We start from the raw sequence: 288358 nt of genomic DNA on the forward strand, positions 1-288358 counted from the left end.
AACAGTTCGCTTGCTGGACAGTGTTGTATGCAGTGGTGTAGTGCTAGTGTTAGTAGTTAGTGGATCATCTTATAGTATTCTAAAAAGTCATTATGAATCTCAAACGGATTATGCAAACAGCAAGTAATCTGTTTTCTTGAAAAACAGCGCTGTCAGGCGCGCTCGTCAGCACTATGATTGTATGCGACCCCCAGAGGACAAATTTGAAATATTAGTTACTTTCATTGAAAAATTGCAGTTAATGTCTTTTCTGTCATTTTTTCGCATTGCTAAGTCGTTCCTCGGACCGGATTGGAACCTCTGGCGGGCCGGTTTTGGCCTGCGGGCTGCATGTTTGACACCCCTGGTCTACATTAAACTGAATATTCACCAGAAAATAACAGTTAAACACATAGACTGTGTAGAATAAACATTATGAAACGATAGAGAATAAAAAACAAGACAGATCTGATATTCAAAACTCAGTTTATTATGTTTGTAATACTTTGATAAACAGTCCCTTGTATTACTGTACACTAAACTACAATAAAATAATTACAGTAAATATGAAATGACAGCCATTGGACAACTGCATGAAAAGGAGTACATTCTAAGATTTTTAACATGTTTTATATGTTAGCATTTATATATCTAGTGGGGGACCACAGGTTCAGGGTGTCTGCAGTGACTGAATGTGAACATTGAGCAGTAATAGGCCTCCACGGCTGGAAACAAGAAGTAAAACCATATTTCTAAATCATAGGGATGGAAAATCAATACCATATATAAGAAAAATTTTACCTATGACTGTGCTCTCTTAATATTTGAATAATATTGGCAGGTTAGTTGCCTTTAAGATACAGAAGTCTTTTTGGGGTGTACAGGCTATGAAACTAAACACATCTGTTGACATCTTTCATTAACTACAGACTTTGTACTTTTCATAACATTTAAAGCTTCTTCCTATCTTATATTATTTTTAGACGGCCTTGGTCTAACATGAATTCCTTTCTAACAGCCAATCTTACTAAAGCTGAGTCCCTTGTATAACCGTTTCTTTTATAGATGTAACTTGTATTCCATTGCCTTTCACAAACTTCATGCCTCTCATTTTTTTGTGCAAAAAAAACAAAAACAAGTAATGTCCTTTATGTGGGCACATACAATACATCAATTTATTGTGTCACTTCTATCCTAGACTGATGCGAATCACTACCAATTTTATTTTCTGCAATATAGATTTTACATCTTAAATTGTAACCATAACTATTTCTGTGCAATTTCCTTTCAAACATACCGTTATACAAGCGTGCCAGTTGGTTTAGTTGCTCTCTGAAATATGTAAACCTACCTTGGCCATGAGACTGGAGTATTTACAATGCTATAGATATGCTCTATGTACAACCAAAGTCTGAGTCTCTATCTCTGTGATTGTACTCTAGCAAACAGAAACATCAGTGTGTCTGCAGTAGGTCTGTCTACCATTAAGTCTTCTGTGTCTTCTTTCTTAAGCCCAGATCTGGAAGAAAGAAACAAGCATGTACGTTGGTTTAGGTCATTAGAGGTCACAGCAAGATACAGAGTTATCAGACCAGACTGTGAAAACACAGCTCTCATACTCGCAGAGTGTGATCCCAGGAGCCTGTGCTGAAGGCTGTCCCATCTGGAGAGACACGCAGCGTGCTGACGCGGTTCTCATGTCCAAACAGAATAGAGACTCGTGTTCCTTTGAGAACATCCCAAACATTTATGGTGTAGTCGTTGTAGCCGCCAAACAGTAGCCGTCCTGAAAGGAAAAAACAAACAGTGCTTTAAATAGCCGAACTCAAGGCAAAAAAAATAAAACAATGGAACTTATAAAAATGAATCTAAAATGTATATTTCTTACCACTAAGAGAGAAATCAACACTAGAGACTCCAAATATGATGCTCTCTTTGGAATAAATGGCCACTTCTCTGTCTGCCCGCAAGTCATACAGGCGGCACTACAACAAAAGGTCAGTGTTTGAATTTGAATTAAGATATTCAGTGTGATTTAGTATGCTATAATATATAATTACTTACTGTAGCATCATCTGAGCCGGACGCAAATGCATCTCCACTGGGGTAGTATCTATAAAAAGAGAGAAAAGCTGCTTTAATGTGGTTCCAAAGACTCTCTGACAGTGACTTCATGTTGGATTAGAATTTGTATATATGACTTTTAGCGTCTCCTAGTGGACATATAGAAAAAGACTGAAAATAAAAGGGCAAAAAGAAAAACATGAGCCGTGTTTTGCACAATTCAAGCCAAGACAGTTTAACGTATTTCACAATAACAATAATAAACAATCATTTTGTAGATGTCATATATCATAGTTCAAAAAACTAAAATAAGCTGTCTCTGCCGTTGAATCAGTCAGTCCTTACCGCACACTGTTGATGTCTGATTCATGGGTTTCAAAGGACTGAATACACTGTCCTGAACGCATGTCCCACACGTTGGCCTTCTTATCACATCCCTGCAATAATACAGAATAATTTAGAATTTGTCAAAATACATGTGATAATGGAGTGACTTTGAAATAGTAAAAAGCTGTAGTGAAAGCTCAGAAAGAGGACCAGGAGGAGTCCTCACCCCTGAAACAAACGTGTTCCCAGTCTCAGAGGGGGCCAGGTCCAGACAGAGCACATCTGCTGCATGTCCATGGAAACTCTGCAACAGCTGCCCGCTCTCAACATCCCATAATGCGCATGTCCCGTCCCCACTGGATGTCAGGATCTGAGACACAGGCAGACAAAGAGGAGTAAGAATAACTGCTGCTCTGAAGTTTGATAAAAATGGGCTCGCAGGCGGGCTATAAATGGAGCTGTGTGGAGTCATGTGACCTGGATATCAAACCAGGAGCAACTGGCTGCTGTGAATTATTTACAAAGCTAAGAAGCTCCTTTCATTGCGATACAGAGGCAGTGATTTCTAATTAATTATGAGAGAGAAACAGTGAGGAGTTGAAAAGCAGCAGTGTTTCTTGGAGCATGTAGTGTCAGCAAAATTGTAAAACACAGGAGTTATCTCTGTGAACATTTAACTTGATTAGTTTTATATAAAGTCTTGTTTTTGGTACATTTTAAACGTTTACCTGCATATCTGAGTTGGTGAAGCTACATGCAGACAGGTAGTTTGTGTGCATGGCCACTGACTTCTTCTTGGCTGCCAGATTCTCATTCTTGTCCAGTGAGAGCGGATACACTGAGCATTTGTTGTCCAGGCCCCTGTGGAGGAAAAAAAAAGAGAGACCTGTTTACCAAAAAAAACAGAAAACCCATAGATGAGACAAACACATTTGGAGCATCACTGATAGTAAAACACTCACCCACAAGCTACAGCACAGCCGGAGGGGGCGTAGGCGCAGGCCATCACCCAGGTGCACGGCATTGTCACAGCATGCTCCTGAAAAACATCAAAAGACAGAGCTGTATGAGCCACACCGGGACAGTGAGATCAATCGGACTCATTAGTCATACATAGAGCAGAACAATCTGATTTAAGCTCTCCGATAAAAGCATTGGAACAGTTATTCAACAACTTAACACCATAACAGCCACAATGCCTTAAAAAACAACGATCATATAAAACACTCTTGTGGTCAAACTACAGCTTTGAGAGCATTTAAGGTGCATGAACTGTACTTTACATTGTATCCTGCTGCTGCTGGAATTTTCTTCTCTATCATTCATCATAAACCTGATTTTCAACATGAGTGTAATAGTTTATAATATTTGCTAACTTTAACAACACTTCATTCCTTTCATTTGGATTAAGGCTACAATCACAAAGCTACTTTTTCTTTTTCTTTTAGAATCAACGCATGAACAAATTCTCATCCTTTATATTCAGAATTTCTGTTTTGTGTTTATGATTTAAAAACATCAAAATATCATTAATGGCTTAGATTTTTCTGATGTGACATAGATGTTGTTATTTGTATCTTTAATCAAATTCACTTTCACTTATTTCACTTTTTATTTTTGCTTCTATATTTGGATTGCTCAGAACTCCTCCTGATATAAGACATGCTCAGACACTTGAGAATTTTAAATCTCTACTTAAAATGCACCTCTTCGCACTGGTTTTTAATACCTATTGAGTGAGACATCCTACATTTTATTTTTGTTATTATTTATTGTGTTTTTTTCTTGTGTTATCTGTTGTATTTTTAATATCTGTTCATTTTTGATTACTATTTGTTTTTATTGATTGTGTTTTTTAAGCTTGTACAGCACTCTGGCCAACTGCGGTTGTTTTTTAAATGTGCTATATAAATAAAGTTGACTTGACTTGACTTGACTTGTACCAAATACTTCAAAAGAATAATTCTATTTTTGGACCTAAACACATCTTTGAAATAAAATGTCCCCTAAAATTACTCATATTTAACCTGAGCCCACAACCTGAAAGGTAACTATTGATAGCTGTATTTTGAAGGGCCACCAGCCAAGGCAGTTGGGAGCATAAATATAAAGATATTGGTGTTTTATGTATTTATTTTAATTTTCTTTACTATGTGTACATATACGCATACATATACATGTGCCTATGTGCATAACTATGAATTTGTGTATATCGGTATGTGTATGTTATGATATGTTTCTCTAATTAGACAAGTTATGTTCACTGTTTTCTGCTCTAAATAATCTGTCAAATTTATGTTTTTTGGCTGAATTTATTTTGTCTGTTTTTTTGTTGTTTGTTTGTTCTGCTTTGTCTTTTGTTTTATTTTAATCGTATTTTTATTTTATTGTATTGTCATTATTTGTGTGTCTTTATTTGAATGTTTGTTAAAACGAATACATTTCAAATCATAAAAAAAAGATATTGGTGTTAGGGGGCACCAAATATGCAGAAAGAGTAGAGTTATGCACAGTGGGCACTTGGTGAAAATATTTTAACAGTAATTTTGTGTTAAAATACCTGAGTACTGAAAAGGAGAATTTACCTTGTTGGTCGTGAAAGCGTCCCATACGATCACTTTTCCATCCTGCACAAAAAGATCAGACATGAGCACAAATTTAAATACAATTTACCCAACAACAAAAACTGCAGGCTGAAATAAAAGCAGAATATTATTATTTTTGTATTTTTTTGTATTTATTTATTTATTTCTTCTCTTTGTTGGTTTTGTATTACTTATATATAATTTGTTAACTTGTTGTGAACAAAGAAATACTGAAAAAATGCCCCAAAAAAGTTGAACTTATCTAAAAATAGTAAATTTGACCCCATGAGCAAAAATTTAAACACAGTTTATCCAACAACAAAAACTGCCGGCTGAGATAAAAGCAGAATAAACAGGAGGAGCAGAGAGGAGTAGAGAAAGTGGGGTGTGTGTGTGTAGACCTGAGAGGAGCTGACGATCCTCCTCTTGTCCTTACACCAGTCCATACACAGAACTTTGTTGCCATGTCCCTTCAGGGTCCTCCGGGTCTTCATGACAAACTGACCCAACCCCTCCACTTTCTCCGCCACCTGATGTACTGCACACACACACACACACATTATACACACACATTATATACACACACATTATGCTCAATACATTAAACCCTCTCCTTCATATTTATTCCCTGTAGGTCTAAGGATTAAACACCACTGGGCCTCAATGCTTATGATTAATCTTTGAATCATCTGTCATGTCCATGAGCTCATGGGAGCACCTCATAAGACGTGCAGGTTATGTTCCAGTTGTTATATATTTATATTCAACATCATTACCACTGCCTGCAGCTGAGACATGACTGGACTACATAGAAGGAATTTGGATGGAGCCAGTGGGCTGTAAAATGAGGAGCAAACAAACAGCATTTTGAAGTCGCCTGTCAAATCAGATATTTGATACGTTCCAGATATTTACATCCTCAAAACATTAGTGACATTTCCCCTCTCGTTGAAAATCCATTTGACTCCACTAAAGAGGTAATAAAGAGGTATTTTGATGTTATTCGTCCCGTCCCTGTGATCGCCGAGGTGATCTAAGGCCTCTCTCCATTTTCAGTACTCACGCTCGACATCGTGCAGCTTCGCCCTTTCCTCCTCCAGCTTCGTCTTCAGCGTCTCCGACTCCGTTTTGAGATGGGTCAGAGTCTCGTTCAGCTGTACCTCCTGTGTCGCCATTTCAGGGATTAGAGGGGATCTCATATATTTCCTTTGTGCAGGAAGCGATCGGCTGCGAAAAGGCTTAAAGCAGAGCTAACAGCTGATGCTGCTGTCATGACGTCACGGAGAGAAGATGCTTCTCCAGTTGCCGGAGGAGGAGGAGGAGGAGGAGGTCCTGCATCCTGGTGATGCTGCATCCTCACACGGCCTCATTACTCAACAGCTAAATGATGCACTCAAATATAAAGTACTGCTGTTCAACATAAAGACCAAACTTCATGCAGAACAGTATTAAAAAATATATATTTTTAAGAGAGATAAAGAAAAAATGACATAAATTTAAATAGCTGCTAGGATAATATACACTGCTTTAAGAGTAAATTAAAATATTATGTAATCCTACCCTTTGAGTGAATTATTAAAATTATATTAGTTTCAATGTAATATTTAACACAGAGGTAATTTAAATCACATATTCCAGTTAAAATGAAAAACACATAACAGCTATTTAAGAAAAAAAACAACAAAGTGAAACAAAAACAAAGAAGTTATTTATTTTAAGTGGTTATGATAAGAAGAAATTTAATTTTGAGTTGCTGTCTTCAGACAAATAGAGGAACAATTGATATCAAATCCTTATTCAATAGACCAGGGGTTCCCCAAAGTGTGGGTCGGGACCCCCTGGGGGGTAGCGAGATGTCTTACAGAATGTTTTTTTTTTTAAGTTATCTAAAAATATGATTATTATTTATTTTAGTTTATTTACCTTGTTTTCTTATGTTTGTCTTACTTTTTGTTTGTACTTTTAATTAGGATTATTCCTTTATCATCATTATTATGTTTGTATTTTTTGTATTTATTTATTTCTTCTCTTTGTTGTTTTTTTATTACTTATATATAGTTTGTTAACTTGTGGTGAACAAAACAAAAAAATTCCAAAAAAAGTTTAAGTTATCTAAACAAAGTAAATTTTACCCATTATAGTAAAAAATATCGACAAAAATAGTAGATGACTCCTAAGTTTATGGTTAGTGAACAGTGAATTATCAAAAGCATCAGTAGCAGTAGGTTTATTCATAAAGCCTCATGCTCATATAGGTAGGCTACTTTTCTGCAGACCAGCTAAATGAAGCCACATTAAATCACTTCAAGGGGCAGGGGGGTCACGAGTCTTTGGCACCTATATTTTGGGGGTCACGATCTGAAAAGTTTGGGAACCCCTGCAATAGACTATCGGCTGCCGCTTTAGTTAGAATAACAGAAATACTGATAGAAATCAAACGTGAAAATATAAACAAATCTAAAAACCTCTTCCCTTTATGTTGGGGGGGGGGGGGGGGGGGGGGGGGGGCATGATGTCTGCATCTCAAAAAGTCTAAATAGTTTATTATATTAATACAATGTTAAAAGTGTTAAAATATATATACAATATACAATAAAATACAGCCACAGGACATTTGACTGTGAATCATTCATGAAAAGTAAAATTTTGAAGGCAAGCTGGGTCAGATCCTGCTGAGGAAATCCAGATGAAGGCTGCTTGGGACCTGCAGCATCTCCAGAGCCTGTGAGGACGGGCAGAAGGGAAACGTGACCTGGAAGCGATAGTCTGAGTCCAACATCAGCTGCGAGGAGCTGTCCCGATCGTGGAGTAATGACTGCAAGAAGAAACAGTTTGGTGTAGTTAGTGAAGTGCAGGTGTGGGAGGTGAAGGAGTTTTTATGGTGACTTAAACAAGCCCTTCAGATTCAAAGGCTTGTTTCGTTAAAAGGTGAAGATCAACAGTAGAGCTCACCTGAACTTTGCGGACAAACGACGAAGACACCCTCTTCTCAAAATCATCAATGGGTGTGTAGGAGTTCAAAATCTTGACAATCTACAAAGTTGAGTTAAAATGTGTTTAAAATGTCAGTGTGTTCAATGACATAGTTTAACTTTCTGTGTAATGTCTCCATCGCATGCTTTCCATTACTCCTGCGCACAACACTTTATATCTCACAAGATTGATTTAATTCTAAAATCTTGAGAACAACAGAGTTACGGAAGCTATAGGGGAGAACGGGGTTGGTTGTCACACGGGTTAGTTGGCACACTTGTTATATCTCGCCACCACAGGGCACTGTCTCTCAAATTGGGGTATGGACATTTCCAGAATTAGGATCAGAGCTCACCTACATAGTCTTCTCTGGAGTAAGACAGCTGAACTTGAGGTGAGAGGACTTTACGTGTTTTTCATGTCAAATTGTAAATATTCAGCTCCTCAGTATTTTTCTTCTAGGCTTTTAAACAATGGGTTTATAACAAAACAAGTGTTACCCTTACAAAGTGTGAGGGGAAAGCTATAGTTTAGATTTTTATTAGCTAGCTAACTAGTTGTTAGATGGTTGTTAGCCTTGATGCTAGTAAAAACATTCCAGTTTGGGTTGGTCGTCTCATTCTCTTTGGGGTTGGTTGTCACATGTAACAACCAACCCCTATGTTGTCATAATTATGCATAGTAAAATTAGTTGGAGAATGCAGACCCTACATTTGCCATCACTGTAACTCAGACAGTGACTGCATGTAGCCGAGTTGAGTAGGCCATTATTGTTAGGCCTATTTGTTTTGTTCTTTATGTTGTTATAAAGGCTGGCCTAAAGATGTGTTTCCTGTTCATGTTCCTTGCTCATTTTATGTTAAAATGCATTAAGTTATTTAGGCCTATCACTTGTCAGTGCAATTAAACTTTCAAATTTAGTTCTGCCTTTTTTAAAAGATTTTTCCCATTGAAATACCATTGTGAAAACCAACCCCATAGTGTGTGACAACGTGTCAGTTTCTTTGATAATTAATTGCCTCTTTGTTACAATGAGTTGGAAAATGAGAGGAATACACATTTCAAGCCAACACCATAAGCTTCAATTTAATGTAGGAATGACTATTGAAAGATGTTTTGATGATGAGCAATAATCAAAACAGTAAAAAGTGTGACAACCAACCCCGCTCTCCCCTACTTGCATCAGAGTTTGTTTTGAAATATAAAATATATCTCTTAAATATAGAACAAAACCTGAACAGTGTTGAGTTCTGTGCAGTTTTCGGCGATCTCCTTGGCGTCGTCATCAGTAATTTTCTTGACCTGCAGCAGCCAGGCAGCCTGAGACAGAGGCTTCAGAGTGTCTATAGCATGAGAGCTTTGCATTTCCTTCTCTTTCAGCCACTCCTCCAGGTAACTGATGTTGCACCTAAGCAAACAGAAACACAATGAGCTGATAGTAGGTTTTAGAAAATATTATTTCAAGTGTCATAAACACAGCCACAGACCTGATCTGCATCCCTTTCCTGCAGGAGCACATATCTTTTCGGAGCATGATGTTATTGAGGGTGTTGGCACCAACCAGGAAGAAGAGCTGCTTGACGACCTGTCTGATGAGGCCCTGCTCCATGCCATGCTGGGTCATAGTGTTGAGGAAGGCGCTGAGCTGCTGGATGATGGAGGAGATGGTGAAGGTTTCTGAGTCCTCGTAGATGCTATTTGAACGCTTCCTGACGCCCGTTGGCTTCATGCTGGAGATCCCCTGCAAACTCTCATGCTCCAACATACCTGGCACTGTTGGATAAAGCAGCACAGTTTTAGGTTTAGGCTTTTATAGACATCCGCAAGTGATAATGATGAGCTGTGTATAATACCAATTGCAGGAGTGAGGCTCTTTTCCATGACTGTAATAAACTGATGGTAGTTGTGGATGGCGAGGTCGCTGAGAATCTGTCTGTGCTCTGACAAATCAAAATTCTGCAGGCAGTTCTTTTTCTGCCGGGGAGTACTCTGTTTCATGAACTCCTTTGGTGAACAGAGAGCAAAACAATGCTGATCAAATGGGACTTAATGGACAAATAAAATATAGCAGAGTAAAAGCAGTGAAGACTTACCTCCTCCCCGCTGTACTGCTTCAGACAGTTGAGCAGCTGGTACGTGTTTGAGAGCCAGAATGACAGCAAGTCCAAGTCTTTTTGGAAACTCTAAAAGAGAAAATACAAGTCACATGTTTGGGTTCAGAAACACTGAGACATTTTGTAATTCTTTAAAGACATTATGGACTGGATTTCTGAACCATTCCTCTTTATATATTGTTCAGGGTTTATGCTGAAATTTCAATACCTTTTTAAGACTTTTTAAAAAAACCTTTCAAAAAATTATAAGACCTCATTGTGACTTTAAGCTGTTGTTAGCAACACATCTTTAACATTTGTAGTTTGGAAATGACCAGAAATGAGGTAAGCTGAGAACCGACACTTCGTTGTTTGTAATAGTCACGAGAAGCATGGATACTTTTTGGAGTCAAAGCTTGAATACCAATAAAATTGAATACCTCATAAAATCGTGATTAAGACTTTTTAAGGGCCTTAATTTTCCCAAAATTAATTCATCAACTTTTAATACTTTTTAAGACCCCACAGAAACCCTGGTTGTTAATACTACTGTGGAGGCAGCTAAAAATATGCAGGACAAAGACAGTAAAATGTACCATATTGTATCATATTGTATCATATTGTGACGTATTGTATCATATCATATTGCACTGTTCAGTATTGTATTGTGTTGTACTTTATCTTATCGTATCCTATCATACTGTGCTCTATCGTATAATACAGTATTGTAGCGTATCATTCAGTATCCTACTGTATCATATTGTACACTATCATATTGTACAACACTGTATCGTATCATACAGTATTGTATCGTACAGTATCCAAGCAGCAACCTCTGGTCTCAAACTATAAAGCCCATGCTGAAGTGTTATAAACTGCAATACATTGAGAATCCACTTGAGGCTGGCTGCAGAAACACCGGAAACCACATAGACACCAATTCAAAAAAGACGATCTTTGCAGCATTAATAAACATGTTTACAGCCTGGTTCAAAAAACGGCTTGGCCCTACGTAGCTAATTTCTCTGTCGGCACACACTGTACGGGGGGTGAATTTCTTTCTAACGCGGTTCAGAAGATATTAAGATTACAAGTTTTTGCCCAAACAAGGACATGACTGATTTGACTCCCGGTCAGGAACACATAGCTGTTGACTAGGAGGCTCAAACTCAGCCACTTTACCTCACACTATGCCTGGTTGAGTATATATACTGTATATACTATCATATCATACAATATTGTATCGTATCATACAGTATTGTGTTGTATCATATAATATAGTAACTTATTGTACGATATTGTATCATATTATATAGTATTGTATTTTACAATATCATATCGTATCATACAGCAGAGTATCATGGTGTACATTATTGTATCGTATCATACAGGATCATTTCCTTTCGTACTGTATCATTCAGTATCCTATCGTTTTGTATTGTAGCATACTGTATCATATCGTATCATATAGTAATAGTAAGTATTGTATGATATTGTATCATGTTATATAGTATTGTATTGTTCAATATCGTATTGTATTGTAGCATACTGTATCATATCATAACATATTGTATTATATGTTATTCAACAGTATTGTATCGTTATGTGCCGTATCGAATCATACAGTATCGAACAGTACCGTATTGTAAAAGGTACTTGTGCCAGCTGTTAGTCCTTTCTCAGATCATCAATTATTTAAAAGGACACTAAACTGAAAATTAGTTGGCCAACATTTTTGCCACCTAGTTTTAGATATTGTTAGAAATAATAGCATTTAAATTACATTTATATAAGCTACCAGACCAAGATTTAGCCTCACCAGGATGACCTTTTTGACACCCCCAATAATTCCATTCATCAGAGATTTGAGTTTGGCATCATCGTTCAGGTAGTCGACATGGCGGACGCACATAAAGAGGATGTAGGCTGGCAGAGTGGGGAACATATTGATCGCCACACCTCTGGGCTTCAGGTCTGTGAGAAGAGAGTAGCAAGTTTCATTGAGTTATTATTGAAACAGAGAGAAGCTTTCTGAACACACAACGTTATACAAAACGTGGCCATGTCAGAATGTTAGAACAAATACAGAGAGGAAGAATACCCTGGATGATGTTTTGAATGAGCCTGGGTTCATCCTCTCGTTTGTACTCTAACATGCCGAGGAAATCTTTAGGACTGGCCGGCGCAGAGGTTGGCTTTGCTGTGTGAGAAAAATAGAAATAATGACATTGTAGAAGTGTGACACATTTAATACTTTATAAGCAACAGAATAGGCCACCTCTGTGTGATGTTTCAAGGCTTTTCATTTGACTCTGGAGTTTCTTAATCAGTCTATCTTTGTGGTCGAGCTGCTCTTCATAGTCCTGAAATAAGGGAAAAATTGTTACTTTACTCCACACAGACCAAAAATACAATCACCACCTTGTCCTGTTAATCTCTGTCCTTTACACACACACACACACACACCATATTTTCCATGGTTAACCGTGAAATCTCCTGTCTCATTTTGCTCTTGGCCTCGCTCTCCATCTGGTGCTGTCTTTTAAAGTGGTCGTTCTCCTCTTCAAGCTCCTCCGCCTGTTCTTGAAGCTCCCTCTTCTGCTCCTCGAGCACTTGGGCTTTCTCCTCAAAGTGCCTACGAGAGCAGCAAAAAATCAGTTGAGCTTGGAGATTACCATCACTTACTCAATCAAGAAATTCAAACGCCAATCAGCTCTTTTACCTGCATTGTGAGCTCTCCTCCTGTATCTTCTTTTGGAGAACATTTGAGATCTCATCTGTTTTTTCTGTTGGATTGCATGAGAAGGAAAAAAAATTAAAAGTAAAATACTCTGTCAGAGCACTCAGATCATCACACCTAAACGTCCTGTCTGTCCGAACAGCAAGGAGAAAGAGATAAGGGGACAGGGCCTTCTCCATCTGTGCCCCAAAACTGTGGAATTCTATTCTTCCAACCGTCCAATTCTCTCCCTCTGATGTGACTTTTAAAAGTCAAAACAGAGGGAGAGAATTTGTAGTCAAAACACACTTTTATTCATTAGCTTTTAACTTCCCCTAACCACACTGGCTCACATACTCACTGCACTGTTAATTGTATTTCTTGTCATTACAGTTGTTATTAATACTGTTAATTTCATTTTTAATTTTATTGCTCTCCTACCACTCTTCTTTCCCTCTCTCTTCCTCTGTTTGTGTGTTTTTATTTCATTTTCTCTTTGTTTTCCTCATTTTCTGTTGCAAAGCACTTTGGATCAACTGTGTTGAGTGTAACATGCTATATAAATAAAGTTGATTTGATTTGATTTGACTTATCTGCATAAGAGGTGCAAATTAGAAATGTTGGACTAAAACTAAAACACTAAAAAACACAAAAAAAACACAAAAAACTCACTAAAAACACTAAAAACACTAAAATACTCAGATCTACCGTCTAATTCTTTCTTCTGCTCCTCCACATGGGCCTCCACTTCCTGCTTTTGTCTCTGCAGGTCAGAAATCTGCAGCTTCAGCTCTGGTATGATCTGTGGATCAAATGAAATCATGTTACATTCTGCACCTCACCTCTACTGAGGAATGAAACAGGAAATAAGAAATACCAAAACGCACTGAGTTCTCGCTGCTCAGCCTTGACACCTCTAGGCGAATGTTTTCGTTGACATTACTTTTTTCCTGAAACAGGTTTTGCAACTTGCTGTTCTCATTTTGAAGATGCTCCATTTTCAATTTGAAGCCTTCCGCTTGGGTTTCATATTTTTCCTTCTGCTCTTTTTGGTGGGTCTCAAGTATCCTGAAATCAAAAGGTGAAACCATGACCATCAGACACACAGGTATGATTCAGGTATGAGTGAAATGATTGCATTGACAACGGACCTTGTAGCTTTCTGTAGACCTTCAAAGGCTGCCACCATATCTTCAACTTCACTAATCTCTGAGCTGTCTGGACTCAGCCTTTGTGGAAACAATGTGTGAGATTCAGTGCCTTGATTACAGATATAAAGATGCTACTTGGAAGAAAGTAAGAACATATTTATTACCCTAAAAGAACCTCCTGTTCAACAACCCCTCCAAGAAGTTGCCTTGTGATATCTGTCATTCTCACTGCAGAGACATATTACAGCATCATCAGCAAACAACTGTGAATTTTTCAAATATTAGGATGTATCACTTAAACAACCAAAGGCTGTTACCTCTTGCTTGTTCTGACTGCTGCCTCATCTTTCGATCTATGTTATTTCTCTGGTTTTGCAGGTTGTTGAGATCGCGGCGTAGCTCTGGGATGACTTTGACGTGTTTGGTGAGTCGGATGACCTGCTCCTGCAGGTCAGAGTTCACCTGCTCTGCCTCCTCAATCTTCCTCTGCAGACTAACTCGGTCTTCCTTCAGTCTCTTTAACTCTTCTTTAAGAGTTTCCACCTCGTACTCGTGATCCTGTTTCTGGATCTCACTGTTGTTTTCTGCAACCCTGCGTAGAAGCATCTCATCCACTTACTTTACAGGAAAGGCGAGCCGAGTTTGAATTTGATTTGCTTGAAAAACAAAATTGGAGGACATATTTTCATGACTTACTTTCTAAGTCTCGCTTCATACTCTTTCTCTTCCAGAAGGCTGCTCTTGAGTTGCTCAAAGTTCTCTGTAATAGTGAAATTAAAAATGTGTCGTGAATTGCAGTAAAAGTAATACATTTGGCAGGAATGTTGAATCATGTTACCTTTGGCCTCATTGGTGGAAGCTTCAAACTTTTTCTCTAATTTCTCCTTTTCAAGTTTTAGTGCATCCAAGTCCTTTCGAAGAGATGTGATTGCCTGAAGGGGTGATTAAAATATGCTTGATAGAAGTCTTATAATCAAACAAGTTTCATCAGAAGGCACAAGCAACATGAGCACATTTTAGGCACCACTTTTAAGACTGACCACACCAGCTTCTTCTTTTGCTTTCTTCTCCCTCGCCTCCACAGACGCCTTCAGGTGCGTGGTTTTTTCCAGGTTTACCTCCAGTCCCCGAAGCTTGTCCACAGTTTGAGAGTGAGACGTGGCCAAGGTTGTCAGCCTCTCTACTAATCCACAGTTCTCCTTGCTCTGTGAGGATACAGGGAGTCAGTTATGTCCTTTATATGAAAGCCAAGGCTGAAGCAGCATGGAAAACCTTTTTACCTGCTCTTCTATCTTCTTTCGGAGCTGCTGCACCCTGTAGGAAAGCTGCACATTGAGCACCAAACGGCGCATGGTTTGGAATCGCCGGCGTGCCAGCCATGCTCGGGCGTACTTCTGTAGAATTAGAGCTTTGTGTTCCTTCATCATCTGAGGACAGAAAAAATAGATACAAGTCATGTGGTTAAGAGACTAACTTAAACTTTAAAACATGAATTATCAAGACATGTAGTTTAAGACCTTTTTGTACTGTTTGCGAGCCATCCATCCTCGTGTGAAGGCCTGGATGGTGATGGAAGCCAGGCATACAACCTTGTAGATCTGCCTCATGCGGTAACCTCTCCAGTGTCTCTGGATCACCAGCGTTGCCCAGCCCTGCTTCAGTGTGGCAGCAGTCACTGTTTTACTAAAAGAAACAAAGCAGGTTTACATATCAGGACCACACCAGGTATAACAAAGGATGCAAGAGAACAGAAGCGCGAGTGAACGCCCCTCACCGGATTGTCCTCTGCCCGCGGACATATTGCTGGAGGATGACTGCTGCCTCTCTCATGCGCAGGTACTTCCTCCTCTGGCTCCACCCACGAACATGTTTCTGGATGGTCACACAGGCTCCTCTCAGGCGGTCCAGACGCAGTTTCTCCAGATATGCCACCTGACCAGCTCTGAAGAAGATCTTTGTCCGACCAAACTTATACTGGTTGGGGTCCTGAAGTTTAAACAGTTAGGCACAATTGATCTGAAAGTGGTGACACATGACCAGTGGTGGACAGTAACAAAGTAAATTTACTTGAGTACTGTACTTAAGTACATTTTTGGAGTATCTGTACTTTACTTGAGTATTATTTTTTTGCGGTACTTATTACTTTTACTCCTCTACATTCAGAAGACAATTATTGTACTTTTTGCTCCTCTACATTTCTATCAGTGCTCTAGTTACTCACTACTTTTGCTTTGAAGTCAGCTCATGAATTTCCTTCTCTTTTCTGAAATCTTATCCCTAAGACAGTAAAATGTGTTTGTGTAGTTCTGTTTGTCTCAGTGGTTTAGCCGTACCTGTATATCGTGCGTCTCCACGGTTGAACATGGAGCAAACACAGAGCAAATTTCCCTCAGATCAGGCAGTTCATTTAGAGGTGGTAATGATGGCTATAATTCTCCACCTGAGCACCCATGTACATATCTTCAGCCCGTGTTAGAGGTTTTTAAAATTAAGAATGATACGTATCGTTTGAAATGTTGTCCCTGTTTCCCACTTTGCCCAAACATACAAACATTCACTGTCCAACCTGAGAAAGCGTGTTGAGCTACATAACATTTGTTTCATTCCAGATGAACATTTCAAACTAAGTTGTCTGTGCTTGGAGTAACTTCTGTTTTTATTCCATGGTATAGTTTTCAGAGATTTCAAGTAATGGTTTCTAAAATAAACATGATGTATCAGAATGTACTCCTATGTCTTCTTGAATGCACTCATGCTTTGTGAAATACAACGTTTTGAGATTTTTTAAGAAGTGCTTTGAATACTTAAGGATTTTTAAAGCAAGTACTCCAGTACTTTAACTCAAGTAATAATCTGACAGAGCAACTTTCACTTGTATTGGAGTAATATTTGACCTGGAGTATCTACACTTTGACTTAAGTAATGAAGCCGTGTACTTTGTCCACCACTGCACGACAATGCTGTATTTAAAGATAGCTAACCTGAATCAGCCTCTGCAGAACGTTCTTGCAGGTCTGTTTCTTGTCACTGAGGTCAGCCTCCAGATGCAACATTAGGATGCTGTATCTGCTATAAAACTCATTATATGTCCACCTGCAGGCAAAAACATTTTTACCATTTGAACATGAGCATATGAGGAGTACAGTTCTGTAATTTAGCTTATGTAGTGATTAAAAATCACCTGGAGGGGTAGCTCTGTGCACTGATACGAATAGTTTCAAGGACTCCGCATGCTCGCAGCTGCTGCACCACCCTCCTTGAGTCATATCTAAAAGAAAAACAAGAAACTCTCTCTTGAACAGGAAAGAAAAACATGCCAACATATCCAGATAAACACAGAGTAGCTCATGTCAAACACAGCTCTGTGCTATAGCTCAGTACTCACTCAAATGCAAGCTTTTCATCATTGGGCTTAATGCAGCGCACATAGTGAGGGGTGGTGGCGTTCAGTGTTTCCATTAGTAAAGAAAGGGAGCTGCAGAACTGCATTAAAAACATTAAGATCATGAGAAGTGAATCCAAGTTTTCAAAGTGGTAAATACAGAATATTATTGAATATTCAACGAGGGAGTTCAGTCCCCACTGAGCAGTGTCAGAGTGTAAACATGTCCACCTTATCTCCCACAGAGGATCTCAGCTGTTTATTGGCTGCCTTCACTCCAGGCCTGGCGGGCCTCACTCTGACACCTTTACTGTTCACAGCATGAAGCTCCTCCTCTTGGAAAAAGTTGGCCAGAAAGGGAAACTGATAAGAGAAGCAAACAGGAGAAATGTGATCAAATGGGAGAAGACGATGCTGCATGACTCAGCTTTTAGAATGCAGATGCTTTTTAACCACTGTGATTGGTGGAAATATTTAAACAGGGCATTTGATTACCTTACTGGTTCTCATAGTGTCAACTAGTTCCTCATAGAGAGTGTCTCTGTTCTTTTCGAGGAAACCTCTGCACTGGTATTCCACCTGTGAATGAGGAAGAACTTATCTGTCTGCAATAACTGATCGTAATAGTAGGATTTCATTTTGTGATATAGTATGATGGAAAGAGGTTTCTAAGGGTCAACCAGACTGCACCTTGTCTGCAAAATGTTGAATCACAAAGGCTTCATTTGATAACCTGGGCTTCTCAAACAGAGGGTTGGACATGAGGTAGTTGAACAGCTTCTGCAGCCAGCTTTGATCAGTGCCTTGGGGAAACTGTGAAGAAAAAAATAGACATACATACTGTGAAATCATAAAATCATTCAAATAAGAAAACACCAGACTATAACATTTGATCAGTTACCAAACATTCTTCATCCAGCAAGTCCAGGATCCCCAGCTTTGCTTCAATCAGATCAATGACCGGCTGGTTGTCATAAAAATCGATCAGCGTCCAGGGGATACCCTCCCTCATGTACTCCTCTTGCTCCAGTTTGAACACATGCTGATGGAAATTTTGAAAATGCTCTGAAGTCAACTTGGGCAGAGGATTTGAATATTGATGTTTACAGAGAAAGAATGGGATAATATATATAAAAACATAACAAGGATTTCGAGAGACATCAAAATAAGACTAATTCAATATAAGATTCTCAATCAATATTACTGGACCCCCTCCAGAGTGTTAAGGATTAAGCTCAGGGACAATGCTGACTGTTGGAAATGTTGCAACTCTGAAGGGACTCTTCTTCATTTACTTTGGGAATGCCCCATAGTGCAGAACTATTGGCTAAAAGTTCATGAACGTATTAAAAATATTACCAGGACCAACTTTGATCTATGCCCAAGGCTATATGTTCTGAGTGATCCACAAATGACATCTCACTGTGGGGCCAGGGACTCTATTCAGACCAGTATAATAGTGGGGAAATCATAATGAGAAACTGGAGGAACCCAAGTGAGCTTTCTTTTTATGAGTGGCTCACTGAGCTCGCAATGGTAGCATCATATGAACAGATTTGGTTCAGCTGTCAGGATATGGTGGCGAAATATGTGGCAAAGGGGGGAGACTTTTTGAAATATATTGGTAATGTGGATTGAGCTTGAACTAAGGCACACATACTGTATAGAAGTGTACTGCTTCTATTTAATTGGAGTAGATCATGGTGCATGTTTGTTTTTGTTTTCTGGGTTTTTTTTGTTTGTTTTTTTAACTGTTGGTTTTGGTTTCAATTATTATGAGTTAAATGTGTTATCTTAATCTATCTGTTCATTTATATTATTATTATTTTATTTATATATTGTGTTTCATGTATAAAAAAAAGAAGAGATATTTGTTTTTCACCCAAATGTGATAAGTCTTATGTCAAAATCAAAAAAACATTAATTACAAAAAAAGAAAAAGGAAGCAGAAAAAATCTCTGAGTTCTTAAAGGGAAGTACGGTGATTTAGTATGATTCGGATGCATACCAAGTTGAACTGCTGTTGAAGCTTTTCATTCGCGTAGTTGATGCAAAACTGTTCAAAGCTGTTGATGTCAAAGGTTTCAAAGCTGAGGACAAAAAGAAAGAAAGATGACCTCAAGGTAATAAAGACACACACATATCAGGAAGCAGGTGGAGAGAAAAAATGTCATGTCCGTATTACCCATAGATGTCCAGAACACCTATGAACGCATGCTGCTTTCCTGGGACCTTTAGAGCTGTGTTAATTCTGTTAATAACACAGTCGAATAGATGGGCGTAGATCTGCTTGGCTAGAGCGTCTCTGGCATTCACCGCCTTCTCTTTAGGCACTGGCTTCACCACCGTCTCAGCCACCAGCACAATCCTCCGATGGCATAGCCAAAGCACCATCTCCTCTGTGCTCACAGCGAGCAGCTCACAGAAGACTGCCAGGTGTGGATCACTGAGCTGGAAGATATGTAGAAGGAACCAGGCTTAAGATTTATTTTAAGATCTGTAAGTGAACAGAAGTAAATCAAGGCTTTCGGACTTACAGAAACTGATGACTTGTCGCCTCTTGAGTTTTTGATTTCAACATTTCCCAGATGCAAGATGGCTGCCAAAACTTTGAACACATCTGCCTGAAAGTCCTCCTTTAACCCTGGAGAAGCAGAGAGAGGACTGATGTTGCAGTTTAAACACTTAAAGGATGAAAGTCTAGCACCTGGAACGTTTTATTTTACCCAAAAGTGAGAAGGTCCGTCGAGTTTCCTCCATGTCTTTCTTGTCGTCTACACCTTCAATAGTGATGTCACCACCCATGCAGGTGTACTGAAACTTCTCTGCACTCACTACACATAAAAAGTATCAAATCATGAATCCAAATAAAGAATAAGGCACGTGTTCAATGTGAGTCAAATCCTTCACATCTGTGATAAAACACTCACTCAGTCTCAGACTCTTAAACTCTGGCAGGTGAGCACAGGAGCACATCTGGTAGAATATGTGATAGTTTCGCTCGTCGTCTGCCTGATTGAAACAAGAGAATCATTATTGTGGATGAGATCATGAAGACAAATGTATACACTTCATCTTTTCATACACTATACCTGAAAAACAACTCTGGATTTCTCGAGTAGATATGTCCGCATGTTTGCTCCAATGATCCGAAATTTTTTGTCAAAACTGATCTCCGTGTATTTCCCAAAACGGCTGCTGTTGTCGTTCCTCGTGGTCTTGGCATTTCCTATCGCCTGAGAGAAAATCACAGGTCTTGTGTTTTAAAGGTGACATATTATGCTCTTTTTCATCAACATATATTGGTCTAAGAGGTCCCCAAAACATGTCTTTAAAGTTTATTGCTCAAAAAAACACATTGAAATCAGATTTTGGCATGCCTGTAAACCCCTCTTTTTCAGCCCTGCTCAGAACAGGCTGTCTTTAAATGAGAATGAGCTCTCTGACCACTCCCCCTCAGGAAGTGGATGTGGCCTCAGCTCTCCAGCACGTTGATCTAATGTTTACATGTTGGCTGAATATACACTCTGCTCACAGACCCGCATTACTTCAATCCTCTGAATTTGATCCAGAATCTGATCCTGACAGAGAGGTGCCTGCAGCAGGACTTTTCTGAACGATTGGTCACAGATTTAGTGTTTCTTGTTGTTTTATTTGTCAGTATGTCGACGTGTGTCTTGGTACACAGCGACGAACATGTAGCTATGTGGCTATGCTAACTAGCGCTAGCACTTTCTGTGAAAAATAAAATCATCCACTAGATCTTCAAATCTGCAGACGTGGGGAGTAAAACCAACCTTTGTGTTATTAAGACAGCCTACAACTAGCATGCCTCCCTCCTAAGCTCCTTGTTAGAACATGTGTGCAGGTAATGAAAAACGGAGGAGGGGTTGAGTTGTATTTTATACAGTCTATGGGCTGAACAAGCTCCGAGCTCTGACTTCCATTACAGACCGCATGGCGTTGTGAGATATGAAAAACACTGAAAACTGAAACGGCTCGTTTCAGCACACATTTACAGAAAAGTGGAGAAATCAGAACAGGGGCAGAATGGATTTTTTTCATTTTCAGTGGGTTTGTAGACATGCCAGGGACACATATTTCAGGTAGAGAACCATTAAAAGTTGATTTTGCATGATATGTAACCTTTAAGTTTCAAGAGGATAAAGTATGTTTTAATGGATGCATTCAATGCTTAAAAAAAGGAAGCATCACAGCGCTGAACTATCAAGCACTTCTCCAGTTTAATGGACAGAGGACTATAGGGGTCATACCTCTGTTATGGGATTGGATGCCAGGACTTTGTCTTCAACTCGAGTCTTGCTTCCAGATTTGCTTACAACAGCAAAGTACCTCATCGCGTATCGAGCGGACACTGTTTTCCCGGCTCCAGACTCCCCACTAACGATGATGGACTGGTTCTTGTGGTTTCTGAGAGATAAAAAGGGTGTGTGCACAGTTACAACTTGACTGTGTATTATAATTTATGTCATGATTTGTTATCTACCTGGCCATCTGTTTGTAAGCCTCCTCTGCCACTGCGAATATATGAGGGTCCATGTCTCCCATGTTCTGGCCTGAGTAGGCATGAATAATTGCATCCCCATAGATATGAAGCTGTTTGTATGGATTAACAGCCACCAGGATGATACCTGAATACAAAGAAACAGCACAGGCTGAGCCAAGAGCAGAAGCTGTCAACACTTTGATGCTTAGACAAAGTTTGACGACCAGAGATTTGTTTCAACATTACCACAGTAGGTGTAGATGATTCTGGACTCCATGAATCGCACTTTAAGATTGTGCAGGACCGCAGGCTCATGCAGGTAACTGAGAGCCGTGAGGTCGTTCTCCCCCACCAAGATGTCCGGGTTACGTAGAGGAGGGAGCTGAGGTTTAGATGGGTCCACGGGGTGGTTGTACTCCTGCACAGTGACACACATAACACATATAACATTACATAAAAGAGTCAGGTCAGCTGCTGCCTCACACCATCATAAACCCACTGCAGGGTTTTTATTGGTCATATTTTAGTTTACTCACTGTGCCATCTTCAAGAAGCAGTTTAAGAACCTTATCCCCAAAGTTAAAGTCTCTCCTGATCTCAGCTGATTGCCACACTTGGTCTGTATCTGGTATCCACACTCGATTGTACTAAGGGACAAAAGGGTAATGGTGACAAGTTTATAAGTTTATCAAAACGCAATGTAATGTGACATGTAACACTGTAGAGGTCTTCCCTGTGAGGACATTTACCCAACTAACTTTGATGTTTCATTAAATGTATTTTAAAAACTCATACAGACAATATTTAAAACATTCAGTCGTTATTTTAGCATCTATGTTCCTTCCTTTAGGTTCATCCTCCTGCATAGCTCTGCAGCTAGCCTGAGCCCTGGAAAAGTTTCCATATGTCTCAGTGAAACCACATTCAGGCAGAACTATCCGAGTTCTCATAAAAACCAGGCGCTTTTCTCTTACCTCGGTGTACAGTTCAAACACAGCCATCTTCATTCATCACTGTTATTACTTCTCCGGGCAGAACATTTGTTTACCACCTGTTGTATCCATAGACTGTATGTATCACAGTACTTTCCCGGTTGCCAACGAGTTTCCTCCCTGCCCCTCAAAACTCCAAAACTCTGGCAGCGTCAAGCTGGACGTAAAAAAGGACGCGTTTCCGGTTAGAATTTTCAAATTGATGCTAATTGAACTTCAATATCTTCAGACTAAATGTATCCGAAATGTTTCTTTAACATGTTCTCTTTAATTGTATCTAATTACGTTGGGCAGTGAATTTACGTTATCCCACTATTCTTTCTGACATACTTTCAGGTGCCAATTAGAATTGACTGTCACGCTCTGTATACAGTATTCAGTTTGTTCCCATTATTTTAAGGCTAAAGGGGTCCTACAATGTTTCAGAGAAAGATTTTAGAATTATGGAAATTACATTATAATTTTTTTTCAGCAGAGACTTTCCTCCAATTACGGAAGAAGATAAGTGTCGCTGAATAAATAAATAAATTAAGGTCCAATATGATTTTTTAATTATTATTTTTCTAAGAAAAAAGTCAGAATTCTGAGATTAAATTCAAAATTCTGAGTTTTTTCTCAGAAAAAAAGAAGTAAAATATATTGGACCTTAATTTTTTTTCAGTGGATTAAAGTCAAGTGGAAGAAAGTCATAATTCTGATATTAAAGTCAGAGTTCTGATATTAAAGTCAGAATTCTTAGAAAAAAGTCGGAATTCCGAGATTAAAGTCAGAATTCTGACTTTTTTCTCATAATAATAATAATAATAATCATAATAATAATAATAAAGATGTCTGACCTTATTTTTATTTTTTTTTGAGAAAAAAGTCAAATTCTGAGATTAAAGTCAGAATTCTGACTTTTTTCTAATAATAATAATGATAATGATAATGATAATTATAATGTTAATAATAATAATAATAATAATAATAATAATAATAATAATAATAATAAATATATATTAGTGCATCATTTATTTATTTTTTCAGTGGCCCAAATCCTCTTCTGTAATTGGAGGAAAGGTCCTGCTATATTTAATTTCCATAATTTTTTCAGTGGATTAAAGTCAGAATACTGAGAAAAAAGAGAGAATTCTGAGATTAAGTTAGAATAATAAAAATGTTATTTATTTTTTATCAGTGGCCCTAATCCTCTTCCGTATCAAATCTGCTAAATATAAACGTATTGTTTAAAATTCCTCGGGAAGCTCACAAAATTACAATTAAAACTTATTTTGTCAACTTTCTTACGCCGCAACAGGCCTTATCTTGTGGTTCAAGATTGAAGTAGACATTGCATAAGTGAGACTAGTTACCAGCTAGACAATACTGAACATTGCAATGTATTGAGTGACACACCTGTGGTTTTATTCTGAAAGTCCGTCACTCATATCCCAGGTTTGTCGCGTGTCTTCCTGGCTCACTTGTTGCTCACCTTCTGTGGACTTTGACTGTCTAGCTCCGCCCCCCTCGTCTTGTGACAGCGGCTCCTCAGGGTCAGGGGTGTGCTCGTTTGATCAAGGATCGTGACAACAAAAGAAGCCGGATACAGATTCCATACAGCTCACCATATGTGAACACATTTTAGCTTCTACTGCAGAATGTAAAGATACTGGAAAATATGTAAAACTTTTTTTTTGTTAAGTTAATGTTTCATAGCCTTGTTCTTTTTTACTTACTATATCAACGCGTTTGCAAAATTGGGAAAAAAGTGGGAATGCAAGGAAGACTTGCAAAAGCAGACATTTCTGGAGTGCTCAGCTGATGAGCCTTAAGCCTACAGTTTGACCATCCATGTTATTTTTAGGGATTTTTAGTATTCCTCACTATTTGCAAATAGACCAATGACATATTGAAAGAGAAAGACATAACATGCACTACCAGCATGCTTCAAGTATAGTTATGATTAAATTAGGAATAGCCTGGTACACTCATATTTTAATGTGTGAATTCACAAATCTGTTTGAGTTCAAAGCCTTTCTTCCACACTTCTTATATAATCTATACTATGAATAAAATAAATAACACAAAAAGTAGATAGTATAATTTTTGGGGTATTTCTAGCCACCAAAAACTGAGCTTGAGATACAAAATCCTTAACACCCCTTCTGGTACCATTTTTCCAAAAGCCAGCCTTTATTATGACCGACAGAATTAAGACTGCATAAATACATACATGTTCCTTCTCCTATAAGAGACATAAATACCATCACCTGATGTTAGTACTAACAAAATATAATGTTACAGAGATAAAACAATGCTCCCGCATTTCAGGTGCAAATCAGATGCAAATCAATATTCCAACATTGCCGATCTTGGTTAATTGTTTTCAAATGATTGATTTAAACATACCAATTCAGAGTTACCAGGATATTTTCATATCCCAATAATTGGAAACCTGTTACTAAAAAAAGTTGTGCCAAATGTTTGAGTTGAGTGTAGCAATATCAGAACAATTTCAGAACAATGAATGAAATAATGCAGCCATGTATTTACGAAGAACTATCAACACCTTAGTTAGGTCAGGTGTAGCAAGGGATGACTGTAAACATTTTTTCTTTTCTGTTATTTCACTTTTCACACAGCAAGGACTCTTTGACTTTCCAGCACTAAAAAGTTTATACACAGATGTGAGCATTGTTTATTTTCCTCTGATAAACAGAACTGCGAGCACCAAACGTCCCTAGTGAAGGAGTCCCTGGTCTAGACGCGTTTGAGGAATCCCAGATTTAGGCTCACAGGGATCTGGATGGTCTCCAGAGCCACAGAGGAGGGCGAGAAGGGGAGAGTGATGGAGAATATCTTCTTTGCGTCCATCATCAAGGTGGATGACTCCTCTCTATCTCTCAAGAAGTTCTAAAGTGTAGAAAAAAAGAATACATTTTAAGGTTCTCAAAAAGCATGATTCAACATGATACTGAGATACTGGAGCATGGCTCATGGGACAAATACCCAATAGAGGCTCTCCATACTAACTTCTGAAGAAGAATTCTAAATGCTCAAAGGAAAACTCCAAATAACACCTGCCGAGTAGAACTGGGACGTTTCCCATTACTGTTAAACATTCAGAAACGTGCACTCAAATTTTGGACACATCTAAATTTAAGCCCAAAAGACTCACTTCAATTTAAAGCACTAAAAACCCAAGAGCTGAACCCTGAAAACTGTCCCCTTAGTCAGCTGGTGAGGAAGCTAATCAACCAGACTCCAGTCAGCATTGATCCAAAACACAACCAAATTAAACTCATCATGAAGCACTCCAAAGATCTGTATTTAGAACACTGGAGAACCCAAACAAAGACCCAAAGTAGAATGAACTGTTATTTGACCCTAAACTTAGAAATTGTCTGAATATCTGTACAGTGTCAGAGATACAAAACAAAGACGTATCCTGACCAAATGCAGGCTGAGTGACCACCAGCTAGCTGTAGAGACAGGGAGATAGAGGCAGACATGGCTGCCCAGAGAGGAGCGTCTATGTTCTCACTGCTCTACAGGGGACATAGAGACAGAGATGCACTTCCTCCTCCACTGTAGCAAGTTCTCTTTACTAAGAGATTCCCACTACAGGGAAAAATGGTAACAAAATTCCCAACATTAACCCCAGAAGAGAAAGTGTCAGTTCTCCTGGGGGAAGGGTCAGCAGCTCCTCTAGCTGCTAAATATGTGTCTGCCTATCACAGCCTGCGGGATGCACCATCCCATAATATTTGATTTTAGGTGAAGGTTTTATGAGCATACCGCATCAAGTGAGGACATTGAGATATGCTGTATGGGTGACACCATTGTTTATTAATGCATATATAATATGTAATGTATATAATACGTAATGTACATGTGTATGAATCTTATGTGCTTTGGCAACAACATGTCTTTGTTCATGCCAATAAAGCAAATTGAGTTGAATGAATTTACTGTCCGGATACTCACTCTGATAATTGCGATGAAAGATGTAGACACTCGCTCTTCAAATTCAATGACAGGAGTGTATAAGGTCAACACTTTAACAATCTGGAGAAGAAAAATAAACAGAGAATAATTAGTAATACACTGTCAACATGTCAACATGTCACCTCTGTATATTTACACTGCTCAGTATTGACTGATGGACCTGTGCTGTGGTGAGGGCAGTGCACATTTCACAGATAGCATTGGCATCTTTCTCATTCTTCTTCTTGATCTGTAGAAGTTGTGCAGCCTGTACAAGAGACTCCAGAGTCTCCTTGGCACCACAGTCCATCAGCTCCCTTTCTGCTAGCCACTCCTCCAGCTGCCAGATATTGTACCTGCAGAACAGAAACAAACTATTCAGACTGAACCTCGGGACTGGTTAGTAGCAAAGTTCAACCTGACATCCGTCCTATAGAGCCAGGTTGACAAAACATTAAAGAATATACACAATTATAATAATAATAATAATAATAAATTGTATTTATATAGCACCTTTTAAAATCATCTTTACAAAGTGCTTTACAGAGTGCAAGACATAGTGAGATAGAAAACAAAAGCAAATGACAAAGGTAAGGAGAGCTAAAATTAGTTAAGTAAAGACAATAATAAAAAACATGCAGAAATTAAAAAGTCAGTGATGAGTTAAGAAGTAAAAGCAAATTTTAAAAAGTGTTTTAAAAAGAGATTTAAAAGAGGACAAGGATGTGGCTTGCCTGATCTCCTCCGGCAGGTCATTCCAGAGTGACGGGTCCCTGACTGCAAGGGCCCGGTCACTTCTGGTTTTTAACTTTGCCCTTGGAAGTTCCAAGAGGGACCTGCCGGAGGATCTCAGGCAGCAGTTCGGGACATACATCTTAAGGCATTCACTTAGGTACTCAGGGGCTAGTCCATTTATTGCTTTAAAAGTGAGTGTTGAAATCTTAAAATCAATTCTAAAACCCACAGGCAACCAGTGGAGGGAGGCTAAAATTGGTGTGATGTGTTCCCTTTTTTTGGTGTGTGTGAGGAGTCTGGCAGTGACGTTTTGGACTAACTGGAGTTTTGAGAGGTTGTGTTTGTTTAGGCAGGTGTAGAGTGAGTTACAACAATCTAATTGGGAAGCGATGAATGCATGGATGACAATTTCTAGGTTATGGTGTGAAAGAAAGGGCCTGATCTGAGTATGTATGTATGACATGTAACAATAAGGCAATTCACTTTATCAGGCTACTTCATAACAGATGATGAAACATGAAAGGCATCCTTCTGCTTTCAGACCTGATGTTGTTTCTGAACCTGGAGAAAGTAGTGTGTGCCCTCAGAGGCTCAATGAATGCATTTTACTCTATTTGGACTCCTTTTAAACTTTAATTAATTAATTAATGTATTTATATATTTGTCTCATCAGTGGAAAAGGAGAGTGTGAAGAAGGGCTTGAAGAGATCTGAAAAGGGGCTTGTATCGTGATTGAGAGATGGATGTTTTTTTGTTGTTGTTGTTGTTGTTGTTGTTCCTCTGTGTTCGATTTAACTAAGCTTGTTTATAGAAAATAAAAAATATCCTTCACATGTGTAGTAAGCATAATCTCCTCCTTCCGAGTCTAGATTAGATTTAAATACAACAATACTACGAAGATTGCGTAATTGAGAACATGTTTTGTAACAATCTCACAAAATGCTAAGCTGTACCTGATCTGCAGGCCTTTGCTCCAGGAGCACATGTCCTTCCTCAGCAGCAGGTGGTTCAGTGTTACGGCACAGATGATGTAAAACTGCTGCCGGACCACCTGCTTCATGACCTCTGAGTCCATCCCGTGCTGACTCATGGTTGTGTGGAAGAGGCTGAGACGCTGCAGGAGGACATCCACTGTGATGGCGCCCTCCTCTGAGGTACTGGTGCTCTTCTTCCTCAGGCCTGTCGGTTTGGAGCCCAAAACACCATGGATGGTCTCATGCTCCAGCATGCTCGCCACTACAGAGACACATGGATTGATGGATGAGTCAGTGTTATGGTCAGACATCTGAAGAACGTGTTGTTAGATGTTGTGTAACCTTACCAATCATTGGCTGCAGGATCTCCTCCATGCATTTGATGAGCTGGCGGTATATCTGGATGGCCAGGTCACCGAAAACCTGCTGGTACTCTGAGAGCTCAAAGTTGGTCAGGCACTGCTCATTCTGCTTAGCTGTGTTTTGCTTCATGCAAACCTACATTAAGAAGAGATTGCATAGATATCCAGGGTTAATGAAGGGGAACTTTATAAATGTAATCAACTGGTAACAAAGCTTTCTCAAGCCTACCTCGTCTCCACTGTACTGCTTAATACAGTGCATTAATCTGCACGTGTTGGCAAGCCAGAAAGACACCACTTCAAAGTCATCTCCCCTCCTCTGTAAGAACAAAGTGAACATTAACTTAAAGTAAACTTATTATTAGTCACTTTTGTAAACAGATAAGAGTCATCCACTTCACCTTTATGACCCCTTTGATGCTGCTGATGGTGGAATTGAGCAGATTGCTGATTCTCTGATCATCGTTCACGTTGTCTGCATATCGTAGGCACATGAAGATGATGTAAGCCGGGAGTCCGGGCAGGAAGCTGACTGCTACACCACGAGGCTTCAGTTCTGAGAAGATTACAGCATTTCAAATCAAAGTCCTCAAATAGTACACACTCTGATCTTTTTATGTAATTCAGAAAATAATTAGATGAAGAAATTGGTTTAGCATACCTACGACCACGTTCTTCAGCAGACGGCCCTCTTCACCCTCCCTGTACTCCAACATGCCCTGGTACTCTTTCTCTTTGCGGGTGATGTTCACCGCTCTGATATGAGTGTTTGCCAAGGATGGGTTATTCTTCTGCTGAGAACCTCCTGAGCACCACAGAGACACACCAGAGGGGGTTAATGATTGTTGCTCATGTCACCAAGAACTTAAACTGTATGAAAGGTCAGTGCCATGTGGTTACCTTCCAAATCTTCAACTCTCCTTATGTAAAGTTTCAGCTGTTTTTTCAACTTGCGAATGGTTTTGTCTTGTTTCTCGTGGTTCTCCAGAAGATCCTAAAAATCATTAAATACAGAAGATTAGTGTGAAGTCAAAGCACATTTTCATTCACAGCACAGATGTGTTGAATTTTAAATCTGAAATGAAATGTAGATAGCTGTGAAGCAACATGGTGAGAACCCTTTTTTTGGATTTTGGACTTTTTTTTGCCAAACTTGGAAAAACCTTTAATCATAGAACCATTTTATATATATATATATATATATATATATATAATATATATATATACACATTTTTAAAAATGTTTTCTGCAGTTATTTGGTGATGGAACATTCCAATATAATCTCAAAGAGCAACATGTTTAATCTAAACTATGAGAGGGCCATTGTAAAAAGTACAGATCCTGCATCACTCAAAAAAAACTTTTTTTTTTAACTTATTTGTGAATATAAGAAAGAGGGACAGATCAGGCAGACCCACCAGATTCTCAGTGGTCAGCCGTGTGATCTCATGCTTCAGGCTCGCCTCGACGCGGGCATCCTCAGGAAGGAGGAGGCTCTGGGCCAGAAATCTCTGCTGCTGCTCCTTCTCAGCCTTCAACTTGTTCACCTCCTCCAGCAGCTTCCTGTACTTATCACTCTGAATACGTTTCTGCTCCTGGATCTGGAGCTCCAGAAGTCTGGAAGATAGAAGTAGTATAGTTTTGTGTCCATATAACATAAACAGGCTTTAGTATACCAGGCAACTCTAGAATATTTATGTTGTTACCTATTTGTTTCTTTCAAGCCTTGGTATGCCAGCCAAAGTTCTCCATCTTCATTCAGCGTGTGGATGTCAGCGGACCTGAGGAACAGCATCAGAGGATGAAATGACACTGTACAACATGATGGATTCAGCTTGAGTGGAAGCCACATTGTCTTACCTGTCAGTATCTTGAAATGAGGAAATTTCAAGATCCAAATTCACTCCTTCCCCAAGTACAGAGTCCTAGAGGCCAGTTCATAAAGAATCAATTCCTCAAGATGTCTCTTACATGGAATGCAATAATGATCTAAAGCTAAAAAATAAAATGAAGACAGTAAGCAGAACAATTTTCTCACCTTGTGTTTAAGAGCCTCCTGGCGGACCATGTGTGACCGGAGGAGCAGCACTTCCTCTTTGCGCATCTCCAGCTCCTCCGTGGAAGAACTGAGCTGGTCCAGCAGTATGTTGTAGGGCATCGAGCCAGGAGTAGGAGGCATTGCTTCATTGTTTTCATCGGTCAGAGACTTCCGCAGCTCATTTAAATCCTGCTTTAGCTTTTTGTTCTCTGACTCGAGCTCTTGCCTCTGCATAAAGAACAAAGTACAAACAAAGAATTCTTGATTAATAAGAATCTGACTAATGATAGCAACAGGTGTAAGGTAAGCAAATGTAATATCTCATAAACCTTCAGTGTTTCCAAATCCAGCTCTGCTCTGCCAGCAGTTCTCTGCTGCTCCACTTCCTTTTAAAAAGATAACAATATTAGGTTAATATCTATTGATTAATACACAGCACAAAAACAAGCGGCTTCTTGTCACAAAAGTCTTATTGCTGTTGATCATTTTTCATTACATCATGAAACAAGACTATCATGTCACTCCATACTTTTGCCTTTTCATGCTGGGCTTCTTCTCTCTTATCCAGCTGCTGCCACAGTGAATGTTTGTCCTGCTCCAGTTCCGTCACTCTCCTCTGGAGCTTCAGAAGGACTGGAAGGTCCACTGTCAACTGGGACTCATCCTAACAAAACACAGCCGGCCTTTAGTTCATGAATGTCATCACAAACTGACTGCAATGCTGTACTAACAGGATTATAACGCAGAAAGAGCAGAATCAAATCTTCCCACAGCTGTTCCGGACACAAAAGTGGGCACTTCACACTTCCATGTGTTGCTTTGTTAATTATTCAACACAAATAATAATACTTAACAATAAAAAGCTCTATTTTCAACCCTCTTTTGTTAAAATTTTATAGCAAGCAAGTCAACACTGCATTAAACATAACCTTAACCCTCCTGTTATGTTCGTTTCTTAGGGACAGCAATAATGTTCCTGGGTCAACTTGACCCGGGGGATATTTAATGATCCAAAAGTGTCAAAACCCCAAAAAATCCCAGTAAACATTTGAAGAGTTCATTTGCAAAAACGGTCAACTCACTTTTGAAAAAGTAAAAAAATGTTTCAAAAAACAAATTTTTTCTATTACTATCTTTTGGTATGATCAGTCAACTGAGGTTGGGTGGCTTTGACTAAGTCAAAATGACTTTACTAATCAGAGATATCCTGAAAATGTAACTTTATTAGGAATCTAAATCAAAAAGAAATATGTTTTTTGAAAAGAAATATGAGTTATCTGTTTTTGCAAATGAATTCTTAATTTTTTTAAATCTCATTATTAACTCCATTACTAACCATTTAAATCAATATTTAGTGCAATAGTGTTCTTTAATTCTCAAAGATCATGGTTCAAAGAGGATAACTCACTCGTTTTGTTATGAAATTCATGTTAAAACTTGTTTTAATGTACATTGAAAAGACTTAAATATAAATACAATAGTTTTACATGACTTCGATTTTTTTAAATTTTATTTTACATTTAGAATTTATTTTTTATGAAGTGATGAAGTTGATAAATTAACATGAGACACCTCTTCTGTCACATGCTGCCAAGATTTTTATGCTGCATTTAGCTGGTTTGGAAGTCACATCTTGCCTAAGATGGAAGGCACCACTGAATATCACTAGCCTTTCATCCACTATGACATTAGAAATGTGAAATAATACTTATAACAATTTTTAAAGATTTTTTTAACTTTAAAATGGGTCAATTTGACCCGCAACATAACAGGAGGGTTAAAGTTGATGTTAACACAACTGTTTCAAAGCCGACTATAAGCAGACAGAGGGAGAGTATTTCAGATAGTACAGATCATCATTCTGTCATTTCTACGTTACCTCTGTGTGTACGGGGCTGTCGTCTCCCTCAGTAGAGCCCAAGCTCTGACTAAACTCTGAGGAGGTGCTGTAGATGGAGTCTTTCCTGTTTTGGCCAGGTTTGCTTGGATTCTGAAAAAAGTTTAAAAACAAAGAAATGACACATTACACAGCGAGTAAAAAGCCAAAGCTGTACTCATTCAATGATATCATGTTAGAATCCAGCGTTGCTCACAATGTTAAGATCCATCTCTTCTCTCAGGTCTTTGTGTCGCTCCTCCAGGTGCAGGTGTTCACTCAGCAGACTCTGGTAGCGCGAGCGTTCTTCAGCTAAATCCTTCTCCATTTGTTTTGTAATCTCAGCGTCAGTTTTAATCCCTGAAACAAAACACTTGTTGTTTGCTCATTTATTATCTCTAAATTAAGCTGTTATGTAAGGAGCACAGGGGTTTGTGGTGAGCTGCTCTGTACCTGATAATTGTTGGGCTTGCTCCAGGATTTGTTTGTTCAGTTCATCTTTCTCGTTGTTCAACAAGCTGTTCTTCGTGTTAAGCACCTCTACCACCTGATGGTAACAGGACACAGTCACGTTTTCTGAGCTGCTATTCAGTTTTGAAGTAACTAAAAGTTACAAAGGAGTAAAATCTAACTGAATCTGAAGCTCTTCCTTCTACTTTATCCTGTACTCCAGATGAACAGTAAGTTATATCATTTCTCTCCATAACTGCGTCATAGCTGATTTGTTAAATACCTAAAACCTAAATGTAAGATCTGTTTCATTCCTTCTATAATAATTTGGTCACATTTTAAAGGCATAGAAACAAATTAGCATGCAGCTTGAAGCAGGAGTAAAGATGAAGATGATATGACTTGTGATTAACACTCAGGGCATTGAGCAAAATGTTTCTGTATGGCTCACAGCAAAATAATATATCTATGCATTCTAACAAAACTAAACTAAACTCATGAGTATCCAATACTACACTACCGGTCAAAAGTTTTAGAACACCCCAATTTTTCCACTTTTTTATTGAAATCCAAGCAGTTCACGTCCATTGAATAGCGTTAAATGGTACAAAGGTAAGTGGCGAACTGCCAGAGGTAAAAAAGAAAGGGTAAGAACTGAAAAAAGAATGTACATTTCAGAATTATACGAAAAGGATTTTTTCAGGGAACAAGAAATGGGTTGCTGTTCTGCAGCAATTGAGGATAGTCAAGCCTTGAAAGTTGGTGCTACCAATTCTTACAGGTGTCCAAACTGTCCTTGATTATTTCCAACTCCCTCTGTCTGCATAAAAGTAGTGTTGGAACACACTGTGGTACCAAACCCTTGTGAGCAATATTTGAACAGTCTTGTACTCCAGAAAGTAATGTGTTGCTTAATAAATGGCGAGAAAAAGGTGCCAGAGGTGGCTACATCGATGAGTCAAAAGTTTAGACTACATTTTGGGTTATGAATTGATTCCATGATATATTTTTGAAACTCAATTGTTTATTTGTTCGATGTTTTCATTACAGAGCACAATAAGACATTGAACTGCATCATTTTCAATATAAAACTTGAAAAATTGGGGTGTTCTAAAACTTTTGACCGGTAGTGTACATCAATAATTCTCTGATTCCATATAAGAAAGAATACTATGACATTTCTAGGGGCTACTACACATATGAAGCGTTGTAGGCCTACCTGCTGTGTCTTCTCGACGTAGGCCTTCTTCTCTTCCTCCAGGTTGTCTTTCTCCCTGCGTGTTTTTTCCAGCTCATGCTGCAGGAAGGAAAGCTGCTCCAGCAGTGAGGGAAGCTTCTCTGCCTTGGCTCTGGCGTCCTGCTCTGATCTATGGAGGTTTTCAGTCTCTCTCTTCTGTCTCTCCCTCTCGAGAGCCTTGGTCTTCTCCACTGAATTCAGCTTCTCACTAAGCTCTCTGTTTTCTTTGTGCTGCAGGGAGAGAGACAGACACATGCTGTGCATGTGATACAATGACTCCCAATGACCCAATGAATCATGTTTCTTTTTCTTGTAGGGTATGTTACAGAGTAAACAACTACCAGATCCAGGCACTAGGTATCCCCTACATACTCACAGGCTACTTACCTGCTCGTTTATCTTGTGTTGCAACTGCATAATCTTGTTCTCCATGCCAAAGTTGAGCTTCTTGAAGTGCTCCACCGAGCGTGCCTCCACCTTCAGCTTCTTTAAGTTCTTCTTGGCCCTCAGGCGACGTACACAACTCTGCAGCAGGATGATGGCTGCCACAGTGCGTCTATACTGCCGCCTCGCCAAGCAGCCCCTCGCCCACTTCTGGATGACCACAGCCTTTCGCTCATACACCATCTGTAAATTAAAAAAGGTAGCAAGATTATAGCAAGATTATAAACCAAACTTTCAATAAATGTTAAGAAAAGCTGAGGTTATGAAACAAGGGCCTGCTGTGCCACACGATTACTTCTACGCACAAACTATCAAAGCATCTTTTATGAGACAAACGGCCTTACATCATACATTCCAGGGATCTCAAGTTTTGAACTCAGTTCAGAGTGAGATTTTTTTGGGGGGGGGGCAGGGGGGGGCGCAGGGCAGGCAGAGCGTTGTCTTCTAATCTGCGGTCAGTCTGCATTGCACATGTGCATCCTTTTCTGTGGAACGTAACGTTGTTGTGTTGTTTTACCCGGATACAGTGATGCTATTTTTTGATTGGCTGGTGCCTGGTAAGCTCATTCTGAACTCTACAGGAAACACACTTGATTCTTACCTGTTCCACAGTTTAAGGAACAATCGGCGCAACTCGGCGCAACTTGGTTGGTGTTGTCTTAGTAATTACTCTGCGTGAGAAATATGAAGTGTGGCGTGTGAGCGTGTGAACAGGTTGAAATGCTTGTGTCTCACGCCCAATGCATGAGACTTGAGAGCCCTGCATTTCTTTTGCCAAACCGTGTCACAGCTTTGATGGACGACATGCCAGTTAGTTTTTTTGTTGAAGAGGATGTGAATCAGCTGACAGAAAGTAAACAGACTGAGGCTGTTGCATAGCAACACAATCCAGTGAAACTGTTTTCATAAACAACATTGAATTTTCATTTGATGTGTATATGAGGTCAACACGGTCAGAAATAACATTTCAGTCTCTATGCGTATGACTACATCATTCAGACTCTGGAGGAGAAAATGCCCTTAAAAGATTTTTCAGACTTCTCAAAACAAACTCAAACTCTCAGGAAGGTCAAACAGCTCATGTTATCACTGCCTGTTTGTTTTTTTGTTCCTGACTCATTTTGGGTTTTTTTGACAACAAATTCTCTGAGTAAAGGTTTCACAGGTGTGGGTTTAGAACGTTTTTTTAAAGACCTTCACATTTTGATTTGATTAATTACCTTAAAGTACTGCTTCCTTGCAATGTAGGCCCTGAAGCAGCACTGGATAGCGATTGCTGCAGAGCGCTGCCTCCTGTATTGTCTTCTGGTCACCCACATTCGCACCATCCGCTGAATGACAATAGCTGCTCTGGTTTTCCGCAAAAACTTGGCGTAACTGCCGAGTTAGAAAACGTGCATGTTAGAATTATGTTAGAACTGCTGGACGGTGATTTCACTGTTTGACTTCTCTGCTCACCTGCGTGCCTGGTGACCCCGCACATGTTTCTGGATGGTGATGGCTGATTCCCTCATCCTCAGGTACTTTTTGCGTGCCAGCCAGCAGCGGATAGTCTTCTGGATGCGGACACAAGCCATGCGCAGCTTGTCAGAACGAAGCTTCTCCAGGTAAGCCACCTGACCAGCCCTGAAGAAAATCTTGTTTTTGCCAAACTGATACTGATCCTGGTCCTAGAAGAGAAACAGTAGTGTGTATGAAATGTGATATTTGAGTGGGTCTGTGTTATTTGTAATTAACATTACATGAGTGTTTCCTTATAGTTCAGACATACCTTGATTAACTTTTCCAAGAGGTTTCTGCAGGTTTGTTTTCGATCAGGAAGAATATCCTTCTGCTTCATGAGGACCCGATAACGACTAAAGAATTCCTGATAGGTCCATCTACAATAATCAAATAAAAAAGACAGGGTGAATATATAGTATTTTTGAAAATAATAGAGTGAATATGAAGAGATAATTTGCAAAAACAGATTACTCCGTTTTTATAAATTTTCAAAAATATATTTCTTTTTGATATAGATTCCTAATAAAGTTACATTTTCAAGAAATCTCTGATTAGTAAAGACATTTTGACTTAGTCAAAGCCACCCAACCTCAGTTGATTGATCATACAAAAAGCTAGTATTAGAAAAAATATGTTTTTTTAATTTTTCAAAAGTGAGTTTACTGTTTTTGCAAATGAACTCTTCATATGTCATTCTGGGATTGTTGATATGCTACCTTGACGGGAAACCTGCGGCTGAGATCCGGACCGTTTCGAGGATGCCACATGCTCGAAGCTGCTGCACCGCCCTCACAGGGTCCAAACTTCAAATGAATTCAACAATGGTTCAGAAAAAATGTCAATCAAAATCACTGTCAACTGTGCATGTTGCAGTTACTCATATAAAACAGAAGATTGAAATAAACGCCCTCACCTGAATGAAGCTTTATCGTCATTTGGCTTTATACAGCGGACATAGTGAGGAGTTGTAGCATTAAGTGTGTCCATCAGCAGATGCAGAGACTGTCGAAACTGTGCAAAAATTATAAACATATCACATTAAATATAAATCTAACAATAATAAAAAAGATGTAAAACAGGATTTTCAATAACTCCCTTAATCATTTAAAGACATCTGCATCATTCTCTCACCTGCAGTCCAACAGTCTTCTTATTATCCTTCTTACTCTGCCCGCCTCTTCCACTGACACCAGAGCGCTTGCTAGCAGAGCTTGCTGCCTGTTCATCATCCTCAAACAGCTTCAGCAGCAAATCAAACTGAAAAGGATTCATTTTCAGAGGAAAAAAGCATCAATGCAAAGTTATCACTGACCAGAAGAGGGCAGTGTGTTCAGTCTGAATTTGAAAAAGTGGGTGTATTTCCTCCAATAGTTGCGGTTGAACAATTCCAGGGTGTGTGCCCTCAGACTTGCATCATAGAAAATATACCCTACAGTCATTCACTTCAAACTGAGGTGATGATGTTGTGTTTTCTAAACCTTAACAAAGACAGGGGGAGGTAATAGGAAGTCAAAATGTCATACAGAACATCTTAAATATTTCACCTTGCTCTTTTTCATCACATTGATCTGTTCCTCGTTGACTGTGTCCTTGTTTTTCTCCAGGAAACCCTCACACTGGTACTCCACCTAAGCACAAAGGACGCAGCTCACACAGTGTTCTTTGACTACAAGAGCAAAGGTCATAGTCATCATTTATGGTATGAAACAGCCTGATTAGTAATGCAATGACAAGAATCTTCTAACATTTCAAGTAAGGGCATAAAGTTTGGAAATCACAATTTCACACTTGACTATCTTATTGCTTTTTATTAAAACGCATGAGTCATTTATGCGTCCTTTCCCACACTTCTTTTTCTGTTCAGGGTAGGGATGAACATTTTGGACCAACAAGCTATTTAGTTTTCCATGTCATGAACATAACCCCCCTCAGCATGAGGCTGTTTTACCTTGTCTGCAAAGTGGTGGATGATGAACGCTCTGTTTGATAATCTGGGTTTCTCAAAGTGGGCATTCTGCTTCTGGAGTGTGTTGTACAGTTTCTGGGCCCATGTGTCGTCAGAGCCTTTGGGCATCTATGGAAACAGGAAGAGCTGACACATCAGTTAGTCATGGCCTTACTCATAACTTCCAAACATAGCAAGGTGGGGGTTCCTCCAGGGTGAAGTTTTTTTGCTGGACGAAAACAAGAGAAAAAATTCTGATTTTACCCTGCACTCCTCATCCAGAAGATCCAGGACACCCAGCTTGGCCTCAATGAGATCAATACAAGGCTGATTGTCATAGAAGTCAATCAATGTCCAAGGGATCTCCTCCTTCATGTACTCCTCTTGCTCTAGTTTGAAGACATGCTGCAGAGAAAGATACCTAAAAATTTATTTCCAAGCACGCTTTGATTTCAAAATGAGCAAGTGCAGCAAAAAACGACACATACCAGGTTGAACTGTTGCTGAAGCTTCTCGTTGGCGTAATTGATGCAAAACTGTTCAAAGCTGTTGATATCAAATGTTTCAAACCTGAGGAGAACAATTTGAACATTAAAACAACAAGATCATCAACAAGGAACACGAGCGGAAACAGTAAAGATCTGTAAATGTAAACATACCCATAGATGTCGAGCACACCAATGAAGGAGCGTTGTTTCGTTGTGGATTTTAAGGCACTGTTAATACCAGCCACAATCCTGCTGAAGAGTCTAGAATAGATGTGTTTGGCTAAAGCATCTCGTCCATTTATGGCACTTTTTTTGGACACAGTCTTGACGTAGGTTTCAGTGGTTGTCTTAAGTGTCCTGTGACATAACCAGTGAGCCATTTCTTCACAGGGGACCCCCATTAGGTCACAAAAAACCAACAGGTGGGCATTATCTGGCTGGAAAAACAGCATTTGGACATCAACCAAATATAGTAAACAAAATGCTCTTTTGTGCAGTTGTGTTCAAGGGTTATCAGTGTGTACCATGATGCTGCTTCTGTCCGCTGACTGATCCTTGACCTCCACGTTACTGAGATGGAGAATAGCAGCGAGAATCTGGTAAATTGCCATTTGATCACTTTCACTGATTCCTACAAAGAAAACACACATTTAAGAAAAAAATCATTAAAAAAAACAAAAACAAATGAAGATCAATCATGCAAGGCAATCCACGACGGGTACTCTAAGGCCTATAAAAGACTCTTTCAGCCAGAACCTGGACTTGCAATCTTTGGTTGTTCACAGTCCACTAAGGATCTCTCCTCTTCTGTGCGACAATCACTAACATTGGGGATGATAGTTGTCAAGAGACTTATTCTGAAGGAATGGAAGTCCCCGCCCCCTCCTTCTTTTCAGGAATGGATCTCTAACATGATGTCAGTCATACAAATGGAGACTCAGGTTCCTGCAATCTAACTCTGTGAAGACATTCTCAGCTATCTGGAGGCCGTTCCTTGCCTTCTTGGATGAGGTTGACGTGTGATGGAAGTGGAGTATTTCTTTATATATGCAGACTTGACACATAGCATTCCAGAGTACACATTTTAATTGGCAGCTTTGTTTGGTCTTTTTATGTTTTTTAAAAATATATATATATTCTCTGCTCTCTCTCTCTACATTATGTATGTGTGTATGTATGTGTATGCATACGAATGCATGTGTGTGCATATGTGTGTTTGTATGTATATATATGTATTTCTATTTATTTTATTCCTTCTCCTTCTCTTCATTTATTTCGTCATTTAAAATTATTTTTCGACAAAAAATTTTTTCACGTGTTTTCAACTAATTTATTTATCTGTTTATTTTATTCATTTTATTTTTCATATTAAAATTTGTATTTTATTTCATTTAACATGTCAGAGCCCCTGTTTGATTGTATTTGTTTTGTCTTGTTATTACATTAAAAAAAGTTACAAATAAAATATATATTTTTTAAAAATCATGCAAGGCAATCCAGAATCAAGAAACTACCTCCAGGTAGCAATAAAGTAACGTAACCTTGCAAAACTGTGTACCATATATCTTACATTAAAAGTATATCCTGATTTAAGGGAGGATCTCTTTTAGAAGCTGGGTGTAGCTGCACATTGTAATGAATACAGGTAGGTCTCCATTAGAAGCCTGCACACATGAATTGTTTATCTAGTTGTTTTTGTAATGAAGCACCTGTTTTTTTTTTACTTTCACTGAAGTGCACAAGTCATACTCAATGACTGACATATCGGCATGGAATAAATAGGGGAACCTGAATTGAGTCAGGCTGCCGAGGTTTGTGCAACAAAAGCAGCAGGAAGAAACTTCTCCATTGATTTTCAAAAGAATGAAAGGAAACATAAGGCTGAAGTTCCACTTCTGTTGGAGAAATATGGTGAACAAGCAAACTGTGGAGTAGCGAGAGGAGTGGGTGGAGCATATATGAAAGTGGATCCACAGTGTGCAAGCACAGCATCGATCTGTGTTAAAGTCAACTTCTTCAGGAAGAAAGCTGAAGAATTGTAAACCCATTGAGTTACAGGAGGGCCAGAGAAGACTTTACTGCTTGCGTTTGATTGAAAGATAGAAATAAAGGCTGGAAAAATAGAAAAAAATGATTGTTTCTAAGCAAAACCTTTATTCAAAAATAATTAAAATCCTGCCCCCTATTGACACGTGTCCCAAATAGAAGCACAGTGAGTTTTTAGATTGAAACAAATAAAAGCACAGGCTATTGTTCATCCAACATGTGAGTTTCTGTATTTCAATCTGTGGTGTAAAACGGTGGAACAGTCTCAATACCCGAAAAGCCCTGCGCATAGCAGGCGACCCCTCCTACTAGTCTCAAAGCCTCTTCAGCCTGTTGCCATCAGGAAGGAGACTATGCAGTCTCCGGGCCAGAACCAGCAGACTGAGGGACAGTTTTATCCACCAGGCATTCAGGATGCTGAACTCTCTCCCTGTTTTGCCCCCTCTTCCCATAGTGCCCCCTTCACAGACTTAACCCCGTCACTGACCCCCCCCCCCCCCCACAAATCAACGCTGAGGTCTGTCAACCTCAGGACTGAAACGCACACACTCACTTTGATTTTAAATTGCACTATAGCAAAGTTTTTGCACTGTTTTAAACTGTATTTTATTATTTTCATTAGCTTACTTCTTATCTTTTTCTAGCTTTCCTATGTTTATCTGTTGTTGTGGTTGCTAGGGTCTGAGAGAGAAACGTAATATCAAAACCTCAGTATGTCTAGTGCATACTGCAGTTTATTTGACAATAAAGAAGACTCTGACTTTGAACTTTTTGAACTTTGAATATGGAGCTATAGGAATGTCAGAACATAATCCAGTTCAAGAAGAAGTATAAAGAAATAATTTTCATGAGGTACAAGGAGGAAGATAAGTGTTGATAATCATGAGGGGTTTACTTTTGATTGTCGGTGTAAATATGAAGATAATATATGAAGATTTGACGTGTGGGAGTGCACTAGTGTAATACCAGAAAATAGTGAATAAAGGGGTAGGATTAGATAAGTTTTAACTTCTTCCTACTCCTTTTCGCACATGTAAAGTAAAATGTTTCAGTGCTTGCTTATGGAACTGATTGATTTTGTTTCTTTTGTATAACTATTTCTTCTTTTTTTTCTTGTATGTTTGAATAACTATTTCTTCTTTTCTACTTGTATGTTTTTTTTCTATTTTACTTTTACATGATCGAAATATGACATCAAATCAAATAAAAAAAATATGCAAATGCAATCAAACTCACCTAAGAGTGAGAAAGCCTTCCTGGTACTGAACATCTCTTTGGCATCATTCACGCCATCAATGACCCGGCTCTGACCCTGGTTAGTATAGTTGAAGTCATCTGCACAACCTTCAAAGACAATGATGCAAAATGTTGGACTGCAATTACAACTTCTTGCAAATCTTTAACTGATTACAAAAATGACCACTGATTCTTGCTTGTCATACCTAATTTGAAGTCCTTGAACTCTGGTAAATGTGAAGAGGCACACAGCTGGTAGAAAATATGGTAGTTCCTTTCTCCATAGGCCTAATAGAGGGGCAAAGAGACATCTTTAGGGCAGGCTTAACTAAGGTTTTTTATGTTGTTTTTTTGTCATATAGCTGCTGAGATACACACATGTTTCATGTTACATGGACATAAGAGTCTTTTAAATCAATTAACTGTGAGGAGAAACACGCATATGCAGTCCCACATTCAGACAGTGTAGGCAGTCACCTCAAAATATGCGAAGTAAATCCATACAAATGATATTCACCTGAAACACAACTCGAGACTTCTCCAGTAGGTAGGTTCTCATGTTGGCTCCAGTTATAGAAAGCTTCTTGTCGAATCCAATCTCAATGTACTTTCCAAAGCGACTGCTGTTGTCGTTTCTTGTTGTCTTGGCATTTCCGAGAGCCTAATGGAGACAGGTAAAGGCTCTGCATAACCCTTTTAATTTCATAACTTTGTCTAACTTACTGCATGTTCAAATATTACCTCCATAATGGGGCTGGAAGCAAGGACTTTCTCCTCAACATTGGTCTCACCAGAGGAGCAGCTGACCGTGGCAAAGTATCGCATAGCATACTTAGCAGAGACCGTTTTTCCTGCCCCGGACTCCCCACTCACTATGATGGACTGGTTTCTTTCATCTCTGTGATGGGAGAGTTTGAAGGCATGCAGACCAAATATCAGCATAAAATGGAATTAACATTTCATATGTGTTCAACTATACCATGAACTGTATTATATGGTGGCCCTGAAGGACAAAACAAATTTACAAAAGATGAAACACTTCAACAAAGTTGGAGACAAATTTACATTTTGGAAATATTTTTACATTTTATAAAACAAAATTACATCAGCAGAACACTTTTACCAAGGCCAAAACAATTTTACATTTAAGAAAACAAATTTACAAAAGATTAAACACTTTTACCATTTCTGAAACAAATTAACATTTCATTTTTACAGAAATGGAATGTACCAGATATAGAAAGTGATCCGGCAGTGATCAAGTGAGGGGTCATTTAGATTGTTTTGATGGAGAGAAACCAAACGGAGATGGACATGGTTTACATATTAGGATATCCTCGGGTCTCAGAGAGAGGTGTCAGACCTCAGATGAAAAAGCATCATGTCTCCAGAAAAGCTCTGTCATATCTCCACAAAACCTTCATCATGTGTCAGAATCCAGATGAAACGGCCTCAGACCACATAGCCTCTGGATAAAAGGAGTCGGGCTAAAAGGAGTCAGACTTAACGGTATAAGTGTTCCGTCGTTTGTAAAATTGTCTCCAGCTTTGTAAAGTGTTTCATCTTTTGTAAATTTGTTTTCTTAAATGTAAAATTGTTTTGGCCTTAGTACAAGTGTTTTGCTAATGTAATTTTGATTTATAAAATGTAAAAATGTTTTCCAAAATGTAAATTTGTCTCCAACTTTGTAAAAGTGTTTCATCTTTTGTAAATTTGTTTTGTCCTTCAGGGCCACCGTAGTATTAGGAGGTAAAAGACTAACAAACCTGGCCATCTGCTTGTATGCTTCCTCTGCTACGGCAAATATATGGGGGTCCATGTCTCCCATGTTCTGCCCACTGTAAGCATTGATGATGTCAGCTTCATAGATGGGCAGACTCTCATAAGGATTGATGGCCACCAGGACAATCCCTAAATACAACAAGGAGAGAAGCTCTCATTTAGAGGACATTACACAAATACATGCAATACATTTCAGTGTGTGCTCCTTTAAGAGCAGCACAGTAATCAGCATAACGTACTGTAGATTGTGTCAGAGTGAACACCTAGCAGGGCTCCAAAGTCTACAGTGACGGTGATAGTGTGAGTCAAAGATGATGAAGCTTTTTACCGCAGTAGGTGTAAATCAACTTGGAGTCAATGAAGCGCACTTTAAGGTTGTGTAGAACAGCAGGCTCATGGAGGTAGCTGAGAGCCGTGAGGTCATTTTCACCCACCAGGATGTTAGGGTTTCTTAGGGGGGGCAGATTGTTGGTTTTGGGGTCTATTTTGTGTTCTACCTCCTAGAAAGAAACAAAACAAACACTATTAGTACTCTGTTCTGGAAAAAACAACCAAAACTGAAACACGACAAGTGAAAAAAGAAAAGTTTAGATTGGTACACACTAATAACTAAGCATCAGTAGTGCTTCACATTAACGATTATTAACAAACACCCCGCTGGGCTTGTTCATGTTCACTCATGATAGCAGTTTGGCCTTATTCCTTACCTGGAATGCAAGTTCAAACTCGACAGCATGTCTGCAGGCAGCTTAGAGTTGCAGGCTTTTACTCATGCTGCTTATACCTATCTGTTCACTGACTTTTAACTTATTAAACCTTTATAAAGCTGAATTTATTTGTACAGTGTGTTTGTTTAACATAGGAATCTATGTTTATTTACTAAATATGAGACATGCCTAAGATATTTAAGAGGCTCCAGTGCCAGTATTTTTGCAGAGGATTATGTGCATGGCTCTCTGACAGGGCATCACACCCAATTCCACCTCAGCGCCTCTATCTATCTTCTTTTGTGTAACTGTGTGGGAATGTGTGTCAGGAGCATTTGCTTGTCTCACAGTGCCATCTTCCAGCTGCAGTGTGAGCGTCAGGTCGCCAGGAGTGTAGTCCTTGATAAGCTCTGCTGACTTCCACACTTCTGCTGCATCTGGGACCCATACACGGGCATACTGATGGACAAAGGGAAACCGGGTCAGAGCCATTCAACCCATATTATTCACAGTTACAAAGTCTGTGACACACACACACACACACAAAAACTGAGGAACCAGCAGGGGCATGTAAAGTGGGGAAATCAAAGATAGCTAGGTGGACTCAGCAGACAGGAGTCATGCGTAACGTTATGATGTGGATGGACACGGAATGTTTTCAGCAGCAGATGTATGTGAAAAGCAAAATATTCAGTTTACAAAAAGCAAGAAAATGTTATGGACACTTCTAAGGGAAAAGCAGGTAACCTTTGTAGACAGATAAAGAAAAGTTGACTAACATTAGCTTGTGAGAAAAAACCCTCTGAGAAGGGGAAAAGTCGTGCCCTGGTTAATTTCCACTAAGTTTGCCTACCTTTGTGTAAAGTTCAGAGGCTGCCATGTCTTCAGGTCCGCTGGGGCCCTTAAGATAATCACTGCCAGCAGAGAAACGTTTGTTTAGTAACTTTTCGCAGCAGCTATATGAACTTTTCTCTGAGCTCCTCTTCGGCGCTGAAGGAGCTCAGACGGCTGGATGATTCATCTGCTGCTACAACAGTTGTCATTCATGTGCGCCTGCCCCGACACGTTTACTCTCGTGCGTCTTGCGTGCCACCCAGCGGCCAACACGCACATTCCCACCACACTGTCAAATTATTATTATTATTATTTATACTTTGTTGTAATATTACATTTACATGATATACATTTCTTTCAAGTTCGAACCTTTTTGACAACATGTTGTTTGAAATGTTGTGACCCTCCATCCATACAAAATCGGAAAGAAAATTATATAGAAATGTAAAATGGAAAGAAAAGGAAAAGAAAGAAAAATATGATAATAATAATCATTTGAAAAAAAATAGAAAAGAAGGGTATATAAAAATAAACAAAACTCAGATTTAAAAATACATAAATTCATAAATAAACGACCCCCCCAAAAAATAAAATAAATATATATATATATGTATTACCCGGCTTTTTTTTTTAACTGATCTTCCGGTTGTGTAAGAAGCTTGATTCTGATTGGTAAAAACCCCTTGACAACCCCTTGACAACCCCCTTGACAGCGGTTATTAACATTCACTAACATGAGCAAAGAAAAGAGTTCAGACACATTTAACAGGCAGATAAGAATCCATCACCATGGAACGCTAACTGACGTGGAATCACTGGGATTTAAAAAAAAAAGGAACGTAAACATAAATCATTTTAAATAAATAAAATAATATTTTAATGAATGTTTTTGACGTGTTTGTATTTTAAGTTAGTGGCCGGGTAATAAGCGGGATAATGTATGGTTAGCCCTCCGCTTCACATCAGTGTCTTGTCTCACCCTGTCGGGATTCTATTTCCCATAACAACCATCCTAACCATACATTATCCCTTACATATATATACATACATAGACAGACACATACATATACATACATGCACATACACATATCTGCATATATATATGTACATATACACATGCATCTACATGCATACATGCTTACATGCATACATACATGCATACATGCATACATACATACATACATACATACATACATACATACATACATACATACATACATACATACATACATACATACAAGGGGCATAAGCTTCTACTTTTTCATATATTTTTACAGGCCAAAAACTTTACATTTATTGATATCCTGTCCTTGCTTTGAAAGATACCCATCTTTTTTCAAACTGCTTTTCATTTTTATTTATTCTAAAAGTTACTTTTTCTACCACACTGTCAAATTAATGCCATTGTGATCATAAGGAAGGATAGGACAACTTTTCAAGTTAATCAACTATTAATAGTACTTTTTACCCCAATAAAAATTGTAATGGGATGTTTAAGAAATGTTTCTTGAGCACTTTTGTACATTCAAAATTCCCTTATAATCAAGACCAGCAGTCCACATCACAAAGGGGTTATTAATGCTGTCTACAAATATTCTACTGTAACTGAGCAAGCTCGAAATTACAGTCCTGTCATATTTAAAAAATGGCATTAGATAGCCAAGACTTCAGAGACTGAATTAAAAAAAAATTTGAGTGACAATGTTACTTCTTATCTTAAACCTCACATATTTTGCAGCATCAATGAAAAAAAATATTATTTTGGACATTTAATTTCAGTCTGTTAATCCAGCCCATTGTCTTTTGTTCCCTTTTAATTATCCAGTACCTAGGTTTACCAATGTCTTTCTACAGCCGTTTTCAAAGTAGACTCAGTAACTTCCATTTGTGACTTAATCACATCACAGGAGAAACTTTAGGTGCTATTACTAAAGCATAGGGTTTTATTTGAAACCTGAGTTTTAAAATAAATGCAAAGACACACTCAATTAAATAAAGGGACTAATTAGATATTATACAAAACTATTTTATTTACAAAACAAATGGCACAGTGTGACTGCACAGTAAATGCACATGCACACCCAAGACATGTCAAGGGAGTTTATTTCCATAAAATCTTAAGTGATTTCAGTCAGTGACAGACATTTCAGGCAAAATTCACAACCAAGGTTCTTACTGAGGGAGCAAATATTGCTCAAGAGGAACAACGGTTTGTTACTTTTAAGGCCATTTTAAGAAGTCGGGATGAAATGGAGAACAGCAGCTAACCAATATCAATAATAAAATGAATTAAAATACAACTGGCTACAAAGTGTTTCGGTGGTCTAATCTCAGTCAAACAGTTGCAGTAAGAGAGGATGGGACACAAACGCTGCAGGATTAGGCAACAAAAAAAGCAGGATGACTTCAATTGACTTTTTAAACAGACATGCCTCCATCTGAGCAGGTTAATACTCGAAAGTGTCGAACTGAATGGTATATTTGTAAATTACACTTCTACTTCAAACACATCTATGTTAACCAAAGTCATGATTTCTCTGTCAATTGTCATTACTCTAGAGTATTTTCTGCCTTTGTAACTATAAGTAACATGGTGAACAAAGGTTTCTTTGTGGTGGTGACAAAAACATCTTCATTGCTCTTCAGCTGATGTTCAGACAGGCAATTTGCAAGGAGGAATTTATTCTGAAAGTGAAAAATCTTCTGTTAACAGGAAAGCACAAATGACCATTCATTTTAGTAATGTGATATAATGGTCAGGAAGTTATCACTAATTCAACATCTTCATCACCTTTGTTGTTAGACTGCACTCAAATGACAAGTCATAGCCTTACAGTTGCAAATACTTCAAGAATCTGGCTTGATACACAACTTGTTCTTAGAGAATACATACAAAAGTGAAATATAAACAATAACGTAAACAGCAGGTGGATGTGAGGTGAGGGTTGGAATGGTAAGAGAAAATAGTAAAGCTAAAACCATCAACCAGCCAGTTTGCTGGCCACAATTGAAGTTTTTCTTTGAGGCAGGTCCTGAGGGGTTGGGATGTGCCCTCCTGTGATTTCAGTCTTCTCCGTTGGTGCGGATGGCAACTGCTTATTCTTCATTTTCGCCTTGGCCATGTTGTAATCACCGGAGTCAAAGTACTTTTGCTGGATAAACCAAGAAAAAGCACATGATGTGAAATTGTTTATTTTTTAACTAGTGTTGTTTCTATGAGTAACTGGCAAAGTTAATGTATGAAACACACCCCCTTCTGAAGCCTTTTTCTGAGAAGATCTGAGCCTCCAGGCTTGGTTCCAATGTTAGGATACCTCGCCTTCAGCTTGGCTTCCTCTGCTTTCTCTGGGCTGATTACTTTGTCCTCCACTTCCTGTTGAAAGAGCACAGAGTTTATGTAATGCACATGAACCAATAATGTCCCTTTTCCACTTCACAGTTCCAGCTCGACTCGACTCTACTCTACTCTGTTTGGGTACCTTTTCCACCAGCCCGAGTACAGACTGACGGTGGGAGGGGTCTTCATAACACAGCTGCGCGAAACTGCGTTCACATCATTTTGAACGCGAAACAAACACAATAATCACAAACAATGGAGGACATGGAGGCAATGGTGTACCTTCTAACCCTAAACTCGTCAATGGACCACGGAGAAACATTGCGTGCAGACATTGTACAGTAGGGGAGAACGGGGTTGGTTGTCACACAGGTTGGTTGGCACACTCGTTACATCTCGCCACCAGAGGGCACTGTCTCTCAAATTGGGTAATGGACATTTCCAGAATTAGGATCAGAGCTCACCTACATAGTCTTCTCTGGAGTAAGACAGCTGAACTTGAGGTGAGAGGACTTTTTGTGTTTTTCATGTCAAATTGTAAATATTCAGCTCCTCAGAATTTTTTTTCCAGGCTTTTAAACGATGGGTTTATAACAAAACAAGTGTTACCCTTACAAAGTGTGAGGGGAAAGCTATAGTTTAGATTTGTATTAGCTAGCTAAGTAGTTGTTAGATAGTTGTTAGCCTTAATGCTAGCAAAAAATTCCAGTCGGGGTTGGTCGTCACATTCTCTTTGGGGTTGGTTGTCACATGTAACAACTAGTTGAGTAGGCCATTATTGTTAGGCCTATTTGTTTTGTTCTTTATGTTGTTATATAGGCTGGCCTAAAGATGTGTTTCCTGTTCATGTTCCTTGCTCATTTTATGTTAAAATGCATTAAGTTATGTAGGCCTATCACTTGTCAGTGCAATTAAACTTTCAAATTTAGTTCTGCCTTCTTGCCTTTTTTAAAAGATTTTTTCCATTGAAATACCATTGTGACAACCAACCCCATAGTGTGTGACAACCAACCCCATAGTGTGTGACAACCAACCCCATTGTGTGTGACAACCAACTCCATTGTGTGTGACAACCATCCCCGTGATGGGGTTGGTTGTCACAAAGTGTCAGAGTGTCTTTGATAATTAATTGCCTCTTTGTTACAATGAGTTGGAAAACGAGAGGGATACACATTTCAAGCCAACACCTTAAGCTTCAATTTAATGTAGGAATGACTATTGAAAGATGTTTTGATTATGAGCAATCATCAAAACAGTAAAACGTGTGACAACCAACCCTGTTCTCCCCTACTGATATTGTTTTTTAAAAATGGCGGGGTTGATTCCAATGTTGGGCGTCGCGCTCATGACTCTTCGGTGATGACATTCTCTGACCAATCAGTGGCCGGCAGTCCGTCGACGTCACCTTTTAGTATCGGCTCAGCTCGCTTGGAACCAGAGCAGAGCAGGTATGAAAAACTGGTATCTGACACAAGTACCGCACCCGTGGAAACACAACACAAACCAAGTAGAGTCGAATAGGGTAGGGCTAAGACGGGCCGCTGGAAAAAGGCCATTAGATTATTTGGTTTGAATTAAAAAAAACAGTGTAGTGAAGATTATATTCTAGTGCTGGGCGATACCACACTTTTATGATTCAATACCATACTGAATACTTTTTTGGCATTTTTTTTCAATACCCCATACCGATGCCAATACTTTCAGTGATTTAAAAATAATAATAAAATGCAACGCTTGAAAGACAACTCTTTCTCATAGACGTTATTATGTTATCACTGTTTTGAAAGTCTTTGTTTGTTTGGTGCCATGTGTTTGTGACAATTTTGTTTTTGTTTCCATTATTTGTAGTTTAATGCTACTTAATCGCTTATTTGCTCAGATACTTAGCTTATTTTTCATTTTCATTCTTGATTTTTATAATTGGCTGCTATTGCATCTTTGTTTTATGGATAATGTGTGATTTTAAATAATTGTTTTCCTCGTTTTTGTTTTGTTGTGTGGACCCCAGGAAGACTAGCAGCCACAATGTGGAAGCTAATGGGGATTATTATTTTAATCATTATTTTCTAAACCATTGTTTTAACATGTATTTGTTTATCTTATTTATTTCTTGTGTTCATCTGATCTTGTTAACTCTACCTTATTTTTAACTTTTCTTTCCACCCGTACTTATTTTTATTAATTTTACTGTACAGATTTTCTTTTATTCTTTAAGTATTTCCTTTTTTAAATCATGCCTTTTATAATTTTCCATTGCTGTTGTTTTCTTACTGTCTGTTACTCTGTGAAGCACTTTGGGCTATATGTTTTTCTGTATGAAAAGGTGCTATATAAATAGAGTTGAGTTTAGTTAAGTTAATAAATAAATTAATACAGAAACTCCCATGACAAATACTGTTAATTTAACATGTAACAACTTTAATATGCAAATCCTTTGGTGGCCTTCTTTTAAACAATGAATTGAATTTAGAAAAAGACAAATAATTAACATCCTTTATTTAAATACTCTGAACAGCCTCTTCTGTACAAAACTAGTAAGTTACCCTAAAAGAATCAGAAGTGACGCATGCGCTTTTACTTCGCATTTATTAATAAGTATCGACATTTTATTAGATTAATCGATACTCAAATGAGTAGTGTGTGAGAATCGATATATCGATACCACAGAATCGATACACCCACCACTACTATATTCAACATTATCATTAAATATTTGTATTAAATATTATGTAGGCTCTGCCACGAGTTAAAACTCCAGCTGGTGTTTGTCTAGCATCCTTATGCTTTGGCACACTTCGTTCTCAGCAGATTATTACACGACTTTAGCAACTAACCTTTTCCTCCTTAAGCAGCGGGATTTCCTTTTTTCATTTACATTTATCTAAAAACCCTGGGAGTTGTTTTTTTCAGTGGTAGCCTCGCTGCTGACATTAGCTCGTGGCTGCTACCTGCTAACTAGCTCGCTGCTAATTCACGACACTCGAAGCGGCAGCAGCTTTACTTGTTATATTTATATTTATAATTCGTCCTACTGTTTTACCTGCATTTCTTCAGACGGTTTCGTTCCTTCAACCTCTTCGGACATGGTTGTATTGTATCCCTGCTATGTACACAAAAGTGTGGCTGTATTTGTCTAAGGAGCTCTTCCGAAAGATGAGAGGTGGTTCTGCTGGAAACGACTAGGCGGGCGAGAGGAGCAGGAGCGTCAGCATGCAGCCTGTCCAGCAACAGGCCGGTGAATCGATGCCAGAGAGGCAGATCATGGGACAGAGAGAGCCTGGGATCATCACATGGACAGCTTTATTATTTAAGTCAAAGTATAGATACTCTTTGTCAACAAAAGAGAGAGAAGATTTTATTTTGTTTTGTAAAACAAAATAAAATCAAAATAAAATAAAATATGGCAACTATTACAGATATATACACACTATGTACACTTCTATCTGATAAATAGATAAGGTAAGTTATTGCACGATAAAAATTGCACCAGGTTATTTGAAAACAAACATACACAGTAGAACATTGCGATTCCAATGGATACAGTAGTTATTTGTGAATGTGCCAAGTCACATAGTAACTTCCATGTAGTGGAATGAAAGATTACTTGAGTTAAAGTACTGAAGTACTTGCTTTAAAATTATTTAAGTATTCAAATTACTTCTTAAAAAATCGTAAAACGTTGTATTTTCAAAACACATAAGTGCAGTCAAGAAAACACAGAAGTACATTCTGTTACATTATGTCCATCCATCCATCTTCTTCCACTTATCCGGGTCCGGGTCGCGGGGGCAGCAGCCTCAGCAGGGAAGCCCAGACACTCCTCTCCCCGGCCACTTCCACCAGCTCTTCTGGGAGGATACCGCGGCACTCCCAGGCCAGCTGAGAGACATAGTCTCGCCAGCGTGTCCTAGGCCTTCCCCGTGGCCTCCTCTCAGACGGACATGCCCGAAACACCACCCAAGGGAGACGTCCGGGAGGCATCCTGACCAGATGCCCGAACCACCTCATCTGGCTCCTCTCGATCCGGAGGCTCTACTTTGAGCCTCTCCTGGATGTCTGAGCTCCTGACCCTATCTCTAAGGCTGAGCCCAGCCACCCTGCGGAGAAAGCTCATTTCAGCCACTTGTATTCACGATCTCGTTCTTCCGGTCACTACCCACAGCTCGTGACCATGAGGGTCGGAACGTAGATTGACCAGTAAATTGAGAGCTTTGCCTTCTGGCTCAGCTCCCTCTTCACCACAACAGACCGGTACAGCGTCCGCATCATGCAGACGCCACCCCGATCCGTCTGTCAATCTTGCGCTCCCTCTTCCCCTCATTCGTGAACAAGACCACAAGATACTTGATCTCCTCCACCTGGGGCAAAGACTCCCCTCCGCCCCGGAGAGAGCAAGCCACCCTGATCCGGCTGAGCACCATGGCCTCAGACTTGGAGGTGCTGATCCTCATCCCCGCTGCTTCACACTCGGCTGCAAACCGTCCCAGTGCGAGCTGGAGGTCACTGTTCGATGAAGCCAATAGGACGACATCATCTGCAAAGAGCAGAGATGGAATCCCAAGGCCACCGAACCGGACACCCTCCGCGACTTGGCTGCGCCTAGAAATCCTGTCCATAAAAGTTATGAACAGAACCGGTGACAAAGGGCAGCCCTGGCGGAGTCCAACCCCCACTGGGAACGAATTTGACTGACTTGATATGTATTTTTGTGCAAAAGGGAAAAAAATGAAAATTTTCTTCCTGCCGAAGACACTTACTTCAGAAGGGCTCGTTTATAACACACTTGACATTAAGCTACAACTTGCCATATTTTATTCTATTCTATTTTACCTTTGTCGTTGTTATCATTATTGTTTTTATATTTTTTAACTATGTTAGTACATCGTTGTATTCCCCTGTCCTGTGTTGTAAGCGGCTGTAACAAAAGAATTTTCCCCAATGGGGGACCAATAAAGTATATCTTATAGCTTATCTTAAGGTGCATGATTCATACTATAAATTAAAATTGTCTTTATGCAATGTGGAAAGGTGCACCTCAAAGTGAATACAGTTTAAGGGTTTATCACAAAACTCAACATGTGACATGAGGTTATTAAGGGCCATTTAGTAGAATAGTGTCTGTGTAGACAGAGCCTGGCTCTGTCATTTGGTCTGTGGTGATCACCAAGGGTCATGTAACAGGTTATTTTACTTATCAGGTGGCCAGAAGTATGTGATTAGGGTGCAATTAGAGAAGTTTCTTCACACTGCATTTAGGGATGCACCGATCCTACTTTTTAGGTCCCGATATCGATACCTGGGCTTTGGTATCTGTTGATACTGATACTAGCCAATCCGATCCTGGTATTGATTTAACTATCTCTATTCCTTAATGTGAGGATAAAATCATGTTCTGGCAACTTCAGGCTTTTCTGACTTGATGGTGAACTGTACCTGGGTTCCAAGTACTAAACCAGAGGCTGGAATCCCTTAATTTCAAGGATCCGGAACAATTAAATCCAATAACCTGTCAGTTTTTCCACACTTTGAATCCATTAAACGAAGGTTTCTTGCTTCTTTGCAGTCGGCCACAGCTGACGTAAACTTCCTCCTTTGGGCTTCCACTATACTTTTCAGCGTGACTGCCATCCGTCAAAACATTACCGCTGCACATGTTGCAAGTTTCCTGCATAGTTGTTAGCAAAAGAGGCGTGACATGCATCTAAACTGCAGAGCCTCTGTAGTTATCCTCCATCATGCTCCACCGGCAAAAATGCACAGACCATCCGGCGCTGATGACGTAGGAGTCGCACATGGCTGTTGTAAACACAGAAAAGCATAGAACTGAGATGAATATGGCCATTTGCCATATGGATCGGCACAATATATCGGCCCCTTGTCACCAAAATCCGATCTAGCTTTTTGAGCCCGATCTAGCCGATATCCGATACCAGGATCGGATCGCATCCCTAATTGCATTTATCATAATTTCTCACACAGCATGATCAACCCTAAATACTAATTGAGGTGAGGTTTTAGCACTTTAAAGACCAAAGTAATAAAGAAGACCAAATCACAAAAAGGGTTTTATTCTTGTCCATTTTCTGCACTCTTATACAATATACAATGCAACCGAATGAAGTGATGTCTTTACAGCCCCAGCTATTATAAATTTAGTGGGATATGTGTGGCTTATGTTTCTCACAGATCTTTCTCGTCATACAGTCATCTTAAGCTGAATGCATTCATGTGTCTGTAATCAGCCAACCGGAAACCTGATGCCAAAACAGAAGTATAAAATAAAACACGATAAACTTGCTCACAAGTTTTAACACAGAACAGAAGATCCTTGTTCAGAAGATCAGTTATCTTCATCCCCCATTTCCACGTCCTCTTGTAACTTCTGCACCATTTTGGCTTCCATTTGTTTTGCTTTTCCTGTAAACACAACACAGTTTGAAGATGAAATCATGGATTAAAAAAGAGAATTCATTTAAGAGTATAATATTTGTTCCCGTTACTGGATTTTATTTTGTATGATCAAGAACATCGATAATCATTATATGTAAGAGTAAAAAAATGGAGAGAAACCAGATGGGTAGAACTTATTTTAACTGATCATCATGTTATTACATGTTATTACACTCTATTTCAAGTTAAGCTGTAAAGTTGGTAATCACCCGCTCCAGTCACACTGTTATTTGTCGTGTGTAGGGATGGGTACCGAATTCGGTACTTTTATAGGTACCGACCGAATTCCGTTGGTACTACTGAGTACCGATTCACGTAAAATCAAACAGTACCATGTTTTGGTACCGAAAGAGCAATTAGACGCCACGAGCACGTGTCAGCTAATATATCTAATCACCCATATAATCCTGTTTCTGTTCATTTCATGTTGAAGACATTTATATGTATATATGTAAACAGTTGGATGTTGCTTTGATATACTTGTTAAAGTTTATATATTGAGAAATAAATATGTTAACTAATTTTGATATTTTTTTATTAAACAAATTAACATTTATTACCATGTAAACACAAAAAAGTACTGAAAATTGGTACCGCTGAGTACCGATAGCGATTCCCAGGTACCGGGTATTGGAACCGTATCGGTTCAAATGTGAAAAGGTACCCATCCCTACGAGTGTGTGCATAAAAATGTGTCAAAATTACATTTCCTAAAACATGTTTAAAGAACATTCTCTGTAACATTTTTATGTGGTGACCAAGAGGCAACCTCTAGTCTAAAAATATGAGTCAATACGGAAGTGTTAAAAGCTGCAGTTCATCGAGGATCCGCTTGAGGCTGGCTCCGGAAGTACCGGAAGTCACATACACATGAATAGTAAAAAGACGATCTTTGCAGCAGAAATAAACATGTTTACAGCCTGGTACAAAAGATGAGAGTAGTCTGGATAGCTCATTTCTCGATGTACTCGATGAATTTTTTTCTAACGCGGCAATTTTTGAAGATATTGAGATTAGTAGTCTTCCAATGAGAGGCCTAGCTGCCTTGATTGACAGGTGGGAACACTAGCTGTTGGCTAGGAGGCTCAAAGCCCGCCTCTTTACGTCACACTGGCTCGACAGAAGCAATATGGCTGCCCCTGCCGATTGGCTTCAAAACAGCGTTCAGAGACAGATGGGTGACGTCACGGATACTACGTCCATATTTCATACAGTCTATGTAGGTGACTTACCGGCATGTGGCGCTTTGATAAGATGGATATTTTTCTTCACTTCGACGATGGCCTCCTCCTTCTCCAACTGTTTGCCCTTCTTTAATCTATAAGATTGAGAGACAACATTAAAAAAGGTGAGAACAAAAATTTACCAGAATCCCAAACCGTACTTATCTAGCAGAAAAAAAAAAAGAAATAGCAAAAGCAAAAAGATACAACCAATTGAAAACAAACCTGTTCATGATAAATCTGGCCTGTCGTTTCTGCTTGATCTCCTCCACCCTCTTCATTGCTTCCACTGTGGAATTTTAAAGTGACACATAACTCGTCAGTTCAAAATTAAACGACAAAGCATTTTCGAATTGAGGAAAAGTGAAACATAAATGTATACCTGTCTTGTCCCAGAGCAGCCTGTTATATTTAACAGGGGTGTTTCTGCGTTTCTCAAACTCTAAAGCGTTGTCCTGAAAGAAAGGATATGTATTTTTTTTTTTAATGGCCAGACACTTAAAAAGGTTTTTGACATAAATATTTCTCTACAGATATTTACTTACCACTGTCAATTCCTTTCCTGAGGCCTTTCTGAATGCTTTGGTCCATCGGGTCTTTCTGGGGTTACGCTTCTTCTTGAAGTTTTTGTGGCATTTTGATCTGCAGAACCTGAATGACTAATAAAAAGAGAGAAAGAGAGAAAGCAAATTCACTCAAGGGAAAACAAAAGGAGCATGAAAGCCTTTGAACAGGTTGATGGGTTCACACAATTACCAGAATTTGAGACTTGGTTCTTCCCAGTTGTTGGGAAAACTTTAAATATTTAGCCTTTAGAATCTCACACTACATTTTGTGTGCAGATTACTGCACATGCGCACTGAAAACACACAGTGTTCTCAGATCACAAGAAGCTAAACTAGTGGAGCTGCCTGCATGGTTGAGGTTAAGGAATGAGTGAACAAACAGCACCAGGAGACAAAACACACACACACCGCCAGCCTCTAAATCAACGTTGTTAGATTGAATCTCTAGATGTTGATCATCCTCACTTGCATGGAGATGGTTTGGCTTTGAAAATATACAGATGTTGCTCGAATTACACTAATTGTATGTAGATAGACAACTACATTGCTTCTGTAAATTAACCACTGCACAGAATATAAAGAGCATGAAAAGCTTCAAGAATCAGAGGTCTACCATAATCGACCAGTTAATGGAATAATGAATAATATATTTTGCTTTTAGTTGCTTTAACCCAAACATTTACCTTATATGTTTTCTATTTTAATAACTACCAATGGCCGGACAGAAATCCCCATGTGGTAATATTTTACTGAGCCAAACATTTATTTCTAGTTTTATTTAATACAATATTTATTAAAGTTCAGCAATTTTGTTTCTCATTTTAAAGTAGTTGTATTTTATAAAATGCAAAAAAACGAAACAAAATCGGCCGAGCTGCTCTCTAGTCATCGACATCAACCGGTGATAAACCATATCGGATAAAGTTTGCAACAATTAACAAGAATGAGCTCCTACAATACATATTTTTTTTAATAATCATGTTTTGAGGAATGCAAAATAACAGTTGGTCCATGTTTCCTTTGTGTAAAGAGGAACTGCACAGTAGAAATAATAATGTGTCTGAAAGTGTTGGTATAGATTAGTCAAAGGACTGTTGTGACATAATGTGTCCACCAGAGGGAGCTGACAGAGAGGAGACTGGCTTCATTTCGACTCTAAATGCCTCACTCAAAACCTCATTATGGTAGTCACAATCCCTCCAGATTATTTGATCATGTATTGTTATCAACAATATCTGCAATGTGTTTGAATAAGATATTATTTTTAATAAATTTGGAAATAACATATCCTCAGTGTTGACCGCTATATTTTACAGAGATGATAAATATCTAATTTATCCCTAATTTACTTTTGAAATTTCACCATTTAAATTCCACTTTTTACAGAACTAACCTAGACATGATATATAGTCGACCAGAGGTAATGTTCATGGTTCAAATCACAACACACACTGATCTGATCAATCCTCATCGTGGCTGTCAGAGCTGGTCTCTCATGATGCAAAATATGGAGATGACAATAGTTAGACATTTTTAACCTTCCTCTTGTGATAGGGTCTGCGCCGACCCGTTTTTAGGTTTTAAATGCATAAAAGAACCACATAGATGTGTATATTGCATCAAGGCTTTTTGACTTTGTCAGGAACCACTATTTCAACAAAATACAACTTTTTTTCCCCCATTAAATCATAAAATGTTCTGGCTGAAATAATTATAAAGTAATAATTAGAGCCACAACTGAAATCATAAGTGCACTGACAGCCAGCTCCTCTCCCAATCATGTGAGCTTTAGGGGATTCTCATTTTGCGTTGTTTTCAGTATACCTGCACAAAAACAAAACAAACACGGGCAAATCCAGACATGTGAGGTCAATTCACTAATTTTAGTGGTCACGATGAGTGCATTAAACCGCAAATAATGGAAACAAAAACAAAGTTGTCAAACACATGGCACCAAAAATTAATAAAACAAAGACTTTCAAAACAGTGATTACATAATAACGTCTGGGGAATTCATCAGCATTTGTTTAAGTGACGGTTCATTTTACCATTTTATTAAATTGAAATCAGGAGGTATACTGACAAAAAAAAGGTCCAAAGACCCACACCAATAATATTAAAACCAATATTTTTATGGATGAGGAAGCCTAACGTGGTAACCAAGAGATGAGAAACTAACTGGATGATAATTGTTTTTGGTGTATCTTACAGCTGATTTAAGACACGATTTAACATATGAGATTGTAACAGAAAGTTAACACAGGAGGAAGGTTAAAGAAGAAAAAAAGTTTGAAGAAAATCGCCTACACGCCCTCTGTAATCTTTTTAAATAATGTCCTGGTTGTTGTTTCTCGTCGGACCCTTTAGGGGGCGCACTTACTCTACAAGGTAAAAACGAGGCCCGTCTGAGTTAAATGTCCGGGTTATTATCTAAATGATTTTTAGAATAACAGGGCAAAACTAACATTCATAGAATGGTCAAGTTGTATCCTTTTCTTTGTAGCCTCCATGTTTTAAAAACCCTGATGAATAAGTTCAGCCTGTCTGTTCTTCAAACTCTCTCTTTAACCCACGTGAGTGAGGACAGCACGTTTTTAGCCAGCATGCTAACAGACCAACACTGACAGTCAAACTGGACTTTCTGTTGAAGCTACATTATAATTCAGGCAGAAATGCTGTGACATACCTTACAGTCGTTCCGTACAAACATGACTCCATGACCAGGGTACACTGGTCCCGAGCAGAAATAACATTTTTCTATCCGCATGTTCACAGCTGAGGTGCTGAGAGCAGCGACCGACAAAAACAAGACCGCCCCGGTTCTTCTTCTTCGGATTTAGTCCTGCTGACGGACGAGTGTGATGGTTCTACTGCCCCCTGCTGGATCTTCTATTAAACATGTGGAAGTTTCAACTTTGATGATGGCAATAGCAATTTTATTTATAAAGCACATTTCATGACACTTAAGTTCGAAGTGCTTTACATGGAGAATTAAAAACACAAAAAAAAATTTCCCCCAGGCTGTCACTCTGATGAACACTTAAACATGACAGTGTCATACCTGTCAGATAAATACTCTCTGTAAATATACAATGTAATATTTTATTTATTTTATTATTTAACATTCACCTACATATACTTTTTTTTAAAAATCTAAAACTACCTCTACTACTCACCACTGCACTATTGTCATATTATTTTAGTCTGTACATATTTGTCATGCCTATTTGTTGTTCTTTATATTTATAGCTGATGTTATTGTTATTATTATTATATTTTTATTTTTATTATATTTTTGTGTTCATTTGTATGCCTTATCCTTATGCCTTGTACATAGAGAGCACAGTTTACCAAAGTCAAATTCCTTGTGTGTTCAAGCATACCTGCCCAATAAAGTTGATTCTGATTCTGATTCTGAAATAGATTAAATAAAAACAGAAAACAATAGATACACCCAACATACATCAGACACAGCAATCAAACAAACAGCAATTGTTGCTGCACATGCATCCAGTCACAACAGTCATTATATCATTCATACGCTTGAGAAAATAAATATGTTTTTGAGTCTTTTTTTTAAAGTGGAGACAGTTGTTAATATGGATTTTTGGTCAGCAGGCAGTTTGTTCTTCAAAAAAGATGGACCACAGTAACTAAAGGCCCCTTCACCGGACTTTGATTTGACTCTGGGTACATTTAAAAGACTTCCACCTGCTGACCTAAGGATCCTGGTCAGGTTATACACTGTGAGCAAGTCAGAGATGTACTGGGGAGCTGAACTATTGAGTGCTTTATGGACTAATAATATGATTTTGAAAGTGACTCTGTATTTAATGGGGAGCCAGTGTAGTGTTTTGAGAATTGGGGGGATTTGATCAAATGTTCTTGTATGTGTCAGGATTCTAGCTGCTGTGTTCTGGATGAGTTGGAGCCGTCCTATGGGTTGTTTGGATAGACCTGTGTACAGTGCGTTGCAACAATCTAACCGGGTTGATTGAATGAGTGGACTAATTTCTCAGCATCGGTTTGGGATATGATGATGGATTTCTTCCCTTCTTGCACGGGATTTGGACACTCTTTGGACACTTTATCATGGCCCAAAGTTTTTATTTTATTTTAAATCTATTAATAAGACATTATGAAATAAATAAATAAACAATCTAATTCATTGAAAAAAATACATATTCTCATCCGAATTGACCTTTTTTTTCTCAAGTGCTTGGTAGGCTGTTCAGTGGTTCAGGTTCAGATTGAGGTTACTTTATTTGTATCCGTAGGTAAACTTGTTTTGCAGCCAGTGAGATGTTAGGTCAATACAGAGTTAGAAGGCAGATGTCAGACAGAACAAACTACTTAATGTGCAAAACATACAAAAATATCCTGAAACTAATCTAACAATAAAAATGGTAAAATTAAAAGACATGATAAAATGATAAAAGTGCTAAAGGTTCCATTTAAAACGCATACCAGAAAACAGTCAACCAATAAAAACTACATAATCACGTGAATAAATAAGAAAATCTGGGCTCAAGTCTTAAAATTGGAGGTTGACTGTGTGAGAAAATAAATGCTATTGCTTGTTCAGCTCAGTAACAGCAGCAGGAACAAAGCTTTTCTTGTGACGCTGTGTCCTGCATCTTGGGACCAAAAACCGTCGTCCAGAGTGAAGAAGCTGGAAATCATCACTGTGCAGAGGGTGTGAGGCATTATTAAAAACAGAGGTGGCTATCTGCTGTACCTGATTAGTGTACAGCCTGCAGCTCACCAATCAACTTGCTTGACCATTTAACAATTTGGTTTATTGAATTCCTTTCCTTTAGAGAGATTTGGCCAAACCATGAGACTAAAGAAAAGGACACAACAGATTCAATTAAAGCACAGTAAAACATGGTGGTGTTTTGTAGGTTACATAGTGGGCTTTTTACAAATCTTTGCCAATTTGTTTTTCAGCCAACCATATTGAGAGGGACAGTGAAAAAAACAGAGGTATGACAAAACCCAGAAATGGTTGTGCTTTTCTATTTTTTTTATCCCTTCATAAATGACCTTATACTTATTTCACTGATCCATACTAAGTGAATGAGAAAACACAGCAGAGATACAGATTTTTCTTCATTGTAAAAAAAAGATTTTCATACTAAGTCTTTACTTACTGTATTTTTTTTTTACCACACATCAAGCATTGAGTTTTCTTTATGTAGAAAAATAACACACATGAACGGTTATGAATCTTATCTCAAGAAGCTGTCTTGAAAAATATCACTCTGGTCATTTGTAATAAAGGTATCATTGTTTTTCAGCTCTTACAGTTTCTCACAACTGTTCATGTAGCTTGAAACTGATGACAAAATGCACGGTTTCAATCATTTTTCATTATAGTTGTAATTTTGAGACACACCCACAAAAGCACACACACACAATAACAAAGACTGCAACAGGGAATGTATTTTTCAAGAACAATTTTATTTTCTAGTATTCGCGATCATCTTGAGAGTATCAAAAAAGTCTGTTGCAACATTTCAACACTTAAAATAATTCATTTTGTCGTTCTCTTTGGATTAAAGATGTATTTTGGTATTCAAAAGCAGAAATATCAGAAAACCATAACTTAAATAATAACAGTTAAGTCTAAACTCTAAATCTACATTTGGCACCTGAGTTAAGTCAGCAAATTCATCTGTGGCTTTCAAATGAACCCTTTATCATAACAATGCAGCACACAGACAAACTGAACTTGAAATCAGCCTCATAAATTTACTAAAATGTAACATTACAACTGGGAAATGTTTTTCTTCACGACACCATGCTAAGAAGACAATGTAACCTAAGTATCATTCAGGTGAAATCTTGTGGTGGTTAAAAGACAGCAGAGCAGTTTATGACATCTCAAGCTTTTAAAATATAGAAAATGCCCTTCTAGTAATTAAAACTTTTTGAAATCATATCACATTTAAATGCAAATAATGTCAATGAAAACCAAAGAAAATCACTAAATAACAGAGACTTCAAGGTTTCTTTGGTTAGGATTATTTGTATTACAAAGATATAAAAATTGATTATGTTGCTCTTCACACATTGGGTTTCCATTTTGATAGTCAGAATCCTTCATTGTCACACCTGGACAGGAAACATAGGGGAGAGAGAAAGAGAATTCCTCCCCATACAGCAGTACTTGTGAACTGTAACAGATGATTCTCTGCACAAAGAATACAAATCATCATCCGTCACTGGCAGGACACACCAGATCTTTGGTCTTGTGTCAATAATTTCCACCTCATGGCACCAAGGATCAGCAGAATAAAAAGCTGTACCCATCTGAGGAAGCAGACAACTCTTTGGATAATAGCATCGGCATCACCGCTGCGTTTAGCAATGGTCTAAAAGGCAAATGGAACACAGGTCGGGCAGACTTGTGCTAAAGCTTTCGCCAGAATAAAGCATCAGGAAAATTTACAGAATAAAGCATCAAACCACCATTCTAAAAGGAAATTTACATCATTGGTAAGAACAATATTTTGGCAAGTGCAACCTCAATATACACCCATTATATTTTTGGTTGCCTTAGAATATCTTTGTTTTATCAAAACTCTTTGGGTTCAACATCTCCCATCTTTGGATCCCATATCCTCTAGTATACAAAGCCCTTTTTGATATTAAGGCCAAGTTAAAGCTTTGAGTTCAATGCACTGAAAATGCCAAACCATATTTTGTGATAAAGCTCAAATAGTTTGACAATATCTAATGCACTTGTTTTTTTTCCACAACATACATCATTCAAAGACAACGTGAAACAAAAGCTCTTTCAACCGTGAAAACAAAAGCTCTTTCAACCGTGAAAACAAAAGCTTGGAGAGCTTCAAATATGAAGACTTTAGGATGATAAAGCCCCAACAAAGGTAAATAAGACAGACGTGGCAATGAACATTTTTCACCTTGTCCCCTGAGTCTGAGATAATACTGCACCGTATATGGTGAAAAGGAGGTAGTAATGTATGTACAATAACAGAACATGGAGGTAGATAAATCAGTCAAACGGGCTCAAATACGCCCTCTGTTCCAAAGTAATTAAATATAATGAAAATGTATCACCGTACATTTTGGACATTCTTTTTAACATTCATCATGGGTGAGCTTTGGTTTAGGACAGACAATGCCAAACACAGACAAAAGGTAGAAAGTTGTAAAAAATGGAAATAAAATGTTATAACAAACATTCATACAAAATCCTGAGGTAGATCCGAAGCAAAGCACATTCCCTCCTTTGCAGCAGCTGACTTCCTGATCCCATGTGCCTCAGGAAATAACTGAGGGGCTCAACTCAGGAAGCAAACGAGGTGGAAGTGGCTAAGCTCCGGCTGCTGGAGACAGATCAGGCCTGGTGATGTCAGGAGCCGACTGCTTGGGAAGTGTTTGAGGCAGGATGGGAGCCTTCAGAGGTGTAGCAGTGCTGAGGAGCATCCGGGGTGGAGGAGTGATGGAGGGGATGGCTCGGCATCTCCTCATTTTCCACCTGAAAAGAATGCTTCAGCTCAGGGGTAGCAACGACACCATCTGATCCGAAGGATTCAGGTCTAGAGCTTCGACTGGTGGAAGGGTTGCTCAACTCGTCGTTGCTCTCTTCGTTGGAGTAGTGTCCAGAGTCTCCCGTCTCCTGGCTGCCCTCGCTGCTTTGAGAGCTCTCTGCATGGAAAGGTCCGAAGATGATCTCCTGGGACGAAGGTGGCAGGGGTGCGGCTCCTAAAGGCTCCTGGTATCTCAGAACTGTTTTTCCAGCCTCATATAAGCTGGCTCTGCTCTCGAGCTAAAGAGAAAAAAACAAAACATAGAGTTTAAGTTTAAAGTAAAGAAACCTGACAGAAAGGGCAGATGAATGAGCAGAATAATGTTTCATCACTTACATCACTTTCATCTGGATTCTTGATCTCCCTCTGGAAGAGCAGCCATGTCTTGTTTTGATTGACTGGACTGGCACTATTTATGAACATGCTGGACCCCCCCTGGAACAAATGAGATATATTTATGAGAAATTTAGATCTGAACAAGTGCTCTTGTAAACTTAAAAAAATGAAACTATTAAAAGTCTGAATTTAGCTTAGTGTTTTGTTTGTCTCACCTTAGAATCAAATAGGTGTTGACGCATCATAGGTATAAGGGCCTCAAGGTTGTCGGCATGGTGTTCATTTAGTGGGGACAAACCACCACGCGGATCTTCAGTACCTCCGACTGCAATGACTTTGTGGCCCGAGGATTTTCTGGTGGTCAGACAAAGATACATGTTAACAAAATTGAGAAATAAATATATTTATTTCGGTGTCTTTATTCCAAATGAGTGAAGCAGTACCTTGGTTTTCCCTTACTGATGAGGATCAAGGCACACATAACAATACAGGCCAAGGCGATGCTCACACCAACAATGATCCCCGTCATAGACTTCTGGTCGATGTGGTAAAGACCATCGGATAATACTGGAAGATAAACAGCACAGAGTTTAATATCAGACATGTTTACATACTTCAAACAATCAGAGGAAGTTAGGAAACAGAGGAATGATAACTCCGAAGTCTAAAAATAAAGCCCTATAGTCCTAAAATAAAAATGACAGGACTATGACTAATGCTGAAAAAATAAATCAAAAACTTCAGCATATAAAAAACAAAACTTTTAATCCAACTTGAAAATGAACAAAAGCCTAATTAAAACTGTTCTTTATGATGCACTGGAAAAAATGCCCCTCCAAAAACAAGAAAAAAAAACACATTTCAAGGTACTTTACCTTGAAATAAGCAAAAAAATCTGCCAATAGAACAAGTGAAAATTTGCTTGGTAAGCATTCTTAAAATAAGACGTAATATTTAGAAAACTATGATCTTAAAATTAGCAGGGAAAACTTATTTTAAGCAATATTTTACCAGTATTTTAAAGCTTTGCGTCTCAGAATAAGACATGAATGATAACAACTAGTATTTTTTCACTCAAAAAAATATTTTTGCACTAATATATTTCAGGTTAACTTCTTCATTTGAGATATATTATATCGGCACTTCTCTGGGTCTAAGACCATCTTGTACTTGAAATAAGATTACAAAGTTTAATTTGAGTATTTTGAGATATAATGTCTTCACGGAGTTAGCTGGATATACTAATATTCAGTCATGTTGTTTTTTAGGATAAGCCAGCTATGCTCAAAAGTAGGTGTTTCATTGTGTGCATGTAGATTGAGGATGTATATTTTTTTATCTGATTTAGAAGAAACAGTGTCTTAAAACTGTAACCCACCCTTAGAAAAAACAACATTTCTTTCTTTCTTTCTTTTATCAATGGAGCCATTTTCTGATAGATTTTCTAATAAAATACATTTACTTAAATCAAGTAAAGTTTTTGTCTTAAATCAAGATAATCAGTCTTCTACAAATAAGATCTCAGCTTGAAAAATGTATGAAATGTAAAATAAACCTTGTTTCTTCTAAATTACAACTCAAAACAAGATCATTTCAAGATTGTTTGACTTTACAAGATATTTAAGATGTATAGTCTTAAAACAAGTCCCTCTATCTTGCTCAAATGTTACTTGTTAAATAAATGTATCTTAAATCAAGTGGGACTAAAAATGAGACAATTTCACTTGGTAAGATTTTGAGTTTTTGCAGTGTGCTTACCTGTGGGGTCTGGGAATCTGTCAGAGTGCCTGGGGTTCTTGCTGCGATGGGTGTTCCCACGCTTTAGAACCAGCTCTACAATGTTAGAGAAAGGCCCGTCTCCAACCTGGTTGGAAGCAGAAATCTTTACCAAGTACATGTTCCCTGGCTCCAACTTCTCCAGCAGGGCCATGGTGTGAGTTCCTGTAAAAGGAGCAGAAACATGCACAGCAAGGATTAGAAATGCTACAAACTGATACAGGCACACTTAATGTTGCATTATTCTACACAGTATGCATCTTTTTTCTTTCACATCTTATCAGCAACCGAGGCTAAGACTTAACAGATAACATTATCCAGTGTGCTACTCACCCTCCCTCTGCAGTATTTGCCAGTGTCCAGATATCCAGGCCTTCTGGGAAGCGTACAGGATGGTGTAGTGTGTAACAACCACATTGGCCTCTGTTGGCTCCCTCCACGACACCAGAGCAGTGTCATCCTCAATCAGAGTTATTCTTACCCCTGCAGGTGGCTGGCTAGGTGCTGTACACAGAGAAACCACATTCATAATAAACAACTTGCAAATGTTGTCTGAGAAATCTGCACATTTTTGAGTCTGCATACAAGAGCAGCATGGTCATAATAAAATGCTGTCATGGTAGTGACCAATGTATTACCTGCTGGCAGGGTCCGATGGTAAAGAACAGAGCTCCAGGGACTTGACATCTGGTCCACATGGAGACGAACAACAAACTCATAGCGAGTGTTTGGAAACAATTTTTCAACCGCTACACTCTGTTTGGTTCTGTGGACAAAGAGCATTTTAAATTATTGTCAAGATTCCTAAATTCTTATACAGACAAGTAATGAGAAAAAAGGGACCATATCAACAAGTAATTTTCAAACTTGCAGTGTCATTTCATTTATTTCTTTGTGAACTGGGCTAAATGTGTTCTTGTTTTCTTCTTACACTTGTATGTAGCGTATGGCAGAGGCATTGTGGGTTCCCACAGGTGTACAGCGGACTGTATAGCTAACAGTCTTTCCAGAAGGGAATGCAGGACGGCTCCAGCGTAGAGTAACTGTAGATGAACTGTTTCCCATGACAGTCACATGATCTGGTGGTGGAGGAGAGGCTGTAGGCTGGTCTCTAGCCGCTGAAGGATGAAAACACAATGCATGTTTTCAGCACATTTGCAATTTCAGAAAAGGTGGTCAAACATTTCACATATAGTTATTTTGAAACAAACAACAGAGAAATACTTACAAACACATCCTGGTGTACTGACTGTTTGGTCTGTCTGATAGCCATCTCCAGCTTGACTGACAGCCAGGATCTTTACATGGTACTTCCTCCTTGGGTCTGGAATTAAAAAAATAATCCAATTACAACCATTTCTGTTGCACTTAAGCTGAAAGTCAGTCAAACTGACATCACAAAAATGTTCTTGTTCCACAGCAAATTCATCTTGCAACATAAAAACATCTTCATCAGTGAAATACCAAAGTGATGCTTATCAAAAAGAACAGCATGCATTTCTTCATAAAGGCAGACACATTGATGGTTGACTGCAGGAGGCAGAAGTTATTAAGTCAAAACTGTTCATTCCTCATTTTGAACAATGCATAGTCTTCTGAGTCACCCCAAACCTCTCATTTATCAAGTGTTGTCATGTGTAAGGAGCATGAGAAAGAGCCCCAAGGAAGGCCCAGTAAATAAGGTGACACAATCAATAAGCACCACATAAATTACCACACAATTGTAGTTAGCTTCCCTTTTAGAAAGCCCATAGAGATTTCTGATCCTTGAAGCTCTATTGTGGGCTTTAAAACACTAAAAAGACCAGTTTCAAAATGTAAGTTTAACAACAGAGGTGGGATTTGGTAAGCTAGTTTGTATTGTAATCTTAAGTAGAGGGTTATTATGGGACTTAAAGGTTGTGTCAAGATGAATCTATGAGTTTTGATGATATGGAACTCAAGTTTTAAAACACTAAATGAATCTTTGTCTTTTAGTTGAATAGCTAAAATTGCTCTAGCTCCTCAATCAAGACATTTTGATATTTTTGTGTTCATCCAATGTGAAACATCAGCCAATGGGTATTGACCAGTGAAGGGGATGTGTCCAGCTCTGTTGTGGGGGCAGGGCCCCGGGGTTGCGTTCAGCTGCTGGGATCCTAGGCCCATGGGACTGGGGGGAGTTGGCTGGGGTCACCAGGTCAGGCCAAGATAGAACACAAGGAATCTGGGCCCAGGACTGAGGGATAGGAGCTGGGCCCCTTTTGTTCCCTCTTTCACGCTCTTTCTGCTGCCCTTGTGAATTACCCTTAAACTTGGAGCAACACAGAAAAAAACATGGCTCCTAAACAGAAGATGTGTTGAGATAAATAATAGAATGGACTGTGGACTCGGTGCCAAACCTATAAAGAACCAAGCTGTAAGGTGTGATATTTTAACAGGTTACTATAATAAAAATGTGCTGATGTGAAACTATTAACAACTATCAATCAATTTCTCTCCATTTTTATCAGCATATTTTGGGGCATGATGTGTGGGAGCCACATTGTGCTTTAAGGTTCACATAACATAAAATTGTATTAACAGATGTATATGTTGTTAACAGATTCAATATGATGCTTTGGGTTATTTACACGGACAGCAGCACAGTTGACTAATGGGGGCAGGGACGTAAACAAGAACTGCTGTCTCACGGCTAGAGGTCAGTGGTTCAGTCCTTCTCTGGCCAGTCTCAGGGGTTTTTGTTTGTGTGCTGCAGTGTCCAGCAAAAGGGGGGTAGTGGCCAGGGTCTTAAAGGGCAGGTCTGGCCCTGAACACAACACAATGGCCAGGGGTAATTATGCAAGCTGCGGGATGGGAAACGATGGTGGGAGGGACATCTGGACCCTGACCTCTAACCTTGGGAGCCTGATCTCACACAATACCAAAGCCAGACTGGAGAGGGCCGGTGTTTAGGCAAGAGGGGTCAGCACATATTGATCAGGACAGAGGGTGGAAATGCAAATTCAGAGTCCAACTGCCCCCTATATTAAATTGGGGACACCCATCGGTCACTCTCTCTTGTTTCAACACAAATTCACAGGTGTAGATAGCAGATGACATTGCCACATTGTTTCTCTGCTCCTCTATCCCATCATCCAACAAAAAGGTAACTGTGAGAGTTAAAGTGTATTACTCACCAAGGCCACTTATGGTGTGGGTATAGGTCTGAGCTTGCAGCTGAATGATGGGCTGCTCTGGTTGTCCCTCTTCATGGTAACACAGCCGGTAACCCTGGACAGCCACAGATTCTTGGGGGCTTTGCCAGCGTGCCACAATGGAGGTGCAGTTCAGGGGCTCAAGTTGTAGAATAGGGGCTGAAGGCACTACAGAGCAGAAACAGAAGATATGTAACACACATTTTCAAAACAAAGCTGAGCTTAAGTAAGTTTGACCTATAAACAAAAACAACAACAATGAAATCATCCTGGGTATAGATTCAAGATTTGTGAAGGGATGAGAAAGTATCACAGGGTTTGACAGAAATGTCAATTCAAATTGAGAATTTGGAGGATGACTGATATTCATGCTCTATTTTTGAAGAAACACACACACAATTTTTGTTTGTTTTGTAAGTATTGAACTTCTAGACCTTGCCCTCAAATAAAAGAAGTATAACTCTGTAAGCTGTGCTGGTCTCCATCACCAAAATCTAGACTTTTAAAACAAAAATGTAGTTTTGGTGAACAAACAGCCTCCCCCCAACACGCCATGCCATGAAAAGGGGCTATTCTTTCCTCCACATAGATGCCTGAGGCCCTCTCTTTATGACCCGTGACTGAGGCCACTCTAACATCACTGACAGGGAAGGGCAAAGGTTCCTGGGTAACCAACACAAAGACTGTGGGACAATGCTATGAGAGCAAACTTTAGTCATAAGCTGGCTACTCTGCTCGAACTTAAGTGATCATCGTGGTACTCTACAAGCACCAAAGCTGAAATGTTATGAAAGTTAAAGCACTGCTATTTAGATGTTCTGCACCATGTAATCACTCAATGGCATGAACCTGTTCTTTGCATCTTACGCTACTAAATATGTCTGTTTGGTCCTAAAAATGCATTCAATCATGTAAGAACACTAAGTCAGTTTTAATGCATGATGAAGTGTATAAAAGCAATCCAGGCAACTATTTCATTTGATAACATGCAGTGTTTATCATCAGCTCCTAAAACTTTGGAACATTTCCTTTTCAGCCTTCAGCATTTTACCTTTGCTACTGGAGGTCTTAGAGGTTCGATGCGAGGTCCATGCAGAAGGCTCACACCAGCCCACACGGGTGGCTGCAGCCATCCGCAGCAGGTAGATGGTGTCAGGCTGCAGGCCCTCGAGCAGATATTCAGTGCTGTTCTGAGGTAACTCCAGAGAGGTAACGGTACTGTCTGCAGCAGTGCGATAGGAGAGTCTATATGCAGACACTCGGCCACGGCTCAACTTGGCAGGCAGCTGCTGCCAGTTCACCTGAATATCTGTGGAGCTGTGGCTGGTCAGACTTAGCTCTGGGGTACGCAAAGGCACTGCAGATAGACAGAGATAAAACACATTTAGTTGACTCTGATGTGGTGATGGTTTCTTCACAATAAAAACCTTCTGCCAAGAAGTAGAACTGTCTTATTTCTATTTTTGATTACATTTTCTTCAATGGAATATACAACAGCATTCCCATTCTCCTTATATCCATTCAATATGTGCTCTTAATGCACACCTCTTGCATGCATTTAAGCTTTATTGCCAGAGTGATTTATTGCAAGGAATGTTGGGAGTCTCAATGCTCTGTGCTTACCATCCTCAAGGGTATGTTGACTGACTTGGTCTGACATACGACTGGCTCCCATTGGCATATAAGCCACAATGTAAAAGCTGTAGTTCCGAGCTGACTCAAGGTCGTCAATGATATAACTTGTTGTGTCGTTTCCAATAACAACTTGGTATTCTTCGTTGTTGAGACCTGAAAAATCGACAGACAATAATGCACTGCGGGTTAGTGAGTGGGTCAGAGGGAGAGGACACATCTATGAAAGGTTGTCAATCCAGTATTATGTAAACAGTGTTATGAAAGGCTTACTGCTCAGCTCTGAATGCAACTTGTCTTTTCTATAACACAAGGTCACATAGCTTCTTCCAGTCTGCCTAAAGAAAATCTGCTTAAAACATCAACAAAATGTGTTTACAGGAGCTGCACACTACACTAAATGATGTTACTGAGCTGTCCATTTAATAGTTAAATCAGAGTATTTCCTTACAATGTTGGTTTGCAAGACTGAGGCCTTAAAAAAAAGATACCGTGTCCCTTTAACTACTAGCAGTGAGAGCTGCAGAGCGGACAATGGCTAGCTAAGCCTGTTGTTATTTCAGTGAAGTTGCCATTCAGAGTCCTCCTTGACCTTTGCTCTGTGCAGCAACAACAGATGGCCTTCACCAGGGAAAGTTGTTCACATGTGAGAGAGCCGAGATAGCTTATTGTGGTTGACTGTCATCTTGTATCTTCTCCCACCTCCACTAACTCAGCTGATTTGTAAAAAAACAAAAACAAAATGGAAAACCTGAACCAGAACTTGACAGCTCTTCCTCCTTCTCTCACCTTCAGCTTTCATGTAATGGATGGAGTAGGCAATGACTTTGTCTGCATTGTAGAGAGGTCTCTCCCAGGCTAGTAAAATCGCAGAGCTTGAGATGGTCTCAGCATGGATATTTCTTGGTGCACTGGGCCTGTCCTCAGACATGACAACAATGAGGCGTGCCAAAGATAGCACAGAACCTTGTTCACTCTCTGCTATGCACTGATAGATGGCATCATCCTCTGGGATTATCTGGGTGATCACCAATTTACTGAGAAACAATAAAGAACATATTTCAAATTAGTTTAACAAGCAGTTTTATACAGTATTTCGTTACGTTTGATTGTGACCATTACTCCTGTTGGGCGTTACCTGTTGTACAACTTAATCCTCCCATTCAAGTGAACCTCTGCTCCATTCTTCAGCCAGCTGATGCGAGGGGTAGGCACTCCTTCTGCTTGGCACATGAATCGGGCAGTGCCTGCTCTTGGACGAGTCTGGCTCTCAGGCCTCTCGACAATGGATGGTGGCACTAAAAGTAGAGGTTAAACAGAAAAGTAATAAAGACACTTTGTTGCTCACTACTATTTAGACAAATAACACTGATAGAGTTGAATCTTGGACCTAACACTCACAAACATACTCTCTGAATATGAAGCTACTGATGAATTTACTGTACCAAGAACTGTGATGTTAGCTGCAGCAATAGTGAAGTTGCGGGTTCCAGGAGTAGTGGCCCTGCAGAGGTAGATTCCACTGTGCTTGGAGCTGACATCAGTAATAACAAGGTTCCCATTGCCCAGCACTTTGGCGTTATACACATCGATGGGTTTACTGTCAGCTCTGCTCCAAGAGATGATGGGCCAAGGATTTCCAGTGGCCACACATTCCAGCACTACAGTTTGGTGAAGAGAAACTGTGACATTCTGAGGTCCAGCAATGATCCTGGGCCTTTGACGCGGTTTTGGGCCAACACCTTAAAAAGAAAATGTTGAGAAGAAACATTCAGCTTGCTCTTTATGACATGATGATGAAACACCTAAAATCCAGTCATTGCAGTCTCTGTACCTTGGTTGACTGTCAGCTTGGCCTCTCTACTCTTCAGACGGCTACCAATGTTAGTTGCGACACATCGATACTGTCCAGCATCTTCCAGTTGAACATTGTGGATCTGAAGAACTCCATTGGGCAGAACTGTAATTCTGTGAACATGTAGAAGCAAGTTAGGGTCCAACTAGACTGGAACTTTTTTTGGAGTTGCTATTACATCATACATATGTGTTGAACACAAACGGCGACTATTAAATGGTGTCAAAAATGTCTCGAGGTGTGTCTGCGGCTACCTGTCAGTCTGTATGGGTAATGTGCTTTGGTTGAGCTCCCAGGTGATGGTAGCTGGAGGGCTGGAGGTGGCTGCACAGGAGAATCGTGCCACTGAGCCCTCAGTGACCACCATAGGCACAGGGTGCAACACAAACTCTGAGATACCTGTGGAGAAAGTAAGTTATATTGAAATATGAGCAAAACAATAAACCTTGTTAACTTCTGAAATGAATGGATGTTTCTTTTAGTGGTGGGCTCATTCTACAATTACTGTTTTGAACTCCTGCTAAATATAGCACTTTCTTCCCCCTTTGGTTAAAAATAATTAAATGCATGCAAAGCTCTGATTTTGACATATGTTAACTGATGGTATAAAAGGAATTGATCTCTGTGAAGCACAATGATCTTGCTTTTGTGCAGATGAGTAATCAGGTCCCATACTGACCAGCTGGTCCAATCAATGGATCAATTGAAGAATGACATTGAATGATGCATTGTTATAGATGAAAAACAAATCAATACACTTAGCATAAGGAAGAATCACAAGCAGACACCAGGAATCAGGAATAATCTCATATAGGAAAAATATGGCATTTTGTAAATCTCACTTTTACATATTTTACAGCTGATTATAAAACTCTGCTCAACCCTGTTTTGTAGACACTAAGTGTGAATATACTTGTTCCAATATGCCAAAAAAAATTCTGCTGAGTCATACTCGGCTTTTGTATTTAAAAATGTCTTCCAATAAACACCACAAGTAAGCAACTCCCAATCTGCATTCGTCTTATATGACCAATGACCTTCATTCATTAAGGTGATAACTCTCTCCCTTCCCCCTCACTCACAGGAAGGAAGTCAATATCATGTTAAAGAAAATCAATACCCTGTTGTTCCACTGAAACATCAAATTTAAATCCTGAGCCCAGGGAGACCCAAACTAAAGAGCAATCCTTTCATTTAAGAGTGAATCCCATCAATATTACACAACTAAACATGTGGCCCTTCTTATGTGAAGTGCATTATAGGATTTTAACCAGGACAAGGAAAAAACATCTGCTGTTTCTTTCTGAATTGTTCTTTGAAAATGGCAGTAAATTAAGGTGTAGGTGTAGAGTAGGATCCCTGGCAAAAAAAATCATCACATGTATTTATGACGCCTATCATCATCAAGCCTGGAATGATCCACCTATTCTGTCAATGGATAACATGGCTGACTGGTGAGCATCATTAGCCTCCAGCACCAAGTAAGAAGTTAAAAACATGACGTTGTTTACTCTCCACAGAGAGATAACAGTCTTCACTCTGTCTGGAATCAGTGATGTAGATGATGGGTGTGGCCTGCACAGACTGATCCACTGACATGGTCACCTCTGTCGTAAAGAACAAATCAATGTCTAGGTCAAACAGCACAAAGGTTCACCTTAAGAGGTCAAAGTTTGCCTCAGCCCCCTGTCCATTCAATTTGAGCCCAAACTGGGAGCCTGATCGAAGTCTGTTGACCATTAGTGTGAAAAACCAGAATATTGTGATTCCTGGGGTTTTGTTTTATGTTAAAATACCTTTTAAATCATGAATACAAAAGCAGATACTTTCTGTATCTGTTTAAAAATAAAAACTGTAAGAAATATCTGAGACACCTGACACCCTGAACCTAGCTGTGCTACTGACACTGTTGATGTTGTCCTAGAACTATAAGGGAAAAACACTTCCTGAATGTCAACATGTTTTGCAAGGTTCACCACTGCTCACTGATATATCAGGTTTGTTCGTTCACATGACCTGGCCTGGCCTTTCTTTAACAAAAGGGCTCTGCTTGACAGGGCAACAGAGGGACGGATCCAGTGAAAGGGATTGTGGGCTGGGGGAGAGAACAGCAGGGCAGCTCAGCCAGAGCCGGCCGGTGACATCACAAAAGCCTTTCCCTGCTGACCCCTGACCCCCAGGACCTCTGGACAGAAGGGGGAACACAGAGGAGGCCCAACCTCCACTCTGCCTACAGCTGACCGAAAACCTTTAACCCTTTCACTGACAAAGGCTGGACCTCAGACCAAACTTGACTTTTGAGGGGTTTTGTGAAGTAATCTTATGGATAACTGTTATTTTCATTATCCTTTAAAAGTTTGACAACAACTGCAACAGGATTATCACAGCAGATTAGGTGTATCTATAATATTTTTTTACCTATTAACATTCCTAAATGTATAATGTCTTCTTTTGCAACAGTTGTAATTCTTCATGGTTTGTGCTGTTGGGCATTTGACCAGAACTTTTTTACCCTCAAAGTCAGTGTCAGAGTCCAAATCACTATATTTCAGAAGGCCCAGCTAGTTTCCATGACACCACTCATGGGATATCCCTTCTAAGACCAGTGAAAAGTGTCCATGGTAGACCAGGCCCATTGAATAGACACAGCTGCTCTGTCCGGTGATATGTGGACAAACAAATGCCCTGAAAACATAGCCTTTTCTTCTGGGGCGGTCAGGGTTACTCCAAACAAAGGCTAAAAGCCAAATGGCCTTTCAGAGATTCCTCTGTGTAGCAGACCATTCAGCAATTACACAGAGCCACAGTCTGCACCTATAATGCAATGCCACTACTTTTCAAAGAGTTAGAGGACTTATTTGTAACTACTTGCCAATATACTTTGATTACTTTCACAAGTTTAAAAGCAGTACCATTTGCTAAAAGGGGAAAAGCTATACTTAGAACTCAGTGTTGCCTAATGAGAGTATTTATGAGCTTTTAGATGGACTCTCCATGTACCTTTAACTGTCTCTTAAAATGATCCAATAACTGGACTGACAGCTCTAAACTCAAGCATAGCCAACAACTTGAACAACTACCAATAACATGGAAACCCAGACTTAAGAAGTTGTTCCTTAGTAAAGAAAAGAAGAGAGGGGAGGGGTACATCTGCTTCTCATCTCCAGGTTAACAACCCATGAACTTGCCATTCTGATACGTGCATGTTGACACAACAGAGGTATCCCCAACAAGCTTAACCTATCCTCATGTTGTTCAAAACAGCTCAGAACGTTCCTATTAATCACAGAGATTTACTTTCACTCTGAGCTTCATACTCACTTGCGATAGTCAGACGTGATCTTTGGCTTAGGATAGCTCCATATTTGTTTTGGGAGAGGCACTGGTAGAATCCCTCATCTGATTCCTCCTTGGTATGCTTTATCTTTGGTATGTGCAAGGAGCCGTTTGGCAGAAACTGGATGTGCTCACTTTCTGCCAACCGAACTCCATTCTTTAGCCACTTGATGGTGACTGGAGGCTGCCCATGAGCCTGACAGTCTAAGACAGCAGAGTCCTTTGGTAGTGCAGTAACATCACTGGGCTCTGTGATGAAGGACAACTCGCTGAAACATAAAACACCTGGAGGGAAAGAAAGATGACATGAGTTAAGACTTGGTTTCTTTATAGTGCATGACTACAGCTACACAACAATGACTATATTAGCTTGACAGGCAATATCATGTACAAGTGGAATATTATGTAAAAACTATGCTTGAATAACAGCAAATTCAGAATGATGGTGTTAACTAACATTAATTTCATACCATAATAGAAACACTTCATGCCCTGACACATTATAAAGCAATTGAACAGCTGTACAATTACCACCCCTTGTTATGTAGGTCTACTGTGCTATCCTGCTATGAAATTGCTATTTATCTTTATGAAACAATGTAGGTGTTCTCATATTTGGTGACACAAGCAAAGTCGGAAACTGAACTAATAGCAGAAATAATACAATATAACTCAACTCAACTTTATCTATATAGCACCTTTCATACATCAAAACATGCAGCCCAAAGTGCTTCACAGAATAACAGCAATGGTCAAATTATAAAAGGCATGATTATAAATAAAATGCTTAAAAATAAAATAAAATCAGTACAGTAAAATTAATAAAATAAGTAATAGTGGAAAGAAAAGTTAAAAAATAAGGTAGTTAACAAGATCAGATGAATGCAAGAAATAAATAGATAAATAAATAATTAATAAGATGAATATGTGTTAAAGCAATTCTTCAGATAATAATAATTTAAAATAATAATAATTACAAATAATAATAAATAATAAAATAAGTCTGGTATGTGTTTTTATCTCTTTCTAGATCAGGTATAAAACACAATGAGGCAAGTATAATATACTCAGTTCGTCCACGTTAATCAGTGGTCAGTACGCCCGGACCGCAAATCAGGTCAGCAAACTCATTAACAACGAAACCATGAGTAGAAAATCTTAAAAACAAGACACTTACCATATAAAGGAAGGAACAAAACAAAAAGTAACCAGTGCTGGTGGGTTTTCATCTTCACTTTCGCCATTTATCCGGACTGTTGTGTCATTTTCCCCCTCCGCAGACCGCCGCTCTCCTGCGTGCTGTCCTGTATATCCCCAAACTCACTTATGCCGGTGGTCGAGCACCGACTGCTGAACTGGGGAGCCGGGGATCCTCTCACGCATGCGCAAACAACACAAGCTGGAGGCGTGTGTCTCACTGACGTATGGGGACCCCGGCGGCCCTCAGAGGGAACTGCCACAAATAAGGAACTAAACAGTGCTACAAGTATTGTCAGTCATTTCACCTACAGGAGAATTTAATGACTAGATATAGTAAACCAGAGATTTATGAGGAAAGAGTAAGCTCTACACAGAACCTAAGTCTGTAGTTACAATACAATGCAGACTGTGACCAAGAACCAGTGTAAAGATCTCTTGAGAAAATGATCACCTGTATATGGGTTGCTTTATAGTTTAGTTTTTAGTCTTAGTTTATTTATTATTCATTGTGTCATGCACCGAAAAAGGTGCGCAGCCCATATGGACTTACAAGACACTACAAAAAACAGAACAAAGTAGGAGCAACAACATAAGAAGAAAAAGAAGAGAGCAGTTACAATACTGCACATGTGACCTAAATTAAAAAGTACAGTGGTACACTTCAGACATTTGACAGTGACAACAACTAATCAGACATAAAGTGTGCTCCTACGCTGCTGAACAGCATTTAACACAAACTGAGCAAACTGGAACACTTTGTGTGTAAACAGGTACTGAAGTCTATCTTCATCAGACATGCAAAACAAATCAGGACAGTTTTCTGATATTTTGTTGAACAGGAAGCTCCTGAGATCATGATATGATGGACAGTAAAGGAACACTTTCTCTCCTCCTCTGGAACAGAGTGGAAGCAACCTGTTTCTAATGCCAGAGGAAGGATACCACATCTCAGCTGAGCACATACATACCTCTGAGCTCTGGTTAGGTTAAGGGTGACATAAAGCTCTGGCTGATACATTCGTTTGTGTGGATTAAATAGCTTGTAGTTCTTTAAATTACACTTTCATTTAACTGAAGTTCCTTCCTAAAATGGTCTTTGTTTGAGCTTTTCCACTGTAATGTCCTATTTCCTTCAATGTATTTTGTTTGTGTAGCATGTCAGTGTTAACTGGTCTTATAGAGCTGTTGTTGTTTGGGTTATTTGTTCTACTGTAGTACTAAAACAAATACATTTTACTGTACAGTTCTCCTGTTTTTCTTTAAAAGTATATTGGGATCTCAGTGAAAATCTAAATGAGACTATCTTATGTTAAAAAGTTTACTAGCTTCAGGTTTTTATGACACAGTCAAGAGTTGCTCATAATCTTCCCTGATCCATATATTTCAGTTTTGCACATCTATTATCTATAGTACTATCACTCTGTTCACCATTATCTCTTTTCTGACAATAAAAACAAACACCACAAGGCTGCAAGTTCATCAAGTTCAGTGTCCACTTTTTCATGAAACATGGACACTGAACTTGATGAACATATACACAATTTATGTTTATATTATGAGTTCTGATCTGGTCTTAAGAACACATCCCTATTAATTTCCAACCAACAAAGTGACCAGTTATCAACCTCTAACTTCCAATATACAAACTGAGCCCAATGACACATCCTTTTTTGTGCATCAGATATCTAAGACAACAAAATAAGATAAACACTGAATTATCAGTAACCACTGGTAATAAGGTCACAATGAACAGCATCTGTTTCTACCACAGAACCTGGTAATTATGAGGAGATATTGATGGCTGCAAGTCAGCTGCCTAATGAATTCAGATATTGATCCAGCGACCGTGCCTTTTGACAATGACCCTCCCCTCTCCCAGCCCTCATTCAATAGTAACACAAAGGGGGTCCAGCTGTGAGATCGGCCATGCCGTATCAGTGAAACAGATAGCCATTGGTTCAGGTAAACACTGTCGTCACTTTCAAAATGGAGAGTGTGTTTCCCTTTCTAGAGATGTTTTATAATTATTATTAACAGTATCTATGAATGTGTAATGATTTAAGGGATTATTGCCACAAACATGCACCTCTACTCTTCAATATCCAATCAAATGAGGCAGGGGGTTTGAGTTTAATTATATATTGATTGGGACTAACTATTGATTTAATCATCTAAAGCCTTAAAGTTATGATTTAAGTCTCAAAGCTAATGGTTAGATTAATTGCATCCAATAATGTGTTTTACTTAGTGATACAGATTTTATATTTACTTTGTAATTATTCTGCTTTCAGGAGAAATAGATTTATATCTTATGCTTAAACACCATGTATTTAATAAGTCAGATACTTTTATATTATAGTTTATTGTTACTTATAGGTGTTGGCCTGTTAACTGACATGATGTGTGTCAGAGACATGGTGACTAACATCAGTTAGACTCGGGGTTCATCAGTTTTACAAAGAAGAATTCAAATAAATGAGTCCTCTGAAAAGTTTCTTAATAACTCTAAAAACACTTGAAGGGTTTATTTCGTCAAGAGATGATAATATTTGAATGCCTTAAAACATTATCTGTAATGATGACATTGTGCTTTACTTTCTTTGGTTATTGATTTGTTGTGTACAAACTGAAAATGGGATTCAATACCAGCTGTGAAATCTGTCGACTCATGTTGCCAAATGTTATGATGCGTAGGTGGAGGTTACCACCGAGCTCCACATGGCTAAAGGTCAGGCTGTTTGGCCATGATCAATAGGGTTAAGGTCATTAACATGTTTTGAATACGAGGAGGCCCTGGGAAAGCAGAGCAGAGGAGGAACAAACCCAGCTCTGATTGGCTGGAGCTCATCTCTAGGAGAGGCCACCCCCCACTGACCTTAGGGGTCATTTGAAGAGCTGATGACCTCTGACCTCATGCCAAGAGGATGATGTGGAAAGCTTTTTAGTTTGCATAGGTTTAATTGCTAAAATATTAAAAAGGTTTTGGTGTTTAACCATAGCAAATACAAATCTGTGTTTTTATTGTATTTAAAAAAAGTATGTACAATGATGTCCAATTAAAAGTTGGGTTGGGTCCATCATCTACAGGGCAAATAGACCATCATTTCTCTCCCACAGTTATTAACTGATAATCTTATAACATCACACTAAATTAGGAAGTGTGGAAACATGAATAAACCATTTCAAATACTAAATGTGATGTTAATTAGTCTTTTGATTTTAAAAATCATATTTTATGATTTGAAACATCATTTTTATTTTATATTTACAGCAAAGAGATAGAAAACAAAATAAGATGCAAAATTCTCAGCGCATTCTTTAAAAAAGTTTATTGGCTTTTAAAACCACTTTAAAAATCTCACCAGTGAGTACTTTCCATTGAAAAAAGAAACAACGCGTTTGCAATATTAACAAGCTACTGTACATTAAGCAGTACACCAGACAACACCACAGAGGAGGGTTTTTTTCTACTGGTAGAAATGGACAGAGATAGTCAAACAGAGTTGGTTCTGGGTCAGTCAAAGGTAAAGAATCAGAGTCACTGCTTGATGGAGCTCCTGAACTCACAAAGAGGTGCATTTCCTTCATTCAAATTCAAATATCAGTGCCTTATTGTTAAAAAAAAAAGAAGAAATTTCTTCACAAATGCATTTTGCAAAGGAAGAATATGTCAAATAAACAAAAAAAAAATCCATCAACATTACATAAAGAACGACATTAACTTAGTAAACAAAACACAACAAAAGTAATGTAACTCATGAAACTAGCACTGCCAGTCTGGTTAACAGAACCTGCCCAAATCACAGATGACAGTGGTTACCAAGAATACAAAGTACAACAGAAATCATCACGCAAGCGTGCGTACAATCATTTATCAACATAATGAGCATGTAGGTTTTAAAAGGTTATTTTTCTTTTTTCCCTCAATGCTTTATATTCTCATGTATGAGAATGAGTAAGAAATGTGTATCTCACTGAGATTAATGCACATTTTGCTACAAGACAATTAGTCATTTTCTTAATTTCCCTACTCATCTTGTCATAAAAAATATTTTTTTTCTTTTTTGTGGGCATCCATCGTTACATTTGTCCATAAAGATATGGCAAAGCCATGTGTCATAAAAATTTAGTGCAATAATGTGAACCTCCAAAGTTTGATGAAACATGAGTAATCTTTTTTTTTTTTCCAGTGTCTGCTGAAAGGCTTTGAGCACAATGTCTGTCACAGAGATGTTTGCAACCAGCTAACAGTATCACAACTTTTTTTTCTCAATATACCATGCTATTGATCCTGCTCAAAGCACACATCACTTCTGCAACTGCAGAGACCTATTATCTTTGAATAGAAAAAACGTAAAATAAAATCAGCAAGCGAGACCAGACAGCATTACTTTTACGACACATTGAGCCAGAAATGTAACACACAACATACAGTATCTTGCCGACTATAGATAAGCTTTTTTTCTTTTAAATGGCACATACTTAGCTAGAATAATGGCCATAATATAGTGTCTTGATACATCAAATCTCTATGTATCTATCCTATTTACAGATGGAGCTTAAACATGACTTATACAACATTGACAATAGCCAAAAACTCAAGCAAGCATCCTACTGTATCACATAGCCTACCTGGCTAGCAGTGATGGTTTCAACATGCTTTCAGGTCCATTGTTACCTATAAAACATAGGACAGTGACCATTTCACTAATTTACATACTGTACATAAGATTTATGCAACTTAATTGTTTTTGTCAAATGCAATAAAACTCTTTTATATCTCCGAGGCTGCCTGCTTCCCGTTGCTGTTAATGTTAACTAGGAGTGTCTCTATGTGTAATAATCTCTTATGTTTTTAAAACAGAGCATCTTTGGTATGGAAATAAGGCTGGATTCTCCACAAACACCACATTTCACTTCTTCTTGATCTCACGATGACATCAAAACATACATGCCAGCCTCTGGCCCTCTATGTAACTAAGCCTTCTCCATACCATTGATATTCTTATCCAAGCTGGGAGTATATAGCATGCCAAAAGAATTCTCATGACTCAAAGTGTGCCTGCCATGGTTCTCATGAAATGACAGCCTATCAAATTCCCCAAAGTCCATCACTATTAAGGGCACACATAGTGTAGTCTTTAGCCTATACAATACGACTCTATATTGTAACACTGCAAAAGAAAAACAATAAGAAATAGTACTGAAAACATCAGAGTAACAGCTGCCTTGATATGATGAAGCTCTGGATGGTTCCGAAGATTCTCCACATTTTACTATGTACAGTCTCTCTAAAGATGGCATAAGGCCTTGGCTTTGGGAATAAGGCAGCCAGTTGTTGATTCCTCTCCATGTGTAGTCCACAAGGTGGCCTGAATTCCCATCTTCTCCCTACTGATTCATCTACTCCCTTTATAAGATATTAAACAGTACTAGAAGTATAGGCTTTAAGAAAAATTTCACTCTTGGACAATGCTCAGATGTGAATCAGTTCTGCACTGATTTGGTTATGATAAAGTATAAAGATTATGTCATAAATTCAGCACCTGGCAGCACAAGATGCTACCCTTTTTAATATTCAGATATGGCAGGCAAATGTACTACAACTATTCTGTGCATATTCTACCGTCCCAATAGTGTCCCCATTTGGTTGAACTTGAACTGCACACACTTAAAATGGTACACAACAGCATACGCTTTTTGGTCTTTTGTGCCAAATTTCCTACCCATCTCGCTTGTTCGTTAAATACAAATATTGCATTATTGATTGATTATAACATGGAAGATTATGTTTCTCTAATGTCCCTACCGTACAAACCTGCTCTTTGCAAGTGCATGCTGCCACCAAGTACTCACACTGTTGAACTTGAAATTCTTACATTTCTAATTTCAGATGAGGGAGAAAAAAGGGGTTAAGTACTGAAACTTCAGGTAACGAATGCAAAAGGAGAGAAGTAACCAAACGTCAGTAGGAGAGATTTTCTGGTAAGCCTGGCACTTTTAACTGAACGAATGGCAAAGTCCAGACAAATCCCAACAAAGTATAGTTTAAAAACAGATATACTACATACGCACCAAACAAACAACAGAGAACGGAAATCATACACAATGAAAGATAACATTAGCCCAGCATCTCTACTGTCGTAGGCTGGTCTTTGCTCTCTAGCCAGTCAAAACCAGAGTTCACAGTATCACTGCATATCTGCTGAAAAAGCGGGTCGTTTTTCAGTTCTTCCAGTGTTGAGTCTTCATATTGTTCCTGCTGCTGATTGGGGTCAAACAGCAGGTTTGTGTCCAACGTGTTAAGGTCAGTGATGCTACTGGACAGATCTGAGGTCAGTCTGATGTCGTTTGAGAAGTCAGACGCCACGGCGTTGAGCTCCGAAGCTACCTGACCCACTAACTGGGAACTGGGGTTAAGGCCGTCATCCCCCAACAAGTCCTTGACAGTGTTGTTGAAATCCAGCTGTTGCTGCTGGTCCTCCACCTCCTGCTGCTGCTGCTGCTGCTGTGTGCTCTGGAGGAGGAGCTGTGGTTGTGTCTGCACAGGATTCTCCTGGAGCTGCTGCTGCTGCTGCTGCTGCTGGTCTTGCTCACCAGAACCTGCTTGTGCTTGGCCATCCCCAGTGGAGAAACTCACCTGTTCTCCACTCCCAGTGTTTAGGTAGCCGTGCTGCTGGAGCTCAAAGGCGGCAGGGCTGGAGCTAACAGGAGCTAACTGATTCTGGTGAGCGGTTCCTCCAGCGAAGCCAGGAGTGGTCTCCAGGATCTGTGTGAGATTCATACGGGCTGTGTAATTAGAGGGGAGGTTGTTTATGCCCAGGCCACGTACAGAATCATCTCCGTCGGCCTCCATCTTGCTGAGGAGAACATTGGTGATTTTGGCGGTGTTACTCTGACCCTGCACTGGCAGCATCTCGCTCTGCATCATGATGTTCAGAGGTACAGATTGGCTACGCTGGACCATGCTGTGGACAGAGCCGACAGCCTGGCTGTTGGACAGGATGCTGAGCACCTCAGAGGTGATTGGGGAGTTAAAGGGCGAGATAACGGCTCGAGTAGTTGCAGTGAAGGTGGTATTTGTGGTGGTGGTGTTGGTGGTCAGAGGGTTGGTGTTACCACTGAAGTTTCTCTGGCGCACAGCGGGGCTAACACTGCGGCAACGGAAAGTACCCGATGCGGATGAGGTTGATGCCTTGCTGTCTAAGGGAGCGGGCACAGCAAAACTCTCCTGTTTAGTGGGAGTTGTTACACCAGATACCTGCTGCACCGGGGACATGGGGGTCAAACGGCCGAAGTGAGCATCCTGTCTCGTCTGAGCCTGAAAAGACTGGCCAGGGATTGCAAAGGCATGTGGCTTGCGAAACTGGTCGTCCACCAAGTCTTGGTAGCTGGGAAGAATTCCGATGCTGTGGTTGGACAAAGGACCTGCAGAGGTGCTGTTGTAGCGGTTGTTGATCCACTCTAGTTTAGCCTTATCGGGGTGTGTTGCCATCGGCCTCTGCATGGGCTTAACCGGGCTGCTGGAGACGATACTGGCGTCGTGATAACCTGTAATGCTTGAGTTGATGGGAGTGAACGCGAAAGGGTTCCTGCACTCCACCGGGCTTGGGGGGACGCTGCTGCTGCAGTTGGACAGAGGTGTGCTGATGGGGGTGTGGCGACCCATGGCTCCATCCACGGGGGTGATAGGAGCCATGCGGGAGCAGGGGCTCTCTCGTGTCATGCTGTGTCCGAGTGTCATTTCAGAGGTGGGGGTTGGCGTAGGTGTTGGAGTTGGTGTTGGAGTGGGAGTTTGGACTGGAGTGGTACTACTGTGGGCCGAGTGGTAGAAGGTAGTACCTGACTGGTGAGCATTGAGGATAGAGCCTTGATTGCTGGCTGACTGGCCTTGTAAAGACACTTCAACGCAGCTGCCAAACAGACCCTTCAGCTTCATCTGCTCCTCCATTTGGACCAGCTCCTCCACGATGCTGTCCTGTGTCATGTCGTCATCATTGAACGGGAAGTAGTCCATATTAGGCTGAGAACCTGCAAAGTCAACCATCTCCTGCGTGAGGGTTAGCTGACCTGAGGACTCGGGTGGTTGAGCTATAATGGAAAGTTGGTCGGTGGGGGCTTGTTTGTGTTCTGCTGGTATCTGCTGAGCAAACGCCTGCTTTCGAAGCTCGTCAAGCTGACCCTCCTCCCATATTGTGCTCTTTAGGTCGCCCATCGCAGAGGCTGCGTGTGCTCCTGAGTTGGCTGGTATGGCGTGAGGGTCCCCGGTGATCTGTTGTAGCAACACCTGATCGGACGTGTTGCTACCAACCGCTCCAGTGCTGGTATCAGTGCTGAGAGAACGGTCTTCGTGCTTCACCACCAAGGCTTGGGGTTTGACAACAGTCTGGGAGCCCTCTGTGTGTGTGATGGGCGAGTCGGAGAGTGCAAGAATCTGTGTGGGCCCTATGATGGTGTGTTTCACAGTCACTTTGCAGGGGGCACTCTCTGGTCGAGCCGGGGTTCCCGGTCTGGGGAGCCTCTTCACTGCAGCACTGAGTCCGGGCTTGGGATTGTCAACTATAGCCACTGGCTGCTGGGAGATAAACACCCTCTTCACAGGAATCACATGGGAATCCCCACTTGGGCCTGTGCGCTTCCTGGGGCTCTTGGCATCCTGGCAGGGATCCTTTGATGTTGGGGTAACAGCGGAGGAGCTTTTGGATGAAGTGTTGCCATTGGAGTTGTGATTATCAACAGTCAAGTACAAAGTACTGTCATGGCAGTTACTGTTATTGCTGTCCTGAGTCCCAGCTACAGCTATTGAGATGGGAGGGGATGTGGGGTCACATTTTATCCTCACCCCCCTGTCAGGTACTGGAGAACACTTCACCAGGAAGCTTGGCTCACTGGCAGCCCTGAACTTCGCCACTCTCTCCTCTTTGGCCCCTAGAGCGGTTTTCTCAGTGACCATGGTGGGGTGGTTGTCACTTCCAGCTTCAGACAACGCTTTGATGTCGGTGGAAAGAATTTGGGTGCAGACTTGAACACTGGGTCTGATTGCAGGAGACGGAGGAGCAACCAAGCTCCCACCATGCAGATGCTGGGAATCTTCCGAGTGAGCTATAGTAGTCACACCTGCGGAGGCAGGACGAACAGTCGCACTGCTGCTGCTGGGAGCCAGAGCGATGGCCGTCATCTTCACAACATTGACTGAGCTGACGTGGGGAGTGGGCATCACAGTTTTGATGGGGCTGTTGGTTATGAGCAGGGTGGGGGGTGAGCGCAGCGTGATGGCACTGGTGGCGGAGGGCTTAGGCAGAATTTGGGCGTACCGTGTACCGTGTCTCGCCAGACGGTCACCCACAGGACTGGCTGAGATGTTCTGGGGTGTTTTGGGGGACTGTTTAAGAGACTGAGTGACCACTTGAAAGTTCACAGGCAGCACCTTCCCCTCTGCTGTCCCAACAGGGCTGGGCGAAGTCATTAACTGCCTGCTTCTCTGTACCTAGCCGAGGGACAATAGGATCATAAAATTAGATCAAATCACATAAATCCCTTCCATAAATGAGCATAATCATGAGGAAAAAACTCCACATACCGTGACTGGGCTTGGGACGGCTGCTACTACGATGCCTATGGTAGGCTGAGGGGAGAGCAGAGCAGGGCTGCCACAGGGGATTGTGGGTCCCGGGGTACTGGCTTCAGTTCTCTTGACCTGGGTCTCGTTGGGAAGGGGTGAGTGAAGCTTCTGCTCCTGCTGCTTCTTCTGGATCTTGCGCTGTAGTTGCTGCTTTGCATCAACAGAGGGAGAGGGCAGGGTCTTCACCTGGGGCTGGAAAGAGTTCGCCTCAGCCGTGGGCACAAATGCAGAAGCTGGGGTTGGCGTCTTCATTCCTGTGGGGAAATCCAAAGATGGTAATTAGCTAAGATACAACAAGAGCTAAGAACATTTAACCAGTTGAGGCCAATGGAGGCATTGTTCTCTTGCTGGAGAACGTATAAGACAGGGAAATACAGTGCTGATCAAAATTTTAAGAACAGTTGAAAAATTGCACAAATTTACATTTTGCACTGTTGGATCTTAAGAAGGTTCTAAGTAGAGCTTCAAAAAGCAAAAAGGAAGAAATGGGAGTGACAAAAAAAAATTTGAGTAAGCAATTTATTGAAAACAACAATCAAACTGACCACAGCTCAAAAAAACTCTGAAAACCCTCCAAAATGGGAAGAAGAGTTTCAAAACAGGACTCAGTAATGAGTAGCTCAACCGTTCTTGTTGATCACTTCAAAAATTTGTTTTGGTAGGATTGATGAGAGTGTTTCCAGGAGGCTAGAGGGAACATTGCTCCAAGTGGTGAAGATGGCTTCACAGAAGGCATCCACTGTCTGGAACTGATGTCCATTTTTGTAAACTTCCCTTGGTCTTTTTGTCTCCCTCCCATTTCTTTTTGCATTTTGAAGCTCTACTTAGAACCTTTTTAAGATCCAACAGCACAAAATGTAAATTTGTGCAATTTTTCAACTGGTCTTAAAATTTTGATCAGCACTGTATTATGGACAGTTCATATCAAGAATTTTAAACCTTTATAAAAGTGTTAAACAGAACAATAAATCTGGATTATTTTTGTCATTTCTTATTGAAATTCCATGCAAATTAGTTGGCAAACTACTGAACTTGTTATACAAGATGGGTTTAATCTATGAGTCATGTAACATCTTTTTGTGTATGCGAGTAGGCTGTCATTCTCTTTCTTCACTGTTGGAGAATTTGCAATGAGCCCTCATTTGAGAATGAGTAAGTGATTGAAACAATAGCAACACAAACTACTAATGAAGCAGTAAATGTGAAAGGTATTTCCTTTTGTTAAGGCTGGTTTGAACCATCGTGTCAGGCAGAAGTCAGACTTCAGAGAGGACATTAGGGGACTTTTTCAAGCTCTATTTAATATGATTATAGGAAGTTTTAGTTAACATATGAATTACAACTTTTCTTATCCCTCCTCAGATAAAGCATCAAACATAACACAGCTTTCCAAACGAGTATAAATACACATAAGTACACACTGGTAAAATGAGCAGACAACAGATTAGAGGACGTCTCTACCTGTGGGTGTTCCGGTCATAACAGTGAGTGCAGCCATGGACTTAGTACCAATGTAGTGGCTATTGAGCAGGAAGCGGGCCAGATCCTCCACGTTGTCAAACTGACGACTCAGAACCTTCTGGGCCCACTCACACACCAGTCCACAGGCTGCAGATCTCATCTCATCCTCAGCGCTCGGGGACTGGCCCGTCGGCTCCATCAGTTCACACTGCAGTCAAACACACCAGGAGTGGATGGATGTCAGAGTGTTTTAAAAGACAGAAGACTTTATGTTGATTTAAGGTTTTAGACTTACCCCATCACCAGACTTCTGCAGGTCGAGATTGGGTAAAGACGGCATGTGAACAAAAGCTTTCTTCCTTAACCCGCTATAACAGTATGTGAGGAGGAGTTAAGGTGTCTATAACATTTTGACTGGAAGTAAAAATGTACACATTATGCTGTTTTTCTGTTGGGCCAGGTCAAATCCTTATTTAATGAGTATTCCTTTTTTCTCATCCTCTGATCGGCCATGACTCTTTGCTGCAATTCATCCTACATTCTCTACTCCTAACATATCCTGTCTCTCTTCAGCTGTCTAATTCATGAAAAGAAAAATGCCAAAAATATTACTTAAAAAAGAAAATTTCGAGGGTATCAATGACATTAATTAGGTTATGGAAAGCATGTCATTGTAATTTCTTGAATTAAAAGTTCATGGAAAGGAAAAAGATTTGTGACTTTGAATATTCGCGCCTGAATGGCGCCACCAGTGTTGTGTGTGAACGCACTAGAATGAATGCATTAACCAAACACAATCATATTTTGGAGAACTGTAAGCTGAACAGCTCAAATTGCACGTGAACGTAGTTCACTCTGGAGACAGTGAATGACTGCTCACATTCTGGGAGCATCAGAGATGTACAGAGAGTTGCTGAGAGATACCCAGTGTTTCATGGCAGCTGAATTTGGATTTACAGCACACAGAAGACATTCAGCAAGGCTTACACGGGACTTCCACCAGATCCGTGTCCAGTCCCTTGTCCGTCAACACCCACCGGTAGTGTTTTCGGAGCAGGACCGCCGGACAGCTGGAGTCATGTGACTGAGGTTTTCCCGTGGCAATCACTGAATCAAGGATTCTCCTCCTCCTCTCCTCATCCATGTTGTCTTTATCAGCCTCTGAAAACCTCTGACTTGATGACTCCAGGCCTGAGTGTTTTATTCTGAAAATTAACCGGATATTTACATTTTGTTTTGGTGCCTGACTTCCTGTTTTGCTCCTTCTGCTCTGTGCTGAATTGATGCGTTGTGCTCCAGCATCCTGCAAAAATAGAAGTCGTACATATCTGATCAGTTGCGTTCCGACCTGCTAGATCAGAGACGCAGCCCTTTAATTTTAGGGGATGTGAAAAACATTTCCACCATATCATCTTTTAAGAAGCAGACTTTCCCCAATCTTTGGGTGTTGAAGTAGGATCCTTTTACAAATTAAAGATATAAGTGAGTTTCAGAGTTTTCAAAGCTGCAGATGTTTTTCCATGTTTGTTATTTTCTTGTCTTTTAATAACAGCTGTCTTTGATTCTATGGTAAAATACAAATTTAGTTTGGGAATGACAATGATTGAGGGGGAGGGATTGAAGCATAGGAGGCTTTTCTGACAAAGAATTTAGGTGTAGTTAAAAAAATTGAACTAGTATGAACTGAACTTTGAGCTATCTCAAAGTATGAACTTGTACAACACTGGGCAACAAAATGTCTACTTCCAACAAACAGCACCAACTTACTAGTTAGAAAGAGGTGTAGACAGAATAAGGTGAAACACAGATCAATTGAAGCCTGTGAAGACAAGCCCGCAAGAATGAAAGGATATTTGGATTTGCCCCTCATGCCCAGTCGACGTGCCTTCATGTTAGGAAAGACATTCTTCATGATCTTTCCAAAGTCTGCTGCACTCAGAGGATTGTAGCCGAGATTGTCACAATAGCTCCTGAAAGAGAGGAGAGCCGCTGTAAGATAATACAGTACTAAACCCTGTAAGTGAGGTACAGTTCTGTTACTGACCCATCAGACTCACTTGTATTCATCATACACCTCTTGCTTTGGGAGGGAAGTCTCCGGGTGCTCTTCTAGGTGATTCCGTATCCAGTTGAATGCATACATCTGTTGAGTACGGCTTGACGACATGGAACTCTGATCGCTGAAATCAAACATGAGACAGATAAATTTGTTGAGGTAGTGTCCTATCTTTATATGCCTCATTTCTTGTTAATACAGAAACTTTAATAATACCATAATCCAGGAGTGGAGGACCCCCTCTCATTCTCAGTCCAAATGGGTAGAATTTGGGGGTTGGGGTGATGAATAGATATGGGGAAACAAATGAAACACAGACAGCTAGGTATAGCAAAAGTCTACACATATCAGTGGTTTGCTTTACAATGATAATCAATCAAACAGCCCAAAAAATAAATGACAATACCGCAGAAAGAAAAAAAGCTCACCAGTGGGCAACAGTGCCTCAAAAAATAGCAAAAGCAGGAAAAAACTTAAGATTTCATTTTTTGCCTTTAACTGTGTTTGCAAAGTCCCAAGCAGCTAGTGAGACGCATTTCTGACAAAGCAATGAGACAACAGTGCCAATAATGTAATGAAAGCCATAACAAAGCAGCCGTGTGTGTGAGAGAGAAAGAGAGAGAGAGAAAGTAACAGCAGAGAGGAAGAACCAGAGTACAGCGTGTGTCTGTGATGTACCTTTTGTCATTGCCACTGCTGGGACCAGAAGGCAACTTCAGGTAGAGGTAGAGTTTTTCAATGTCTGTAAACTTCTCAACATCTTGCTGTAAAAAAAAACAAAAAACGGAGAGGTAGAAAAACACCATTACACATACAAGATACAAAAAGTAGTTTCAATTATTTTGGGACAAGTCTCTTTTATTCCTTTTATTAAGACGATTATTTCGGGTGCGGACTTAGCCTAATGGTTCAGTTGCGTGCCCGCATGTCATTCCCCCACTCTCTCCTAATTTCCTACACTATCCACTGTCCTCTCCTCTATAAAATAAAGTTGTAAAAGCCCAAATATATAACTTGAAAAAATAATAATAATGAGACGGATCATTTCACTATTTTATTGTGTTTTTTATCCATTTATCAATTTAATTAATAACAGTATTCATTTAGGTCTTCTTTCAGATGTTAGGTCCTACGTAGGGTTGCAAAGGGGTGGAAACTTTCCATGGGAATTTTTGGGAATTAAAGGCACTATGAGGAGTTTTTCACCAGCTGAGAAACAGACTGAAACCAACACTGATGCCTCTTTATGACCTTCAAAAAGCAAACAAAACCATAAACAACAACACTGATACCTTCTCTGTTGTCATTTTTAATGCCACTCAGTGGGGGTAGGTGTCAGACCACATGATTGACATTTGACTTTAGAAACATCCTTTTTCGGCTGTTTTCATGGCAAATAATCACATTGAGTGATAAATCTGGCTGTTAAAAGACAGCAGGGTGAGGTTTTTGTTGAAAACACTACTTTTGCATGTACAGAACAAGAGATAAGAGGTATCATTTTGTCCACAATGGGGCGCATAAATTGATGTAAATCAAAAGTTCCTCACAGCAGCTTTAACTGGGAATTGAGGGTAATTTAATGGAAAGGTATCATATCCAAGCATAAATATTTGTTTTGTTATAAGCAGACATCCATCCAAAATAGAAATCATCTGTGCATGTGATGGAGGAATGCACGGTGCATGTAGGGGGGGTGGTCTCAATAGCCCTGCAGTAAGCAGTGTGCTATGTGCATGTGATTGAGGAATAGCATAGATATTCAACTGTACTTGCATGAAATCTGGTTGTTTTAGTCAGGATTATGCTAAAATATATTTTCCCAAACTATATTTAAGTTCCCTATTAAGAGCCAACCTTCAATTTAGTAAATTCCTGGTTTATTCCCGTTTATTCCCATGGAAGGTTTCAACTTTGAAAATTCCCAGAATTTTGCAACCCTAGTCCCTTGTACAGTTTACAGTTGTTCTTTTTTCTGTATATTTATGTCATTTATGTACAAGCGACTCAAACCCCCTTTTTTTTTAGCAGCAGATAAATAGGTAAATAAACACTGAACATTTAGGCGATCTGGTTCAGAATTGAGCCCTGATTTTGAATTACAACTCGAGTGTGACACACAGCCTCCTCTCTATTGATTCCACCCCAGCTGCTTTCAATTGGTTTCTAAGAATGGGCTCATCTCACCTAGTCATTTTCTATCTGTTTCTTTGTTGCTAGGGTAACCAACACTGGAATGAATGAGGTGAGAGCTGTCAGCCAATCAGCACTGAATCAAGACACTATTTACTACACTCAATTGTGACAAACGCAGGGCAAGTTACCTGTCTGAGTCCTCCTCTGATAGTTTGGTCTTTTATTTTAGGTGCACTGTCACCTTACATTTTCTTACCTGGAATTTATGTATAGCATTAGCATGCTAACAGGTAACCTGGGCAACCTCAGATGTTTGATTTAATTTGCATAATTGTATTTTCATTTACAGAATCGCATGCCTCTGATATGGAAAACCTTTTGTGAAACAATCCAGTGGTTACACAATTAGCTGCACACCACCTGCATGTTACAAGTTCTATTTCAAAATAAACGCCTTATAAACAGACATCATGTTTAAATCCTAGTATTCAGACATTATTTTGTACAACTGGTTTGAAATGTTCCCACACTCTTCTGACACATGTATTTTCTCTCTTTTTTAAATTTAATTCATAAATGCAGGATTATGCAGGTGGGGTTGTTCACAGAGGTGTCAAGTAACGAAGTACAAATAAATGGAAATTTTGGGTATCTATACTGGAGTAATCATTTTCAGCTGACTTGTTACTTCTACTCCTTACATTTTCAAGCAATTATCTGTACTTTCTACTCCTTACATTTTAAAAATAGCCTCGTTACTCCTGTTTCATTTTGGCTTGTTTTCATTCCAGCTTGTCATCTTTAAAAAAACACATTTATGTAGACGGTGGATATCCAAGTCAGTTACCCTATGTGTTGCAACTGTAAATCTTTTAAAAATGAATCATTTTGTCTCATCTCATTTACATTGAAGGAAGTGCTAAAACTGTGATTTTCTGTTCTTGTGAAAAAAGAAAGGGACTACACCTGAGAGCCAGAATCTGTCAAACACAAGTCAGGTTGGTTGAAAGTCAAATACAGGCCTTTAACTGTCTGTGGTTTTTATTAGCAACACTTTTTTTTTTTTTTACAAAGCCTGATCATGTTGCTTTGATATATCTGGCACGGCTTTGTTAGTGAATATGAGGCCTGGGAGGGTTCAGCTCAGATAAAGTAACAACAAAAATTCATAAATAAGTGGAGTTCATATAACTATGCAGACATCAAAAAGTCACATTTCAAAAGCTGAAGGATTGATGAGAATTTACAGGCCAAGATAATGTCCGTAGGGCACAAATGTGTTTGTCTGTTTTTGTACTTATAACTGTGATTTAAATGTAGAGCAAACAACCTAAAGCATGAAGTAAGTGAGAACTGTACATTGTTACTTATTCAAAAAAAAAACAAGCTTCACAGCTCTTCTTGTGAGTATTCAGTAATGAGCTACATTTATGTGACTTTCTTATTCAAAGGTGGTAATAAAGTGTTAGCTAACTAATAAGGATTTCATGTGAAATGTTCTTATACTCACCAATATGCTGTCCACTTTTGATTGTACAGATTTGCTACAATATGAAAGAGAAAAAAGCAGAAACGTTAATAAAAAGGAATGTAAAGCACATTTTCATTTACTTTCATTTCTTATCCCTGTTCTCCTTTTTCTGATGCCATGCAGATTTAAAATGAAATAAGATACCAGAATGAGTTTTTATATAATCATAAGTACAGGTAATGTTTTGATTCTTATCATTTACTGTGCAGATTATGGATACTCTTTTTCAAAATATCTTAAAATGATGGTACACACTTTTCACTTTTAATAATGTGTTACTTTGACTCACTGTAGCATGTGATTGAAATAAAAAGTACATATTTTTTCATTAATACATCTGATGTTATGATGTGTAGTGGCTTTTTGTGAAATGAAAAAAGGAAAGTTAGAGTTTTTTTAAATCCCCTTACTTATTAGAAAACATCCATCTCTCATTTGCACCAGTTCAGAACCTTGACTTTATTTTATTTTAACCGTCTTAAGAAATATATTTTAAAATAATTGTAAAGCACTTTGTAACCTGGTTTTGAAAAGTGCTCTACAAATAAAATTATTAGTATTATAATTATTATTATTTATTTAAGATTTTTTTGAGACAAATTGGGCTGAACTTGACTTTTTGCCAGCTGTAGTCTTCCCTTCAGTGAGGCTAAACCAGGTGTGCCTGCCACCTTCAGGTTTTTGAAAATCTAAGCCTTGCTGGATTTGCTCTGTCCTTAATATATCTTGGTTGTGTTTACAACTGTACTTAGAGCTTTCCACGTGTGATTGGATCACTCAGGACACCTGGTGAAAACAGGACAAGAGACCTCTCCCAGAACACAGTTCCAGCCTCATCTTGGATGAATGCTTCAGGTTGTGGTTGTGCTAAATGGTACAATACTGCCATCACTCTACATGACTGTAAAAATGGTGTTAGCCAGAGGAACAGCAGGACCTAGCACCTGTTTTCCATGTCACCTGTGTTTGTTTGTTACCTCCCTCATCATGACCAGTCTTATCCAGGTTAGCTGAATGCCACACTGGGAGAAAAAAAATGGTGCTTCCATATTTCACAATGATGTCGCCCACTGTGCTCCTGGGAACATCTCAAGCTAAACAAATGTTTATAATGTGGCTCAGATCTCTGTCTTGGCACCAACGGATCACTGATGATTACAGGGAGTGCCTTTGATTGGTTTCTGGGCTGAAACTCTGCATTTTTGTTTGACTTTATTTCAAATTATTTCACTCTGAAGTTTTCTGACACAATCACTGCCATGTATGCTATATTCATAAATTCTTTTGACCTTTTTCACCGCACAAATTCAAGCATTCATTGTAGGAAAAGAACAGAAGTCAGTGATAACTTAATTGAAGATGTCCACTGAAAGTGTCTGCAGGCACTACACCAGGATCCTGAAACTGAAGGAGCTAAATGGGATAAAAATGTTCCTGGTGCTACGTTGTAAAATATCTAGGGGCTTCCTCTTATGTATCTTTATCGGGCATAATAAAGCTCAAAAATATTTAAACTGATTATCTGTACACACAAGTAATAACTGACACACTAAATGCCCTGCTCTATTTAAGTTACAAGGGTTCTCATCAGACAATATCAGAGAGACATACTGTAATAAAGACAGCAGGTGCACCAAAGGTAATGATCCTGGTTTTGGATGCAAATGAGAGATTTTGATTTCAATAATAAATATTTTTTGCAAATACCTCTAAAAATGTTCTCACTTCGGTATTCTGTTATCTAAATAACTCTATAATCAACATCAATAACCTCACCAAAACGGACTCATCTGCAATATCTACCCCATAGAAAAATGCATTGCACATGAAGGAAGAGAGGGATTCTCTGCCTTCATGTGCAATGCATTTTTCTTCTCATCTTCTCAGTTCTGTTCTGTACATTGTTTTAAAACCTAGGCTACAAGTCTGCGCACATTTTTCACCGCGTCACAGGTTTTGTAAATATTTGAAAATTTACTAATTAGGTTTGTATATAAGATATGCTTATTCTTACTTCTTTATTTTTTAATTGCTAATAACTTTTTAATAATTGCTATATATGCTCTTGTTTACTGTATACTGTTTTGCACTATCTACTTTGCTGCTGTAACACTTGCATTTCCCCTTTGTGGGACAAATAAAGGATATCTTATCTTATCTTAAATACAAATGCTTCAATCCACGTTGATGCATTTAAGTGAAAAACAATAAATACATCTGCATTCCTTCCCATTATATGTGGAACAAATGTGAAATGGCCCATATTAAAAAATGGAAAGCGATGTAGTAAAATCAAGCAGGCCAGCACACAAAATGAAACAACTTAGCTTTAGGCGTTTTTCAACCGCAGGAACTTTACCCCAGAACTATGGACTTTAACCCTGAACTACGCACATTTGAACCGGAGGACCCAGGGTCTAAATTTAGTTCAGGGGGAGATAATCACCCCACTGAAAAGCCCCTGCTTGGGGGGTGGTACTTTTCAAAGGTCCTGGGACTTTTGGTTGAATGTTACGGTGTTTGTGGAGTTTACACAGTTGTTGAAACACAGAGGGAGTTCCTGGGATAATTTCGCTTTTTCATAAGATTTCAAAATATTATTTAATTCTTTGTTTTTCTCCATACGTCGCCGGCCTGATTTGCACAATGTACACGGGACTTCAGCCGGCGGTCAAAACGCAGACAACAATGGCGGCACAGGAACCTTTTAGTTCTGGGGAAAGTAGTTCCAGGGGGTAAAATATCATATTATGCTAGATTATATTATTATTGTTTAGTACAACTTACGGTCATACTATATACCCATATTTATGTCTTATATTGCTTAATCTGTCATTACCAACCATAATCACACCATGTAAGCCTGTCACTACTCAAACATTTTAACACTGCCTGTGGAGCAAAACACACCAGATCCACTGATTGGCTCACTCTCCAGGTTCCTAGAGTTCATTCAGAGCTGGGTAGATCTTCTTTTTGCATTTTTGAACCATCTGCATGGAACTCCCTTCAAAGAACTTTAAAAATGAATGCACTGGTTTCTTTTAATCATTTTAAATCATTAGTTTTAAAAATGTTTAACCTCTGATTGCACCTGTTTTAACTGACTTTGTGTAACATTATTGTACAATGGCTGTAACATTACATTTAATTGTTGTCTGTTTTTAATTGATCATCATTATTTTAGGGTTATATCTTTCATTTGCTTGTCATGCATTTTAATATTTCTTTTATGTGCTTGTCGTCATTGTAAATGAGGATTTGCTCTCAATGATTTTCGAGTTTAAATAAAGATAATTATTATAATTAATAGAGGTGTGAAAAAAATATTGATACAGCAATATATCGCCATACTTTGACCTCCGATATGATATCGATATTTCAACTCTCAATAACGATATTTTTGTAAAAATAAAAATTCACATTTTAACCGAATTAGAACTTATATACAACTTCAGTATTTCAAAAGCTATATAGCGGAAAAATTGTTTTCAATCAAATAGTTTTGACTTAATTTGTCCTTTCAATTTTGAATAATATTGTGATTTACATTCACACCACCCCTATTTTTTTCTTAGTTAACTGTGTAGAATATTGCAACATATCACAATATTGTGAAATCGTGATATTATCATATCGTGACCCAAGTATTGTGATGTTCTTGGCAATCCTCACCCCTAATAATTACTGAAATTTTAATTTAATCAATTTGTAACATTTGTATTTATCTAAATTCCATTTGTAACATTGTATATATCTAAATTGCATTCTATCTTTATTTTTACTTATCTTATTTTAATAATTTAATTCTTGACTGTACTTATGTCTGGGTTGCTGTAACAACTGATTTTCTCCCCCTGGGATCATTAAAGTAATATCTTATATTATCTTATCTTATCTTAAAAGACCCCAGAACTCTTGGTCGAAATGCACCTACTGATAATGTCCAAATCCACTTTAAACATGAAAATTAAAAAACAAACAAACATATTTTTTTTATGTGTGTGTTCTTTAGTCATAAATGTAGTGAGAATGAGTGTGAGGCTGTCTCTGATGAGCTGTCTGCTTTGACACCTGTCATCCCGAGCATCAGCACCACCGCTGGATTCGGTGTCATCTATCACATGGCCTCCTCTGGCTCGCTGCTACTGATTAAAGCTACTGTTGGTGTGAGCAAACCCAACGTTATAGTAATGTCATTAATGCATAAATGAGTGTTGCTTTCCTCGCTGCTATCCTGTTTCTATCAAATATCAAAGACTAGCACAAGAGCACTCGGGTTATTTCCAGAGGCTGCTTTGTGCAGCACACAGCCTCCCTGCCTCTCCAGGAGCTAGATACGCTAATTATGAGGCTACGGCTAGCGAAAAAGGACAGTGTGGCTGCATCCCGAGGATCGTTTCCATTCTTACCAAATTGAATTCTTTATTTTGAACTGTAACGCGTTTGCCTCGGGCCCCTGGAGTCCTGGCACCAACGCTGGAAGAGAGCCTAATCCCGAGGCAGGCTTCTGACCAGGTTGTTGTTGATCATCAGCCATCACGATGGAGGGGTGGTGGGGGAGCTTTAACAAGTAGGCCTCATCCCCGGCTGTGCACTGCACCGGACCCACCGCTGCTGGAGCGGCTCAGGCAGCTAGGACAGCCCACTGAATCCGCCACAGAGCATGGCTACAAACGCTGCGATGTGACCCTCTCAAAACACAAAACTAAACCAAAAAAAACATCCGGGAGTACAAAAGGCATTTCGCAGAGATCTTCTCCGCTGCCGCAAATAGCACGCCTGCAGCAGCCAGCAGCAGCTACAGACGAGCTGCCTGCGTCAAGCTACGCACAGGTAGCACGCTGCAGCCCGGAAGTACAGGGGGATTTTACCCTCCATATAAAAGCATGAGAGTTTCAAATCAGGTTTATTACCTACATCGACATAACTTCACCACATTACCACAACATATACATTTTCTCTGGAGCTGCTGTTTTGTTTTGTTGTGTTTCCCTTTTTATTTAGTTAAAAGAAATAATAATCTATTTGTTTGTTTTGGTTTTTATTCTGTATGTTCCTTATTAATCTATGTTTGTATGTAAGTGCAGAAATAACAATAAAAATGTTATCACAAAAAAATAAAAGCATGCCATTTTTAAATCAGGTTTACTACCTATATCGACATAACTTCACCACATTACCACAACATAGGAATTTTCTCTGGACCTCTTGTTTTGTTTTTTTGTGTTTCCCTTTAAAGAAAAAAAAAAAAAATATATATATATATATATATATATATATATATATATATTTGTTTGTATTGGTTTTATTCTGTATGTTCCTTGTTAATCTATGTTTGTATGTAACTGCAGAAATTACAATAAAAAAATTTATCACAAAAAAATAAAAGCATACAAGTTTCAAATCAGGTTTATTATCTACATCAATATAACTTCACCACATTACCACAACATATGAATTTTCTCTGGATATCTTGTTTTGTTTTGATGTGTTTCCCTCTTTTATATATTTTTTTTATTTATTTTTATTTTTTTATGTATTTGTTTGTTTGTTTTTGTTTTCTATTCTGTATGTTCTTTGTTAATCTATGTTTGTATGTAACTGCAGAAATTACAATAAAAAATTGATCACAAAAAAAATAAAGCATGCAAGTTTCAAATCAGGTTTACTACCTACATCGACATAACTTCACCACATTACCACAACATATGAATTTTCTCTGGACCTGTTGTTTTGTTTGTTGTGTTTCCCTTTTTTTTCCTCTAATTTCTTTTATCTATTTGTTTGTTTGTTTTGGTCTTTATTCTGTATGTTCCTTGTTAATCTATGTTTGTATGTAACTGCATGAAATTACAATAAAAATGTGATCACAAATAAAATAAAAGCCTGCAAGTTTCAAATCAGGTTTACTGAAGTGTAGATTTCAAAAGATAAGTAGCGTTTCATTGTTTTCTGGTGTTTAACAGTGGTGATCAAAGTACATGTCTTCATTACTTTAGTCAAAGTATCCTCCAGGTCAAATATAACTCCTATACAAGTGAAAGTTGCTCTGTCAAATTATTACTTGAGTTAAAATACTGGTGTTAACAAGAATAAAGAAACTCTATACATCTTGAGATAATAATAATAACAACGGAAGAAAGGATATATAGAAACGTTTCTCTGTGGTTTCTGCTTGTTTGTTGGACTTGTTTGTCTGCTCTGGATTTGTTTATTTAATGTCTCCCAGCCCAGTATTTGACTACTTCATTGTCCTTTGCAGGGACACGGCCTTTTTCAGTGCACAGAGTCTAAGATATGATAAGATCAGTCAGACATCAAGGTCTCCAAGCTTAGAATAGCAGGCAACAGTTTGTCTACTTTATCTCGGTGTTACAGGGCCGAGTGTGTGGAGATTTCGTTGAAGTAAGTAGAGGAAACAGGTTCAGTGACACCAAATCAGAAAGTGGTTGAAGTGATGACTTCATCTGGCTACCTCATGTGTTGCTGCATGAGTGGCTTACAAACCAAGAATGGATTAATGACTAATGTTTCACTAATGTAGCCTCATTTTTATTTGTAATATTGTCCAACTTTTTGGTACACAATCTGTAAATTATAGGTAAACATGGCCAGTAGTATTATATCAGTCATGATACTTGAGTTAAAGTACTGGAGTACTTGCTTTTAAAAATACTGAAGTATTCAAAGTACTTTTTAAAATATCTCTAAATGTATTTTCACAAAGAATGAGTGCAGTCAGGAATGCATGGGTGTACATTCTGTATGTTCTGTTTATCTAGAAAACATTATTTAATATCTAAAAAGTATATCATGAAATATAAACTATGTTACTACAAGCACAGACAAGTTTAAAATGTTCATCTGGAATAAAACCAGTGTGTTAGCTTCAGACCTCCACATGCTTTCTCAGGTTAGATGGTGATGTTTTGTAGGCTGTGATGAAGTTTGTGTGGTAAACAGATCAGAGATTTACAACAATACAAATCAATCTCAAAACCTGAAACTTGGGTTTAAAATAAGGCCGTGGTGCTCAGGTAGAGAATCATTATCCTTCTCAGCTTACCTGTTACATTATGAAGCATTTAGATTGAGTCCTTATATCAGCAGCCTGGGTTCAGCTCCATCCTTTTTGTTTGCATGCCATCCCCTCTCTCCATTTAAGGCCTTTCTTGTCTACTGTGACAGTATAATGAAATTCAATCTTAATTAATACATTGATAAACAGTACAATATACTTCATATACATGAATATATGTGCAAAACTTACAACAGAAACAATACAAGCCTTGAGAGGACAGAATAAATCAAATAAACTGCATATGTTCCACAGTTGCAGTCCATTTAATACAGAAAACGCTTTTTGAGTTTACACCTAATCTCCCTAAGGAATGTCTAATTAGGTATATCTGCACTTGTCTTCCTTATTCTTCTAAATTTGACTAATTAAGCCTAATGTTAAACAATATAATTTAGTGTTTATACCAGTTTTGGATATAGACCAGTTGAATCCATCTACACAAATGTAGCACATTTGTATTAAAAAAAAAAGAAATAGATAAAATAAAATGAAATGTTTTGGTTTTATACAACATCTCTTTGCCAGTGGCAGATTTTACCTTTTTGGGTTAGGCTACTATTTCAAGAATTCATCAGTAAAAGCAAAATAACAACAACATATAAATCAATAACTTGGAACCCTATTTGAAAGTTCTAGAATTCTATTTTCCAAATAATGCTTGAGATAAAACACCACATGTAAAAATTGCCCTCCCTTTCTTCACATAAATAACTTTCTATATCAGTAAATACAGCTGCCAAAATTGAAAAAAATCATTCTGCCCTCTTCTATAAACTCACTTTATAAATACTGCAAGCACCTTGCTTGTTTCAGGAAAGTCATTTTAATAAGAGTTTTAATTTAAAATCCTGACGGGGAATTGAGTCTGTCTTTCTTGTAGCTTGACGTTGGTTTGCGTGCTGTAGTTCCACGCTCAGCCAGCGGGGGCGCTGCTGCAGGAAGCTGGTTGATCAGATAGTGACAATGACGGGTAAACAGCAAGGATGATATCACTACAACATATAAACCGGTCATTTAACAGCGTGTGTATTGATCTCGAAATGTTCCCACATGTTTATATCGAATGATTATTTGATTAAACTCTCGGTGATGAAACACCAAACACACAGAGTGTGATGTTTCTGTGCTCATCACACAGCTTACTATTTTCACCTTCGGCTGAAATGTAAGACACAGCTGGCAGAAAAAATAACCTGAGAGCATGAATTGAATTGCGACTGCATGAAGAATATATAAATAAATTCTCTACTTAAGTCACACCAATAAACCTGCTAAATATCACACATAGGCTTATTATACTAACACCTGTAATGTACATTTGCTTAATATTACAGCCAATAAATAGTCATGATAAATCTTTTATGTCTCCTTCATACAGAAATAGGACTGAAATTCAGAGAGATGAAGCCACCAGGTCAAGAAAAACAAGACCTGAATAAATTCTTCCAGCATGACTTATTTTATGCTGCCATCTGTTGGTAGAAACAAATAATGTTACTCCTCTGCTCCTGACACCATGCCAATGAAACATAACATAAGACAGTAATAGATCCAAACATACGGGAAAGACATGAACTGTGTTTACAAGAATAAAGAAACTCTATACATCTTGAGATAATAATAACAACAGAAGAAAGGATATATAGAAACGTTTCTCTGTGGTTTCTGCTTGTTTGTTGGACTTGTTTGTCTGCTCTGGATTTGTTTATTTAATGTCTCCCAGCCCAGTATTTGACTACTTCATTGTCCTTTGCAGGGACACGGCCTTTTTCAGTGCACAGAGTCTAAGATATGATAAGATCAGTCAGACATCAAGGTCTCCAAGCTTAGAATAGCAGGCAACAGTTTGTCTACTTTATCTCGGTGTTACAGGGCCGAGTGTGTGGAGATTTCGTTGAAGTATGTAGAGGAAACAGGTTCAGTGACACCAAATCAGAAAGTGGTTGAAGTGATGACTTCATCTGGCTACCTCATGTGTTGCTGCATGAGTGGCTTACAAACCAAGAATGGATTAATGACTAATGTTTCACTAATGTAGCCTCCTTTTTATTTGTAATATTGTCCAACTTTTTTGCACACAATGTGTAAAATACAGGTAATAACAATAATAATAATAATCATGCATTTTATTTAAAAAGGCTCCTTTCTCAGCACCCAAGGTCACCATACAGGGCAGAGTCCAAAAAACAATATAAAAATTAAGCTGATAAAATCAACAAGGCATGATACAGTGCAATTAATAAAAACAAATAAATTAAGCAGTATCAGATACAATACAGTGAAGAGGTGTAATCAGAGTGAATTTGAATTTATCTTAATCAATCTTATTTTATCATATATTTGCACTGTGTTTACGTATTTTAGTATTGCATTTTAGTATTGTATTGTATGTCATGTTTGTCATTTGTGCTGCTTTTGATCTGCACAGCACTTTGGTCAACCCTGATTGTTTTAAATGTGCTCTATAAATAAAGTTTGAGTTGAGTTGAGTTGAGAATGTGACAGTCTAAAAAGATGTGTCTTGAGATGTGATTTGAAAATGGAAAGAGAGTTGATGTTACGGATGTCTGATGGGAGGGAAACATGGCCAGTAGTATTATATCAGTCATGATGGCAGAAATGTATCTACACCAATACAGTCTGAAGTGGTGAATAGAAAGGTTCACATATGTTAGTATTGTATGTGTAACACAGTGAACTTCATGTCCTTTTGTATTAAGACAAATGTGAAAAACGTAAACCAAGGATGTAGGTAAAGATGAAAAAGACCTGATATTGTAATGATTTATTGTTGTACTGTGGTAATGCAATTATTTTCAAGAAATAAATGAAGAACTCAGAAGACAAAGGATTTGCCGCACAAACCTTCAGCCTCAGTGAATTTAATTTTCAAACATCTCTGAATAGTTACTGTATATCAAGAGACTTTACATTTAAATTCACAAAGCACTAAATTTCAATAGTTCTTATGACACCATACATTTAAAGGAGGTGTAAACTGTACTATCTGTAATATCAATCTGAAAGCCAAATTAGTAGATTAAATCAGTAGAAAATGTGTGTTTTGTAACACCCATTGATAGAACTTGAATACATCCAGAAATAGAAAAAGAGGAAGAGGTGTATCATGCCTGACGGTTAAAGCCTATAGCAGCATAACCTGGAACTCCTGACAGTCAAAGCCTATAGCAGCATAACCTGGCAGTCATGACAGTCAATGTCTATAGCAGGGGTGTCAAACTCTTTCAGTTTAGGGGCCGCATACAGCCCGAGTTGATCTGAAGTGGGCAGGACCAGTAAAATCATCACATAATAACCTGTAAATAGCGAAAACTCTACAAAAAAGTACAATCTGTAAATGTTCTCATTTAATGAACCATCTTTCCACAAAAACAGCTGTTGTATTTTTTGCTATGATGAGTCTCATAGTGGGCCGAATATTTTACTCTTGAAGCCCTGAAACCTGCTGCAAACACACCAAACACACAGGTTTCCCACTTACCTAACCTGACAGAGAGTGTGTAATGTTTACTGCAAAAGAACAGATAGATTATAATAATGAAGACGGTAAAGTTGATTATTTTGGACCCCTCAGCTCCAGCATGAACAGTTTGCTTGCTGGACAGTGTTGTATGCAGGGGTCCAAAAAGGTCGACAAATTTCCACTGGATTATGCAAACTGCAAATAGGAGTGCCGTTCAGGTGCCCCATGTCAGACGTTTGATTGTAGGACAAATTTGAAACTTTTATTATTTATTTATGTTACTTTTATTGAAAAATTGCAGTTAATGATTTCTCTGTAATTTTTTCACTTTGCAGTCATCTCGAGGGCCGGATTGGACCCTCTGGTAGGCCGGTTTTGGCCCACAGGCTGCATGTTTGACACCCCTGGTCTATAGCATAATAAACTGAAAGTCCTGACAGTCAGACCCTATAGCATGCTTAACCTGACAGTTCTGAAAGTCAAAGCCTATAGTAGCATAACCTAGAAGTCTTTACAGTCAGAGCCTTTTGCAGCATGACCTGGGGGTCATAACAGTCAAGGCCTGTGGTAGAGGAACCTGACAATCCTGACAGTCAAGGCCGAAAGCAGCTTAACCAAGAGGCTGGTCTAAGGTTAAGCCGAAGACAGCCACAAGAATTAGCTTTATTGAAAAGAAAGATTTTAAGACAACTTTAAAACTGACTTGGACGGTACATGATTCCATCCCATTTCATTCCATACATAACTTCTGTTTTGTCAGTTTAGTTTTGCCTTCACTGATAAGTATAATTAGGTTTTATCAGCACAACAATGAACCTAAACTTTTTAATAAAGATTTTTTTTTAGCCTTTATTTGTTTGGACAGCTGAAGGGAAACAGGCAGAAGGCTAAGTTCCAGAGTAAGTGACTGATGCTTTGAGGTTTTTGCCTCCGTACATGGGAATCCTGCCAACTGAGCTATACGAGTGCCCTAACATTTATGGATTGTGTCCTGTTAATATTACCAAGAGGACAGGAATGGTTTAACTCAGAATTGGTCTGAGCATAGCATCGTGTGGAAGTGTGTGCCATCCTGAGCATGCAAAGAGGCTCATTGTTAACATGAACAAACTACAACTTATGTGATAAACAGGATTTAAAGCAGCTTAATTCAGTTCCTTTAATGCCATTAAGTGTTCCAGTCTGTGTAACAGGATGTGATGGTCAATTGTTTCAAATTTCAGCTTTGATGACTCATCTGCACTAATCCCTCCTGATTCAAGGGAATTCTAAACAAATGCTCAGTGTTGTTGTGCTGAACTGAGTGGCAAACTTTTCCCTGAAGTCGTTCTTTGTGAATGACTGAGATGTCCTTTGATATTTTGGGAACATTCTTTAAAATTGTCAAATTGTCTTATTTACCAAAAAACCAAATACTTTGGTTCAAATGTGTGTTCCCTGTGTGGAAACAGATCTTTGCTTCAACATTTAGATATTCTTGACAATTTCTTCTCCTTTCCATAACGCGTCACACACATCTGTCAACCCTTGTCATTCACTGGCTTGTTAACACCGGAGGTGTGGGACAGTGACACTTCATCTAAATCTCAAGAAAATGTTGTTTCCTTGTTAGTCATTGTTTTCTCACTCTATTTTTGACCATCGGTTGCTGGCTATTCTGGACTGATTTATTTTACTGTCAATCTTCTGTCACTTCTGATTTAGACTGGAAGGTCTCAGCTCAGCAGTCTTTGCCCTTGCTCATTCCTCCAAATGTTAAGATTTACACAACACTCCTCCCAAAGTTGTTGCCATTTCTGAGGCCATATCATGCCACAATAACAAAATAGAAAGGTTTTAGTCACAATTCTGCTTACAACTTTTAGATTATAAAAGATTTACAGGAAATATTTCACTTTTTGCTTTGTCATATTAACCCAACACATGCAGTTTAACGTATCCATAATGTGTAATCTGAATGAGATGCAAAGATATATGTTAACCCTCCTGTTATGTTCGTTTCTCTGGAACAGCAATAATGTTCCTGGGTCAATTTGACCCGGGGCATATTCAAATTCAGTGTCAGAACCCCAAAAAATCACAATACACATTTTTTTAAATCTAATTTTTAACTCCATTACTAACCATTTAAAAACAAGATTTAGTCCATTGGTGTTCTTTAATTCTCACAGATCATGGTTCAATGAGGATAATTCACAAATTTTTCATTAAAATTAATGTTAAAACTTTTTTTAATGTACATTGGAAAGCCTTAAATATAAATACAATAGTTTAACATGACATACATTTTTTATTTTTTTATTTAATTTTTTTATTTTTTATGAAGTGATGTTGATAAATTAACACGACTCCTCTTCTGTCACATGCTGCCCAGCTTTTTATGCCTAAAATAGACTTTAAAAAGGGTCAGTTTGACCTGCAGCAAAGCAGGAGGGTTAAATAGTATTATTTTAAAGAAAGCCATTGGAGCTAATACCGTGCTTTATATATTCTAGGTCTAAATATTAGGTTTACACTGACAAATGTATTGCATTTCAACAACACTCATTTTCTTCGGAGAGGAGCTCCATGCTTTGTTAAACTCTTTACTAAAACAGGTCACTCATTAGACTGGCTATGACCTAAAGCTACCCGTCTTCTCCTCGTACGTGATTGTGAATGTGGGACAGTGCGGTCACGGCGGTGCAGAGGTCACTGAGTCTTGCTCGCACGTGCACCGTGCAGCCATGGACGCTTCAATCCTCTTAAAACCCCCACTTCTTCCAGCACTCAGGCAAGACTATAAGATCAGCTTGCTGTGGTCAGGTCTTATCCTGAGGATAGCGTAGATCCTCAGCACAGAGTCACGCCAGCAGGTATCAAACACCACAGCCAAGTTTATTACCTGTATGTGCATGCAACAGGCATGTGTGCTTTTTTCAGATGCATTCACTGACATGTCTTTTAAAGGGAGGGATTGAAATCATTACACAGTAAATGAGGACAAAATGATTACATTTCAGTTGTAATGGATGAAGTTCCATCAGGTTTATTGCCAGGTACATACAAGGCACTTGTCTAGGTGTTTTGGTGCAGACTGTTGAACACAGATGTAGAATAAAAAGTAGAAACATTGTAAACTGCAATGATAATAAACAGCACACCTACTGTCAAGAATAGGTAGCATATAGAAAAAACAACAGATAAAGAATAGAAGTATCTTTTAAAAAAAGTTAATGCCATTTTTTATTTTTATTTTTTTTACAAAAAAGTAACTTTGATTATATCATCTAAGAAAAGATATTCTTTGTCTTCTCTGATATGCTAGAATTGATTGATTATTGAACAAAAAATTGCAGTCAAATCGAAGGTTCTATTACAGTTCTGAAAATGATAAAAGGTATTGTCTTGTTTTTGTAGTATATCTGAACCTGATTAGTGAATGTGTCCTATTACACTGCAAAATTACCAGTTGTTTTAGCATGATGATCACACCCAAATATAACACAGTCAGAGTCAAAATGTGTGGGTAATTTTTTCCCACTCTTCCTTTCTGTTTGTGAGTTTAGTACCAGCTTGTAATAAGGGAGACCCTGGCTTTGACGTCACTGACACAACCTATCCCAGACCGGCCTGTTACTGCAGATTTTACTCTCTCTGTGTGTGTTTATTTTCTCTCCTGCTTTTTTCTTGGCGTCCAGCGGAAGAGCGGATGGGAAACTCTGATGTCATCAACCTTGGCACAGCAGGACAGAGGAGCATGCTGACCCTCAGGGTGCCACAATTGGTGCCCATGTGTTTGTGCCCCGTAGATGGTGAAATAGATGGTGTGGTGCTGCCCGCCTGTGCTGCACCTGCGTCCCAGCATGCTGATTGATCAGTTTGGTCATGTGGAATGTCACCATCTGCTCCCCCGGTCCCACTCACCCCTTCTTGTGTGAATGCCAATCACTGGCAGGAAGATGGTTATTTCAGCCATGTCAAATCAGGCGCATGACGATGAGCAATATGCCAACGACACTTGAAGTGTGTGTTGCAGGCATCGTATGCACAACATAGAGTAAAAGGACAACCATGGCTTCTTACTGCAGAGGGGTGGATGTCATGTTTTTTCCTTTTTGTTGGCATCTGTGCACTATCTTTGCTTTCAGTATATGATTAGCTTTTGAGCCACTCACTGATGCATTCTGCAAAAACTTAAAAGTGCATTGGTGTGTGTGTTTTTGTATTCTGCATATACAGTCTTCCTTTCCTTACCTTTCGCTTGGTGCAAAGCTCCTTGTTTATTTTTCCTACATTCCCTTCACTTGCTCTTTTTTGGTCTCTTAATGGCTGACAGCGTATCAGGGGGCCATCAGCAGTGACATTCTTCATTGTAGAGCGTCATAACCAATGACATTTCAACCATGGGAAAATAAAGATATGCAAATCCAAACTCATTAACATTTGCATTACCTGTTTGAATAATCGCACTCCTGACAAGACTGCAATTAACTAAGATTGATGCAAAGTTCAGGGTTAGGGGACTGTATATATTTGCTCTTGGATCATTTACTAAAATGTGTGTGTGTGTGTGTGTGTGTGTGTGTGTGTGTGTGTATGTGTGTGTGTGTGTGTGTGTGTGTGTGTGTGTGTGTGTGTGTGTGTGTGTGTGTGTGTTTTGCATGCTTAGTATGCCAGATAGAAGAAGTGATCTCTGTCAGAGAGAAGGGCATTAAGTAGCAAGTGGTGTTTCTAGTGAATATTTGTAAAAAAAAATATATATTTAAAAAAGCTGAATTTTGTTATCAGTTTTTGGCCTAATACACCTACAATAAGAAAAAGGTCTTCAAGAATGCATGCAAAATTGGCAATGAACAATATTTAGCATAATATTTTGTGTGCAATAACATCCAGCGTGCAGAAACATTCAATGCTAGATAATATCCCAGTAAGGTGCAGTAACTTCTAAAGGTCCTATAACACTTAAAACGGCACTAAGCGCACTCACGCTCTGCATTTATATTTATATATTTTTAACTGTTATGGATGTGCATTTGTGTATGGCTGCATGTGGATGTGTGATGCATGTTTTTATTTTTCTTTGAGACCCAAACAAAATTTCTTTCTACAAATATGCAATGATAAATAATAAATGCATTGTGTTCTAAGTATTTGATATTCTAGGAAAGTAGGAAAGGCCACACACGATAGTTCTGATGGATATGAAGAGACTGACCTCCTAACCCAGTTAACACTATAGCGTGGATAGCCAGGATTAGACTTTGACTCTGAGGAAGCTGTGTGGACTGCAAGGCTCAACTTCAGCCAGATTTAAACCAGCAGATAATGGTTTGTTTTTCTGCTCCCAGATCAGTTTGTCACTGTTTGCAGTTTATCCCAGCAGCAAGTATTATTCTCCTCCATGTAACTGTCCTGTTTCTTAAAGCTCCTGTGAGGAATTTTTTGACTGGATGTGAAACAGATTAACATTAACCATGTGGCCTCTCTTTGACCTACAGAAGCAAACGATACCATTAGCATAACGATTTCTCTATTGGAAATTTTAATGCCTGAAACCGCTGCAGTAGTTGGGGTAGGTGTCGGACACGGCCAAATATTCACAGCAAATATTCATAAGTTGTGATCGATTTGACGGTTAAAAGAAAGAAGCATGAGTTTTTTTGAGGAAAAAACACTCATCATACATACAAGGGAGAAGATCAACTGTAGATGAGAGGTATCACTTTGTCTACAGAGAATCGTCACAACAAGAAAGTTCCACATAGGACCTTTAAATAATTGCTCCTTCAAAACGTTTTGTTAGGATGGCAACTCGATCGAAGCCACACGTCTCATCTGTTCCTTTGTTTCAGAAACTCCAGCTTCTTAATATCTATAACATCAATATCTTAAATACAAAAAAAATACAACTTGAAGGGAATATCCCTGATTACTTCAAGTCTTACTTCAAATTAAATTCACAGGTCCACTCTTACTCAACTCGTCAAACTTTATTTCTTAATCCTCTTAAAGGTTTTACTTGTCAAAGTCAATTCTCAATACGTTTAAGGGGCAGCAAATTCTGGAATATTTATTCCAATGTGGCGAAAAACAGTTTATCTTTAAAATGTTTTAAAGGATGCTTGAAAAAACTTTTAACCACTGTTACTGAATTAAACTTATCATGCTCAACCTCATACTCAGGACAGGCATAGACAGGTATCCATACACATCATATTTTGTACTTTTAAATTCTGTTGATGTAATAACTGTATTTATATTAATTGTTAATTTTGTATATTCTTATGTTATTTTATTTTTAGTATCAATTACTGTCTTTATATGTGTCAATTTAGTAGTTTTTAATTAATTTTTGATATTAGAACACTATTTGGGTGGAGGCTTCAAATAAGCTCTCTGAATTTTTTTTATCTTCATGCACAGTATATTATTTATCTTTGCTCTTTTTTGGTGTGTATTTTCTTTTAATTGTGCAAATAAATAAACAAACAAACAAACAACTAAAGTATGGATCCTTCGTTCAACACTACACAATAATTCCATAACTAAGTTTACTAGTTTCAAAAGACACCAGAAGCACAAATGACAATAAAGGCATTCTATTCTATTCTATTCTATTCTATTCTATTCTATTACATTCAATGTTATGAAATGGGCAGAATACATACAATGCTGTAAATTAAACAGGAATAGATGCCATGGTATGATATTTTTCCAGGGCATGATTATTTCGGTTGCATTATGCACAGTCTCTGATGTCAGATGCTGGAGGTTAGTAAGATGATTGTTTCATTGATAGACTTTGCTGTCATCTAAGAGGGAAGTATTTAAATTGGATTCTTGGGAGGTCTCTCTGAGACAAAATGCAAGGTCAGGATTGCAGGTCAGAGTGACAAACAGCAGAGTTCTTTCTTATCATGTATTATTTATGTAAAATGAAAATAATGCACAAAATCCAGCAGGTTGGATCACTGGACTGTTAGTAAACAATTCTGTAGGGTTTATAAAACGGATAGCTTGTTGGCACATGCAGTGGGTCAGATCGAGCAGTGGGGCTGCAGACTGGATGTGACCTCGACAGGAAGTCTGACTCTTGAGGTGCCTCTTCATTAGTAGATCACCCAGACAGGCTACAGTAAAAATAACCCTTAACCCAGCCGCTGGAGGATTTTGCCAAGACTCACGTGCACACAAACTAAGACTTTATTCTATTTGTGAATGTGGGTCAGACAAAGGTGTGGCATCTTCTGTTTACTGGAAACATCTACCTGTCTGCAGGGAGATAATCTTCACAGCGTCATCAGTGCTCGCTCACTATCCAGAAGAGGGATTTCTTGAGCTTGAGTATGATTTTACACCAACATAGGTCTCAATGGAAGAAGATGCCAGGTGAACAACAAAGTTTCAAACAAACACTGGTCATAGCTTTTGCCTTTGCACTGGTGCGGTCATGGTGTTTCCTATATGTGTGGGTGGGGGAATTCCCTCATTATCACAAGTTTGGGAGTTTTCCATGAGTCAGTTTAACGCTCACATGCATCATAAAAATAAAAAAATTGACACACAACTGCCAATGTTGTTGTTTTTTACCTGCATTATCCCTATCAAAATAATTTTAAAAATGGTAATGGTCAGGAACAAGCTTGCAAAACAGTATTAGCATCAACCTTAAGCCACCCCTCTATGCTGCCTGGAATGGTCCAGCCCTTATTTGCATAAGTTGTCTGCGGGTAGCTGCATGACCAGCAGGGGTAGTTTAGAGGAAGGAGTGCATGTGGACTACATACACACATGAGTATAGACACGGAGAGACAAGCTGTGTGAGGACTGTACTGTGAACCTGGACTCTTGCACTGAAGCGGACAGAGTTATGTTCTGTACTCACCCTGTCTCTGGTACAGGAAACAACTCATTGATGTATTGCTACAACATGAAACCGGTGAGTTCCTTTCTTTCATGTGTTTGTGTGGGGTTTAAACAGAGGATGCATGGCAGTGTCAGTGTGTTTGGAGGTGATGCTGTTGCACTCTTTAAATGTTCTGTTTGCTTGTTGACTCACATAATGAAACAGTAGTTTCCAGCTGTTTCTGTTCATTGTGGCTGAACAGTGTGTTCTTCATCTGACATTACACAAACATTTGGACTAAATAAGGAATGCTTTTACATGTGCAACCTGCAAAAAAGTTTAGAGAATTGCAATCTAGCTTAACCTCTTTATTTTTTGCAACACCATCTTAAAGGTTATGTTTTCTACTTTGCTCAGAGCTTTTTAGGAATTCAAGGTTGTTTCATTTGGATGTTTGTTATGAGTGTGAACGAAGGTTAGTGTTTTAAAGTTAGAATAGTTTTTGCCCTATATGTCTTAACTAATCCTTATCCAGTTTTTGCAAATTGATTTAATGCCAATTCTAAGAGTTTGTGCACTATTATAAGGTAATAAATATCTGCCTCATGTCATTTTAACTTTGTTTCTCTTTCTTTAGCAGCTTTTAAAACAAATTCACATAAGAATGTGATTTCCATACAACATAAATCAGGATAACTCACTAGTCATAAACCTTCCAACAACTCACAACATATAGAAATTGTATTACATATCAGTGAGTAACACCTCAATCATGTCCATTTGTGCTTTCATGTTGACAGACCCATGTTAAAATGCACCGGTGAGACTCACGCTTCCTGTTAGCTGAGCTCCATGCAGTCAAGCCTGGCAGCAGAAAAACATCTTGACATGAAGCAGATTGCTGCTATTTCTATTTGATTTAACCCCGCTATGTTCGGAGCAGTCCCTCCACCACAGCAGCCATTATCAAAGGCAGCTTTGATCTCTGTGAGACTAACCATATCCAGACATCGTGGATCACAGAGGCAGAAAATTGGTTGCATGTGGCTGGAGTTGGCTATGGTGGATGGAGCACAGCATAGGGCCTGAATAGCAAGTTGATATTTCACTCATCTAGCATGATAATGCTGTGTGCATCTACAGAGAAAAAAAGTGCAACTGTTTGTTCTGTTTGTACAAGTTTATTCCTTTTTCTCTAAGAATAAATTCTGAATGAAACCAACAGATGGCTTAGAAGGAAACATGTTTTATCAAGTAAATATGAGGTTTTTATTGTGTTTAATGTCCTTCTTTATTGTGGTTTTTATTTGCTGGAAAAAAAAGTCCCTTATCATTTGTGATGCCATGATTGATGGTTCCTAAATCAATGCTATGCTAAAAGAGGATGCCATGGTGACGGACCCCCTCTCCAGCAGGGGCCAGAGAGGGCGTGCTGGGGCGGGGGGTGTGACCATTATTAACGGGTCGCCTGCTATGCTGATGGTAAGGAGGACAATTGGCTTTATCCTCCGCCATATGCTGCCCATGGCGGCTCAGACGGGCCCAGTGTCGGCAGGGGCTCCTCTTTTTGGCCTAGCCCACAATCACCATGGGATTCATGCCAGCCAGGGTCACGGCTGCATATGTGTGTGTGCGCGTGTGTGTGTGTGCTTAAGTGCATGTGAGAGAGCCTGTGAGTGTGCTTGCACGAGTGTACTCAAGAGAGTCTTTAATAGCCTGCTTTACAGAACTTGTCGTCCGGGTAACTGACACCCCATTGATGCTGCGCAGGGAGGTTTATTTTCATTTCCTGGGGCACATCAAAGCAAAGGAGGGAGGTGCAGGTGCAGCCCAGACCTCTTGGTGTGTTTGAGTGAGGGAACATGTGTTGGTGTGTTTAGTGTGCATATGAGCATGTGTTCCCAGCCTTGTGCTTTGTAATTAAAAGAGAAAAATAATTGCCAAAGGTATTGTGGTTTAATGTTTGAGATCTGTTTTTATTTAGTGTTTGTTTCCTACAGAGGGGGGATCATTAGGGTGAGACTCGGCTCTCTGTTATCTGAGGACAAAGTACAAGAGGGCCTGTAATTTAATTTTATTCTGGAGGGCATTGTATCCCAGTCTTCTGAAGCCAGCAGAACCTGATCATGATTAGGGCAGGGATTTCTCATGGTGAATGGTTCCTAAATCCGGATGAGGAGGTGCATGGATCTGCAGCTTATGGATTACCGCAATAGCTCTAAGTGTGCATCAGCTCCCTGCTTTGTTTTCGTAATACTGTTGCTTCAGATTGGCACTCGCAGTGTTCACACGTTTGTGTCTGTAAAGATCAGTATGAGTGATACATCCCTCCCAAAAAAAAGAAAAAAGTGCTTGTGTGCATTATGTTATAGTTCAAAGTTGGTTTCCAACAATACCTTAAACAAACTGTTCTCTACAGGTTTATGGGCAGTCTCCCTCTAATGACGACATCAACCAGAACTCCTCTCTACACCCATCCAACAAGGGCCCCAGCAATGTGTTTGCCAGCACCTTCTTTGGTGAGCTCAATCAAACATGAATGCAATATCTTACACATTATCTGTGATGTTTCGATTTGGTTTAGTCCATTCGTATTTTAAGTACGGTGGCACCTGAGGAAAAATACTGCATGTTTATTAGGGAAGCCAAAACGGCCATGAAGTTCAAGTCACCACACAGAGCTACCCTGGCTGTGAGCACACCAAAATCCTGCTGTTTGCTTAGATCTCTAAACAGGCAACAGTAAAATGTTCTGCACTTTGGTCAGCTGTGTTGGCCTCCTCTTAGTGTGTGTTCCAGGCTCTAGGTTGCATTTATTCATCCATAAAATCATTGAATCTGCAGCACTCCCTTCTTAATCAAACAGAGCTGATTGCTCAGCAGAAGAAATACCAATAAAATAGAAACAACCTAAAACTTCATTTCACTATATAAATATGTTTTTCTAGTCTGAGAGTCTGCAGACAAGCCTGCCGCTCTGTGAGGATATATTTAGATGTTATGCTCTGAGAAAAATTGTTTTTGAGATATTAAAGTCTTAACGTTTAAAGAGCCAAACACAAGCATGAGTTTGAGGATTAAAATGACATTGAAGTCCCATTTATTGATTATATATCCTCTTATGATTTCATAAACCTTGAAAATGTGGCATTTGCCAGTATTCGTAGATAAAGTGTAGCATCGGTCATATAAATGAACAGTTTCCGCTCTTTTATTGTTCTGTTAAGGTGTCATATTTTCCATAGGGGCAACTGTACAGCTTCATGACTTGTCTAGCTGCTTGAGATGCTGTTCTAGTGCCGGCAATAACATATCACTATCCATTTTAGAGGGTATGAGCAATTCGCCCGACATCTGGAACGCTGTAAACGGGCTGAACCAGCAGGGCTATGAAGGTGCACTGGGAGCAGCCACAACCCACCAGACGCAGGCAGGGAGCTACAGCAGCCTGCCTCCACCACCACCACACAGTCACCTGGTGAGATTTACCTCCAAGACCTTGGATGTTGACAACACAGCATTTTTTTTCCCACCCCCCAGAGGGATTGAATGTGTGTTTGCTTTCTGTTCAGGATTACTCCCCACATTCAGTGATGGCTGCTGATATGAACAGGAGTCTCCCACCAATGTCCACTTTCCACCGCAACAACACCGCACCACGCACTCCATCAATCAACAACTCAGAGAATTCAACAGGTGAGGAGAACAACCTGTCATTGAATTTTTCAAATCAAGTGTCTCTTCTCTTTATTTTAACATTGTGTTTTGAATTTGTCTTTGCAGTCTCAGGGAGCCAAGGAAATGTGTCAGGAGGGTCACAGACAGGCGATACTTTGGGCAAAGCTTTGGCTTCTGTAAGTATGCACCACCTTAATCCCATTAGAGCGGCTCATCTATGCCCTGTTATGTTGAAACATTCAGACAGAGCATTAAACAAAAGCCTCAGCGGTGTCTTTCAAAAGGAAAACATCTCATTCCTGCTAGGATCAGAGTAGCGCATACTAACAAAGGGCTACTCTCATGCTGCTGGACTTTTTATTTGCTGCCGACTAGTAAGATGACCAGAATTGATGAGTTTAGTTCAGGTTACGAGCCTGCTCCAAAGGCTGTGGCAGCAGCTGTAAAACCTTACACAGAAATGACAAGTTATGCTTTTAAAATGATCCATGACCTTCTCCCTCTCCCCCCCCCCCCCCCCCCCTCCTTTTTCTCTCTCCTTCCGTCTGCTGCCAGATTTATTCCCCCGATCACACCAGTAGCAGCTTCCCCTCCAGTTCATCCACACCAGTGAGGTCTCCGTCCCCGCTACAGAATGCAGCTGAACCAGCAGGTAAACTGGAGAAACAATGTAGTTGTAGATAACTAAATTAATTTTTCACAAGCCCTCCAGTGGTGTAACTGTGGTGTAACTTGGTTGTTTTCTTCCTCTCAGGTAACAACATGTGGCTCCGGAGTTCAGCTCAGGCACCAGTCTCACCACACTATGAATCCTCACTCATATCACTGGTAAACAATTTTACAACATTCATGAATTTTGATCAATTATTATCATAAAAAATGATAAATGGATGAAAAATAGGTGATAAATGATGTCAATGAGAGCACTGCAGCACAATACAGAATGAATATAAAGATGGGAAAGAATCAAAGAAATATACACCTTAAGTATGCCTATATAAAAAGATTCTTTTTTTTTTCTCTTATAACTTTATTTATATTTTTTTCTTAGTTTTGAACAGATATGTACATATACAAACAAACATTTACATCCCCAACATCCCCCTAACCACCAGACACCCGAAAGGTTATAAAACAGACAGGAAATTTACAAATAAGGGTAAAAAACAAAACAAACAAACAAACAAACATGTAAATGTATGTTATAATGGTAATAATAATGACCATAGCAAGAAATAAATAAATAAATAATGTAAATAACAGTAAATACATAGAATAAAATATATAAAAATAAACAAATAAAAATAGGAGTGTATTGACACACAGAGTTTGCCATTGAGCATTGCAATGTTGTTACAGAAGCCTAGAGAGAACAAACTTAACTCAATTTCAAGAGCAGGAGTGAACATGTTCTCTTTTACAAGTTTGATGCCAGTGTGGAAAGTCTGTCAAGCTTTAAAAAGGGGAGGTTGAGAGGAGTGTATGAGTGGTTAGCAAACTGCCTCCTTACTAGGTACAACCGTTTTTTCCTACACACTAGCCCTTCAAAATAAAAGCTGGGTTTGCAACATTTTTACTACTTTTTAAAGGTTTATAGCTCAAGTAAAAAACAAAATGTGATCTAATCATTTCTGTCAAAAATAAGCAAAAAAGCAGTTCTTTTATTGTAACCCTCCTGTTATGTTGCAGGTTCAAAAATCCCCCCAAAATTATTAAAAGTATTTTTTTCAGTATGAAACTTCTTCTGCTAGGCTTAATAGGTGAAATGAACATATCAAATGAAAATAGTTGATTTCAAATATTTGAAACCCCCTCTGATTGTTTATAGATATAGATACTGTTTGTGGGTCAATTTGACCCTGAAGTCAAAGTGGAGGCCAAAAGGGGTCAGAAGTGTCAAATACTTATTGTTTCTTTGCAACTGTGTGACAAATTTCACCCCCATCATACACACGCACACACACACACACCCTTTTAACATGAATTTTTATTAAAAACGAGTGAGTTATTCTCATTGAACCATGATCTGTGAGGATTAAAGAACACTATTGCACTATAAATTGATTTAAATGGTTAGTAATGGAGTTGATAATGAGATTAAAAAATGTTTATTGAGATTTTTTGGGGTTCTGACACTTTTGGATCATTAAATATGCTCCGGGTTAAATTGACCCAGGAACATTATTGCTGTTCCTGAGAAATGAACATAACAGGAGGGTTAATGAATTCTTTTAGAGCTTCAATTGTTTAGACAAAGTGACTCAATACACTGTTGTATGTGTCTTACATGCAAAATAACTGAAAACAATTTAACTCTTTGCCTCTTTATGTTTGCAGTCTCAGGTGGAGGACCGGCTGGACAGACTGGATGATGTGATCCACGTCCTGAGGAACCACGCTGTTGGACCAACGGCTGGCCTGCCCATCGACATCCACGGCCTCCTGAACCAAACCCACCAGAGCCAGCACGGATCTGCCAGCACTCTGCCACCCACCTGTCACACTGCAGCCATGGTTAACAACCTTTACTTTCAAGTATTTTTACAGCGTGTCTGGAAATTCCATGCTGTGTGTATGTGTTTGTGTGTACAGAGTATGTTTTGTTGTATTTAGTTTCTGGGATTTTCCACACGCTATGTCTGCATGTTTTCCTCATGTAAAAATTGTTGTCCTTTAAATAGGAAACTGAGATCAATGGCAGAGCGCAGTGACGCGTCACCCTTGTATGGAGAGCGTAGAGTATGTGCAGACTGTAATTCCACTCTGGGGTGATGGGGGACGCCTGCATGGAGCACTGCCATTCCTGCATGTTTCCCTTTCAGCACACCAGGGGATTTGGGCCCAGCTGGAGTGGAAGTATACGCAGGGGAAAGGGGTTTTTAGTTTAATCCTTTGGGGGAGGGGGGTATTAAATTCTCTCACTTTTATTTTACCAAATGTGTTGGTCAGAAGTGAGTCGTTTCCTGAAGAGAGAATTAGTGGTATGTTCAAAGAGTATATATTAGTTTTAAGGGAAGGATTAAGATAGTCTGAGATTAAATTAATTCTGTAGAGTGAGAGAGGACAGTATGAGAGGGCAGATGTTGGATTGGTGACTTATCCATCATCGGTTGGATGTAAGAGTCGTATACTTTTCGGATCAAGCTTTGAAGAGTAGTTTACTTTATGTGACTGAGCTGGACTTGTTTTTGCGTATACACATGAACATTACCCTCATGTCATCCTTTTCTCTTTCTGCCATAAAGGTTGAAGCTGTCAATATGAACAACAACCACTCAGCCTTCCAAAGCCGCACACAAAACGGGCACCCGTACCCACCCAGACAGAGAGTCACGCTGCAGCCAATGCAAGGTGGAGGCAGAGGCGAGTTATTATCTGCACTTTTACAGCCTTGAACTGTTGGGACTGAATGAATCTCATGCCCTTTTTTTTTACTAAAATTGTATGTTCCTACAGGAGGTCTGGGAGTTCAGGGTAATCTGGAGCTGAAGATGGAGAGCGGAGAGAGGGAGGAGATGATGCACACCAACCACAGTCAGAGCTCTGACAGTCAGAGATCAGATGAGGAGGGTGATCTCAAAACGCAGGGAGACAACGGCTCAAGGTGAACAACCTCACTATCCTGCTCTCTTTACAGAAAAACACACCAAGACCTGTTGTGCTGAAATGTTTGCATCTCATGAGAGGAGAAGTCAAATACGTTTGGTGACAGTACTTCACAGTTCAAAATACAAGCCCCCCATTTAAAGACAATTTAAAATACAGTGAGACCCTCTGCTGTGATGAGCAGCTCTTCCTCATGTTTCTTCTTTATGTTTCAAAAAGTTGCGGTACGTGAAATAAAGAAAAAAGAGAAACTGAAAAGACATGCAGTAAATCGTTGAGATATTCATGACATCAATGATATAAAGGTGTGCTTTGGTTGTGGATTATATTTGGAAAACACATTGAAGGAAGGTAAATAGATGATCTAACAGTGTCCAGTCCTCATGTGCCAAAATTAGTTAGAGGATAGGTTTCCTTAATCTACTTGTTCTCAGTTAATTAAACCCCAGTGGCAGAGCCAGACTTCTCTGACTGGGGTGGCCAAACTTTTGTAGGTTTGGCCAGGTGTGGTGCACATTAAGGGCTTACCCCAAACCTAGGAAGGTTATCTCTAATAATCATGTCTACTTTAACTTCCAATATAGAGTCTTTTTTTTTATCTTATACATAATTTTTTGCCAATAAAAGGTATCTCAACAGAGTGCCAACATTTAAATCTGCTGAGATTTTTCTCCAATTTCCTAATTTAAAGCACCAACAATAGAAATTGTTCCACCTTGAAATGCAAAGCAGCTACTAGCAGCCTGCTGAACACAACTCCGATGGTAGATTTCAATATAAGTGCTTCCTCTGACGAGACAAACAGCCAATCATGGTTTAGGATTTGTCAAAACCAAGCGGCAACCTCCAGTCTAAAAATATGAGTCCAATGCGGAAGTGCTAAAAACTGCAGTTCATCTAGGATCCGCTTGAGGCTGGCTCCAGAAGTACAGGAAGTCACATACACATGAATGGGGAAAAGCTGATCTTTACAGCAGAAATAAACATGTTTACAGCCTGGTACAAAAGACGAGTGTAGTCTGGATAGCTCATGTCTCGATCGGATCACACTGTGTGGGGTGTGCATTTTTTTCTAATGCGGCAATTTCGAAGATGTTGAGATTACGAGTCTTCCAATGAGAGGCATAGCTGCCTGCGGGAACACTGTAGCTGTTGGCTAGGAGGCTCAAAGCCCACCTCTTTACGTCACACTGGCTCGACAGAAGCAATGTGGCTGCCGCCGACGATTGGCCTCATACAGCTCTTCAGAAACAGATGGGTGACGTCACGGATACTCCGTCCATATTTCATAGAGTCTATAGTCAAAACCAGAGGATAATCAAATTATGGGATTTAACATGCAGAACATTTTGTTTAAAAATTACAAAACAGCTTTCTTCGTATTATTTTAATGAAATTTAAGTCAGCAGTAAACTGTCGTCAAAATACAGTAGTTCAAATAAATAAGTAAAATACAATTAATTACAAAAGTAGTTTCTTCTACCATTTAATGAGATTGAACTTTATTTTGAAGGATTTTTGGTTTTACTGCACATATTGAACTTCTGCCAGATTACCACTCTCTGAAGTACCAAAAAGAGGTCACTTCAGGACAAACCTCAGTGACATCCGCTCTGATGCCTGAGTGCATGTATTCTTTTTGTTGAGATCTAGGAGACTGAAGGATATGGCAGTTGACAAATGTATATTAAACTCAAGCATCAGTCTTTTGACGGTGTTGAATATAAGGTAAAAATGAGCTTAACTGTGAGTCAAAGAGCATGTCTTAACTATTAATGGTCATAGATTGAATTAGGATTCACCACCCAACCAACAGCTCTCATTGATTGATGAATAATGAACGTTGACCTGATCACATGAGCTTGGTGTCAGTGTAGCTACAATGTAAGCCCATTTAACTGAACAAATAGGGTATATCAGATGACCTCAGGAGACACAGAAACATGATGTTGGCTCAGTGACCAGCAGAGGGCAGAAAAATCCAGGCTATAACTCAACACAGCTCCAAGAGTGACTGACACTGTCACTTAAATCAACTTCAGCTTGAATGCCAGCTTTACAAAGCTAAATCTGTAACATGTTAAGATTTTTTAATGCTATGATTTGAGTTTGTGCTCATGCTTTATTGTTTCTGTTGCAGTATCCACGAGGACGAAGACCTGAGCCCGGAGCAGAAGGCCGAACGGGAGCGCGAGAGACGGATGGCCAACAACGCCCGTGAACGTCTGCGTGTGCGCGACATCAATGAGGCGTTTAAGGAGCTGGGTCACATGTGTCAACTTCACCTGAAGAGCGAGAAGCCACAGACCAAGCTGCTGGTGCTGCACCAGGCCGTTGCTGTGATCCTCAGCCTGGAACAACAAGTCAGAGGTCAGTAAGCACTGCTGCAGGCCAACTTCGGGTCTAAATATCAGGGGGAGAGGGGAAGAGGAACCTGGTCTCCCTGTCAAGTCAGATAAGTAAAGGAGGGAGTGGAAGCAAGGTTGAGACTGAAACAATGAGAGTTGGTGTTGGAGAGTTTTTAGCCAGGTCTTTTCAGACAGAAATAAAAATCTCCTTACTTATATATATTGCTTACTCTTATTTTCTCTATCTTCAATCTGCATTCTTTTTTTTTCTTCTGTCTTCATTTTGGTACAAAGAATTTTTTTTTTTACTTTTTAGCAAAAACAGTAACTGAAACATTCAGTGTGCCTACAAAAAAATAGCATTGGTTCATTTCAATGACCATGACAATATAGAAAATGCAGATGATTAATAATCGCAACACCAAAATTAGAATTCATATGTTTTTTTTTAATTTTTCCTAAGTGGGAAAAACCTTGATCTTACATAAACAGGGCAAGGAAGTAAACAATATAAATGTAGACCTACATGCATCTTTATTTAGTCAAATACCAACCTATTGTTTGTTGAATCCCACAGAGAGGAACCTGAACCCAAAAGCAGCATGTCTGCGGAGGAGAGAGGAAGAGAAGGCGTCTGCAGTCATGACGGATCCGCAGTCCATGCATCTGGCTTTCCATCCCGGTCTGACAGACCCTGCAAACCCCATGGGCCACCTCTGAGCTAGAGGAAATGACTACATTGAATCCAGCATTAAGTATGTATCATTAACTTCTCATGTTTTACATTATAGATGAACTTAAATAGATTTGTTTGAACAAAAAAAAAGATGCTTCTTAAAAAGTTGAAATGTTAATTATACCTGAGTATGAGGTCACTATTCTTTTGTGGAAAATTAACCCTTGAACGAGTAGATATTGCTAAAGTCTTGCGTTTTAATAATCAATATAACAAGCTTTATTTTTAAATTTCGACTAACCCTGTGTGTTTTTGGTGTTCAGATGTTTGGTGAAGAGCATCCAGCTGTTTTGACGTCCAGCATTTCTTCTGATTTGGGACCAGAGTGCAGAGGTCAACCTCTCTGATCGTGATGCAGTTGAACAATCATCTCTTCACCTCCCAAACAGACTTAAACTTTGTGCCTAAACTTTACTTGTAAACCAGACAAATGCATTGTACGCTGCAGGTGTTTTTGTACATATTTTGTATATTTATTGATTGTCTGTCTCTTTGAATATATCTGACAAGATAAAACCCAGTAGTGACAATGTGTCATCTGCAGTTCCACTTATGGCAGAGCCAGATATGTGTCTGACTGACTTTTACAGTTTAACACTATTTTAAAATGTACCTTCATTATTTTCCGAGCTCATAGACCCACATTCCAACATTTGTGTGTTCAGACAGCGGATTTCATTAGTCCCATGGTGTGCGTGCGTGCGTGCGTGCGTGTGTGTGTGTGTGTGTGTGTGTGTGTGTGTGTGTGTGAGTGAGTGTTGCAGGAGTTTGACCATTCTGTGAATGAACAGATCTCCTGGAATGTTCAGTACCAAGTGGGCGTCAATTGTTATTTGTGTATTTGTTACAAACCTGTGTTAACAAGGTCACACCTAATGAAATGCTGGTGGACAGAGTCCCTCGTCTTTTCAGTGTGAGTTCTGCTCTTCGGATGTAGTCCAAGCTCTTTGCATGTTTGAGTTTTTAATAGAATATTAAATGTTTTTTTTCTAAGTTATGTAACTTATATTTTATACACATATTGTGAGTTCCATTATGTCCATTTACTTTTCTCGCTCTCATTTTACAAAACCCTCTTTGTGCAGTTTAACTAGTCGTAGACACATTTCATGCTCTGAGCAATACAGTATTACAGAATAACTGATGTCTTGTTTATAACACTGCTAAACAATAACCAATAATAATCAAATTACTCCTATCATAACATGTACAGTATGTGTACAGTTTGAAGTAGCCTACAGGCATGTGTCAAAATGATAATGTAGCAATAAATGTCTTTCTTTTTTCAAATAGTTTGAGAGTATGTCTTTATTGGGGAATTTAATTTTGGTGAACCAGGCTTGCACACACATGAAGTATGTACACAGAATAATAAACTGGTGCAGCATGCACTTAAAATCCACAGATGCAAAAAAAGACCAAACTATTTTACTATTGCGTTGTAAAGTTAAGTTAAAGCTCCTGTGAGAAACTTTTGGTTTATATCGATTTTGGTGCCCCCTATTGACAAAATGGTACTGCTAATCTCTTTGCTAAATTTTAAATCTACATGTGTAAATGGTGTTTTACTTGCTTATTATAAGTCATGTCAACCTGCTTTCTCATATCACTTAAATGTTATTTTTCAGTTGGAATATTTTATGTAGATAACGCAATAAGGGCGTGCAGTTATTGCTACACCTGACACCAACCTTCTGACAGCAGTTTTAGGAATCAACTTCACAATATATAAAAAATATTTTTGGCTGATGGTCTGGTTTGCTTTTTGTTAGATTAGATTAGATTCAATTTATTGTCATTGAGCATGTAACAGGTACAAACAAGCAATGAAATATAGACAGCATCTAACCAGAAGTGCTTAGCAGTAAGTTAAATAACATGAATAATACAGAATATACAAATATGACTGATGAATAAATATGATATAATATGTAACTACACGAATGACTAGACTATATATGTATAGTAGTGCAATGGGATAAAAAGAGATTTACATTTTACAGTTTGTGCGGAATGAATGAATGTACAGGATGGAAAGTGCAGTTAATTGTAGGTCATATATTGACAACAGTAGTAATCTATGCCTGATTTACAAACAGCTCAAGACTCCTCACAAGAGCTTTAAGTAAAATCAGCTGGTACTAATAACACAGTTGCAACATCTTTTGCATAATAAAAGTTTTCTTTATATATATATACACACACACAATACACATATGTATATAGCTGGTTATGATGCATTTCGTATTGACTACTTTCTTTGTTAAAAATTCTTTATTCATTGTGGTCTCCTTACAATCAACATTTCACATAGTCAGCCTCACTCCTAGACTGATCTACTAAGTAAGTAACATAAACAGCAATCACTGCATACTTGCCAATTCTTCAGCAACCTAGCATATTAACTACTTTCTATACAATTTGTCCATCCATTAGTTCCCAGACTGGAGGGGCTGGGCTGTGGGAGGTTGTTGGATAGGAGGGGAAAAAAAACTCCAAAGTAGTCAACAAAATCATGCATAGGAAGTTGTACACAAAATAGCTAAACCATTGTATGGCTGCATGTATAGCAACTGACATGATACATGAAGCTACCATTGCAAAAGGGAACATCTTGTTCAATTTTACTTCTCCATCTTTGAATTCAATGATATCCCCCACAAGGCCGATCACCATAGCAGCTCAGGTTTGAGTCTGGAGACCTTTGTTTCCATTCAACTCCTCTTTCCATCCTTACTACCTCTCCACTTTCTGTTCTCCAATTCCAATTTAAACCCAATAATGTCTTATGATTTACTCACAGCAGCACTCTCATTTAGATTTAAAAATAAAATACATTTTAGCTGCAACCTGGAGCTGGGAGCATCAGTATGGGATATTCCCCTTCATTGACTGAAGCTCAACACTAAACATTTGCACCCTTTCCTCTAGGCCAGGGGTTCCCAAACTTTTCAGCCCATGACCCCCAAAATATAGGTGCCATAGACATCCGACCCCCGCTGTTCCTCGAAGAGATTTAATGTAGTTTAATACTTAATTTAACTAGTCTGCAGAAAAGTAGCCACGTACATGCACATGTCGCTGTGTTTCCTGTGCTGTTATGAGTTAACCGCTGCTACTGATGCTTTTGTTAATTAACTGTAAACTAACCCTAACTCTAACCCTTACCTTAGGAGTCATCTAAAGAAAGGCAGAAAACTAATGAAAAAAAATAATTGCATGGTTTTATTTCTAAATCAATAACTTAAATATATATTTACAGTAAGGGCAATATACACTACAAGTCAAAAGTTTGGAAACACATTCTCATTCAAGGGTTTGTATTTATTTGAATTATTTGAAACACTGTAGATTAATACCAAATACATCAAAACCTTGAAAGAACATATATGGAATTATTTAATTAACAAAAAAGTTTCAAACAAACCAGAATATGTTATATATTTTAGATTCTGTAAAGTACCCCCCTTTCTCCTTCATGACAGCTTTGCACACTCTTGGTGTTCTCTCAGTCTGCTTCATGAAGTGGTGTCCTGAAATAGTTTCTTATTAACATGAGCTTTGTCAAGAGTTCATTTGTAGACTGACTTGCTTTCTTAATGTGTTTGAGACCATCAGTTGTGTTGTTCAGAGGTAGGGTTAGTACACAATGGATAGCCCTATTTGACTACTGTTGTAATCCAGATTATGGCAAAACCAGATTATTTCATAGTTTTGATGTCTTCAGTATTAATCTACAATGTCGAAAATAATTAAAATAAATAAAAATACATTGAATGAGAAGGTGTGTCCACACTTTTAAATGGCAGTGTATGAAATTTTAGAAAAAAAAAAAAATCTTACCCCCACTTTGGGCGTCTGTAAACTACTCACACTCCGAACAGATCAGGCCTTACAATCTAAGAACCACTGTTTAATTTATGTTCCTGTTGCTCAAGTCATTATTAGTTTCCAATCTTTGGATATGACATCAAGCATTTCCAGCATATGGTTTGAATATGTTGCTCGGAGCAGGCAGTGAACGCCTCTCAGATCGTGTCCGGGCGGAGGCAGGACAGAGAGAGCGGAGAGGGGAGGTGGAGGAGGAGGAGGAGGTGGAGGAAGAAGACTCAGTTCAACTCTCGGACTGGACTCAGAGCCGCGGGTAAGTTATACCTCTGATCGATAACTTTGTAACTGAAATGTTCTTGTTATAGAGGTTTAAATATCTCTACTTGGGCAGCTTGTGTGTCGTGGGTCAGTGGTGTAGGAAAAAGGGTCTGTTTGAACTTTTGTCCTACTTCACACATCTCCCCTTGATCTGTCAGCTTGTTTCTGCTACTTTCATTGAATGGGGTTTTCTGATATTACACGTGTGTTGTATACTTTTCGTGGCTGCAGACTATTTGTTTAAAGGTGTGTGGTTAACGGTGTGAGGTGAAGTGAAGTTCATGAAGTCAAACCGGATAAACGCAGATCCGCAGCTAGTCATCTCCACAGCCTGTAGGACGTGAATCACTGAGAGAGTCGAGCCTCAATTCAACCCTCCTGTTATGTTCATTTATTAGGGAGAGCAATAATTTTCCTGGGTCAACTTGACCCGGGGAATATTTAATGATCCAAAAGTGTCCGAACACAAAACAATCCCAGTAAACATTTTTAAATCTCATTATTAACTCCATTACTAACCATTCAAATTAATATTTAGTGCAATGGTGTTCTTTAATTCTCACAGATCATGGTTCAATGAGGATAACTCACTCGTTTTTTATGAAATCCATATTAAAACTTGTTTTGATGTACATTGAACAGCCCTTAATATAAATACAATAGTTCTACATGACTTAGATTTTTGTTTTTTTAATTTTACATTTTTAATTCTTTTTTTATGTAGTGATGTTGATAAATTAACACATGCTGTCCAGATTTTTATGCTGTATTTAGCTGGTTTGGAAGGCATATATTACCTAGTAGGGAAGGAACCTCTGAATACCACTAGCCTATCATCCACTGTGGCATTAGAAATGAGAAATAATACTTTTAACAATTTTTTAAAGATTTTTGAACTTTAAAATGGGTCAATTTGACCCACAACATAACAGGAGGGTTAACTAATAAAGCTGAAAATTTTGTAAAAAATGAAACCTGTTTGTTTGCGTAACTTTATCGTAGGAATCTAACCTTTTTTCGGTAACCACCCCTACTAACAAAGCACAGTTGATAAAGAAAGTTTTCATTAGTGTCGTTCAGCTATCATCTCAAGTGTTGATAGGCTATTAGACCTTTAACACTGAGTTGCCAGGTATCCTTTAAAATGCTGCTTTTGGTTTGTTGTTAAGATCTTTCTTTAACTTATATTATATTTGCTTTTCTTGATGAGGTTAAATCAAACACATTATACAAACTTTGGTGTCAGTTAGCAAACAACAGTTTAGCCTACTTTAAAATAGTCCATTCTCTTCAGACTTTTTGATGGGTTATAAAGTCAGTCCACTTTTTCCATTTTCCTTGGCAGGCAAGATTGTTGAAGTCTTAAATTGTGTGTAAAGTTCTCCATATCATGCAGTTTTTTCACAATGTCCAACCAGTTTCTCTAAATGGTGGGGTCCTCCTTACACCACTTTCTTGTTATAGCTTTCTTTGATGCCAGTAATCGTATTCCAACCAGGTACCTGTCTTTGCTTTGTAGATTTTCCAGATAAAGCACTTCACACGTCTTAGGAGGTTCATAACCTGAAATTGCTGTCATTCCTTTCCACACTTCATCCCAGTATTCAGTCATTTTCACACATTGTGTTGTTAACATCTTACATTTGGCATTAAATGGTCACTGATGAAAGCTTAATATAAAATAAATTAGTTTTAAATGGATTCAGAGGTCAAAGTGTCAATTTAAAGGAAGAACCTGATGAATGTAAGATGCCTTGTTGTCAAGCTGGAGGGGGATTTTCCATGACCTGGAACCTCGAGCTGCATCAGTCAGTCAACTATTTGAATCTTTGAAAGTTAGTTACCAAATTTAAAAGATTATTTTTATCCTTAAATCAGTTTTCCTACAAAAAAATGACAGAAAATACTTTTTTTCCAGCCTCTGAAATATGGATGTTTCATGCTTTATCATGTTTTATGTGACATTAAACTGAATTTCTTAAGGTTTTCACCAATAATGCAAGAAATTTGAAGACAACCTTTGGCTCTGAGAATGATTGACATTTTTTAATTGCATTTCTAAACCAAGCAATCAATTATGTGAAAAGGCTGCAGCTTCCTTTGTAATGATAGAATAATTGTTAGTTATCATCCTTCTGGCTCCTCAAATGTCGTCTTTTGAGTTTGCTTACATATCTTTATAGTTTCACTACATTTTTCAAAGACCATTACTTCATCAGTATAACAAAGCCTTGTTAGAAATAGTACCAGCATATCCTCTTTTAATTAAGCCTCCATCTGCTTTGTAATTAATAAGAGACTATACCCAATATGATGCACTTCAGATGATACTGTTTAATTTTCTGCACAGTCCCTGTAGTGTTCCACGAGTGTCATACAATGAAGTGGATGACGACACCTCGGAGACCTCGGTCGGCTGTAGTTGTCATGCAGTTGTCTCCGCTGTACAATAGTACTCTGTCATGAGCACACAGAAGGAGCTGTTTTCATTGCACAGCATTATCAGGCTCTTGTCAGTCTCCATTTATTCGCTCTTTTACTGAGTGCAGCTGTGTGACGAGCTGCATTGGTGTCTGTCATTGTGTCCCGGTGTGGCTCTAACCTCGCTCCTGTGTTGTGTAAACAGTAACCTCAGTTTGACAAACTCACCTTCCCTTACATCCCTTACACTTCCCTTTATTGTGTAACTTATTGTGTTTTTTTCCACTAGTTCATCTGTTAATTCAAGATGGAGTCACAGCGACTGATCGGCTCTCCTGATATCAGGATACAGCAAAACTACGTGCAGACACACAGCCCCAGAGGCAGCCAGGATGGCATGTTTGGAGTTAGGGTCCAGGTCCAAGGGATCAAAGGTCAACCCTTTGTGGTTCTGAACAGTTCTGACCAGGAGAACCACAGAGACATCTCTGTGATCACTCACCAAGTGGGGTACACCCCTGGTGTGGTGAGGAGGACTGTGGACTGTGCAACCTCCTCAGGGTTTCATTATCAGAAACATCCGGAAATCCTGCGGCCTTATGACCCTGAGTGTAATAACCTGAACTTAGTGATCCCTCCTAAAGGTTCAGACCCTCGACCCGGGAAGCCAAACACCAGCCTTCCTTCATCCCAGTCTCCCAAACCCAGGATCCCTTTGCCTGCTGAAAGCCCAGAGGGAGACCAGATGGAGGTGGCCCAGTATAAAGTGCCGCCTTCAAGTCGACAACTCCCTGCACGGTGCCCGAACACAGTGGACACAGACTCCATTATGTCTGTAGGGAAGCTAATAAGCCAGTTCAACAGCAGCCAGCGGAGAGGAAGAGGAGGCCCGAGGAACAGGTTAGACCCGGAGCAGTGTCGAAGATCACGCAGCGTGGATAGCAGCAGAACATCTGAATCCTCCTCCTCCTCGTGTTCCTCCAGCAGAGCCTCCTCTTTAAAGGGCGTCAGGGGGGAGACTCCAGGCGGGATATATCCTCCAGGGTCAGCCAGAGCTCGACTTCTCAGCGGGGAAGCTTCTCTGGGGAACAGGAGGGAGGAGAACAAACCAAACACACTGCTTGTGGGTCAAAATGGAAGAGAGACTCTACCTCCGCAGGCTGCAAAACTACTTCACAGAGCAGAGAAACCGTCCCTCTCCACGTCATGCAGTGACCAGACAGATGACTCTGATGAAAGAGATGCACAGGTGAAGAGATTTTTACCAGGACATAGTTGTTGTTTTTAAAGGTTGTATTTATTGCCCTATATTCCCTCAACAGGTGACTCCTGACCTTCTGAAAGGACAGCAAGAGGTCTCTGTGGACTCAGCTGAAGACACAACAAGACAAATGCTGTTCACTTATCTCCAGGACGGGTGAGGGCTGCTTGGATGAAGAGTTCTTTTGCTAGTTTGAAATGTTGTGTTTAGATGTCTTCCTGAGATTTAGACGAGAAGATTAATACCACTCTCATTTCTGTACCTAAAATATAAAGCTACAACCAACAGCTGGTTAGTTTAGCTTAGCATAAAAGCAAAGTAACTTTATTTGAAATGCACTTCCTTCCTGCTGCGACAAGTCAGATTGCTTTTAAATGAGTGAAGCCTTCATCAGTACAAGAATTAACAACGCAACTTAGTTTGATTAAGATATCAAAATAGATGTCACACTGGAAACAGCTAGCTTGACTCCATTTAGATGGTTACAAAATCTACCAACCTGCAAGTTGAAGGAGTAAAAAGGTGCATTTTGACCAAGAGTTCCGGGGTCTTTTAGCCCCCTGAACTACTTTCCCCCGGAACTAAAAGGTTCCTGTGCCCCCATATTTGTCAGTGTTTCGACTGCGAGCTGAAGTCCCGGGTAGATTGTGCAAATCAGGCCAGTGACGTATGGAGAAAAAAAATCATGTTAAATAATATTTTTAAATCTTAATAAAAAACTAAACTAGTATGCATTCCCAGGAACTCCCTCTGTGTTTCAACAACTGTGTAAACTCCACAAACACTGTTACGTTCAACTGAAAGTCCCAGGACCTTTGAAAGTACTACCCCCCAAGCAGGGGCTTTTCAGGGGGGAGATTATCTACCTCTGAACTAAATTTAGACCCTGGGTCCTCTGGTGGAAACGCACATAGTTCAGGGTTAAAGTCCCTAGTTCAGGGTGGAGTTCTTTCGGTCGAAAAACGCCTAAATGTCTACCACATTATATCTTCTTTGTTTCAATTAAGTGTGGCATTGAAATTTTTGTTTTATACCAGTCAGAGTCTTGGGGCCAAAACAACAACAACATTTTATCTAGTGTTATGTGTATATGTTAGCTTTGGAGGTACTTTCATTCAGATTGTATTCGACTTTAACCAAAGCAAGCTAGCTATTTTTATCTGCTTCCAGTTTTGCTAAGCTGAGCTAAGCTAAGCTAATTCTGCTACCAGCTGTAACTTTATATTTGCTGTAAATGTATGGGATTGGTGTCCATCTTGTTAAAAATGAAAAAGCATATATCCCAAATATCTACAACATAAGAATAGGGTTGCAAAGGTGTGAAAAATTTCCGGTTAGTTTCCATGGGAAGTTAAGCTGGGGAATTTTGGAATTATTCCAAATTGGAAACTTTCCATGGGAATTATTGGAATTTATGGGAATTAAGGGTAATTTAATTGAAAGGTATCATATCAAAGCATAAATATTTGTTTTGCTATAAGCAGACATCCAACCTAAATAGAAATCATCTGTGCATGTGATGGAGGAATGCACAGTACATGTAGGGGGCATGGTCTCAATAGCCCTGCAGTAAGCAGTGCGCTGTGTGCATGTGATTGAGGAATAGCATAGATATCAACTGTACTTGCATGAAATCTGGTTGTTTTAATCAGGATTATGCTAAAATATATTTTCCCCAACTATATTTAAGTTCCCTAGTAAGAGCCAACCTTCAATTTAGTAAATTCCTGGTTTATCCTGTTTATTCCCATGGTAAGTTTCCAACTTTGAAAATTCCCTTCATTTTTCAACCCTACATAAGAATAGCTCAATATATAAGTTTGTTTTTACACTTTCACCTATAGATCCAGTTTAAACACTCTTTTCTTCAACACTCTTGATCTAGTTTTCCTTCACAGCCACTTTAGGTGATTAGCCTGTGTTTGTGATCATGTAGTGTGGTCAGATAAGGGGGTGCTGCTCCTCCAGCTGTGTGTGCTCACGCTGCACTCAGGAATGCAGGGCATGTTCTCGTTTCCACTGATAAAATAACTTCTTCTCTAACACTGAACGTTTTTAAGATCCTTGAGCACGTTCTAAAATATGTGCTGACGCAGAGCGATAATTTCCTGCATTCCTGGTCCATTTCAGTGGAGCAAACAAAATTTGCTCCACTGAAATGTTGTGCAATTTTGTTAAAAAACTGACAACATTTTACTTTTTTATAATAATGGCATTTGTGACATATTTGTGTTGCTTCTCAGGACGACTGATGATGACTCCACCACTCAGAAGAAAGTCAACCTGCTGCTTGAAAGGGTCAACAAGCTCAAGTGGAAGGCCGCTCAAAATGTGGAGGAGGAGGAGAAGGTGTGTTATGATGAAATATTTGCCAGTGTTGATCCCTTTTCGATATGACTACACATGTTCTTCCTACCCCAACGCAGATAACGTGTTGTTTTTCCTCTCCTTTCTCTAACATCTAGGACTCTTTGGCAGGGGTAAAGCTTTTGCAAGAGAAACAGGCCGCACTGGAGAGAGAGGTGTCCGAGTTAAAGCAAAAACTGGAAACAGAGATTAAGGTTAAGTACCATTTCATCCTGCTGCTTCTCCTCTCCAACTCTCACATCCTGTTCATGCAAGTGACGATGTTCCTTTCTGTTGTTGTTTGCAGAATGAGAAGACTCTAGCCATAGCTTGTGAAAAAGCAAGGACAGAGAAGAAGAAACTTCAGGAGGAGCTGGTCAAAAGTCAGGAAGAGTTTCGCAGACTCAGGGACAGACTGACCGAGGTGGAGACAGCACTTCAGTCCACCAAACAGGAGTGAGGATCTTGATTCCATTGTCAGTTTATACGTGTCCAGTGAAAATGGTGCTGTGAAAAGATTTTAAATTCTTTACAAGCTTAAAGAGGGCTGCAGAGGAAAAAAAAGTGCATCATTAAATTAAAACCTCAGAAATGTGCTCAAAAAAAGGGGAAAAAAAGATAAATCAAATCACTCATGCAGCTTTTTTACTTGTTAAACTGATGCATAAAAGTCTGTATCTCTTGCAAATATGTTAGCTCTAATGTTCTTGTCTCTTTTTGGCTAAATTTGTACTTTTTTCTCTTTTCTAACCTTTAGTTGAAGCCTAGCGAGGCTGGGTGAAATTCATTCACATAGTAGCAACATCTTGCTGAATAGCTTAACATCATGGCAAATACAGTTTTTCCCTGCCAATGGCCAAGAGTTAGATGAGAGGGTTGATCCCACTTTTACATCTGAACTGGACGTTAGAACAATAAGTCAATTAGCCTAGCTAAAAATAAAGTCTGAAAACAAAAAGGAAATTGTTAGCCTGTTAGCTACAGTTACTTGGCCTCTGTTAATGCACACAGCCCCTCTGAAATACTCAAATACTAAACATAATACTACACTTGTTTCCTTGTTAAAGTTAGCTGTATAGTTTCTCACCAAAATTTTCACTTTTCCTTCGTTTTCTAACCATTAAGGTGAATACTAGCTAGGTTTCGATAAATGGTCATTTAGTGTGATAGCATCCTCTGGTTTAAGATTTAGCCCAACATTTTGGTAAATGTGCTTTTTTGTTTTGTTGCAAAGAGTCAGATGAAAAGTTCAATCCCACTTTTATGTCCCTTCTGTTAACATGAGGCAGAGCAATCAGCCAGTTGGCTTAAGACAGATACTGGGAGCAGCTAGCATATTAGCTTAACACTGGCTAGCAATTTTTTAGGCTTCTGGAAGTCACTACACCTGGACAGTAAATAATCATTACTACACTGTTTTGTCTGTATCATACAGAAGAAGATTAGGGCCACTGAAAAAAAAATAATAAGGTCCAATTTTTTAATTATTATTATTATTATGAGAAAAAAGTCAGAATCCTGAAATTAAAGTCGGAATTCTGAGAGTAAAGTCAGAATTCTGAGATTAAAGTCAAGATTCTGAGATTAGAGTCAATATTCTGAATTCTTACTTTTTTCTCAGAACTCTGACTTTTTTCTCAGAATGTTAATAATAAAAAAAAATTGACCTTCATTTTATTTAATTTTTTTGCAATGGCCCTTATCCTCTTTCGTAGTATGAGTCAAATTAAATTTAAACTGTAAATTAATTAATATAGTTTCAAGTTTCTGGACTTTGTTACTGTTTGACAGGGCAAAGCTGTCCAGCCATTATGCCAGGCTTAGCTAAAAGCTGCTGGCTGTAGCTGTATATTTATGGTATAGCATGAAGTCTTGTTTTTAATCTTTAAATCTAACTTTTCCCACAAACAGCACAGAGTTTTCTAAAACTTTCCCTCATAATGCAAGTCAAAGACTATCAAAGAAGTTACATGTTCCATCGAAGATCTAATGAAGCTGTTTTTAAATGCAGAACTTACAGAGTAACTATATCCTAACAAGGCTTTAGTTCAATGCTATGTTACTCTTCCTTTTACTTAGCTCCCCTCATACTCTTAGGTCAGTGAAGTGAACTGTGATGATCCGATGAAGGTCATTTGACCGAAAGAAGAGTCAGATTCCATTTGGATTAAGTGTGCAGATGCCTTCTTGTTATCTACTCCATTCAAGAACCTTTCTGAATACTTAAGAGGAAGGCTGGCAAACTTTTTTCTTGATGTGAAAAATGGAAAACAATTTTATCTGTCTTTGACTGAAATGTTTGCATGTCGTCAGACTGACTCAGATGAAGGGAGAGAGGGAGAGAGCTAGGACGGAGATGAAAGACCTTCAGCAGCAACTCTCTGAGATGCACGATGAGCTGGACCATGCCACGAAGGCTGAGGTGATAAACACAGAGAAAGAAGTCCTTCTGAAGGTAAATGAAACCACATGAGCAAGAAAAACTTCACAAATCAACTGCAGCTGGACGACTCCTTTACAGGACTCGAGGTAGTGATGGTGTGTTTTGTTTTATGTCTGTTAGGACATGGCACAGCTGCGTGCAGACTTTCAGGTGATGCTGCAGTTGAAGGAGGAACAGGAGGAGGTTTTGCACCACAGGGAGAGGGAGCTAAGTGCCCTGAAGGGGGCGCTCAAAGAGGAAGTGGAGACTCATGATAGCTACATGGCTGCTCTGAAAGAGGAATATGAAAATGAGATTGAAAAACTGCTCGGGGATTTAGAGCACGCTAAAGAGGTAATGGATGAGACATTTCTACTCTTCCTTTTATTAAAAAAGATGGTTTTATTTCACCTTTCATATTCACCTCTAACTATTCCATCCTGAACCCAAGAGCAATGCTCTGCTGGGCCAGAAGAAGGTGGAAGTAGAGGAGGAGAGGGGTGCAGCTAAGGTGCAGCTGAAGGGGCTGAGCCAGGAGAGGGATCAGCTGAGAGGAAAGGTGCAGGAGCAGAGTAACAAGGTGGATCAGCTGAGTATTGCAATCCATGAGTGTAAAACCACGGAGAGGCTGCTGGAGCAGAGAGCAAAGCAGCTGGAGGTGAGAAACACGGATAAAAAAATCCTACATTGTTCTCCCAGTGTGATTTCCTCTACAACTTTTTATGTACACTCATGTTTCCCTTGTTCCCAAGAGGGAGAAGCAGCAGCTGGAGGAGTCGCTGAGAGATGTGAGGAGGAATGAGGAGGAGATGTGTCAGTCCAACCAGTCACTGCTCTCTCGCTTGGAGGACGTGCAGGTAAAGGTTCAATTTTTTTTGTTCTGAGAGAAACAGCTTGAAGGTGTTGTGGTTGAGGCCTTAGATATATGCAACATCTTTGCATACTGTGGTATGCAACGATGTTGCAGATGCCTTCCCATCTTTTTTTTTTTTTTTTTTTTTTTTAAGTTATATTTTTGGGCTTTTTCGCCTTTATTTGATAGGACAGCTGGAAAGAGACAGGAAATGTGGGAAGTAGAGAGCAGGGGAAGACATGCAGGAAATGGTCACAGCCAGGAATCGAACCGGCGACCCCTGCAACGAGGACTGCAGCCTCTGTATGTGGGGCACTTAGACCGCTAGGCCACCAGCGCGCCCTTCCCATCTTTTTGGATGTGCTTTGTAACTGTCTTTACTTTCTTTTGTTTTCCTTTTTTCCAGGGTAAGCTAACAAAGCTAAATCATGAGCACAGGGACCTAAAGGAGAAACTGAAGGAGGAGAGGAAACAAGCAGAGGAGCTGTGGAAAACAAAAACTGAGCTGGAGGATGAGAGGAGGCTGCAGGACCGGACTGTGGAGCAGCTACAGAGGAAGGTGGGGGGTTGTATCTAGACAATTTATGTGAAAAATCTGCATGTGTCAGCAAAATGGACTGAATGTGTGTGATATTAACTCTGAAGCTACATGACTGAAACAAAAACAGCTGGTTCATATCACGTTGTTTTTCAAACTGATCAGGTATGTAATATTCTACATCTCACACTCACGGTTGTTCCCTTTATCTCACTCTTTATCTCCATGCTCAGATGAATGGCATCATGGAGGAGTGCGAGGCGTCAACAGATGTGCTTCAGAACCAGGTCGATGAGGCCAGAGAGAAGAGTCAGAAGGAGTTGGACGAGCTGCGGAGACAGCTGCAGGAAAAGGGAGCAGAGCTGGAGAAAACCCGACAGGCAGCCAAAAATCTGCAGGAAGAGGTGTGGTGCTCATTGTCCCTCTGATTCATTGCTGTGTGGATTCAAATGTCTTACTCACCAATAAAAACATCGACTCTAGCATGGAAAAGAAAAGCAGTCCTTTGTTATGATGTTTCTCTTCTGACCAAGAGCTAACAAGATCTTGTGGTTAGTTTTTTTAGGACACAAGATTGAACAGAAACATGAAAAGTTGTAGCACGATTGAATAGTTCTGTGTGATGAATTAACCATTTCATTATGACAGGCGTTAAATGTTACACCTTATCTGACAGTGTGTTTACGCTGCGCTCTGTTCTGTGTCCAGCTGCTTCCTCTGGAGGAGGATTTGCGGGGCTGTCTCAGGGAGCTGCAGGAGGCCCAGCTCAGGGGCCGGCAGCTGGAGCGGAGGGTCGAGGAGCTGGAGGAGAGGAACACAGTCACGGTGGGGGAGCGGGAGCGGCAGGTCAAGCTGATGGAGGTAAACAACAACTTTGGGGAAACCATAACTTTGGAGGCAGAATGTTTCAGACTTGAGAAAACTCTCTGCACAGACAACGCAGTAAAACCCTCCTGTTTCCTAGACTTGGTAAACCAACTATTCAGAATGACCTTTCATGTCTAAAACTAGTCCAGGGAAGACAGACATGCATTCAAACGTTGTAAACAATGTTGAAAATAATTGATATTTTCATCAACATAAATGATACTTAATTGTTGCTTTTGGCACTAATGAGAAACAAAAAGAAGTCAAAGCACCAGAATACAGCTCTATAATGTCCACTTTTCATTTTAACAGGACTGTTTTCTGACTACCTAATGCCTTCCTTGAGGCTGAGTGTGTATTAGTGCAGATTATTGTTACTTAGTATCAACAAAACACTCATAAAGCTTTCATTTTCAATATAAAAGCTGTGACAGTTGTTGTTTTCAGGCAGGGTTTTGACCAAGCGGCAACCTCCGGTTTCAAACTGTTACCTCCATGCGGAAGTGTTATAAACTGCAGTTCATCGAGAATCCGCTTGAGGCTGGCTGCAGAAACACCGGAAACCACATAGACGCCAATTGAAAAAGAGACGATCTTTGCAGCATTAATAAACATGTTTACAGCCTGGTTCAAAAAACGGCTTGGCCCTACGTAGCTAATCTCTCTATCGGCACCATAGACTGTATAAAATATGGACGTAGTATCTGTGACGTCACCCATCTGTTCCTGAGCACTGTTTTGAAGCCAATCGACGGAGACATATTGGAAATGCGGAACTCAACTCGGCAGAGTGTGACGTAAAGGGGCAGAGTTTGAGCCTCAAAGCCAACGGCTATGTGTTCCCGACCGGGAGTCAAGTCAGTCATGTCCTTATTTGGGCAAACACTCATAATCTTAATATCTTCTGAACCATCATGTTAGAAATAAATTCACCCCCCGTACAGTGTGTGCCGAAAGAGAAATTAGCTACGATGAGCCAAGCCGTTTTTTGAACCAGGCTGTAAACATGTTTATTAATGCTGCAAGGATCGTCTTTTTTGAATTGGGGTCTATGTGGTTTCCGGTGTTTCTGCAGCCAGCCCCAAGCGGATTCTCGATGAACTGCAGTTTATAACACTTCGACGTGGGCTTCATAGTTTTAGACTGGAGGTTGCCGCTTGATCGGCACACGCTGTACGGGGGGTGAATTATTTTCTAACGCAACGGTTCAGAAGATATTAAGATTACGAGTTTTTGCCCAAATAGGACATGACTGACTTGACTCCCAGACAGGAACACATGACTGTTGGCTAGGAAGCTTAAACTCCGCCCCTTTACGGCACACTCTGCCTGGTTGAGTTCCGCATTTCCAATATGGCTGCTGCCGTCGATTGGCTTTAAAACAGCGCTCAAGAACAGATGGGTGACATCACGGATATGACGTCCATATTTTATACAGTCTATGGTTTTGACAGCTTAAAACATAGAAATCCTCCTAAAGTGGAGTCAAAAGGTCTTAAGATGTCAACATCGGTTAACAATGGCCTGAAAGTAACAGCAGTTGATAACTGATGACCTCCCAATCAAAAGCAGCCCTCCGTCTTATCAAAGCTCACAGTCAAACACACTTCAGGTTATCATGTTATGAAGTGTTTATCTTCTCATGGTGCCTGTATTTGCACTCTCTCGTTTCTGTCAGCTATGAGGGTGCTGAAAAGAGCCAACAACATCTCCCAGCTCAGCACTGTTTGTCTTTCTGATGACAAAACATCACACAGTGATACCAGTGTGCTCACTGTTGACACTGCGAATGGACCGAGGAAGCTCCTGTTTACTGTACAAAGTTATCAGACCAGTCTGGGTGTTCTCAGGAGGCTCCTTTCACTGTCTTCTGTCATCCAGCGTAGAATTTTCACATTCATCGAACAATGCACGACATCTTTATTTATAACTGATGATCATGTTTGTTGTGCTATCACTCCTGTTTAGTCTGTTTTTAAACATCAGTGGAAACATCATTCTTGCCCTCTTTACTGATAAACTTGATGGTAGTATGACACATTTTCCTGTGCTCTCTTCTCTCAGGGTCGTATGGGTCAGCTGGAAGAGGATCTTAATGATGAACGAAGCAGCGCTGACCGCCTAATGGAGCGTTTAGACAAAACCAAAGAGCAGGCAGGTTTTCAGTCCTCACTGTGTTTGCTTTTATTTTGAAACACAAAGCTCTTTTTCTACTCTTCAACGTTCACACTGTCAGAGTTATGCCCTGTCTTAAGTCTGAAGCACCCAGCCCTACATCTGTTTTCATTATAAACACATCTTAGCCTGAGTACTCAGATTTCCCATCAGACACTGAAAGCTGCTGATCGGTGTTTCCCAGCCCGGCTGTGAAACAAGCTTTGTTTTAGTTTCTCCACTATGAGCCCTGAAATACCACTGAACCGCTCCGACTTCATATACGTTTCTCCATGTCTGATGCCGGCACTGGAGCCTCACATCCTCAGTGCATAAAGTAGGCCACCATTCATGGGAGCAAAGCAGTGCAGACTAATTGACACAAAACACTGTTTTCGTTGCAGCGCAAAGACAAAAAAAAAACAGAAATCTATTGTGAGCAGCTATTCACACTCCCTGCACTGGGCCTCTGGATGTTATTAGAGAGCTGAGAGCCTTTAGATCTGATGTCGCTGCTCAGACCAGACCGCATTTCCTCTCAGTTAAGAAAGTAAGCTGAAAACTTTTCATTAAATCTGAAAGTCATTGTCAACAGGCCATTCTCTTTTTAATAAGACACTGCTGTGTTTTCAGTCAATATGGGAGGTAGCACAAATGAAGTATAAGCCCATATTTATCTTTAACGATGGAAAATGTCAATAACAAATTAGTTCTTCAGTTCCCACGTGGCTTAACCTGGGCAGCTCAGAGCTCCTGTGACTATTTTTTAGCTGGTTATGAAACAGACTGAAATAAAGAGTGATGCCTCTTTGTGACCTATCAAAACAAACAAAACCATAAGAGACATCACTGATAACTATGTTATAGTCATTTTTAATGCCTGTAACACTGCCAAAGGGTGTCAGACCAAGTTACAGCACACTGCAACAACAGACCCTGTTTTTTTTTTTACTTTTGATAGATTTAACTGTAAATTTACAATTAGAATTCAGAAAACTCTACTCACATATGTGGGGCAGCCGTGGCTCAGTGGAAGAGTCGGTTGTCTCTCAATCGGATGGTCGGGGGTTTGATCCCAGGTCCCTCTGTCCACATGTCAAGACACTTAACCCGAAACTGCCCCCAGCGGCTGTGCCTTCAGTGTATGAATGTGAGTGGTTAGAAGACCAGAGAAAGCCCTTTATAAACATAGTCCAGTCCTTCTACCATGTGCAGCAAAATCAGCAAAAAGATTAGGGGTACCACTTTGTCCACAGGGGGTGCCAAAATAAGCCTTAAGTCCCTTACTAACCCGAACCCTTCCTTCAAAAACATGGGCTTTATATATGTTATGACCAAGCGGCAACCTCCGGTCTAAAAATATGAGTCCAATGCGGAAGTGCTAAAAACTGCAGTTCATCAAGGATCCGCTTGAGGCTGGCTCCGGAAGTACCGGAAGTCACATACACACCAATTTAAAAAAGACGATCTTAACAGTAGAAATAAACATGTTTGCAGCCTGGTACAAAAGACGAGTGTAGCCTGGATAGCTCATTTCTCGATGGGCACAAACTGAAAGGGGGTGAATTTTTTTTCTAAGGAGGCAATTTCGAAGATATTGAGATTACGAGTCTTCCAATGAGAGGCACATCTGACTGGCGGGAACACTGTAGCTGTTGGCTAGCAGGCTCAAACTCCGCCTCTTTACGTCACACTGGCTCAACAGCAGCAATATGGTTGCCGCCGACGATTGGCCTCAAAAAAAGTTCTTCAAAAACAGATGGGTGACGTCACGGATACTACATTCATATTTCATAGAGTCTATGGTTATGAGCAACTGCTAGTTGACTGTGTTGAAGAATTACTGCATAAAGTTTTTTCCAATTTATTTCATTGTAACTCATTTTTAATTGTAGAGGAACCGCAGAGATGAATTCAATGTGCTTTAAAACATTTTTATATTTAACCAAAAATATATTTAAAAAAAAGTTTGAAAATGCAAAATATTCACACTACCTTCATCGTACTTAAACATACCCTTCCATGGAGGCTGCTATCTTTCAGAGCCATGTTTCTACTGTTGCACAGAATGGACAAACTAGCCCAGGCCATGTTTAGTGGGTGACCGCCGAAAATGCAGCAGTTGGAAAACGAAGAAGAGAATGGTTGTTGTTGTGCGCAAACATATTTGTACTGATAGATGTTTATAATCACATTTTATTCAACATTTAATAACTGCAGTAAAACAAACAGAGGCAAGCAAATTAATACATGTATGCAAAGTGTATACAAGAGAGTAAACCAAACGAAAAAACTAAATATAATAAATAATAATAATAATAATACAGAAACAAAAAATAAAAAATATATCAATAGTAACAACAAAGAAGGACATCGTGTTATCAGTCATCAACATGTTCTTCCTAGATCTCTAGTGAGCATATATAATCATCCTGCCATGACACTTTAGTTCAGCTAAATAGATTGCATTCTTTGAAAGTGAGAGATGAGAGACTGCCAACATCTGTAAAATGTATCTCTGATAGATGTTTTTGATGGTAAAAGCGCCCCACATACAGAGGCTATAGTCCTCGTCACAGAGGTTGCCGGTTCGACTCCCGACTGCTACCATTTACTGCATGTCTTCCCCCCTCTCTTCTCCCTACATTTCCTGTCTCTCTTCAGCTGCCCTGCCGTAAAGGCAAAAAGCCCCAAAAATATTTAAAAATAAATAAAAATAAAAAATAAAACAGGACAAATGGAGGATCAGAATTTGCATGCACTCAAGAGTTTCTTGTCCTCAGAGGCCACTGTGAACTCTGAAATTTAAAGGGGAGAGTAAGGGAGTGTTTTAATCTAGAATCTGACTTCTAGATTTCACAAAACATCCCCATTTCTACACGCTGTACCTTTAACAGGACAAAACATTTGGTTTTAAGTTTTGGTTTAGTTTTTCACACTGAGATAAAAGGTTTGACTATATACCATCTTTTATAGACAGTAAGTAGCAACAACAGCTGTTAGAAAAGTGTAAAGAAGAAGTGTCTGACTGAATCACATTGAAATGGATGAGTGAGGTAGATTTTCTCAAGTAGTATTAATACACAGTACTTGAGTAAATGCACTTTGTGACTTTCTGCCACTGCTGCCTGTTTTAAACTGTGACTCCCTGTCCTCCTATTGTGTGTAACAGATGGATCAAATAAGGAACGAGCTGATGCAGGAGAGAGCCACCAGGCAGGACCTGGAGTGTGACAAGACAAGCCTGGAGAGACAGGTGCTGACCCTTAAGACAGGTTTCAGACCTTGGTACTCTGAGACCGCATCATTAAAGATGTGCTTTGTAGCATCGCTAGTATTCACAAAAACGCCCCAGAGTCCTTTTAGGTTATTATTAATGACATTTCTCTGTTTCATTTCCTGTGTCAGAATAAAGACCTGAGGGGCCGAGTGACTCATCTGGAAGGATCAACGAGGACCAACCAGGATTCACTCGTCTCTAAGCTGAACAGCCGCATCCAGGAACTGGAGGATCGACTGCAAGGTGAAGAGAGGTGAGCTGTACGAAGAAAACAGATAAACAGAGTTTGTGTTTCCCAGTGCAGGATAACACTGTGAACATACTCTGGACTGCAGTTCCATCAGATAGTTCATGGTATCTGTGTAGCAGTGAACCCCCTCGTATCACTTTCCCTGTGGTTGTAAGAGCGAGAGTATCTCTGGTCAGAAACACACCGGCCAGGTGTTGAGTTACAGGAAGCTTGCAGTAGTGGAGTGATCTCTTGGTGCTTTGTCACCCTCAGAGACAACAACAACCTGCAACAAGCCAACCGCAGGCTGGAGCGCAAAGTGAAGGAGATGAAGATGCAGTCGGACGAGGAGCACGTCAACCTGCAGAGCCAGAGAGACCAGGTGGACACATCTTAAGTTCTTATGTAGTAGTCCAGGCAGCAGTGTTGACTCATGATTCAATTTGTCACTTTTTGTGAACTCTACAGCTGACTCAGAGGCTGAAGACGGCGAAGAGGCAGATGGACGAGGCGGAGGAGGAGATCGAGCGTCTGGAACACGCAAAGAAGAAGCTGCAGAGAGAACTGGACGAGCAGATCGAGGCCAACGAGCAGTTTCACGGCCAACTGAGCGCATTGAGGAGCGAGTTGAGGTTAACCACTCACCTTCTGCCACTGAGTTTCTCCTACTTCATGCATCACATTAAGTCTTGTAACCCTTTTTTTCTGCATTAACAGGCGGAAGAGGAAATCCCCTCCTCTCATTAAGACTATGGAGGACAATGTGAAGGAAGAGGATGACTTTGGATCCGACTGATTGATTGAAACAAAACACTCCAAAAGTCTTTCCTGGACTCACTCTGAAGAATCCTTGATGTCATAACTCAACATAATCTCATTAACAGCTCAGGTGTGATCTCATTATGTTGTGAAAGCTTGGCAGCTTGTCAATGCTGACCTCTTGTGGCAATATGTGTGTCTACACTATGTGACAAACTGATTCTTGACAATGCAACAGCCCCACTGGCTTATTTACCTGTACTGAAACTGTTCTTTTCCTGTTCCTTAAGTTATTTCCCTGCGGTGTGAGTTAATATGGTGCAAACTGCAAATCTTTAACTAATGAATAAATGAATTAAAAACACATTTCCAACACTCAGTCATTTTTAAACACACAGTTTTTTTCGATTGCTTAAACACGATTTTGAAAACAGGGCCCATTCTGTCAAAACACTACACACAGTTCATACAACTACACACACAAGTAGCAGAACACCTCAGATCCTTTGCAAAATGAAACACTCTTGGAAAAACTATACACTAATTTATCAAAACCATATTTTGTTACCATATGAAACACACGTTTCATATTACTTAATTCCGTTTGAACCAGTTACACATTGCTGCTGCTAACCTAAAACACTTTTGCAATTCTGCTTCTCAGTGATAAGAGTACTGTCAGTGAAGTACACAGTGAAAGTGCAAATATACAATAAATTAACCAAACTACACAAGAGCAACGCTGCAGACTGATGAACATATCATTTATTGTTCTCTATATAATCAAATCAGTCACCATGTCAACATGGAGAATCACACCAAAACATGTCCCAGTTTTCATGCTACTGCAGTAGTGTGCATACCATTGTAAGCTCAGCAAATATCAGACAAACATAAAATAGTTGAAGACAGGTGAACTCACCTACTGCATTTTTATAGTGCTTAAAACTGATTGGTGTGTCTACAATTAAGCCATCATGTGTTTGCGCACCTGATGGCTATTGTTTAACCAATAGGCTCATATGTGTGGTAATGTGACAGTCAGTGCTTTGGAATTGCAAGGAAGTGACATCATGATATACTTCTGTGTCTAATGTATACAAGTGTGTTCAGTGTTTTGCAAAAAGTGTGAGGCTGACATTGTGTGTATAGTGGTGCAGATCTGGGCGGAAGTTTTTCTCCTTGAGTGTAAGGTTTTGATAATTGTGTAACACTTTTGATTTTAGTGTTTATTCAGTTGTAAAAAACTGTAAAAAAAAAAAAAAACAGAGCATCTGTGACGACACACAGAGAAAATACAGAGTTGAATTTGTATTTACCAGGTGTCAAAATTCCCATCACACATGTCAGTCACTCTGCTGTGAAACTTGAATTGATGAGGTTTAAGAGTTGAAGAGGAGTGTGATGGTTGTACAAATTGGATCAATGGTCTCTGCTGAATGGCTGCAGGCCGGATAGAGGTGGAGATCTGATATGAGAGCTCGGATCAGTCTCAGGGGGTTCACACAGCTGGGCGTATGGTAGTTTTATCAGCAGCTGGCACGGGGATACATGGAGAAGAACCACAAGAAAAGTATGAGGCAACGCTGTGCGCTCAAACATGGAATACTCAAGGAATTCCTGGCTGAATTCCTCGGGACGTTTGTGTTGGTTGTGAGTAAAAAGTTGAGCTTTTATTTACTGCATTTTTTAAAGCTTGTTTGCATGCTCATTCAGTCTAACTTCTTTGCTTAAAAAAAAAGTTTTTGTCTTGTATCTTCTTTTATGATTTATTTGCAAGGAGATAAAATGATGCAAGTTTGATTTCTTTCCCTTCCTCTTCGTCAGTTGTTCGGCTGTGGCTCAGTCGCTCAGACCGTCCTCAGTCGAAACACCCTGGGTGAACCTCTCACCATCCACATCGGCTTCTCTGTGGGACTCATGATGGCAGCGTACATCGCTGGTGGCGTGTCAGGTAAATGCTCTTGATGTTAAAACTTCACTTCATTGTTACTTCCACTTAACCTGAATCAGTTCTCCTTGAGCTACCACAACCCACCAGCAGTGTTTGATATTGTACTTTGGATTCAGTGCAGTTTGATATAATGAATGGTTTTTAACGGATGTTGTTAAGATTTGTTCCCTTCTGCTGGCATTTTGTCAAATCCACTAAAAGAGTGTTAGCATATTCAGCTTCACTGCTGTTTAATCTACTGTTACACCCCACAGACTCTCCTCATTACAATAATTCATGGTTAGTACAAACAACCAGCATCAGAGCACACAGTTTGTTTGTTCAGGGTATAATAAAATGTTAATCATAAAGCTTGGAGCTCGTAATAATATAACTTAATGACTTCCTGTCCAGCCACGTGCCATCTCCACGGCTCCAGAGTCAGCGAGGACGCGCCAGCTCTCCGTCCACATTCAATGAGTGTGTACTGAGCATTGATTTGTTAGCATTAGTGCTCAGCCTCTGCAGGGTCATACATAACCGCAGGCGCTAAATGTCCTGCAAACTGCATTGATCACAGGCTGCTCTCGTGTTGGTGACAGAGACTAGACTGAGTTCAAACAGTGCTGCAGCTCCTTTTTTTTTTTTTTACATGAAAAGTCGTTCTAATCACTGACAGATATGTTTCAAAACATTCAGGATGTGAGCGCAGAGGGATAAAAACAGGGGACAGAATAACACTCCTTTTGTTTTTGGTTGAATTTCTAATACATGACCATTATTCCACCTCTTTTGGGGTGAACATACATAACAAAACCCGGCACCGCCCCAGGGCCTGCTCCCCTTCTGCTGCCCCTCGTAAATGTGACACCCTCACTAATGATGGAGAGGATATCGTGCCAGACACCCCCCACCCACTGCGCTCCACCCTCACTCCTCCTGCTTTGTCCTCCGTCCCAGGGGGCCACGTGAACCCTGCTGTGTCCCTGGCCATGGTGATTCTTGGAAAACTGAAGATCTGGAAGTTCCCCATCTACGTCATCGCTCAGTTTCTTGGTGCTTTTGCTGGAGCTGCTGCAGTCTTTGGATTATATTATGGTGAATAAACCTGCACTCTAACACATGCATTTTTAATCATAACAGCTGGTAATGGTCTTGAAAGCTTGGTTCCCCCCCCCCCCAGCATTCACAAAACTTTGATTGTCTTCTTTAAGCTGTCAAAGCAAAAACATTTCAGCTTCATGCTCTTCAATTTGAGGTTAAACAAATCCTCGTCCACTCTGTGTTTGTCCTCCTCACAGATGCTTTCATGGACTTCACCAGTGGGATTCTGTCCGTGACTGGAATCAATGCAACAGGTCACATTTTTGCATCTTATCCAGCCAGACACCTGTCAATCCTGGGTGGTTTTATTGATCAGGTGAGCTCTGCTCCATGTGACTAATAACCCTCCATCTATTGTTCACCTTGGCTCTCATTCAGGCTCTGAATTCTGCAAAGTTAGGCAATTGTGGCTAGTGCAGGATTGATTGCCCCCCTTTAGACCAAGAGCACCACCTCTTTTGTTTCACTTTGGGTCTAATGACTCATTTCCTGGCATTCTCTGGGAGGTCAAATCTATACTTAACACCACTTTCCATCTTTGTAGTGGGTGCAGCGGTGCAAAAATAACATGTCTACCAGCTTTAAACTGTTGAAAACCCCATCTGGTGAAACACTGAGAGAAGTCTAATCAGTGTGATTGTGCAAACACTGAAGTTTTCTTTTCAGTTACTTTGTAACTGAGGTGCTGAGAGATGAGTGAGACATTTATACATACAAAAAGGGCAGCTTTAAGACATCATATGCAGAGTGATTATTGTGAAAATGTTGCACTTGTGGTTTAAATGTACCAAATACAATTGTTTTAAAAACACAAATACAATCTGCTGAAAGCTGCTCATGGTAAGACCAAGCAGCAACCTCCGGTCTAAAAATATGAGTCCAATGCAGAAGTGCTAAAAACTGCAGTTCATCGAGGATCCGCTTGAGGCTGGCTCCGGAAGTACTGGAAGTCACATACACATGAATGGGAAAAAGACGATCTTTACATCAGAAATAAACATGTTTACAGCCAAGTACAAAAGACGAGTGTAGTCTGGATAGCTCATTTCTCGCTTGGCACACACTGTACGAGGGTGATTTTTTTTCTAACGCGGCAATTTCAAAGATATTGAGATTATGAGTCCTCCAATGAGAGGCACAGCTGACTTGATTGACAGGTGGGAACACTAGCTGTTGGCTAGGAGGCTCAAAGCCCGCCTCTTTACGTTACAATCGCTCGACAGCAGCAATATGGCTGCCGCTGACGATTGGCCTCAAAACAGCGCTTCAGAAACAGATGGGTGATGTCATGGAGACTACGTCCATATTTTATACAGTCTGTGGTTAAGACTAAAAACAGGATAGCTGTTAGTGCTAAGTAAATATGAAGTTATTGCATGAGCTATTAAGTCTCTATAAGATACATTTCATTACCTTTGTTTGAATAAGCTTCAAGTATGTAAAAACATGCCTTAACAACAGCATGAATTTAAAGTCAGAAGAGCTTAAAGTATGTACCTTAAGTTGAAGACAAAATAAAGAGAGTTTAAATAAAGGTCAAATAAGAAAATCTATAAAATAAAGTAATGAAAAAATACCCTCCCTGAAATGAGAAGTTGCCTCTGTTTGTTATGACGCCTGTTTAAAAGTCAGCCGTGTTGATTGTGTCCCTCAGCTCTGCAGACTATCAAACAGATGATGGTTTAACTCCTGCAGGTGGTGGGGACGGGCATGCTGGTCCTGTGTATCCTGGCCATCATTGATGGAGGAAACATTGGAGCTCCTAAAGGCGTGGAGCCGCTGGCTATAGGTCTGATCATCATGGCCATCGGTGTGTCCATGGGACTGAACTGTGGATATCCTCTAAACCCTGCCAGAGACCTGGGACCCCGACTGTTTACTGCTGTGGCAGGATGGGGGATGGAGGTGTTCAGGTAACTGAAGGATACAGGCGATACATCAGGGTTTCTTTTCTACAACAGATTGTTGTTTTGTTTTGTTTTAACCCCCCTGTTATATTCGCTTCTCTGGAACAGCCTAATGTTCCTTGGTCAATTTGACCCAGGGCATATTCAATTATCCATAAGTGTCAGAACCCCAAAAAATCCCATTACACATTTTTTTTAAATCTCATTTTTAACTTCATTACTAACCATTTAAATCAAGATTTGGTCCATTGGTGTTCTTTAATTCTCACAGATCATGGTTCAATGAGGATAACTCACTCATTTTTATCTCAAATTCATGTTAAAACTTTTATTAATGTACATTGGAAAGCCCTAAATATGAATACAATAGTTTTACATGACATATATTTTTGTGTATTATATTTTAAATTTTGATTTTGATTTTTTTTTATGAAGTGATGTTGATAAATTAACACGACTCCCCTTCTGCCTCATGCTGCCCAGATTTTTAAAATGCACTTAGCTGGTTTGGAAGGCAGATATTGCCTAAAATTGACTTTAAAAAGGGTCAATTTGACCCGCAACATAACAGGAGGGTTAACTGATAAAATGGTCATGCCCAGTCCAAACAGCCTGACAAAATCAACAATAATTAGAAAAAGATACTTGAGACCAAAGTCATAAATTCAACAGATTATGAAAGAAACTAACCGTGATGAAGTGTTTACCAAATAATCAGCATTTAAACAAAAAACATTGCAGTCTGTCCTTGTTAGGGTAAGAACATTTCAATACTGTGAACATACAATTCATTAAGCGTAGGTGTTATTTACTCATCCTAACAAGGACACAGGAGAATGTGACTCATTCTCAACTTCTTTATTTTGCAAAATTCACATGAAATGCAGTCAATGCTTTTAAAACTGCCTTTTTTGAATAAGGAAGTTTATTGCTGTGTTCAGTTACAGAAAGAACATTTTGTGTAGAAAAATGTGAGCAGAAGTTCAACACAGGTCAGTCAACATTCATGTAAAAAGAAAACAGATCTGAAAAATAAATAAGTAAATAAAATACATATAAGAATCCAATTGAATATCAAGGTTATCTTAAAGCGTAAATAAATGAAACTAAATAAATATAAATGATATTTACACAGACAGGTTTGAAAGGAAACTAGCTTGGATAAACAAACAACAAGTATAAAAAAGCCTGTGTGTGATAAACAGTGAGTCATTTCAAATAAATAAATAACAGCATTTTAATCTCTTAGCTGCTCCAGCAGATATCTAATGAAAGGTTTCTACACATGGTTCAAGTTATCCTTAGATACACAGAGAGAGAGAGAGTCAGTAATTGTAGAGTATTCCTGATTCTGTGTTTAAAGGAGGGTGAGCAGGCTGCGTCCATTTGATTACAATGAGCCCTTTGGCAGTGCAATCAGACTGTTCCCTAGAAAGGTCGTTGCTCTTAGGTTAGACTCCAAAAATGGCTCTAGAAAGATCTGCAACCATTTGTCACTTATGTTTGTGAGATAATGCATCAAAAACAGAGGCTCAGTAACCCGAGAGCATCAGACAAATCCAGAAAGTTTGAGCTACATGTGAACTACATCTGTTACAAGAATCATCCATCGATGAATACATTTTTAAGATTCCAACTTTAGGCAGATGAAGTACACAGTACAAAAGTGCAGACCTCTGACTCCTTGTTAGTTTATTATAACCGTGCTTTTTTTAAATTATTATTACACAAAATTATAATACAGCAACACAACTCTGACTGGACAAGGTCTAACACACACTGATACACAAACTAAGAGCGAAAAACAAACAAATATACAAACAAATAAACATGTGATAACTTACAACAGGACAAGATTTGGAAGCAAGGGGTGGAGTGTAAATATTGTTCAGTGTATAGATAAAGAGATAGAAAATTTAAGGAAAAAGAAAAAAAAATGTATACATTCATGTTCATTCAAAAATTGATGGGGTTTAAAACTCAAGTATCAATAGGAGTCTATCAGTACTGGACTGTATTCATGGTGATGACAACTTAAATCTTTGGAATAGCAATCAAGGCCTTTTATCTATCACTGATAAAATACATTCAAAGAGTCTCTGTGGCCACTGCCCGGATCTACAAGTGCTTATTTATCATCATTTTACCCGAGCTGAGCTGCTGATGATGGAGCGTGTTGTTATATAACATCACATGCAGCAGACAGATGCAGTCGATGTTAGTGAGTGATCCTGTGATGGTGCCAGCGATCTACAGCGGCCTCTGTGACAGCCTCATGTGTCACTGACAGAGCCACTTTGAACTCTTTCCTCTGATGTGTGTTTATACTCACAGCACCGGAGAAAACTGGTGGTGGATCCCCGTGGCGGGACCCATGGTCGGGGGCGTGCTGGCGGCCGTCATCTACTACCTACTCATTGAGCTGCACCACCACCGACACCAACCCCATGATGAGCCCGAGAAGCCCCTTGTGGAGGAGGAGGAAGAAGAGGAGGAGGAAGATGATGATGACAGCAGTCTGAAGGATAAATATGAGATGATCACCATGAGTTAAAAAGAAAAAAGACGTTTACCTCTAGGACAGTTTTAAATGTTTTACAATCAAGACACATCCATCTGTAAAGACAGGCTTCCTCTGCCTGCTCGCTCTCTTTAGCAAACCTCTTCATGACAGGATAAGCTGCAGCTCTCTCTGTCTGACCTTAATCAAATCAGGGACAAGATTTACAGTCAACTTTAAACAGATCACAAAATGGGATCAACTAAGAAATATTTTAGATGGAGGTAACTGTCGCTAAGTTAGCTCTACAGATATTATTGTACACAACAAGTTTCACTGTCTTTGGTTAGTAATGGATTCACCATCTTCTTCAAACACATGGAAATCTCAGTCCTTTGTGCTTCATGTTGTTCAGACTGTGCATTAATGGTGTAAATACTGTACTATAGATATAAGACCACCACTACCCTCTGTCTGACTGTGTCCTAAGCTAGTAGTTTTACATGCACCTGTTATCCCCTTTCTTTAAGTGATAATATTATGTGTATATTCATTTTTCATTTTAACTTATTATAATTTATCTTTTTTTTTTTTTTGGAAACCTCTTGTGCATCATTATTTGTATTTTACTGCGTGTTGTTTTGTCTACATTAAAGTTTCTATAAATACTGATTTCATGACAGTATTTCATTCCAGGGTCGTAAGACTGATAACCGTCTAATGTTTTTATGACTCCTTTAGTGAAACGAGAGCATTCATCTGGTGTCAAGCTGAATATTCATTAACTGCACAGTCACAACTAAACATTCAAGTTTTATGTAGCCTTCCTTATTTATACAACGCCATCCCTTTTTTATTTAAAGATACATTTCGGGGGCTTTTTTACCTTTATTTGATAGGACAGCTGAGGAGAGGCAGGTTGTGGGGGGAGAGTATGGTGGCCCTGAAGGACAAAACAAATTTACATTTAAGAAAATAAATTTACTAAAGATTAAACACTTTTACAAAGTTGGAGCCAAATTTATTTTTTGGAAAACATTTTTAGATTTTATAAAACAAAATTGCATTAGCAAAACACTTTTACCAAGGACAAAACAAATTTACATTTAAGAAAACAAATTTACAAAAGATTAAACACTTTCACCATTTCTGAAACAAATTAACACTTCATTTTTATGGAAAGGGAATGTACCAAATACCTGAGGTGATCTGGAAGTGATAGAGTGAGTTTTTTTTTTTTTTTAACAATATCTTTATTGACTTTTCCATGTACATTTTGCATTACACAGACATAAATATTACCTCATAATTTTGTACCATACAAAAGTCAAGTTATACTAGCTCTCAGTGTCTTCATCCTTTTTCTGGGATCTACCACAAGTCCATATAAGTATCTCATTCTGGGTTGTCAGCCTGTAAAAGCCCTCCTATATCTCCACTCTTAATATAATCTTTAAACGGTTTCCAGATTCCCTTATCAACTGTTAATTTGTTTTTCTAGGTGTAGGTCATTCTCTCCATTGACATACATTGTGCCATATTTTTAATCAAAGCATCGATTGTAGGTGCTTCAGTTTTCTTCCAGTTAAAGGCCAATGTTCGTTTTGCTTGCAGTATAGACAAATCAATAAACTTACATTGCTTGGTTTTCAAAATAAGACCACTCGGAATTATGTGTGAGTGAGGGCTCATTTAGTTTGTTTTGATGGAGAGAAACCAAACAGAAATGGACGTGGTTTACATATTAGGACATCCTCTGGTCTCAGAGAGAGGTGTCAGACCTCAGATGAAAAAGCATCATGTCTCCGGAAAAGCTCCGTCATATCTCCACAAAACCTTCATCATGTGTCAGAATTCAGATGAAACGGCCTCAGACCACATCCTCAGGCTAAACGGAGTTAGACTAAAAGGAGTCAGACTTAACGGTGAAATGGTTTGGTTTCTCTCCAACAAAACAAACTGAATGACACCTCATTCGATCACTTCCGAATCACTTCCGGTATTTGGTACATTCCCTCTCCATAAAAATGAAATGTTAATTTGTTTCTGAAATGGTAAAAGTGTTTGATCGTTTGTAAATTTTTTTCCTTAAATGTAAATTTGATTTTGCCTTGGTAAAAGTGTTTTGCTGATGTAATTTTGTTTTATAAAATTTAAAAATTGTCTCCAACTTTGTAAAAGTGTTTCATCTTTTGTAAATTTGTTTTGTCCTTCAGGGCCACCGTATGTGAGTGTGGGGGGTGACCTATGGGGGTGACATTATGCACCAAAAAGCAAAAGGATGCAGTCAAACCTACAACCAGTCCAGTAGGACTGTTGCCTCTGTACATGGGGTGCATGCTCTACCAACTGAGCTAAACTCATACTACTGATACCTGTACAGCACTATCCCACCCTCCATTATCTCTACCGCTTATCCTGTTTACGGTCGCATATCCCAGCTGTCATTGGGCGAGAGGCCCCCAACAGATAGTCAGTCCATCACACCGCTAACACAAAGGGACAAACAGCCTTTCACGCATCATCCCATGGACAATTCAGAGTCACCGATTAACCTCACGAGCACGTCTTTGGAGTGTGGGATGAAGCCAGAGTACCCAAGCTTGCATTGAGAGAAAAAAGTCCACACATAAAGACTCCAGCCTGGCCAGGGATTTGGAGGAGAACCTTCTTGGTGCATTGCATCACCATGCAGCCCTGTATTTAAACTAATTCATAAACAAATGTTATCTTAAGACACTTTTAAAAAGACAGGCCCTGAAAGTACTCATTGTACATTATTTACAAAGACCAAACATCTACATAAGATTCTATCTTATCCAGTCCTGTGCAAGAAGCAGCAGTTAGCAAGTTAAAGTGGCGAGGAGAAACTTGCTTTTAACAAGCAGAAACCTCGAGTAGAACCAGACTTGTGCTGAACAGCCATCTGCTGTGACCAAGTTGGGCTCAGATGGGCGGATACATTGGAGATGTAGAAGAAGATGAATAGAAACAAAAAACAATAACAATCAAAGCTCATCTTTGATGATCTTAATATTCATTGCAGTTAACTATCAAAGAGTACTTAAGTGAATGCCTTAAAATGTATGTCCTCAACTGCTGCCTGAGATCCTCTGGCAGGTCCCTCTTGGAACTTCCATGGGCGAAGTTAAAAACCAGAGGTGACTGGGCCTTTGCGGTCAGGGCCCCGTCACTCTGGAATGACCTGCCGCAGGAGATCAGGCAAGCCACATCCTTGTCTTCTTTTAAATCTCTTTTAAAAACACACTTTTTTTAAATGTGCTTTTACTTAACTCATCACCGACTTTTTAATTTCTGCATGGTTTTTATTATTGTCTTTACCTAACTCATTTTAGCTCTCCTTACCTTTGTCATGTGCTTTTGTGTTTTCACACGCTGTCTTGCACTCTGTAAAGCACTTTGTAAACATGTTTTTTAAAGGTGCTTTATAAATAAAATTTATTATTATCATTATTATTATTATTATTATTATTATTATTATTATCAATATGAATATGAATATTAATATGAATATTAATATAGCATTTACAGTTAAGATGATGATGATGGTGATGATGATGATGATGATGATGATGATGATGATGATGATGATAACAGGGTTGAGATTGATCATATTAAGTACAGAAGTTGAAGTCAAGCAGGTATATGATTAACATTAGCATGTTAACAGTTATTAAAGGGTCAGGCTTGTATTCATAGTTATGGCAGTTTGAGTCAGGCAGGTCACCAGGAAACTACGGCATGTATGATGTAATTATAGACTGTATAAACGTATAGCTGTGAAGTGGTTATAACTGGTCGGATGTTTTGTGTGCATAAAGAGCTCATTTTAATAAGCCATTCTCGGTTAATCGTTTAAAGAAGAATGTTTCCTCCCTATGCAAAGTAACCAAAAGAGAGTTAAAGCTACTGCAAATTTTACTGAAGCCATGTTTTAGTGATCTTACAATGTAACTTTCTATCCCTGATTTGGGGTCAGTATTTAGGTGTGGCTGCAGTCAGATTTCAAAAAAGGGTCAGAGATGCCAGAACACAGTCCCCTCTCCCCTTCAACCTGCATATTATCGAAGACAGGGATTTGCGAGACACAAATGGGGGGTCATGAGATGTCTTCCAGAATGTTTTTTTAAGTTATCTAAAAAAAAAAAATAGTATTATTTTTTATTTTTGTTTATTTACTTTGTTTTCTTATGTGTATCTTCTTTTTTGTTTGTACTGTTAATTATTATTATTTATTTATCATTATTGTATTTTTTTTCTTCTCTTTGTTAGTTTTGTGTTACTCATATATAATTCTTAACTTGTGGTGAACATAGAAATACTGAAAAAATGCAATAACAAAAGTTGAATGACAAAATTATCTAAAAATAATACATTTCACCCATTATAGTAAAAAAAAAAATAGACAAAAATAGTAGCTAACCTTGAAATAAAACCTTGAAAATAGAAAATGTAATGAGTTTTCTGCCTTTCTTTTTTGTCAGATGACTCCTAAGTTTAGGGTTAGTGAACAGTTAATTATTAAAGCATCAGTAGCAGTAGGTTAATTCATAACAGCACAGGAAACACAGCTACATGCTCATATAGGTAGGGTCATTTTCTGCAGACCAGCTAAATGAAGCCACATTAAATCACTTTGAGGGACAGTGGGGGTCGCGAGTCTTTGGCACCAATATTTTGGTGGTCGTGGGCTGAAAAGTTTGGGAACCCCTGATCTAAGATACACTAACACCAGTGGTGGAAACATCAGAGTAACCATAGCAGCCAGATTCTACCAAGCAGAAAGGTATTTACTGGAGTAAATAGGAGCGCCACCAAACAGAGGGTCAAAGAACTCATCACACCATCGTTCATGTCAGTCTGCATCATGTATACATTGCGTGATTGCGTTCATGGAGCATAGAGAGGAAAATCGCTTTGTATAGACCGACTGTCACTCAATAACAGACATGTGCAGGTGCATGTGAGTCCCCCTTCACCTCTCTCACCTAAAGACCGTGAGGGCTTTGAATGATTGTGGATGACGCTGCTGTGCTGATTCAGACCAGTCTGAAAGAACAGGAAATAAAAAAAGACAGGCTAAACATGAATAAAGTCCAGTTTTCTGAGGACATTTCTTTGTCTTTGTGCAACTACAAGGACACACCAAAGCAGTTCAATATGAGGAATGTTGTAACATACTGAAGTAGCGTCACTCTGCTCCCTCTAGATTCTTTGAATTATAGGAAAAGGAAAACAAGATTTTATAGAAACAAATAAAATCCTTCAAGCTGAAAGCATATTGTAATGATTAGTTCCTTTTTGTACCAGATACAGCTTAATGCAAGCTAGACCCACATACACTGACAGAAGGAGTAGGCCTTGAAATCTACACAGCATTATCCGATGCTGAACAATAGACTGTGAGTTTTATTCATTGCAGCTTGTGTGTTTCCATTCTTTGTTAGTCACTCTTACGGTCATTGGAGCAATGTGCTAGCTGCCCCTGTGTGTGGGCCGGTGCCACTTTTACAATCCTGCTCTGTCACTGCACAGAGAAACAAAAGGTGCTCCTCGCTTATCAGCTGTGATGTCAGCTCCTTGCACAGAGCTGGATCTCTAAATGTAGAGCAGGGTGAGTATCTGAGTCCTCTCTGCTGGGACATTGTTTCAGAGTGACGTCAGCTAGAACAGAAGTGTGATAAAATACACTGCAGCATCCCTCATAATATAACCCTACTGAAATGCTCCTACCCTCCTGTATTATGTGGGAAATATTGAACCTGATCTCTTGTCGTGGGTGATTGCACTCGTTCATGTCACAGCCAGCGAGTGCAGCTGAGGATCCATATTGAAAATCAATAGCAGGCCACATTCCACTGCATGTGCAGAGGCGTGCTTCCAGGATCCGACATACACTTTTCCTATGGTTGTTACATCATCAGACACAGTCATGACGAGGAAATTATCATCAATAAGTAAAGGCTTAGTGAATGAGGAGCAGGATGTGGTACTGATGGTGGTCACTCTCAGGCTGCAGCTCTTGAATCTGTTTCTAACACCTCACACAGCTGCTGCTCCCTCTGCTGTAGACGCCCCTCTACTGCACTCAGCTGGATGAACACGTTGTTTACTTTCCAGGAAAGGTTCTTCTAGGAATTTGAAATTAAATCAGATGTGTTTATTACACTCAGAATTAGGGTTGCAAAAGGATTGGAACATTTCTGGTAAATTTCCATGGGAAGTTAAGCTAGGGAATTTTGGAAATATTCCAAATTGGAAACTTTCCATGGGAATTAACTGGGAATTCAGGGTAATTTAATGGGAAGGTATCATATCCAAGCATAAGTATTTGTTTTGTTATAAGCAGACATCCATCCAAAATAATACAATTAGAACAGAATTATTTGTAAGTAGAACTTTATCAAGTGTCAAATATTTTATTGAACAATCAATTCTTTCATTGAAGAACAAAAACATGAATATCGAGTTAAATATTACTCATCCCCCCAACCCAACTTATTCAAAAATTAACAAAAATGCAATCCCAACAGATTCCCATACAAAATGTTAAATGAAAAGAGCCCCTCTCTCTCCAAGAAGTCCAATTCAACATGCAAATAAAAAGTGCATGTAGGGGGCGTGGTCTCAATAGCCCTGCAGTAAGCAGTGTGCTCTGTGCATGTGATTGAGGACTAGCATATATATTCAACTGTACTTACATGAAATCTGGTTGTTTTAGTCAGGAGTATGCTAAAATATATTTCCCCCAACTATACTTAAGTTCCCTATTAAGAGCCAACCTTCAATTTAGTAAATTCCGGCTTATTCCCATGGAAAGTTTCCAACTTTGAAAATTCACTGAATTTTGCAACCCTACTCAGGATACAGATTCCGGCGCCCAACAAGAGAGTAGAAGATGACCTTGGTATGAACATCTGACTTTTATATATCTTCATAATTTCAGGCCCATCCCAGTGTTACGTCCTTTTTTATAGTTATTTGGAAAAGGATAAAAGAATAATGAGGGGTTTTCTAATGGAACCAACACAAGTTGTAGCTACATTTCCATGGAATCAGTTTTGATGTTTCAATTAATTATCTTCTTAAGTATGGAAACTCTAAGCAGACATGTAGTCATAAAATGTAATTTGCTCTAGTTCCCTTTAAGAGTTGTCTTCCAGAGAATAAGACATCATGTTGGATGATCATAACTTGTATCCCCAGAGTTGCAAAAGCACAAAACAGACATAGAAATCAAGTTAGCTCACCTCATTACTGAGAGCAGTATCAGCATTGCAAGCTGTGGTCTGGTTTTGGGTTCACACACAGGCTGGGGCCTTATGTTGATAAGCAACAGCATTGTTGCTTCCTCCAAATGGACTTTGGACCATGGTTCTGAACTAGAATCCTGCACAAGAAAGTAAATACACCCTAAAAAGTGAACAATGCAGTGAGGGTTAGCTACGGTGGCTCTGAAGGACAAAACACATTTACAAAGATGAAACACTTTTACAAAGCTGGAGACAAATTTACATTTTGGAAAAACATTTACATTTTATAAAACAAAACTACATCAGCAAACACTTTTACCAAGGCCAAAACAAATTTACATTTAAGTAAACAATTTTACCATTAAGTCTGAGTCCTTTTAGTCTGACTCCGTTTTGCCTGAGTCTATGTGGTCTGAGGCCGTTTCATCTGCATTCTGACACATGATGAAGGTTTTGTGGAGATATGCCGGAGCTTTTCTAGAGACATGATGCTTTTTCATCTGAGGTCTGACGCCTCTCTCTGAGACCCGAGGATGTCCATATCCATTTGGTTTCTCTCCATCAAAACAAACTAAATGACCCCTCACTCGATCACTTACAGATCACTTCCGATATTTGGTACATTACCTTTCTGTAAAAATGAAATGTTAATTTTTTTTCAGAAATGGTAAAAGTGTTTCATCTTTTGTAAATTTGTTTTCTTAAATGTAAATTTGTTTTGGCCCTGGTAAAAGTGGTTTGCTGATGTAATTTTGTTTCATGAAATGTAAAAAAAAAAATCCCCACATCTTGAAAGCCTCACATCAGTTTGTATCACAGTGTGCTTCATATGATTACATATGCAATCTAGTATAGGGAGAAACAGAGCACAGAGGAGACGGGACAACCATAACAGAGATACCAAAACACTGAATCAGCTTTCTTACGGTTCTTAATGATTTGGTTTCAGCAGCTGCGTTGATGCCAATAGCTTTAGACTTAAACAGCATTTGATGTGGGGAGATAGCGTGACTATAACGGTCTTATTCCCAGGCTTGAAAAGAGGGTGGGTCCTCAGGGAAAGGTCTGACCTTAAAAACACAAGATTTTAATGCAAGTTTGAGGATAGGTTTTCTTAATCAAACCCACTTACTTGTGGAGTTCATCAGGGCTCTGTGTTGGCACCTCTTTTGTTCTGTCTCTCCATGCTCTCTATCGCTCTACATTTTAAGTGTCTGACAAAATAACCATGGTTACTTTCTCCTCTAGAGGACATTACACATCAACTGTCAATTTGTGCTCCATGTGACAAGTACATATCGTCACCCTATCAAAATAATGGCCTACATTTTTTTAAGTTTTTGGGAAAACACAAAAAACCTTACTAAATGCAGAGCATATACTTATTAATCATTTCAATCAAAAAGGCCTTGACAGTGGATAACTGTTGACATACATAGAACGTTGTGTGTCAATTGTGTAACATTAAAGAATAAAGTGACTTAGGCCAATTTTCGAACATTCTAGTGTGACTGAGGCAACTTTAAACCTGGCTTAAACTGCCCTTTCATTCCATAGTGCAAATTCAAAACTGAAATTACCCTCAGCTAAATTAAACAAATGTCAGGTAAATCAAATTGGTCAGGAGGTAGTCCCTTTCCTCACTTCTCCAGGTCTTCTTTGCTGGGTTTTTATTGAACTTTTCCAACATCCAGTTTTGACAACTTTTAGAAACCTATTAACTGTCCTTTATAATTCCATAAAGCAAACTCAAAATGTAAATAACTCTAACCTAAATTGAACAAATGTCAGGCCAATCAAACGCTGAGGAGGCAGTCCCTCTCCTGACTTGTCCAGCTCTTCTTTGCTGGGTTTTTGAACCTATCCCAGTACTATTCAGTTTATCCCCTGAATCTTCATTCTTGGTCATCTTGATTTGCCTAACTATGTGGCAAATTGTCAAAGAAGAGATGACACTCGACACTCGATCCTAAAGAATCCACAATGATGACTTAGGAGAAGAATTAAATGGCCTAAGTCATCCTTTTGACACAGGCCATTGTCCTATAGGGCATAAAGAGCATAATCCTTTCAATTTAGGCTTAAGGCAATTTTACCAGAGGTGGCCAGAATCATCAAGAGATGATTTAGACCAAAAACTCATTTTCATCAAAAAATGACTTAGGCCATTATTTTAACGAGGTGACGATATGTAAAATGCAAGGAGTGCCACTTTAGATTTGTACGTATTTTTCTCTTGTTTCTATGTTTTAACTGCAGCACAGAAAAGGCCAGAGAGCACACCTTACAGACAGTACACACGGGTCTATTTTATTTTGAACGAGTCTTTTAATTAATGCATTTCAAGTACTCCAAAAATTACATCTCTTTGCACAATACAATTTGAAATCTTTTTTTTTTTAGTAAAAATGTTCAAAGTGAACAAAAATTTCCGATACTGTATAAAACACAGTGAACATTAAAATCAGACAGTAGTATTACTTTTAATCTTGTGTTCTTTCGGCCTACATCACCTACAACATTTCAACTCAATTTGGACATTTTCAGTGCACGTTTATCTAAAAACTTTTTTTATTTACCAAGACTACGAAATTAAAAAGAAAGTAAAATTTACAGGCATTATTCTTCTGCTCTTCTACCCAAACCATGCCACAGGATAACGAAGACAAAAATGAGAATGTAACATTAACTCCATCACCCTGAATTGTTTTTAACTGCAGACGATGGTGGAGAAAAAGTATTGTAAGCAAACTCCAGTTCAACTAGCACACAGAAGAACAAAAATAACTTAGCAGAAAGGAAAGTTTGTCACATATGAACATCTTTGAACAACTTACTCTGGAATTAGAATACAAAAAAATGGAACAGATGTATCAAAATGTAATTTTTCATTTTCAAATGAAATGCTAATTTTTCGGAAGTACTGTACAAGTTTACATGTAAATTCTCCGAGCACTAACGCCTGTGATCTGGCCCGGGAGATGAAATTTTAAAAAGAGCTCCGCTTTTGTACAGACATGAGAAGTTTTAGCAACTGCTGACCTGCCTGATTAATCTGCCCTGTGAGATAAACTGTCGACTGTGAGACACCTTGATACGTCCCCTCTAGAGCACATGTGTGACTAACAACCATCAGGATAGTGTTAGCTGTGATTACTATTGCATGCATTTAGAAAAAAAGAATTCCAGGATCAAATAGAGTAAGAGCACACACAGGAAAAACATCCTTCGTTGAGTATTGAATGCAGAATGCACAAGTTGTTTTTTGCCTGCGCCAAACTTTACGCCCACTCTCATAATCCTACTCGTGGGCGAGATGTTTGCATGGTAAACAAATCCTGGGACGTCATGACCAGATTTTAAAATCCTTTTGGTTAGTATTATCAAAGTATCTCCTCCAAGAGTGCCCCTTATGCTGTGATGCAGCGAGGGGAGGAAGAAAACACCTGAGGTCAAACAATCCCACCAAAATCAAAATAAAAGTGAAGAGAAAAAAATCATGTCTCTCCTTCATGTCTTTGCTTTAAAGTGGCTCCAGAAGCTTGGCAGGAAGTGCATCCTGCATTTTATGAAAACCTTTGCCGTAGAAAGTTTCCCGGCACACTGATGTAAACTCGCACTGACGGCTGCACTCATGAGCTCTCAAGGGGATGATGAAATCTGACCCGGGTGTAACTGCAGGTGAGTTTTATAAAGTAAACCAGACATCAGCAGCTCGTCTCCCGTGAACACCGTGAACACACTGAGGAATGTGTGAATACTGTGACAATACTGCTGCGATGCTCCGCCCCTCCCGCTTCTTTTAAGACTAACATTAACAACTGTCAAAGTAAATAGTGTTGAGTGACATATAAATATTACAGACCTTGGTCATTTAATAGTCACATTTAATAAATGTGTCTGCATGCCCACATTGAAAAGTTCTTAGATTCGCTATCTGAAGAATAATAGAATGATTTAATCTTACAATTTTTTTTGTACATCCACACACTGGAGTCGTTTTTAAATTTATTTCAACACTCATGTAAACTAACTCTGTAACATGATAGACTCTCACTTCTAAACTAAGCCACAGCAGCCTTCACCTTCCCCTCGTCTTCGTATCAGAAACAGGTCGACTCATCGTCTTCATCAGCTTCAGTTAGTGGTTATTCATTCTTCATTATCAAAACAAAATCAATAAAGACATCAAAAAGGAGTACCAAACTAGGTGACCTCTTATCCCTTTCTGTTCCCACGACTCCTTCGCTCATCTAGCTTGTTACACAACATGAGTGAAACATGATGTTAGAAAGACAGTAAAAAAAAAAAAGATGAAAAAGGGACCTTGAACAAAGAAGGCCTGAAAAGTGGGATATGGTGATCTTCAAAATCCAAATCTAGTAAACTAACGATAGTGACAGAGATCCACCTGATTGGACGACTGCGAAGAGAACTCGATGGCGTCAAATCCTCCTACAATGTCGTCGTCCAAGGAACTCATCACAACCATCATTCCTTCAATAATGTGTTTAGAGTCCTGAGAGCACTAACTGAAAAATCAAAAGAAAAAAAAGTGAAGAATTACACATTTACAGTAGAAGAAATAGTTTGTTTTCACTTATGATACACTAAATATGTACAGTCACATGCAGAGGGCTGTCTGCACCAGAGACCGGAGCCTGTGTCTTTTTGCCGTTTGACATGTGTAAAATCACAAAAGTGCCGCACATCCCCACTGAGTGTCTCTCATTCCTGGCTAGAATGGTGAAAAGAAAAAGGAAAAAAAAAAAATAGCACAGAACAATTCACCAGCAGCCACGGGCGTGTCACTCAAAGAAGACGTTGCAATAGAACAAAAAAAAAAAACACACATCACAGAATGTACTAAAGCTACACATGATTCCTTAACTCCTTGGCACTCCTTAAAAAGAAAAAAAACGAAGAGGTGGAAAAAAAAGATGCTAGATCACACTGCATTTGGGAATGGCTGATGGTCGAGTCCACTCCACAAAGAGCCAATCGAGTTGCTAGATAGTGTTTTCTCTTTTTCACGTGTCTGTTTCGATGGAGGATGATATGATGATGACTAACAACCATGTCAGGCTTTTCTTTGGATGGAGTGACGCTTTTTGTTTCCCACTGTAGGCACAAGGAGGAGCCAAGGCATTGGAGGGAGGGGGGCGGGATGCAGGGTCTCAGCGTCTCATCTGGCCCATCTGATAGTTCTCTCGGGGCTGGCGGTGGTGCCTCTGGGGCTGCGCCTGCCGCTGTGGCTGCCGTTGAGGCTGCCTCTGAGCTTGCCGCTGGCCGCCGTGCGCTCCGTGCCCTCCGTGCTGGTGGGAGTGCGGGTGCTGAGACTGGTGCTGCACCTGGGAGTTAGCGTGCTGCTGCGCTCGCCGCCTCTTCAGAGTGCCTGTCGGGGAGAGGGGAGTTAATTAAGCTCGTTAAAAGACAGATTGTGAGTTTACTCTAAACTAAATTGCACCAAGTGACACTCTGCAAACAGCTTCATGAGAGTCATCACTCATAATGTGACAGTGTAAATATCATTTGGAGGCCTACAAGAAGGATAGAAGGAGAGTGCAGCATTATAATGTATTCAAAAAGAAAATGAAGCGGTTTTAAGGAGACATGTGACTTCAACTTGCATCATCTTTGATAGTTTAGAGAAGTGTAGAACACACTGTGTCCATGGAGCTGGCACTTCTACAGAGTGAGGAAACTCAGCCCCCGAGGACAGCATACCCAAAAGGCAGTTCTGCATTTTTTCATTTCTTATTATTATCACAATAATTGGATGGTAATCTGGGTCACAGTAGCCTTACACTGCATCATTTCAGTCCTTAACCTTTTAAAATGCCTGCCCTGGGGATGATCAAAGACATGAAAAGATTTCTCTGGAACTTGTCTGGTAACAAATTCACAACATATTGAGGAGCCTTGACCGGCTGGACAAACACAAATATGTCTCTGAACTCTTGAGATCCAAAGTCTTTTCTCATTTAGTTGCAAAACTGTGTAAAGAACTAGGAGGAGTAGGAATTATAAGACACGTAAAACAAACAAATTCAGCATTTGTGTACAGGCACAGAGATCAGACTCACAAATCAGAAAGACTTTATTTACTTGGTGGAAATTAGGTAAACAGGAGCAACTGTAACAAGCTGCATGCATGGTCAGTGCATGGGCACCAAGGTAGTGATTAAAGCCACTTTCATTTTGGTTAGAGCTACTCTCTAGACCAGGGGTTCCCAAAGTGTGGGTCGGGACCCCCTGGGGGGTCGCGAGACAGAAATGGGGAATCGTGAGATGTCTTCCAGAATGTTTTTTTTTTTCTAAAGTTATCTAAAATTAGTAAATTTAACCCATTATAGTAAAAAATAGCAACATAAATAGTAGCTAAACTTGAAATAAAAGCTTAAAAACATAAAATGTAATGAGTTTTCTGCCTTTCTTTTTGCCAGATGACTCCTGCACAGCCACATGCTCATGTAGGTAGGCTAGTTTCTGCAGACCAGTTGATGAATGAAGCCACATTAAATCCATTTGAGGGACAGTGGGGTCACAAGTCTTTGGCATCTATATTTTGGGGGTCCCGGACTGAAAAGTTTGGGAACCCCTGCTCTAGACTGTGCAAAACCATGATCAGTTTCTTTTAGAGTATAATTGGGTCTAATTATAAAGATTGAATACTGAATATTGATGCCTATAAATTTCATAATCATAGTGACTATGATCCAGCTTAGAGACAGCATGTCAGAATAAAAGTAGGAATTTAAGATGTTCATCCCGTTTGCGCAGTGTGATCATAAGCCTGTGAGTCAAACACAAGCTACTGCACTTTCAGTGATCAGATTAAGAACAGTTAAACATGCCTGAAGTTAATATTTAACAAGGAATGTAAACATCTTAGACATCTCAAACTAAAAGGGATGCAACGGATCACTAATCTCATTGTTCAGATCGGTTCACGTATCACGGGTCATGGTTCGGTATTTCTGTTTGGTTCTGAAGGAGCCTGTAATGATGATCACCGCTCTAAGCGCAGCGAAATGCAGTTAATCTTCTTGTTTTTATTTGTTTTGCTAATCTAACTCTGAAGCCAGCCCTCTTATCCTCTTCCCCTGTATCCCTATTACACACTCAGAGCCTGCATGGGCAGGGCCTGACACACAAACGCAGACGTTGCAAGTGCTTTAAGAAACAGAGAAAGCTACTTGCAACTTCATTTTGTACACATTGTTGGTAAATCTTCCACTGATCCACGGATCAAATGTGATCGGAATGGACCACAGATCAACCGTGATCCGTTGCACCACTACAGACTAAGCATGTGACAGAACAGATCCAGCGACCAGGAACATTTTAGTCTTCTTAATTTTCCCCGGTATGATTCATTTTCTTTGTAAATCTCTGGACTCACCTGGAAGTGGTTTAGGAGGAGGAAGTTTGGGGTTACTGCTCGGAGTGTGCACGCTACAAATCTTAATAAAGCCAGCCATGAGCATGATGAGAGCAATACCCATCAGCAACACTGCCCACCAATGAGCCTGGAGAAGAGGAAACAAATCAAGCACTGTGAATAACAAAACTCCTTGATGATGGTACTGATGATCATTATCAATCAATCTATTTATACTTGTGGAGTGTGAAATCAAAGTTATCTCAAGACATTTTTCAGATTCAGAAGAAGTGGATACATACCACGATCCACTCCGCTATGTTCTCGTAGAACTCGGGGTTAAAGATGGCCTTCTTCAGCCGGGCCAGCGGTCCATCTGCATCAACCAGACGGCACTTCATGAACACGTCACAGTAGCCCTTGAAGTCGTTGCAGGGCGAGCCGGCTGGCAGCGTGGTCACCTTCTTATTGAAGAAACGGGCCAGCCGCTCTGATCCTGTGCTGCTGCACGTGTTGGGATTCACTGTGTAGATGATAATCAGAGACAGGGAATTGAAATGACAAAGAGGGGATTCAAAGCTTCTTTTTTAAAAAATATGACTCATCAAGGTAGAGAAGAAAAAGGTAAATGACTCACTCTTCTCCATGCAGCAAACGTGGCACAGCTCGGTCTCGTCCTTGCCATCTTGGCTGGCGCACGTACACGCCTCAAGTCCATACTTCTCACAGATGGAGCCGGAGCAGCCCTGCGGGGGAGGAGCAAGAGAACAGGCCAGATCAGACACTGACTGCTATGAATATAAAGTTGCTATAACAACCAGTTCCTCCAGGTGTGAAGTCTTCACACACTTACTCCGTTAAGGCAGACTTGAGTCTCTCCGTGGCAGGCGGTGAAGTTGGCCTTGGGCTCGGATGCGGGGCACTGTGCACTCACTCCGTTACACATGCCCTGGTGGGCGCACTCTGAATCCTCCCTGCACTTCTCGTTGCGGCCCTTGTACGAACACTCGGCAGTACAACAAGGACCCTGGCTGGGACTAAGGGGAGACAGATGGGGTCGGAAAATAATTATCACAAGGGATCCACGATATTATCGGAACATTATCGGCCGATACTGGCTGAAATACGAACTATCGGTCATCGGCCAACACGCCTATATCCGTCGATATAATTAACCGAAAAAATAATGGGCTGCTGCACACATGTTGGGCTCATGTTTTAAGTTAAATTTGTATTTAAGCAGCAGTCTGTAAGGTACATGTAGCTGACTAATTTAGGCACATTCACTGTCAAAGAGTAAACCATTTTATTTAATTTGGGTTTAATTGCTGTACAGTTGCACAGTTCACATGTTCCATGTGAACAGACGTTATGTTTACTTACTATGTCAAATGTGAAATTGGCCAAATTTGCCCTGGTTGTGGGGATTGTTAGGATTGTCTCAGGGAGAGCATCATCAAAGTTTTAAGTAGGATGTATCTTTTTGTATGAATTTTGTTTGAAAGCAGTTGTCATAAATAAATATGCAGTTTTAATTATTACGTTTTTTTCTTATTTTGCACAAGAAATGAATATTACATAACAAATGTGATAAGAGTATCACCATAATACTGTATGCTTATTCCAGTACAGAAAATAATTGAAGATCTCTGCAATTAGGTGTGTGGAAAAAAATATCGGTATCAGTATCAGTAATCGGCTAAATGAGTTTTAAAATATCGGCATATCGGCAAAAAACCCAATATCGTGCATCCCTAATTATCACAAATCCTCTTGCAGATATTCCTTATGAATATGTAAAATATCAGGGAACAAACAATAACATGTCCACCTACCTGCAGACTTTGTTAGGCTTCAACTTGCACTTGTTGTCACCCTGGTTGGCGTCGTAGCAGCACTGGTCTCTGCACTGATCGCTGTAGCCACAGTCACACTCCTCTCCTGGCTCTACCAGGCCGTTACCACAGATGGGCTGGCCAGACTCTGTTTGGGAAAGAAAAAATAAACATCAAGTCTGGCTCAGAAATGATTACAAAATGTTGTTTCATACTTTTGGTTTTGTAACAAGACAGTTTTCTGCTAAAAATCTGATTTCTCAGACACTTTTAGCCCAAAGAGCCAAAGCAAACAAAAACTGTTGTGAAGCGAGAAGACAAATCAAAGTGTGAGAGCCTAACATAACATGAAAACTCTTGGTTAAGGCAGAAACGACTACGCCCCTGTCTTATATTTTCCTGTCAGTTAAGAAAGATAGAACTGGCAGAACTTAAAAGATTGATTGTTTTATGAAAAATATATACACATTTTAAATCTGCTACCAGCAACATGTATCAAAAACAGTTGGGACAGGGGCATGTTTATCATTGTGTTACATCACTTCTTATTTTATCAACACTCTGTAAATGTTTCAAAACTGAGTTTTGAAAGTCTTCCCGTTCATGCCTGACGGGATTTCAGCTTCTCAACAGTTCAGGGTTTCTGTGCACTGATAACAAGCTGGGTGCTCCCAAGATCTGGCGTCCATGATTTCCAAAAAGAATGTCACATTATGATTCACAGCAGACAGGACAGTTTTCCAATTCATGTCATGCCATCAATAATAGGCTGAAGCTCTTAGAAACAGCAGGCGTTTCTGGATCATGTCTGTATATGGTTTCCTATTTGCATGGTACAGAATTAACCTGCATTCACACCAAACACCTTGTTTCAAAGTATATTCCCAGACATTACATTTTGGAAGTGATTTTGAGCCCTTGCAATGATTTCCACTACAAAGTCATGTCTGTTTGTAGTGCAGTGCTGCCTGAGGGGCTTATGGTCACAGCCATTCGGCATTGGTTTTAGGGCTGCAACTAACCATTATTTTTGGTGTCGACTAATCTATTGATTATTTTTTCGATAAGTCGATTAGTCATGATTAGTTGGCTCAAGTATTTGAGGGGTGCATGAGTCTCTCCTCATCACAAACTCATCCACACGCATTTTTTCACACCTTTACTTTTTAACAGAGATTTCTCCAGATTCTTTCTATCTTTAAATGATATTATGTACTGCAGATGATGAAATTACAAAAATTCTTTGCAATAAGTAGGATGATTATTCTGGATTTGTTGAACTACTTGCTCAAAGAGTTGTGAACCTCTTCCTTCCTTTATTTCTGAGACTCAGCCTCTCTGGAATGCGTGTTCTATATCCAGTCATGTTACTAATTAGTCAGGAGATGAACTATTATACAACTTTTTCAGTGTTTTGTCCCAGCCTAAACTTCTGGAAGGTGTTTCTGGCATCAAATTTAGAATGAGCATACCTTTTTTCATAAAACAGTAAAATTTTTCAGTTTCAACATATAATGTGTTGTCTTCACAGAGTATTTCCAATTAAATGTAGCATTTCAATAATTTGCAACTCATGTTCCTGGTTTTATAGCTGTAATAAGTGTGACACAAAAGTTTGCCTGTATGCCGAATACTTTCAGTAAAAATATCACTAAAATGTGAAACACCCAACTATTTTGGAGCATCACTCGTTCCCTGAAATAGATCACTAATAGCAGTAGGGTTTAAATCCCACACACACATCATAATTAGAATGACATTGTAGTTTGAATTGACAAACCTCAAGTTTGAAAATGAAGATTGTGTCCCAGAGTGTACCAAAAAGACAAAAACGAAAAAAAAAACATACCAACAAAACAGTTGCTCCTTTTCTTCTCCAGCACCTGGCTGATGTTACGCACGCTGCAGATGGAGAACTTATTATTGTTAAGCTTGTCTCCGGATGTAGCTCTTGCATACATGATATAATTGCCCTTCTCCTTCTTGTCTTGGCTCTTGGCTTCCCCAGGGGTGCACTCAGATCCAGAGTCATGCTGAGAACGAGACAAAAAAAGGAAAAATCACAGTTTTAAAAAAGAAAGGACAAAGTTTATGCATCTTATGAATTCCTCCACGCAGTGCATCTAATGTGGCACGTCTAAAGAACTCACCGGGGAGCCAAAGTTGTGGCCTACTTCATGTGCAAAAGTGATATGGGAGACTTTGGGAGGTACGTGGGAGGCGTAGTTCTGTACAGTGATTATACCAGTGTTGAGAGATTTCTTCTTTCCGTCTGAGTACAGCTTGCTTTTTTCACATATGCCTCCGGAGCTCCCTGAAATGAAAAAGGAAAAGTTGGAGCACTCATTCTTTCAAATCAGAGCTACATAAAATGAAGGATATTACTTATTAAAGAAGGAAGATTTCCTCCGTGTCATGACTTTTTATTTATTTATGTCCACATGACACAATACCTTGCTTCAAAACATAACTAGCCCAAATAATCATTGGCATCACTAGCGGAAGACACAAATCCTCCCATGGTGTATTAAAAGATCTCAGTGCAGCTTTTTTTTAAATTCAAGCTTCAATTTCAGAATGTAGAGGCACAGACATCCTCTTTTCTAAGTCAGCAACAGAATGCAACCAAAACTTTGAGAATCATAACATTTACAGATTGTCATACACATATTAAATATTGAGTTTTTACCTTGATACTAGTATGTGAGGCTGCAGCTGATTGGCTACACAGTCTGAATTCATCAGTAAGCTAACCCTACATACTTAATGTCTTCATCGTCAGTAGTTGCGATGTACAACACAGTTAATATCACCTATTAGCACCATAAGTAAACCGCAGATGCTCATAATAAACTAATACCAAATGTCCCTAAAGATATATAGCCTAAATTATAACAAAGCTTTTAAAATGTCAGCACTAAGAGGAATAATTAGGGATGCACCAAAGATTCGGCCACCAAAAAGGGCATGTTTGGTTTTCGGCCAAAATACTTTTATCACCGAAACAGAATGTTGTGATGACGCAAGCAAAAACCGCGCCCAGTACACGCTTGTCTGGATAAGGGCCAACATGTCTGCCTCCGTTATTCCTTTAATTGCAGCACTAAAGCGTCTTCTAAGCAAAGAGGTTGAGACGGACCACGGAGTGAAAACAATGAAAAGTACACTCTTAGAGTCCGTCAGCACACGTTTCACTGACATCTATTCGGATCCTCTGCACTTCATCGTGACTGTACTTGATCCACGTTATAAAGATCATTACTTGGATGTGGGCATAAAGCAGCGTGCACGAGAAATGATCCAGGCTGAGATGGATGCAGAGAACCCGCTTGGAGACGGAGAAGCGCACAGCGCAGGAAGGAGAACTGAGCGCAGAAAAAAGGACTCGTGATGAGGGGCATGCACTCTCGCTGTCTGATATGTTCATGAGATCCTTGATTTTAGTGAGGTTAGTACACAGTCAGAGCCATGCAATGGTAGGGGAGACCGGGGACAGTTGTAACATTTTTTACATTTCTGTCTATAACTTTCAGCTCTTTTAACCCAGTGTGTTCAAACTGATATACACACTAGCTTCAAGTGTCTGCTAATAAATGGCCTAGAAAATGCCTGTGCAACACAAACAGAAAATGCATGGCTTAATCTCAAATATAAGGAGTGAAATGTTACAACTGTCCCCGGTCTCCCTACTAATAATTGGCATAATCATTTATTTCAGGGTTTCAGTTTTCGGCCTTGGTTTCCTCATTTTCACTAGAAATAATATATGCAGATGTGAACCAAACATGATACACTGACAGTCTTTCCTTACCTGAAGGGGCTCCGACCCAAGCAAGACCCAACACTCCATCATCAAAGTCCCTGTCTGTGAAAACGTAAGCTAAGCAGTAGTCATCATGGTTCTGCTCCGAGTTCAGCTCCAGGAACTTCTCCACCCCAATGTTGGCAAAGCGGAAAGGGTTGGACCGGTCCCTCTCGTCATTGGTCATGTTAATCTACACAAGAGAGTGAGGATAAATTTAATGCGGTCTAATCCAAAATTAAAATATATATTTTTTAAAAACACAACACTTACCCTGATCCTTTTCACCATAAAGCTGATGTTGCGAATGCCCATGAAGTCTGTGCCCTGATAGATGGCATCAATGGCCTTGACATGACTGGAGATCTGAAGCAGAGAGACAGAACAAAAGACCTTTAACCTCCAGTGTCAAGCTAACAGTCCTGCTGACTCACACTCCTGCATCCACTGCATACTGTGGAACTAATATACAGTACACATGGAAAGAGGCATCCAGGAATTACAGGACTCACTTGTTTATATTGTATTTATACGTAGTAATGTAAAATGTGAAATATAAGACACACCAGTATATATGATGCAGTCTGTTTTGGAGTGTCTTCCAGAGACTCAAATTTGAAACTGGCCTATGAGATTCCTATCACTTTCAGCAACTACCCACTGTGTTCTGTTTGTTGCAGCAGGGTAGCTCTTTTTTTTAACCATCCGCATTTCACCATGTGGAATTTGTAAACCTGCTAGCTACTGCTTGGTAGTTGCCCTCAGTGGTACTTTACTTTGCAGTAATACCTTATTTTTTGTTAAGGAATAGTTCCACCCAGGGCGTAAAATTAACACCAGCCAAGCACCAATGGCGTGTAAAAAAAATTGTTCTGCATGTAAAACAAAAACACAGACCCGCCAGTGGCCGATGGAAAATTTTGTATTGCATGTGAGGTTTTGTTTTCATACTTTCGCCCATTTCTGCCGACTGTCAGGCTATTTTGACCCTTGCGGCGCGCTGTACTTGTGTTTTGATTTGGTAACGGCGTGACATCAGCTACTGGAGTTCTATTCATTCCCTTTGCTTGAAGAAGCACGGCAGGAAGAGCGTTTCGAGGAAGATGTGGTGACACATTCCCGGCGTGAAACCACCGCAAACAAAAAGGATAAACAAAGAGGCAGGCGATCAAGAAGAGGAACAGAAAGCTAAACAGAGTTCATTTCATTTAGACTCAATACCAGTTGATGTTTTTTTATTCTTTTCCCTTTTCCTGCGGGTTAAACGGAATGTTCCTGTTAAAGCTGTGAGACAGACATTTGGCTCACCCAGTCAATGTAAAAGGTTTTCCTTTTGAATATTTCTAATACACGATGATGCAGCAGTCACCTTGAAATGAAGTATAACCTAATAAAATAGCAATAATCTAATTTTATCTGTAAATAACTGTATTCTTTAAGTGATGCTTAAGTTGGATTTTCATAATAAAAATGCATGGTAATAATTTTAAGTCAAATAAGGCATGATTTTCTTATTTGGCCGGTACAATTTTTTGAGGTCACTAGCCAATGGCAGATGAGGTAAAAAGTTAATTTTATGCCCTGGTTCCACCTTTCCAGAGACAGACTTACAGGTCCTCCTCATGGCCAATCAAGCATCTATGATACTAAACAACCAAGTCCAATCCACAGAGGCCCCACCTCACAACCTCCAGGACTTCAACGATCTTGATGCCAGATACCACAGGACGCCTACAGAGGTCCAGTGGAGTCCTGATCTCATCAGGTCAGGGCTGCTTTGATTGTTTTTATTTTGATCTTGACCTGATGAGAGGAGGCCTACACAACATTAGACCGGTGGTCATAATGTTATGGCTGATCGGTGTATACTATAAATTCAAAGATGTAACCAGCAACTTTTAGCTTGGTTTAGCATGAACACTGGAAATTTAAAGGGGACATATCACGCTTTTTTCATCAATATATATTGGTCTAAGAGGTCCCCAAAACATGTCTTTAAAGTTTATGCTCAAAAAAACACTTTGAAATCAGATTTTGGCATGCCTGAAAAGTCCTCTTCTTCATTCCTCATCAGAACACTCTGTTTTCCCTCTGACCACGCCCCCTCCGGAAGTGGATGTGCCTCGGCTCTCCAGCACGTTAATCTAATGTTTACATGTTGGCTGAATATACACGGCTGCTCAGAGATCACGTTACTTCAACCCTCTGAATCTGATCCTGACGGAGAGGCGCCTGTAGCAGGACCTTTCTGAACGATTGGTCATAGATTTAGTGTTTCTTGTTGTTTTATTTATCAGTATGTAGACGTGTGTCTTGGTACACAGCTACGAACATGTAGCTATGTGGCTATGCTAACTAGCGCTAGCACTTAACCATGATAAATAAAAATCATCCACTAGATCTTCAAATCTGCAGACGTGGGGAGTAAAACCGACCCCTGCCAGAAAGGCAGCAGGACCTTTTATGAAGGATTGGTCACAGATTTAGTGTTTCTTGTTGTTTTATTTGTCAGTATGTCGACGTGTGTCTTGGTACACAGCTACAGCTACAGCCACAGCCACAGCTACAGCTACAGCTACGAACATATAGCTATGTGGCTATGCTAATTAGCGCTAGCACTTATCCATGACAAATAAAAATCATCCACTAGATCTTCAAATCTGCGTGGGGAGTAAAACCGACCTTTGTGTTTATTAAGACAGCCTACAACTAGCATGCCTCCTTCCTAAGCTCCTTGTTACCACACATTTGTGCAGGTAATGAAAAACGGAGGGGGGATTCAGCATTATTTTATACAGTCTATGGGCTGAACAAGCTCCGAGCACTGTCTCCGTGACAGACCGGATATTGTTGTTACGTAACAAAAACACGGAAGTCTGAAACGGCTCGTTTCACACACATTTACAGAAAGGTGTAGAAATCAGAACAGGGGCAGAATGGATTTTTTTCATTCTCGGGGGGTTTGTAGACATGCCAGGGACACATATTTCAGGTAAAGAACCATTAAAAAGTAAATTTTGCATGATATGTCACCTTTAAGTATTTTCCGTGATCGATTTTTGGAAATGTTAACAATCAATTATTGATTAATCAATAAAAAAACGTTTTTATTCTTATGTCAAAAACAAGGCCAAATACGTTTTTCCCCTTAAATTATATTTTCCACAGCAACAAAATGCATATAACTGACTGTATAATACGGGAACATGTTTAACACTGATTATCAACGATCAGACTCATAAAAATATTCTGAGACATAGTCTTATAAAGTGAAGGCTCATAATACTAACAAAAAGTACTTCAGACTCACAGTGTCCAGTATTCTGCCTACTGATTCTTATTGAGAAAAATAAACGTGTATGCGGTCAGGTGTCAGCTGCGAGCGCAATAATAATATAATAATATAATAATATAATAATATAATAATATAATCAGTCCAGCAGCAGAAAAGCCCAGACTGCTCTGATGTTGCTGCTCTGCAAACATAGCGTACTAGCAATTCCCACCAGTCTGTTGGTTTTCTATCTTAAGGTGGGGAAATGTCCTGTTTAAAGTTGTCAGCCTTCGGGTCTGTGTCATTGTTGGCAGCAGTTGCGCATTGATCCTCTTTAAAAAGCGCACAAGGAGACCAAGCACACAGCCGCAGCCGCCAGCTGAGCGTCTCCGCTGTGTGCAACACCTTTAACAGCTGATTCACATGAAAAATGCTTTAAACTTAAAACACCTCCCTCATAGCTGAGTGTAATATGAGACCACAATTGAAAACAAAAATGCGTGTTTCGAGTAATTTCTTCACAATCAATTAATCAATAATCGATTAATTGTGGTCATCCCTACTGGAAATAATAAGAAACAGGTAGCATGGGGATGTCCACAAGGAAAAATACACCTCCACTTCTAATGATGATTAATAGATGTGTTACATCACAACTGACACTGCGGCATCAATTTTATCTAATTTTATTTTTTAAACATCACTGATTCATCAAACGCACAATGATTGGAACCAAAGTTCCTCTTCACTCATTATATGGACTGAGTTAGCCATTATGTAGTATTGTTGAATGTTTAGAGAGAATTATCAAACACTGTACAATTGACTCAAAGGATCCCTCAATGCATTGTGAAAAGCAGTGTACCAACCGTGGTCACTAACCCAGCACTATAAACCATTATCTGATGCAATCACAGAAAAAAAGGAACAGCAATTACCTCATTAGAAAATAGTGCAGAGAAAATCAGCCACATAGTGCCGGAAATTGTTTTGTCTATTTTTCTGACGAGCTCTCAATACAGCTATAGTGCTCACCTCATAGGACCATCTAAAGTAGGGAGAACTGAATGACATGCAGAGTATATTCCCATTGAAATTATAACCTCAGAAGATTTGCAGTGTTTAGTCATTTGTTCTGTGCTTCCATGCTCTGCGTTTTAAATCTCAAAGTGTAAAACAAGCATTATAACACAACCCTAACATCGTGATAATATGCTTGTTTGTTGCTCCTCTGTTATATGCGTCATGACTCACCCCTCACACTGAATGTAAGGTGTAATTATTCCACTACTAGTTAGCATTCACACTCTTGGATGTTACTCTTGGTTAAAAATACACTTATCCACCATCAGAGACAAATCCTACCGACTGACAGAGTGAATCTAATCCTTAAAGCACCACAGTAAGATGTGTTGGGTGAGTAAGTGACTGCGTGTTACCTGAGCGATGACGGCCTCCCTGGTCTTGTAGTACTTGTAGAAGAGATGGTCCGTCTGAATAAAAAGCTGGCAGGTGTTTTTCTCCACCTGGGCCATCCTCTTCTTCCTCAGCAGCACGGGTTCATTAAAGGCTGTCTCGGTGTGGAGCTCCTGCTGTGAGTTGTACTGGGGATGGAAAGGGGAAACGGATGGTTAAATAAAACATACATATAGCATTTCCTACCAAACAGTGGCTAAATAAATAATGTTAGGTATTTTAAGGCAGCGGTTTTTCAGCTACAGTATGTTCCAGAACGTACAACTGGGGAACATGCACTGCATATGTACTGTGCATGAACATGATGGAAGGGAAAAGGGAAAAGTAATAATTCTATGTGATGCCATACCTACAGTTGCCTTCATTTTCTTTGTGAGTGCAGTAACTTCTACATCCAGATGCTATCCTTTAAAGTTATTTTGGGGGCATTTTGGCTTATTTTAGATTGGACAGCTAAAGAGGAAATGTTGGGAGTAGAAAGCAGGGGAAGACGTACATCAAAGGGTCACGAGTGGAACCAATGACTGCTGCAACATAGACGACAACCTCTTTATGTGAGGAGCATATTTAAACTGCAAAGCCAAATTGATGCTGCTTCAGTGTCTTCCTTCTTTTTTCTTTTTTTTTTTTTTACCTTGACCAAGCTTGAGATTTTGTTTCCCACAACATCCCAAAAGTATCAACAGTGCTCTAAAAAAGAGGGCTCTTACATAACACTGGTTGTTTTTGTTCCATAGGTCAGTATATGTGCTGGAAACTGTTAAATGTCAAATATACATTGGTAAAAAAAAAAGGGAAGTAACGATACACTCAAACCACGATTCGATTTGAATCCCGATTTTTGGTCCACGATACGATTCACTCATGATTCTCTAACGATTTTCAAGAAAACTGGATTGAACTCAAAATTTAAATAACTATTACTTTATTTCAATTCTAAGATATGGACAGTTGCAATATATATTTGTTCTCTTATATTTCTTTGTAATCCTTTTTCATTTTTAAGCTGTGTTGTAACTCAAATAAAACCCCTGCACACTTTTTTTCAGTGCCTTGCAAAAAAACCTAAAAATGGCCATACAAAAATACCTTGCTGGAAAATTTCAGAACAATTATCAAGAAATGGAAAGAGAATGATTCCCAAACTAAAGTATTTAATATTAAAACAAATAAAGTAAATATCTTTAAATTAGGGATGTAAATTTCAAATATTCTCCTTGATCGATCTTTGGAAATGTTAGCGATCAATTATTGTTTAATCATTTAAAAAACGTGAACGTTTTCCATGTCAAAAATAATGCAAGCACTGGCTTGGTTGTTTGATTTTAAAAATGTAAGCTAGCTGGTAACTTAAGTCATAGGTTTGCACTAGCTTGCAGTGTTAGTCAACTTAGCTATTTGTTTGATTTAGCATTAGCTATCTAGTTTGAGTATTTGTTAGTTAATGTCCAGAATGAGTCGTCAATTTTAACTCCCCGGCTGTAACAGCTCTTTGAGAGAGACACTCAGTGCAGCTTCTTCTCTGGACTACTAAAAACTAGTCTCTGTCGCTCTGAAAAAAGCTTAATGGACATATGTGGCAGGCGGGCTAACCGCGGCTAACATTAGCAAGCAAACATCAATAAATGGTCACTTCACCACTAATGTGAAACCAGTTAATCTAGGTTCACCAGTGACGCTTGGTGATGAGTTTTTTCCCATAGACTGTATAAAATCTAGACGAAGTGACATCACCCATCTGTTTCTGGAGCTCTGTTTTGAGGCCAATCGTCATCGACAGCCATATTGCTGCTGCTGTTGCAGCTACAGTGTTCCCGCCTGTCAATCAAGTCAGCTGTGCCTCTCTTTGGAAGACTCTTAATCTCAATATCCACGAAATTGTCGCGTTAGAAAGAAAATTCACTCCCTGTACAGTGTGTGCCGATCATGAAATAAGCTATCCAGACTACACTCGTCTTTTGCACCAGGCTGTAAACATGTTTCTTTCTGCTGTAAAGATCGGCTTTTTTGAATTGGTGTGTATGTGGTGTCGGGTACTTCCGGAGCCAGCCTCAAGCGGATCCTCAATAAACTGCAGTTTTTAGCACTTCCGCATTGGACTTATATTTGCAGCTTGGTTTTGCCATGAAAAGCTGAACGTTCATTTCATTGGTCCAACTGCTAATTATCTAGCTAGCTGACAAACTCACTGGGGTATGTCAATTATATGAACATCAATACAAATGCACAACAACAGCTCTGAGGGCGAGATTTCCTCATTAAAAACTTTCTTCATTGATTTGTCTGTCGAGTCTGAGAGACTGAGCGCATCAACATACAGAGTTATATCAGCTGTTAGTCACCTGCCCCACTCCACGGATGTTTATGTGACTGTTGGTGTTGGTGTGGGTGTGGGTGTGTGTACGTGTGGTGCATCAACAGTGTGATGTTGTGCCCGATGGTGACGGCATGAAGGAGTGGGCGTGTGCCCCCACAAGCCATCCAAAGGTCAAAATGCACAAACAGACTTTGAAAGGGTATCTACATGGACCCCCTGACCCTGGTTTTAAATCAGACCGTCTCTTTAGTAAACACTGCAGGGGTTTTTCCTGTGGTGTGTGTGGTTGAGTTCACCTTGGGTGGCTCCTCGATGGCAGTGGCTTGGTACTTCTTCATCCTTTCAAACACAGAGCTATCAGCACAGCCTCCCTCTGGGCCGTACTTGTGCGGGTAGTCTGAGAGAGAAAAGCAGACACAACACTGTCAGGATTATGGAATACAATGATAGCTGCTTAACCCCCTGAGTCACTCTATTTCTGGAGCTATTCATGATCAGCTAAAGGATGTACTTACAGATCACTTGAGCCTAGCTTTGCAATGTGAGCTGTTACTTTCCTGTCGTTCTCATTAGCAATTCCTCTCACGTTTTGTGTTTAATTTGCCCCTTAGCCACGTACTATATGTACACAGATGATTTCAAATTAAGGGATGCCAGTGTAGTGAGGTAAGCTCCCTGCTCACTATCAGGACCAGCGTTGTAAAGTCTCTTAAAAGGAGCCGGTAGCTCGGGAGAAAGATCATGTAACTCAGCTAATGAGCACCGCGGGTATCTGTGCTCCCTGGAGGGCGATCACACCAACCTGCCTCCAACAGCTCCACTTGCCTTGTCCTTGCACTTTCTCAATCACACATTTACATAGATGTGCATACAATTACACACACACTGTGAATACAAAAAAACTGTTTGTCAAAGTGTTTGTGGAGCAGAAGTTGATGAGGACTCACGTATGTCATCTTCGTGGTAGATGACTGAATGAAAGGGCACATCCTTATCCCCGAGGTACCTCTCTGCAGGCTCCACGTAGTAGTTGCCGTGGTAGCTTTGAATAAAGCCCTCAAATTTACCATCCACAATGGCACCATGGGTTAGGGTACCTTTCTCACCTGGGGGGGTTCATGATCAGATATTCAGGTTTGATAGTTGGGATCACACAACTGCAGTTACAATCACAATTGATTGAAATTGAAGAAGGAACATCTTACCATAGATTTCTCCAGTGTAGATATGAGAGGTATCATATGGAACCTCTTGTCCTGAAACCTCCACCTTTAAATCTTGGGAGAACAACTTGGTATCCCTCTTCATTCGTAAATTAAAATGCCTGAAATAGAAATCAGATGAGACTATAAGCAGGCGGAAAATAGTTTACCAAAAAAGAAAGGATATAAAAAAACGTATCTTTAAAGGAACATGTAGTCAATAAATCTAGAATTTCATCTAATAGTTTCCCATCAGAGCACTCTCACTCTTCAGAGGTTACAATACTCTTAAGGCCAAATTCCACCAGATCCGTTTCTGATCCGTTTCTGATCCGTCTCCGATCCGTCACGGAACCAGATCTGATAGGTTTCTATTCAAGTCAATGTGTTAACTTCCACTGGATCTGCTCCGTTGTGTTCCAGCTGCGTCTCTGATCCGGCAGGTCGGAACGCAACGGAGCAGATACGCAAGACTTCTATTGTTGCCGGATGCCGGAGCATGACACATCAATTCAGCACAGAGCAGATGGAGCAGGACAGGAAGTCAGGCAGCAAAACAAAATAAAATCTTGGTTAATTTTCAGAATAAAACACTCTGTGTAATTGTTAGATTGTTTTTTTTTTTAAGTTATATTTTTTGGCCTTTTTGCCTTTATTTTATAGGAAAGCTGAAGAGAGACAGGAAATGTCAGGAGTAGAGATCAGGGGAAGACATGCAGGAAATGGTCGACCGGACAGGAATCGAACCAACGACCCCTGCAACGAGGACTGTAAGTTCTGTACTTGGGGCGCTAGGCCATCAGCACCCCTGTTAGATCGTTTTTAACTTGACTATGACAACAAAATGTCATTTAGAGCAGAGGCAGGCCTAAAGTCAACAGGTCAGAGGTTTTCAGAGGCTGATAAAGACAACATGGATGAGGAGAGGAGGAGGAGAATCCTTGATTCAGTGATTGCTGTGGGAAAACCTCGGTCACATGACTCCAGCTGTCTGGTGGTCCTGCTCCGTGCTGCGTTTCAAAAACGTAACCGGTGGGTGTGGACAGATGAGAGAGCACGGAGCCAGACCGGACACGGATCTGGTGGAAGTCCTGTGTTAGCACTGTTTGCAGCACAGGGAGCATCATAGTGCAGAAGCTGGTGGCCTGCACTAAATATTGTTGACGAGTAATAATGATTTTTATAAATGTTATCTTAGAAAGCATTCAAACAGTAATATTGGTGCATATGGCTGCATTATAAATGTAAGAAAGATTTGAAAAATTCCCCCTCAGCCATCATACTGACAATGAGTGTATATTTGAGGTCTAAAATCAATATTGGTATTGGTCTAAAAACCATTCATGTTAGTTGGGCTCCTTTTACAATGTGGTTCACGGTGTCATCTATATTGAGAGGTTTGTTCCCCTTGATGTCCCCAAACTGTCTGCTCATTCTATTCATGTCATAGAGTCGGTGTCCGTGGATTTGAGCGTGGATATAAATTGACTTTCCTCTGGGTGGTAAGCGATATGCACCCCGCATTCGAGAAAAAAGGAAAATGCAAATGAAAGGGAAAGAGACGGCATGGTTTGACAGACGGAAAAACATCTAAACTGTTTCTGCTGCACAAGTGGAACTGCAGTCTTTATCTAGCAAGAGAGGGAACAGAAAATCAGGACATCTTGGAACAATGCTGTTTTGTGTCGAGCAAACATATGGCAGGGAAACAAAGATGTTACAGTTAAACCTTGGGTTTCATGTAACACCTACACAGTGCTCTTATTGTATGCTTGTAATGTGTGGAAGCTACTTCAATGTTGGTCACTCACAGCAATTTAATTAACTGGAAGAAAAGAGAGATCTTTGTAAATTTTAATTAGACGAATACGGTCAAGCTTGATATGACGGCACGAAAAACTGGCTGTGAACGTGCACAGCAGTTATTGAGCCACAGTTGGTTTCTGCTTTGACTCAATCTCAGGGGGAAATGGGGATTGGTACATTGAAATTCTATCTGAGAACATGCTCATACACACAAGTAGGAGGTGGATGCAGTTCAGCAAATTAAATGTAAGAACTTGCGTTGTGTCTCCAGCTTTGTCATGAATTCCAAAGAAAAACAGCTGACAAATTCTGGCTTTTCAAAAGAACAGACATCTTCCTTCCTTGTGTTTGTTTGCTCAGCTCTTATCGCTCTATTCCCTATAAAGCAACATCAGAGTTTGGGAACAGCAGGCCCTGCTACAGGCAGGACAATAAACAGCCTTTGCAAAGTTCCCAGCCAGATGGTCTTGACTTTGTCATGGAGAGTGTAGAAATTTCTAGCAAACAACAACACCTCTTCATAATGCTGGATGGAGGACCATCATAAAGACTGTGTGTATTAACCGATCCATCTTCCATATCTGGAGGGGGTTCCCACGCAGGTATCAGGTGTACAGAAACACCTGATCCATTACAGGGCTAGATAACACACACTACAACACATTATCAGTACCTGTGTCACCTGACCTGTGTGTTTTTGGATTATAGCAGGGAATCCGACAGATCCACACTTTGGCTGATATGAGGCCTCCACAAATAATTATCACTGATTCTCCAATTATATCTAACTGTTTAATAAACACTCAAATTAATCATCACTAATTGGTTCTCAAAATCACCAGCTGGCTTAATGAAACATCCAATTTGCAGATTTTTTTCCTTCTAATTAAAATGTGACAATACCTGGCCACTATTAGACTCCAACAACTAAGTCTACAAATCTTATGTTCCACATGTAAGGAAATATCTTTTGAAGAGACAACTTACGAATGTCACGTTAATATGATTTTAATTGTTTTCATGGAAAATAAATAGTGACTCTTAAAGAATCGTATCTAAGGCTACGTTCACACTGCAAGGCTTAATGCTCAATTCAGATTTTTTGCTCAGATCCAATTGTTTGATTGCCTGTTCACATTACCATCTATAATGTGACCTGTATCCGTTTACAGTGTGAACTGTTTGCGGCTCCAAACTGCCCCGCATGCGCAAAGAACAGTAACAATGACGTCACATGCAGCTGTTTCACAAACGTAAACATGGAGGAATTCAGCATTTTCACCTTTGTTACAAAGTTTTTGTGCAGTGGGAGCTGGAGAAGAAATGACCAGGTACAGAGGAGGTCAAGTATAAAGAAAAAGAGAGCCAATTTACTTGTTTCAGCATTTTGCGGAGCTGTGGCCTCAAATACAATTGAAAGGTCTCTGTGGATGTGGACACAGAGTCAGGAGTGGTGGGTCTGCGACGTTCATAGATTCACAGAGACAGAGTTTATTCAGAACTTCCGGATGTCGAGGGCAACTTTTAATTACATCTGTCAGCGGCTCTCCCCAAGACTCCTTTGGAAGGACATTAAATTGAGGCGCTCCATTGTTGCTATCCTCCATTTTGCAACGCTACCGCCGCGCAGAATTGTGACGTGTCGCTATAAAGTGACGTGAAAGTATCTAATGCGCATCAATTCCGCCTTGGCCGTTCACACTGAGGTTGCATTAAAAAAAAATCTTATCTGTATCTGATTCAGGACCACATAGGGAAGTGGTCTAAATCTGAATTGAAAAAAAATCTGATTTGACTGTTCACACTGCCTCTAAGAAATCTGACCTGGTCACTTGACCCCGAAAAAAACTGATTTGGGCCATTTTGCCTGCAGAGTGAACATAGCCTATTTGTCATCAAAAGCTGCTAAACCAATATCACCTCTCACAGCCCAAGCTGCAGCTGATCATGTCCACAATCAATAATCCTTTAAATAATACAAAAAAATAAATACATTTTGTTTTAAAAAATGAAGAAAAAAATAAAGCAGGGATGTTCTAGAACACATTTTTAGCTAAAGCAGAGTACTGGCTGATACTGAGAACCTCTCTGATGTTGGTGTAATAAAAAAAATACACATATTAATAAAAAATCATCATTGGCTGACATTTTACTAGATTTGATGAACATTTCCCTCCCAGCAAGCACCACACTATTGTTGTTTGTCACAGAATAAAAATACTCAGCCGGAGACAGGTGGCTGTGGTTTTGGGTCTGTGCATTGACTGGCATACATCAGAAAGCACATTTGGTGCTGTGTTTGAAGCCGATAACCAGGTATCAGCACAACTCAATTACAGTCGCAAAGTACCAGTAACAAAAATCTAAAGCCCAAAGCCATGAATCTTAAAAGCAGATTTCATGCAACCACCATTCCCATGCGCATTCATTTCCAAAGAGAAGCTGGAAGTAGGGAATGACTGCTGCTTTTGATAGTTTGGTATGTTTATGGATCAGCCATTTGGATACTCATTTTGCTCTCACAGAGGCTTTAAAACTACACAGAGAGGACCAAGGACAAGATATGAATTATTCTATCACCACAGAGCCAGTGGGATACACCTGACTGGGTCTATGATTTCATAAAACAGGATTAGATGTAAATAACTTCCAATCACGCTGCAAATCTCTGCTACAGCTGACCTCTGTTTTTAAATCATAAACAATGTAGGCACGGGGGATGAGCTTTAAGAAGATGTAAGCAGACAAAGAGCTAGACGGTGAGACAAAACAAAGACAGAGATACAGACAAAGATTCTCTTCAGGTAGTTTGTAAAAAAAAGTCTGACATACCTTCCATGGGCATGGAACTCTAAATGAAGGAACCTGTCCTCATGGGAGAGCGCCCTCTTGGCCCTCTGATGGTCGCTGTGCACAAGCTCTGCGTCGTAGGACAGGCCTTCATAGTGACGGATGTATTTGTTCAGTGGATTTCTATAGTGTCCTGTAAGAAAGAGGAGGGAAAAAGTGTGTTAACAGCTTTATTAAATGGAAACTTCATAAAAATGTATACCAGGACACTAAATTTAAAAAATGACAACACAACAAACCCATGTGTATGAATACAACCATTCATCCAAGGATGTACATGTAAAGGCGTTTTTCGACTGCAGGGACTTTACCTCTGAACTACGTGCGTTTCGACCAGAGGAACCAGGGTCTAAATTTAGTTCAGGGGTAGATAATCACCCCCCTGAAAAGCCCCTGCTTGAGGGGTAGGACTTTTCAAAGGTCCTGGGACTTTCGGTTGAATGTTACGGTGTTTGTGGAGTTTACAAATTAGTTGAAACACAGAGGGAGTTCCTGTGAATGCATACTAGTTTAGTTTTTTATTAAGATTTCAAAATATTATTTAATATAATTTTTTTTCTCCATACGTCACTGGCCTGATTTGCACAATCTATCCGGGACTTCAGCACACGGTCGAAACGTAGACAACAATGGGGGGCACAGGAACCTTTTAGTTCTGGGTAAAGTAGTTCTGGGGGCTAAAAGACCCCAGAACTCTTAGTTAAAATGCACCTTAAGACCGTGCTCAATGTGTGTATATAGGCATGACTGAGCCTATTATTCAGGACTTAATAAATTTACTTTATATCTAGGCAGCAAACAAAATGAACACAATATGCAACAACTAAATGTTTGGTAAGACATAAACATGAGTGAATAAACGTGTAACAACCTTAGTACAATTGTTTGTCAAATTCCCTTTTCTTAGCAGACAGCAGTCAAACTGAGCACAACATATTCTTATTTGACTCTTTGGTGTGACAGTAGAGTACGACAGCTAAGTTTTTCACAGTGAATAACGTTGGCATATTACATTTTTTAAGGTAATTCTTGCACACAAAAATGTATGATCAGGCCAGACATTTGACAGGCAGGATTAATGGGAACTGACAGCAAACCAGTAGAGTCTGTGTTTTAAAATTCAGCTAAATCCATTTAAGTCAAATGGATGCCAGTTCTGGTGCTGTGCTCAACAACAGCCCCCAGCGTCACAGCATTATTATTTCGCCACCAGAACAGTGGGTGGTGGGCTCTGAGGGAAAAAGATTCTCAAGCACCTCCACCCATTTAACCAACTGGTTCACACCAAAGCAGGTCTGTAAATACAGTTATTTCGTTATGGCAATTAAAGCTCTTCTGAAAGTGAACATGTGTTTGATGTTTACATAGTACACCAGGCCCAAAGTAGGATTATGTCTTTGGCCACATAACAGGCACACCAAAAAAGGGTATTTTCAGTACATACAGTAATTAGTACTGTCTGAGTGGTAATTACGCCTGACTAGTGAGCCAGAAATTACAAGATTCAGTCTAGGTATGTAACATAGATGGTTAAGTAGACCATGCTTCCTGTTCATGTGAATCATGAAATATTTAGATGCTAACATTAAATATTTCAGTGAGGTGACTATGAGAAAAAAGGCGGAATGTTCTGAAAAGATTTAATTTCTCAAGGCCTACAGCAACTACACAACAAACACAGCATGACGGAAAACAGTCAGTCCTGTGAAACATACAAGAACATCAGAAATGTTCAAAAATCCAAAATGAATATCTACAAATAAATGAAATTATGTAGAAAAGGACCACCACTTAAATAATTTTTCAAAGCCAAATGGCCTGTTTGTGTGGAAAAAGTTAAGCTTGCCAGTGTTGACAGTTTGAAATACAAAACACAGGCAGACAATTCAAGACTAACAAAACACAGGCAGACAATATCAAGACTCACAAAACACAGGCAGACAATATCAAGACTAACAAAACACAGGCAGACAATATCAAGCCTAACAAAACACAGGCAGACAATATCAAGACTAACAAAAAACAGAATCAAGACTAACAAAACACAGGCAGACAATATCAAGACTAACAAAAAACAGGCAGACAACATCAAGATTCAAAATACAGACTCAAGACTAACAAAACACAGGCAGACAAAATCAAGACTAACAAAACACAGGCAGACAATATCAAGACTAACAAAATACAGGCAGACAATATCAAGACTAACTAAACACAGGCAGACAATATCAAGACTAACAAAACACAGGCAGGCAATATCAAGACTAACAAAATACAGAATCAAAACTAACAAAACACAGGCAGACAAATCAAGACTAACAAAACAGGCAGACAAATCAAGACTAATAAAACACAGGCAGAAAAATCAAGACTAAAAAACACAGGCAGAAAAATCAAGGCTAAAACACACAGGCAAACTAATCAAGACTAACAAAACACAGGCAGAAAAATCAAGACTAACAAAACAGGCAGACAGAATCAAGACACAAGCAGGCAATATCAAGACTAACAAAACACAGGCAGACAGAATCAAGACTCACAAAACACAGGCAGGCAAAATCAAGACTAACAAAACACAGGCAGGCAAACTCAAGACTAACAAAACACAGGCAGAGAATACCAACACAACAACATTCTGGTTTGATGGTTTAGTATAGATTTAAAAGCCCAGTCGCGGCATAGAGCTGGTGTTCAGTGCCATATGAGCATAGCACAAGACAATAAAGGATTAAATTGAGGTGATATGTCATAATAATGAAAAAATGTCCATTAAATTTATGTTTTTTTTCTCTAAATTCAATCTAAATTGAATCATTGATTTTACAACCAGTTAAATAGCGACAACAGCCTGAGATAAAGCATTAACTGTGGCTATCACAGGAACAAAAATACTCCAGCAGACTTGAAAACTTGTGACATTTTAAACGCAAACGCTGCCATTGTGTGGGTAACACAATGGGAGCGAGTAACTTTATAATTTTTGAGGGAAACCTTAACGTTAGCTGCTAAATCATTAGCTAGCACAGAGCTAACGGTCCGTTCACCCCGTCCTCTCATAACAATGGCTGTCGGCGCTATTCGCACGATAACAACAAAACCGAGCCAACGCTGACAATAAAAACGGTGACAACACACAGAAGTAACTCAGCAATATGGGATTATTTATACGAACTGCCCGAATACAAGTCTGCTGTTACACGTTGTGTGATTTGAAAGCTTGAACTAATACGGCAAAAAGGGTGCAGTCCTCTTCATAACAAGCAGGCCCCGCTGCTGATCCCTCCTGTTAGCTACACGGCTACATCAGCTTCTCTGCTGCTCCCTGCTTCACGAATTCAACACAACTTGAAAGGTCTTCACTGAAAAGGCCTCACTCACCTTGGGTGTTGTTTAGTAAGTAAACGAAGAGAACAACTTTGAGAAGAAGCATATCTGCCAAATCCATTGTTAGAGCATTGATGCCGTTTTCACTTTATTGTCCTACTTAGATAGGCGCAGACGCCCTGTGTGTTTATTGCACCTTCCTCCTCTCATCGCCTCCTCTCTCGGCAGCGTCGTGACGTCAGACGCCGTACAGCCTAGGAATCCCTTCCCCCAAATGCATCCATGATGATGAAGGCCTGCATACATTACAGCACGCCCATACACAGCAGCAACCTCACTGGTGAGAAATGTAATGCATGAAATGTATTCATATTATAATTTCCCTCCATTTGAAGCTTTCTCAAAAAAAGTTAAAGTTGAACCACAGTTAGCTTTAATATATTGGAATATGGCTTGATGAGAATCTAACATTCAAAAGCCATATAAGTACTCTTTCCACCAAGTTAAGACAGAAAGTTGGTTTCTTATACAGAAATAAATCCAGCTTCTCAGTGTCTTGTAGAAAGAGAGTTGTTGCAGCAGTGTTTGTATCTGTTTTAGATTATTGTGATGTGATTTATAGACAAGCTGCAGCTTCAACACTAAAACCCTTGGACTCTGTTTACCACTCTGCTCTCAGATTCATCGCTGGTTACAGATAGATATTATATAAATCTATATTATTTTTATATATTATTATTATATATATTATTATACTAAAGTAGTAACAAACCTCCCAACATTAACCCTAGAAGAGAAACTGTCAGTTCTCCTGGGGAAAGGGTCAGCAGCTCCTCTGGCTGCTAAATATGTGTTTGCCTGTCACAGCCTGAGGGACGCACCATCCCATAATATTTGATTTTAGGTGAAGGTTTTATGAGCATACTGCATCAAGTGAGGACATTGAGATATAATGTATGGGTGACACCATCATTCATTAATGCGTATAAAATATGTAATATATAATATGTAATGAATATATATGTAATGAATATAATATGTGATGAATATATATGTAATGTATGTATATAAATCGTATGTGCTTTGGCAACAACATGTCTTTGTTCATGCCAATAAAGCAAATTGAACTGACTATTATACCCATCACTGTGTCCTGTATGAGAAGGTTGGTTGGCCCTCTCTTGAGCAAAGGAGGAACAAACACTGGCTTTTGTATATTTTAAAGCACATGTTGGAGAGCTCCCTACCTACCTTACAGACTTGTTGGAATGGAATTATGTATCTTACGGGACTCGCTCTTCTGATTGGCTCATTTTGAAAGTCGCTCGAGTTAACACTGAACTGGGTCGATCAGCATTTTCCATTGATGCCCCTAAATCATGGAATACCCTCCAACAGACTTTAAAGCTGACATCCATTCCCTCTTTTGCAGAATTTAAGACTTGGATCTCAGACGACTGTGTCTCGAATTGTATCTGTTTTAATTAATATATTATTTTGTGAATGATTGTGTGTTTGTTTGCTGTTTCTAATGTGCCTGTGATCCCGACAACATTGGAGATGAGGGAAACCTCAATGTCTTTATGAGAATAAATAAAGGTTTGGAATTGAAATGAATTGAATATTTCAACACAGTGGGAAACTAAATATTAAACTTTTTTTAAAACGTACAGTATTTTAAAAGTAAGCCTCTCAATTGTGATGATTTTCTGTGATTTTGAGTTGAGCCGAATAATGTGGACTTTGGACTTGTTGGTCAGGCAGACTACACGAGCAATGATGTAAATAAAAATGGCACCTTGATCTGAGAAGCAATTTCACATCCTGATGTTTTCATTAACCAAACACTTATTCAATCCAAATAGAATAGAATAGAATAGAAGAGAAGGTACTTTATTAATCCCCCAAGGCAGAAATTCAGGTGTCTGGCAGATAAAATTATAAAAATCACATGAAAAACAAGTAATTCAGTTGTCTGTCAGCTCATCTCCCATTGGCTAGAGTTATGAAGCCTAATGGCTGCAGGGATGAATGATTTTCTGTATCTCTCAGTCCTGCAGCGCAGAGAGATGAGCCGTCCACTGCTGCTATTTCTCTGGTCTACAAAGAAGTTGTGAAGTGGATGATCTGTGTAATTTAGAATTTCTGTGTGCATCTCTCCACCACAGCCCCTAGTGAGTCCAACCTGGTTCCAATCACACAGCCAGCTCTTTTCACTAGTTTGTCCAGTCACCTCGCATCCTTGTGTTTCACACGGCTTCCCCAGCAGACTGTGGCATAGAATAACACACTTGCCACCACAGACTGATGAAACATCTGTTGATTGATTCATTGATCAAATAGAAACGTATATGATGTTGAACACAATCATTTATTGCAGCCCTCTATTTCAAACAATTTCTCTTTTAATACTCAGCTTATATTTCTTACAGTATTGACGTGCATATTTACAGGCCAGTTACTACAGTAATTACTTGCATAACTCTTGGAGTTGTCATACAATTCACAAGCAGCCAATCTATTGTGAATTTTTGTTGCTTAGCAACGTAAGTTTAAAAAAAGCGTTTCACAGGAAAACACCATCAGTTTAGTGTTGGATCCATTTCCTGTTATGCATCAGCTCTGACGATCTGTTTGCAAGCTATTTTTTTATGATCCTGGGAGTTCTCGTCTTCATCGTGACGCACCTCTTCCTGTTAATGCAGCTGTTTTAAACGCCTCAAAATGACACTCCCAAAACTCCGGTAGAATTCAATGTGTTATACATGGAAAAACCACGCACTTTTAGGATAAAAGCCAACATCTGTTTAAGATGAACAGTATCAAAAAAGCCTATTCCTTTTTTCAGAGGCTGTTCCTTCAAACCCAGTCCATATTGACCTCTCTTGGTTCAGTAAGCAGAGAAGTCTTATCAGTCATTTTTAGTGTCTGTTTATTCCAGACGAGCTCCTCTGGCTCCAGTAGCTTCCACGTGACACACCTCTACGCCAGCTCCCAGCTTCTGCAGTTCATCCAGCCAGATCTGCTGCTTCTGGGACAGCCGGTCACTAGGCCCTTTCACCTCCACCAGCTTTGAAAAAAACAAATTTCATCTCATGCTGTATAGTGCACAATAATTCATGTAGCAATAATTAAAACAAGCATGCACTACAAGGAAAGAAAAAAAGAGTGGCAGGATTTGATATGATCTTACCTTGTAGGTAGTGGTTGCAGTGCTCCACACCACGAGGTCAGGCAAACCTCCACGACAGTGTCTGTAGTCCTTTGACATTCTAGCTATTATGCCTCCTAAGAAGGCTCCACCCATGCATGAAACAAGGGACTGCAAATACAGGGTTAGGTGGTTATGATGGTGCCATGCCAGAACCTTCAGTATCAGTGTCCTAGTTAAACAAATCATAGGCTACCAAAAATGTGAAACAGATAGATTTTAACATTACAATCTTCATGTTTTGTGGACAAAATATTAAAAACACATCTCAATATAATAAAGTGTTCTTCAACAGCATTGCAAACTAAAACCTCATCTTAGTAAAGGCAGGATTTGTGGCTAGACTTTTGAACTGAAATACATGTTACACACTTTTCTTCTCTGACTGTTAATTTAAGAATGACAGGAAATACCTGTGCCTGCTGAAGTGATGCAAAACGCTCCCAGTTGACTAGTGAACACACTTACCCTCCTGGGAAGTCCAGACATCTTCCAGCATGTCACGCAGAGTCTCTAAAGATGCCTCTCTAATTAGCTGCACACGAGAATCAATGGCTTCTTTTCTGTTCTCATAGAAACAGTCAGTGTAAAGATCCAGTGGGCATGTCTGTGAGAGAAAAGAAGGATGAGTTGAAATAGTAGAAATAAACAGATATTCTCCCCAAAAATAATAAAGGTAGAAAAAAAAAAGAGACTACCTGGTATGGATTTCTGAAAACATCTGGAACACCCTCCATAAAAATGACATCCCACAGCAGAAGAGCAAACAATGTTGAGAAAGTTGAGCCCTCACCATGGATTCCTAATGAAATGAAAATTATATGACAATGTTAAGGTAATAAAAGGACACTTAAATGTTTTTTATAGGTGAAGAAAAACTGCTCACCTTGGTCAAAGCCCTGCTGGCGGTAATGCGCCAAGGACAGCTCTTCCACAGAGCAGATGACAGTAGCATTACCGCCCTCTTCCCCCTCTTCGTTAGCTGGTATAAGGAACCTAGATTTCCCTGTACCGCCCTCATGAGGGAACAGCTGTCCCCTGATAGTAACCTGCAGGTGAAAGTAAAAACACTCATTCAAAAAACATAATTCTTAAAAACACCAAACTATCACAATTTAGTTTTCCTGTCCTGTAAAGTTTAAAATAACGCTGCACTCACATGTTTGACATCTTGGACCTGGATAGTGGGTAGTTCTTTCAGTCTCAGACGATGCTTCTTGAAGCTTGCAGACTCTTTCATCCTCACTGCTCTCTGATGAAGAGAGAGTTTATGCCCAGTTCGCACCAGAGGGTCCAAAAGCCCATCATTCATAGCACAAATAGCCTGTAAGAAACAAGGTAATGAACACCACCAGACAAACTACATATGGTGACGCATGGAGCTTAGTGCCACGACAGATTCTGCTGCTCACTTGGTCAGGCTTTTTCAGGTGCTGGTGAAGGTTCAGGGCCAGTCTGTCCCACCATCGTCCTCGGCTATCAGGACAGTAAATGGACTGCGACAGTAAGGACCGCAGCTCTTCAACTGCTTCCTGTGCACAAAAGTAGATCCATCACAAATTTATTCAGGTCTCCAAAAATTTGTCCATTTCAAATTGTTACACTTATTCAAAGTTCCACAATCCTGACTACAATTTACAGACCTTATTTGACTATTGAGTAGGGTTGCAGAGGGTCGAAAATTTCCGGTAAATTTCCATGGGAAGTTAAGCTGGGGAATTTTGGAAATGTTTCAAATTGGAAATTATTGGAATTTATGGGAATTAACTGGTAATTGAATGGAAATGTATCATATCCAAGCATAAATATTTGTTTTGTTATAAGCAGACATTCATCCACAATAATACAATTAAAACAAATGTATTTGTAAGGAGAACTTTATCAAGTGTTAAATATTTTATTGAACAATCTATTTTTTCATTGAAGAACAAAAACATGAATGCTGAGTTAAATATTGCTTATCCCCCCCAAGCCAACCCATTCAAAAATTAACAAAATGCAATACCAACAAAGTTTCTTTCAAAATGTTAAATGAATAGAGCATGTAGGGGCGTGGTCTCAATAGCCCTGCAGTAAGCAGTGTGATATGTGCATGAAATCTGGTTGTTTTTGTCAGGATTATGCTAAAATATATTTTCCCAAACTATATTAAGTTCCCCATTAAGAGTCAACCTTCAATTTAGTAAATTCCTGGTTTATTCCCGTTTATTCCAATGGAAAGTTTCCAACTTCGAAAATTCACGGAATTTTGAAACCCTAGTATTGAGTGTTCACAGCTTGATTGTTTTTAAATCATTTTTTTAAAGTGTGTTTAAGAATTCAGTTCGACTATTTCTGCTAAGAGAGTTAAGAGCTATAGGAGCTTATTACTCACTCTTATGCAAAAAAGATGGATGATGATCCCCGGACAAAGATCCCTTCCCAAACAGGAAGCAAGTAACTAGCCAATACCCCACATTTTGTACTCCCTGTTGTAAATAAGAACCATTTAACTTTTTTTTCTGTTCTATTTTTTTTCATCCGTTCAGTTCTGTAAATGACTACAATTAAATTCCGTAAATTCAAGTGCTGCAAAGAAACTCTGTTATTGATGCTTTTATATTTATAAATATTTGAATCTTTGTGAGCCATTGTTAGTCTAACCTCATAGCGACGTAGCCTCTGCAAGATCTCCACCCCTCTAGATAAGATCCGAGTGTAGGCCCATCCTGTTGTGAAGCTGCGCAGGAACACAGGCAGCTGCTCCTGATGACTGCCAACACAATAATAGTGTTAATAATAAACAATATCTAGGTGACCTGGATATTTCTTCTCAGCAGAAGTCAATAAATGCCACCTGAGGTCATGACTTTGCTTCAGCTCCTGCCAGACACTTTTGGCTACAGTGTAAAGCTCCATGGCCTCTTCCCACTGACCTCCCTGCATGGCTGAGACGATCTCTAGCAGTCCTCGCATGGATGTTTCATATCTGTTTTGATGGATAGAATAAAGGTATTTATTTCATGGCTGTCATGTTAAGACTAAATGCTATAAACCTGGGAGAAGTCTTCTAGCAGGGCTCACCTGATGAGATCTTCTCTGTCCAGGAACACCTTTGCTTTCCGCTGCACTTTATAATCTGGGAAGGCCAAACGTCCTGAGTTAACCATCAGGATAGTGAAGAGTTGGTTCTGCCCACCAGCCGCCATCTCCTCCTCATCCATGGTGTCCGTCAGAGAGAAGAGCAGAAGGATGCGAGAGAAGACAGCCCGGGGACCACGACACAGACGCACACAGGAACCTGTAAGCTGCCTCGCCCTTTTACAGCAAGGAGAACCAGGTTGAAATTAATTTCGCAAAAAAAAAAAAATTGTGAGTAAGCACAATGTATTACATCATCTCACCTTTTAAGAATGACAGCACCAATGTTGTTTTGAGCAGGGGTCAGAGAGAAGAGGGACTTTTGCCTGCTTAGACGGAGGAGCCCATCCACTAGCTGCTGCTTTGAGTCCCAGAGTTGCCCAGATGGAAAGTTTTAGCCAGAGATTTGAGTTCAGGAGCAGGCAGGAGATCCAGAGCTTCACCCAAGTCCTGAAGATCACTCTCTTTTATCGACAAAAGCAGCAAGAGGGCATCAAGAGGGGATGAGTCGTAGCAGGATAACACAGATTTTTTATTATACTTTATTAGAAGACAACTTTACTGAGAAGGGCTCCACAAAAAAGCCAACAAAAATGCACGAAGACAGGAAAAGGACTGATACAAAGTTGTGGTAAAAGTTGAATACAGAGGACCAAAAGATTAGAAAAGAGACCAAGAGTCACCAGCCAAATTCTAAAGGATGACTGGCTGAGGGGACCAAGCGTTGCTCGTAATACACCATTTGTATCAGTCTATAGATGTGTAATAATTTCTAAAACACTTTGTCTGGTCTCAATCTAAGTTCACTTTCTTAATAAATATTCTAAGCGTTGAGTCTTCCCTGAATAAAAAATGTTAAGTTCAAATCACTCCAGGAGTCCAGCCGAAGTTCAATCCAAGAAAGACTTTATTCACCCATGCATCTGAATAAAGTGAGTTGATCCTCTGCTGCAGACCAACTGAAGAACAAAGACGTTACAGGGATTAATATAGGAAAGAGTAGTGGGAATGTGTGGCACAAAAGGTCTCAAAGACATACCTTATCTTCATTTTATAACATTTTGATTGGATATCTTGACCATAATTCTTCCTATGGTGTGGGTAACAACGTGACAGGCACATCACCCCACTCACTGGGAGATATAGGTGCCGAATGTTAGTGAGTCTGAATCAAAAACAATCGTGACCGAGTCATGAACCCTATTTGAAAACAACTGTGACTGGGTTATTGGATCCATCTCTCGGCATCTTGGTAGGGAGAGAGGTTGCCCTTACAAAACTGCTGACAGGGACTTTCCAATGTACCATTGGAGACGTGAGGATGTACAAGTGCTTCCCCAGTCACAATTTGTGGCTGTGCACAGGTGCATAGGGAGATTTACATCCCTTTATCTTCCAATGGCCACATTTGGCCTCCCCAATGCTTACATAGGCCTGCAGGTGTAATATGATAGTACTGTGTGTGTAAGAGGAGAGGTTTAAATGAGAATAAAGAAAAAAATAAACTACACCATCTGTTTTAAAAAAATTGGAGGATTTTGTGCATTTAAGCCTATTCCAGCATTCACTGGACAAGACTGTTAAGATATCAGCTTCTCTATTCTCTATCCTTTTCTCATCCTTGTGGAACAGCAGTAATAAACCAGGAGGGATAAGTAATGTTTGGAAATAACGCCAAAAAGCATGAAAATCCAGATTTAAAACATTGAGGATATAACAAAACTTCATCGTCATGACATGAGGAAAACATTGAAATAGTGTAAGAGGTTAAGATAACTCTCCAAAACATGTCAGTGAATGTCAAAATACTGTATAATATCTTAAGGCTTTGTTTACCTGATTGTAGAAACCCAGCTTCAACCAGCTCCTGAGTGACAGGTCCCATGTCACTGCTTATCTCCTCATAACCCAGTTTATTCACCTGGAGCCACTTTAGTTTCCTCTGAAACAGCCTCACATACAGCTTCTGCCCCATGACTATGGAGAGAAAAACACATGTGAGTGATGAGGCCTTGCTTTCATTTCAAAACAATATATGCATGATGTTCTTTCTGCATACCTGAGAGCTTCTCAAACGCATGCACGACCGACATGTCATGCTGGTCGAACAGCGCCCTGTCGTCCTCGTTCTCCAGGACTCCCTCGAGCACGGTCCGGAAGTTACGCAGGTAGTAAGGGAGCTGTGAGGGAGGGGAGATCTCGACAGCTTGGTGGTCACTATTAGTGTTCTCTGAAGCACCAGGCTCAGCAACTGAAGCACTTTTAATCACTGCAGCATTATCCTCACATGCTTTCTCTGAATTCAGTTGAGGATCAGGAGTTTCAGCAGTAGAAGATGGGTCAGTATCAGTCTTCTCCTGTACTGTTGCACTTGATGGATGTTTCTGTGGCTCTCCACTGCTCCCTTCATATTTGACTTTCTTTCTAGAGACAGACACTTTCACTGTGGAACTTTTTCTCTTTGCAAGTCTAGAGAAAGAGGACTGCATCTTTGGTGTAACCAGTTTTTGGGCCAACTTAGATTCATTCTGTCCTTCTCCTGGACATGATGTATTGTTCACTGCTGTCGCTGTGTCCGAGCTGGTTGCCGTGACGTCAATGTCTGTTGCACTATCCCTTTTTTTGTCAACGATGCTCTGAATGAGATTTTCTTTCTGTGAGCTGCTGAGAGAATCAGATAAACACATCTCCTTTTCAGGACATGTTGTGTCATGTTCATCCTCTGTCTCTGTCCTCTCAGACACTTTAAGACACTTCTGAGATAACTTAGAGGCCAGACTTCCTAGGTCGAGCGCTCTGACTACACGTGTACAGATCAGCTCCCGAGGTGCCTGCTGCTGCTGACAGTTATTCTTTTTAAAATAAGGGCTGGTCTTGGTCTCTTTCATCTCTTCCTCCCTGTTTGGATCCAACGCTGGGGACTTTGGGGGATTCCTCCGAGGTGACAAATGGATGCTTGGCACAACACTATTGCTTGCTGAGGCTGCACTGCTGTCTCCCCTTTCAAAGTTCTGACACTTTAAATCAATGTGCTCATTGATCTTGAATCTGGGTACCTGCTGGCCGCACAGGGGGCAGGCCAGGAGAGCTGAAGGCTGGTTGCTGAAGAACGAGGTGATAGGAGTTGTGGTAGCAGCATTGGCAGAAATCCAGCTTTGGCACTGCCTTTCTTCTTATTCTTAGACAATGACAACTTTCTCTTGGGTGTGTCTCTGTCGGCTCTCTCGGTCATGATGAAGGGGTAGAGAAACTTTGCGTTTTTTAGATTTGTTCTCTGTCTTGCATATCTGAGTAGGACTAGCAGAGTAATGCTGTGTGTTTAGCTAAATTCATATGCTATCGGTAACGTCCAAAAGTTAGACTTCTTAATGAACTACTGTCTATTTGAACATTCTGGAAAGCCTCGAAAGCATTATAAGATCCCAAAGCAATGACACGATAACTGTCTGCGATTTAAAACACAAGTTAACATACCGGTGACTCATATGGCGACAGGAGCCGGAGAACAACAATCCCGCTTCTCAGGCTCGACCAGCAGAGCGCAGAATATCTGTCAGGCAAGAGTAATCGATATCAGAAACATCGACATTTGCTCTTACTACCTAAATATTAAAATATATGGTAATATTCATTTTTAAAAATCGACATCTATCATAGTAGCACGTTTTCATACGTATTTTAAAATATGATTAATAATCTTAAAATAGAGAAATAAGAGTTCTCTAGCTATTTTACTTTATATAACACTCATTAAACTGTTAAATGTGAGCTGACTTTGGGCTTTTAAATATGTGATGAAGGTATGTGATTTATATGGTGCACCGTTTGTAAAGTTGTGCACACTGAAAATAACAGCAACATTCTCCACATTTAACTCCAAACAAACCGTCATAAAATGTAGTTAATTTTAAGTCATTTTTTGTATCAAATTTAGAGGAATATTTGTGATCTTCACTTTTAATTTTGTCCTGAAAATATATTTAAGTTAAAATCACTGTTAAATCCAAATGCTAAATATATATCTAAATGTTAATATAATATAAATGTTAAATATAAATATAAATGTTAATATAAATATAAATTTTAATATAAAAATAAAAATATACATTTAGTATAGTATTTAGTATACAGTATATTTACTATATATATTTAGGCATATGTTTTACTATGTTCTCAGTACGCATCTCTGAATTATTTGTTGGGAACAGAACAGAGAGCACATGATGGGGGTGTATTTTCCACACAGGTTCCTGGCCTGCTGTGCGGCTTTTATTCAAAAATCACCATTCCGGAGAGCAATCTGATCTGATCGGCACACGGCATTTCGCAAGGAGGGCCACCGACAGCACGTATGTTGGTGGAGTACTACGCAGAATTATCTGAGCACCAATGTTAAAGAAGTTTAACAGATGCACAATGGCCTATCCGGCTTCCTATGAACAGGGCTGAGGACAATGCTGGATGTCTGCTACAACATCAGCCCATAAGCTGGATGTCAGCATGGTGCAGTCTCGATGCTTCAAATCAAGGTCGATGTGAATTTGCAGCAGCAGGGTGATAATACTACCAGATGGGGAAATAGCATTGTTTGTGGAAGGGAGTCAGCTCCATCACTGCGGGCTAAGTGCGCAGGAAACCATATATCCGATTATCTTATCGATATTTATCCGGATGGGAATGCGGCGTCCACTTGTAGAGAAAACCAGAGCAACCACAACAACCACTCCTGCAGCTGCGGCAAAAGTTCAGCGTATTGGGTTTATAAAATACCACCACTGAATACGCAAAGGGCAGGGCAAAATGCGTGTTATGTTCCTTTGAATAACACCGACCCTCCATCCAAGCCTATTATGGGTCTTATTGTTTTTAATTAGCAGTTCAGCACCATGGAGAGGTCAGTATTAGGTCCGCGTGTTATTGGAGGTGATCTGAGGGGATTATTCTTTTTTTCCTCGTAATACCATAATCTCAGTCGCATTATCAACACTGACCGGCTGGGATTTATTATGTTTACAGAGTAAACCCTAAATCATCCCCAAATGGTTGCGCCCAAACAGCTCAAAAAGAACTGTTTTCCAGATAGCCACAAACTGAGATGGATCATGTCTAGATGAGGGTGTTGACATGTTTTGTATAGGGCGTGTATCATAAGACTGTGTTCAGTCTGATATCAAGAATACATAAGGCACTAGTGAGGGGATTCAACCTTTTATTCTCAGACTAAAAACACCTCTATCACATCGTGTACTTTGCTATGTGTGTGCGTTTCTTTTTCAAAATTGATAATACTGATGAAAATTATTTTTTTAATCGCTGTATTATTTCCCTGGTAGTATAACAACAGATTAAAAAGATGCAGGAGTCTTCTATATTTGTTGATTTGATTAAATCTCATTTAACACCCTTTTTTAGATGGCAATATCAGAATCAGAATCAGCTTTATTGGCCAGGTATGCTGAACACACAATGCATTTGACTTGGTAAACTGTGCTCTCTTGTACAAGGCATAAGAATAAGACATCAAAATAAAATAAAAATATATTAACAATAACAACAATAACATATCTATAAACACAAAAGAACAACAAATAGGCATGACTAATATGTACAGACTAAAATATGATAATAGTGTAGTGGTGAGTTGCAGAAGCAAGTGGCTACTGTTTGCAATCAGTCATTCTAACTATTGATATCTGAATTAATTTCCTATGTTGGGCCTACTTAATGTTGGAAAAATACTTAGAATGTGCATCATTTTCCCAAAAGCAGTCATTGGGGACACCAAAATGTTTTTCCTTCTTGACAAAAAGCCTAAAATGCAAAGATGCTACAATGATTAAATAATGAACCTTTCATAACGGGAAAGGGGAAAAAATTCTGTCAATTTAAAAATTGTATGATTTAGCTGGATTTAGCCTTTTTCTCCTCAATTTACTAAATTACTTAAAGAAGACATAAAAGAGTCAAATGTAATTTTTAGAACCTTTGTTTGCATCCTTTTTGAACCATGGCATCATCTATTTGTGCGCAGAAAAGAGGGTGTTGTGCCGTGCCTCAGTCCAGAGCAAACTTCCATTTACAGATGCTTTTCAGATGCCTCTCTCCACAATTAGTTCCCACAAAGCACAGAAGTCATGAATCATAAATCAGGCAACCACATTAACCACATGATATGAGTGTTGCAGGGTACATTTGTTTGTGAGGGTGTACTTCAAGTAGAAAAGGTAACAATGGTTTTACATCAGAAAAAACATGAAATGCCACTTGCCTGCCTTAATTCAGACTGGTTTTCTCTTCTGCAGGACATCAAAAGTCAGAGCAGACACAACAAACTAAGATGAAAGATGAACAACATCAACCATCACCATGAACAAAAGGGCTGAGATGAAGCGTTCGGGTGTTAGATTGTCGTTGAAGTGGAAATTTACAATTACAGATCAGAATCAAGACTTTCATTTGTAATAATAGTGGATTTCACTCAAAAGTTTAGTGTAATTTTTTAAAATAAGTCTTTATCCTGTATTTTAGATATTTCTGTAAAGGGTAATATTAATAATATTAATACATTATATTTATATAGGGTTTTTCAAAAACTCAAAGACACTGTACACTTGTTAAAATCAATACAAGTAAGGAACACACAAAAAAAAAACCCAAAAAACAGTACAATCACAAATTAAAAGCTAACTTAAAAAGGTGAGTTTTTAATAGAGATTAGAATGTTGAAGGGTCAGAGCAGTTTTGAATATGAGTGTGGAGAGAGTTCCATAGGGTGCGCGGTTATGAAGAAAGCTCTGTCCCCCCCCCTGGTAGTATGTGAGCAAAAAGAAAAGCAGGGGTTATAAATGGTAGATATCCAGTGAAAATGTTTAGGGAGCATACTGCAAGCATCTCAAATATCTAATTTTGGTCATCTATTAATATCCGCAGGGTTGAGGGCAGTGGGCTTATAGGGCCAGTTATGGCTCATGGAAAAAGGCCAGGAACCATCTCCAAAATATTGGCCTCCAGCCCTCCATCGTGCCCAGGTCCAGAACTCATTAAACAGAGCCAAGAGGAGCGGCGGGGTCTGGCGAAAGAGGTGTCCCAACAACCGCAGTGTACCTTGAAGGATGATAACAATGATCAGCTGACTCCTGCCCCGGAAAACCAGTATTACATGAGCTGTGACCCCAGTCCTGAGGACATGGAGGACACCTGCTCTGAGTACGACAACGTGGGCTCCGATGTGGAGCAGGACTACGATGAGGTGCTGCATCTGAACCGAGAAGGTGTGGTGGACATGAGGTACTACAAACAGTTGTCTCCTGAGGGTGGGGGTGTTATTAAGCATGTCATAGCTGATGATATCAATGAGAACACTAGTGAACAGTTCACCCAAAGGTCTCATCAAGGCACAGAGGTGTGTGAGGGATCACAAGCAGACATTAAAGCTCACAAGACAAGCCATCGCTTTAGATCGCAATGTGCCCTGTCCGCTGGGGATGAAGCAGGTAGAGAAATTGGAAAAGGTCAGGAGAATAGGTTCTTCTTCAGTGACGGAGATGAGATAGAGGAGGTGCTGGACGGGGCCAAATTTATCGAGGATTTAGAGGAGACTGAGGAGAGCATTCAGAGACAGACGATCACTTATCAGGACAATGAAAATGAGAGAGTTAGAAAGGGAGCCGATGAAAGAGAAAGAGAGGATGACACTGGAGCTGCCAGAAACCATAATATTCCTGTTAAAAAGTGTGAGCCGCCTCACAAGGCGAGAGAAAAGCTGGGTAGAGGACAGGGGAGGAGGGCAACAGGAGAGAACACGGAACATGTTGTCTCTGGGATCAAAGGATGCTCCTCAAACAGCACAGAACAGCGTCCAAAGACTCTGTCAAAGGACTGCAGAAAAGCCGCCGTGCGCACTAAAGCAAGGCCAAACTCTGGTAAGCAACACCCTCCCGCACCGCCTCGCCAGTCAAGCGCTCAGTCACCTACAGACACCCAGAAGGCCCCACCTCGTAGAGACCCTCCACCCGTCCCCAGACCCTGTCCTGCATCCTCAAACAGCAAGGAGAGTGACACCAGGGTTATCAAACCATCCCTGGCTCCTCTTCACACACAAGAGCAACAGAGGGAGCCACTCGAGGAGAAGCAGAAACGGCCAGAGAAACCCCAGAAGGTAAGAAACAGGACATGTCTTTGTCACATCTCATCCCTTGTGGTTCATGTTTGTTCTGGTTTCTGCATAATCAACCGATTCTACAGTCAAACAAGTGAGGTTCTGATCACAGGCTTTGCAACAGATTGCCTTCATCATTGCTCCCTGTGGGTTATCGTCTTCACAGGGCAACAAAACACATTTAAAACCTTTTTAAAGCCTACATTCAAGCAGATGTTTGCATACACAGGTGGAAAAGCCGCTGAGTACAGCTGTGATACCTGAGGAGGTGCCGGAGCAGCCACAGAGGCCTCAGTGTCCAGAGCTTGTCCCTGCAGAGGAGAGCAACACACCTAAGGTGATGTCTTTATACCTAACAGCAGGTTTCTGCAGACATATATGATTTAATTCAAACACTTATTTCTGCTGCAATCTGTCTTTTTCCACCTTTATAGTTAGATTTAAAGAATGTTTGTTGGGCTGCTGAATAGATGCAACAACACAAGAAAATATCAGCTCTCACAGTATCGCTTGAATGTCTACTTGAGTATTATTATTATTAATTATTTAAGCTTTATAATCGGCATGTTGATTTATTCTGTAGAAAACACAAGAGGCTGCTGCTTTCCCCAGCTTTGAAGATGGTGATAATTCTTTCATTCTTACATTTTATAGTTTTTCTTAATTCACTGCAGCACATTAATCGTTCTTTGCTGCCCAGTCCCAGGTCCCTGTGAGCCAGAAGATCTCATTGATGGAATCATCTTTGCTGCAAACTACCTTGGCTGCACTCAGGTGTTGTCAGATAAAAATCCATCTAAGACTGTCCGCATGTCCCAGGCCCATGAAGCTGTCAGTCATATCAAGGTAATCTGCATTTTTTTAGACATGGGAATTAATAAACAGTTCTCCCTGCTTATCTATTGTTGGTGATCTAGAGGAGGGGTTCCCAAACTTTTCAGCACATGACCCCCATAATATACATGCCAAAGACTTGCGACCCCCACTGTCCCTCAGTGATTTAATGTGGCTTAATTTAGCTGGTCTGCAGAAAATGACCCTACCTATATTAGCATGTGGCTGTTTCCTGTTATTCATGAATTAACCTACTGCTACTGATGCTTTTGATAATTAACTGTTCACTAACCCTAAACTTAGAGGTCATCAGGCAAAAAGAAAGGCAGAAAACTCATTACATTTTCAATTTTCAAGGTTTATTTCTAGTTGAGCTACTATTTTGTTGATATTTTTTACTATAATACATAAAATGTACTATTTTTACTTTTGTAATTCAACTTTTTTTTTATTTCATTTTTTCAGTATTTCTTTGTTCACCACACGTTAACAAATTATATGTAAGTAATACAAAACCAACAAAGAGAAGAAAAAAAGAATAAATACAAAAAAAAAAAGAAATACTAATAATAAGGAAATATTAATGTACAGTATAAACAAAAAGGAAGATAAACAGAAGAAAACAAGGTAAATAAACACAAATAAATAATAATAATACATATTTTTAGGTAACTTTAAAAAAAAAAAAAACATTCTGGAAGACATCTCACACCCCCATTTGTGTCTCGCGACCCCCCAGGGGGTCCTGACCCACACTTTGGGAACCCCTGATCTAGATCTATGATTTTTACCATTAGCCAGGTCGTTTGTAATCTTCATCCATTAAATGAACAGAAATAAGACTTGAAGGTCTTTAGGCATCAAATTTAATGTCTCCTGTATAACAGGAGTATAAAATGTAGATGTATTTGTTGTATCTATTCTAACAGCATGTTTGTGAGGCTTACCTTAAGCAGCAGAATCATTTTTGACCACACAGGGGAGCTGTTGCGTGCTTTTAGTGTTCACCTGTCACTGTAAGTGTCTTGATAATAAGGTGAAATATTGCATTGTTGACTGATACAGTGTTTATTTCCTAGAGCCAGGATGAGGACTCTCAAATGATGACAGAGGTGGATCTGTTTATCTCCACAAAAGCTGTCAAAGTGCTGAATGCAGACTCCCAGGTTAGATCTATGTGTATTTATCCTGTCCTCTGTGTAAACTTGTCGGTGAATGTATTTTCAGGCATGGTAAGTCATGATCGACATTTGTTTTGTTGTTTTTTTTTCAAATAGGAGACGATGATGGACAGCGCCTTGCGGACCATCTCCTACATCGCTGACATCGGCAGCATTGTGGTTCTGATGGCACGTAGGCGCATGTCTCAGGCCTCATCAGAGGATTTCTCTGAATCCGCAGACTCCTCCAGTGAAGGGAAGAATCAGTACAGGATGATCTGTTATGTCTTTGAGTCAGAGGATGTAAGTGTTTGTTAAACTGCACACACAAGCAGTTTTTAGTTTAAACATATTTTTTGTCTGTTTGTTTACACCATGAGAATTTCTGAATGCCGTTTCTCCTTGTTGTTTTCATCTGGGAAAGCCTTTCTGCTGAGTGGTTTCCCAAATTTCTCCCCTTCCCACAGGCACAGCTCATTGCACAGTCCATCGGTCAAGCTTTTAGCGTGGCCTACAGAGAGTTCCTGCGAGCCAATGGCATCAACCCGACTGACCTGAGCCAGAAACAATACAGTGACATCATCAACTCCCAGGAAATGTACCACGATGACCTCGTCCATTTCTCAAACTCAGACAACTGTAAAGAGGTGTGACATGGTTTATTCCTCTGCAGATGAAATGTGGATGAAGAGTGATCGAGTCCCATAAACATAAATGGCTGTAACAAAATCACACAAATCTTCTTAACCCAGACAGGAAAAAAATTGAAAATGTGCTTTTTTGCCTTCCAGCTGTATGTGGAGAAGCTGAAAGGGGAGATCCTCGGTGTGGTGATCGTGGAGTCTGGTTGGGGCTCCATTCTGCCAACTGTCATCCTAGCCAGTATGCTGAACAGCGGCCCTGCAGCTCGCTCTGGAAACTCAGCGTAGGGGACCAGATCATGTCCATCAATGACACCAGCCTGGTGGGGCTGCCTCTCGCCACCTGTCAGGGCATCATCAAGGTACAGAGCTGACCTTCATTTTCACACACTCTGTGTCAATTCAGTCTTCCAGTGGCACAAAAGGATATGAAATACATTTATTTATTGGGATAAACCATAGACTGTATAAAATATGGACGTAGTATCTCTGACGTCACCCATCTGTTCCCGAGTGCTGTTTTGAAGCAAATCGGCGGCAGCCATATTGGAAATGCAGAACTCAACCAGGCAGAGTGTGATGTAAAGGGCGGAGTTTGAGCCTCCTAGCCAACAGCTATGTGTTTCCGACCGGGAGTCAAGTCAGTCATGCCCTTATTTGGGCAAAAACTGGTAATCTTTATATCTTCTGAACCGTTGCGTTAGTAAAAAATCCCCCCCCCCCCCCCCCCCCCCCTCCGTACAGTGTGTGTTGATAGAGAAATTAGCTTCGTAGAGCCAAGCCGTTTTTTTTAACCAGGCTGTAAACATGTTATTAATGCTGCAAAGATTGTCTATTTTGAATTGGGGTCTGTGTGGTTTCCAGTGTTTCTGCAGCCAGCCTCAAGCGGATTCTCGATGAACTGCAGTTTATAACACTTCCGCATGGGCTTCATAGTTTGAGACCGGAGGTTGCCTCTTGGGATAAACGCCTTGAGAAGTGCCATCTCGTTTTAGAGGGGGTCCCAGACAGACAATGACAAATAGAAAACAGTACAATACAAAATATACAACAAAATATACAACAAAACATGAATCCATCAAAACAGAAACAACAAAACAAAAAACAAACAAAAAAAACAACAACAAAAAAACAACCCATGAACAGTCAAACAATCAACCAACTTGACGACAACAACAACAATAACAACAACAACAACAACAAAACAGGGGTTGGTACAGCCTTAAACAAGCTACTATCAACAAGAGAAAAATAGAATACAATTCAATAAACTAAAGGAGCATTGATTAAACACACAAAATATTAATAATATTGTCATCAAAATAAATGAATAAATGAGTAAATGAGGTAGAGGAACGGTGAGGGGCTTTACTGAAAACATAAACAGTTTGTTTTGAGATGGGAAAACAAATAAGTTTAAATAAACAAAGATATAGAACAAGTATTTAAGGGTAAATTATTCCAGTCGGAAGGAGCCTGAAACATGAAAGCTTTTTTACCGACTTCCTTGGCTGCAAATGGTACTGTCAAAAGAAAACAATCTGAACTTCTTAATGAATAACTTGAGGTGAGAGGTATTAATAATATTTCAAACAATCAGAATAGTTCAAATGAAAGCATTTAAAAATAAACTGATACCAGTGAAAAAGTCGTCTTATGTCTGAAGGGAGCCACCCGAGACTTTCAAACATTATGCAATGGTGTGTGAAAAAAGAATGACACCAGCCTGGTGAGGATGCCTCTCGCCACTCGCCACCTGTCAGGGCATCATCAAGGTACAAATCTGACCTTCATTTTCACATACTCTGTGTCATTCAGTCTTCCAGGGGCACAAAAAGAAAACATTTTATCAGACTTCTGCTACAGATACTACTCAACTTGTTAGCTTTGTTTTTGGTTTGGGTCCTTCACTGTACTTGTGTTATCTGTGCTTAACCTTTAATGCAATGTTGATATTTTGTTGAACTAATCCAGGGTCTGAAAAATCAGGTGAAGGTAAAACTGAGTATTGTGAGCTGCCCTCCTGTCACCACAGTCCTCATCAAAAGGCCTGATCTCAAGTTCCAGCTTGGCTTCAGTGTGCAGAATGGCATTGTGAGTAAGCACATAAAGCATGACATCAAACTTTAGGTTAAGGCTCAAAATGAATGGTTGGTGACTTCTGAAGAGCACGGCTGTTTTTTCTTTAAGGAGAGGGCTGCTCTCTGTCCTATGCTGCTTCATTAGGTGTCTTTTTTTTTTACGTCCCTAGATCTGCAGTCTGATGCGAGGTGGCATAGCTGAGCGAGGCGGTGTTCGAGTTGGACACAGAATCATTGAAATAAACGGTCAGAGTGTTGTTGCCATGGCACACGAGAAGATTGTTCAACCCTGTCTGTCTCAGTGGGTGAGGTAAGAGTTTCTGGTGTCAAAAGACAACAATTTTTACTGATTGCTGCACCACACAAATCAACATACCATACCGGCAAGGTAGATTTCATAGGATAGATCTGCTTGACATTGTTTCCAGGGTCAGATTCATGAAGTACTACAGTATACATTTAATAAAAAGATTAAATCAATACACAGATACATACACCACACAGAGAGCACCATTGAATATCAAATCATTACGCAGAATCTGATAAAATCATGTAAAAGCAGTGCAGCAGATAATGGATGCTTTAGGAAAACGTTAGGATACGTATTTCCTCAAGGCTCAGATTGACCCCCCTGTCGGTCAAATTGACCCTTTTAACAGTTTATTTTAGGCAAGATATGCCTTCCAAACCAGCTAAATGCAGCATCAAAATATGGGCAGCTTGTTACAGAAGAGGTGCTAATTTATCAACATCACTTCTTAAAATTGAAAAAAATTCAAATGTAAAATAAAATAAACAAAAATCTATGTCATGTAAAACTATGTATTTATATTTAGGGTTTCCAATGTACATTAAAACAAGTTTTAGCATTAGTTTTAATGAAAATGAGTGAGTTGTCCGCATTGAACCATGATCTGTGAGATTAAAGAACACCAATGGTCTAAATCTTGATTTAAATGGTTGGTAATGGAGTTAAAATTAGATTCAAATAAATGTGTATTGGGATTTTTTGGGGGTTCTAACACTTTTGGATAATTGAATATGCCCCGGGTCAAATTGACCCAGGAACATTATTGCTGTTCCAGAGAAACGAACATAAAAGGAGGGTTAATCAATAGAAATGCAGAATCATATAACAAAGCAGATTAATTCAGTTTTTTGGACAGTAAGGTTTGACATAAGAGAAAAACAAGTATTTGCTCTAAGAGGTGCATAAGGAGATAGACACAACTTTCATGTCTTTACAGCAAAAACAAAGCAGCTCACTGGGTTAGCCTAGCATACTAAAAACTAAAAAGCTGGCCTGGCTTTGTATGAAGGAACCAAAACCTGAACCTCTTAAGCTCTCAAATACACTATATATCTTGCTTGAAATTCACATAAAAACTGAACTGTTAAAATTAGATGTTGTATGGGGATTAATGTACCAGGTTACTTATCCAGAAGCAGCAACTTCCTGGTTTTAGGCGACTTAAAAATGATGTCACACAGCCAGGAAGTGACTATGGCGTATGTAATTTTAACATTTTTTTTTTTTCAAACTAATATTATTAACTTGTTTATTACCTGAAGATAGAGGCAGGCTAGCTGTTTCCCATTATGCTCGGCGAAGCCAACTAGCTGCCTGCTGTAACTTCATCTTTTAGAAATATGAGGGTGGGATACTTCTTCTTGTTACTGTATTCCCAAACAAAACAGATTCCATCTTTAAGTCGTAAAGTGAAGTCTGAGCAAAGAAATTGTCTGTTTTCGTTGACAGTGTACAACAACTCTTTAGATCAGGGGTTCTCAAACTTTTCAGCCCGCGACCCCCAAAATATAGGTGACAAAGACTCGGGACTCCCACTGTCCCACAAAGTGATTTAATGTGGCTTCATTTAGCTGGTCTGGAGAAAATTAGCCTACCTATATGAGCATGTGGCTGTTTTTCCTGTTCCTTTATGAATTAACCTGCTGCTACTGATGCTTTTGATAATTAACTGTTCACTAACCCTAAACTTAGGAGTCATCTGGCAAAAAGAAAGACAGAAAACTCATTACAATTTTCTATTTTCAAGGTTTTATTTCAAGTTGAGCTACTATTTTGTCAAATTTTCTTTACTAGGATGGGTAAAATTTACTATTTTTAGATAACTTTTGTCATTCATTTTTTTTATTGCATTTTTTTCAGTATTTCTTTGTTCACCACAAGTTAACAATTTATATAAAAGTAACAAAACCAACAAAGAGAGGAAATAATACATAAATACAAAAAAAATAAAGAAATAATAGTAATCAACAGTACTAATAAAAAGGAAGATACACATAAGAAAACAAGGTAAATAAATAAATGTAATAGTAATAAATATTTTTAGATAACTTAAAAAAAATTAAAAAAAAAAAACGTTCAGGAAGACATCTCACGACCCCCCACCTTGTGTCTAGTGACCCTCCTCCCGACCCACACTTTGGGAAACCCTGTTTTAGATGTTGCTTAAAAATGTGGGCAGGTAAGTGTTTTTTTCCCCAACCACTCTGGGTCTGCTTCTTTACCTATGTACTGCTATTGATATATAGTGATTTTGATCCTGCCCTTATGTATTTCCATTACAGCGATAAAGGCTACTTGCCAGTAATGTAGGCACAGTCTGTTCTGTCTCCAAGGTTGCACATGTGGGTATAATTCAGGCCTGGATTCAAGTAATGTGATTACGACCCTGGCCCTTTAAATGGTCTCTTCAGTGTTTTTTCCCAACCATTGTGGGTCTGCTTCTTTAACCCATGTACTGCTTTTGATATATAGTCAATATATGATATATATTTTGTTCTTCATCTTAGGATTGTCGGTGGGTCTTGGGGTCGGGGCTGGGTTGGGATTAGGATGGGGATCTTTTTATTTTTTATTTTTTTGTACAGAACTTTGTGTTACAATATCATTGTATGAAAAGGGCTTCATAGATAAAGTCTGATTGATTGATTGATAGTGATTTTGATCCTCCCCTTATGTATTTCCATTACAGCGATAAAGGTTACTTGCCAGTAATGTAGGCACAGTCTGTTCTGTCTCCAAGGTGGCACATGTGGGTATAAATCAGGCCTGGATTCAAGTAATGTGATTACGACCCTGCCGCCTTTAAATGGTCTCTTCAGTTGACAGTGTAATTATCCCCCACTGCTCTCTCATCTCTGTCTCTCAGATCAACATGAAGACGATGCCTGCTGTGATGTTCAGACTGCTGACAGGACAGGAGACGCCTATCTACATCTAGAGACCCTGCATGGATCAGCCCACTGTAGTTCTGCATGTCTGGCTATGTGGAGGTGTTTGACAGATGATGGACAGTTGGCTCAGTGGGGACTAGGATAATTTATTTTTCTATCATTTTTTTTTTTGGCCTCTTGTTGCAGTGCTGTCAAGAACATCCAGTTCTCATTTTCAGGTTTTATCTTGAATTACATTGTCATAATGGCCTTACAATGTGAATACTCTGTCTGTAGTACTGTACGTGAGTGTCTGGTGTTGAAGAGAAGTAGCTTTAAGGTCATGATTATTTTCTTATGAAGAGATAAATTAGTACATTTATTTTTTATTTAGTCATTTTTATAATGTGTATGGAGTTAAAAAATGTATCTACTGTAAATACTTTGGATTACTCAAGGACTTGGTTGGAAAGGCCATATTACTCCTACAGTATATGCATGTTATTATGAAGAATTATTGACCAGGGATTAATTATCAATCTGACATGATAATCTAATCTATTACATTAAGTATTAAAAAGAAGTTAATAATATGCTGTAAAAAGCACTAAACTATGTGTATTATGGGGATGCTGAAGGCCAAAGACACCTACTTTTCAAAGACATGCAGTATGGGGGATCATTACCTTTACTGAAGCGTACAGTACAAGAATGTATCAAAACACACATTACTGAATGAATGTAATGTTGTAACACAGTAAGAATACCATCTCACAGCTCAATCCTTGTTTTTTCTTTATTTTGAGAGAAAAAATACACACAAGACATGCAGTACAGGATATAGGGTGAATTAATAGTATTAAACAAGCATTGATTTTACATCACTCTTCTCCTGTTTTTACATTTATTGCAATGTCTTTAATCGACATCAACCAGAGACACTGCTCAGAAACCACACATTAAACAATGTTTTGTTGTCATGGCAGAGTGCATGCATCCTGGAGAGGGTGTCAAACAAAGTAATCAATAGAAAGGAAAAGTTTTCTCTCATCTTTCATCTCTAACAGAAGAGTTTAACAGTGACCTTTAGTTCAGTGTATATACTAGGGCTGGACGATATGGACAAAATTTCATATCTCGATATTTATGTCAGATATCTCGATATCGATATGATATGACTATGGGTTCAGTGAAAACTAAGCATTTCTCAGAAAAATAAAAACATCATAATACAAAAGGATGTGGAAACAGCAGTTTTATTGATGAGAACTCTGTCAGTCATCAACACTGCTGTTTCTTTCATTGCAATACACTCTTCATGTAGTACACAGTGGTGTTGTTTCAGGTGGTGAACATGTTTGTTGGGCTGCCTTGCTTCATCTCAATTTTTGCCAAGCAGGGCCTGCACAATGCCTCGCTCTGGTTTAGATCCTCTTTTTTGAATCCAAAATTCTTCCATATAATGGAGGATAACTTATTTTTTGCCACTAAATCCGTCGAATGTGCAGATTCTGCACCGGCCTTATCTTCCGCACTCATGTTTCTCTTTTTGTTTCCCAGCTGTGTGTAGTGTATGTGTGAGTGTGTGTCTCTGTCCCCCTTGCGCCCTCCCTCTGATGTTTTTCATTGGCTGGCTTCAGCTGTTAATCAACGGCAAGCATGAAATGAGGTTTGTGGTTGGCTGGCCTTAGCTGTACATGTAAGGGCAAGTGTACATGCAGGGCGAGCGGGGAAAATCTTGTTGATATCGTTGATTTTGCGAAATTATTATCTTGAATGTTCATATCCCGATATTGATACGATAACGATATATCGTTCAGCTCTAGTATAATACACATTGTATGGATCCCACACAGTACTATATAATAGTACTTACAACTACAGCATTGTGTCAATGATATTTACAAACACTATTTACATTTAGTGATTTACGGTAACGTAACACTCCAAAGGCTCAAATGGATCATTCAAAAGTGGTGTTGAATAAAAGCACCCAAATGGTAACACATTCAGAAACACTGTCTTCAAGTATTGGCTGGAGAAGCTTCTTGAGGCAAACTCAGATGGCTCATAAATTTCCCTGAAACAGAGAAACAAAAACATCAGTAAGTGAGTGGCATACATGGAAATAACTCTCTTATTGTCACAGGAATAAAAAACGATCATCTGAAAGTATGCTGTGCTGGAAGCTATAGGAGTGATTAATTTGAGTTTCCTCATGTATTCTTTATTAATACTGCATTAGTCCAAGTCCAAAGTAGAATGCTTTATGTATTATGCAGCAGTAAATGTATAGCAAAGTCAAGTTTTTCTCAAAGTCATGTAAGGACAATACATTGCTCACTGCTGCTGCTTATAAATGAATGTCTAATGCAAATGCTAATAGTGTTAAAGGAGGAGTCATGCCCCCGGTCTCACATGCTTACCCTCGTTTTCGATGTCAGCGGTAAACTCTTCACTCCATCAAGGAAAACTGTATTCAGGTACCCCTCTCCATAAGAAGCATCCTCATCTTCATAACTGTCCACCCCAACACTGAAAGCCTCTTTCATCTTCTCCGGCATCATAAAATTGAGTATCACCACGAGAATCCCGATAATGGTGCACAGCAAACCTGCAAATCATTCATGTCAGTACAAATCACCTCCTTTTGCAGGAAGGGCTTTCCATGTCAGTTTAAATGCAGAATATAAAGGGTACAGCTTCCTCTCTTTACCTGTAGCCAGGGCCAGCCAGAACGAATGACTGTACTCAGTTTCAAAGGAGTCAGTTCCTATGGAGAAAACACACTGTGGCACGTTCCTGATGGTGGAGAAAGAAGCCATGGAGAAGAAGATGAAAGCTGCAGTGGCTATCATCATGTATCCGGCGTAAAGAACAACTGGCATGGAGAAGAGGATATTGGCGAGCAACCAGCTGCAAAATGCAGTCCTGTGAAAATATGCAACCAAAAATGTTCAGCTTTTATTTTCTCAAAGAGCTTTTATACAAATACAAGGTTGATCTGTAAATATATTATGTTACCAGAGGGTTGCAGAAGCGTATCTTCCGGAGTATTTATACTGATAGATGAGTCTGCATGGGCTGCCTGGAGTGAATTTCTCAGCGATGTACAGGATGGGGTTGGGTAGACCTTTCTCCAGAGCTTCCTGATACTCGTCTTCGATTGTGTCATGCCAGCTAAACATCTCATTGTAGTCAATGGTCTCATTCAGCTGTATGACAGGATTCCCTACGAGAAAAAGGGGTAGAATGTAGGGTTGCAAAGGGGTGGAGCATTTCCGGTAAATTTCCAGAAAGTTTCCAGTAAATTTCTATGGGAAGTTAAGCTAGGGAATTTTGGAAATATTCCAAATTGGAAACTTTCCATGGGAATTATGGGAATATATGGGAATTAACTTGTGAATTGAGTATAATATAATGGAAAGGTATCATATCCAAGCATTCATATTTGCTTTGTTATAAGCAGACATCCATCCAAAATAATAAAATTAAAACAGATTTATTTGTAAGTAGACTTGATTTAACACTTTATCAAGTGTTAAATCAATTATTTCACTGAAGAACAAAAACATGAATGTTGAGTTAAATATTACTCATCCCCCGACCCCATTCAAAAATTAACAAAAATTCAATCCCAACAAAGTCCCATTCAAAATGCTAAATGAAAAGAGCCCCTCTCCCTCCAACAAAAGTCCCATTCAACATGCAAATAAAAAAGCATCTTCCCTCAAGCTTCTCAAACTTAGCCTCTGCAGGATTCTAGAAATCATCTGTGCATGTGATGGAGGAATGCACAGTGCATGTAGGGGGCGTGGTCTCAATAGCCCTGCAGTAAGCAGTGTGCTATGTGCATGTGATTGAGGAATAGCGGAAATATTCAACTGTACTTTAATGAAATCTGGTTGTTTTAGTCAGGAGTATGCTGAAATATATTTTCCCCCACTATATTTAAGTTCCCTATTAAGAGCCAACCTTCAATTTAGTAAATTCATGATTTATTCCTGTTAATTCCCATGGAAAGTTTCCAACTTTGAAAATTCTGCAACCTTAGTAGAATGTATGTAATTTTTAAGAGCTGTGTTTCTACTTTTGATGACGGAAATTGCAGGAATATTTAATTAGACTTGTAAGCAAACATCTCAATGCAGGATCTACGTTGTTTAAACATTCAGACGGTATAAAAGTGCATTCCCCAGAAAAGTAAACATCTCAGCAGTATTAGTGACTCACCCTTTAGTGTGACATTAATGCCGTACAGTCCCACGTGTAAGCCGATGTCAGCATTAACCACAGCATTGCTGAAAGACTTATAGGTGGAATTTGTGGTCATTTTGGCCTCAGCCCAGTCGCATGTGAAGTTCAGTGCTGCAGTGGAGAAAACAAAAAGGGTTAATAATGTACCAGGAAAATGAAAATCTATGATTTATTCACCAATTAGGATAAAAGCAAAAAACTCACCCACTATCACCACACCTATGAACAAGCTGATGATTATTCTAAACATCCAGAACAGCCTCTGACAGGAAGAGAAGAATCTGATTACAGATGTACTGAATGAGAAAAGTGTAAAGACAATTAGAAAGAGCATTTAGTTATTAACCACTTTCAGAAACCATCCAAACAAGTGCAGAACGAGACTGCAATCATGTTGCAGTGAGTAATAGTTTATCTGAACATCTGCACTCACCGACTTCCCTCTTATCCCTGGTAGGATAAGAAGCAGACTGACTGCTAACATGAGGAAGACCAGAATAACAGTGAGCAAGCGGCCGCTGAAGATGAAGGAGGACCTTTGTGGAGTGTAGAATGGGTAAATGTCAACGTAGAAAGTCATCCTAGCTCCGGATCTAGCCGAGACTAGACAGTGTGACAGAGAAGACAGTGTTAGTGGCAGGGTTCTCAGTTTCCTCCAGATGCAGAGATAGAGGCTTGTGTTCCTTACACCTGATAAGGGATGGGACATTGGTAAACGTAACAATGCCTTACTTATGTGATAGCATCCAACCTGTGAATTTGTAATGCAAAGAAATAAATGCCCAAAGGTGTTGTTAAAGTAAATTGTATCGGAATAGTTTGAACGGAATCATTAATTGCAAATAAATCAATCAAAATAACAGAAAGATAGTACAAAAGCAAAATGTCTCTCCTACCTGCAAATTTGTAAGATGCAGACTGAGGAACACCTGACTTGAAGTGTGGATGTTGAGTACTCAAACCCTTCTTTTATACCACTGTCTCTCCTCAGGTCACTGAGGAGGAGGATGTAGTGACATGAATGCTGTGGAGAAAGTGGGTGTGATCCAGAGATAATGACCATTCCTGTTTGGGCAACACAGATCACACACATTTTGGGATAAGCTGTGAAACTCATACTGGCTTTACTGTTGCCCCATCCCTCACCTGGACAGGTGTCCTCTTGCAACATTTCAGACTCTACAGTAGGTAAGTCTATGCCATTTTCTCTTATAATACAGCAATAAGGAAACAGGGCAGTCTGTGGAGGTCTGCAGAGCTAAAGGAAGAGTAAGTTGTTCTGTTCATTCAAAGAGATAGGCAGGCAGGATAAGCCTCCCTTACTTTTATTTCTAGTCCCTTTTAAATCAAGTATATTGCATGGGAATGGAATAAATTGAAGTTAGTTACCTTCAGCTTATCTTTTCAGAGGTCCTTCACTCCTCTTGGTTGCTGACTGAACTGAGGAACATCTCTCGCTTCAATGGATTTACGTAAACGGGCTTGGAGTATCTGTGCAGTGGTTGGCTTGGTACTCTGTGTCTGTGAACGTAAGTAGTCTGCAGTTGTTCTTCATATTCCTCAGTGAAAAACACGCTGAAAGAAACGCTTATCTCCGCTCAACGTGTATTGATTGGACAGGTTCATGCGGTGAAAGAAACTGGGAAGTTCCTCGTTTTGATGGCTGGTACAACAGTTTGGGAAACCCAAGACGCGGAGCTGTCGGTAAGTTTCTAAAGTGTGCAGTAGCTTCAGGACTAGAGTCTCAGTCAGGTACAGGTACAGGTACAGGTAGCTCACCGCTCACCGTGCTGTGTTTGGTTTGTGCTTGCGCAGGTTCACACCTTGTGCGCATCGTGCCCGCGCAGTACTGGGACGGGGTCTACCAACCGGTCCAGGAACCGCTGCTGCCGAACCCACGCGGGCTTAGCAGACTGCTGACTGCTGGACCCTCCGGTCTCCCTTCAACACGAAACCAGACCGTGCTCTCTGTGTTCTTTGGTAAATGCACAGAAAATTGTTGCTCTGAAGTTTCAAAAGTTATTCAATTCTCCTCACTTTACCAAAATAAAGGTGCGTCATAAGTTACATTTTAAGGCCAGTATTTGGCCATGAGTACGTGGGTAACTTTAGAAATAGTAAAAATGATATTTTATTAATTAATCTAGTCATTATCTTAAAGCTGCTGTTGTTAGGAATGATGTGTACTGTACTTTTTTTCTGGGTTTGGAGAAAAGGTCATAATACCAAGCAGTACCAGTGTTGCCAACTCCTCAGTGAGGAAAGCAGCTATTGGCTGTCCTAAGAGTCGCTAAATGTCCCTAAAGACGTCATCACTTAATTTGCATAATTTAAATTATACTGGACGCTGCAGGAGGGACGTGTAACATTGAGGGAGAGACAGAAACAGAGTAAAAACACCTTAAATCTGTTTATAAGTACACTTAGGAGCCTACAACAAATGAAAGTAAAACATGACATTTTTCAACCTTAACATTTCCTACATTTTTATTGTATACAATCTACATTAACAAACGAAATGGACCAAAAAGAGACAGTAGGCGGGATAAGCCAGCGGTGTCTCCATACATGTGTGATACATTTGCAGTCTGAATGCTGAGGGATGAACACTGCCTGCTCTGACTGCAGCCTAGGAGGGACTCACAGCAGCATCCACTGCTCGTTGAGGAGAGTAAGAAAGATATATGCTTTCACATCAGTCTCAAAAAGTCTTAATTTAAAACCAAGCTGCAACCTCTGGTCTAAAAATATGAGTCAATACGGAAGTGTTAAAAGCTGCAGTTCATCAAGGATCCGCTTGAGGCTGGCTCCGGAAGTACTGGAAGTCACATACACATGAATGGGAAAAAGACGATCTTTGCAGCAGAAATAAACATGTTTACAGCCTGGTACAAAAGACGAGTGTAGTCTGAATAGCTCATTTCTCGATGTGCTCTCACTGTGAGGGGGGTGAATTTTTTTCTAATGCGGCAATTTCGAAGATATTGAGATTACTAGTCTTCCAATGAGAGGCACAGCTGCCTGTGGAAACACTGCAGCTGTTGGCTAGGAGGCTCAAACTCCGCCCCTTTACGTCACACTGGCTAGACAGAAGCAATATGGCTGCCGCTGCCGATTGGCTTCAAAACAGCTCTTCAGAAACAGATGGGTGGCGTCACGGATACTCCGTCCATATTTTATACAGTCTATGTTTAAAAGCAGAAAAAGTTGCTAGATTTGTCTCTTGTCGCTTTTTTGAAAAAGAGTCACTAGAGCGATCTGAAAAATCGCTCAATATCGCGACAAAATTGCTAAATTGGCAACACTGATCGGTACTCATCTGTAAGTGAAGTAATTTGAGATTAAGGCGAAATCTCTGTGTTTTCAATTGCCTTGGTATCAAACAATGTGGGCGGGGTTACGACAGCAGAGTGGATGGGTAGTGTTGACATTGGAAATCTCTCAGAACTGATGTTTATATCACAACTACCAACAGCAGCTTTAACAATGTACCACTATATATTTTTTAAATTTATTGATCAGTGTAAAAAAAATTGGGGTAATGTATTCCTCTTCTCAGGTTACCATGTTGCTTTTGAAATATTTGACACAAGATCCCCTGGGTGTCCCCCTGAGTTTATGAACATCCCAGTCCCAAAGGGTGACCCTGTTTTTGACCCAACTGCCACTGGAGAAGTCCTGCTGCCTTTCCAGAGAATGATGTGGGAGAAAGAGTCTGGCCAGAGTCCTGGTAACCCTCGGAGACAGGTGCTTATTGATGACCTTGATTAATGTGGAAAAAATGATATGATAATGCTACAAATGTAGTCCAACATTATACAGCAGGTTAAGAACACAATAAGTTCTGGAGGTCATAGTAAATCATGTTAGCCTACATTTTCCAATTCATGAAGTGCAATTATTTGATACAATGCATGCAGGTGAACTTGGTGACAGCATGGATAGACGGTAGCTCCATCTACGGCCCATCCACGTCCTGGTGTGACTCCCTCAGAAGCTTCTCTGGAGGGCTCTTGGCTTCTGGCTCTGAATGGAACATGCCCACTCAGGGCACAGAGCACAGTTTCATGTGGAGTGCTGCTGACCCAACAACAGGAGAAAATGGACCAAATGGTCTTTATGGTGAGACAGTTTTTGTTCTTGCTTCTGATCTAGCCTGCAGAGGTAATAGTTGTGGTAAAGTTTCCTAAGCTGATTTCTCCTAATCTTCAATTCACTGAAACACACAATAATACTGTCTTTCCTCCTTACCTGGAGTGCGTACATCTGGATAGTTATCTGTGATTTATTTGAGATTTATTAGCTTTGGCTCAACCCAGAGCAGTTCAGCTCAGTGATATTTATTTTAATGTCACTATCACCCACAAAGCTCAAGATAATGACTCTTTCCAAGTTAAATGGCTGTTTTGTTGTTCATAATAATCCATCTTAAGCATCACAAACTAGCTGGGATCACTCATAATAAATCCCCAAATCCACCACCCCACATTAGAATGGTCTGTAAACAAAGATTTTCCTTAAGGTAAAACTGGATTATTTTGTGTTTGGCTGAGTTATACATGTAAACAACCAAGCATCTGACATGTTTTTAAACTCTATTAGGCAACAGCAATGTAATCCATATTGCAAGAGGCCCAAATAAATAACAACAAGCAGCAAACATTTCTTGCAAATAGTATTTCACCTCAATTAGGGTGAGTCCAAAGGGGCCCTGCCTGTCGTGTGTTGTGACTCATTTATTATTGTGTCAACGGCTTGTCATGCTAACCATAGGTAATCCCCTCTTCTATAGGAAAGAGGATGCCATACAGGTGTCATAAATACAGCGTTTTGTTGCTTGTGTTGTTGAAGGAATGTAGTTATTATCTGAGGTGGAGGCGGAGGTGGAGGGGGAGGATGTAACACTTATGTCGCATCCTTGAAAACATAACAGAATCATCACTTCATTAGTGGTCAACACCTTTATTAATTAACACAATGAGTGTTTAAATGTAATACATAACCTTTATTTAAAAGACTTTACCAATACACCTATTCTCTGTTTGTTGCTGTGTAGCTATAGTGATGCTAATACACGAGTTGGATTGGCAGTATTCACTGTGATTTGTGTCATCTTATGACCCCAGTGTTGGGCAATGCCTGGGCCAATGAGAACTTGTTCACGGCAGCAGAGGGGATTATCTGGTTTCGCTACCACAATTATGTCGCCACCAAACTGCAGGAGGAGCACCCAGAGTGGTCAGACGAAATGCTGTTTCAAAACGCCAGGAAGACCGTCGTGGCCACATTCCAGGTAGATGGAAAAGTCTTGGTGTAATCCTCTCACTGCACAGGTGCTGATTTAATTTACAGTGTGAAAGAAAGAGCAGCATGAACACTAGGAGGTCTTGATTTTTTTGGATGAAAGTTGTCAAACATATGATTTCTAAGTTGTCTGAGTAGTTTAATCTGTCTCTGTGGCAGCTGTTCTTAACAACATTGCACACACATGTTAATAACCTGTTTTATTCCAATTTACAGGGAGCATTAACCAGATATTTCCAACAAATGAACATTTTTGGTCATATGAAGTCTGAAACTCAACTATACAATTATAAAATCTGGTATAAACACATACAGGAGTCAAGACACACTCTGCATGCATGATATATTATCTAAAATGTCTTGTTTGCAGTCTTAGTGTGCATACAACAACCTTTTTGTCTCATGTTTGACCTCACAGAATATCGCTCTCTACGAATGGCTGCCTGGATATCTTGGAGACAAAAAGCTTCCTCCTTATCCAGGTAAGGATCATCCAGAGTGCGTGTGCGTACAACTGGAGGAGAACAGGTAATGCACTAGTGACCACAAGCCGTGGTGAGGTGAGCTATCGTTGACAAGTATGTGCTCCGTCAGCAAAGCATCAACCATGAGTCTCCTTTCTCTGCTGACAGAGCAGCCGCAGATGAAGAAAGTCAAAACTCTATGGTCAGATGAGCAAGATCACACTAATCACTTTTCTTTTTCTCAAGAATGGTGCTTTTTTGTCCTCACTTTGGCTGTTTGGATCATTTCTAAAGGGTGTTTGAGGACAGTTTTCTGTAGTCTATTCAATGTCCTGCTCCATGGTCTTGCATAATACTCAAAATGTATTTGCATGCAGGTTACCAGAAGTTTGTCGATCCAGGGATCTCTCCGGAGTTTGAGGCTACTGCTGTGAGATTTGGTGTCACTATGGCACCACCTGGTGTTTACATGAGGTATTGTTCATATTTACCCCTTGGCATAATGGGAAAAATAGCAGAAGGTGTGTTTACAGGGCTTTAGCTAAGTGTGATGTTGTGTGATCTAGTGCTACTGTAAACAGTGTTAGATGTCATCTAAAACAGAGAACGTAACAGCTCATAGGAATCTAACATTCTATTCTTTACCCCACAGGAACAGAACCTGCCAATTTCGTGAGATTGTAAATGCAGACGGCAGCTTCTCTCCAGCACTGCGTCTTTGTGACAGCTTTTGGAAACGTCAGGTATGTCATAATATTAATGATATCAAGCGTGAGAAGGTATTTTACAATAAACCAGGAATTTACTAATTGAAGGTTGGCTCTTAATAGGGAACTTAAATATAGTTTAGGAAAATATATTTTAGCATAATCCTGACTAAAACAACCAGATTTCATGCAAGTACAGTTGGATATCTCTGCTATTCCTCAATCACATGCACATAGCACACTGCTTACTGCAGGGCTATTGAGACCACGCCCCCTGCATGCACTATGCATTCCTCCATCAAATGCACAGATGATTTCTATTTTGGATGGATGTCTGCTTATAACAAAACAAATATTTTGGCTTGGATATGATACCTTTCCATTCATTTACCCTCAATTCCCAGTTAATTCCCATAAATTCCCATGGAAAGTTTCCAATTTGGAATATTTTTCTAAAATTCCCCAGCTTAACTTCCCATGGAAATTTACTGGAAACTTTCCACCCCTTTACAACCCTAGTTATTACAAGTATGACCCTGTGTATTTTTGAAAACAAGATCAGGCAGCCAAGTCACATTAAATACTATTGTTTATTTATGGAGATAGAGCGAAAGTTCTTGAGGACAGCTGATGTATGGCTTTAGTAACAGGTAAAGCTTTGGCAGCAGCTACAACTTGCCTTTCATAAACCACTGTGTGAGGACATAACATACCATTTGTACAAATATTTGTCTTGCCCTTCCTTTAATTTTAAATAACTATGCATATTTCTGTAAAGGGAAGGTTTTTTGTGGGCTTTAAATCAATAATGTGTTGACATAGACTGTAAAGTCTGAAACTGATTAATCCTTGGTTATTTTTAATTTCCCTGTCTGGTCTGCGTTTTGTCAAACATGGGTCTTTAAAGGTTCTATGTGAAGTTAGGAAGGGAAGACTAGCTGTGATAGATTCTCTTTCCCAAGAATTAGTTGGGGTTACATCTGCTTTCAGACTTAAATATGCACATATATTTTAAATGGTCTCTCTGGTTTCACCTCCGGAGAGGTTATACATATCGTATAAAGCTGTGCATTTTATGGATTTTCATTTGTCATTTTTTTTCAGCGAGTCAATATGGCGACAGGTCAAGATGTAGATGACCTCCTCATGGGCATGGCTTCCCAGATTGCAGAGAGAGAGGACCATGTTGTCGTGGAGGACCTGAGAGGTTTTTAACTTATTCTCTGACATCAGAAACAGGTTTATTACAGACAGAATATGAAAAGTAAGAGAAGTTAAACGTATAATAAAGGTCATAACTTGTAACCTGCAGACTTCATGTACGGACCCATGAGGTTCAGTAGGACCGACCTAGTGGCGGTGACCATCCAAAGAGGAAGAGACTTCGGTCTGCGTAGCTACACTGAGGTCAGAGGAGCTCTGGATCTCCCTCCTGTTAGTACATTTGGAGACATAAATCCTGAGCTCAACAAAACCAACCCACAGGTAAAAAGCACAGTCCCATCAGTAAAATGTCCTTAAAACGACGAGTGATAGATTGAAAAGTTGAACTGTGAATTAAAGTATGTCTTACGTTCCTCTCGAACAGTTGTTACAGGATGTTGCAGAACTTTACGACAGAGACATCTCAAAACTGGAGCTGTTCCCCGGAGGACTGCTGGAGTCTCTGGATGGTCCAGGTCCGGTTTTCTCCACCATCATTCTGGACCAGTTTGAACGCATTAGAAACGGAGACCGCTTCTGGTTCGAGAACAAACAAAACGGGTAAACTCATCTCTAAAGGACGAAACAGAAACAGCTCTTATATATTTTTCATTGAGTACAGCATGACTGATCTGACCTCAGCAAAGATTATGTATAACAAAGATAATGCATTACAAAGTATCCAGTCATTAGAAATGGTATGCACACCCTGTCTCCCAATACCTTTACATTTCTATTACCTCTTTTGTAAAGCAGCTGTAATGATTTAATAAAATCAGACACATTTTTGTGTCCAGATCATGTGAGAGAAAGGGGATCTATGTTGACAGAAGTCTCAGATAGTTATTTTTTCAGATTTTTCGCTCTGAAAAACATCATCTTAGTTCTTCAAGTGTTGTCCCTTGTGAAAAAAGGGTTGAGTGCTTAACAAGAATTGTTCATTATCTGTGCTCACATTGATTCCTGCCCTTTAAATGAGTAGACTCAGAGCATACAAGTCTCATAAAGGGCCAGGGCAGAGGCAGAGTGCAGATAAAAGACATACAGACATTGACTCTGAGGACTACAACCTTTCTTCACTATCTCTTGAATACTGATTGTGATAATAACTTTTCACATGTGTCAGTCATCATACAACAGTTGTATGCTTTGGGGTGTTTTACAGTTTGTTTACAGATGAAGAGATAAAGAGGATCCGCAATGTGACCTTTCATGATGTCCTGATTGCAGTATCGAGTGCAGAAGCCACGGATATACAAAGTAACGCGTTCATCTGGATGAACGGTACAAACATGCCTTCTATATTTGATTCAGATTTGCATCCATGACATAATGTTTGAAGAATAGGCTCAAAACAATCCCTCTGTGTTACCTCAGGTGACCCCTGTCCTCAGCCCACACAGCTCAATGCATCAATGCTGCATCCCTGCACTAAAGCTACCACACTTAATTACTTTGATGGGAGCAAAGCTGGCTTTGGGATATTCATCATTGTTCTCTTCCTCTTCCCTTTTGGTCTGTATTACACCCACAAATGAATCTCTTTGTGCATTAAAACAACACAGACAGCGCTAATCAGCAGTTTTACTGTGAAACTGATAATAAGCTTTTGTTATTTGACTTTCACAGTTAGTTTTCTAGTGGCCTGTATGGTGGCAAATCTCCGTAAGCGCAGGTACAGAAAGTTCCAGAAAATAAAAAAAGTTGGGGACAGAGCGGAGGAGCCAGCTCTGGGAATCCATGGTAAGAAAACAGTTTTCAATAGTTTATTTGCTGTTTCCTTTATATTCCCTGTATGAGCCAGGATTTACAATTTACTTATTAACCACTGTTGAGGCCTGCACACTGGTGCAGTGGGTAGCGCTGTTGCCTCACAGCTAGAAGGTTCCTATTTCGAATTCCCGGCTGGGCAGGTGCCTTTCTGTGTGGAGTTTACATGTTCTCCCCGTGCATGCGTGGGTTTCTTGGGGTACTCCGGCTTCCTCCCACGGTCCAAAAACATGCTCTCCAGGTTAATTGATCACTCTAAATTGCCCGTAGGTCTGAATGGTCGTCTGTCTCTCTGTGTTAGCCCTGTGATAGGCTAGCGACCTGTCCAGGGTGTACCCTGCCTTCCGCCCGAAGCCAGCTGGGATAGGCTCCAGCCCCCCCGTGACCCCTAACGGGATAAGCGGTCAAGATAATGGATGGATGGAACTACTGTTGATTGGAATTGGCTGCAACTACAGTATGTGATTTAATAGCTGATTGGAGTCATTTTAAACATCTGACAAACTATTTGTTTTGCAGCCTATGAGTGGCAGAGCCGTAAAAAACCTCTGCATCCTGTCAGCGTGGAGATTGATGACAAGAGGAGGCTTCAGGTCTTCGACAGATCTGGGTCTGCTCACCGCTGCATCAATCTCAGCAACCAGGACTACCTGAATGTCCTTTTGTCCAACAACCGTCACCAAAAAGCCTTGCTGCTCAAAGTTTCCAAAGAGTACGACCTGGTGAGTAGCTGCAAACTTGAGAGAAGATTGTTTGTACCCTCAGGTTCCTGATCTGACAAAGATACAATCCAAGATGTAAGAAAGAACTTAAAAAATAAGTGTTGCTGCTCTTGCACCTTGTGTCAGCGTTTACAACCAAATTCTGTGTTCACATTTCAGATTGTTTGCTGCCTAAGCACATGCAGCGTTCTCCTTTTGCTTTTACTTTTATTTTTCACCCCATCCAATCGTTGATGCAAGCATGATTCTGCAGATGTACCTGCTCTACATCACTTTTATCTCCCTCTAGCCCTCTTAATCTTCTCCTGACGCTCCCTGTTTGCACATCCAGGTGCTGTTTTTTGATGACGAGAGCAAACGCGCCGTATTCGTCAAGCATCTGCGCCCTGGGGTGACAGACACTAGGCAGGAGATTAGAGTGAAGGAGATGAAAGAAGAGGAACTGCTGAAGGAGGCTTTGACCAGAGAGCAGAGGGCTCAGATTGTGGAAACTTTCATTCGCCATGCTTTCTCCCAGGTACAGTCAGACTCTGAACGTTTACCTCATCCTCTGCTCTGTAACAGCGCCAGCAGCTTTAGGTCGGCCACAAAATCATCGTCAGTGCTTGTTTGAGGTTGAATAAGCTCCAACCTCCAGCCAAAAGAGCTAATTGTTGTTCATGATGGTGACCTCATCAGCGTGGAGCATTCAGTAACCTCAGTTTACGTTGATATTACTGATGACACGATGGTGACGCTCTCTCTGGTGCACAGGTGTTGGAGATACAGAAGCGTGACGCTGGAGACATGAGTGGCGTTTCCCGCAAGAAAGCCAAAGAGGTTCTGGAGTGTGAGCTGGCAGCGTCAGAGTTCGCTGATGCTCTGGGCCTCAAGTCTGACTGTTTGTTTGTGGACTCCATGTTCACACTGGCTGATAAAGATGGAAACGGCTACCTCTCTTTGCAAGAGTTTCTCGATGTGATGGTCATCTTTATGAAAGGTAAAAAGCATGAGTCAAACTGGCTCCAGCTGTTTTGTGTATCTGGGTGTGGTATATTCAAACCTCAAAAACATCATATTTTTTCTTTTGTTTTTCACTTAGATTTTATTTCCATTTTTTCAATTTAAGCACAAACAAAAGACAGAGGAAACACAAAAACATCAACAAAAACATCAACATTATTGCCAGACTTGTAATATTCACAGTTTCTGACAAGTTCCACAGTCATAGGTTTTGTACAATAAAATGGAGGTTAGTAATGTTTCCAACAGTAAGAAGGGGAGCAGCCACCACACACATCCTCTATTCCAAAAAATATAGTTTCCATTTTTCCCACAGTGTAATTTACAAATCTTTTCTTAATCTTTGCAGGAAAGTCATTTTTTTCCATCTCGTGATTTTCTTTCATGATTTCAAACCAATTTTGTAATGTGGGTGGATCTGCCTGTAACCGTTTACGGGTGATTTCTTTTTTAGCAGCGATAATAAATATTTTTAAGAGATATTTGGTGTCTCCTGTTAAGTCCTCTGGCAGGTCACCCAAGTAAAGAAAAACAAAAGTTAATGGAATTGACAATCCATGAATTTGTTTCATAATATTTGAAATATTTAACCAAATTCGTAGTAATTTTGGACAGTTCCAAAAAATATGGTGGTGATCTGCTCCTTCACTCCCACAGTTCCTCCAACATGAACGACTTCTAGATGCAGAATTTTTTCCCATTTCAGGAGTAATGAAATATTGACAAGATTCTTCCTACCAAACTCACGCCAATACATAGAACAAGAAGTGAAAAGGTGTTTTGACATATGTTATCCCATTGCTGTTCAGTTATTTTATCATTCAATTCTTTTCCCTATCTCTCTTTAACATGGTGTGTGGTACTTTCTCTTACTTCTCCAATCCCCTGGTAGAGTTTTGAAATTAGTGATTTAGAGGTACTACTGTATGCCTGCACGACTAACTGTATTATTTTATTACATTCTATAATTGTTTCCCTTTTCTTAAATTCTTTTAAGATATACTGTCGTAACTGTAAATATCTAAAAAAAAATCTAACTTTTTTAAGTTGTATTTTCCTCTTAGTGTTTGACACATCATATTTTTTCAAATGAAATGTTTTATCTTTGTCATTTTTCATAACAAATAAAACAATATTTAAACATTTATGATTTAACTATTTGCTAAAGCTTTTGATGATTCTATGCAGAAAATAATAAAATATAAAAATATTTTAATGTTTTTTTATGAGAGGGTCAAAAAGCCACTGCTAATAACAATTAGTTTATTTTTGTGAAAAGTTGCTAACTAAGAAGGATCTGCTGTGATCATACACGTGCATATAAAGTACAGTTTTATGTTGTATTACACATCATGACTCTAACTAATGCAATAAATGAATTAAATGATAACTGTTTTGTTTTATTAGGTGTTGTAGACTGTGATATAAAGAGTGATGATGATAGTGATGTCTAATGTTTATATAAGGTAAGTAAACAGACATATCATTGAGCATCAATGTTTTTAACCAGGGTCTCCAGAAGAAAAATCCAAACTCCTGTTCTCCATGCATGACATCGGAGGAACTGGTTTCCTATCAAAAGAAGAATTTGCCAGGATGCTCAGGTTGACTGATTTTCCTTTTTCCTTTCATTACTGCATCAGTTCTTATTTTATGTCACTTGGTTCATCTTGACTCTTTTGATGCAGGTCTTTCATTGAAATCTCAAACTGCGCTCTGTCAAAGAGCCAAGCAGAGGACGGCATCAAGGCCATGATGCAGGCCGCAGGCTTTGATAAAAAGGAGAAAATCACATGGGAGGACTTCCATTTCCTCCTGCGGGACCATGAGAAGGAGCTGCAGTTTGCTCAACTCAATGTCAAAGGTTGAAGAAAGTTTTGTGTAAGAAGATCTATTTCAAATCTCTAACCTTGTCTGATATAAATATGCTGTGTTTGTGTGTGAGTGCAGGCATGGAGAAACAGGGGAAGAAGCGGCTGAGTCGAGACATGAGAGTATCCTTCATCTGTCCAGGAAGCCTGTAAGAAAATAGGACGCAGTCCGTCATCACTCATCCAGATCATAAACAGCAACTGTTGCTCGTCACTTAAAGAAAAAAATGATGTTGCTTTTTCAGATATTCGTTTGATTTATACATCCCTAGTGATCATTGTCCTATTTTTTTTGTTTACAGCAGCAAAATGGAGGGACAGGAGTTAAGAAGACGGAAAAAGTTTGTTCCTTATTTAATCGTTCTGCTCCTGTAAATGAGTTCCTTAATACAGGATGAGAAGGGGTCTAGAGCAGGGGTTCCCTTTGTGTGGGTCGGGACCCTCTGGGGGGTAGCCAGACACAAATGTGGGGTCGTGAGATGTCTTTTTAGAATATATTTTTTAATGATCTAAAAATATTACATTTTACCCTTGATAGTAAAAAATATGAACAAAAATAGTAGCTAACCTTGAAATAATAGCTTTAGAAAATGTAATGTAAAATAGAAAATGTAATGAGTTTTCTGCCTTTCTTTGTTGCCACATGACTCCTAAGTTTAGGGTTAGTGAACAGTTAATTATCAAAAGCATCAGTAGCAGTAGGTTAGTTCATAACGGCACAGGAAACACAGCCACATGCTCATGTAGGTAGGGTCATTTTCTGCAGACCAGCTAAATGAAGCCACATTAAATCACTTTGAGGGACAGTGGGGGTCGCGAGTCTTTGGTACCTATATTTTGGGGGTCGTGGGCTGAAAATTTTGGGAACCCCTGGTCCAGAGTTTATGAATTGTCTCAATGAAACTTCATTTATAAATTGACAAAACATTCATCTATGCACTAATTTAAGTCTGACTGTTTGGATATTTTAGGGTAGGTGTTAACACTCCAGATGTCTATGTGAAACCAAAGCGTGAGCAGTACATCAGGAACCCAATCCAGCTGAAGGTCCAGCAGTTCAAGCGTTTCATTGAGAATTACCGACGTCACATCGTCTGCTTCATCTTCGTTTATGGCATCACAGCAGGCGTGGCACTGGAAAGATGTTACTGTGAGCAGAAACTCCTCACTAACTCCTATCAGTGTATACAAGCCCTTCTTTATTTGAGCATCACATTTTTAAGCATGTTGTTTCAGACTACGCTTTGCAGAGCGAATCTACAGGCATACCTGAGATTTCAGAGGTGGGCATCGTGGTGGCACGTGGCACTGCAGCTGCCATCTCTTTTCTGTTCCCCTACATGCTCCTCACTGTTTGTCGCAACCTCATCACACTGTGCCGAGAGACCTTCCTCAACCGATACATCCCCTTTGATGCTGCCATTGATTTCCACCGCTTCATGGCCATGACCGCCGTCCTACTTTCAGGTTAGCAGACTAAAGAAAAATCATTACATTACAGTTTTTTCTCAGTCGCTTTGGTACATTTCTCAGATGAGAATTGAAATTCTCAAAACTATTTGTTCAATCTTCACATCATTATGTCACTTGTGCACATCAAAAACACAGTTTATCATTTCTTTGAGTAAGTTGCAAATGCTTTGGTACATCCATGCAAATGATTATGTACAGTTCTCTGCTGTTTCCTACATTGTCAAGTGCTTATGTCATGTTGATCAAAATGTATTATAATGGGTCTCTGTTGAATAGTCTCACCCTCCACAACATTAAGGCATTAGTTCATCGCATAAGTCTTCACATGTAAAATGGTTGAACATGTTGTCAGAATATGTCAGTCATATTTCTGTACATTTCCATCAGACTTTTTTTTCTAAATCTGTCCTAAATTGGTAAATTTCTCCGAAGTGAATCTTGACTTTCTCTAATGAAGGGAAATGTGTGAAGCATTAGATCAACCAATGATCAACCAGTTTTCTGAAATAGCTCAAAGGTGCATCTCATGAACCATCAACTGGCAAGTATATATACATAGCCGGAGCACAGCACGATGTTACAATGTAAAAGCGTAAATGTGAATCTTGTCCAGTCTCTTGCAATCAATTTCCCACATACACTAAGGTGTAACTTACAATTTGAAATAACTGTCATCAAAACTTTAGCCATAGTTTATATCAGAACGTCCCTCCAGAGTACACTGTTATATTGACAACATGACTAAGCATTTTGACTGTCTTATCCCTACACAATGACACAAGGACTTGTCGTTCTGAGGGCACTGACATGTTCATTGACACAGATATTTACTTCAGTAAGACAACTCACGTTTACTTAAGATAAAGTTTATTGCAGCATACAGTATTGTGTTTGGCCTATTGGCTCTGAACCTCATTACTCCTCGTAGATTATTTAAATGCAGACATTAAGGAGTAATGAGATAGGACTAACCCCCCTCGGAGCCCGCAGGTGGATAGCGGGGAGGAAGTGGGTACGGAGTTTGCACACAGCACTGAGCAGGACAACAGGAGCACTTGCAAAGCAGAGGCAGAGACAGGGAGACTTGCAGCTGAAATAGACCGCCAGATGAGAGGATGTTGAGATCAGCTGATAGGGAGGATGATGACGTGTCAGTATGAATGAGCACAGCTCAAGTTGTCTGCCTGAACTAGTTTGCAGGCGGCGCTCCATTTTTGAGAGATGAACCAAGGGTTTTGAGCAAGAAACTGGCTTTTGCAGGTAATCCATGGTGTTTTGCTATTTGTACGAATTGTTTTGAGAAATGCACTTACTGTTTTGCAAATGTCGAGGATGATTCGAGAAATGTACCAAAGCTACTGAGAAAAACTGTAAATCAGAGCGTAAGATGATTTAAGATGGGATGAATGAATGAAATAATATTTTATTTTCATGTTTGGTAATACACATGACTCATCCCTCCAAGAATTATTCAGACTGGTTAACTGAAAGTCAACCAAAAATATTCCAGGATCTCACACAGACAGCACCAAGCGGCATACAGTCGTACAATAACATCATCAAGCAAATAAGAACCACACCCAAGTAATAACTCACCATATTTACCCTCAAATCAACACATACATGTGTATACTTACATACACACATATATACTCAACATGCAAATTCAAACAGAAAAATAAACAGAAAAAAAATCTTCCTAGAACAACTTTTCCAAACAGTAGACATGACATTTAGACATGATAGTGTTACATGATAAAAAGAGAGGAGCAGGTGATTGGTTGAAGGTCTGTCTCCTCTGTGCCCATGCTTTAAAGGTAAACGCCTACAAAGCAAACACATTATAAGAGAAGTATTCAGTTATTAATCTCCAGATGAATCAAATTTTAGCCCGGTGCATTAACTTATTTGAACTGAATTTCTGACTTTTGGGCAAATTCTACTTAACATATTTTTAAATAAACAATAAGTTCTCACTGTTGTCATCAGCCACATTTCTTTTGCCCAAATTGTAGTATATCTCATCCACACTGGCTGCTCATAAATACTTATCTGCAAGGATGTTTTCACCTGCTCGTAGTAGGGATGGACCGATTATCGGCCGGGCCGATTATCGTCGCCGATATTCGGCATCTTGACGCATATCGGCATTGGCCTTTTTTAAAAATCCGACAGCATACACCTAAACCAAACTAATTTCTTGGGTCGGAATCTTTCAAAATTCGCTAAATCTTGTGGCAAAAATGACACCGTCTGCAGAAACCGTAGACTAGCTTGTGTTCCATTTCGGAGCTGAGCAGCATCCGTTGTGGCCCCTACAATTACTAGTGATAAAACTCATACAACCCCACTTCAAAAAAACTGAAATACCCCTTTAATACAAAGATAAGTGAAATATTAACATTTCATTTATAGTGAAATTTGGAAAACTTTATTTACTGTAGAAAACTTTAGGGAGCTATTTATTTGTTTAAGTTTTCATTTGACTTTATAAGACATGCTGCTGAGCCTGGGAGCTCCCTGCACTTTTTGATGGAATTTTAAAACAAAGATGTCTATTGTCTAAGATAAAAAAAAACTTTAACATGTTTCAAATCTGATTAGCTGTTTAATAAACATATATTTAAAGGCATTTAAACAAAGTTAAGTGTTGGAGTTTGTATTATTCAAAATTTTGACTCCAATATTTTCCCATTTTACTGCAAATGAATATCAGCTCCAAACATCTGTTATCGGCCTCCTTGACTACTAATAATCGGTATCAGTATCGGCCCTGAAAAAAAAACATATCGGTCTATCTCTAGTTCGTAGAAGCTCACTCCTTTTTCTCTTCTGACTGTAGTTGTTCATACTTTGGGCCATGTGGTCAACGTCTACATGTTCTCCATCAGCGACCTCAGCATCCTGTCCTGTCTGTTCCCAAAAGTCTTCTCCAATAACGGGTAACCTTCAAGAAATCTGTTTGGTGGTTTTAACACATTTTTGGCATACTTTGGCAAGAGTTATTTTCGCTGATTCACACTGTGCTCTCACTTTTAGGTCTGAACTTCCAAAGAAGTGGTCGTGGTGGTTTTTTCAGACTGTCCCAGGTATCAAAGAAAGCTGATATTTGACCTCCATGTGTACATAAAGTGCTTGCATTTTTATCAGAATAACTGGTTTCTTTTCGTCCTGCTTTGTCCTTTCCCCAGGAGTGACTGGTGTCTTACTTCTTTTCGCTTTTGCATTCATGTATGTTTTTGCCTCACATTATTTCCGCCGCATCAGTTTTCGTGGGTTTTGGATCACACATTATCTCTACATTGCTGTGTACATTTTAGTAAGTACTTCCTTGTTTTAAGTTTCCCTGACTGCCTTCTGCACCCTCTGCAGTCACATATTAGCTATGATTGGAGACTGATTCATGACTTCTGTGATGCTAGCTTTGTTTTCATTTAACAGACAGTTATTCACGGCAGCTACGCCCTCATCCAAGAGCCTCGTTTCTACATCTACTTAATCCCACCGGCGCTGCTCTTCCTGCTGGATAAACTCATCAGCCTGAGCAGGAAGAAGTCAGAGATCCCGGTGCTTCGAGCTGAACTGCTGCCTTCCGGTAACACCTAACATTCCCAGGAAAAATCCTTACATAGTGACTTTAGTCTTAACTAATTAAAAAGCCCTTTCCATTCCTCTTAACTGAGATCACGCAATGTCTGTGTGTAGACTGCATAATAAGAGTTCACACTCCTCTTTGCTTTCATACCTGTAGGTGTGACACATCTGGAGTTCAAGCGACCACAGGGCTTCGTGTATCGTTCTGGCCAGTGGGTTCGTATTGCATGCCTGATGTTGGGTACAGATGAGTACCATCCGTTCACACTGACATCAGCCCCTCACGAAGAGACCCTAAGCCTGCACATTCGAGCTGTGGGGCCCTGGACGAGCCAGCTCAGAGAGCTCTACACTGAGGAAAATGTGCTTGAGCTTGGAGCCCTTCCAAAGGTGGGTTACAGCTTTCCCTGAGGAAATGTTTCTCCATCTTTTTTTTCCTAATTAAGATGCTAATATTTGTTAAACGCTCTCCCCAGTTGTACTTAGATGGCCCGTTTGGTGAGGGCCACCAGGAGTGGACTGACTTTGAGGTGTCTGTTCTAGTTGGAGGAGGCATAGGAGTGACCCCGTTCACCTCCATCCTCAAAGACCTTGTGTTCAAGTCCTCCGCCAAGTCCAAGTTTCAGTGTAAAAAGGTGCTCCTTAAAATCAAAACAGCCTTTAGCACATTCTGTTTAGAATTCCTCACTTTGATGCAGACGAATCTCACACTATAATACATGTTCTCTCGCTTTAACTCACTGAAAAGGTGTACTTCATCTGGGTGACTCGAACACAGCGTCAGTTTGAGTGGGTATCAGACATCATCAGGGAGGTGGAGGAGATGGACACCCAGGAGCTGGTCTCAGTCCACATTTACATCACTCAGGTTGCTGAGAAGTTTGACCTCCGCACCACAATGCTGGTGAGATTTTACATTTCCTATTTCAAAGTGTGAAATCTGCTGGCTGTAGCTGCTAGCATTAGCTTCACACTTAGCATAGCAGTCTTAGGTTACTGCTCAGCTCCAATCTGCACAGATGAAATGGTCAAACCAAGCCAGAAACCTTGGTGTAGTCTTAGACTCAGAGCTTAATTTCAGCAGCCACATTCAGACAATTACAAAGTCAGCCTACTATCACCTTAAGAATATATCAAGGATTAAAGGACTTATGTCTCAGTAGGATGCAGGCAAACTCGTCCATGCATTTATCTTTAGCAGACTAGACTACTGTAACGGTGTCTTTACAGGACTCCCTAAAAAGTCCATTAGACGGCTGCAGCTCATACAGAATGCTGCTGCTCGAGTCCTAACAAGGACCAAAACAGTAGACCACATCACTCCAGTTCTTAGATCTCTACACTGGCTTCCTGTCTGTCAGAGAATATACTTTAAAATCCTGCTGATGGTTAATAAAGCACTGAATGGTTTAGGCCCAAATTACATTGCTGATCTGCTGCTACTTTATGAACCATCTCGACCTCTGAGGTCATCAGGTACTGGTCTGCTTTCAGTCCCTAGAGTCAGAAGGAAACATGGTGAAGCAGCGTTTAGTCATTAAGCACCACATATCTGGAACACACTCCCTGAAAGCTGCAGGTCCGCTCCAACTCTCACCTCTTTTAAATCAAAGACTAAGAATTTTTTATTTGCCACTGTCTTCCTATCTTAGCTTATTTTAACTCACTTTAAATGCAAATTTTAAATTTACTTTTAATATATTTCTAATTTTTCTTTTCTTTTCTGTTTTATTATATTTTTCATTTTAATTGTATTCTTTTATGCTTGTCTGAATTTTACCAATGCTTTTAATGTTTTAATGTAAAGCACATGGAGTTGCCCTTGTGTATGAAATGTACTTTACAAATATAGTTGCCTTGCCTTGCCTTGCCTTGCCTTGCCTTGCTTTGCCTTGCCTAGCTTTGCCTTGCCTTGCCTTAGAGGTAATCACCATTTAAAAACTGTTTCTGTTGGGTAACATTGAAAACCCTGCCTTACTAATGGTTTTGTTCCTTATGGACAGTATGTGTGTGAGCGCCACTTTCAGAAGGTGTGTAACCGTAGTCTCTTCACTGGCCTTCGGTCCATCACTCATTTCGGCCGCCCGCCCCTGGTCTCCTTTTTGAGCTCATTGCAGGAAGTTCACCCCAAGGTCAGTCCATCATTCATCCTCATCAACCCTCTTTCCTTGCATGTCTTAAAATTTCCCCAAGACCAGCCGGGACAAAATCAATGATCAATTTTATAAATGTGTTTTTATAAATAGGTGGCTAAGATTGGTGTATTCAGCTGTGGACCGCCTGGACTGACCAAGAATGTGGAGAAAGCTTGCCAGCAGATGAACAAGAGGGACCAAGCCCATTTTATACACCACTATGAGAACTTTTAACCTGTACTCTACTCAGAAGTACAAGTTACGAAAGCAATGAGCTACTTTGAGGTGGAGAATCTGAGTACTTTAATAATCAATCAATACTCTTTCACAGAGAATCATGGAGCTGAAATGGTTTTGATTTAATGTTGTGCCTTGCAGTAAAATGTTGTTGCCAACAGAGGAATTGTTTTTCCTCTGCACACTTTTACTTTTTTAAGATACTAATTATTCTCACATTTATTTCAATCAGACTAGGATGAGAAATGTTAAATTGTGCAGGATGTCATACAAAATGTATGTGGAGTCAAATTGTGTTGCTATTTAACCCTCCTGCTATGTTTGTTTCTCTGGAACAGCAATAATAGTTCTGGGTCAATTTGACCCAGGGCATATTCAATTATCCAAAAGTGTCAGAACCCCAAAAAATCCCAATACACATTTTTGTAATCAAATTTTTAACTCCATTACTAACCATTTAAATCAATATTTAGTGCAATTGTGTTCTTTATTTCACACAGATCACTGTACCATGAGGATAACTCACTCGTTTTTCATTAAAATTAATGTTAAAACTTTTTTGAATTTACATTGGAAAGCCCTAAATATAAATACAATAGTTTCAAGTGATGTTGATAAATTAACACAACACATCTTCTGTCACATGCTGCTCAGATTTTTATGCTGCATTTAGCTGGTTTGGAAGGCATATATTACCTAAAATAGACTTTAAAAAGGGTCAATTTCACCTGAAACATAACAGGAGGGTTAAACATAACTTGAGACAGCTGCTTCTATGAGGATTGAATTAATATTTATAAGTTCTTCTGTTTTGTGTAAACAGTCTGAAAAAAAGTAATATGTCTTAACAACTGAATTGTGACACTTAAATATCAGCAGGAAGTGCCCTCAATCCCACAAACTCTTTGAAGTGCCATACCCAGCTCATAGATATTACAGCAGCTTTGAATGTTGTGTCTGTTGGCTCGCCTTTGTGTTATATAAGGACCTGTGGGGTTTTGTGCAGAAAATGTTTTAAAATTATGCTGTTGGCTTCTTCTGTTGCTTTTAGCTTTTGGACAAACATTACACTTGAATTACTTCAAACTACTTAATTTGATTTGTTGGTTGAGTGATAAGCCAGACAGCTTCTCACCCCAAAAGCAGAAAAACAGGTACAGAGAGACATTTATTTCTTGGTGCATTATTATGTTATGATGATTATTATTTGGAACCAATCCTTGTCATTATTTCACCTTAAAAACGACGTTTTACTTTTACTTTGTCACATTCAATGAGCGCAGCTAACAGAAATATTGTGTCACACAGCCCCAGATCGGCCGCTTGAACACGTTTATTTGCTGATTAAATATGCAGTTGATACATTTTTTTATGGTGTCATGGAGTATTGAATTTACTGAATAAATATCATGCAGGTCAAATACAATTTACAGAGCAGGATACCCAGCTGGCACTGCACTTGACTTTATGTCAAAATGCAATACTTCAAAATAAATAAAATGAAACCTCCATGATCAACTGATGTCACATTTCTGAAAGGTATGGAGAGCAAGTTGATATCATATATATATATATATATATTTTATGCACAGACAAACACAGAGTAGGTTTTGTGACATGTAGTAGTTGGAACAGAGTTCTGTGGATGATGTTATAACACAATAACAAAAACATCCTTAAGATCCCACCTAACCCAGAACATTGATTTTTACATCAATCTTAATGCGACAGAATTTGGTTTATTTATTTTTTTTAATTAAGTGGACACTGAACTTGATCAGGTACAAAAAGCAGGTGGACCTTAAAGTCAGCATTGTAGAGGTGCTGCATTTTGGTTGGAAATGAAGGGAGTTCATTTCAAAACCCAAAGTTTTGATGGAAAAATCCAGGCGCACTACAATGAGAACTTTTTTGTTGTAACCAAATTTTATTCAATCTGCACAAGTGTTTTGGAGTGAGAGATGAGAGGCTGCCAGTATTTTTACAATTTTCGGATGATCCACGGACATCAAATTTAATCTTTTCCAATTCCAAAAATGACATGAGGTCTCACAGCCAGGATAATAATAATAATAATAATAATAAATTTTATTTAAAGGCGCCTTTCTCGGCACTCAAGGACACCGCACAGATAGACATATATAGATACACGAATTCACATCTAGGATGTGCTAGAGGGGGGGGGGGGGGGGACATTGCTGCATAAAATGACATAAAATGACATAAAATGACATAAAATGACATTATTTTGTTTGGCATTTTGTTTTGACACCTTCTCCGGGGATACCAAAGATGGCAATTCGTGGGGTTGGGTCTAGACTAAGTAACAGTATCCAAGGTATAACATCTAAAAGGACCCTCCAGTATTCTGCCAGACTCCAGTATTCTGCCAGACTATGGCATGACCAGAACATGTGAGTCCAGTCTGATGGTGCCTGGGAACATCTGTCACATATCAAAGAGGTTTGGGTAAATCTTTGATAATCTAGCTTTGCTGAAATGGATGCTATGAAGAACTTTGAATGGATGAGGCCAAGCCTTGCACAGTAGGAGGATGACTTTATTGCTCCAAAATCCTCATTCCATCATAGATTGTAATCTCCCTGCTAAAGTCAGGGGTAGGCTGCTCCGTCATAGCAGATCAGATTTAACTTTTTATGTTGGAACTGTTAGAAAAATTTTCCTCAAGAAGAATAAAATAATTTAGTAATGTTGATTCTTAAGTATTTAAACCTTGAGCTGATCATTTGCAGGGCGTTTGTAGGAGGTATTTCCAGGGACAACTGATTAATATCTGATCTAAACTGAGTTTATACTCTGAGAACTTTCCTAATGAGTTGGCGGCACAGACTGTATTCTATGGTTGAGAGGATCTAAAATATGTGAGGTGGAGCTGACTGGGTTTGGGATACAGAGAAGCAAGACATCTGCGTACAAAGATTACGATGAGAACTTTGACTTGTCTCTCTACCAGAGAAGAACGTTACAGAAGGAACAATTGGCCAAGTAAAGTGGAGACTGCAGTTACTTAGACCGTTAATAAAACAACATCTATGCAGAATTTGCTCTTTTTTGACTTAATGTTATGTCTTGTGTTAAAATATGCTATTCCAACTAATTTTATGATTCTTTATTTAGCACCTGTTGGTTGTAATAGAGACTGATTTTCTCAAACCATCCACACGTCTACTATTGGTTTTAATGGAGTGCAGCCAACACAAATGTTATGTTACTTTACAGCCCCAAAGCAACGGACTGAACACATTTATTTACTCATCAAATATTCTAACGATATCTTCTGAGGAGAGTAAGCAAGTATGTAACTGAGTAAATATCAGGTGATGTGAAGCTTCCAGAGCAAGATTGCCAGCATGCACTGAATTTAAATGTGACACTAAGACAATGAACTCATAGACCTTGGACTGATCTTATATATATATATATATATATATGTATATATATATACAAATTTTGAGTTTATTTCAAAATCAAATACAACAAATTCACAACTGCTTAAAAGAGTTTACAAGAGACGGTTTTGAATTCTGTCCTAGGCTGTATGTATTGGGCGACCCATCTATAGTGAGAGGCTGCAGAAATGCAGAATCGATTCAAACAGCCATAATGGTGGGCAGACAGACTCTATTAAGAGGATGGTACAACTTCAGATAGCTGATCTCCTGATGACATCATTTTTCTTACTGAGTTCTTGTTTTTTGTGTAAAAATCAGGAAAAAGTATAAATGTTAAACAACATATTTGTGACACCTTATTATCAGAAACAAGCACACTCAGCCGCAATCATTCCTAAGTGCCACACTCAGCTCATAGATATTACAGAAGCTTTGAAAGTTGTCTGTGAGCTTGGCCTTTGTGTTATGTAAGGACCTGTGGGGTTTTAGTGCAGAAGATGTTTAAACATTCTGCTGCTGGCCTCTTCTGTTGCTTTTAGCTTTTGGAAAAAAATGTAACTTGAATTGCCTCAAACTCTTACATGTAAGCTGTTGGTTGAGTTAAGAGCCAAACAGCTTCTCAATCCAAAGGATAAAGCAGGTAGAGGGAGACGTAGTACTCTTGGTTCATTATTAAAGTGTTACTCTTGTTGCAGTTTACACAAACATTTGTATTTGGACTCTTTTTTTTGTCCATTATAATAAGTGCTGTCATCACAAATGCTTTGCTACTGCACTGTCCCAGATCAATGGGAACAGTTATTCGCTCCTCAAGTATGCCAAAGATATCGTCTGGAGGGAGAAAGCAAGTATTTGATCAACTGAGTAAATACCCTGGCAGCCATGTTAAACTTCCAGAACAGGATACCCAGCTTGCACTGGACATCAATATGAGGTAAAAATTAAAATTAAAAGAAATTGTGAACTTGAAATTAGGAAAGTTGTTGGAATTTAATTGGGCATGAAAATCGTTTGACTTCAAACTCAACATTGACTTGATATTAACCTCTAACTGCAAAAAATACATCTTGATTGGATAGTTAATCAGATTGACATCAAAACACAACATAAGGTTGACGTCAAACTTCAAAATTGGTTGGATGTTGACTTTGGTTCCATTTAAACAGGTTGATATCAAAACCCAGCTGGACTCAATGTGAACCTCCAACATTGACATACACAGACTTTTCGTTGGATATACAACTGGTGATTAGTCAAAACCCAATGATGGTTTGACACCCACCTTCTACGTCCCATAGATGTTGAACTGATGTCAAAACCATCAGAGCAAAGCTTTGGTTTCATAACTACATCTAAAAAGATGTTGAAGAAATAATTGTCATGATTGAATGTCAAGCAAACCTCAAGTTTTAATTCTAAGGATTAATCAGTTAAATAACTTGACATCAGTGAAAGCCAATGCATTCAATTTTGGGGAGTTTAGATGATAAAGACATGCATGACTATCTAACTTATCTTCTCTTCCTTAACTTTCAAATCAAAATAATGTATCTTCAATTGGAATGGACAGGCAGATACAACAGTATAGCAACATTAGTAAAAGTAAAATCAAAAGTCCTTCCAGTTTTGTTTCTTTTGAAAAAACACAACATCAGCCATCCTGGAATAAGAGTCCAAAGAAGGTAAGGTCGTAGACCATGGATCAGATTTTGTTCATCCATTATGGTGTCCACACTTCTCTGATAACTTCAATTTCCCAGCAATGGTGAAAAAGAAACAATAATAGTGGATACACAATGACCTCTTATGGACCTGACAATTTGCTCAGGTTAAACTCTGCCAGATAAGGCTCACTTATTCACTTAAAAATAACTCTGTTACAGCTTAATCAAAGATAGAACAGTGTACATGGAACTATGAAAAAGAACCAGGGTGGTCACCTGCCGCTGCTGTCAAAAACGTCAATAACCAGACAGAAATTAAATAGTTAAATTACAAAACAATATTACCAGTGAGATCAAATAAAATCTGCTCTTTGGGGGGTAACAAAAATAATCCAGTGGTTCCAAATTTGGTAAAATTGGTCCATTTGGATTCTTAATTGATAGGTCAATTTTTCCATCCTAAATATCTCAAGAGTTATTCCAATCCAATCATCTAGGGAAGGCTGAATCAGGCTTAACTATCTACTTGTAATTGTTTTCTTACTTGCCACCAAGAGTAATTGTAGCAGCTTAATCTCGCTTCTATGTTCCAAAAAAGAGACAAGGCCAAGGTATAGAACATCAAAACTCAGAGGTACTTGAGTGTTAAAGACAGTGCTCAAGGAAGCATGGACGCCCTTCCAGAAAAGACTTAGCTTGGGACTTTCACCGAATCTTCCTTACTTTCTTGAATACGTAGATTTGCATTATTTTAGAATTGTATCATTCAAGTGTTTCTGTTTCTTTTTTCTTTATTGTGCACTACTCTGTCCGAGTTAACCTCCCTGATGCTCAGAAAAAAACGCGCAGGTGAATGCACCAAACTCGGCATTGTGGACTGTACCAAGTAGGACCTTAGGGTGGGGACAAGTTTTGTTTTTAATATTTAGTTTGGAGGCAACCATTGTAAGACAAACTCTATCTTGAATTGTTTTGAATGTGTATGCCTAAATAGAACGACAGGTGTTTACATTTTTAACAGCTTAAACAATCAGTTGAACTGTACCCTTGCTGATAGCAATGTGGTTTAACCAGGAAGTAGCCATTTTTATAAGTAGCAGTCATTTTGTGTGTTGGCTGGGGACCCCTTCTATGTAAGTTTCATTTCAGATGTGCTAAATATTTGAAATATGTGGACAACAACTACCACAGTTAGTTGTTGTGGTTTTATAATTGGAACTAATTTGTTGATGGCATGTCTTTCAGAGCCACTAAAACTGTTGCCTTTTAATCCAATTTATCAAAGTCCAAATCAGTGTGGGCTGTTTCCCCAAGTAAGCACTGTTGTGCTGTCCCTTTCATGCAGTAGTTTCACAACAACCTATGAGACAATACTATATCTGTCGTCCACTATCATGAGAAAGGCCACTGGGAGCTGATTTTAACCTTCTTTTATGCATCTTATTTGGGCTGATACAGACTACATATGTGTTTCTTCTTTTTGCCTTCCTAGATTATTATTTTAATTCACTTCACGTCTTTATCCTGCTGTTCACTATAACTCTCAGCCAAAAGCTTGATCTGTGAATTTCTCCTTTGTAGGATTAAAGCAGCTTATTCTGTTGACTGATTTGTTTTCTTCTCTTCGTTGCTCACACTGCTCTGCTTTTAAATGCTTTTATACACCCAATTAGACGACCCTGATCTGTCACTCAGACTGGTTTTACTGGTCTGTTGATAGGATTACATGACTACCCACTATGATTTACAGTCTGTGCCTCTCACTGATCAAATGGCACCCTCTTCTGGTAAAGCATAAACCACCACTGTGCGTTCTTAAACACAGCTGGATGAAATGTTATTCAAGGTCACGCTGGATTGTGCTGCATTACTGCTTTTTTTTAATAGATTTTCAGCACAATGCATTAAGCTCTCCTTTAAATGCCCTTCTTTCATTCTATATGTTAATGCCTCTCATCAATGCGAGCCTGACATCTCAATGTACCGGGTCACTGCCCATGACAAAATGTTTTAATCTTGCTTTAATCAGGTGTCACATTCACAGCAATAACCTGCAAGGTGAGCTGCGGGGGAGAAGATCAGTGGAGCGCTGAGTTTCTCCAGGTGGAGGTGACGTGCTTTAAAAATGTTTCATTCAACTGAGTATATTTTGGAATGATATCCACAAGACACTTGGCATGGTGTTTGAGACTCAAGTACTCATGACCTTTGAGGCTCTGTACTTGGGTCATGTTCTGTGTCTGAAAGAGAGGAGTGATATAAAGCTGCTGCAAGTGCTTTTGGCAGGCAGTAAGAAATCAATCACCAGAAAGTGGCTTAAACCAGCAGCACCAACAGTGGATGACTGGTTTGAAATCATTTTGGAAATATTTAAAATGGAGAAGTTGACTTACTCTCTGAGGATCCAAAAGGACACATTTTATCAAATTCTGAATAAGTGGATTTAATTTATAACCCCAGTGTGAGTGGATTTTGTATGACTCCACCAACAAGGTATTAACCCTCCCACTTCTTAGAGAATAAAACATAAATCTAAGCTCCCCTAGTTCTTATGTAAATAGTTATATATCTGATGGTTTGTTGAAGGGATGTATGCAGGAAAATGAGTGTTGATTACTGACTGAAGAGGTGAGGATTAATGTATATGTATGTGTTTAAATGTATGTTAAGAGTATAAATGGATGCATTCACCTGGAAAGATGGAGGACAGAAACATTTCAGGACTGAGTGGCTATGTGGACATAATATTTCTCTCTATGCATACGCATATAAAAGACTGGAAAGGATGAATACAATTATCAAAGTGTTGTACATTTTGTATTGTTACCCTTTCCAAATAAAAATACAATTAAAAAAAATAATTAAAAAAAATTATTATTCACATTGTGAAGAATTTCTCAATTATTGTAGTAGACTTAGACCTGAGGAGGTTTCTTCTCTGACCCCCTGTTTTTATCTTGGTCAGTTCTACCCCCACATAAAACCTGGAGTGTGACCTACTTTTAAATAATCTCAAACAAAATTAATAGAAAATTCAAACTTATCTGACCTATGTTAAATATAAGATGCAAATGGTAATTGACAGTTTAAGATGCTTCATTTTTTTTCCCCAACAAGAGAGGTACAAAAGTGTAAATTTGTTGAGTATGTCTGTGCAGTGGTGAGCTGTGTGCACTGGTGTACTTAAGAGCCTGCTAATCTTCTTAGTGTCAGTAAGTACCTAGCTAGAAATCAGCTACTGTCCAGATTGTCTCTTCCTGCCCCAGATAAAGACTCAACAACAACAAAGCGAGGGCCTGGGGAAATATGTGGCATGGTTGCTGCCCTGGCATAAAATATGCACCTCACCTCACTTGGGACCCGCGTTGACAAGGCCGTGGAAGAGCTTTTGGTGGGTCTCCTAAATGTGAAGATGTTTGGCAGTGGCACGAAGAAGTGGTTTGTGAAGAGGCAGAAGAGGCAGCAGAAGAAGAGGCCCGGCAGCAGGAGGCCATGCGCCAGGAAGAAGAAGAGATGGGCGGCAAGGATCCTCAAGCAGCACAGACAAAAGATCCTGAGTGAGCTGGATGTCAACACAGTGCTGCCGTACTTGGTGTATGATAAGGTTTTCTCACTGGGGGAGTACAAGGAGATTCTGGGTCATGAGTCCAGGAAGAAACGGACGGAGATATTCCTGGACCATCTGTCTACAAAGGGGCCTTCTGCTTTTGGCTCGTTCTGCTCTGTTTTGGAGGAAGTGTGTCCCCACCTGCTCACTTGTTTCCTGCTTGATGGAGGTAAAGACATTATCAGCCTCTTATTACATTTAAAACAACATATATTTTAAGTCTTAGAGGACTTCCTGTCCCTGAATTTCTACTCCGAAAAATGTTGTTTTGAATTTTAAAGAGAACAGAGACACAACTGATCTTCTTATAGCCCATTTTCCAGTATCTGTTCTGTATTATCACTTTTGTTGCACTTATATTTCTGTGAAAAAAAAAGAAAAAAGAACCAATATTAAGGGAAGAAAACTGCTTTGCAGTAAGCCAGCCACACAGGCTAAGAGCTAGCAAAAATAGCTCCTTAAATCTGGTTGGCTGAGGGGATTACTGAGCCGCCAGCGTTCCTAACTAGCCTCTGACAACATATGGCCTCAACGTGGCTGCAGTCTGCAGGGCTTCGTCTGTGCTGCACTACTCCAAATCAATACGCTTTACTCACATTTACATAAAATTGTGCACTCTTGAGAAAATAACTCCCATCCTCAGTTAAGTGAGTGTATCTGAGGCTAATATCCTCCAATTTAGGGCTTGTGAATGCTGCCGCTTTCTCACATAGGAGAAGAAGTGTAAATTAACAGCCATAAAAAGAGGCTAATATATCTTAATCTACTCTTACAGATGATGCCCCAAGACAAGGCCGCAAAGGGGGGCCCCCTGTGCCTCCAAACAGTCCGAGAGAGAAACCTCTGTGCCCCCCTCCTAAGTACACCGACCCTGTGTTTGACACCAGGTGAGAGCCCCTCCACATATGAAGATATTACATAACATCTAGAGTGCTTTAATTTCTGCTGGATTACTTACCCTTCTATTAAGTTGTTTCCAAAACACATTAGATAAACTAAATCTCTGTGATGAGGTTAAGTCTGAGCTGTCTTGGCATCTAAAAAGAAGAGACATTAGAGAGCTATGATTTGCCAACAGCTCAAATGTACTTTCATTTACATCCCTAAGCTTCTTGAGTGCCTTTAGAGAATCTTAACACATGTTTTTGATCCTGATGATCGCAACTACAGAGGCCAAAAGATGAGGAAAATTATTCGTCTGACGTTATATGATTGGGTCCAGAAAACCTGATGGTCCCAGGCAAATTGTCTCCTCTTATGTCATTACCTCCTCTTACTTTCAAGGAACATTGCAATATCACTTTTTCCCTTCTCAATTTGCTAATAGGCATCTCTCTTTCTCTGCTTTCCTAGTTTCTGATTTATTTGTGTATGTTTTACGCACAAACTGAGAGAAGCAAATTCAGATCATTTCATGCTCGTACACCAAGTCGCCTAATATTTGAAGCTCATAGAGTATGTGAATTATACTATCGACTATCGCCTGAGCACACTTAAACATCTTAATGAGAGGTTGTGGACTGAAATTTAATTGATATACATGTCTCATGGTGTGGTTGCTAGCTGTGTTGTTCATTTGCATGTGCCTGCACATTTGCTGTCTGATGCTCTTGTTTTTGCATGACCCTATATCTCTGCAAGATATCTACACTGTCCGGTGTGCTGATTGTGCAGCTGTTGGTATCATACTGGCTTCTTTTTGTCCCATGTTTGCATTTCATAACTGTCACTGCTTTGGTTTTTGCACAATTTGGAAGAAGACTGCATGGGAAAATCTGAATCATTTTGTTTGTCTGTTAGATTCCACCAAAGTGCTGGAAACAAGCTCTTCTGTTACACCTCCTTTGTACACACAACTGCATTATTTGGGAGTCTCCAATGACACCTCAGCACCTGTTAGAGGTCTTATCAAACACCAAAAGTGGTGATGCATCTTTATTTTTTTTTTAAGTTGTGTTTTTTGGGCATTTTTGCCTTTAATGACAGGACAGCTGAAGAGAGACAGGAAATGTGGGGAGTAGAGAGTGGGGGAGGACCATAGACTGTATATAAAAATGTACAGCATTGCTTCGCCTTTTCCCATTGTACAGTTCTGAAGCCAAAAAACCCCGCTCCAGGGTGCAGCCATTGTGCAGCCAGAGTCTGCAAAGCCACAGAATTTCTTTGTTTCCACGGTAACGAGCTCCACCCTACAGCGTAGCGTCACAAGATCCTATAGAGTTTCCCTCTACGTCAGCTGTCAATCAAAGTGAATCCGGAAGTAAAACCTGTTTTTTAAACTCTAATAACTAACGAAAAAGAAACTTTTCAGAAAAAAAAAGCCTTGAACACAAAACAGTCAAATAATAACTACATATCACCACAGCATACGGATTTGAGAAACATTCGTACAACGTTTATTTATTTTTTAAAGTTTGACTGCAGCCCCGTTCAAATGAATGGGAGTTTTTGACCTATACTGTAACCAGCCACCAGGGGGCAGACGCTTTGCTGGAAGCTTTACTTCCAGCCGAGCGAGATGCACCCCTGGGGTAGACATGCACCAAATGGTCGACAGGCCGGGAGTCGAACCGGCGACCTCAGGGACGAAGACTGTAGCCTCTATACGTGGTCCCTTAGATTGCTAGGCCCCCAGCACCCCAGGTGATGCATTTTTGATGCTTCCAAAGATGTAGAGACTATTACTAATGAAAAATGCAGCAGAGGCTAAGTGGGATCTTCACGATGACATGTTCATGCTGAAAAGATAACACAGGCCAAACATGTTCTGCACTGTTCACTTAACTAAAGAAATCTCAGAGCCCTTCTCGCCCTCGTTCTCTGAGTCCTACATCCCAATTGAGCATGTATAAGTTATAAGATGTGGTGAGCAGGTGGTAATGCGAATTAGAATCCTGACAGGGTGAGTCACATGAGTGATTTGTCTCATGCTACTACTTGGGGGATGAATACACTTTAAACTAACATTTGAATTCACAGTCGAGTTAAGAAATTAGGCTGATTATTGTTTATAATTCACATTAAACTGATCATTTTCATGAAGGGACTGTGGACAAGGTGAACAGGACTTCTGCAAAAATATTGATGTTGACATTTCTGTCCTCATTTAACTCTCCTCCAAATACTTTTCAGTTGACACACCTTAAAACTTTTTAACATTAGGCGTTTTTCCACTGCAGGAACTTTACCCCGGAACTACATGCGTTTCGACTGGAGGAACCAGAGTCTAAATTTTGTTCAGGGGTAGATAATCTCCCCCCTGAAAAGCCCCTGCTGGGAGGGTAGTACTATTTAAAGGTCCTGGGACTTTCAGTTGAACGTAAGGGTGTTTGTGGTGTTTACACAGTTGTTGAAACACAGAGGGAGTTCCTGGGAATGCATGTTAGTTTAGTTTTTTATTAAGATTTCAAAATATTATTTAATCTAGTTTTTTTTCTCCATACATCACTGGCCTGATTTGCACAATCTACCCGGGACTTCAGCTTGCGGTGGAAACACAGACAACAATGGGGTCACAGAACCTTTTAGTTCCAGGGAAAGTAGTTCTGGGGACTAAAAGACCCCGGAACTCTTGGTCGAAATGCATCTCTATATCTATTATAGCTATCAGCAACTAACTTGTTGGCAGAACAGAATCTAATCCAAGCGGCAACCTCTGGTCTCAAACTATAAAGCCCATGCTGAAGTGTTATAAACTGCAATACATTGAGAATCCGCTTGAGGCTGGCTGCAGAAACACCGGAAACCACATAGACACCAATTCAAAAAAGATGATCTTTGCAGCATTAATAAACATGTTTACAGCCTGGTTCAAAAACGGCTTGGCTCTACGTAGCTAATTTCTCTGTCGGCACACACTGTACAGGGGGTGAATTTTTTTCTAACATTACGGTTCAGAAGATATTAAGATTACAAGTTTTTGCCCAAATAAGGACATGACTGACTTGACTCCCTGACGGGAACACATAGCTGTTGGCTAGGAGGCTCAAACTCCGCCCCTTTACGTCACACTCTGCCTGGTTGAGGTCAGCATTTCCAAGATGGCTGCCGCCGTCGATTGGCTTCAAAGAAGCGCTCAGGAACAGATGGGTGACGTCACGGATACTATGTCCATATTTTATACAGTCTATGATCTAATCTTAAAACATCTTCTGTGTTGTTTAGCCTGCCGATTTAGAATGCTATGGGAGAGTTCTGTTTTTGCCACAGTATTAAAAGGCAGTGGTGAATTTGCAGAAATTCGCAGTCAGTGGATTGATTTGATTCATTGAGTCATTGAGTCATTGAGAATGACTGTTGCTATGGGGTTTTAACTAATCAGAATCAACAGCCAGGTGATGAATAATGAGAAACCGCACCCAGGGGCAAGGTGAAAGTAAACCTGTAGAAGTATCACAGCTTTACAAAAAGCTATGAATAGAGGCACAACTACAAAAGATTTATCCAAATCAAAGCAGGAGAGCAGTGAACAAAAAAAAATGTTCTGCCTTTGAGGATACTTATCCTTTAATTTCTCACCATCTGGCATTTGACTAAGTTGGCAGAAAATGCCCACAAGTAAAGGCTATAACAGCACTGTAATTCATAACTGTTTGAATAGTTCTACTTAACTACATACATAAATGAGACTCCAAAAAAAGAGCAGAGTGAAATGACATCTGCTGAGCTGTTCTTTTATATTTATAAGAGACTGACCTGGGCACAGAGGAGCGAGGACGCTTTTGTCAGTGCATGTCAGGCCTTTGAATGCATCATAACTGACCAGTCATGACAGTGACTCTCTTGGATATGTGTGTGTGTGGACTCCTTGGTGAGTTTCCTTGTCCCAGCTAACCCAGCAGTGTGTGTGTATGTTTACATGTATGTATGTGTTTGTATGTGTGAGCATTAGTGTGTGTGTTGGAGGGGGCTCGCTTGCATGTGACGCTTGAAGTGACAAGACAGACAAGCTGACATGCTCCCCAGACCGTTAAGAAGGCCTCTTTAGTGTATGACAGCTAAGTCAGCATGAAGACAGCTACGCCAGTGGTGTGGCCCTGGGCTTTGACACACACATAAAGGCAGACCACTACACATAACATGGCATAGCAGGACACAGGCAGAATGGACACAGGGCTTCTAGAGGAGATGGAGCACGATATCGAGGAAATGTAAGTCCTCCTGAAACTACATTTATTTTATTATTCTAAAGACTTTTTGTTGTTTAAGAACGAGTGTGTCTGATGTCTCTCAGTCTTGTTGTTATTAAGTTTGTTTCATTCCTTATGTTCTTCCTTGTTTTTACCTGTTAACTTTAAGAGAAGTGAGTGAGCGCCTGGCAGAGTTGTCTTGATGTGTTTGGAGATAAAAATGGCGTAATCTTTTGTTTATTCACTCTCAGGAGAAGTAGGACAGAAACTGCCCCAAGTCTTGAATCCTTGGCTTCAGAATCTGTGTGCCAGCATGTGTCCCTGTGTGACAGAGTGAGCCACGTCTGCTTGTTAAGAATGTGGAAACACCCTGAGAATATATTTCCTCGCTCTCCACATGCTGTCCCAAGTGTGTGTGTGTGTTTTGTTAACCTATGTGGTCCGCACACTTTCTCTGATCCACAGCAGAAGAGCAGATTGATTGTCAGCCGCGCGGGTTCGAAGAGACATTGTGTTTATTAGTTTGGCTTTTTCGTGTCCGCCTCTGGTCGGCATCCTGCTGACTGAGAGCGAACATGCTGCGTTTAATCACATCCCAGGGCTTCTGTCTTAAAGGGCACAAAGAACCCATGTATCACTGAGCGAGAGGCGCAAAACTGATGTGAAAGTGAATCTAGTTTGAGGGCCGCTGGCTGCCATGTTGTTTTCACAGGAGTGTTGTAGTTTTTTAACAGCTTGTAAAACCTCCTAAGTAGTCATTTCAATTTGAATCCTTATATTAAAATCCGGATTTATGTGCATTAAGTGCATATTTTTGCAGAATTATTGATTTAATAACCAGCTTTTTTTAAACCCTTCTTCTCACAGAGGATGCATGTGTGCAGATGTCATGTGTCTGTGGCCTTACATGCATATGTGTGGCTGCAGCGATGATGTAAGTCACAGTGCCTTCATCCATAAGTGGAGAAAATGAGATGCTGGCAGGTTGAGAAGGAGGTGGAGGAGGAGGAGGAGGAGAGGAGAGATTAGCTGGAGCTGCGAGGTTATGCTTCTCTGTGCTGATGACTCACCTCGCAGCACATAGAGAGAAAGCACTGCGACAGCGCTGAGGTGTGACTCCGTGTGTGTGTGTGCGCGGCTGTGCGCGTGTTTCATTACTCTTGTTCTTCTTGGTGCAGTGCATTCATGTGAAGAGGACTTTCTCTGTGAACTTCTCCTCCTTGTTTGGTGCAAAAGTAATAAATCACGGTGTTACAGCGGTAGTGGTTCTCAGGGCTTTCGTCCAGGTTTGTCTCCTCCGGGACTAGCCTCTGAGTCCTACAAACCAGCTTTGATTTTTTTCTATACAGAATAAAGTGGACAAGAGTGTAAGGACACGAGAAAGAAGGGCAGCCCCGTCTGTCCTATTTACTCGCAGGGTAAAAAAAAAAAGAAGAAGCTTTAGTGTGTTATTGCCGTGCTTGTGGGTCTCTAGTGTGCGGTGTGCAATAGAAGATGTCAGCAGTGGGTCCTCATGTGAGAAGGGTAATGATGGGGCAGGCTGCTCTGAGGCATCAGCGTGGAGATGCAGAGTGGGGGATGCCAACGTGCAATCAAATTGCTGCAGTGGAGTGTGCATGGGTATGCAGTGGGCTTCAGACTGCAGCACAACCACTGACCCACTGCTGTCTCAATGCTTCCCCACTGACACACTGCTACCGGTTCCCATATACGCTCCTGTGATCTGTGTGTGTGTGTGTGTCTGTTTCCCCATCCTCTAATGACTGCTGTGTCGTACATGCCTGATAATGATGATGCGTGGTGTCTGATTAATCATGAGAGCTCTCTGAATGGCGGTCTCGTCAATAAGAGGTGACAGGGTGCGTTGCTGGTGGGATTTGTCGGAGCGTGGCTCTGCTCTGATGATTCCATTAGGGCTGTATTAGGTGAGTGTTGACTGGATTCAAGAGGATACTAACAGGAAGCAGCAACATTACTGCCAGCGTGGAGCCAAGACTCTGAATAAATGTGTATATGAGCACACTTAATCTTAAACCTTCGGTCTTGCAACATTAAAGAGGAGGTATTATGCTCATTCTCAAGCTTTATATTGTCCTCTGTGGCTTTGTTACTAGCTTTACAAGATTTGGACCTAAAAATAAACTTTTTAAAGGGATATTTCTTTTTTTTTTTAGTGTGGTTGTACGAGTTTTAAATCACTAGTAATTGTCAGGGCCACAATAGATGCTGCTCAGCTCGGCCCCTGTAATGAGAAACTGCAGGGAGAATTAGCACGCAAGATTCCGACTCGAGCACTCACTTCAGTTTAGCTGTACGCTCTTCTTGGATTTTTTTCTGCACTTTACTTCGCCACCAGAAACGGTAACCTAGCTTGCGTGCTGATTCTCCCTGCAGTTTCTCATTAAAGGAGCCGAGCTAAGCAGCACCTATTGTGGCCCCGACAATTACTAGTGATTTAAAACTCATACAACCCCACTTCAAAAAAACTGAAATATCCCTTTAATGATCACTGATTGGTGTCTTTGAAAACACTCATTTCAGCATCTATCTGAAATGCTTCATTTCAGCCACTGTCTCTTTAAGACCGTTTAAAGCATTCCAGAGCCCTCCTCCACTGTTGCCATGCTACAAAGTGGTTGTCATTGAGTTACCTGGTGTTTCTTTATATGAAATTACAAATTATGGATGGAACTAGGATTTTGGATGCAAGTGTCACATTTAGATGTAGATTTTAAGGAAATTGGTGATGCCACGGTTAGAGCAAATCTGTCAGACCTCGTTTAAGTTTCGATTAACTTTTTGAAGCCATTAAGAGCAGCCTGCAATCTCATCTTTGTCCAAATTTAGTATTGACGTCCAACACTTTAACTTAACATTTGTTTTTAAAATATGAAAAAGCACAACACCACTTCTTTACCATTTTCCTCCATACATTCTTCCTCCATTCCTTCAAAATAAATCAATGAATAATTTTGCTCTCTTTCTTGAATTGAATTTGAGATATTAAATGTAGTTTTTACCTCTGATTAAGTACATTGTAGTGTCATCAGTGCATTATTTTCCCATCTGTCTACACATTGCTCTGCCCTGCTGTCTATCCCATACTAATGTACTTAGTATCTCAGGAGCACCTGGGGGGAACGTCTTCAAATTTGGCATGAACGTCCACTTGGACTGAAGGATGAACTGATTATAGTTAGTGACCAAAAGTTCAAAGTTCAAAGGTCACTGATCTCTGAAAACATGTGCTAAATATGACACAATTTCACAAAAAATGTCCTAAAACATGAAATAATGGAGAGATGATGTTTTTAGCCCAAAGGTCTAAAGTTGATTTTTATAGGATTATAAAGTCCTGAATAGGAATACAGGAAATGGATTATTTTGAGATGATACTGAAAATAACCTGCTCTTGATCTTGTAGCAATCTATTTCTTGCAATTTTAAATGAAGAGCTATAAGATCTACAATCCACAAACAGTCACCATTTATTTTCAATAACAACCAAATTTTTTTGATGTAACAATGAGGTGATTACTGATTAATGTGTTACCTTTAGGTCAGATTCACCATGTAAAATTAAACTTTGGCCTAACACTGCTTCAAAAATGGATTAATATTTAACACACAGAATGATGAAGTCTCACATTTGCTAGTTTTAAAAATACGAGATCCACATTAGAAATAGTCAAAATGAGAATATTTTAAATGTAATTTGTGGTTTCAGCCAAAGCTGGGCTTTCCACTTCACTTTGCGTGATTTTTCAAACATTCTTATTAAACTTGTTCTGTCACAAACCCAAGGATCTGTGCACAAACCCACTCCTACTGTATTTAACCCTCCTGTTATGTTGCGGGTCAAATTGACCCATTTTAAAGTTAAAAAGTCCCACAAAAAAAAATTATAGTATTTTTTGGCTATGAAACTTCTTCTGCTTGGCTTAATTAGCGTAAACATATATATCACATATATATGTATATCACATACTGATCGTGGGTCAATTTGACCCTGCAATCAAAGTAGAGGCTTAAAGGGGTCAGAAGTGTCAAATACTTAATGTTTCTTTGCAACTGTGTGACATATTTCACCCCAATCACTTTCCAATGTACATAAAACAAGTTTTAACATGAATTTTCATGAAAAACGAGTGAATTATAATAATTGAACTGCCATCTGTGAGATCACCAATGCACTAAATATTGATTTAAATGGTTGGTATTGGAGTTGATAATGAGATTTAAAAAATGTAAATTGGGATTTTTTGGAGTTCTGACACTTTTGAATCATTAAATATGCCCCGGGTCAAGTTGACCCAGGAAGATTATTGCTGTCCCTAAGAAATGAACATAACAGGAGGGTTAAAGTGATCGCAAGTGCAGTTTCAAATCTTGATTTCAAATTGCCCTAATCATAATTTCAGTGGTTAGATAAGGTTAGAATTATTTTTCATCAGCAGGTACAGCATAAAAGAAAATTGGACATATGAGCACTGGATGAATTTAGGTCCCTTATTGCCCCGAAGGCTTTTCTGCTTCCAGTCACCCAGAAGTAACTCGCTGGCAACCACAAAAAGAGCTGTTTCACATTTTGAAAAGGCCTGCTGTTCCTTCTCTGTCTGTTATGTCAGGCTTTGATGCTATTGTTGTTGATTATAGGATACATGGAGTTACATAAACCTGGGTGTTCATTAAAATATGAAAGAGACATTTATCAATTTTTCAACTCTTATTTAATCAGATGTTTTATTCAACATAACCACACACTCCAGAGTGTTTAAGCATGTGGCTTCATCTGATTACCCAACACTTTCCAAAGAGAGCTTTACGCTGTCACTGTTGTACGGAAGCATACTGTATTACACGCACGATGTGGAAGAAACTCTCATCCTCGGAACACCACAGAGTCATGAGTTCATACATTTTTAGCAACATCAGCCACAGAGGGAGTTGCTCCCCTGACGCTTGCAGTGTCAGAGCTCTGCTGCTCATGTTTATCCGTACGGTGGAAATCTTCTGTGGGACACGTGCTTAATTTAAGTCTGATTTTTAATTAACAAACTGAATAATCCCTTTATCACATAACAGTTAATGTAGCATCGTATCGCTCACAGAAGATAAATCTAAAATCCTCAGTTTCCGTTGAGTCTGTGGCCTCCTCAGACCTCCTGTGCTGTTTATACTCTGTGTTTAAGTCTGTCTGGTCTGATGAGCGTAAAGAGTGCACTGCTCTTCTCAGGTGAGAAGTCGTCTCTCTTCTTTAAGACTTCAAAGTCTAGACTAATCGACTTACTCTGAAGCTTAGAGCGGCACCAGTGTGTCAGTCTATTGACTGAAAAACAACCACGCCAGCCTCTGTTTGCTGCTGATGACGGCGGCTGTGTGGGCACAGTTCACTGACACAGAGCTGCTGTGTGCTGCACCTCTGTGAAGGTGAAAAACCCAGAGTCACTGCATCATCTGCAGCAGAGCTGAGGAACATATTTTATGTGTTAGGTATCAAAATAGTTTAATTAAAGTTTTAATAAACTGCCAGATTGTTGAAACATAAAACTGCCAAATGGCATATAATTTAGAAAACACATTTATAAAATGATCTAAAATAATAATTGGTGTCTTTTTCTGATTAATGTTCAGCATCTTCAAAATAAAGCTATTTATTCATATCTTAAGACCAACCAAACAAACATTTAACAAGAAGAAAAAGAAACCTTTGAGAGATGTGTGGAATAGTGCACAAGTATGAAAACAGCAAAAATTGTCAGACAGGAGAGGTTGAAACACAAAAGGTTTACAACCCTATCATGTCATATATCAGTACAATAAATCAATTCAAACATGAAATTGGCTGCTAAATTATCCCAGTAGAGAAGGTCTGTTAAAGCTCCTGTGTGGAGTTTTCAGCTGGTTTGAAAAAAGACATAAATTAACACTGATGTTTCTCTATAACCTACAAAAGCAAACACGACTGTCAGAAACAAGGGTTATTAGGGTTATTAAACCCAGCTGCCGGAGGGTATCTGTCAGGTAATGGGACTTACAGCACCCTGCCAAAGCAGCCTTTCTTAAAACTTCCAGAGGAAGTCTCTAAATCCGGTGTTAGGTTTGACTGTTAGAAGAAAACAGGATGAGATTTCATTTTGTTGGTAAACACTACTTACACATGTACAGGAAAAAATCTAAAAGATAAAAAGTACCACTTTGTCCACAAAATCAACACAAACTCAAAAGTCCTCAAAGAAGCTTTAAGATGTCTAGAAGTTGATATTTATCAGGGGGGGAATTCAGTTAAGGGAGAAGGCAAAGTGAAAAATCAAAACTTGTAATTTTTTTGAACCCCCTAAAAGAAGGAGATAGTACACATGTCTATGGGAACAGTGGCATGTCCAGAGGGGTGGCTAAGGGTGGCACTGGCACCCCTTGAAATCCAATTGGCCACCCCAAAATCATTAACTATGATTGGCTGTTTGCCTTGTCAGAGGTGGGGTTTCTGTTAAAATCAATAATTTGGGATGAATTAAAAGGCTGACAGTAGATTTCTTTATTAGTGCCCTCAAATCTGACTTTGAAAAATCATATTTTCTAAGTCCTTAAAGAATTAAGCTTAGAAGATTTATGCCACCTTGTCATATTTTTTTTAAGTCAAAAGGAATATAATAACTGTTTAATATTTTAATGAAATTACATTGTGACGACAGGAAGGGTGAATTTTATTTATTTGTAAATGCACTGGCCACCCCTGCCTATGTGAGAGCCTCAGTTGGGCCACCTCGGTCAAAAAGTTCTGGACACGCCGCTGTATGTGAACTCTCATTTCATGCATTTAGCTGCAGCTTGAAAACAGAGTGCAGAGTAACACATGTCATTGCACGTTGTATTCCTGTTGCAAACTGATTTAATGTAATGTGCAATGTTTTACAGATATTTGGTGATGCAAAATTGAAGTTACAGACGATAAAAAAATCTACTGGGTGTTACTAATCTTGTGCTACAGCAAGATCTGGATCGCTAAAACTGTCACTTGGATGACCAAAATGATTAACATACAATCGAATGAGCCCTGTTGATAGAATATTTTTAATATAAAATGCTGCTTCGTGTCTTGAGCAACATTTTCTCACCACAGTCCTAAAACACATGTGAGTTAACCATCTGCCATTTTGTAGCCCACATAAATAAAGCTAACATAAAAACGTCCTTCCTGTGAGTGCAGTTGTTCTTTTATTCAACCCCTCGGATGTTTACTAACGTTAGCTGCAGACGTCCACAATATTTGGCTGCTGTGCTTATTTACAACAGAACTAACTACGTCAGACTTTTACAGTTAAGAGTGATCACAAAGGATTTACAGGAACAATAATCTGGTAATGCTGTTATTCACTTTCCATCAACACTGTCTGGAGATGACGGAGTAGACAGGCTCTTTGCCATTTGAGCTTGAAATCTTATTATTGGCCTAGGAATGTCACAAGATGTGACTGAAGCCCCTCGGGAACACAAACCTAGCTTTGAGTTGTGTCTTTCAGCCACCAACAGCAGATGGGGTTTATTCATAAAACACCTGGAATATCTCACATTAATGTTTACTATGCTTACTTATGGAGACCACAACAGGTGGCTGAGAGAGTCTGAAAAATCTAGGAAGGGGAATTCGTGCAGTTTCCATGACTACAGCTCTCATTATAACATAAAGCACACATGCCTCTTCTCTTTGAATTTTGTCTTTAAAAACCTGAGCAGCAACACACACAACACGAACAAAATAAGGGCGATGTGGAGTTTAATTTTGTGCATCAATTAAAGATAAACTTGCCAGCAGGAGTCGATCATGAGGGAAGTAATGGACAAACAAAACAAGTCCATATAGATACACAATCAAGGTGGAGGAGTGGGTTGAAAGCTGTAGTTCCATGCAGGTAGCTTGATTCCATGTGGAAATGGAAGTAATATTAAATTCAAATTGTGTTGGTGTGATCTTTTTCATGACCCTTGACATGAAAAAAGTTGTTTTGGTGCTCACAAACTGTCTCCGTCACGGAGAGCTCTATTTTAAAACTCCTTAACCAATGCCCAACAGGGTGTCCTAACAGCATGCGTGCATCAGATATCGTGCTGCATCACTCGGCAGGACGCTCGCTCTGCATCCAACAAATATACACTTCTGTTATGTCATACAAACAAACCACATTGCTATCAGTTGTGCGCAGGAGACCAGCTGGAGACATTTAACATGAGGAGTATTTTCTAACTTCCTACGTTCGGTCTTTATAATCAAAAAGAACAGGACAGTCTCATGTGTTAACACAAGTGAAGTCACAAGACTTTAATGTGGGATATGGATGTAATGAATCCATCTCTATTCCGACTGTAGGGCTGCAACTAACTAATAGGTAATATATGCCTTCCAAACCAGCTAAATGCAGCAAAAAAATCTGGGCAGCATGTGACAGAACAGGTGTCATGTTCATTTATCAACATCACTTCATAAAAAAAAAAAATAAAAAAAAATAATTGAATATAATAAACAAAAATATATGTCATGTAAAACTATCGTATTTATATTTAGGGCTTTCCAATGTACATTAAAAAAAGTTTTAACATTAATTTGAATGAAAAACGAGTTATTTATCCTCATTGAACCATGATCTGTGAGAATTAAAGAACACCAATGGACTAAATCTTAATTTAAATGGTTATTAATGGAGTAAAAAATTTGATTAAAATTTTTTTATTTGAATTTTTTGGGGTTCTGACACTTTTGGATAATTGAATATGCACCGGGTCAAATTGATCCAGGAACATTATTGCTGTTCCAGAGAAACGAAAATAACAGGAGGGTTAAACCCAGAGCATGCCATTGAAATTTGTATTTAATCTAAGTTTTAATGTGTAAAGGTTTGCTCCACTGTTGCATGATGGGAGAGGAGGAAGGAAAGAGCTGAGTAGGAGAAAAAGCAATGAAGTGTGATAAGGTTAAGATTTTAAGGCTAGAGTAGGAAAATGTAAAATTCACACAGTGTGGCTCTAACTTTGAACTGTTTGAATGTTCGTGGAATGTTCGCATGTTACTGAGCAAGTTCCAGTTTACAAACCTTGCAGCTCTTTTCTTTGTAGTGCTGAGCCAATTGCTCTCGGACTTCAGAAATTCTACGATGGTGTTGCACTGGCTGCCGCCATGTTGCTATGTTTTGTTTACCTTCCCTTGTTGCTATTTTGCATGTGCACCACTATCAGCAGAGATAGTAAGGATGCAAGATGTCTTTGCACACTTTTCAGATTCATATTGAACTGATCCGTGATCCCTTAAAAACGCACTCTAAAATATCGTACACTAAGTCCGATGAGTTTATTTTCCTAGTCTGTGTAAATTTGAAGAATGACACTTGGGTTTTTTTAAGTTACATTTTTGGGCTTTTGTGTCTTTATTTCATAGGACAGCTGAAGAGGGACAGGAAATGTGGGGAGTAGAGTGTGGGGGGAGTATATGCAGCAAATGGTAGCTGCTGGGAGTCGAACCGGCAACCTCTGTAGTCTTTGTATGTTTGGCACTTAGACCGCTAGGCCACCAACGCCCCAGTACTAACTTGTTGTAAAAATTAAAAACACTGGGTCCACCTACTCTTACAAACAAGAAGAGAGGAAGGAGAGTTTAACCTTGCCTAAAGGAGCTGCGGAATTATCTTGATCGCTTCCAGGTATATTTCAGGATGTCAGTGGTCCAGTTTGATACATTTATAGCAACACCAGAACCACACATAAAAGGAAGATCACCAATTTCAATGAAGAAGTTGATCCTGAAAAGCAGCGAGCAGTTTGTTGGAAGTAGGACACACACATGGACACACAGACACACTTACTCCAAAATGTGCCATTGGATCAGTGTGCATAGACACCTGGATCTGTGGGTATTAGAAAAACGAAAGATCATAGTGAATGGTTGTTCATGTTTTCTCAGCTGAACACACATAATCCTTTACATGAATCGGACAGATGTAAAAAAAAAAAAATAGGCAGAAAATTGAACTTGTTCCAAAAAAATGATGATGGACGAAAGTTTCTGAATGAGTGTGCAAACATATTTCTTTTAAAGCATGAGATTGTATTTCTTTTAAACATGCGTGACTTTCGGACACAAAAAAACCTTTACTCCCAACCAATTCAACTTCTGAAAATGATCTTATGTCCGTGAACAGCATGAAAACACCTGCCATGGGGTCACCAAGGACTCATCGACTATTACATCCCTTGGCGGTTAAATTCTTCATTGATTTTTACACTACATTGACGAATCGTTGCACCCCTACTTCACTATTTTTAACAAGCTAACCAGCTCTAAAATCATTGACTGTATCTAACAGGACACTTCCAGCACCTTGGCCCCCTCCTTCCAGCCAGCTGACACTATAATTAGGTTTCTGTTCTGAGGAATACTCCTCATCTGTACTGTATTAATAAACCGCTTCTCATCCATTTCTCTGAGAGCAACAGGAAGCAGTCACAGTACATTTGTATCAAAATGGCACTCGACACTCGAATAAGAAACAGCGGACCTTGCTGATTTTGTTGCTGATAGCTTTTTGCGTTTGACGCTGTTAGGACATGTAGTTGTTATAAACTGCAGTTACTCAAATGTCCACTTGAGGTTGACCCTGAAGGAAACAAAAACTTACAGCCCTATATTAAAATGCCCTTTGGTGCGGCAGAATGAAACACGTTTACAGCCTGGTACAAAGAGAGTTTTGTTCTCCTTTTGTTGAGTCAGAATTTTAATCATGGCAGCTGCTTTCTCTGGGCTTTGTATCGCTGCTACAGTAAATAAATTGGTGATGTCATTGAAACCACATCTATGTTTTAAACTGTGGTGGCCCTGAAGTGCAAATCACAACGGCAAATGAGAAAACACAGCGGCAAATCAGAAAATGGAAAATCAGAAAACGGCAAATCAGAAAACCCTACGGCAATTCAGAAAACACTACAACAAATCAGAAAACGACAAATCAGAAAACGACAAATCAGGAAACGGCAAATCAGAAAACGACAAATCAGAAAACGGCAAATCAGAAAACGGCAAATCAGAAAACGACAAATCAGAAAACAGCAAATCAGAAAACACTACGACAAATCAGAAAACGGCAAATCAGAAAACGACAAATCAGAAAACGGCAAATCAAAAAACGGCAAATCAGAAAACACAATGGCAAACCGAATCGGAAGAAGTAGTCACTCTCGGGGGACATGACTCGTCGCCATTGTTTTTTCGAATTTGCCGTAGTGTTTTCTGATTTGCCGTTTCCTGATTTGCCGTAGTGTTTTCTGAATTGCCGTTGTGTTTTCTGATTTGCCGTTGTGTTTTCTGAATTGCCGTTGTGTTTTCTGATTTGCCGTTTTCTGATTTGCGGTTGTGTTTTCTGATTTGCCGTAGAGCTTTCTGATTTGCCGTAGTGTTTTCTGATTTGCCGTTGTCTGGATTGCTGTAGTGTTTTCTGATTTGCCGTAGTGTTTTCTGATTTGCCGTAGTGTTTTCTGATTTGCCGTAGTGTTTTCTGATTTGCCGTAGTGTTTTTTGATTTGCCTTTGTGTGTTCTAATTTGAAGTAGTGTTTGTTGATTTGCCGTTGTGTTTTCTGATTTGCCGTAGTGTTTTCTGATTTGCCGTTGTCTGGATTGCTGTAGTGTTTTCTGATTTGCCGTTTTCTGATTTGCGGTTGTGTTTTCTGATTTGCCGTAGAGCTTTCTGATTAGCCGTAGTGTTTTCTGATTTGCCATTGTCTGGATTGCTGTAGTGTTTTCTGATTTGCCATAGTGTTTTCTGATTTGCCGTAGTGTTTTCTGATTTGCCGTAGTGTTTTCTGATTTGCCGTAGTGTTTTCTGATTTGCCGTAGTGTTTTTTGATTTGCCGTTGTCTGGATTGCTGTAGTGTTTTCTGATTTGCCATAGTGTTTTCTGATTTGCCGTAGTGTTTTCTGATTTGCCGTAGTGTTTTCTGATTTGCCGTAGTGTTTTCTGATTTGCCGTAGTGTTTTTTGATTTGCCTTTGTGTGTTCTAATTTGAAGTAGTGTTTGTTGATTTGCCGTTGTGTTTTCTGATTTGCCGTAGTGTTTTCTGATTTGCCGTTGTCTGGATTGCTGTAGTGTTTTCTGAATTGCCGTAGTGTTTTCTGATTTGCGGTTGTGTTTTCTGATTTGCTGTAGTGTTTTCTGATTTGCCGTAGTGTTTTCTGATTTGCCGTAGTGTGTTCTGATTTGCTGTAGTGTTTTCTGAATTACCGTTGTGATTTGCACTTCAGGGCCACCGTATTATACACTCTATGAAGCAAACATGCTTAAAATATGTTTTCTTTAGACTTAAAAAACATTTTTTGTATTAAAAAAATCAACATTAACACTTTAAGTGACATTTGAAATATTTCCTGGTAAAAAAAGACTGAATGTGGAACAGGATGAGCGCACAAAGACCCCCCCTCAAACACACCACAGGAGACTAGGTGTTAGTTTCGCCCCTGTTCATTACTGCTTCCAGGAAGTATTGCGTAACACAGACTTCGACTTTGCAAATAAGCAGCGGTTAACAAGTAGCATTAAATGCAAACTGTGGACTTCTGAAACAGATGCTACAACTGAGCACCTCCAAATGAATCAGTCCCCCCGCCTCCTCCTCCACCTCTTTTCCTCCTCTCTTCTCCCTCCTCCCCTCCTGCACTGTCGCTCCCCTCTGACTACACTGTACACACTCTCTCCCCTACCTCACACACACGGACGCCTGGACTCTGCAGCGTTTTTAAAGAGAGTGTTTCCAGCTCCGGATAGGAGGGAGGAGGCAGGAGGAAAGGAGATCATGCCCAAATCCTGACCGTATTATAAAAAGAAAAGAAAGACACAAATTAGAAGAGGCTACAAATCGAATGGATCCGGGGTCTTGTCGCGCGCGCTAAAACACGGTCAGAGTGTCATTGCAGACATGGGTCGCAGCGGTACGGCACCTTTCGCTCAGCAGCTCCTTGGGGAGTGTTTTCACTGTCAGTCCTTCAGCGCTGGAAATGGCGTTGTGATGCTGAGCATGGAAGACGCAGCGGAGGCGGATGCCAGGGAATAAAGAAATATATGGTCACCTGTGCTTTTCTTTGGGTTGGATTTTTAGTAGCGGTGGACAGTACCATGGTGAATTATCAGAAATACATTACTGTAATGCAGCTGGCTCTGGGGGTGACCGCCTCCAACAAAGAACATTGTCTTCCACCCAGGAAGCGTATGTGGTGAGTATGAATCTTGGTGCGGATGATGATGATGGTGATGATGATGATGCTGATGATGCAGGTTGGGAGGAAAAAAAATGAAAGAGGGGAGCCGAGCTGTTTCCTCCTACATCTCGTCAAAATGATACCACGGTGTGCGCGCTCTCACTCACCAAAAACATGACATAATATTCATTTAAGCCACTGCAGCCGGTCTGCACCATGTTGGAATCATCTCCAACCTATACTGTGGTCGACACACACACACACACACACACACACACACACACACACAAACACACACACACACACACACACACACACACACACACACACACAGGATGTAAGGCAACAACTCCGCATGCAAGGAGTGAGTGCGCGCGTGTGTGAAGTCCAGTGGCTCGAGCTCCAGAGCTGTGTCCTTCCTCTCCATCACTTTGTAAAGTTGAATGCGTAGGGATGATGTCATATCCTCATCATTGTTTCTTCGCCTCTAACTTCATGTGCTTTTAATGTAATATGCGGCCTTCACTGCACTACTGGAAGTGTCACCATCAAGCTATCCATGTGGAAAACCTCATTCTCTCTCCTTCTCCTTCTCCTCCTCCTCCTCCTCTTCCTCCTCTTCTCTCTTACCCCCACTGCTGTGTTTTAACTAATAAATAAAATGTTAAAGCATGAAACATGATCCTCTCCTGTTTTTAATTCCTTCCAGGCCTCTCTCTGTACACCTCTCATTAAACATTTTCTACCATTACTCTCCTCTCAGCATGTGTGTTTGTGTCTCGTCTCTCTAGTGTCCTCATTACTCCTGAATGCTGCTCAGTATAATGCAGTGACCACATCTCACTCTCTCCCTCCTCCTGTGGCCTTGTTCATTTGTTTACTTCAAGACCTTTCATTCCTTTTTTTTTCACTCCTCGGCTGTAAGCAGATTGCTGCCCGGGCTGCAACGTGTGTGACATAGTATCCCTAATTACAGCCGGATTACCATCTTGTTTGAAAGCAAAGCTGGTTAATTAGGAGTCAATGGGCTCAATGGCACCCTGATAGGAAAAGTGTTTCCTACAAACTGGAAATGTATCGCATAGTGTGGATCATTTACCCCCATAATGCCGCCACACTGGCATGGCCCCAGCTGTGTGAGAGGCTTAAACTGTTATCATCACCTCCCTTAAACCAAACTGAAGAATTTCCTGATCCATTTCTGCCCCTGAAAACACAGATTCTGAAAATCTCTAAGCGTCATGTTGTCTGGGAAAAGATTATCACGATCAGAGGAGATTTACAGACACTCACACAGACCTAACTTGAATTTCATAAATGGAGAACTTCCCTTTCGATTTTCCGTTTCCGTGGTTCATTTTTAAAATAGTAATCTCATCTTTTTTTGTTTCTTTGTTGAATATTTTAAAGAACAACACCACCTTTAATGTCACCCTAGCCAAAGTGCTGCTGTGACCTCAGCTGGGGTCACACTCTTATCACATGCAGCTTTTTTTTCTAGCTCTCTGTCTCTTCAGCTAATCATATTCCTGAGTCATCCTCTTATTAGCCTAATTGACCCCCGAGGAGGAGATAAGGGATTACACTGAGACTAAGGACTCCCCTTATGTTTCCTCTCTCAGTGTTGTTTTCATATTTATATCTCCATATTCATGTCAATTTTTGGAAAGAGCTTCTTGTCTCTACTAGAGCGGTGTGCAGATATACCAAAAGGCTAAACTAGTTATGTAACTCCCAGAGAAAGCTCTGACCATGTTGGACTGAGTGTTTGAACCAGCTGAGGTGAAAAGCAGTCGCCCAAATAATTGTGACATTGACTGAAAATTAGTATTTGTATTTTTGTTTCCATCTCCTTCTTAATATGTGCATGCATAGTTCTATTCACTGCATACTTTTCATCATAACCATTTCATTTTGCCAAACTTGATGGTAAAATGTCAAATTTTTTTTGCAACCTTTCCAGCAGGCACTGTGAATAAGCATTTCGACATTACTATTGGAACAGGTTTCATTGGTGCGATTTATCACATCTAATATCAGACCTCTCCAAGTTACACTACTGCCATGGGACAAAGCATTGCAGCCTCTTTTGGACTAATCGGCATTTGACTTTAATTAACGGTGACACAATAACTTTCCATACATAACTGTCCTTGGACAAGAACAAAATATTGCAGGCTCAATGGTGTGATTAACTGTTTGTTGTTAAATGGAATTTTCCTTTTTGCTTACACCATGCAGAAATCAGAATGGCACTTTGTCTTGTTTAGAAATTGTTCATAGTAGAGCCCTGAGTCAATGGTTCGTATTTAGGATGACCAAATTTGCGGAAGCTCTGATGTGGTAGTTTAGGGACAGAATAATAGGCGTCTTCATCTCTGCACAGTGGGAAAACTGAATCTAGCTTATTTTAGGAGATAACAAAAAGGCTTCTTGGCTACAATAAGACACCGTTAGATATAGTTTGACCAGGTATTAGAGCTGGTCTTTATAGTTGAGAATACATGAGACTGGGGTGCTGGTGGCCGAGCAGTCTAAGCGCCCCACATACAGAGGCTACAGTCCTCGACGCAGGGGTCGCAAGTTTGATTCCCGGCCGGTCGACCATTTCTTGCATGTCTTCCCGCACTCTCTACTCCCTACATTTCCTGTCTCTCTTCACTTCAGTAAATAAAGGTAAAAAGGACAAAAATATAACTTAAAAAAAATAAAAAGAATACATGAGACTCCTCTAAGATGAATACTTCTGTAAACATTTTTTTCCCATCTTCATCTTTTTTATCATTATAAACATTGTTAGTAGTAATTGTGTCCAGAAAAAGTTGAAGTTTCAAGTCAAAGATGTATTTAAAATACTGATAAATTTTTTTTGATAGTATCTTTAAAAACAGAACGCTTTAAAATACAAAAAAAAATCAATTTAAATTTAATAAAAACAGTGAAATTAAAGTAATACAAGACGTTAAAAGTAGAGTTGCTGCTGTTCATTTGGTAGAGCGTGCGCCCCATACACAGGCAAAATCCTCACTGCGTTTGCCCTGGGCTCGACCCGGAGCCTCAGCCATTTGGTGCATTGTCATCCCCGCTGTCTGTTGTTTCCCATGATTCCTGTCTCTTTCCAGCTGTTCTATCCAACAAAGTCAAAGTCTAAAAGCATAATCTTTGATTGAAAAAAAAGATGCAGAATACAATATAATTGTAGAAACACAAAACAACTCAGCTGATTATCAGAACAGTCCTAGCTTTAAAAAAAAAAAAGGGGGCAGATTTGAGGTCCTGTTAGAAAAGCCCCAGTCGCCCCTCATACACTTGAATGGTTACAGTACATTAGTGGTCATGTTAAACTACACTCATGTCTGTAAATTTAAGTTGACAATATCTCACTTCTTTCTCATCCTTCTTTATGAAAATGAGAAAAAGCACTGATATTTTCACTTTAGAAACAATCTCCATATAATGACCGTGCTGTGTTATAAATTTATTTGATGTGCTGTGCAGTGTCCTCATTTGATGGGCCTGTTTTTGTCTTAATGTCTGTTTAGAGACCTTGTAGCACCTGACTGATGTGCAGCACTGTGACACTGACGACTAAATAATAGCTTAACTTTGTGACTTAACTGTCACAAACATGGGTGACTTTCAGGTCAAGTACAGCGGCATGTTTTGACACCGAATAAATCACGAAAAATCTTTTTATAAAGATGAATGCGTAGTGTTACTGTAAGCCTTGTTTTGTGTAAGTTTTCTTATTGCAGCTGTTATTCATTTTCTTACAAAACAACCTGCCTTTATGAGAAACAATGACCCTCATCTCTCTGCCAGGAGAATGACGCTCAGTTGTTTCTTTTTTTTCTTTTCTAAATATCTAGTATATTGGTATTTTAATTGAAGTTACCTTTTGGATCAATAGTGCTATGTACTCATTAAGGATGAATCGATGCAAAAAATACACCAGATGCACACCACAGGACATGAAACTATTACACCAGATTTAATCAATGGCTGATAAGATGGTTGATAAATCTTGAACAAGTAAAGACACCTAACATTTTTTGGTCAAGCATCCAAAATATACATTTTTTGTTTTTCTCTTTGAAATCACACTGTTGTTTTGAACTTGCAATCCTGCAATTAACCCTCCTGTTATGTTGCAGGTCAAATTGACCCTTTTAAAAGACAATTTTAGGTAATATATCCCTTCCAAACCAGCTAATGCAGCGTAAAAATCTGGGCAGCATGTAACAGAAGAGGTGTCATGTTAACATCACTTCATAAAAAAAAAAATTCAAAATGTAAAATAAGATAAACAAAAATCTTTGTCATGTTAAACTATTGTATTTATATTTAGGGCTTTCCAATGTACATTAAAAAAAGTTTTGACATTCATTTTAATGAAAAACAAGTGAGTTATTCTCTTTGAAACATGATCTGTGAGTATTAAAGAACACCAATGGACTAAATCTTGATTCAAATGGTTAGTAATGGAGTTCAAAAATTGGAAATAAAAAAATGTGTATTGGGATTTTTTTTTAGGTTCTGACACTTTTGGATAATTGAATATACCCCGGGTCAAATTGACCCAGTTACATTACTGCTGTTCCAGAGAGACGGACATGACAGAAGGGTTAAAAATATTTCATCGAAAGCTAAGATAAATGTAAAAAAAGAGAGATGAAGTTATTTTATGAATGAAGGATTCGGAGACACCATCTAAAGAAGTACTAGCAGTTTAATCGTTTCCTTTATTTTTAATAACGTTGAGCTTGAGTGTATTACTGGAATAATAGTGGAACAGTGTAAATGACGAAAATGATGCAAAATTAAATGTAAGCCTTAGGACAGAAGAAATGTATATCATGACAGTGTTTTCTAGTAATTAAGCCTAATAAAGGTTGAACAGAACCTAAAAAAGTGTGCAGCTTCACAGAAAGACATACTGATTTAAAAAAAGGCCACATTGCATGGTTGTATCCTGAATCTGAAGTATCCTGTTTTAAGGTTGATTTTTACATAATTACAGCACTAATTCTGTCCCATTTTCTGCTCAGAGCTGCTTCCTGTTATGTTGATCTCACAGCGTGTGTCGGCGAGATTACACACAGCTCTGCCCCAACACTTCCACCATCCACCAAGGAGCAACTGTGTGTGTGTGTGTGTGTGTGTGTGTGCCATGTGCGTCCTTTTCTCCCAAAATTAGGAGGAGGAAGAGCTCTGCTTGCCTTTGATAAAGACTGGATGATAGCAGCAGCAGCAGCAGCAGCAGCAGCAGCAGCTCTCTAAATTAGGATTAGTCTTCTACAAACAGATGTTTCTCTTGCCTGCAGTCTTAAAAACACACTCCCCCTGCACACAACCAAAGATTAGCATTAACCTGGCTTAATGAACTTTACACTCTGTTGCAGGCCTGCAGGGATAATACAACAGTTTACAGTTTACGTAATATGTCCTCTAATTCTTAGCGTGCACCTTTCCTCCAAAGCAGAAAACAAACAGATAATCTACTTAGTAACCGGAGATAACTCATTTAGGTTTGTCTTTTACAGTGTGAGTGTCTTTCTGTGTTTTATTATGTCTGTGTATGTGTGTGTGTAGCAGACACTGATCAGGATTGCTCTCCTTGTTAAGTGTTATATTAGCAGTGGCCAAGATGGGAGGAATGAAGCGTAACATTGCCTATTGACCTGCTGATTAAGCAGTAGCTGTTATTGCTTGAACTAATCGTACTTGATGGCTCCTGGAGGCAGACTGAGGGAAAAGGGAACAGAAGAGCAGCATAAAGTCCTGCAACTGACTTATGTGTTTGTGTATGTGTGTCCCTTGTCCTTTCTTTGTAATAGTATCGGGCATCTGTTTGACCTCAGCTTATCTGTTAACCACATTATCAGGCTCTGGTAGTGGACAATGCAGTCCATCGGGGTCCGCCTTAACATTGATTTTTATTCATTTTCTTCTGATGTGGGGTTTCTTTGTTCAGACTGTAAAAAAGTCTGAAGGTACTTTCCTGTTCCGTCACAGTATCGGAGTCAAGGAGACATTTATTGTGTTGTGAACTTGCCACACAACAAGTGAAACAGCACATAAAGGATTGAGGCTTGTATTAAACCCGCTGTGGTGCTTCCAGCCCACACAGCAGTCATTTTCCTCTGATGTCATGGTTGGGGCTGGGAGGCAAACAACCATTGTTATGTTGTATTGTTGTGTTTCAGGTAGCAAGTTGTTTGAACATAGACAATCCAACAAAATAGTTATGATTCATCTGCTTCCAGATTGATCAGCAGCTGAACTCATAATACATAGTAAAAATCTGGAGCAACACAGAGCTATATTTCAAAGTACAACAACCTAATTGTTAACTTATTAGCTACACAATAGTAATTATTAGCATTGAGTCGCTTTCCAAGCTAACATTAGCCTGTTTTTTTTATTTAAACCTCCTGTTATGTTGCGGGTCAAATTGACCCTTTTTAAAGTCTATTTTAGGCAATATATGCCTTCCAAACCAGCTAAATGCAGCATAAAAATCTGGGCAGTATGTGAAAGAAGAGGAGTCGTGTTAATTCATCAATAAAACTTCACACAATAAAAAAGAAATCTAAATTTAAAATAAAATAAACTAGCTAATAGTGCCGACTATTTGATGAAAATGTGTTGTTATTCAATCAAATAAAACACTCAAATAGTCATTTTAGCCTCTGGACACTTCTGGACTGACCATAAAGTTAGCTGAAAGGGGTTATCAAATATGTAGTTTTAACGTGAAATCAGGGCTAATTTTCATTCAGGATTACCTTTCTGCTGTTGTGTCAGTTGCTAATAAATTAGGAAGCAAGGACATGTAAAAGATTTATTCCTTACTTTAAAATAAATTAAAATTAAACACTGCACTGCAATATTAAAGCAACAATCTTGCCAACAATCAACCCTTAGCATGGGGTCAGAGTAAAATGGCTGCCCTGTGAATATATTTAATAGATTTTTTTAAATATGCTTTAATATGCTAATATTCTTTAATGTGCACACAGATGTAGACAAAACACATCACATAGATTAAAGTTATTTTTTTATCTATATTTTCCCTTTTTTTCACAATTTTCTCTTAAATTAACATATTTTGGAAATTGCTCAATGTCCATCCATCATAATGCATAAGCTATCTTAATAGGCTCTTCTTTTTCAAAACGTAAAAAATGCACCCCAAAATATCATAAAAGAACACTTTGTGTTGTTGTGTTTTTGTTTTTAAAACTCTGTACAGAAAACAAAGTTTAAAAAATGTGTGTGACTGCTAGAAATATCTCTTGGCCTGGAGCAGTGGCAGGGGTCTGAAGACAAAACTCTCAGAAGTCACAGCATCAGGACAAGAGACATTCCCCCACATTTGACATTTGCTTTTTCTTTGAAAAAGTTAAACTGATACATGAGCTAAGAGTGACTTTTGCTGGTGAGTGAAGTATAATAGTATCAGAGCCAGGCTAGCTGCTGTTCTGTGCTTACACATATTGCACCCTTCCTGTGCACTAAATGTAAAGAAGAAAGTAGAACCCACCATCTCATTTAACTCTCCGCAAGATAGCTTGTATGTATCACAAAGAAAGCAACAATTTGTGTAACATTAAATGGCATGGTATAATAAAACAAGTAAAGCACTTTTGACTTTGAACAGCTTTGGCAACATTTTCAGGGTCACAGAGTTGGCCAGATGCTGCTCATTCATGTACAGTTAAAAAATATATATGACTAAGATAAAGTAAAAGGGAATCTCACAGCTTTATGTTTAATCCAACAATCCTCCAGTGGAACACCTTATACCTTCATATTCAATATGGCACACAAATACATCCTGCAACAGATGTGAAATCACACAGCACATTATATCTGAGCTGCACAGTTGCTGGCACGATGTTACAATCTGCCTTTGTGGCCTGGAGTGTTTTGGCTGAAATCCATAGCAGAATCAACATCCAAGAAATGAGGCTCTGAATGCGCAGGACTGCACCGAGCCTGTGATACAGTCCAAGCAGCTTTTCTCATTACTCATGTTTGCTATATTGTTTATGAGAACAATCTGAGGTCGCTTGTAATCGACTGCACGTATTGCAGAATGCTTTTACCTTTTTGCATTTCCATCCAGTAAGCACCTCACGCTGCTGCAGGCAACTATTGAATTAATGCACAGAGAAAGTGGAAGGTGATGTTCTTTTTCCTCCCATCTTTGTTCACTCCTCTCTCACATAATTTCCTCAGCTGAGTCTCCAAACCTCAGGAGCTCCTGCTGCTGAGCACACTAATGGATATCTACTATCCCTGAGCCGCACTGTGTAGACAGGATTTTGCCTCATTGAATATTGTGTTTGGTAAATCCTCATTAAGAGTGATTGTCCTCTGTGGCACTGAGAGATAGGACTGGAGAGAGGTGATGAAAAGAAGGCAGTTACTAAAGTGCAGATTGGGAAAAGCATTTTCTTGTCTTATTTTGAGCTACATAGAGCTGGGAAACAGAAAAATACTGTAGCTCTGATAGAACGGTCTAAAGTAATGTGAAAGAAGGTTAAAAAAAAACACTGTTGATCACACTCTACTGTAAACCAGCAGTTTTAGATCTCAAAAGATATTCTATTTATAGCGCTACTGGTCACAGTTGGAACTACTAATAAACGTATTTTATAAACTTTTGCAGTTTTGCAGAAAAAAATAAACTGAAGATGATGTTAATATCACTTTAATGGAAGGTTAAATTTCCTTATAAATAGAATGTACAACAAAATACGTTTATTAACCCTCCTGTAATGTTTGTTTCTTAGGGACAGCAATAATGTTCCTGGGTCAATTTGAGCCGGGGCATATTCAATTATCCAAAAGTGTCAGAACCCCAGAAAAAAACCCAGTAAACATTTTTTTAATCAAATTTTTAACTCCATGACTAACCATTTAAATCAAGATTTAGTCCATTGGTGTTCTTTAATTCTCACAGATCATGGTTCAATGAGGATAACTCACTCGTTTTTCATTTAAATTCATGTTAAAACTTGTTTTAATGTACATTGGAAAGCCCTAAATATAAATACAATAGTTTTACATGACATAGATTGTTGTTTTATTTTATTTTAAATTTTTATTTTTTTATTTTTATGAAGTGATTTTGATAAATCAACATGACACCTTTTCTGGCACATGCTGCCTCGACTTTTTTGCTGCATTTAGCTGGTTTGGAAGGCATATATTGTCTAAAATAGACTTTAAAAAGGGTCAATGGACCCACAACATAACAGGAGGGTTAAACTACACCTCATGGCTTTATTTGAAGTTAAAGCGATCGAATTGAAGCAGGAACTTGTGAATATAGTGAATATATCACCTACAGTATTAGAGGTCAGTGCCATCCTGGTCTGGAGAAGCCAGCAGATAAACCAAACAGTGTAAACTGTGGACAAGGTCAGTAGCAAAACGGATCTTAACCGCCCAACAGAAACCTACCTTATAAAAATCAAAATCAATTCTAACTAATGTTACATTCTGAATATCTTCAGTGCTTCATCTAAAAGTCAGACAGCCCTTTCTTTTGGCACTGACTTCTTAGCAGTGCAAATTCCATTTGCATGCAGCTCTGTGTATTTGCTGCAGATCAGCTGTTTTATACAAAGGTGCTGAAGCAAATCAGACTGAATGAAATTTCACATTACTAAGAATCTCAAAGCTGTGGCTCTGTCCGGGCAATTCAAAGAAAAAGGTCCTGTTCACCACATGGTTTATCTGTCTTAGGTTATGTATCCAGCACTGATAAAAACCACATGCAGCTCCCCTTCAAAAAATCTGAACCATCTCATTCATAAAATAGCAACACTTCCACTCACTGATAATCATGGCTGTAATGTTTTTGCCAAATGAAGAGAGAAAAATACGCCAGCCAGAGAGATCTTCACTACCTGGCAACAGGACTGTCGCTCTCTCATTGGCTGATAGATTAAAAGAAGTAGTTATTGATTTATTAATCATTTACAAAGCTCTGCCTTAGTAGAAAGTGGTCCCATATTTATACAAAGGCTTTATAAATAGGCAACAGATTTGTCTGGTCACAAATGTGAGATCGCTTTAGATGTATCAAACGCTAATTCTCAGCTCAGTTCAGCTTCATCCATCCCCACAGAGATGACTAATTTAATGCCAAACACAGCACATTACACAGCAATTAAGCAACAAACATGGCAAACACAAAGGAAATGAGAGGCACAGGGTTGTAATATGGTCAGCAGGGGTCCAACAGTGCTGCTTAAGTATGTCATTTGTGAAGGGTAAAACATTTCCTGAGAGTATTGGTGATAGGTCAGCCAAGTGTGCCTCCTCCCCACATCTCACCATGACCCAGCTACAGTCTGGCTGCTGTCGCCCACAGTGCTGCACGAGCCCCTCTGCGTTTAAAGCTGCAGCACTTCCTGTTCTTCAACAAGCTCCCCTACAGGGCTGCTGTGACATTAAATCCAATTATAGATTTCTTTAAATGCCATTATACCCAGCTGGGGACTGTGGCCTTTTGAAAAGCATGACCATTGGCTGTGGTCTTCCTTGGTTTAGCCTGTGGCAAAGTGTCGTGCTGTGAAACAACAACCATGCTGGATGTGCACTTATACTCGCCCTGATGTAGTGCTGTTGTCTTTTTTTTCCCTCTCTCCATGCGTGTAACCTCAGGATACACCCCAGCCCGACCGCCGGCTCCGTCACTGCAGGCTCCTCCAGCACCCATCAGGGCAAACCATCACTCCGCCGCATCAAGGGCCGCATTCACCGGAGCAAGAGTCTTGACAGCATTGATCTCCTTGACTCAAATGTAAGTAAACTGACTCATAGGTCAACAAAGTGCATTAACAGCTGTATCAGGTGATCACAGACACTGTGATTAATGTCCACAATGTACAGAAGAAACTAAGACATTTGATAATGAATGAAAGGCTTTAATTCTGAGAGATTCACAGAGAACTCTCAAAATCAGCTTCAGGTGTAAAAGAGTCCCATACTTTATTACTACCTCTGTTTTTGAATGATGTGTGAAAAAAAAAGCTACTGACATGATATTGTTTAATATGTCCAAAAGTGAACTCAAGTTTACTCCATAAGTGACACCAAAAAGTTACACAAAAGGAATAAGAATGTATTTGTCTTGGGTACAAAATATTGTATCCATTGTATTGTAAAGACCAATTAACAAAGAGATGCAACACATGCAGGATTAGCCCCAGCTGGGCACAAAATGATTTGCTGCCCTGCTTACAAACAAATCAAAAACAATGATTTAGCTAAGGGCAGCACTAAAAATATTATCCTTACACAACAACATTCTCTGTGGGTCATCCCACAGATCCACAGCCATGCATTCTTGTTTCTGTGTAGGCTCGTCTTAAGTGTGAGCCTGAACACTCAGTTTTCGTCTACCCCCTGATCTGATGGCACATTTTAAAAAGGTGAAATTGAAAAGCTTTCAGGCCTGCAGGGCTCATACACTCTCGTCGTAGGCTACAGTGTTAAAATGATGTATTTAAATTTTGTTTTGAATCAGACCTGAACATTTTTCGTCATATTTCAAATATGTGCTACATTTGGATATGAATTCTGTACCTGCATTGCTGGTTATTCTTGTAACATGAGGTTGCTAACTTACCTTGATTAAAGTACTGTCAGACTTTGTGACAAATGTTGTCAAGCCCATAAATAGAAACAGGGGAAACAGCTGGCACTGCCCTGTTTATTCCATGCCATGGACCAAAGTGTTAAAACAAGATTTTGAACTTAATGAACTGAAATACATTAATTTAGGAGCATTCAAGGTGCTTGACTTAGCAATGGACAGAGTAAGGCTAGCTTTTTCCCCATGTTTCCAGTCTTTATGCTGGGCTAAGATCCCCAGCTGCTGGCTGCATATTCATACTATCCACACGGACATGACAGTAGTATCAACATGTCCTGAAAATCTTGGCACCTCAGTAAAATGTGTTTTCAAATCATCACTTTAATGTTGAAACTTTTTTTCACAATTCACTCAAGATGAGACCTGAATTTCACTACAATCTGTGGTGACATTTTAATTTCTTTCATTTCATTTACCAGAGAAACCTAATCTTCTACTAGACTGTGAGGGCCTGTGTCCACTTTAAGGGTTTTTGGTCAGAAGCACCTATTGTCTTCAGAAAATCAATGCAGTTCAGCGTTTTCAGTGTCCAGAGCAGAAAAAAGTTCTTGGTGTCCTTTGTTTTTTGTCACTTTGCACAACGCACATGAGCATAAAATAGTTCCACATTTGGAACTCTGCCATGCTTGTCAATGTTACTGCTCTATGACTGATCAGTCCGAATCAAAGAGGGTTGGGACTTCTGATATCAATTTTGTCAACAACAATGGCGTAGGTCTGTGGAAATGAGAAACTAACCTGATTCCCTTTTCTTATGGAAGGGGCAACCATTTCCAGGTCTAGAGTTGATGCTAATGCTAATACACAATTTCTATCAGTTGTTTTATGTTTTCTTCATAAAATTCCATTGAGTAAAATGAAATATGAAACACACAGAACATTTTAAAACAGACTTAACATTGCTATGGGACAACCAAGCGGCAACCTCCGGTCTCAAACTATGAAGTGGACACAGGCCCTAAGATATTGAGACTGGTGAAGTTTTGCGTTCATTTGCCTCCATTTCTCACAACTTCTTCCGTCTCTCCTGATATATGACTGATAAAGTGATGTACGATGTTCTAAAATGATAAGTGTTCAGACTCAAAAGTCACTATTGTGGTTTCTTAGAAGAGATCTAGTTGAAATATTACCTTGTATTTTACTCAGAGATGCACACAAACAGGTGTCTTGATCTTTAAATGCCTCAAAGTGTACTGAAATGCTCACGGGGGATTTGTTTCTTTTGTTAAGTCACAGCAAATTATCTTGACTTTCCTTTGTTGAGTGTTTTTAAATTTACAAGGGATATTAATTCACAAAGAAGAGCTTTACATCTCTACCCTTGATTTACATAAATCAAAGCAGACACAATGGTAGTGCACGCATGTACTTTGTTGTTCTCAGACAGCTCAAAGACTGCTGGAGGGCTTCAGCCTCAGGGGAATTATATCATGATGACAGCTCAGCTATGACCTGACTGTGAATTCAGCTAAAACGCTCCATCTCATTAAAGGATATCGCAAAACCTCTCCGCTGGTTGAATTATTGATACAAGTATCAGTCAGCAAGTTTAATACAGAGTGTACTTTTGATACATGCACCATATTTACATCTGCTGTCACTGACTTTGTTAAAAAAAAAGTACTCTGTTGTGTACCTTGACAGTTTAACTTAAACCCTTTTTTAAGTGGCATGCTTAGCCAAGTGGTGCTGTGTCACAGTCACAGAGCTGTAAGCCTCTCTGATGTGCTGATTTATTAATGACACCAGAAACATGCCTGCAGAGACGTGATGCTGCATGCTAACATGTTCACCAGAACAACACTGACGGCGCTGATGTTAAGCACTTGTAGTGTTCATCCTGTTCACTATTTTATATGCGGCCAGTTATGTTTGATCTATTCTCTCTCTCTCTCTCTCTCTCTCTCCCTCTCTCTCCTCTCTCTCTCTCTCTCTCTCTCTCTCTCTCTCTCTCTCTCTCTCTCTCTCTCTCTCTCCTCTCTCTCTCTGTACTTCTGTAACTTAACAGACATAGTAAATAGTGTTGGGTCTTATTATTTATTTAAATTAGGAGGGATTATTATAAATAATCATCCCCCCTTCACTGCTCTGAATTCTGTAACTTGCAGAGTCTTACTGTCCCGCCGGACACAGAAACACAACTGATCTTGTCTTAACCAAAATGAACCTTTAATTATTCGATTCATCTCAGAACTTCTTCCCAAGGATTAAGACTCACACATTGAGTCTTTTCTGTGCCGAGACGCAGACCGAAGCTGGCTCAGTCCCCGCAGGATGCCCGTATGCCCAACATTTAATTGTAGATCCAATATCAGGTTAATTACATAACGCCATACCTTGTCAGAAAATATCCAATTTAAAATATGAAATTGAACAAACATAAGCATGGAAACACAAAATATTTTAACAAGAACAGTGGGGATGGCATGCTCTGAATGTATGCATGTTGGGAGTTTAACTATAGCAAGCAGTGTGTTGAGGACTTAGCTGCAGTGTAGGGTGCCTGCTTCACCGGCTATTGCACCAGTATTGCATGCATTTTTGAGTCTATGATGGTGCTAGATGGAAAGTCAGAGAATCAGCAATCAACAGGGTCAACTTCGTCACATTATTTAGGCAATTTCGCTGACCCAAGCATTAATGTTGGTGTAACTGTACACTGTATGTAAAGATTTTCTCTTTTTGCTGTGAGAAAGCCCATTTGTTTAACACTATTTTAGCACAACACATACGTGTTCCTCCGCCTGCTGGCTCGCCGCCCAGTGTCTCAACAATGGGGCAATGCTGACTGGGATTCCCTGTGAGTAAGACCCTTACTATATATGAGTACCTCATACAACCCCACTTCTAAAACATCAGACTACCCCTTCAAACTAAAGGTAGATATGACATTATGCAAGTCAACATTTCAGAGCAATCCATCTACTGCTTGCCAGAATATTTCAGTCTCAACCAAAGTGTTGCTTTTGACCTTGCCTTTATTAAATCCCTAAAATTAGTATGGCTTAAAACACTGAATGATGTCATACAAAAAATAAATTGTCATCTAGAGTGAACAAAAATCCTACATTTCAAATGCCATTACAAAATCACCATGCAGCTCCCCTGCATGTAAACCTGACTCTGCTATGCTGGAGGTGGATGCTTTTAGGCCATAATTGACAGATTAGTGGTGGCCTTAATTCTGAGCCATGCACAGCGTTCATAAGCCTTCATCTGAATGGAAAAGGCAGCGTAGTGTTACTGCACTCCCGTATCCTCTCTCTGCTCTGTAAGTCATGTAGAGCGACTCACCACATCACAGTCATTTGTCTTTGTGGCCTGCCACTCAGAGGACGCTTCAAATGGCTCCAGAGGCCTCTGTCTCAGCACAGACGAAGCGCTCAGCTGAGAGCTCCTGGCCTCTTCATGGTATATTTCTTTTTGTACGGGCTGTGTGTGCACTGGAGGAAAACTTGCTGACTTGCCCAAACTCAAATGCGGCTGATGGAAGTAACGGTCCGCCTTACAGTGAGTGATGAGACTGCAGGATGCTGAGCTGAAGAGCGGTTTCCTTTGCGTCCGTACCAAACTATCACAACAGACACAACAGTGAGCCTCTGAGCAGCTGGATGATCTGCAGTGGTTTAATGCAAAAAAAGACTTGGCCTGATTGGCTGTTTCAACAAAAAACTAAAGATATTAATCAACTGAGTGTATGAATTTAGGTCCATAACTATCATTGCCCATCAGCGTAGAGCTAAATAATCAATAGTAGTTAAGACTTTGTTTATATCGATTGCTTCTTTTGATTGCTTTTCTCTCTTGATAGTCAGGGGAGGACTTTGGCCCCTGGCCCACTCTCGCTGTCATTTGTGTTGGCAAGCAGCACACTTGTTCACAGAAAGCTTGAATCAGATTTTAGTGCTAAGGCTGCAGAAAGCACAACAGAGATGAAGAAGAGGAGGAGGGGGTGACTAACTACAGTCTTTTATGCACTCGATGCCTCTGTGTATTGCAGGAGTTATTTTTCTGCGTTCATCAACAACAGCTCGTCTCATCTCAAAGCAGCAGCGTTTACAGGATTTCTCTATGCTTTAGGGAGATGCATTAGTCCATCTGTTCGGGTGTAACACAAACTCTTATTCTCTTTATTATTTACTCCATGGAGCTCTCATATCCAACCACTTTGTGACTTTTATTTGTTGCTCTGAAAGAAGGCACCCTAGGGATTTTTCACAACAAATAGGAGCATTTCTTGGGGATACTCCTACTGTGTTCTTGGATTAATGTTTTTGAATATATTATTCCAGAGTGCATTGTATTTCATCATAAAGGTGGTAAAAATACACAAACTCAATACCCTACTTTGAGTCCCTTGTTGGTGCAATCCTTATTTGAACTTGCTGTTTCTGTCTCATGTGTTTTTTTGGGGGGGGAAAGATGTGTTTTTATTGCAGTATTTTCCTGCCCTCTCAGCTGTTTTTGAAAATGTAAAAGGAATGTTTGCTGCAGAGGCTATAACCAGGTAAGTTGCAGAGAAACTATAAGAGTGTATCAGCAGGAGCAGGTGCCGCTAAGCCAAGATAAAAAGCGCAATTAAATTAATTACTCCTTAACAGATCAGGATCAGTCACCGACCGGGGCCTTGAGCTCTGCCTTGGTCAAAGTCTTAATCTCTTATTAGTTCTGCTTGCCCCGTCCCGCTTCTAAAATCTCATCCTTGGCTGCAGTCCGCTTTGAACCGAGGCACTCCCCCCGATCCGCCACACACAAAAAAAAAGGGGAAAAAAAGCCCCAGCGTAAGCATTTATTCGCTGCTCAGTCTTGGGAAAGTGCTGCAGATGCATTTACACAGAGAGCAACTGCAGCTGAATTAACCAATCTGCATATTCAGGGGCCTGTTAGAGGGAGATTGTTCCCGTGTGATGAAGACTTGGAGATGCACAAGGGGTGGGAGCAGAGAACCTGAGTGAGACACACCACAAGGAAACAGAGGGTGGAGGGGTGGAGGGGAGGGGATGTAGGGGGTGGGTGCAGATTTATCACGACTAACGCTGTAGGAGGCTTCATTGGAAGAAGGGGGGGTAGGCTCTGTGATTGGGTCTCGGTAAGACAGGTCTGTTATGTAATGTAAGAACAGAGTCAAATAGATGCTCTTTTTTTTGTCCTATAGGTGATAAGCCCAGTGGGATGGTTGGAGGTGATGGAGGAAGGTTGTATGTGTGTATTCGTGTGTGTTGCATGTGTGATTGCACAGGCAGTGTGGACAGGGAATGGCAGATGTTGGGTTTGTTTCTGGAGGCCTGTGACTCAGGATTGAGGTCTGCCTATGGGTGTTCTGCTGGGACATATGGCAGGTCACTAAAGGCACTGTACTATGTGTGTCGTACCATTATGTCACACATCTTGTGGCAATATGTTGACTTAACGGCCTCTGCAGCAGTGATTTTGAAAGTTGTCACAGCTTGAAATTACAAGCCTAAAACTGGATAATTACTTTGCTGTTTTGCAGTTACAACAAAATAATGTGTTGGTGTAGTTTTTTTTTAAACAATTGGAGCATATTAGCCATTTGTCACTTCTTAAAAAATGCTGTTTAAAGATTATAAACTGCAGGGACCTTGGTTGTCAGGGGAGGATTTGAGGAAAACGACTCGTGCTTCAGAATTGTTTTTATGGTCGGTGCTCGTGTCCCTCATCTACAACAAATCATTTCAAGAGAGACGACTCAAACCCACATAAATCCCAACAACTCTATTGACTTTCCCGCATGATTTATGACAAGAGCAGAGACCTGGACAGTAAGCACCCTCAGCAGCTGACGATGAGTGAAAATGTAGCACTAAACCAACATCGTGTACAATGTTTTCTGTTCCAAAAATAGAGTCTGAGTCTATTAATACCATCATAACAAGCTTTCATTATAACTCTGGCCTGTTTTCAAGGAGGGCTTGATGTTCATGTTATCCCCCCCCACCCTTATTTGAGCACTTGAGCGTGGGGTCATGTGAAGGACAAGCAGCAGCAGTGGGATGATGTAATGTTTGTAGGATTCAAGATGGTGGCCATGGAGGGGAAGTCAAGCATCGAGAATAAAACACTGGGAAGGTTGTCCTGAGACAACTTAATCAATCACAGGGTTTGATGTCCTCAGCTGTGGACGCTCTGTAGATTACATTGTCTGCTGATGGATTCTCCTGAGATGAACACATCCTGCTTTTCAGGAGCAGATATTAGTCTCTTCAACAAAGGTTGTAAAGGAAGAATCTGTGCTTTGTATTTGTATTTGTTTTCCTTTCATGGGGATTTCTTTTTCATGTGTTGAGGAGACGTGAAAAACACAGCATCCTTTATTTATTTATTTTTTTAATCTGATAACTGAATTCTCCATTTTTTAAAGGAACATTTGAACATACGTTCAGTGCAGCTCTTCCTGAAAGGATCAACCCTACCTTACAGAAGTCACACTGTACAGAACTGAACTGAACAAAGAGATGGATAGCTGAGGTCTTTTAGGGGAGGATTTTGTGTGCAATGCATGCATGCATGCATGGTTGTTTGTGAGCGCATAGCTGTTGTTGTTGTTGTTGTTAAACCTATACGGGTTAAGACAGAATATGCCTTTTCATAATTGAAGTGTGTATAGTGCCTAACATAAAAAAAATACATCTTCTTTTCTTAAAAGGGTAGTTTGCCCCTTTATTCAGAACTGGCACGGAAAGGCTATCCCCCCACTGCAGCAGGGTCAATGCTGATCGGCATCCTCTGTGGTCAATACACTTACTACTGACAAGTACCTTGTGCAATCCTACTTCTAATACTAATAATACTAATAATACTAGTAATAATAATAATAATAATAATAATAATAATAATAATAATAATAATGCCCTGTAATGTAAATTCTGTGTAAAATAAGTTTTTATATATGGGAGCATGGAGGCAAATATTCTCAGCACTATTAATATCTTATCTTTTTCCTTTTTTGCTTGAAAAGTGACACAAATAATGGATAAAATAAATAGATAATTCAACAATAATCAACCAATAGAGGAAGTGATTCATTGTTTCAGCTATATTGTCAGTAATAATATCCTTTTTTATCTGATAGTTGAAATAAGGTGGGTTGAACTGTCTTTAACAGTTCAACTTCACTGTGTATGAAGTCTATTATTAGAAACAAATCACAAAAAAGAGTCAGTATCCTCAGAGATTTACAGATTAATGTCATCATCCAAGAAAAACACTGAAAACGTGTTAAGTATGAAGATTTTTCTAATCTTCATTTCCTTCATTAAGCCAAACTGTGTGTTGGAAGATGAATGGAATGAAGACGTGTGTGTGTGCTCCTCATGCACTAAGCATTGTGTTTGCCTGTGTCAGTTTGTGTGTCTCTGTGTGTATCACACAGCCTGCCGTGTTGCTGGACATGTAGGATGTGTGTTGATGCCCAGGGAGGCACCATATGCTGTTTAGACTCAGGAGCATCCCATCACGGCGCACCCGTGTGGGTGAACAACCCCCGGCTCCTTCTTGTGTCTCCCTCCATCAGTTCACACGTGCATCATCAGCCAGCAGGGGCTGCAATCACGCAGATCCACTCTGCTCACGCTTGTTTTCACGCAACCGTAAATAATTCTTCATATAGATATCCTCTTGCACGGAGACGGCCTCAAGATGGTCGTGCTGGACACAGATGAACAGTGTTCAGCTGAAGTCCTGCAGAGGGCAGAGTTTTACTACCTTTATGTGCAGGAACACAGAGAAACATCTATGTTTGCATGGCTGACGCATTAGAGGAAGGAGGGGTTGAGTGTGCAGTTGGGATGTTTGGCTTAGATGAATGTTTAGCTTCCATATGTGGGAGTAAAAAATGCTTTAGTAGATTAATTACATGATTAGAAACAGCCGGCAGTGCATGGAAGAGTTGTTAGGAAGAGGATGGTTGGTTGCAGTTGGAAGTCAAGCTGGCAAACATTTTAATCCCCCTCAATCTGATGTACTAGAGGGGTGCAGACTTGCATTTTTTGCTGTTATAATACTGGTTTATTTATTTTCTTAATTGGATTCATCAAAAATGTGTGATAAAATTAATTCCAGTTAGAATTTGAGGCGGTGTGCAAATTCATAATATTGTCTTGCTCCTTCCGCAGTGCGGTAAAGTACCCCTGGGTGATTTTTCTCCCTTTTTCTCTCCTGTCTCTCTTACCCCCATCACCTGCCCTCCACAATACCCCCCTGGCCTGGTCCGAGGGGAGCACCTGATCCCGCACCACACAGGCCTCTAATTGCTTCACTCTCATCCTGAGCGAGGCTGCTCTCTTGGGGGAAAGTCATGAATAGACCAACCTCATATGAATCCAACTCATTTAAGAGGCCTGCTTGATGGAGGAAAAAAAAAAAAGTACACATTTAATTAATAATTTAAGAGGTAGTTCACATCAGAGGTCACACTTTGTGTAAGGGTGAATCCACATAAATTTAAAAGTCACATACAATATCTTATTTTTTTGTGCTGTGCTGTAGGTTTTGAATAAGCGAGTCTCCTTTGGCTGACTCTTAAAGTAACAGATTATTAATCAGCTGCTTGTTTTCAGCTGTCTGTCAATTCACAGAGACTGATAAGAATCCTTTAGAAAGCTTTATTCTCCCTAAAGAATTCCGCTTCATGTTTATCTCTGCAATCTGTGATGTGGTGTTGAAAAACAAAAACAACTCAGCTCACCATTCTGCTGCAGGTCGTCTCCGTCTCTCACGCATCCACATTAACTGATTGGAATAGTTCATCTTTATTAGCATCAGAGCCTAGCTGCTGCCTCCTGGGATAACATACTTAGGTGATTGCTTCTTTGCTACTGTACATGATGCTGTAGTTAGATGCAGAGAGGATTTGGATGTCGCTGGCCTCTTGTCACATGATCCTCAGGGCCAGGGGGATGTGAGGTCATCTCGTGTCACCTGATACGTCTGAGCTCTCAGCTGTTGGTGGGAAAAAAATGAGATGAAGATTAAAGGTTCATTTGGGGAAATCTTTGCAAAAACATGCTTCCTCCCTGAGTGTGGATTCCGTTTGGGGCTTTTAAGATTTATGAATCAGTATGTAGTAATAATTTGGTGCTTTCCAACCACTTCCTGTATGCTCAGTGGATAAGATGATGAATACACTGATGACACATTTTTGCATTATTTCATGAAATACACACCTTTGAAAGGAAGGAAGGAAATTTGTGTTATAGAGGTTGTATAGAGGTGATATTATAATGATTCCAATATTGAGACAGTGCGATAAGGACTGTAGCAAATGTAGACATGGGGCACCTGCTCTTCTGAGCTAAACCAGCTCCCAACTTTCCTCTTTTTTCACTTATTTCGACATCAAGGTAACTTTATTATCATTCAGCCACATATATAAGGTAAACAGATGAGTGAAATACTGTCTCTTACATGCAGAAAGAGTGAACATAACAAACAATTACAAATCAAACAACATACAGCGGACAAACAAGGCCATGCTGCAGGTATACACAGTGGTGTATAAAGTGGTGTGTGCACAACCAGAGTAAACTTACAAACAGTGCAGAGAAATTTAAACATAGTGAGAGCTATAGGCTGGAAAAAAAGGGCATAGCTGTTCAAAATAAAAATAATTTTATGAATAAGAATAAAGTTCAATAAATATAGTATAAACAGTATAATGAAATAAAGTGTAATGATGTAGGAACGTCAAATCTCAGTCAAATGTACTTTAAATTGTAAACTGTGTGAGTAGTTATTTACTGAATAAACAGGAAATAAGTAAGTAATGAGGTAGCAGACAGAGGTGAAGGATGGAGTGGTTTAAGTGTTTATTGAAGTGTCTGTTAGAAGGCACACAAAGTGTACACTTTGCTGCACCTTCTTTTTTTTTACTTCAGCCAGGGCAGCGCAAAGGCTGCCAACCAGGTATATACAGGCTGACAAGTTACATACTGTTGTTCGGACAAAGTCAATCTTACATTTAAATTCAACAAATAATGGGGCGCTGGTAGTCTAGCAGTATAAGCGCCCCACGTATTGAGGCTATAGTCCTCCTTGCAGAGGTTGCCGGTTTCAACTCTTGACCGGTCGACCATTCTCTGCATGTCTCACCCCTCTCTCTGCTCCCCACATTTCCTGTCTCTCTCCAGCTGTCCTGTCAATAAAAAAAAAAAAAATATATAACTTAAAAAAGTTAAAATAATAAATAAATATATAAAGTTAACAAAATAAGGTCATTTAAAAAAAATTGTGTCTGCTTTTACACAATTGATAAGTTAAGATAAGATGAGATTAACACTAAAAATTTTAATTTAAGGTGATATTTTGGGCTTTTTCCATGCCTTTATTGAGTGAATAGGACAGTAGAGTGGGACACTTGGAGAGTGGGGGATGACGTAGCAAGAGGACATGGGTAAGACTTCAAAACCCTGTGACCCATTCAAATTTATTTCCTCTGTACATTTATACCACTGAACCTGATGTCTCAAAAGTGTGTCTTATTTTGAAACACAATTAGTGTACAGCTTTGTTCTTTTTCTCTCACTCTATTGTTGCTCTGTTGTGTTTGGCCTTCAAATGTCTCTAAGGGTACATGTGGAATGGGCATGTTTTTGTGCATGACATTAAAAAACAACACTTCCACTACCACTATAACATGTAAGATTGAATACAAAAATCTAGCACATTATTTTTACTCAGTATGTAAATGTTGAACCGCTGATGAAAGATGAGATATTTCTTCCTCTTCTGGGGGGACAGGTGTTATGATCACATGTTGTAAATTCAGCCTCTAATAACCTGGACAGAGATCAGGAGGCAGCAGTCACACTGAACCTCCTCCATGTTTCAGCTGCGATTTTACTGCTGTACGTCCTCAACTCTGCTTCCTCGAGGTCACACCTCGTCCTTCTATAAAACACCTTTTGATAAGTGTCTTTTTAACTGCTGACTTTACAAGAAATCTCGTGCTCGCTGGATCATGGAGCCTTCTCTCTTTCTCTCTGAACGTGCTGCACCTTGTAACGGTGAGGCTTTATTATGAATCCTGGTGTGAGGAATTTTCTGTCCTGAACTAATGACTTGGCTGTCACATCAAGTGTGCTGCTTCCTCATGCTGGAGGTCAGCGATACTGACAGAGGACGACACCGAAATCACAGAAATACAAGCCTCTGTACTGTAGCCAGCTCACTCCATTATGAGATTACACTGATGTACTCCAATTTGTAAAACCAAAGACTGGATAACAAGATAAGAAGCATGAAGTTTCCTGTTTCATCTTGCAGCTTTTGGCACCACCATGTCACATAATATCATCTATTTCTCACCCAGCTATTGGACAAAAGCATTTATTTTCCCCTGCTGCAGAGCTATGTTTAACGTCTGTCATGTCATTTGATAGCTGCAGTCATTAAAGCTCATAGATAGCCACACCAACCTTTGCTTAGTCTGCTGTTTTTCCTGACCTGTACGGCTGAGAGGTGACTCGCTCAGCGTCAGGGGCGGTGCACTCTAAAAGCCCGACCTGCTGTGAATTTCTAATTTGCTTTTTCCACTCGTGTGATTTGTTCCTGCAGTCATACTCTTGATTTGGATCCTGTCTGTGCGTCTAAATGTGCTGATGGGAAAGAGAGAGAGAGAGAGAAAGGGGGCTGCATAATTCTGTTGCACGGCATGTGAAACTCCCTCTGTGCTGCTGGAGCCAGCGATGCAAACACTGTGGAAGCAGTAACAGAGGGTATTTCAAGGGCTTGAACAAAGATACATTAAGCAGCATAAACTCACATCAAAGCCAGTTTAATCAGATGCAGACTGTAAGAAAAAGTTTACATTCACGCACTTCCAGAGGGGTTTGAGAGCTTAATTGCATTTTTCTGCTCCAGTACTTCAGCTAATACTGTAATGCATGATAACTAATCATGACAATAGTAGCATGGCCAGTTAAAGCCTGACAATAGTCTGGTGGCCTGTGCAGCGTGATTGCACTGCAAAGGCTGAAACACTTTACAGGCTAGAAATTTACACACTGTGTAAATTTAAAAAATATGCAAAATTATGAAACATTATGCAAACAACACAAAACAGAGAAAAAAATGCTGCAAAAAGTGGAGACGCAAATGTGCTGTAAATACAATAAACAATGCAAAGTGAAAAGCACAAAAAAGTAGCTACTAAAGGAAAATGCTGCAAATCCGGACATCACAACTCACTCTCCTGTCAGTTTGAATGTTCTTCTGATGCATTTGTTTTGTATTTGTGTGTTTTTGACTTTGAATCATTTACTTTATGTGCAGCACTACAGGTTTTCTGCAGCTTTTCAGTTATTTGCAGCACTTTCTTCTCTTTGCAGCATGTTGCTTGTATTTTGGACTTTTGCATGTGATTATGAATTTGCACTGTTTCTAAATTTGTAGCCTGTTTTTCGTTGCTGCCTTTGCAGCACGAATGCCTGTCAGCCGCTGTAAAGCTGCCATTTTCTCACCATAATGACATAAACTATCCTCCCATATTGTCAATTGTTTGCTTTTTATTGCAGCCAATGGGCTGTAGAGATGCAAATCAGAGATACATCTGCTTTTTTGTGGGGTTTCCGTATTCCTTCATTTCTGCGACTGGTATTCATCATATTTTGTTTTTCCACAGGATATAAATGACTGCTTGTGTTTATCTTATTCTTATGACCTTGGCCAACCCACATTCTTCTATTCAAGATGCCCCCACCCTCCTCTACCCCCTCCACCCTTCTCCTTCTGATCCTCCAATGGAATCTGCCGCGAGTCTCCTTACGTCAGCAACATTGCAGGACCTCTGTGCTCCTCCGGCATTACATTCTGCCCCTATCTCCTCCTGCGCTCATTAGAGACAGAGGTAGAGGTGACAAGAACGGTCACACAATCTCAAAGTGATAAAACACACAACAGAAGCTGCTGCAGGGAGAGTGATGTACTTATGGAAAAGGCCAGCACAGAAACTTAAAAAGTGCATGGGATGGAGTCTTAAGAGTGGTGGTTTGGTGCAGTGCACAATTTACATTCTACTGTATATTGATTCAATCTGTATACCCCATGGGAAGGAGTATTGAGCATCGTGACTGTAGGCTGGATTTTAGTTCTATCCTCTGCATTTTAAATGGCTTTATGCAGCATGTCATTACTACTTAAGGCGCCGACCTCAGCTTTCCCTGAAAAGAGTTTGTTTGCTGTAGTTAAAAGTGAAATCCACGTCTTTTTTTTTTCACTGCATCTTTTGCATTTTTAAACATATACAGTCAAGTCAATGTAAAACAGATTTTACAGTATCGGGCTCACGTTTTCGACCAACAAAGAAAGGTTTGCAGGAACATTTTTGATTTGTATTTCAGTCAATACATATACACACACACACACAGGATGGTATGAGAGATGAACATCTTGTACTTGGCTGACCCTTTGTTTCAAAGGACATCAAATCAATCAGACCCAACTCATATTTTAAAATCCAATTTGTCAAATCAATACAGAGACCTTCTTAGAATCAGAAGGTTCATGTCTAAGGTTTTTCTTGCATATAGCTATCTTATGAAGCTAAAAACAACAAGATACTGTATGTAGTGTGATGCTGCGAATGTTACTAAAGAAACCCTTTGTTGTATACTGTTGTAGTGGAAGAGTCAAAGGGCCTGGGTAAGTTTTTAATTGAACCATGACAGCAAGTGCTGCTACGAAGTCTATTTACATCGTCAGATAAAGCTAAAATTATGATACAAAGGAAAATTTGAAATATCCCATTGCTTAGCTGCAAGAGTGCAAGGCTACAACACAGCTTTCCTCCACTGCAAACTGCATACTC

General features: G+C 39.5%; 15 protein-coding genes and 1 long non-coding RNA gene across 20 annotated transcripts; 5 read left to right on the top strand and 11 right to left on the bottom strand.

The window, feature by feature from the left end:
* Nucleotides 1-449: 449 nt before the first annotated feature.
* Nucleotides 450-6223, bottom strand: gnb5a (guanine nucleotide binding protein (G protein), beta 5a). The gene is made up of 11 exons (XM_034685111.1): nt 6019-6223; nt 5357-5493; nt 4956-4997; nt 3333-3409; nt 3099-3231; nt 2597-2740; nt 2389-2480; nt 2044-2092; nt 1868-1964; nt 1599-1765; nt 450-1498 (listed from the first exon to the last, which is right to left on the bottom strand). Exons 1-11 carry the CDS (start codon nt 6152-6154, stop codon nt 1487-1489), a joined length of 1086 nt encoding a protein of 361 aa, XP_034541002.1. The 5' UTR covers nt 6155-6223; the 3' UTR covers nt 450-1486.
* Nucleotides 6224-7478: 1255 nt separating this feature from the next.
* On the bottom strand, nt 7479-22918 carry myo5c (myosin VC). 2 transcript variants are annotated; one of them, XM_034685073.1, is made up of 40 exons: nt 22755-22918; nt 22317-22427; nt 22027-22198; nt 21781-21925; nt 21548-21704; nt 20366-20509; nt 20204-20285; nt 20000-20107; nt 19811-19917; nt 19459-19724; nt 19282-19363; nt 18175-18315; nt 17964-18086; nt 17769-17852; nt 17505-17636; nt 17277-17374; nt 17073-17159; nt 16873-16984; nt 15666-15877; nt 15409-15574; nt 15172-15318; nt 14932-15096; nt 14730-14823; nt 14588-14651; nt 14209-14483; nt 14056-14119; nt 13892-13969; nt 13628-13808; nt 13449-13542; nt 12744-12807; nt 12488-12656; nt 12300-12384; nt 12123-12221; nt 11841-11995; nt 10022-10111; nt 9782-9932; nt 9416-9701; nt 9162-9336; nt 7908-7988; nt 7479-7770 (listed from the first exon to the last, which is right to left on the bottom strand). In XM_034685073.1, the coding sequence occupies exons 1-40, from the start codon at nt 22785-22787 to the stop codon at nt 7618-7620; spliced, it is 5232 nt and encodes a 1743-aa protein (XP_034540964.1). In that variant the 5' UTR covers nt 22788-22918; the 3' UTR covers nt 7479-7617. The 2 variants fall into 2 exon arrangements, with proteins under 2 accessions (XP_034540964.1, XP_034540965.1); XM_034685074.1 differs by lacking the exons at nt 21548-21704; nt 21781-21925; nt 22027-22198; nt 22317-22427; nt 22755-22918 and having other exon boundaries at nt 20204-20281; nt 20366-20481.
* Nucleotides 22919-24920: 2002 nt separating this feature from the next.
* On the bottom strand, nt 24921-45915 carry LOC117813985 (unconventional myosin-Va-like). Of its 2 annotated transcripts, none has more exons than XM_034685071.1 (41): nt 45765-45915; nt 45415-45475; nt 44910-45020; nt 44183-44354; nt 43839-43983; nt 42814-42970; nt 42590-42733; nt 42279-42360; nt 42073-42180; nt 39315-39421; nt 38962-39227; nt 38791-38872; nt 38567-38707; nt 38306-38431; nt 37902-37985; nt 37489-37614; nt 37271-37368; nt 37074-37160; nt 36626-36734; nt 36313-36524; nt 36075-36231; nt 34798-35037; nt 34393-34641; nt 33177-33270; nt 32941-33083; nt 32727-32837; nt 31377-31511; nt 31177-31233; nt 30848-31075; nt 30670-30734; nt 30516-30590; nt 30228-30426; nt 29710-29803; nt 29471-29614; nt 29211-29365; nt 29039-29128; nt 28795-28945; nt 28427-28709; nt 26920-27094; nt 26739-26819; nt 24921-25664 (listed from the first exon to the last, which is right to left on the bottom strand). In XM_034685071.1, the coding sequence occupies exons 1-41, from the start codon at nt 45803-45805 to the stop codon at nt 25512-25514; spliced, it is 5538 nt and encodes a 1845-aa protein (XP_034540962.1). In that variant the 5' UTR covers nt 45806-45915; the 3' UTR covers nt 24921-25511. The 2 variants fall into 2 exon arrangements, with proteins under 2 accessions (XP_034540962.1, XP_034540963.1); XM_034685072.1 differs by having other exon boundaries at nt 45415-45684; nt 45765-45804.
* Nucleotides 45916-47405: 1490 nt separating this feature from the next.
* LOC117814021 (cAMP-regulated phosphoprotein 19-like) lies at nt 47406-51988 on the bottom strand. Its single transcript, XM_034685128.1, has 3 exons — nt 51773-51988; nt 48646-48768; nt 47406-48547 (listed from the first exon to the last, which is right to left on the bottom strand). The coding sequence occupies exons 1-3, from the start codon at nt 51815-51817 to the stop codon at nt 48377-48379; spliced, it is 339 nt and encodes a 112-aa protein (XP_034541019.1). The 5' UTR covers nt 51818-51988; the 3' UTR covers nt 47406-48376.
* A 2796-nt stretch (nt 51989-54784) lies between these two features.
* Nucleotides 54785-59807, bottom strand: rsl24d1 (ribosomal L24 domain containing 1). Its single transcript, XM_034685126.1, has 6 exons — nt 59658-59807; nt 56951-57064; nt 56788-56860; nt 56631-56694; nt 56415-56500; nt 54785-55149 (listed from the first exon to the last, which is right to left on the bottom strand). Exons 1-6 carry the CDS (start codon nt 59736-59738, stop codon nt 55073-55075), a joined length of 495 nt encoding a protein of 164 aa, XP_034541017.1. The 5' UTR covers nt 59739-59807; the 3' UTR covers nt 54785-55072.
* A 2608-nt stretch (nt 59808-62415) lies between these two features.
* Nucleotides 62416-78019, bottom strand: LOC117813987 (protogenin B-like). The gene is made up of 19 exons (XM_034685075.1): nt 77822-78019; nt 76630-76929; nt 73563-73707; nt 73288-73421; nt 72899-73195; nt 72592-72751; nt 72243-72490; nt 71445-71609; nt 70873-71178; nt 69804-69989; nt 67874-67969; nt 67577-67763; nt 67284-67411; nt 66979-67149; nt 66628-66810; nt 65313-65436; nt 65085-65223; nt 64870-64968; nt 62416-64772 (listed from the first exon to the last, which is right to left on the bottom strand). Exons 1-19 carry the CDS (start codon nt 77886-77888, stop codon nt 64356-64358), a joined length of 3552 nt encoding a protein of 1183 aa, XP_034540966.1. The 5' UTR covers nt 77889-78019; the 3' UTR covers nt 62416-64355.
* A 3139-nt stretch (nt 78020-81158) lies between these two features.
* Nucleotides 81159-99491, bottom strand: LOC117814642 (DNA-binding protein RFX7). Its single transcript, XM_034686097.1, has 10 exons — nt 99063-99491; nt 94630-94663; nt 91662-91747; nt 91200-91238; nt 90985-91107; nt 90781-90897; nt 89223-89307; nt 88928-89135; nt 87425-87720; nt 81159-87331 (listed from the first exon to the last, which is right to left on the bottom strand). Exons 1-10 carry the CDS (start codon nt 99188-99190, stop codon nt 83966-83968), a joined length of 4482 nt encoding a protein of 1493 aa, XP_034541988.1. The 5' UTR covers nt 99191-99491; the 3' UTR covers nt 81159-83965.
* A 13448-nt stretch (nt 99492-112939) lies between these two features.
* Nucleotides 112940-124706, top strand: LOC117815105 (transcription factor 12-like). The gene is made up of 13 exons (XM_034686802.1): nt 112940-113139; nt 115466-115565; nt 116376-116524; nt 116619-116742; nt 116830-116900; nt 117280-117376; nt 117479-117552; nt 119062-119238; nt 119970-120087; nt 120181-120328; nt 122471-122700; nt 123256-123433; nt 123678-124706. Exons 1-12 carry the CDS (start codon nt 113071-113073, stop codon nt 123396-123398), a joined length of 1500 nt encoding a protein of 499 aa, XP_034542693.1. The 5' UTR covers nt 112940-113070; the 3' UTR covers nt 123399-123433; nt 123678-124706.
* A 2755-nt stretch (nt 124707-127461) lies between these two features.
* Nucleotides 127462-145059, top strand: LOC117814932 (cingulin-like protein 1). Of its 2 annotated transcripts, none has more exons than XM_034686518.1 (19): nt 127462-127558; nt 130274-131233; nt 131307-131401; nt 133489-133594; nt 133711-133806; nt 133899-134047; nt 135905-136046; nt 136155-136367; nt 136465-136671; nt 136766-136870; nt 137273-137425; nt 137638-137808; nt 138113-138265; nt 140336-140425; nt 143598-143681; nt 143834-143958; nt 144208-144316; nt 144403-144566; nt 144652-145059. In XM_034686518.1, exons 2-19 carry the CDS (start codon nt 130292-130294, stop codon nt 144728-144730), a joined length of 3183 nt encoding a protein of 1060 aa, XP_034542409.1. In that variant the 5' UTR covers nt 127462-127558; nt 130274-130291; the 3' UTR covers nt 144731-145059. The 2 variants fall into 2 exon arrangements, with proteins under 2 accessions (XP_034542409.1, XP_034542410.1); XM_034686519.1 differs by having other exon boundaries at nt 127471-127558; nt 131334-131401.
* Nucleotides 145060-146009: 950 nt separating this feature from the next.
* LOC117814933 (aquaporin-9-like) lies at nt 146010-152703 on the top strand. The gene is made up of 6 exons (XM_034686520.1): nt 146010-146346; nt 146521-146647; nt 147587-147724; nt 147928-148046; nt 149426-149643; nt 151972-152703. The coding sequence occupies exons 1-6, from the start codon at nt 146245-146247 to the stop codon at nt 152189-152191; spliced, it is 924 nt and encodes a 307-aa protein (XP_034542411.1). The 5' UTR covers nt 146010-146244; the 3' UTR covers nt 152192-152703.
* On the bottom strand, nt 151396-159623 carry LOC117814934. The gene is made up of 3 exons (XR_004631668.1): nt 159409-159623; nt 157147-157207; nt 151396-152155 (listed from the first exon to the last, which is right to left on the bottom strand). It is a non-coding gene; the product is annotated as an uncharacterized LOC117814934 (long non-coding RNA).
* Nucleotides 159624-161705: 2082 nt separating this feature from the next.
* On the bottom strand, nt 161706-188940 carry LOC117814347 (disintegrin and metalloproteinase domain-containing protein 10-like). The gene is made up of 16 exons (XM_034685624.1): nt 188736-188940; nt 185340-185490; nt 180705-180823; nt 180447-180605; nt 179796-179896; nt 177146-177310; nt 172706-172798; nt 172442-172625; nt 170781-170944; nt 170480-170663; nt 168631-168778; nt 167649-167832; nt 167433-167541; nt 167098-167318; nt 166817-166943; nt 161706-164806 (listed from the first exon to the last, which is right to left on the bottom strand). The coding sequence occupies exons 1-16, from the start codon at nt 188800-188802 to the stop codon at nt 164589-164591; spliced, it is 2394 nt and encodes a 797-aa protein (XP_034541515.1). The 5' UTR covers nt 188803-188940; the 3' UTR covers nt 161706-164588.
* Nucleotides 188941-191033: 2093 nt separating this feature from the next.
* fan1 (FANCD2 and FANCI associated nuclease 1) lies at nt 191034-198571 on the bottom strand. Its single transcript, XM_034685637.1, is given in 16 exon segments — nt 191034-191751; nt 191875-192003; nt 192306-192355; nt 192358-192499; nt 192591-192694; nt 192779-192941; nt 193052-193216; nt 193305-193424; nt 194536-194644; nt 194729-194860; nt 194956-195189; nt 195276-195378; nt 195381-195476; nt 196849-196989; nt 197072-198158; nt 198161-198571. Coding segments are annotated over 16 exon segments (2997 nt in total). The 5' UTR covers nt 198245-198571; the 3' UTR covers nt 191034-191613.
* A 583-nt stretch (nt 198572-199154) lies between these two features.
* On the top strand, nt 199155-211950 carry apba2a (amyloid beta (A4) precursor protein-binding, family A, member 2a). Its single transcript, XM_034685640.1, is given in 14 exon segments — nt 199155-199369; nt 201943-203170; nt 203400-203507; nt 203754-203793; nt 203871-204016; nt 205084-205170; nt 205282-205467; nt 205632-205811; nt 205956-206079; nt 206082-206167; nt 207780-207899; nt 208057-208168; nt 208171-208196; nt 211063-211950. Coding segments are annotated over 13 exon segments (2484 nt in total). The 5' UTR covers nt 199155-199369; nt 201943-201973; the 3' UTR covers nt 211135-211950.
* duox2 (dual oxidase 2) lies at nt 211849-217135 on the bottom strand. Of its 2 annotated transcripts, XM_034685642.1 has the most exons (9): nt 216713-217135; nt 216220-216347; nt 215757-215926; nt 215528-215585; nt 215300-215434; nt 214091-214298; nt 213783-213997; nt 213493-213680; nt 211849-213146 (listed from the first exon to the last, which is right to left on the bottom strand). In XM_034685642.1, the coding sequence occupies exons 3-9, from the start codon at nt 215901-215903 to the stop codon at nt 213135-213137; spliced, it is 963 nt and encodes a 320-aa protein (XP_034541533.1). In that variant the 5' UTR covers nt 215904-215926; nt 216220-216347; nt 216713-217135; the 3' UTR covers nt 211849-213134. The 2 variants fall into 2 exon arrangements, with proteins under 2 accessions (XP_034541533.1, XP_034541532.1); XM_034685641.1 differs by lacking the exons at nt 216220-216347; nt 216713-217135 and having other exon boundaries at nt 215757-216042.
* Nucleotides 215083-237172, top strand: duox (dual oxidase). The gene is made up of 36 exons (XM_034685639.1): nt 215083-215126; nt 215781-215879; nt 216315-216511; nt 216732-216852; nt 216944-217027; nt 217139-217303; nt 218883-219070; nt 219244-219445; nt 220450-220616; nt 221046-221109; nt 221469-221565; nt 221744-221834; nt 222903-223005; nt 223111-223283; nt 223387-223562; nt 224167-224285; nt 224379-224516; nt 224631-224744; nt 225291-225493; nt 225825-226010; nt 226247-226472; nt 228006-228099; nt 228184-228359; nt 228446-228515; nt 228669-228707; nt 229338-229516; nt 229603-229833; nt 232682-232781; nt 232879-232928; nt 233031-233158; nt 233281-233434; nt 233591-233823; nt 233910-234068; nt 234182-234337; nt 235437-235565; nt 235680-237172. Exons 4-36 carry the CDS (start codon nt 216786-216788, stop codon nt 235800-235802), a joined length of 4584 nt encoding a protein of 1527 aa, XP_034541530.1. The 5' UTR covers nt 215083-215126; nt 215781-215879; nt 216315-216511; nt 216732-216785; the 3' UTR covers nt 235803-237172.
* The last annotated feature ends 51186 nt before the right edge of the window (nt 237173-288358 follow it).

This window comes from Notolabrus celidotus, chromosome 6 (assembly GCF_009762535.1).
Source record: "Notolabrus celidotus isolate fNotCel1 chromosome 6, fNotCel1.pri, whole genome shotgun sequence".
NCBI classification, from domain to species: Eukaryota; Metazoa; Chordata; class Actinopteri; order Labriformes; family Labridae; genus Notolabrus; species Notolabrus celidotus.

Bases quoted from the DNA above. Each gene is read 5' to 3' on its own strand.
- LOC117814021 (XM_034685128.1), bottom strand. From the start codon at position 51,817: ATGTCCGAAGAGGTTGAAGGAACGAAACCGTCTGAAGAAATGCAG. The intron at 48,769-51,772 runs GTAAAACAGTAG...CTCTTTCAACAG, and splicing joins AACCGTCTGAAGAAATGCAG to GAAGTGGAGGACAAAGTAAT. The intron at 48,548-48,645 runs GTGTGTTTCATA...TGGTTTATCCAG, and splicing joins GAAAAAGGCTTCAGAAGGGG to CAAAAGTACTTTGACTCCGG.
- LOC117814642 (XM_034686097.1), bottom strand. From the start codon at position 99,190: ATGGCTGATGATCAACAACAACCTGGTCAGAAGCCTGCCTCGGGATTA. The intron at 91,239-91,661 runs GTACATCACAGA...TCTACCCATTTG, and splicing joins AGCAGTGGCAATGACAAAAG to GACTGAGAATGAGAGGGGGT. The intron at 87,332-87,424 runs GTATGTGGAGTT...TCCCTCGGCTAG, and splicing joins CCGTCCCAAGCCCAGTCACG to GTACAGAGAAGCAGGCAGTT.
- myo5c (XM_034685073.1), bottom strand. From the start codon at position 22,787: ATGAAGATGGCTGTGTTTGAACTGTACACCGAG. The intron at 14,652-14,729 runs GTAACATGATTC...TCACTATTACAG, and splicing joins TTCCACCAATGAGGCCAAAG to AGAACTTTGAGCAACTCAAG. The intron at 13,543-13,627 runs GTGCGTTTTGGT...TTTGATCCACAG, and splicing joins GGCTGAGCAGCGAGAACTCA to ATCATACCAGAGCTGAAGCT.
- LOC117813987 (XM_034685075.1), bottom strand. From the start codon at position 77,888: ATGGCGAAAGTGAAGATGAAAACCCACCAGCACTGGTTACTTTTTGTT. The intron at 72,752-72,898 runs GTACAGTAAATT...CTCTACTTTTAG, and splicing joins AGCTAACATCACAGTTCTTG to TGCCACCATCCATTGTCGAG. The intron at 71,179-71,444 runs GTAAGCACAGAG...GTCTATCTGCAG, and splicing joins TCAACATACCCTTGAGGATG to TGCCTTTGCGTACCCCAGAG.
- LOC117814932 (XM_034686518.1), top strand. From the start codon at position 130,292: ATGGAGTCACAGCGACTGATCGGCTCTCCTGATATCAGGATACAGCAA. The intron at 137,809-138,112 runs GTGTGGTGCTCA...TTCTGTGTCCAG, and splicing joins CCAAAAATCTGCAGGAAGAG to CTGCTTCCTCTGGAGGAGGA. The intron at 144,317-144,402 runs GTGGACACATCT...TGAACTCTACAG, and splicing joins TGCAGAGCCAGAGAGACCAG to CTGACTCAGAGGCTGAAGAC.
- gnb5a (XM_034685111.1), bottom strand. From the start codon at position 6,154: ATGAGATCCCCTCTAATCCCTGAAATGGCGACACAGGAGGTACAGCTG. The intron at 4,998-5,356 runs GTCTACACACAC...CTTTTTGTGCAG, and splicing joins GGATCGTCAGCTCCTCTCAG to GATGGAAAAGTGATCGTATG. The intron at 2,093-2,388 runs GTAAGGACTGAC...CTCTTTTTATAG, and splicing joins TCAGACATCAACAGTGTGCG to ATACTACCCCAGTGGAGATG.
- LOC117814347 (XM_034685624.1), bottom strand. From the start codon at position 188,802: ATGGATTTGGCAGATATGCTTCTTCTCAAAGTTGTTCTCTTCGTTTAC. The intron at 180,824-185,339 runs GTATGTCAGACT...TTTCTATTTCAG, and splicing joins GAGTTCCATGCCCATGGAAG to GCATTTTAATTTACGAATGA. The intron at 179,897-180,446 runs GTGAGTCCTCAT...TTTCTCTCTCAG, and splicing joins CTACCACGAAGATGACATAC to ACTACCCGCACAAGTACGGC.
- duox (XM_034685639.1), top strand. From the start codon at position 216,786: ATGGATTTACGTAAACGGGCTTGGAGTATCTGTGCAGTGGTTGGCTTG. The intron at 223,563-224,166 runs GTAAACTCATCT...GGTGTTTTACAG, and splicing joins TTCGAGAACAAACAAAACGG to TTTGTTTACAGATGAAGAGA. The intron at 224,517-224,630 runs GTCTGTATTACA...TGACTTTCACAG, and splicing joins TCTCTTCCTCTTCCCTTTTG to TTAGTTTTCTAGTGGCCTGT.
- LOC117813985 (XM_034685071.1), bottom strand. From the start codon at position 45,805: ATGGAGGGTCACAACATTTCAAACAACATGTTGTCAAAAAG. The intron at 37,161-37,270 runs GTGAGGGCGTTT...ATTCATTTGAAG, and splicing joins GACGATAAAGCTTCATTCAG to TTTGGACCCTGTGAGGGCGG. The intron at 31,234-31,376 runs GTATGGAGTGAC...TCTTTTTAAAAG, and splicing joins CCCAGCATGAAAAGGCAAAA to GAAGTGGAGCAGCAGAGAAC.
- rsl24d1 (XM_034685126.1), bottom strand. From the start codon at position 59,738: ATGCGGATAGAAAAATGTTATTTCTGCTCGGGACCAGTGTACCCTGGT. The intron at 56,861-56,950 runs GTAAGTAAATAT...CCTTTCTTTCAG, and splicing joins CAGGAAAGGAATTGACAGTG to GACAACGCTTTAGAGTTTGA. The intron at 55,150-56,414 runs GTAAGTCACCTA...TTGTGTTTACAG, and splicing joins TATCAAAGCGCCACATGCCG to GAAAAGCAAAACAAATGGAA.
- duox2 (XM_034685641.1), bottom strand. From the start codon at position 216,032: ATGTCCCATCCCTTATCAGGTGTAAGGAACACAAGCCTCTATCTCTGC. The intron at 214,299-215,299 runs GTGAGTCACTAA...TTTTTCTCGTAG, and splicing joins CATTAATGTCACACTAAAGG to GGAATCCTGTCATACAGCTG. The intron at 213,998-214,090 runs GTAACATAATAT...ATATTTTCACAG, and splicing joins TACGCTTCTGCAACCCTCTG to GACTGCATTTTGCAGCTGGT.
- LOC117815105 (XM_034686802.1), top strand. From the start codon at position 113,071: ATGTTCTGTACTCACCCTGTCTCTGGTACAGGAAACAACTCATTGATG. The intron at 117,377-117,478 runs GTAAACTGGAGA...TCTTCCTCTCAG, and splicing joins GAATGCAGCTGAACCAGCAG to GTAACAACATGTGGCTCCGG. The intron at 120,329-122,470 runs GTGAACAACCTC...TTTCTGTTGCAG, and splicing joins CAGGGAGACAACGGCTCAAG to TATCCACGAGGACGAAGACC.
- LOC117814933 (XM_034686520.1), top strand. From the start codon at position 146,245: ATGGAGAAGAACCACAAGAAAAGTATGAGGCAACGCTGTGCGCTCAAA. The intron at 146,347-146,520 runs GTGAGTAAAAAG...CCTCTTCGTCAG, and splicing joins TCGGGACGTTTGTGTTGGTT to TTGTTCGGCTGTGGCTCAGT. The intron at 147,725-147,927 runs GTGAATAAACCT...TCCTCCTCACAG, and splicing joins AGTCTTTGGATTATATTATG to ATGCTTTCATGGACTTCACC.